Source organism: Mirounga angustirostris, unplaced genomic scaffold (assembly GCF_029215605.1).
Source record: "Mirounga angustirostris isolate CCGP_5_RB_7025 unplaced genomic scaffold, mMirAng1.0.hap1 SCAF_6, whole genome shotgun sequence".
NCBI lineage: Eukaryota > Metazoa > Chordata > Mammalia > Carnivora > Phocidae > Mirounga > Mirounga angustirostris.
Window position 1 is genome coordinate 108,175,413 of NW_026991714.1, and position 286,182 is coordinate 108,461,594.

Sequence of the window (286,182 nt, forward strand, 5' to 3'; positions counted from 1 at the left end):
ATATGATTTTGGTATGTGTATGTGTATGAGTGTGTGTGTGTGTGTGTGTGTGTGAGAGAGAGAGAGAGAGAGAGAGAGAGAGGTAGGAGAAAGATGAGGGGTTTGCAAAGATGTTATAAAAGGGATCGGGTTCTTTTACCTTATTCCAAAACTATTTTATAAGACTCAGAATCCACATAATTAAAAATAAAGCTTTTCTGTCTTGTAGTTATTTCTTCCTCCTCCCTAAGTAGTGCCCTTTTAGTATCCCAGTGAAGGGAAAAAGGAGGAAAAGACACGACTGGAGGTTGCCGGGCCCTAGCACCACCAGGGGGCAGTATCACAGGCTGGAGGAGCGGGACAGAGGGGCACGGGAGGGGCTCCAGGTTTAGGGAACTTTTCCAAGTCCTGCCTGCCCACGTTCCCCTCTAACGGTTTTGTTTTACATAACTGGCAGAACGAACTCCACAATCTTGCGGTATTGTATCCCAGGTTCCACTGTGCTTAGCATCTGACCTTTTCTTAAAACAAAGATAGGAACATTTCCTGAATAACTTCACAGAACAAAAGCAAAAACATATAAACATAGACTGACGATTTTAAGAGCGGATTACAAAAAGAGAACTTTGATTTGGTATTTAAAGTCTTGTGTATTTCAGATAGGTAGATAGAACAAGCAGCATTACTGGAATTCATCACAAAAACATTCCGGTATGATTATAATGCTGCCGTTAAATGCAATAATGTAGAGTGATATGTGAGGACATAGCAAATGTATTATCTCAGGACATATGTTAATGTATGTGTGCACGTGTCTGTGCACGGAGAACTATATAGAAAGACGCTCATTTGAGTGATAGGATCGCTGCTGAATTTTTATGTCGTTAATACTTTTCTGTATTACTTAAACTTCTTTATAATGATCATGAATGCTGTAAAATTAAAAAGAAGTAAAGCAATGTTTCCACTGGGGAAATAAAATTTATCCATATGAGTTGAAGCAGCTCAATTTCTTTACTTTAGGAATTCTGAAATATACATCTATAGCCTTAGCCTTCTCCGTTTTGACTGCAAGGTGGGTTGCTTCATTCCCCAGTCTTCCTGGTTCAACAGGATTCTTCCGCACCAGCCTCCAGAATGGGACAGCAATTCTTCTGACTACTTTCTCCACCAGTCCTTCCCCTGGGAGGAAAACTGACCTCTCTGGTGGCTGAGATTGTCATGTGCCTGCCCATCGTGGGGTCCTATTTCTCTGTTGGGCAGACTAAGTGCATTCAAGGTCACACTGTTTGGTCTCCTCCCCTATGGTCTCGGGAACCTGTCGGTCCTTGTCAGAGGCTCTGCCCGTCTTCTTCCTCTGGGTTTCGGCTTCTCTACCTGCAGTTTTTTGTGGGCAAGTCAGTCCCGTGGAAGGAGCTGGGAGACATGACCACCTTCTTCAGCTTAGCTGGTTACCTAACCTGAAATACACCATTACTCCACTGAAATAGGAGAAGGAGGACCCATTGAAACTGTTCTCTTGGCATAATGCTGCCCTTCAGATGAGAATTATTAGAACGGCCTTTGCAATGGCCATTATCCATCGCTCACAACCAGTATTACGGTCACTAATAGAACCACCATTCGCTAAAGCCTCTAACTCTCTCCGGCGGGGTGTAGTCCGTCTGGGGGCTCATCGTCTGGAAGTCAGCCTCTGGTTATTTAAATCGTGGTGTTGGTGGCTGTGGGTCCCCACCCTAGCCCTCCCCCACCCCGCTCCACGCTGACGAAAGCCCCGGGACTGTGTTTCCTCTCACAGCCATAGGGTGTCACCAGCACTTCACAGACTGTCCTCTGAGAAGGCCTTTCTGCGGGGAGTCTCCCCAGGCTCACGTGTCTGCTTATGCAAAGAACCAGGCACCGAGGGAGAGACCTTTGATGGGTGGCAGACAGGTTTCCTTTTTGTGTTTGCTTTCATAGAAGCTTACTTACCACTTAATTTTGTGTAAAATACCCCAGCTTCAGCCTCCGTATTTCTCATTCAGAAAATATACGTAGACGTGGTATAAGGGGCAACTTGCAAATAATAATGGCTGTTTGTTGAGCACCTCCCTGGTGCAGGCACTGTGCTAGGGGAGAAAGTTCCTGCCCTCCTGGAGTTTACAGAGTAAACTGAGGCCAACTGTGAAGATGAAGCTAGAGAAGGCACAGGAGCCCCTGTGCAGATCGTCTTGTTCAGTGTGGCAGCTTGAGAATGTGGCAGCCCCAGCCTGGGTCTGGAAAAACGGCAGCCCCCAAACAGGCAGCCCACGTCCCAGTGCTGGGCCACGTTGTCTGGGGGAAGCCAGCTGTCTTCAGGCTTGCGTAGCTGGTTTCAGGTGTGAGGTGGAAATTTTGCAAATGCAATGATGTGTCTGTATTTGTGTTTCACTTGGCCATCCATGCATCTATCCATCATGTGGAGATGAATTACAACCCCATCTTTACGTTTTCCTTGCACCACTATGACCTTAACCAAGTCATTGAAACTTTTTAATCCTCGTCTTAAAAAAAAAAAAGATTTTATTTATTTAAGAGAGAGCACAAGTAGGGGGAGTGGCAGAGGGAGAGGCAGACCCCCCGCTAAGCATGGAGCCCTTTACGGGGCTCAATCCCAGGACCCTGAGATCATGACCTGAACCAAAGGCAGACACTTAACCAACTGAGCCACCCAGGTGCCCCTAATATTTGTCTCTAAGAGAATAGTAATGCTTTCTTTACAGAACCGATGTGAGGATTCCTAAAGTCATGGATGTGAAACGCAAAACAGGGTCAGACAGGTCTTGAGTATATGGCAATTGGTAGCTATTGTTTTCACTGTGATAACAGTTAACACAAGACCATTAGGTACCAAGCATGAGCCGGTACCATGCTTGGCTCTGCACACATAGAGAAATTGGTCCAACATAATCCTTGCCCCCAAGGAGCTTCTAATCCGATCAAGGAGCAAATCACATGCCAAATAATAATTACTCAAAACTGGCTGGAATCATGTCCCAAGAGAGGAACCCCAAGTCCCAAGAGAATCCAAAGCAGGAGAAGTTGCTGTGAAGGTAGGAAAGGAAAATTAGCCTAGACCTTTGGATCTAAACACTGGTAGGGAATGGAGGGGCAGCCCCATGTACACAAGGTGGTGCAGAGGGAAGCCAACCCCACCACCCAGGGTTCCATTCGCTGAATAAATCAGAACAGAGCCTGCAGCCTGCTATAAGGTTCCACACAATATACTCAAGAAAGCCTCATTCTTCCCTAAGGCTTGGGGTAGCTGACAAACTGGGTCACAAAGGTGTCTCCCTGAGGTCTCACAGAATTCCTTTGAAGAGATTGAAGAGATTGGAATTTGCTCTGAGAACTTTCCAAAGTGCTGAGAGAAAGACTAAGCACTTATCTCAGGTACTGGAACTTCCTGCATTTAGCAAGACCCTGTCACACAGGGTGACACAGTTTCCTTACGGCTAATTATAGCTCAGAACCATACAAGTCAACCAGGAGTACAGATACTTTGCTCCTGGGAAGGTCAGTGAAGTCTTCAAGAAGGGGGTGGCATTCATCGGGGCCTTGGTGGGATTTGGGGTAGATGTTCTAGAAAGGATGAAGAGCAAATAAGACAGAGGCAGAGGTCGGAATTCACAGATCGTGTCTAGATCTGCTAAATGAGCCTAATCTGCTGGAGCAGAGGACGTCTGTGCCACTGACAAGAGCTCCAGTTCCAGGTTCTTCGAAGACTGCTTACGTTGTTAAGGGCTCTAGGCTCAGGTTTGGAATGCATTATCTCATCATACCTTCCGCACACTAGATACTATCATCTCTGTTCTTTAAGAGAGGTTTAGTGAGATAAGTGACTATGGTCTCAGAGAGAAAGACCGTTAATTCAACCCTGACCCCAATCTCTAGATAAAGTCATTATACAATGTCAGCTTCCAGTGAGATATGACTGGAAAAGTACATTAGGGTCAGGTCAGGGATGGCCTTGAATACCTAGCAGAGTGTCACATTCAGTGATGCTAAACCTCTGTAGTGAGAACATTTTGGAGGTCTGCAAGGATGCGGTGGAGTCTCCTTGAGCCTGAATAGAAAGGTGCCTGCAGACTCAAGCCAACAAACAACCCAATGTTTGAGATAGGATGGTGTCTGCTGGGAGTGTGGCTCCAGATCCAGAGCACAGGAAAAGGCTTCCCAGGTACTGGGGATGCTCACTCTGCCGTTCTTTGGCAACACTCTGGGCTTCTGTCATCTTCAGGACCCAGAGGGGCACGTGGCTTGTTTCCATAATTATCTATACTTGTACCCAGTAAAAATGAGCCACCCAGGAGGCTGATGGTGGTATAAGAAAAAACAGGGTGATCGCCATGAGAATTTAGTGCCTCGCAGGCCCTCTCCCCACTACCCTGGGAGCACCACAGGACCTTGGGTTCCTCCTTTCCCCAATGGAGGAGAAAGGAAACTCAACAGAGCTGCTGGAAAAACAGGCTACTGGAGCAGAACGAGTAGCCAGCTATGAGTCGGGTCACCTTGAATAAATGGATGAAGATCTTGAGCAGATCTCTGTGTCATCGGCAAAATAGTAGGACAGACCAGATGATCCTGAACGGCCTTCAGAGTTTATTTTGTTGTTGTTGTCATTCCATTTTTTATTGTGGTAAAAAAAAAATTGCAAAACACAAAATTTACCATCTTAACCATCTTTAAGCATACAGTTCAATATGCTAAGGATAGTCACATCATTCATTGCACAACCGATCTTCAGAACTTTTTCATCTTGTACAACTGAAACTCCATACCCATTAAACAACTCTCCACGTCCACCCCTCCCTTGCCCCCCGCTTTACTTTCTGTTTAGAAGTCTGACTGCTTTGCATACCTCATATAAGTGGAGTCATACGATATTTGTTTTTCCATGACTGGCTTATTTCACTTTGTACAATGTCCTCAAGTTTCATCCATGTTGTGGTATGCGACAGGATTTCCTCCCATTTTAAGACCGAAGAATATTCCGATGCATATATACACCACATTTTGTTTATCCAGTCACCCATAGGTGGACATTTGGGTTGCTTCCACATCTAGGCTATTGTGAATAATGCTGCTATAAATGTGGGTGTGCAAATATCTTTCTGAGATCCTGCTTGACTCCCAGGTTTAAGACGCAGTGAGTTTGTTTGCATGTTTTATTATTGTTTTATTTAAAACAAAAACCAAAAAACACGGAACCTCCTGAAGAGTGAACAAATTGAAATGAACGCTTCAGATGCTGCAGGGCACGTTTATTTTAGGAAATTTGGACACTCAAAACTCATATTCTGACATTCAACAAATTCCTAAAGCTGCACCACACGAAGGAGCGAGAACAGTTCTAGATCTGGGCCTTGAAGAGAGAGCCCTGGCATTCTGTAGCTTAATTATGAACTTCAGTCACATTTCCCAGAAACCCTTTCAGCAGATAATGGGTATCTATTAACATAAATCATTTGCTGGATGAGCCATGCATTGACTTGTTGGAAAATATGGAAGATTTTATGCCAGTTGTGCAGAAAAACATCCTTCAAATTCAGTCATGTATACTGTACCCCCAGGGAAAAACACTTCGAATCCATATATTTTCCTTTGAAAGAAAGGAAAAAAACTCTTCCAGGTAGCATGGTTGAAAGGTCTGGCCAAGGATCAGGCTTGCAGGAATGTTCCTAAGTATTGGAACCTGCCCCTCCAGCACAATGACTCAGTGGGATGGTGGAGGTTTGTTAGACGATTAATTCTTTAGCAAAAGTGTTCCTGCTGGTTGTAGTGGCGAAGTAACTTAAATCACTAATCACAGAGTTCTCTTTAGAGAAAACTGTCATGAACCCTGGCTGATCCATTGAACCTTTCCTGGCTGGGTTCATTTCCACAATCAGAATTCCTGTCTCGGGGTGGTATGGGGAAAGCCAAGCCATTCTTCTTCTTTTTTTTTATATATATATATTTTTTTTTATTCTTATGTTAATCCCCATACATTACATCATTAGTTTTAGATGAAGTGTTCCATGATTCATTGTTTGTGCACAACACCCAGTGCTCCATGCAGAACGTGCCCTCCTCAATACCCACCACCAGGCTAACCCATCCTCCCACCCCCCTCCCCTCTAGAACCCCGTTTGTTTTTCAGAGTCCACCGTCTCTCATGGTTCGTCTACCCCTCCGATTTCCCCCGCTTCACTCTTCCCCTCCCACTACCCTCTTCTTCTTCTTCTTCTTTTTTTTTTTTCTTAACATATATTGCATTATTTGCTTCAGAGGTACAGATCTGAGATTCAACAGTCTTGCACAATTCCCAGCGCTTACCAGAGCACATACCCTCCCCAGTGTCTGTCACCCAGTCACCCCATCCCTCTCACCCCACCCCCCACTCCAGCAACCCTCAGTTTGTTTCCTGCAATTAAGTTTGTTTCCTGCAATTCCTCATAATTCTTAATCGCAGGAATCAAACTGAGTGTTGTTGGAGTGGGGGGTGGGGTGGGAGGGATGGGGTGACTGGGTGACAGACACTGGGGAGGGTATGTGCTCTGGTAAGCGCTGGGAATTGTGCAAGACTGTTGAATCTCAGATCTGTACCTCTGAAGCAAATAATGCAATATATGTTAAGAAAAAAAAAAAGAAGAAGAAGAAGAAGAGGGTAGTGGGAGGGGAAGAGTGAAGCGGGGGAAATCGGAGGGGTAGACGAACCATGAGAGACGGTGGACTCTGAAAAACAAACGGGGTTCTAGAGGGGAGGGGGGTGGGAGGATGGGTTAGCCTGGTGGTGGGTATTGAGGAGGGCACGTTCTGCATGGAGCACTGGGTGTTGTGCACAAACAATGAATCATGGAACACTTCATCTAAAACTAATGATGTAATGTATGGGGATTAACATAAGAATAAAAAAAAAAAGAATTCCTCATATCAGTGAGGTCATATGATACATGTCTTTCTCTGTTTGACTTATTTCACTCAACATAATACCCTCCAGTTCCATCCACGTCGTTGCAAATGGCAAGATCTCATTCCTTTTGATGGCTGCGTAATGCCATTCTTCTTAATAACCGTCCCAAGCCCCAGTCTGGAAATGTGGATATGAAGAGCATATGCTAGTCCAGTGGGGGAGGCCAGAGAGAGGGAGGGGCTGCGGTAGCAGAAGAAGGAACTAACCGTGGGAGCTCAGAGGAGGGGAACTAACTCAGGCCGACTGTAAGAGCAGCATAACGCAGATGATACCTGCCCTGGGCATTGAAGGATGAAGAGGAGTATGATAGCAGAAAAGCTGTCAAGGTTGGAGACCCAGCATGTGTGCAAAGATCTCTTAATGTTCGGAAACATGTAGGAACAGCAGTATGGCTGAATAACAGATGGCACGTGAGGTAAAGACGTGTGAAGTCCTTTTCATGAAGTGTGGGCACTCCAGAACAGGGCCACGGGACCCGCAGGGACCTCCGCCAGGAGCCTGCTGTGGAGCCAGTCCAGTTCCAGGTCTCCCTGGGTGTCCACAGCATCTGACCAGAGAGAAGCCACAGCTGTCCCTGTGGGCCTGAGTGCCTAGGGCCAAGGATGGAGAATAGGTATTGCCTAACTGGTGGCCCAGGCACCACTCTGATGGCCACCTGGGGGGAGGAGACACTGAATTACTGAAGAGGAGACCTTGCCAGGCAAAAGCTTTAAGCTGATGTTTCTTCCGGTGAGGCTGAGGAAAGTGTGGAGAATACCCATCCCTTTGCTTTTTCAGGAAGTAGCCCTGGCCACCCCTGTCTCTGACCCGAAAGCTCACCAACATCCCTGGGATGCAGAAAGAGCTTCCAAACAGGTCCCTGGGCATCCCGACAGTGTGCCAACGAGGGGGTGCTCTTGATACCTTGAGAGATTGCCAAGAGTCCATGCGGCCAGGGGACTGGAGGCGGGGAGGAGACTTTCATCTCCTCTCAGAAGGACTGGCTGGTGGCAGTGTGTTATTGTCCAAAGCAGGGTATCTGTGGTTTGGGACACAATGCTTTTTTTTTTCCCCCCATCCCAAACACGGTTCTTCTGTCTGAGACACATGCTATACTGAAGGTGGCACTAGGAAAAGAGACACTGTGGACTGTGTTAGGCACAGCTAGACTCTCTCTGGGATGCTTTTCCCTCTAAGCATTTTTAGAACGAAACTGAGAGCGTCTTGGGAAGCCCACTAATGAATGGAGCCACCTGTCTCACTAGGCAGGTCTCTCTTTGTCTGGGAGCTCTGAGTACCTCCTCCTCTGCAGTGAAAATGGAGATGGTTTTTAAAATTATAACTAATAATTAGATGAGAGGTAGGCAGAGCTGGGAAGAACTACAGAGATCTCCTAGAACAGATGCGCCCAAGATGTGGAGTGTGAAGACACTTTTATTTCTTAACACTGTAGTTATTTTCTCTGTAATGACATTGCTTTAAGGTGCCAACACATTGTTGCCAACCACAAGTGTACACATTAAAAAAGTAAATCTCTCTCTCTCTCTCATGTTTTATCCTTTACCAAAATGTAACCATTATTACCAATTTGCAATATTTCCTTCTAGACCTGGTTCTGGGCACATACAATATCAGCAGGTGGATATAGACCTACATAGCCTGGTGTAGACACAGAGAGACAGAACCAGAACTGAGGCAGAGGTAGGGATAGAGACCCATCTGATGGCAGTGATTCCTTCCGGTTCACCCAGGACAGAGAATCTGAAGAGTAGGATCTTGGGAACAGAGAGAGAGGAGTAAGAGTTTTTGTTTCCAGCCAGCAGAGGGGAGGATACTCACCTCTTGGCGCATTCCCTCAGGAAGAAGAAAGAAGCCGGTATGTGGAGGGGAGGAAAGGCCGGAGAAGCCCGGTGCATGGGGATGTTGACATTTCTAATGGAAGAGATGGGATTAGAGACATCCAACATAATGGAGCGTCTGAGTCCTCTCAGTCTCTGGATTCCTGCAGGAGCTTCGTAGAGATTGGACCATATGCACTACAGCACAAAGAGCGGCATCAAGGTCTAATGGTAAGTGTGCTAGCAGTGGAGGAAATCACACTAGGCAACTGACAATACCAAATATTAATGACTATGTGGAGCATTGCAACTCTTATATGTTGCTGGTGGGAATGAAAATCATACAGACACTTTGGAGCGCAGTCTGAGTGTCTTATAAAGTTGAACATACACTTACCATATGACCACACTTGGATATTGATCCAAGAGAAATGACAGCATATGTCCAAACAAAGGTTGTATACAAATGTTCACAGGACCATTATTCACAACTGCCAAAAAACTAGAAACAACCCAAATATATCTATCAAGTGGTAAATAGATAGATAAATTTTGGCATATCTATACAATGGAATACTTGTCAGCAACTAACAAGAATGGCATACGGATGGATGCTGCAACATGGCTGAATCTCAAAATCATTATTGTAAGTGAAAGAAGCCAGAAGTAAAATACCATCTACTGCATGATTCCATTTATATGAGATTTTACAAAAAAGCAAAACTGTAGTAAAGCAGATCAGTGGTTTTCTGGGGCCAGGGGCCTGGGGAAAGGGATTGGCCACCAAGGGGTATGAGAGAACTAGAGTGGGAAATAGAAATATTCTATATGATGATTGTGGTGCTGCTGGTACATGACTATATACGTTTGTCACAACTCTTCAAATTGAACACTTAAAAGGGGTTTACCTCAACCATAGCTTAATAAAAATTTATATTTTACTAAAACTGAAGATAATTTTTTAATTCAAGAAAAAAAAAGTGACAAGGAAATTGAGAACTGGATTGAGAAATGGGATATAACTATATAAAGCAGAGCTTTCAGAAAATTATTAGGGAACAACTTTAAATAAATACATCTTAGGGACGCCTGGGTGGCTCAGTCAGTTAAGCAGCTGCCTTCAGCTCAGGTCACGTCCCAGGGTCCTGAGATCGAGTCCCCCATCGGGCTCCCTGCTCAGCCGGGCGTCTGCTTCTCCCTCTGCCTCTGCTTGCTGCTCCCTCTGTTTGTGCTCTCTGTCTCTGTCAAATAAATAAATAAAATATTTTAAAAATACATCTTAAAACTTAGTTGAAATGAGCATTGTTTCAGAAAAATAGAATTTAATAAGCTGAATCAAAAGAAAAGTTCTTAACTGGTTTCACCATGCTAGCATAACCCATATGCCCCCAAACTTCTCAAGGACAGTGAGTTTGAGGGAGCATGATACACAAACTACCCTGACTTCTGACACCAACTACAAGTTCAGAGACCCCGAGACCACACTTGTGGTTGGTAATTCACTCGAGGAACTCATAAACTCACGGAAGCTGTTATGTTCATGGTTATAGTTTTGTATAAGGAAAGGATACAGATCAAAATTAGCCTAAGAAAGAGATTCAAAGAGCAGAGTTTAAGAAAGTACCAAACTCAGAGCTTCCAGCTGTCTTCTGTGGAGTCATGAACAGTTACTTTTGCAGCAGTGATGTGTGACAAACACACACAGAACACTGGCAACTGGAGAAGCTCACCCAGGCCTTGGTGTCCACAGTTTTTGTTGAGACTCAATCATGTGAACCTGATTGACTGCTCATGTGACCAACCTCAGTCTCCTTACCATAAATCCCAGTGTTACTCTCTGGCTCTACCAATTTTTAAATTCAAGCCAAAAAAAAAGGGGGGGGGAGTAAATTCATACCATGATTGAGAAACTACAGCTAAAGCAGAGTTTTTAGACAATAGCCATATTCATTTGAATTACAATGACTTTATGGTATATTTTGATATTTGGTAAGGCAAATTTTGCCTCATTGTTCTTTCATGTATCTTTCAATTAGCAATAATCGCGCCTCAGATAAACCTCATTGGCTACGATACTGCCACTGTGCAAAGCTCTTTCATGTATCTTTCATAACTACTCTCAGCCATTTATGTTTCCTTATAAAATCTGAATTCTGTATTAGTTAAGTTGCATTCGGTTACAAATGCACATTGTTTATGCTCCATGAGTTAAGTTTAATTGCTGTATAAAAATCTTCCAAAAGATTACATTACGGTTTGGCACTCAAATGAAAAAGTTACTGTGAATGAAGAAATTCATATAGGCAGCAGTGGAACCTAAATTTAATATTAGTAAAGGAAATTTGTCATCAGAGAAATTACTTCATTTTTCTATTTTCTTGCAAAGCAACGATCAAGAGATTTAAAAACTAAGAAAGAAAGTTATACCCACCCCCACCCCAACCCCACATACAGATAAAATCTATTCTGTTTTGCTACTAAGATGCATGCAAAAGGATTGTAATGTAATGGAAAATTTGCCAAATCTCTTGACATAGATAAAATAAATTCCAAAGCAATGAGAGGTAGTGTCATCAATTCATGTGTTTTCAAAGACTATCATTAAGATGTCAAACATCTATTTATCAAAACTTCTTGCCAACTTTGAGCAGAAGACAATAGTGGAGCACTCTTTAAGAAATGTTCCATCACCAGTGTTCCTAACAGCCAAAGGATAATATTGAGTGACAAATGCAAACCTCAGTGACTCGGAGTCCAAAAATGATAGAAAAGAGTTAGACTTTGCCTGTGAGACTGCTTTGGAACACCTTAACACCTTTATTTCACTTCTACTTTCCCTTTTAAGTGTGCATGCAATGATGCACGAGATGGAAACTAACCCAGGTTAGACCAATCAGAGTACGGCAGTACCCGGCCACAGCGACTGGCCAATCAGAGTGAGGCTCTGGGCTTTGTTCATTCCTGGGTCAACTGCCCCTCCCCCTACTGGATCTTGAAAGCCATCCTATGACCACAAGAGGAACCAGCCCTAACATGAAACCAACACATGGATAACATAAAGCAGAGAAGCAGAAGAACCTGGATCATTGGTGACATTATGGATCACCTCAAGCCAGTTTGAGTTCGGTTTTCTGTTTCCTGCAAATCAAAGTTGCCTAGACGAATGAAGCCTCAGTAAATGTCAAAGGATAGAGCAAATGATGATGAGTGGGGACGCTTGAGGCAGCCTTAGTTCCCCAATCTGGGGACACAGTGATCCCACCATCCAGCCCCCAGTCAGTCATTGATTCACATGGTAAGCCATTGGTTATGTCTGTTGAGGACTCCCCATAGAAGACCCTAAAGGCTTGGCTGTGAGGCACACTGTGTAAGTAGGGCATCTTTATATTCTTTTTAAAAATCAGGAAGAGTGGGAATCAGGGATGTTGGCAAGTGAAAAGATATTTACAGCTGATATATGCACATTGTTGTGGTTCATACATTTCTAGACCTTGATTAGACTTTCATATATCCACAGAATGAGAATCTGGGCCTGATGAAGTCAATGAAGTCAAGCACCCATTTTTATTTTCACTTTAATGCCAGCTGCTTCATAAACTGTTCTCACTGAGCCCAGACATACTGCAGGACCAATCAGCTTAAAAAATTGTGTTATATTGCTGGCATGGATCGCTGCTGAGCGAGCAGATGAAGCTAGCTGAATCTAGAAGTAGCTGTGATGCTGTAAGAATCACAAGTCTTTATCCACATCTGCCTCCTGCTAGCAATGTTTTCTGCCTGTCCTGTGGGGTTTGTGAAGGACAAAACACTTTCCTAGCCCCTGTCAAAAGGATAACATACCAAAGTTATAGAAGTTGTCACAAAGCCAGTCAATCTTAATGTCTACTCCCTTAAATTCAAAATCTAGGTTATTTTACGGTCTTTACAAAGCTAGAATTACTTTTCTCTTTAAAACTTGGCAGATTGGTGTTTTTGTTTTTAATCCTTGAGCTTTGTAAGTTTTCTTTCCTGTGCCTACTTGCCCATAACTTATTCTTCTGCTCTGATGACTGCTTTTTAATGAGTTCAGCCTGTACCTTCTTGGACAAATCAGGAGTGTGAGGAGTGTGTTAATTAGCTATCAGATCTAGCCTGGCTTTTGAAGTTCAGAGCTTTGGAATGCTACAGAAGTGTAAATATAATCATGGCTTTTTGCATTTGGTAATTATATTTCAGCTGAAACCTCAGGGAGCTTCCCACCTTGGGATTCTGCTGTCACTGACTCCTGAATGGTTCTGTCATTAATGGCCAGTCTCTGGGGACCCAAACCCAAAGGAAATGTCTTCCTGTTTTGTTCTGAGTGGCCCTTCTTCCTTGCAACCTTCCTCACTGTTGACCAAACATCCTATTTCAGGATGGAGAAAATGAACCTTCTTCCCCTTCCCCTCATGGGGTGAGGAGGAATGAGGCAGGAGCGAGAAAGTTCATCTGGGGGTAAATTGCCTTCTTATGACTATACCCAACTTGTACCAAATTATACCAAATATTATGGGAATTCAAATCAAATATCTACCTACTCCTGCAAGAAGCCTGCACGCTCACCTAAACTGATCTTTCTCACCCTCAATCTAGAAACACCCTCTTTTTCATAACACTTCCCAAGTATGTCCTGGTGCTGGCCCTGGGCCAGACTCTGGGGTCCCATAGATGAACAAAAGAACTCACAGTCAAAGGGCGCCTGGGTGGCTCAGTCGTTAAGCGTCTGCCTTCGGCTCAGGTCATGATCCCAGGGTCCTGGGATCGAGCCCCACATAGGGCTCCCCACTCAGCGGAGAGCCTGCTTCTCCCTCTCCCACTCCCCCTGCTTGTGTTCCCTCTCTCGCTGTGTCTCTCTCTGTCAAATAAATAAATAAAACCTTTAAAAAAAAAAAAAAGAACTCAGTCTGGGTCAAGGAGAGACCTCTTGAATAGACCCTTTAGGTCCATAAGCTTACAAAGAAACTGGAGACCGATTGGGAAGTTAGGGAGGTAAATCAGGGAAGCCTTTGGACTTTGTACACCAGTAGGTGGTTCCCAGGTGAAGTGGGGGGAAGGCATTGCAGGCAGATGGTCACCCCTGACAGGTGGGCATGTCAGCCCTGCTTTGCTACAACATTCAACACTGTGACTGATCACCCCGTTGTCCTAATGATATTTTAAGTGTTGTATTGTGAGTTCTTCCTGTCTCAGAAAAGGTGTTCTTCCAACCGCCTACTTTCATAAAACAGTGTGGACACTTAACATATGAGGAGTAAAAGAATGAGTGAATGAATGGATGAGTAAGTGTAGGCCAAACTAGACCTTGTTACTCAGACTCCAAGAGGAGCCCGACAACATCCCAGGAGCCGGTGCTCCAGGCCACTAGGCACTATCCTCTGCCCAATGGCTAGGATTTGGGGGTGAAAGAGAATGTGAGATGGGGTCAGGGGCTATCAATTCTGAATTTGTCCCTAAAGCTTGAAGGACACTTATCGGAATGCGTCGGTCGTAAAGATTCCTCATCCCTATGCCAAAAAGAAAAAAAAAAAAGTCCATAAAAAAACTGCTCAAAAAATCGCTGAGCTGAAAGGTGTCTTCCGCCCACGCCTACGGGGCAGGTGCTTTCAGATCCAACTAAGGCAGTCCAGAGCCTCCTTTTGCTCCAGGCAGTGCCCCTAACGAATGAGTCAAGGGTCTAGGGTCACCACTCGCGAAAGACTGAGCTACGCTAGCGCTGTGAGAACGAGGGACCGCAGGACCGCAGGTGGACCTGCCCGAGAGTCGCACTGGGTCGAAGGCGAAGCTCGGCACCGGGCGCAGTGCCAAAGAAGCGGGACCGCTGCAGAGCCGGGGCTCCTCCCACAGGGGGCGGGGACCTGCCGGGAGGGGGGGTGGAGTCCGAGCTCCTACCAGAGGAGCGGGGCTGGTCACGTGGGAGAGGCACGGCGGCGCAGGCGCCAAGGAGCGCAGGCGCGGGGGCCGCCCCTCGGGCCCCTGGGGCGGGGTGGGTTTGGCCCACTAGCCTCCAGGCGCCGGGCCCCGGAGCAGGGGGGCGGGGGAAGGCGGGGCTAGCTGCACGCGCGCACATGACGTCCGCGGGGTGAGCGCAGCCGCGGCGCAGGTGAGCAAACCGAGGCAGGGCCGGGTGAGCGAGGCCCGGTCGGCGGTGCGCGGGTGACCCCTCGGGCGGCCCCAGAGCCGGCAGGAAGCTCCTTCCGAGCCGGCGGGGCGCGGCCGCACCTGCGGGGCCTCAGGCAGCCCCCACCACAGCCGCGGCGGACGGCGTCCCTCCCGCCGCGCCGCGGTGAGCGGGCGAACCCCGCGTTGGAAGTCCGAAGACCGGGGCCGGCGCCGATTTGACTGGCGGAGAACCACCCCCCTACCCCTTCCCCGTCCCCGGGCTTTGAGTGAGGCCCGTGACACTGACCTGCCTGAATTGTTGGGACAGAGAACTGAGAAAAGGACTCTGCCCTGGCGCGTCCTTTCCGCCGGGCCGAGCCTGAGGCGGGCCCGGGGGCTGCCTGGGGGTAGCGGGCGGAACAGCCGCAGGTGAACCGGCAGGAGTCGAGGGACCTGGCTCCCCGGCTCTGCGCTTGCGTAGGCTCTGGGCTTCCATAGGGGCTTGTGTTTTATGGGGCCACGGTTTTCTCGGAATCTCAGGCACCTGCTCCCTCCTTCCCCTAAAAGTTACACACGCCTGACAGAATTGGAAAGAGTCCAAGTGTGCATTTAAAATCCCGGTGCTGAAGTCTGGGAATGAAAAGACGGACAAGGCACCGATCCGACAGTCTCGAGGTTGTTGCGGGGGCAGGGAGGTGAAGGAGAGGGAGAAAAAAATGGTCAAGGCCCAGCCTGACAAGGGCTCTGGGGAGGGAGCACACCCAGGGAGTCCAGAAGCTGGCCTGGGGTTCAGACCAAGCTGACTCTGGGCCTTTTTTTCCTTCCAGACCATGCTGTTTCCGCAGCTCAATTACTTAGACTTCAATTTAGTGGTGGTGGTGTTTTTAATTTCAGTGTATTTTTCTTTGAACTTGGTAGATGATTAAAAAAAAAATCACTTAGGATTCATTTTAAAGTGCATTGTCCAGGAACCTGCTTGGATGCTCCAGCCCAGTTCTGGAGTCCAAGAATTGGGATTCAGAATGCAAACCCTGACTCCTTGGAACATAGCCAGTCATCAGAAACCCTCCATCTTGTGTACAAACTACATTTTAGGGGCAATCATTGACTAATCTAGAAATGAGTCAGCATTATACCTCATATTTATGTCACTCTGTAAGGTAGCTTACAAAGCACCATCTGTACATTTTTTAAAAAGATTTTTTTTTAGAAAGGGAGGGAGGGGCATAGGGAGAGGGAGAGAGAGTCCCAAGCAGGTTCGGCCAGGAGCCCCAGACAGGGGCTGAGCTGAAACCAAGGGTCGGTTGCTTAACTGTCTGCACCACCCATGTACCCTGCATTTAATCATTTGATTGTTACAACTCTATAGAAGGTAATTTGGGAATCATTCACATTTTACTGTTGGAAAAACCGTGCCTTGTCCAGGTTCTACAACCGGTAGGAGTTTGATGTAGATTTTAGTTATTCTTGGCGTGGCTCTTCCCATACACCCCCCTCCCCCCATAAGGGCATGCATGGCATTGAGATCTTATGCATTGTTCCCTAGGGGTACAGAAGACATTTCTGATGATTGCCTTATCGGCTTGTGTCACTTAATTGGTTCCCAAAATTTGATTAGGACTAGAATTCTGGGGCTTGAAACCCCAGGCTCTGTAAGTATCTCAGAAATAAGGCAGCTCTCCTGCCAGCCAAATTCTTGCCTCTGTGAAATGTTGAGCTGAGAGACTCCCAAGTCTCCCTCTCCTGAGGCTTGTGTGGCAACAACTGTCCAGAGGCTGGGGGCACCAGCCTCACCTCTGCGCTCAGTGGCCTTTGGCACAGGGAGGTTTCAACTGGGACAGTGCCCTTTGCCTTCCCTGGTGCTGTTAGTGCAGAAGGCATTGGTGACAGGCACCGCACGGAGGATGCATTGTAGAGTGGACAGCTAGGCCAGAGGGGCCTGAGACCAGCCAGGGTTCCCTCCAGACCCAGAGTTATGCCCAAGGAGGCAGGCCTGTAGTAACACAGCTGGGGTGGCACAGCTGGAGAAGTTCAGTGTTTTATGTTCTTCAGATGACCTGCCCTCAAAGAACAAGTGAATCTGAGTCCCGCGAAGAAGAGAAAGATCCTGCCTTAAATTCTGCAGCACTAAAAAATAAAAGTGTCCTGCAATATTTTATTGTGTTGTAGGTTGCTCTTGTATATTCTTCCCGACAACCCCTCAAAGTTCCCTTCTTTTTAGGAAGGAGATACTGAAGGACAAGGTGACCTCTCAAAGAGTAGAAACCCACGGTCTTTTGTGGTATTACCCTTGCCCTCCCACCCACACCCATATAACTTGACAGGGCTGGTGTTCTGAGCCCAGTCAGGAGGCCGTGCAAGTGAGGGGCAGAGTAGCCACATATGTTGGGGGGCTGTAGCTTCAATCCCCGAACAGAGGATTTGTCTTTGTCTCAAAGTTTCCCAGTAGCTAATTATGTCCTCTTGTTCTACTTTCAGCATCTGTTCAGAACTTCCTGACTCTGGCATCTGAGAAGACAGCTGGGCCAGAGCTGGGCAGACAGTTGCCCCAAGGAGCAGAACAGGAAGTTGGAGACTGAGGCAAGTCGGTAAGAGCTCACTGCAAGTGGCCAGGTCTGTAGTCCTTGATGACAAAGGTGGGTGGGAACGCATCCCCTACTGCTCGTGGGGCCCTGGGTGTGCATGTCACCAGGCTGCTAAACTGGCATTTTTAAGCCTGTCCTTGTATCATCCAGGATCGACAGGACCTTGTTACTGTGGGGAGGAGAGGTGCAGAATGGCCTCTCAGCTGAGAATGGGCAATGTGACCCTTACAAAAACATTTGGCTTTGCACTGCAAGCTGCTTGCAAAGCCCTGGGCCTGGGAAAGACTGGTGCTGTCTCTAGCCACAGATTTCCCAGTCCCTGTTCAGGAGCAATTTTGCTTTTAGCCTTCAGGCCAGCGAACGGACTTCAGGAACCACCCCCCCACCCCCGGTCTTCCTGAACCCTGATCCCCCACCCCTACCCCACACTGTTCCAGCTACTGCAGGAGTGCCCAGTGCAGGATAAATAACCATGGATTGGGGGTTGGGAGACCCAGACCTGAGTCCCAGCACAGCCACTGACCAGCCCTACCCCCATGTGACCTTGGACTAGATAGACCCTTCTCTGGGCCTTAGTTTCCTCATTTATCAGTGAAGGAGGGGCTGACCAGAGCTCTGAGGGAAGAATAGGGGACAGGAGAGCAAAGAAGGAAGATGAAACGTCCCTTCCAGCCTCGTTCACTGAGGACTGGAGGCAAGGAGGCCCATGTGCATTCTTAGTTTCCTTTGCCTTCCTTAGCACCCCTCTCTTCCTTTTGGTCTGTCTCAAGCCAGCTCATTCTGGCGAGGGAGGATTCCCTGGGTGGGGCTGGGCTGGGCAGACGTACCCTCTGTGTATAGACTACGATGCTGTCTCTACTTGTTTGAGACATGAATTATCCCACTCAGTGCTGATACTTTGTTTTACGAAGACTTATCAGTTCCTGCCCAGAGGCAGCTCCTTGAACAGGCAGGAATTAGGCCTAGGGAAGCAGGGAGTGAGCATGTGCACATCCCGCAGGACAGCGCTGGCCGCACGTGCTCAGATTGCCTTGCCATTGAGCAGTGGGGCTAGGACCCAACCCAAGATCACCTAAACCCCAGGCTTGAGTGTTTGATTCAAGGTCAAGCCAGCGCTGTCCAAAATTACTTTCTGGTACTGAGCTGAAGTTGGGTACCTCCAAATCAGTTCCAACATGGAGTTTAAAGAATAATATTCAGATAATTTCGTTGGACATTGATGGCCTACTGATGAGCAGGATTTGTGTTAAGTGCTGGGGGTAGCAGCCGCTGCCCTCAGATTGCTCCTCCATAGTGTGTACATAGACACGCCAGTAACTAAAGTACACTGAGTCTATTTGCTTGTGCGGTGTGCAAAGGTACATGTGCGTTTCCACACGCACGTGCTATATAATCAGAGGTGAGGGAACAGTTGATAGTGGGGCTCTCAGGAAGACACTTGGGAGACAAAGTGTTATTTGTGCTGGGCCTTCACATCGTTGGCATGCGGCAAGGGGCATCCTGGGCAAAGGAAACAGCACAGCAACGGTTCAGAGGCCTAACAAGACATGTTACGGTCCTTGTGCGTGGCGTGGTCAGAACGCTGTGATGGGCACCGTCGGCCGTGCCGAGGAGTTCAGAGAGCCCAGGACCAGGCAAGGATGCGGGCAGGTTGGGTTTCTACTGCCACTCTGGCTGCAGTGTGGAGAGAAAGCTGGAGAGGACCTGGCTCTGGCCAAGCCTGTTCTGTGCTTAGCAGAGTGGACCAGCACGGAGTAACAGGGGCCTCGGGGGGTGGGGGGCAAACATGTTTTGGAGGATGGATGGAACTTCCTGACTGATTAGAGGCGGGCAGCGAGGGAGAAGGAGCGGGCTGGGACTCTCAGCTTCTGGCTTGAGCAGTCGGCTGGGGAACTCCAGAAGAAACACTGACTCTAAGTGGAGGTCAGTGTTGGTCATGGTGCCACAGAGATGACCTCCAGAACCCCCAAGTGCAAACTCTGAGTCAGGAACAGCAATCGGAACCTGGAAGTCAATACCAAGGGGTGGGAGTAAAGTGCTGGAAGTAGGTGAGGTCACCCAGGAAGGGGTGGGGTGAGAGGAACCACTTAAGTGGAGGAACCAGAAGTCAAGGCAAAGGGGGGTAAAGAACAGATAGCAAGTACCCTTACTCTCAGTGGTGCCTGCTGACTTCTTGGGTGTGGGGTGATGGATGGGGCAAGGAGCGGGCCGTAGAAGGAGCCACGGAGAAAGGGACATCTCTCTTTGATCTCAGTTAGTATGACATGTGGACGGTGTTAAGGCCTTCACTTCATTCGTCTGCACCGGAAAGCAGGGAGGGTCTGTTGGCACTTGATAAATGTTACAATCTGCATGACTGCAAATGACTCAAACTTTGTTCAGCTATCTGAAGGGCTGGGGGCCTTGGCAGCTCTCCATTTTGACGTTCTGGAGATTGAGTATTAACCGCTGAAGGAGCCCCAGGGTTTCTGGGTAGCCTGGTCCTGCCCATTGTGTGAGAGAGTGAGCTTGGGGCCATAGGCGGGACTCCAGAGCCCCGCCTCCAGCCCTCCCCTGCAGCCTGACTCCCGCCTGCTCCTGCTGAGTCGGCCTCTTTGTTAGCAGGAGCGGAGTGTGGTCGCTGTGAATGGTGAGTGCCCTGCTCCCAGGTTTGAACTACGGAGGTTGGGGATCAGGGACTGGGGCGGGAAGTGGCTTGTGGCATTCTGGGCTGCAGGGAAGAAGCCCTCTGGAAACTGAACTGGAGCGGGGAGAGTTCTGATGGGGACCCAAGAATGTGCAGACTCCAAAGTGAGCTGGTTTTGATAGACCCCCATGATGGCACTGGGGTGCTTTAAGGAGCCTTCACATTCACCTAGTCCAGTCCCATCATTTTGGAGTAGAGGAAAATGAGGCTGGAAGAGGGGATGACCCCAGCTTCGCCTAGGGAGCCCAGTTGGGTCTTGTCCCCCTCACCAGCATGCTCTCCCCTCACCAGAGCTGCCACTCTGAGCGGCCACAGCTGTTGTTCGGCTGTGCTCTTAGCGTGCTTCACCTTCTTCTGTGGGAGAGGATGAGACCAGGTAAGTCCCACGGTGGGAAACGAGGGCTGTAGCCGCATCAGGTGGGGGCGGGCTTCTGTAAACGACCTTGCTGTTACCTCTCGGAGAAACTGACCTTTTCCTTAACAGATGAGGCAAGGAAGGGGAGGACAGAGAAGGGACATCTGTCATATGGTAAATTTCCTTTAATGGTTTGGCTGTATTTGGTGACCGAAAAAACAAGTCACTCTTCTATTTTTTTTTTTTTTTAAAGATTTTATTTATTTATTCATGAGAGACAGAGAGAGAGAGAGAGAGAGAGAGAGAGAGAGAAGCAGGCTCCCAAGGAGCAGGGAGCCCGATGCGGGACTCGATCCCAGGACGCTGGGATCATGACCTGAGCCGAAGGCAGACGCTTAACCATCTGAGCCACCCAGGCGCCCCAGTCTTCTATTTTTAATGCTCTTTAAGACAAAGGGGCATCATGCCCCGTGACCCGCAGAAACCCACAAATGAATGTGTGGGGAGGCAAGGTATGACAGTAGAAGACTGCAGCTTTAGAGTCCTAGTGACCTGGGTCCCTGTTACTGTACTGCTGCCTGTGGGCTCTGTGACCCTGGAGAAGTCCTGAACTTCTCCGAAGTCAGTGCTGTCCGCTGTAAAACGGTAATATCTGCATCAAGGACTGTTGGGTGAGTGAAACTAGGCCCTGAGCATCAAGTGACACTAAATAAATCCCTCTCTCTCCCAATAGCCTTAGAGGCCCCTGTGAAAATGCTTTGTTCTGTTGAGAGAGGAGGGTCTCCCTCCCCTCCCCACTTTTTGTCCTGGGAATAGCTGTGGTCCAGGAGCCTGAGTCAGTCTCACTCTGCAGCACGTTGCAGTGGTACATGCTCCAAGATGGGCCAGGATGGGAACTGCTTCGTAGCTCAAGGAGGCTTGGCTGAGGGGCTGGACCTGCACGTTCTCTAGGTGTTTCCAGGGGTGAATTTTCACCGCTAACCCCAGCAGAAGAGCCAGCTGCTAGAGGTCCCCTGGCGTATGTTCACGGAGAGCCCTGACTCACCCCTGGAACTAATACTGCTCTCACATCTTAGTGCTGCTGGGGCTGAGAGTGAGGTTCACGCTCCTCAAAGGGGTGATTCTTTGCTCACACTTCCTGGGTCACAGCTCGAGGTGGGAGTGGGGTGGTAAACAATACCCACATCTTGTATTCTGGCTCTTGAACATGAGGGAGAGGGGTTGGGGGCCTTTGGGACATAGAAGTTTGCATTCTCCAAGTGCCTTGAGCACTGATATCCACCCCCCCCACCCCCCCCAGCCAGCCTGGCCTTTCCCAGGCTTATTCAGCCCAGGCAGGGCCTAGCCCTTCCATTCTGCCCCCCTGAGTCCCATGCCAGCCCCAAAGCCACTTCCTTCTGGGTGTTTCTGTGGCTTCCCAGATCAGATGGAGCTGGCTCTCATCCCCATAGCTTCATGTCCATACCTGGCCCAAGCTGCCTCCCCTTTCCACTTGAATTTCTGTTATCTGTGTGCTAGGCCTGTGTGTCCTTGAGGATTGTGTTTCATTTAGTTGTCTGTCCTCCCAAATTGCCATTTATTGAACAGGCCAGTGCTGAATAAATGATTGGAAATAAATGTGGAGTCTAGTTGAGTCCTGTTCCCTTGCAGTCATGAGCAAATAGGCTAACTGGTTGTTGGTGGGAATATGGAGCCTGTTGGTCTCTAAAGCAGCAGTGCTGTGTTAGGAAAATGTGGAGCTGAGTGTAAGGCTCTCTAGGCTTCCCGCAATGCATTCAAGTGTTTTGGGAGTTGAAGCGAGTCCTTTTGTAGGGTAGACGTAAGCTGGTCTGTGTGTGCTGCCGCAGAAATGTTATCAGATCTGTGATCAGAGCCCACATCATCTGCTCCGGAATCATACACACATGTCAGAAATCCAGGGATGTTTGGGGCGTGTGTAGAGGTGCAGAAATTGTTCCAGGCTCGGGGGAATCTCCTGTTTATAGCACACAGGTGAGAGCTGTGGTTGTTCTGTGAATACCCCTAATTATTCTGTGAGTTATAATTGAGTAATGTGTAACTTTGCCTCGTAAAAGAACTGGAAGCCAGCCCGTGGGCTGGAAGGTTCTTTCCTGCTTGGCCCAAGAACTTGGGTTCTCCATGAGTCATCATCCTCATCGTTCAGTTCTATTGAATTCACTTGTGTGCGCAATTTTGGAGAGCTCACTGTGTACCAAGCAGGCACTGTGCTGGGCATGGCAGTTCAGAGACGAACTGAGGGACAGAGTCAAAGGTAGATACGTCCACATCTTGTGTGGACCACACAGGAAGTGTACTGGGTATGAGGTGTCTCTTGGGAGTGGTAGTGAGGGTAGGCAGAGCATCCAGGAAGCCTTCTTGATGAGCTGTCAGAGTCCTGAAGAACAGAACCGATGGGGTAGGACATCCCAGGAAGAAACATGGAGATGGGCTCACCAAGAGCCCCGCTGTCCCCCATAGTGAGCTGAGAAGGGAAGCGGGAGGGCGCAGCTCTCCCAGGCCAGCCTGCCCTCATCACTGGACCTTATTCTGCGGCTTATGGCTAACCAAGCGCAAAATCCTGGATTCTTTGCTCTGAGACAATGCTTCTCCAACTTCCTTGTGCAGGTGAACTGCCTGCCTGGTCTGATTAAAAAGCAGCTGATGATTCCTTAGTCCTGAGATAAGGCATGAGCTCTTCCCTTCAATGTGATGCCTGTGCTGCCAGGTCAGGAGGCCTCAGTGAGAAGTGCCGTTGTAAGAAACTCCTCTCTCTAGCTCCAGTCCCCTCCCTCAGAGGTGCCCTAGCCGCACTCCTCCCCCACCCCCCACCCCCACCTCCCCTTCCTTTTCCCCTTCCCTGGTATGCAGATGCCAAATTCCTCTTTCTGCAGTGTTCTTTTCATCTGGTCATTCCTCCTCCCCACTCCCCCTGCCTGGAAGACCCCTTTTATTTCTTAACTCAAATCCGAACTTTTCCTGCTGGCCTAACACAAGGTTGGCCTACCCTCTCTTCCCAAAGTCCTCACCACCAGATTACTCCCAACCCCACCTTATGGCAGTGGGTCCCTCGAAGCCCATCCTGTGGCAGTGGCATGTGGATTTCTGGGCCTTTGCTTAATCCTGTGGAGAAATCCTCTCCCCAGCCAAGTGCTGGAGGGGAGACAGAAGTCTTTGGTTGGGGACACACACATACACACTGGGTCTGTTCCCGGGGACCTCTACCCAGAGTCATGCTGGTACTTAGGGAGGAAGTCCCCAGTATAAGACCCTAGGATGGCTGGAGGGCCATGGCTGGAACGGAAGTATTTTAAGTAGTTGTCTGGAGCAGGCAGTCTGGATGGGGTACCTGCTGTGGTCCGAGGGACCCAACTAGAGGAAGCCTTAGGGAGGCCCTCAGGAGTGAGCTGGAACAAGGCTGGATTCTGCAGGACCTGCCCGGGACTCCACTGCAACTGCAGAGCCCGTTGGCCCATGCAGACGTCTTTCGCAGCCCCTCTGAGGCAGGCAGACACCCAGCACCGTGCTCTTTGTTTACATAATGCCTGCTCTCTGGGCCCACTCCCCTTCACTCGGCAGACGTCTTTGTAGTGCTAGGCACACGGGGCAGAATGTCAGATTAGACACAGGTGTTTACTGGTGGCCATCTCTGTTCAACTATGTCGTTCAATAGCTGCTAGATTTTCAGGGGATATTTACTTTTCTCATCGACTCTGGATTTATGTATTGCTGCTTTTTTTTTTTTTTTAAAGATTTTATTTATTTATTTGAGAGAGAGAGAATGAGAGAGAGAGAACACATGAGAGGGGATAGGGTCAGAGGACGAAGCAGACTCCCTGCCGAGCAGGGAGCCCGATGCGAGACTCGATCCAGGGACTCCAGGATCATGACCTGAGCCGAAGGCAGTCACTTAACCAACTGAGCCACCCAGGCGCCCCTGTATTGCTTCTTTTTTGATTTTTGTTTTATTTTCACTCTGAGCCTGTTTTATTTGTGTAATGAATGAAACATAGAGCTAGTCTCAGTTGAGAAAGGTACTGAGATTGCCTGCCTACCAGGAGTGAGGCCCCGCTGGGCACTGCCTGGGGACTGGATGAATGGTAGGGTCTCTGTTTCTGAGGGATTCACAAACTGAAGAGGAAGAAGGATAAGATAACAAAACAGTGTGATTGGTGTTCTGAGTATTTCTTGATCAAAGAAGAAAAGGCTGCCCCTCCCCCAGGGAGGTGATAGTGGAGACTCCCAGACTATGAAGGAAAAGCAGCCACTGAAAGGGAGGAGAAAGGAGAAGGAGGCTGCCTCCAGGGGGCCCAGCATGGACCCACCACAGAGCTGGGAGGCCACAGCCCAATGGGAGAAGAACGGCAAGAGAGGCATCTCAGAGCGCTGTCATTTCTCTGTTCTCAGCCTGACCCACGAGTGAGCTCCCTGGGGCAGGAACCTCCACATGTCTGTTATTTCCCCAAGCTCTTGTGGCAGCAGGTGCTCAGCGGCCCTCATCTGGTCCCGGTCCTGTCATCTGCTCCCGTCTCTGACGCCGCTGCTCCCTTCCCGTGCCTCTGGCCTCCTGGTTGGCTGCCCAGCCAGAGGCTTGCATGGAGACCAGATTCCAGCTCTCTCAAAGTGGGGGCAATAACATCTTCTTCCTTCCTCTCAATCTCCAGAAATGTCTTTCCTCCAGGATCTGAGTTTCTTCAGCATGGGGATGTGGTCCATTGGCGTGGGGGCCCTGGGGGCGGCTGCCTTGGCCCTGCTCCTGGCCAACACAGACGTGTTTCTGTCCAAGTCCCAGAAAGCGACGCTGGAATATCTGGAGGACATAGACCTGAAAACCCTGGAAAAGGGTAAGCAGTGACCCCACCGGCCTCAGTACTTTTCCAAGGTGCTGGGATGCACTTACTCATTTTTTTCCCTTATAAAAAGTCTCTCTCTCTCTTTTTTAATTGAAAAGGCACTATAACAACATTAGGAAAAATGTAATAACATTTTTTAAATTACTGATAAGCCCATTACCCTGACACAGCACTCATTTTTATTTTTGCACATTCCTTTCCATGTGTACATAGTATGCAGTTGGGATCTTACTGGATACCATGTTTTACATTTTAGCTCTTTCTTATCAAAAGCATTTTTCACTTTCTGCTGTTGTCCCCTGGATCTTCGCAAAAAAGGAGCTCCTGGGTCAAATGCATTTGAGAAACACTGTGTATCCAATTCCATGTTCCTGATGCACAGCACAGGCGCCTGCTTATTGAAATGCCGTGTCTGGACGGTTACTGGTGCAGCCATGGGCGGCCCTCACCTGTGGTGCCACACACACAGGGCGGGGGGTGGGGAGCACAAGGTTGCACTTGTAGAGTGGACCTACCTGTCTCCCTCTTGGGGAGCCCACCTGGAGTCCCTGCGGGACAGCTGAGAGCCACATATTTGCACGTGGTTCCTTGGCTGCCTCACTGTGTGCTCTTGGCATGGGCAGCTCAGTGATGCCAGTGGTGTGGCTGCAGTTGGCATGAGTTTGGTGAAACTTGGGGCTCACTGACCGGGTGGTCCCCAGGTTGGCCCCTCAAAGGGAGGCCATGATCACCTGTTCGGTAAGTGAGGAAGCTTGTCAAGGACAGGCAGGCACTGTGCAGACTTACGGCATAGGTCACCTTCATGGAGGACTAAGAAGTCCTGTGGAGAGACCCCTGTTTGGCTGTGTTCAACCCAAGGTTTTCCAATCTCATTCGATTACAGACCCCAGCCCGCTCCTTTTTTTCCACATAACATCCCACAGGGACATGGATTCCTCTGAGAAATGCTATGACAGTTAAGAGTTGCTACTTGCTGAGCCCTCACTAAGTCTGTGTTCGCAGATACTGCGGTGGGCATTTTTCTACCCATCTTTTGATGCCCCTGCGGCCGCAGTGGAGCTGCTGGATGAGCAAACGTGCTCTAGGCCACCTCACTGGATGCAGGCCCTGTCTGACCACGGCCTGGCTTGAACTGCAGAACCTCAGTGCCCTGAGGCATTTCCTTGCTGGGCATCTTCTACCCTATCTTGTAAATAATAGTGCAGTTGACATATTTAGGTTAAAACTTTTTTTCGTAAGGGGGCACCTAGGGTGGCTCAGTTCGGTTAAGCATTGGACTCTTGATCTCAGCTTAGGTCTTAATTTTAGGGTTGTGAGTTCAAGCCCTGTGTTGGGCTCCATGCTGGGCGTGGAGCCTACTTTAAAAAAAAAAAATCAGTTTGGGACACCTGGCTGGCTTAGTTGGTGGAGCATGTGACTCTTGATCTTGGGATTGTGAGTTCAAGCCCCATGCTGGGTGTAGAGATTACTTAAAATTAAAATCTTAAAAAAATTTTTTTTTGTAGAAATTTCTGTTGACCTATTCCCAATGAATACTTTTTTTTTTTAAATTAGGGTTTTTGTTTTTTTTTAAATCAAATTGCAAGATCTCTTTCAGGTTTTGGGCATGTATCTGCCCTAAAGGATCATTATAGTGTTCACTGGTACCAGCAAAGGAATTTGCCATTTTTCCAGAAATGTTCCAGTTTGGGATGTTCACGTTTGCCAATAGATTTTGATGGGGGAGGGCCCTTTCAGGTATACAGTGGGGTCCTTCCTCTGAACGGTGATTAGTTCCTGTCTGTGTTTCCTGTTTGCTGTTTCCAAGTCGTTTGCTAGGCTCGTGCCATTTATGAGCTCCCTCATGGTTGGGGCCAGGCTGGGCTGGGAGGAGAGAATACTGACTTGTCTTTTCTCCCCAGAACCAAGGACTTTCAAAGCAAAGGAGCTCTGGGAAAAGAATGGAGCTGTGATTATGGCTGTACGCAGGCCAGGCTGTTTCCTCTGCCGAGAGGTGAGTACGTCAAGGCTCTGTTCTGTGGTTACTGGTACAGCCATGGGCGGCCCTCACCTGTGGTGCCGCACACACAGGGCGGGGGGTGGGGAGCACAAGGTTGCACTTGTAGAGTGGACCTACCTGTCTCCCTCTTGGGGAGCCCACCTGGAGTCCCTGGGGGACAGCTGAGAGCCACAGATTTGCACGTGGTTCCTTGGCTGCCTCACTGTGTGCTCTTGGCACGGGCAGCTCAGTGATGCCAGTGGTGTGGCTGCGTTTGGTGAAACTTGGGGCTCACTGACCGGGTGGTCCCCAGATTGGCCCCTCAAAGGGAGGCCATGATCACCTGTTCAGTACGTGAGGAAGCTTGTTGAGGACAGGCAGGGTCCAGCCTTGTCACTTTACAGATAGGTGAAGGCCAGAGGGGTTTGGTGACCTGTCCTGGTCGCACAGTCAGTGGCAGAAGACCTAGATTCTGAGATCTGCCTTGCCTGAGGGAAAACTGGGAATGAGACAGCATTGCTTCTCACGTGGTGGCGTTGGCCCTGTCCACGTGGTCTTCCTCCTTCCTCTGGTTTTCCTCCCTCAGCCTGGGGCCTGCCTTTCAGCCTTGAGCTCTCTCTCCTGCTTGTGTGGCTGGGCTAACAGAGAATGTACTCACATTCAGAGCACGTCAGTGCCTGTTGTCTCCCCCATGTATCCCTGGAAAATACAGCTTGTTTTACGGAGAAAGAAGCGGAGGGACAGAGGTTGTGACAAAGCCACACTGCTGTGGGGAGGTGTGTTAATTTCCTGTTGCTGCTGTAACAAATTATCACAGACGTGGTGGCTTTAAACAACACAAATGTATTAGCTTACACTTCCAGAGGTGCGAATTCTGAAAGTGGTCTCATTGGGCTAAAATCAAGGTGTCAGCAGGGCTGCCTTCCTTCTGGAGGCTCCAGGAGGTAAGTGATTTCCTTTCCTCTTTGCTGCTAGTGGCCATCGCACTCCTTGGCTCATGGCCCCTTCCTCCATTTTTACAGCCAGTGATGGCTGGTCCACTCTTTATCCTATTGCATCACCATGTCGCTGGAAGGACCCCTGTGGTTAGAGCCACCCAGATAATACAGGATGGTCTCCTTTAAGATCAGCTGGTTAACAACCATCTACTGCCTTAGTTCCCCCTGGCCCTGTAACAAAACATATTCACAGCTTCTTGGATTAGAATGTGGATGATTATGCTACCTACCATGGTATTATTACTACCTACCATGGGTATTATTCTACCTACCATAGGAAAGTGAGGCCTTAAAACTCAGGGCTTTTGGTTCAAAGTCTGTGATGCCTTCAAATACCAACAAGGAGGCCTGTTGTGACTTGATTTCCCAAGGCCAGTTAAACCCACAGGATCCCAAGAGCAACTGCCCTCCCTAATTACAACCTGCTGGCCTGTGCCCACTCTCTGCCTGGCAGAGCATTTTGTGAAAAACCTGTTGGATGGCAGTCTGTATTATTTTAGTGACCCAGACCAGAGGTGTAGGACTGAGTTTCCACTTCATGGCTTTGTGCAGTGACACACCAGGGTACAGAGTCCAGGAAAAGGGAGTAAATCCTTTCATCTCACACATAGGTGGTCTTTGGCCACAGCAGACCTGTAGTCCTCTCTGCTGTAGGGCAAAGTTTGCCACTCACTGAAGCTCTTGATGAGTGCATCGTAAAGGACTCTGCTTCATTAGCTGTCCTTTTCATGTGTTCTAGAAAATAAACAAAAAATTAAATGTAGTTGCTACCATACAGCAACTTACTTGTATTAGAGTTAGGTGGGCTGCTATTTCTTTAATTCCGACACCAGTCGTGAAAAATTTGTTCTGAACAGTGAAGCTTTACCAAGACACATGTAGTTTCCTTTCTTCATCCAGCATGTAATTCATGAGAGTCAAGGATGTCTGTATTTATCAGTCCAGCCGCATTCTCCCTATTACCCATCTTCACCTTCAGATCTTTCCACATGGTATCTGGTACCTTCCGTGTATCCAGCCATGTGCTAGGCATGGAGGGATACAAGAAATGGAAGACACGGTGTCTAACTATAAGACACATTTGGGAACTTAAGTGACTGTGCTCAGCTTGGTGATCACACACAGACTCGGTTCCGAAAAAGTCTCCAAGCAGAAAGATTGGATATGCACAGAGAACTGGGGCTTTCCTCCAGGCTGGATGAACCAGGGAGAACTTTCAGAACAGGGACCCCTTTCTGGAAGGTGGGATTTGAGTGGGAGAAAAAGAAGGTTGTTGAGAGAAGGCGTGGGGGCAGCTATTCACACGGCCCAAATGGGGTTTGTCTCCTAGGCTTTGCTGGTTTGGTCAGATGCAGGGGAGGGGCATCGTGGCTACATGTTTGGGGCCGTGTTTGGGGGCAATCTCTCAGTTACTGGATACCCCCCAGGCCATGGTTAGGACACCCATAATAGGAGCCTTGCCTCCCCTTCCCACCCTGGAGAAAACAAGAAGCCTGGGCTGAGGAGGGGGCCTGACACCCTACAACTGTGGCCCTGGGCCCAGCTGGGCCAGGCTCTGCTGGGCTCCACAGGCCTTCATTGTTCCGGGCGTCTTGTTGCTTTTGTTCTGCATTCAGTGCCAGCCCCGCTCTGGGTCTGCAGGGGAGCGGGCTTTGGCCAGCTGCGGAACCACAGCAGTGTGAGCCCCTGATGTTCCCTGTCTTCTGCAGGAAGCTGCGGACCTGTCTTCCCTGAAGCCCAAGCTGGATGAGCTGGGAGTCCCCCTGTATGCAGTGGTGAAGGAACAAATCAGGACCGAAGTACAGGACTTCCAGCCTTATTTCAAAGGAGAAATCTTCCTGGATGAAAAGGTGCATCTCCTGTGAGCCTGTTGACACAGACTGGTGGGGACTGCTCAGGTGTGGAGAGCTCGTTGGCCAAGGGTATGTCTGGCCTGGAGCTGGAGGCTGGCCTCTCTTTTGGCTGCCCTGGACGTGGAGGAGCTTGTGCAGCCCTCTGGGCAGAGTGTGATGGGACACGTGACAGGTGTCCTCTCAGTTATTACTTGAGCCCTTCCTGAACTGTGACCTGGGCACGGGAGCCTGGGAAATTGCTGAAGCCCCGCTGGGTTCTTGCACCATGCAGGCGGGGACCAGCACAAGCCCCTGTCCCTTACTTCATTGCAGCCATATTCCTTTCCCCTCTGCTCTCACCTGTGCAGGATGTTGGGCTGTTAGCACCCTGTCGGGCACAAGAGCCCTGTGTGTGTCTAGCAGGGGGTTAGAGGCAGAGTGGAAAGCTGCATATCTGTTTCCCGAGCGTGGGCCTGTCCTGGGATCGGAAGTTGGCCTGGCAGGGTTCTCTCTGCCTGGGCAGTTGAGAGTGCTCTTGAATGGGAGCTGTGTGTGGGTTAGGTTGCGGGGAGGACATGAAGCAGCAGGTTTTGGGTCTTTGAGAATGAATGCCCTGTTGGGAACCTTTCCTCCTCGGGGAAGGCAGGCAAACAGGCTGCTCCAAGGGGCTCTGTCTTTCTTGCTCCTGCAGAAAAAGTTCTACGGTCCCCAAAGGCGGAAGATGATGTTTATGGGATTTGTCCGTCTGGGTGTCTGGTACAACTTCTTCCGAGCCCGGAACGGAGGCTTTTCTGGAAATCTGGAAGGCGAAGGCTTCATCCTTGGGGGAGTTTTTGTGGTGGGATCAGGAAAGCAGGTAAATTCCTCATGTTCACGTATGGATCTGTGGGTGTCTGTAGGCACAAGACCCCAATGTGGGGAGTGACCTTCCCTACTTGGAGTCTTGCAGCCTTCCTTCCAGAAAGCCAGGGAATGTGAGGAAGGAAAAGAGAGGGGAATTACCCTTTACCACACATCTGCTCATAGGCCACCTCACACTCGAATCTCCTCACTCATCACAGTAATGTCCTGAGATGGTCTGGGGGTTCTGCGGGCCAGTAACTGGGGACTGAGAGGTGTGGGTGAGCACACGCCTGCATCCGGGTTTCCTGATGTCAAGTTCTGTCTTCGGCGCTTGAACAAAAGCGTTTTTATTCTTTCAAGAACTTACTCCCCTGCAGTTTTCCCAGGTCATCAGGGATGGACAGTAGAGAAAAGGAAGAGGAGAGAAGGAAGAAAAACAACCCGAATTAGGGGGAGTAGCAAGGAGATGTGGGGGAAGACAGCACTTTCCCCTGTGGGGTGCCGCTCTGGAGAGGTAACAGACTTCTCCGCAGACAGGCTGCTCCAGGCCCTGGCTCTGAGGCTCCAGGGTCAGCACAGGGACCCTGTGGGCCCTGGAGGCAGGTGGGTGGCAGCTCCGTGTTGACTGTGGGCAGCCTTGAGCTGGGGGGGCTCCCCTGTGCTGGAAGGCAGTGCCTTCAGATGCCAGAGCAGGTGTGGGGTGAAGTAGATGCAGTTTCAAGGGCCCGACAGGAGGACCTCGAGACTGATGGCCTGACCTCTAGTCGTGTCTTTCCCAACTTTGGGCATCACATTAACACTAGGCCTCCTCTGTAAAAAGACGGTATTATTTACAATGGTGGATCTCACTGCTAACGTTAATAATTGCACACTTCTCTCAGTTTGGGAGGAGTAAAAGCTACTAGGAATAGAAATCTTTCAATTTTAAGTTCTTCTAATCTCTTCCTTTTAAACCTTGGTAGCTGCTGTTGCTTGTCTGTATTAGAATCTTACATGGATTGGTGTATGATATAATACAAACCTATTTGCTTCCTTTCTGGTAAATACACCAAAATGTCTTAGTGATCATGGCTGCCAGTGAATGCCTGCCTTGTTCTGAGCCCTCATGTATACCATCTCATACCTTCCTCACAACCAGTCTGGGATGTTAGGGATTTTTATTCCCATCTACGTGTAAGGAAATGAATTATGAATGATATGAAATAACTCCGCCAAGAGATACACAGCTGTATCTGTGGTAGTGGTACAGTGGAAATGGAACTCAGGAACTCAGACACGTCCTGCTCCAGAGATCCCCACCCTTCCCCTGCCCAAGGCCTCTCCTCAGCAGTGGTTCCCAAAGACCCCTTCCAGATGCCCTTGTGCTTGGGCAGGCCCCTTCCCGAGACGATCAGTCGCCCAGCCTCTTCTGGCCCTGGCGCACTGGGATCTGGAATTCCTCCGTCCTCCCTCACTCTTGCCTTCCCTCAGCCTCTGGGGCAGGGCAGAGCTCGCTGGCGGCCTTCTCTTGCCTGCCAGTGACTCATCTGGTGCTCACAGCCCCCCAGCCCGGCTGGCACATTCCTGGTGCTGCTAGCTGTGTTGTTGCACTTCGTTGGTGCTCCCTGGAGCGCAGCCTTCTTCCTTTCTGGTGGCAGGTGGAGTGGCCTGGCTGAGCGGCGGGACCTACCTCCAGGATCCTGGAAAGCAGAGTTTTCGCAGTCCCCCGAGTCAGCTGCCACTCAGTGGGGATTTCCTTTGTAATAGTAATCGTTAAAGCACGCTTACTTTAAAGAAGCAATGTGTTTTCAACATAGAAGATTTGAAAACGCAACAGTAGAAGGTGAGGAGAGCCGTTCTGTAAGCTCAACCACTGTGCACAACCCGCCAGAACAGAACTGAGAAGCCTCTTATTGTTTTTTTTTTTTTTTTAGAAAATCTCACTAGATACTCTTTTTTCATTTAACGGTGTATCATGAACATCTCCTATGTCATTATATATTCTTCCTTAGTATTTTTAATGTCCGCATACTGCTTTATTAGACATGTAAATATAGTTTCCTGATCTGCTTCCCTGTAGTCACCTCATTGTGGTGGGACTTTTTGGGTTTTTTAAAAAAGTCTTCATAAGTAATTGTGCAGCAAACGTATTTATGGATGTTTGTTTATTTATTTGTTTTGTTAAGATGAACTCCCTGATGTCCTGGGTTGAGGAAGTTTTTCACAAGTGTTCCTCAATACTGATCTCAAACACACTATTTTATGTTTTTTACCACTTTCGTGTACTTTGGTGTATCCTCTCTCTTAGAGCATTTTGCTTCACTGTATCAGGAGCGGCCTCTGCTTTCTTAGGAAAACTAAGTCAAGAGAGGGTGTGTCTCCCTTTTCAGATGGTCAAACTCTGACCTCTGAGCTCCACTTGCACACCTCGAGGCTTTTCTCTGGAAGCTCATCCTCTGTCAGCTCTCTCTCCGCCTGGCGTGGTCTTTTACTTCACCTCTACGTGTAGACACGTGGCTGCCTTCCATGCTGTATCATCTGTGAAGCCTTCCCTCATCACCCCATTATACTGCCCCACGTAGATGTCCCTCCTGACTTCCTGCTCCCACAGTGCTGCTGGTACAGCCCACCCATTGTGATGTGACCTTCCCTGGTCCCGTTTTGCCACCAGAACTGAACCCCTCGGGAGCACAGCCAGGCCTGACCCAGATCTCTGGCCCTGCTGCCCAAGCTGCCACTCAGTGTCTGTCCCATGAATGAGTGACTCAGAGTGAGGACTGATGTTCCTTCTTGTTTCCTTTTAGGGCATTCTTCTCGAGCATCGAGAAAAAGAATTTGGAGACAAAGTGAACCCAGTTTCAGTTCTGGAAGCTGCTAGGAAGATCCAGCCCCAGACTTTGGCTGCGGAGGCAAAGTGATCATGTGAAACTGCTCAGGGATAACTAGGGGCACTCACCTGTGTCCTGGGATGTGCTATATCTCCACTCATGTCCCCAGAGAGTTAGAAACCCACTCATGCCATATTGTCAGTAGAGATCATTAACGTATTTTAATACTGTGCTCTCTTTAGGCCCAATAAGGCAAAATAGCTCCCAGACAAGACTGATAAGAATCTAAGAAACCAGTGGAGGTAATTTCAGCTAAAACCTGGAAAATATGAGGCTTAGCCTTGACTGCTGCACCTCCTTAAAACGTACGTGGCGTGAGTGACGTCATCGGAAATGGCTTTTATTTTCATGTTTTCAAAAATCTAAGAAAAGTTGATGATTGACTTGAAGATTCAGGATATGAAGGCTTGGGGCTTGTGTGTTCTCTATTAACGACCTGTTATACAATGTTAAAGTAATACGCAAAGGAATTGGTGGGCACTGGATGGCTTACTAAAAGTAAATTATGAAGTGAAATCTATTTTTTCATCGTCTTCCATTCTAACCTCAGAGGTTTGTTTTTCTAGAAGAAGTGATCATGTCTGGCTCTAATAAAATTATGTATCAGAAATTGCCTGTAATACAAGTTTTTCTGATAAAACTAACAATAAAAATATTTACCAGAATCATGGCTGAATTTAAATCTTTGGTGCCAAAGACGTTGAGCGTGAAAAATCCGGGTTCTCCACGCGTATGAGGTAAGGGGTAGTGGTGGGGGAGCCCCTCTAGTTCTCATGCTCTAGGAGGTTTGCAAGTGACCAAAGAAATTCATCCTGTCGTTCGTGTTAGTGATTTTGTTGTCTTCCCTAGGGAAATGACGGGTTTTTAAAATTGGTAGCTGCTTTCCTACTGATAGTCTTTCAGCCTAATTTGAGGGGAATGAGAAGGGACAGAGAGGATGAAATATAATTTAATTCATTAATTTGTTATATTTGAATTTTTGTCATATGTGTAAGTATGAGATCAGCGAAAGCCCAGAGGTGGGGGGGCTCTGCCCTGGGAGTGGAAGGGTGGGGATGGGAGTCCAGTGAAGAAGGGACCAGGGAGCAGACCGGCCAGGAGGAGGGAGTCAGTGTTTAGCCAGGAAAGCAAGAATGGGGACAGTGGGAGCTGGAGCTAGAAGAGCATCAGCATTGAGCGCAGAGCGTAGGGGCAGCTCTGACGTCATGCGGAGCCAGCAGCGCCGCGTGCGCACAGGCCTGCAAAGGGCTAGGCTTCTGCGGGCCTTAGCAACCCTCTTCAGTCCTTGAGCAGGGTTGGTGTAGTGACTCATCCCCCAGTAGCCGTGCTCCCGGGGACTCCAGCCACAGGTAAGAGAACTCGGATCAGAATTCCCCGGTGCCTAGGCAATGCTTGTTTCCGAAACGGTTCTCTTGCAACTACAGAAGACTAGAACCTGCAAGGACATGGCGGCGAGGGTGCACGAAGGCAGGCCTTACTCCTTCCCCCACAGTGTCGCTGCTGGGCCCTCATGTGCAGTGTGCTCTTCTCTCCCATTAGCGCCACATCGTGACTGACCCATGAAGTGGGTTCCAGTTTCCGGTTTAACCGTGTGACTGAGCAGAGCTCCGACCTTCAGCTCCTTCACTCGTAAAATGGGCATCGTAATTCCTGTCTAGCATTCAGGGCTGTTTATTAGAAGTCATTGAGGGAGTGATGAATATAAAACAGTGCTTCTCAAAAATTAATGTACGTGCAGAGGCACCTAAGAATCTTTTTAAAATGGAGGCAGTTAAAGAAAAGCCAGATGCTCAGTAAAGGCAGGAAAGACATTGATTCGGTGACCACTGCAGTAGGGGAGAGGCCTCCATATGGGACTGAGCTCAAATGGGCTCTGTGCAGAGATAACTGGAATTTTAAAGGGTGATGAAGGAGGGGGCAGGAGACAAGCGATGCCTTGAGCAGAGTCAGAGAAGTGGAAAATTACTGAAAGTGGGTGGTGGGGATTGGTCAAGGTGATGAATCTGTGTCTGCTAACCAGCTAGCTTATTAAGTTAGGCTTCTGCCCTCCCACAGAGACTGGGAGATGGAGCCCTATCTGTTTTGAGGATTATGCTTCAAAGGGATGACTCTCAGGTCCTTGGGACAGACACTCCTGGGTTTCAGGAGATGCACAGATATCTCAAAGGGACAGAGAAAGGGTTTACAATTGTAATTTTTTTTTTAAGTAAATGCTCTAAGGAAAGGGAGGTCAGAGGGTTATGGTCAGGTGTTTGGCTGAAACAAATGGTAAATTCTTTTGGCAGCCTTGAGTTTTCCCAGGCAGGGTCTCAAGGGGTGCTGGGTTGTCCCAGGGAAACAGTCTTGAGCTGCTAGAAACTATACTAGTGTTTGTTCAAGTCTCCTAGTTGGGGGGAGGGGATAGACAAAATTGTTTGTGCTCAAAGTTTTACAGTTCTCAAGACTGGGCTGGGGTTGGAGTTTCTGCATTCTAACAAGCTCCTGATGGTCTTGGCGTTCTCTTGGTCCATGGCTCACACTCTGAGAAGCAAGAATCTAAAACACCCTACAAATCAAAGACATTAATATCTATGGGCTTTGGACATTGAAGCTTTAGCAGCCTTTGACAAGCATTAATTAGCAGGTTCCCTTTTCCTTATTTGAAAAGGAATTGACAATCCATAATAATGCAAACTATCAAGAGAATCCAAGAAAGAGTCCTTGCCGGAAAGCTGATGGTTCTCAGTTTGGATACACAGTAAGACCACCTGGGAAGGTTTAAAAAAAATTCTGATGCCTGTTCACACCCCCAGACCCATTAAATCCGAATCCTGAGCTAGGACACAGGCAACAACAGTTCTTAAAGCTACAGGATGATTCCAATATTCCAAGGTTGAGAACCATCCCCAAAGACCTCAGTGTCAAGTTTGGAAGACCGGTGCTCACACATTTAGGAGAACTTACCCAGAACCAGGGGGCCCCTGATAATCCCTGAGTCTTCAGGTGGCAAGGGTCAGGGATGGTTTAGACGTGGATGTGGGGGAAGTCAGGCTAAAACTGAATTTTCAAGGTGGAGATTTGGATAAAGACCTCATTTCAGGCAGAATCAAGTCCCTGAACCAAGATATAGCGAGAGAAAAGGTAAATAGTAGGTATTGGAGAACAGGGAGCAGTCTGATCTGTTTTGCTTACCCGATTCAATGTCCTCTTGCCCAATATACGGATTTCTCAAAAGGAGTGCCCTTTCCACATGGATGATTATTTTAAAATAAAACTATTTTACTGGGGGTGGGGGTGGGGCACGTGGAAAGCAGTGCCTGTTTTCCCAGAGCTAGGCATACTTGGGGTGATGGAGGGATGGGGGGCTGGTAGAGAAGGTGAGCTGTGGGGAAGAGGCGGTAGGCGGTTGTGTGTGTAGCGGGTAGATTGGATCAAAGGGTCCAGCTGAACACTACTCCTCAGCCCTGGCTCTGTTTCCTCTATTCTCAGTTGCTTATGTCCCATGGGGCAAGTAGGCAGGTATGTACTTGTGAGTTTATGTTTGGGAGGGATGGGGAAGGTTAAGTTATCTTGTTCTGGTTTGGTTCAAATCCTTTTCTAGGTTTAAAGGAGAAGGGTGTCTTTTAAGTTTAGTTTGTTTTTAAAGCAATTACCATAAAGGATGATTGTGGGAGGGATCCCTGGATTTGGGGGAGGGGGATCCATTCAAGGACATGCTCTTCCTGGGTATACCGGGTCACTCTTCTGTGTTACGTAATGATGGTCCAGGCCAACCCAACAAACTAGTTTAAAGTGGGAGTCAGTTCTTCCCATAATTTAGTAAGAGCACAGAGAGTGATGGGATGGATGTACTACTGGAGACAGTTGGCCAGAGGGGGCCTCTTTCATTAAATATTTGGGCAGACACCTAGGAGAAGTAAGAAGGCAGGTCTTGTTAACCTCAAAAATAAGTGTTTTTTAAACAGCAAAAACGGGTTTATTCAGGAGCAGCAGAGAACTGCAACTCATGACACACAAGCTGTGGCAAAACCCACAGGCAAGCCCAACAAAGAGGTGGAATGTTATTTTATGGAGAACAAGGAAGAAGCTGGAGGGGTTATTTTGAACCAAAGTCTATCAGAGAAAAGCAAGGTTTCAGGGCGACAATGTTTCTCATTGGCTGAGTTGCAAGGAGTTGTCAATTTCTTGTAGGAGATGCAATATACGTATTTTCCTGTTGGAGCCTGAAATTGATGATTCTTTGCTGTTGTGGATTTTGTTATTGACCATTTTTCCTGTAGTTGAGTGGTATGGCTCTCCCTTCTAGCTTGCCCAGTCTACTTAAATGAAGTTTCTTTTTATTAATTTTCACAGTCTTATGAATACTGGAGGAAGAACATTCCAGGCAGAGGAAGCAGCAACAACATACAAAGGCCCAGAGGTGGAGATGAGATTGTTATGTCCAAGGGACAATAAGAAAGCAAGAGCAACATGAGTGAAGAAGGAAAGGTAGGAGATGAGATCAGAAGGTGGGGAGATGGTAGAAATGCATGCCAGGTTGTTCTGGCAAGTCATGGTGAGAACTTCTGAATTTTACTAAAAGAGATGGGAATCCATTGGAGGGTTTTGAGAAGAGGAGTAAAATGATCTGATTTATATTATCCTGACTGCTTTGAGACAATGATTGTAGAGGATCAAAGTTCCACCAGGGAGACCACTTAGGATGCTGTTGCACAAATCCAGGCGAGATAATGGTGGAACCAGGTGGTACCAGTAGAGGGGTGAGAAACTGCCAGATGCCAGGTATGTTTGAAGGCAGAGCTAAGAGGATTTCATGAACAACTGGATGCGGGATGAAAGAGAAAGTCAAGGATGACTCCAAGATCTGGGGCCGAGCAACTAACTGCACATGAATTTTCAGTAGAGGGGACAGAAGATGATAAGCTGGAGGAAAGGCTTTCGTGTGCTACAACAGTTACAGTGAATGGACCAGAGATGTAAGTACCAACTTGGGATGCATCCAAACAGCGCTAGGGTGGAAAACAAGCTTCCAAATGGTACATTCAATAGGATGCAATTTTCATAAATTTTTAAGACACATACAACAGTATTGTTTAGAACTCCATATATACATAGTGAAGTGTAAAAACATGTATGGGATGATAAACGATGTGCAGCCAGGGTTGAGCACCATCTGGTTGCTTTACACTTTAAAAAATCCTATTGCTCAGGACAGATCCTAGAATGTCTGGGGATGGACCCAGGTGTCATTTTTTCTAAGCTCTCTGGGGATTCCACTATGGAGGCAAGGTGGAAAACCACTGCCTTAAATTGAGAAATGACTGTGAAATCTGAGAAGCACACGGAATTTTCCCTTTTTATGTCTAAGCCTTGGACAGATTATGTTTTATTTATTTTATTTTTTTTTTTGTTTTAAAGTTTGTTTATTTAAGTAATCTTTACACTCAACGTGGGGCTCAAATTCATGACCCTGAGATCAAGAGTCGCATGCTCCTCCAACTGAGCCAGCTAGGCGTCCCTGGGCAGAGTACCTGTTTTAGAGTTAGGCAAGAGACACCCATGTCCTGATTTCCATGTTGTTCAGCCGGGAAACATGAAGAAACTCTCCCACGAGGCAGCCAAACTCAGCCTGTGGTCTTCTGACATCCAGTGGACTCCCTGGAGAAATGGCTGATTGCAGGCTTGGGGCAGAAAGTGTACAAGAGAAGCCTAGACCATCTTGTACCAAATGTGAATCAAGCTCTCAAAGACCATCAAAGGCTTGTAAGAAAAGACTCAGGATCCACTGGAAGGAGGTTCTTTCTTGCTAAAGGTGGGGCAGTTTGAGTATCGTAATTATGATGGATTAAAACATGTCAGATATGTTTAAAACCATAAGTTCATAATGATCCTTAAAAAAAAATTTTTTTGGATGATGATAAGAAATCAGTTCATTTTATTATTTTTTATTTTTTTAAAGATTTTATTTACTTATTTGACAGAGAGACAAGAGAGAGAGCACAAGTAGGCAGAGCGGCAGGCAGAGAGAGAGGGAGAAGCAGGCTCTCCCCTGAGCAGGGAGCCGGACGTGGGGCTCGATCCCAGGATGCTGGGATCATGACCTGAGCCGAAGGCAGCAGCTTAACCGACTGAGCCACCCAGGCGCCCCGAAATCAGTTCATTTTAAAACCCAGGGGAAGGGCACCTGGGTGGCTCAGTCATTAAGCGTCTGCCTTCGGCTCAGGTCATGGTCCCAGGGTCCTAGGATCGAGCCCCGCGTCGGGCTCCCTGCTTGGCAGGAAGCCTGCTTCTCCCTCTCCCACTCCCCCTGCTTGTGTTCCCTCTCTCGCTGTCTCTCTCTCTCTCTCTGTCAAATAAATAAAATCTTAAAAAATAAAATAAATAAATAAAAATAAAACCCGGGGGAAAAAAAGAGGTAAGCATTTAACCTGCCCTTCTTGCTTCAAAGTAACCGAAGATTTGATGAGAAAAGTTTCTCCTTATAGAAGTACTCCCTCAGGGCTGGTCTGGCCATAATTAGAAATGGTGTGGGAGAGGCCAAACCCCTGGAAATGCCTCGCTGGCTCTGTCTATAGGGCAGCTGCCTGCAGAGCTTTCCCACCAGCAGATGAGGCCTCTACCAGCATTGTTCATCCAGCAAGACGTGCTGGTCTGCTTCCTACTCTAAATGTTCCCTAACACAGATCAAATCAGTTAAAATCTTGATCCTACCCCCTCACTTCATGGAAGGAAGTTCTGTGGAGTTCTGACCCAATGCTGGTCAGGAATAGCTTTTTGATAGAGAGAAAAGAGCTCTAATAACTAAGCTTCCAGAACTGGACCACCAATTTGCCATGAAACCTTGGGCTGGCCTCTTCCTTCTCTAGGCCCCTTTCTCCATCTGTACCATGTAGCCACAGGCCCTACAGGTTCATCAGGACCAAACCTACAGCCCAGATCTCTGTGTTGTTGTTCCGTCCTCCATTGGATCAATGGATTGGACATTCCAGGAAAGCAGGGAAATGTTCACTTTGGTTTCCCCAGCAGCCAGGACAGAGCCTGGCACTCAATAAATAATAGAGCTTGGATGGCATGACAACCATAAGCAAAGTCAACAGACCAACAAACTATTGGGAAAAAAACCATTTAACTGGAGCCTAACCTGATGCAGTTTTATCAGATCCTAACTGACCCAAGGAAAGAGAAATACATTAGTCCTCCTTATCTGTGGAGTTTCTGCAGTTTCAGTTACCCATGGAAACAGATGATCCTCTGGAAGCAGATGATCCTTCTTCCAACCTATCATCAGATAGTCAACAGTAACCCACTGCTACATCACATGCCTATGTCAGTGACTTTACTTCATCTATTGTATAGGCATTTTATCATCCCACATCATCACAAGAAGAAAGATGAGTACAGTGCAATAAGATATTTTGAAAGAAAGAGACCACATTTGGGGCACCTGGGTGGCTCAGATGGTTAAGCGTCTGCCTTTGGCTCAGGTCATGATCCCAGGGTCCTGGGATCGAGCCCCGCATCGGGCTCCCTGCTAGGAAGGGAGCCTGCTTCTCCTTCTGCCTCTGCCTCTCTCTCATGAATAAATAAATAAAACATTAAAAAAAAAAAAGACCACATTCATATAACTTATTAGAGTATGGTGTTATAATCATTCTATTTTATTATTAGTTATTATTAATCTCTTATTGTGCCTGATTTATAAATTGAACTTTATCATAAGTATGTATGTACAGGAAGAAACAGCATATATAGAGTTCAGTACTATCCATGGTTTCAGATATCCACTGGGGGTCTTGGAACATATTCCCTGCAAATAAGGAGGGAGTACCATATCTAACTCCAGCAGGCTTTCACTTTCCACGTAGGAGAAGGGAAACGCCTAACCACAACCCACTGTGGCCATCCTGTGCCATTTATGGGGGTTGGTGAGAGTTGGGGTGCACTAAGAAGCACATGTGAAGTTCTCAGTCCAGAGCCACAGGCTCAATAAGAGACTCACATTTCATCATGGGACTATAGAATATGGTCCCCTGCCAACACACACATATTACTAAATTTTGTCAGCATATTACTAAAGGATTGCTACAGCAATTCCTTCTACCCACTGCATCCTGTCCAGCTCTTTTACCAAGAAAAAAATTACAAGGTATACTAAATGGCCAAAGTCCAAGTTTGAAGAGATAAAATGAGCATCAGGATCAGACTTAGATATGGTAGGGATGTTAGAATTAGAAGATTGAGAATTTAAAACAATTACGATAAATATGCTAAGGGCTCCAATGGAGAAAGTAGACAACATGCAAGAACAGACAATGTAAGCCGAGAAATGGAAATTTATGAAAGTATAAAAAAGAAAAACTAGAGGTAAAAGACACTGTAATAGAAATGAAGAATGCCTCTGATAGCTTACTTGCAGACTGGACACAGCTGAGGAAAGAATCTCTGAGCTTGAGGATGTCTCAAGAGAAACTTTCCAAACTGAAAAGCAAAGAAAAGAGACTGAAAATAATGGAACAGAATATCCAAGAACTGTGGGACAACTAAAAATGAGGTATAACAATAGGCATAATGAGAAAGTATACAAGGAGGAGAAGAGAGACATAAGATAACTATTTGAAACTATAATGACTGCGAATTTCCCCCAAATTAATGTCAGATACCAAACCACAGAATCAAGAAACCCAAGGAACACCAAGCAGGAAGAATGGCAAATAAAAAACAAAAACAAAAAACACATAAACAATAACAACAAAAACCCTACACCTATGTACATCTTATTAAAATTGCAAAACATCAAAAGTAAAGGAAAAAAACTTGAAAAATCAGAGGAAAAATACCTTACCTATCAAAGAACAAAGGTAAGAATTACACCTGACTTCTCTTCAGAAACCTTGCAAGCAAGAAGAGAGTAGAGTGTAATTTTTCAAGTGTTGGGATGGAAAAATACCACCAACCTAAAATTCTGTATCCTGTGAAATTATCCTTTGAAAATGAAGGAGAAATAAAGACTTTCTAAGACAAACATAAATTGAGGGACTTTTTGCAAGTATATCCGCTTTAGAGAGAAGGAAAATGATATAGATCAGAAACTCAGATCTACATAAAGGAAAATAGAGCATCAGAGGAATGAGTGAAGGTAAAATAAAAATATTTTTCTTATTCTTAATTGATCTAACATAGGTTTGTTCAAAACAATAGTAACAGTACATTCAATTATATATGCTTATATCTATGCTTATGTGTAAGTAAAATGAATGACAGCAATGATGCAGTGGATGGGATGGAGGAATTGGGATTTTGTCATTATAAGGTACTCACAGTGCTCATGAAGTAGTGTAATTTGAAAGTGGACTTGTATTAGTTGCAAATGTATATTTCAAACTCTAGGGCAATCACTGAAAAAAGTAAAAAAGAAAGAATAACTGATACACTAGGAAAGAGAAAATGGAATCATAAAATGATCAGTTAAAACCACAAAAGACAAAACAAGTGGAAGACAAAAATAGAAACAATAACCAAAAAAGCAACAAATATGATCGATATTAATCCAACTATATCAATAACCACTTTATATTTTTAAGATTTTATTTATTTATTTATTTGAGAGAGAGAGTGCGCGTGTGCACACGAGCAGGGGGCAGAGCAGAGGGGGAGGAAGAGGGTGAGAATCTCAAGTGGACTCTGTGCTGAGTGTGGAGTTCAACGCAGGGCTCGATCCCACCACCCTGAGATCATGATCTGAGCCGAAACCAAGAGTTGGATGCCCAAATGACTGAGCCACCCAGCACCCCTATCAATAACCACTTTAAATGCAATGGTCAAAATACACCAAGAATAGGGACGCCTGGGTGGCTCAGTCGGTTAAGCGTCTGCCTTCGGCTCAGGTCATGATCCCAGGGTCCTGGGATCGAGTCCCACATCGGGCTCCCTGCTCTGTGGGGAGCCTGCTTCTCCCTCTGCCTCTGCCTCTCTATCTCTCATGAATAAATAAATAAAATCTTTAAAAAAAAAAATACACCAAGAATAGAGATTGTCACAGTGGATGAAAAGACAAGACCTGACCGTATGTTATCCATAAGAGACGCACTTGAAATATAAAGACACAGATACTTTAAAAGTAAATAGAGGGAGAAAGATATACCATGCTAACGTGAATCCAAAGAAAACAAAAGTAGCTGTATTAATTTCAGACAGAGCAGACTGCAGAGCAAGGAAAGTTACCGGGATAAAGACAGGTATTACATATGATACAGGCATTCTTCTCCAAGAAGAGAAAACAGTCCTAATGTGTATGTGTCTAAGAAGAGATCAAAATATATGAGGCAAACATTTATAAAACCACAGGAGGAACAGATGAATCCACTATTATAGTTGGAGACTTCAACACCTGTGTATGAGAAACAGAAGCGGCAGGCAGAAAATCAGTAAGGACATAATTGAACTCAACAATAATCATCAGTCAACTGGATATCATGAGCATCTATAGACTGCTTCATCAAAGAGCAGCAAATACACATTCTCCCCCAGCTCACATGGAGCATTCACCAAGATAGGTCACAGTCTGGGGCATAAAACACAACTTCATAAATCTGAAAGAACAGAAATTATACAATGTCTGCTCTCAGACCACAGTGGAATTAAACTAGAAATCAATAACAGAAATAGCTGGAAATCTCACAATACTTGGAGATTAAACAACACACTTCTAAATAACATATGGGCCAACGAAGAAACCTGAAGGGAAATATGAAAATATTTTTAGTTGAGTGAAAGTGAAAATGCAACTTATCAAAATTTGTGGGATGCAGTGAAGGCAGTGATTAGAGGAAATTTATAGCATTGACTGCATATATTAGAAAAGAAGAAAGATGTAAAATCAATTAATCTGAGCTTCCACCTTAGGAAACTAGGGGAAAAAAAGAGCAAATTAAACCCAAAGTAAGTGAGAAAAGAAATAAAAATTAGAGTAGAAATCAAGGAAATTGAAAACAAAATGAATAGAGAAAATTAACTAAACCAACAAGTTGATTCTTTGAAAAGATCACTAAAATTAGAAAAGAGAGAGGACACAAATTACTATCATCAGAAATGAAAGAATGGATATCAATATAGTCCCCTTGGACATTAAGAGGATAAAAAGGAATATTATGAGTATCTCTATACCCACAAATGTGATAACCTACATGAAATGAACAATTTCCACATAAGTTATAATCTGCCAACACTCATACAAGAAGAAATAGACAATTTGAATAGGCCTATATCTACTGCAGAAACTGAGTTGATAATAACAGAAAGGACAAATTTCAGATGGGTTCATTGGTGAATTTCTACCAAATATTTATAGAAGAAATTATATCAGTTCTCTACAATCTCTTTCAGTAGATAGAACTAGCGTGAATACTTCCTAACTCATTCTATGAGGCCAGAATTCTCCTAATACCAAAACCAGACAAATACATTACAAGAAAAGTAATGTCGAATATTTCTCATAAACATAAATGCAAAAATGCTAAAAAAATTAGCAAATTAAATACAACAGTGTATACCAAGAATTATACACCACAAACAAGTGGGATTTATCATGGGTGTATAAAGCGGTTCAACATTCAAAAATCAATTCTTGTAATCCATCATAATAGGCTAAAGGAAAAAAACATGATCATATCAATAGAGAAAAAGCATTTTACAAAATCTAAAACTCACTCATCATAGAAACCCTCAAAAAAAAAAAAAAGAAAAAGAAACCTTCAGTAAATAGGCATAAAGGGGAACTTTGATAAAAAAAATCTATTAAAAAAAACCCCACACAAACGATTATGTCATCTGCTCTCTATTCTGTTCCACTTGTCTATATGCCTGTTTTTTTATGCCAGTACTATCCTATTTTGGTTATTATAACTCTGTAATATAGCTTGAAATCAGGAAGTGTGATCCTCCAACTTTGTTCTTTTTCCTTAGGATTGCTTTGGCTATTTGGGGTGTTCCGTGGTTCCATACAAATTTTAGGATAGTTTTATCTATATCTATAAAAAATGCCATTAGAGTTTTGATAGGGATTGCAATGAACCTGTAGATTGTTTTGGGTAGCATGGACATTTTCACAATATTAATTCATGGGATATCTTTCCATTCATTTGTGTCTTCTTCAATCTGTCATCAGTGTCTTATAGTTTTCAGTGTACAGGCCTTTTGCCTCCTTGGTTAAATTTATTCCTAAATATTTTATTGTTTTTTGATGGTACTGTAAATGGTATTGTTTTCTTTTTTCTATTATCATCCTTTTATTTCTGAGAAGTTCATAATAATGGTCCTCTTATTCATGACTTTAATAATCTGAGCCTTTTTTTCCCTTTTCTGCATGATATTGTATCCTGTGACATTACTGAATTCATTTATTAGTTCCTAGTAGTTTTTAGTGGAGTCTTTCTGGGTTCTTATGTCATCTGCAGAGATAATTTTACTTCTTCCTTTCTGATCTGGATGCTTTTTATTCCTTTTTCTTGACTAATTGCTATGGCTAGGACTTCCAGGACTATGTTGAATAGAAATGGTGAGAGTGGGTGAGTCTTGTCTTGTTCCTGATCTTAGAGGAAAGGCCTTTAACTTTACACCACTGAGTATAATATTAGTGGCGAGCTTGTCATATATGGCCTTTATTATGTTGAGGAATGGTCCTTCTACACCTAATTTGTTGAGAGTTTTTATCATGAAAGGATGTTGAATTTTGACAAATGCTAAACATCCTTCTTTCCATTAATATATAACCTGGAAGGGAGCATCTAACTGGCTCAGTCAGAGGAGATGCAACTCTTGATCTTGGGGTCGTGAGTTCAAGCCCCATGTTGGGTACAGAGATTACTTAAATACATAAAACCTAAAAAAAAAAAAAAAAAAATCTAACCTGGAAGAGGTGCACATCACTTTTGCTTACATCCCATTAACCAGGCAGGACTCAGGGCTGCACTTAACTGCAAGGGTGACTGGGAAATGTAGTCTTTCTTAAGGATGGCTCTATATCTGTTAAACATTGGTGACTCTATCCCTAAAACAAAGAAAACGGAATGGATTTGAGGGTTCAACCAGCAGTGTCTGCCATAACATATTGATGGGAAAAGACTTGGAAATCGGGTAACAGCATTTGTCTCTACGAACAGGGTACTGGTGGCTGGGGATACAGATGGGGGGAAAATGTCCTTTTTAAACTCTAATTTGTTCCATGTGAATGCATTGACTAATTAAACATTTTTAACAAAGTACTGAAAAATTTTAACAAAGTACTGAAAGAGCACACACTACCTTATGGGCTTAGTAAATCTCAACAGCTGGTTCACTGACCAGAAGTTTCTGTGCCCTCGCCCTCACCCCCTCAAAGAGCGTTATAGATGTGGTGTGAAACTCAGGCCACAGCAAACTACAAAATTTATTTGGTTTGAGGAGCTGGGGAAGCCCCGTTGGCCTGCATGGGCAGAGGCCTGAAGAGAAATGCAAATTCAGACAAACATGTGGGAGAGCTGCTCTTGCGGAGCCAGTAGACCTAGTTGGCACCAAGTCTTCCTTGTACCCTTCCTGACTGTGCTAGGCTTGCTTGGGGGAGAGAAGGCCAATTCTGCTGCCAAGCCCTTCCTTAGCACTGCTCATGCACGGAGGGAGGAGGAGACCAGCACCCTTTGGGCTGGAGGGGTTGGGAAGCTGGGCCTGGAGACATGGCCAGCTCCTAGCGTAGGTGGTGCTGCTTGCCCTTTGAAGCAAGGAGTTTCTGAACCTTCTGCCAGGCAGAGGTCTCAGCTGCCTTTATCTGACTCTCATCTCCTCTTCAGGCTTCATGACTCAACCATGGAGCAGACTTCAGGCCTGCTGAAGTCTGAGGGCGGGGGCACCACCAGCAGTGAACCCCTCAACCTAGTGCACGGCCAAGCTCCTCCCACTGGTCCCAGCTGAGCCAGATGGCACAGCACAGGACAGACACCCTCCCATCCCCCAGTGCACAGACAGTACAGGTCCTGCTCCCTTGACTGGCTCCCAGCACCCCATGTGGCTCCCCACAGCCGTTCTTTAAAGCCCAAGGGGCTCTGTGCACAAAGAGAAACACATCTAGACCTTGTCTACACCTTGTCTAATGTGCAATGGAGGAAAATGGAAACAGTTAGCATTTCTTTACATATTTACATTTGGGCATACCTCAGAGATACTGCGGGTTTGGTTCCAGACTGCCGCAGTAAAGCGAGTATCACAATAAAGCAAGTCAAGTGAATTTTCTGGTTTCCTGGTGCATATAAAAGTTATGTTTACACTGTAGTCTATTACTTACGTCTATGAAGGGTGCTACAGCGTTATGTCTAAACAAACCAGTGTACAGACCTTAATCAAAAAATACTTTATTGCTAAAGAACACTAACCATCATCTGAGCTTTCAGTGAGTTGTAATCTTTTTGCTGGTGGAGGGTTGAGGGCTGAGACTGATCAGAGAGGGGCAGCTGTGGCAACTTCTTAAAATAAGACGACAATGAAGTTTGTTACATTGATTGACTCTTCCTTCCTTTCGCTCGAACACTTGGAGGCCATTGTAGGGTTATTAATTGGCCTAATTTCAAGACTGTTGTATCTCAGGGAGTAGGGAGACATGAGGAGAGGGAGAGAGATGGGGGGAATGGCCAGTGAGTGGAGCAGTTAGGACGCACCCAACATTTATCAGTTGAGGGCTCTGTCTTGTATGGGCATGTTTCATGGTGCCCAAAACAATGACAATAGTAGCACCAAAGATCACTGTTCACAGATCTGCATAACAAATACAATAATAATGAAAAACTGAAATATAATATGAGAATTACCCAATGTAACACAGAGACACAAGTGCACAAATACTGTTGGAAAAATGGCACCGACAGACTTGCTCAATGCAGGGTGGCCGCAAACCTACCATTTGTAAAAAAATGCAGTATCTGCAAAGCCTCACAAAGCAAAGCACAAGACGAAGTATGCCTGTATTATTTCTACAACTAATAAATTGAATTTTTATGATTTTAACAAAGTAGATTTCCCCGAACACTTAAACATTACATGTGATCAATTCCGCTCTTCCTAACTCTAATGATTCAGAGCCTCATAAATGTTTCAACCGCCTTTAAAAATCGACTAGTAAGAATACAGTCATCACAAAACCGGATCTGCATACTCAGACTGGTTACAAAATGCGAATGCCTGGATCTAAATTTGTTTATTATCTGTAGTCAGCAGCCCTAACAGCAGACAGGATAGACATGTGCCCATATGCCACGCATCACTGCCCTCTCCTGGGGATCTCAGAGAGCTGGCATGTTACACTTCCTGTGGGAGGCCCCTCACCAGATCCCTGTGTCACAAACCACCCGTCCTGGGCCCAGTGACCGGACCTGGGATGGGTCGTAGACTCTGAGTCAGGACCTCATGGGCTGGCTAGGCACCTACAAGACTGGCACAAAAGTTCTGCCCAAGAAAGGACATGGGTGGTGATAGCTGACCGAAGCAACCAGCAACTCACTTGGGGCACCTGAATGTGCCTCTCAGAGAAAAAAAGGGGGCGAAAGCCTAAGACTCACAGAGGCGGCAGTGGGCAGAAGCGAGGCAGGAGCCCTGGGGAAGGTGGGGACCAGCTTGGCCAGCAGCAGAAACAAAGCGAGACCCCAGTGTCAGAGTAGGAATGATGCTCTGGGAGTCGGTGACATGGATACACCTGTAGGCCTATTCTGAAGAGCCTGGCTAAGGGACTAACCTGAGGGGTTTTCTACTTCCCTGCATCTTCACACAGTCAAAGGGAATGGACGAAAGATGTTCTGAGCTGAGGTGATGGCATGTGTGGGAGGCCAGGCACATAGGAAACAGAAGTGGATCCAGCGACTCATGGCCAGGAAAGTGAGGGGAAGCAGGATGGGGTATGTGTGTGGGGGGGGTGGCGGGGGGGAGGACATGAACTGTGAGGTCATTCCAAGGGAAGCCTGAACTGACCCCCTGGGGAGGCAGGGGCTGGGCTCATTCATCAGTTGTCTGGAAATGAGGAAAGGGGGCTTTGGTGAGCATTGGGCGAGGCAGCTTCCTCCTGCCAGGGGCAGTTCCCTCCTGAGCGATCAAATTCCAACACCTGATCCCGAAGGGTGGTGTGTGCGGCCACCATCACGCTGGAGGTGGTGGCCGGGTCAATGAGTGTGAGGGCAGCCTGTGGTCAGAGATGTGGTCACAGTGACCAGACCCGGTCAGTCTCTGTAGAACATTCAGTGAAAAGAACTAATGGTTTAGGGGAGGGGGCTGACAGGATCAGATTTTCATTCTAGACTGGGGCGGCAGCTCAGGAGAGAGAGCAAGACTGGCAATAAACGTGAGGTGTGGGACACAGGCGTGGCAGAGCCTGTGGAGGTGAGGGGGGCAGGGGGAAAGGGCTCAGTGCAGAGTCTGGGAAGAGCAGCAACACTTAAGGGGGGGATCAGGAGACTCCAAGGAGTTGGGTGTGCAATACGTGGTCTTCCCTCCTGGGTAAATCGCAGAGCCAAGAGGACGAAAGCTCCAGGAAGGAAGGCAACACCCACAGTGTCAGACAAGGACTGAGAAGCCCTCCTCCCCTCCTCCAACACACCCCCCCAGCAGGGGCTGGATAAACTCCTTTCAGCCAACTGCCCCTAGATGGCAGTGTGCGCACGTGGCAGGAACTGCCCAGCAAAAGTCCCCAGGGACAGCAAGTCTCTCCCATGGGACCAGCAAAAAGCTGAGGGACCGGGAGGCACCCACGATGCCTGCAGCATCCACCTATGTGCTGCTCTGCTTCCGCGGTGTGTGGGGGTGCCTCTCTCTCTCCTTCCTGGGGTGGGGGGGAGCGGTCCTATCAGGATTCCTCCCGGCAGGGCCTGAGCAGAGGTCCCAGGGATGCAACATCCCCCCAAATCCCTGTGTTCATGACTTCCCAGGGGCACAGTCTTGGGTGGAGGAATGGACATAAAGCTGATGGTTCTGGTTCTACCACTTAGGAGCTGCGTGACTCCCTGAGACTACTCTCCACATTTGTTTTATAAATGCATAGCTTTGTGAAGGTCAGTTCACATGACATTATTCCAGAAGCAGCACTTTTTACGCTGCCAGGTGACTTTCACTTTCTGTGTATGTCCCTTATTTCCAAGCTTCCAGGGACAGAGCTGGGGGTTGAGTGCAGGCAGTCCCATGGGTCTGTGTCTTAACCTCTCTGATCTGTCCCCTCCCTCTCATGTCTCATCTGGCCACATCTGGGGGCTTCCTCTCAGCAAAAACCATCTTCTCTCATTTGAAGTGATTACGGAAGGGGTGACTCACAGACGGGCAGGGCTGGAAGGGCCCGGGGAGGTCACCTCGCGAACAAGCTTCCCATTCAGGTCCCAGGTCCACCCTGTAGTGGTCATACGAAGGCTGCTTCAGCCCTCCTTCCCACATGCATTCCAGACGGGCTGAAGCGCAAAAAGGACCGAGCGGCAGCACCTGTGTTAGGAAAGCGAAACTTTCCCAGAAATCCCCACAGACACCTGCTGGTGTCTCCTTGGCCAAGTCGGGTCACATGGCAAGGCTTAGCTCCAAGGGAGGCTGGGAAGTGTAATTTTAAAAAACTAGGTTCCCAGGCCTGTTTGAAAGAAAGGAGAGGACAATGGATATTGAGAAAGCAGCCCATGAATGGTAGTTAAAACCATAGGGGTAGAGGGAATTACCCTGGGACTGGGAGATGTGAAGGGAAAAAGACCAAGGCAGAATTCTGATGAACACAGACTTGGAGAAGATCAGGAAGAGAAAGAGGATGGGGACCAAGGAGACTGAAAGAGAAGCCACTGAGGTAGGAGGAGAGCCAGAAGCGTGGTGTGTGTACCAGTCAAGGGGGACGAACGTTTCAGGAAGGAAGGAGTGATCCCCAGCTTCCAGGACTGCATTGTGGAGCTCGGGCCGGCCTCGCCCTGCTTACCTTTAGACTTCTCCAATACCAAGTCCCACTTCTGCTCAAGTTCCTTCCTTCCCTCTGCCCGGCCCCTGGCCTGTCCACAGACAAGTGCTGCAGCATGGAGCCCAGGAAAAGCAAAGACAGCACTGGGACCAAAATCGGAACTCGACCAAGACAGAGGGGTAAGGAGGAAGTCAGAGGACCATTAAGACCAAGCTCTGCCATTTAACATTTTATTTACAGCCAACTACAGGTTCAGGAACAGGAGAGGAAACTCTCAGCTTCTTTCTCTTCCTTCCTGTACTGGTTTTTGTGCCCATAATCCATACCTCAGGCTTGTTGTAGTCTGCACTATATAATTCAGCTATATTCTCAGCAATTACAGTTCCAGGGGCTGGCCTGGAAACTAAGTCACTGGTTATAATACAGCCAGCCCTTTTAGGAATTGGCGCTGGCCGTCTCTTGATGTTTTTTATTTTTTTGAACCAGGAACATAAAATGGGCCTGCTCTGCTTTGAGTATCCCTGAGGCTCTGAAACCACACATATTGCTATAAAATGGGTCAGGTAAAGCTTAGTGGGTCTCCTATGGCAGCTGGGAATGGCATAAGTAACTGTCAAGGGAGGCTTGCTGGGGGGGGGTGGAGGCCATGGTGGCTCTGTGGGCATTTCCTTCACCCTCTTTTTTTTTTTTTTTTAAGATTTTTATGTGTTTATTACTAGAGAGAGCGTGTGCGCGCGAGAGAGCAAGCGAGAGTATAAGCAGGGGGAGCAGCAGGCAGAGAGAGAAGCAGACTCCCTGCTGAGTAAGAAGCCCGATGCAGGACTCGATCCCAGGATCCTGGGATCATGACCTGAGCCGAAGGCAGCCGCTTAACCCACTGAGCCACCCAGGCGCCCCTCCTTCATCCTCTGCATACCCTGCTGCAGTGTGGCCAACTAGTCCACAAGGGAATGGACTAGTCTCTCAGAGGCGCTTTGGCTGGCAGGACCTCTGCCATCTAGTCCATGGTGCTTAATGGTGGGTTAACCCTCTCCTTCCTCCTTGCTCTAAGCTCATGACCTCCTTCACATCCAGAATTCAGCAAATACCATCAAGTGTGAATGACTGCCTTTCCAAGGCCAACTTCACTGGAAACATCTTTGCCTCCATACTCCCCTCAATAATGGTGGAGGTGTCCCTCCATCAGAGGCGTCCTCTCCCTTAGGGCCCATGTCCCATCTCTCTTTCTTCAGAATCCTCACTCCTGCCTTCCATCCTGGATCATTCCTATCACTCCATAAACTTGCTCTAGTAACTTCCATATTTCAACAAACCCCTCTGTATTCTAACAAAAGTTAAAGGTAGAAATGGCTACCAGCATCAGAAAACAGAGGATTAAACAAGACAGAAATTTTCTTTCTTCCATAGACAAAGTCAAGAGGTATGTATTCCAGAGCAGGTATGGTGGCTCCCTAAACATTAGGAACCCAGATATATTCTAACTTGTGGCACTAACATTCTCAACACATGCATTCCACTTCAAAGTCTAATATGGTTCCTTGAGCTCAGGCTACACATTCACTCATTCCAGTGAGCAGAAAGAGCAACAACTGAGGAGAGAACACTGTGGCCCTTGAAAGCTGGTTCTCAGAAGTTGTACGCGGACGCCTCCCCTTGCTGCCGGTTGGCTGGAACTAAGTCATATGACCACACCTACCTGCAAGGGAGTCTGACAACTTGCTTTTATTCTGGGGAGCCACGTAGCCAGGGGGAGAATGGCTATTAGGGTCATCTAGCAATCTCTGCCAAAGTCTCCTCTGATTCCACATCCGTTTCGAGACCCCTCCCAGTTCTCATTCCATGTTAGACAAGCTGTCCAAACACGATAGCTCCACCATGGTCTGGCTCCCATCCCACTACTCCAGGAACACTGTCCTTATCACTGTCACCAATGTCTTTCATGTTGCCAGAGTCAGTGGATCCCTCCCTGTCTTCATCTTATCTGAGCTTTAAGTAGCATCTAACACAGCCGCCCACTCTGTTCTAGAAACTGTTTCCTTTCTCGGTCTCTGGAATATAGCAGTCTCCTGGTTCTCCTCTTGCCTCCTCAGCCTCTCTTGCTCAGTCTTTCCTGCTCTGGCTCCTTTGGCTCCTCTGGGTTCCTCTTGAACCCTCTCTTCTGCAACTACCGGCTCACCCTAGGTGACTTCCTCAGATACCACAGCCTTTACCATCTTTAAGATAATGCCTCCCAAAGCACCCGCCCCCCAGCCCAGGCCTCCCTTCTGAGCTCCTAGTCTTGACAGTTGAATTGGGTCTTTGATGGGCATTTCAAAGTCAACATGGCTAAAGCAGAATTCTTGATGCTTCTCCCTGAGCTATAGTCTCTTTCCTCTAGGCCACCTCATCCAATCAATGAGGCCCTGTCCACCAGCTTACTCCAGCCAGAAATTTGAAAGTTATCTTTGGTTTCTCCCTTTCCTGACATCCATCCTACCAATATGTCCTGCTGAGTTCATGTCCAAAATAGCTTCTCTCAACTACTCATCTTAGTGTGGCCACAGTTTGGTCCAAACCACCATTATCTTTGGCCTGGACTGCCCCAACAGTCTAACTGTCTTCTTGTTTTTATTTCTGCCTGCCACCCACCCACTGCATTCTTCACACAGCAGTAAATCATGAACATGTTAGTCTTCTGCATAAAATCCTTCACTGGCTTAATTAAAAAGCCTCCATCCCTAGACGGTCTCGCATGCCCTGGCCACCTCCCCATTTCATCTTGATCCTCCTTCACAGGCTTCTTATTCAGCCACACTCATTTCTTCCAGCTCCTTCACACGTCCAGAGCTTACCTTTTTCCAGGGCTTCGGCACATACTGCTCTCAACCTGGAAGGTGTCTGCCTGGCTTTTCCCCAGGCTGTCTCCTCATCCATTTGACTTCAACATCTCCTTCTCAAAGACACCCTCCCTGCCAGCTCCATCAAAAGTGGCTCCCATTCTCTATCCCAGCCTCTTGCTTTTGTTCCAGCATTTATCTCAACTTGTAATTGTCTTCCCCACTAAAAGTAAGCTTTATGGAGCAAGAGGCTTCAGCAGTCTTGTTTACTGTTGTATCCTCAGCATCAAAATAGAGCCTAGCAGATGAGGCACTCAACCAAGCACTCAGTATCTGCTTAAGGGGGACTGAATAGACAGGTTCCCCACGGACGTCCCTGAGCTGCCTGGGATGTCCCAAGCAGACTGCCTCCTCTTTAATAAAAGCAACTGGGAATGGACAGTCTGCATTGCAAGATCTCCTTACATAGGACTCAACCTGTTGGTTGCTCGTACTAGAACGTGGCCCAGTTTTGATAGATGCCACTTTCCTATTGCCCACCTAGCCCTCCTCCACTTGGATGAGTTTAAGAGTCAGAAGTGTGCCTGTGCCTCATTTCAGAGAGGCGGGAGGCGACCACTGAGGTTAGCCTTTCTAATACCAGTACCCGGCCAGCAGCGTGACCACCCCTCTGCAAGCTAGCTATACCTCGAGTCTCCCTCCTTCCTTCCCCGAGAGTGCTCTCAGCCATCTCTCCAGGGCAGATCTTAGGAACAAATTTCAGCAGGAGGTCCAAAGAAAGCTTGGTATTTTTAGCACCAAGACAAGGAGCAGGTCTTTGCTGCCCAGTGTGCAAAGAAATGCAAAATGTTAACTTACTACCTTTCTCTTGAAGCACCTCCCCACCCTCCCAGGCCAGGCAGGAGCGCCTATTTTCTCTCTCTTTTTTTAAAGTAAGCTCTATGCACAACGGGGGATTGGACTGAAGACCCCCAAGATCAAGAGTCGCTTGCTCTACCGGCTGAGCCAGTCAGGCGCCCCGCCTCCTATTTTCAATACGGCCATTTTTTTTAATCCTGCGCTCACCCCTACCAGTCACCCCCGTACCCCTTGAGATGTGGCCTCCCCTCGGCCCCCACAACTCGGATTTCTCGCAGGCTCGGGGGCCCGCCGAGTCCTCGTTAAGGCCGTCGGCGCCCGGGCGGCGTACTTCGTCGAGCGCTCGCAGCGGCCTCAAAGCGAGACAAAGAGGCCCCGCCGCCGCTGCGGCGGCAGCGCGGGCCGAAAGACCGGGGGGGCTGGGGGAGGGGCGAGCCGGGGGCGGGAGGGGCGTGCCCAGGGCGTGGCCTTCCGGGGGCGGGGCGGGTCCGGGGGCGGGCCCAAGGCGCGCGGGGCGGCACTGCACGGCGCGGAGAAGCGGCGCTTTTTTCTCGGCTGTCCCCGGCGCCGCGCCCCCGGTCCCGCCCCTCCGCGCCCCGCCCCCACCGCTCGGACGGCCCGAGTCGCGCCCTCCCACCCCGCGCCTCCGAACTTGCTCTAACTTCCTCGGCCGAGCCGGGCCGAGCCGCTGCCGCTGCCGCCGCCGCCGCCGCCGCCGTCTCTGCCGCCGTCTCTGCCGCGCCCGGGTGAGTGGAGCGCGGAGCCCCCGCTGGAACGTCGGGCCCTACCCCCCTCATTGTCTGAGGCCGACCCCCCCAGCACCCTCTGGGGACTAGGACTGCTCCCCAGGTTCGGGCTCGGCCCCTCCGGCTTCCTCGCCTTTGCCCCGGAGGCGGCCCCGCGGGCGGCGCTGGCTTTGTCTGTGTCCAGATCGCTCGCGAGGGGCTGGAGGCCTTGGCCCGGACCCCGCTGAGCCGAACTCTGGCGCCGGGCGGAGTGGGAGCCGCCGCGGGCGACCAGCCCGGCGCTGGGGGTTCTGTCGCCCTCGCCCTGCCCGCGTCCCCGGACGGGTGCGTGCCGGGTCCGCGCGGGGGTGGGAGAGCTCGGGGAGAGAGGGGCCGGACTGCCGCCGCCGCCGCCGCCTGTAGGGGCTCTGCCCCCTGCCCCCGACAGCGAACCCAGGGAGGGGCACTCTTTTCGGCTCGGCCAGGGGCCCTCGGCCCCCCAGAGCTCCGGCCAGAGGTAGAGGGTGGTGCAGACTTGGGAGGTCCGTCCCCTCCCCCGCCCCGGGGTGGGTGTGCACCGAGTGGCTCACCCTGGCGGTGCGCCCCACTCTGCCCTGCACGGATTTGGGGTGGCCCGAGTTTGAGTAGGTGGTGACCCAGCTTCTTCGTGCTGATCGTTTGAGGTTGTGCTTGGGAGCAAAGCCCGACTCCTGACCTAACTGGAGCTTCGGTGGAGTTGGGTCTGTGGTTACGGAGTTGGCTAGTCTCGCGCCGCTCCTCTTGCTGGGGAGGGGTGGTGGTGCGGGTGGGTAGGAAGTGTGTGTGCGTGGAGGGGTGGTGGTGCCACCGGGTGGGAAGTGTGTGTGTGTGTGTAAGGGTGATGATGCAGTGGGTAGGAAGTGTGTGTGTGTGTGTGTGTGTGTGTGTGTGTGTGTAGGGACTTCAGTCCTGGGACCTCCGAGACACGTGTGGAGTTGTTCTCTTGCTAGAAGCGGTCCTTGCTGTGGGGAGTCTGGGGAAAGGCGTGCGCCCTGGTACTGGCCTGGCCAATGGCTGCCCGCTGTGATGAGTGCCCTCAGTGGCTGTCCCGCGGTGCTGGTGACTGGGGGCATCAGGGCGTTTTGGGTCGTGAGTGCAGGGCGTTACACGGGAGCCTCTGCTGGTGTGCTCTCTCCAGTGGTCTGCTCTCTAGAGGTCTTCCTTCCGGGATGGGGGTTGCTTGGGCTGATAGGAGTGGGTGTAGCTGCCTGCCAAATCCTCAAAAGTAGCCTTCCTCCTACCCTTTGACCTTATGGGGGAAGTTAATGCCTGCTGAGTGCTTGGGCCACCCTTCCCTATTTGTGTCTAGGCTATCAGAGCACTCCCAGCACCGCTATATCCCTTCTACTTTCAACTAGCCCTGGGGTTGGCAGAGGCACCCTTCCTTCCAGGGATCCTCCTGGGCCCTGATGCATCCTCTTCAGTCTTGGCCCCATAGGCCCTTCTAACTCCTCTCTCAGCTGTCTCCAAACTTTGTCCCAGTCTGAGGATCCCTAGTGTCTGGGAGACAGGCCACCAGAGGGATTTTTCCCTCCCCCCTTCCTGCATCATCCTTTGTTGCATCCCACCTTCAGCTGGAGAATTTCTCCATCTCTCCATCTCTGCATTTTCAAACTGCACTGCTTGGAACATCAAATGTGACCTTCAAGTCATTTAACAAAGCATGATTGAGAGTCTGTGGGATACCAGAGGTGCCAGGTGCTGTTTGCAGGCACTGTTCTAGGCTCATGACTCCCTGACTGGCCCGTAGGCCCTGTGTGGTCTTAGAGCCCAGGCTGGACATAGGTAGTAGGTGCTCTCTGGTGTTTTATTGCTCTGCGCTTGATCTCAGCTTAAGCAGCATCATTCAGACAAGCAGGACTCCAAAGCGACTGGTGTTTCTGGAGGTGGCTGCCTTGAGGAAGAAAAGGCATGAAGGAGAAGGGCCTTCAGAGAGTTGGCTGCCCAGGAAAGTTTTCCTCCTTTACCAGCTGGGCAGCTGTGCTAATCTCTGAGGGCAGGTTGAGGGTGCCTCCCTTCCCGTGTTTGAGAATGGGAGGAAAATCTCATGCCCTGTGTAGGAGGGGAGGGGGCCCTGCCCTGTAGGTCATGGTGATAGTGGAGGCCAGGGAATTCTGGAAGCCCTGGGTTCTGGAGACATTTCCTGAGGCCTCCCTTGGGTCACTGTGCGCTCAGGGATTTGATGGGTTTTCAGTTTGGCTGAGCCTACAGAGTATCATTGTGCCAGTCCTGGGCAACCTGGCTGGAGTTAACACCTAGTGGAGGTTATGGACAAGTTTACAGCAGCTTTGTGGAAGGTTTAAGAGTGTTGTAACAGTTTATTGAGACGTACTCTTTATGGACGCATACATCAAGCGCCATCCTAGAAGCTTTACTCGCATTAACTCATTTAACCCTTGAACCGACATAGTATGATAGATAATGTATCCGTCCCGTATGACAGAGGAGGACACTATTCTAGAGAGGTCACAGAGTAACTTGGTCCAGGTGTCAATGTGAGCCGCTCTCGTCATTTCAAATTTAGACAGAGCCTTTGTATAAAAGGTGTTTAGGACACTGCACAAGGCTGGCCCACAGTGGAGCTGGTAGGTCCTTCAGTGCAGGATCCTTTGGATCCCCTGCTTCTGAGAGCATCTCATCTGTCTGGGCACGCAGCCGGCATCCCTGGCCCCCTGTTGAGGGACTGGTGATGAAGCTTGTTTCCCTTGGGCCAGGGACTGGGAAGCCCAGCACTTCCATGCAGAGAAGATTGGGGAGTGAGTCATGGCCTCTATCTGTCTAGATAGATCAGGGTTTGCTGTGGTAACAATCCCCAAATCTCAGAGGCTTAAAGCAGCAGAAGTTTGTTTATTGCTCATACCATATCCATTGCATATCTGCTTTCTGTTGTTCTCACTGCAAACCCATGCTGATTAATTGGAACATTCCCGGACACTTGGACAGAGGGACAGAGAGAGGGATCAGTCTCACCCTGGCTCTTAAGGCTCCCACCCAGAAGCGGCATTTCACTGGCCGAAGAGCCACGTGGCCCTCCTGACACCCTCCTGAGGAAGAGGATTGGGGACATTTGGTCAATAGCACTGAATGCCTCCCATCTGCCTGCCACTGTGTCCTGCCTGTGACTTCTTCCCAAGGCCTGGGTCTGAGTGTCACGTTTCTGTGTCACCAGAAACATGAATCATGAATTGAAGAAACACTGTTGAGGCTAAAGATGAATTGGGGTGCCACATTTGAAGGGCAGAGAGAGGGTGAACGAGACCGTGGGTTTGGGTGGTAGCAGGTAGTCTGCAGAGGCAGCCCGCTCTCTGACCCTGGGCAAGTTACTTGAGTTCCTCGGGTCTTCTTTTGCTCATTCATTCATTCATTCATTCATTCGTGGGCCCAAGGACTTGTGGTGAGTCCCAGGCTGTGGAGGCTTACTCAGCACATGTTCAGCTCCTGCCCCAGTGCTGAGGGCTGTGCACTGGGATTATGATCCCTGTTTCTGTTGCGGGGTCCTGGTGGCCTTTAAAGAGGGATGTTAATGCTGGTGGGGTGGGAAGTGGGCTCCTGCCCCCCATCACTGCCCTGGCACGTCAGCCCTGATGTTCTGGACTCCCCCTTGCTTTACCTGTATGTGGCTGGTAGGGGCAGCCACCTTTTCTAGAAGGGGGAGCAGGTAGAGGTACCCCTATAGGCCTTGCCCTTCCTCTTCCATTTTGGAGACTCTCGGGCTGAGCTTGTAGGCCTGTAGGAAAGGTAGCGAGGTCCTCAAAAGCTGGAGAACAAGCTTGATTGAGTGTGGGGCTGGGATGGTTGTCTGGCCTGTAGAAGGGGGGAGAACCCCTCTGTTAATTGCATTTTTCCACTTGAGCCCCCCCTTGTGGCATGTTAAAGAGCCAGCCATGCTATGGAACTTGGCTTTTGTGCTTTGTCACCTGCTTGGTCTCTGGTGACTTCCAGAAGGGCCAGGAAACACTACTGGAGGTGATGAGACTCCAGGTGCTTCTGTCCTGGTTTAACGTACTTCTTAGTCCTAATTCCTCCTTTTTCGGGGACTTTCTGCTTTCCCATCTGGAATAGAGGGAGAGATCGTGGGGGTTTACAGCAGTGGCCTCACTCTTGGCTGGTCATCAGAGTCCCTGGGGTACTGTGTAGACTAGTGCTTTGTGAATCTTTGGCCTAGATGGATGCCAGTGTTCCTGGTTTGTCTTACCTTCCGTTATAGCAGTGTCCTCTCCGAATCAGTGTGGAGTATTCATAATGTCCATGTCCATGTCCATTTTCTACCTAACAGCATATTTTTTGGTTCAGACAAGGGCAGGTACGTGTGTTGGAACAGCACAGACCCTGGCTGGGTGGTGGAAAGTGTTCAGTGCCTCTGTCAGGCATGAAGACAAATAACATTGTCCGGCTTGTAGGGTGGACAGTGGGGGAGGCCAGCTTTCAGGTTGTGTCTCCTTTCTAGCCTGAGTGACCTGGACAAGGCTTTGATTTTTTTTTTTTTCCCCCCTCCTGGACTTGATTTTCTCATCTGTAATAAGAGAAGAATCTGCCCTTCCTGTCTCTCATGGGGTCACTGTGAAACGCAGGTACACACTTCACGTCCGAGAAGCAGGAGCTGAGCCCTGGAGTTAGGCCTGACGCTCTGGTTTGGGACTGCTGCCTTCACATTGACAGTTCTCAGTGAAGTGTTCACCGGCAGCTGATTCTGGGAACCCCACTTTCTCCACTCCTGGGCTTGGTGGGGTGGGGTGGGGCTGGGCCAGGCTCTGCTGTGCGGCAGTTTTTCTCTTGGAGGCCTGGTCAGCTGAGCTTCAGTGGGCCTGGGCAGGGTGGGGTTAAACCCTTCACTTCTCAAGGTCTGTTCTGCCTCCCTTGCTGAGCAGCCAGGGAGAAGGCTTAGAGTCCTGGTGTCCATCAGCGGGATAACGGGAGGGACTGGCTCCTCTCTTGCTGGACTCTGCCAGCTGCACTGTGGGGCCCAGAGCCATGGCAGCTGGCTCTAAAGTGGCCTCTGGGATCCTGGGTAAGAGGTGAGCCCCTGGTGCTCCCTGAGACTGTGTGTTCCCTGGAATTTGGGAGAGCCGAGGCTGGGCTTTCCTGCACGGCTAAGGTTTAGGGAGAGGCAGGCCGGGACAAGGGGCTGGGCAGGGCTGGAGCCTGAGGAGCGGTTTGAGGACCTCTCTGGGTTTTCCCTGATGACTCGTACCAGCTGCTAGGACCTGTGCCGAGCTACTCTGCAGGGCCTGGAGAGCTTTTAAAAAAGAGGCTTTGAGGAGTTCCTAGTTCTGGCACCTAGGAGAGAGTTGCTCGCAGCTGCTGGAATTAAATGAGGGTCCCCTGAATCTCTTTCATCTACACCTGGAGGTCTGAGCCGTGAGCCCGGGAGGGCCGAGGGCCACAGCGTGTCGCAGGACGCGCCGCCCCAAGGCAGGGTCTTGGGCTCCCAGCCTTAGAGGCCCTTCGGGGTGCCTGAGGTGAGCCGGGCTTACCAGAAAATGGCATGAAGGAAAAGAGCCACCTCATGTTCAGATTTGGGCCTCCTGAGGAGGGGTGACTGGGCCCCACACACCCACTGCAGCGGTTCACGCCACCGTGTGACGTCCAGCAGCAGGAGTGTCGGGATCTCCCGTCTGTGGCGCCCTCACTGATGCTCAGGACTCTGCTCAGCCTGTGCCTCTGGCCACTGTCACCAGCCGCTCTAGGGAGAGGCTCTGGTTGCCTGCTGAGTGGCTGTTGTCGTGAAGAGACCTCCCTCGTGTCTGGCCAGCCTGCAGATTGGTTGTCTTAGTTCAGCCCTTTACCCTGGGGCCAGGCAGATGGCTCTGTCCCTGGACCTCGGTGGGGGAGGCCAGCCCCAGCCCCAGACCAAGTGGTTCCCACATTTTGGGTCCAGGAGGACTTGGAGCTCCGTGTTGTTAAAGAAATTATTATTCAGACACTTGTTAAAGCAGTAAAGCCGACATTCTGTAGGACTATTGCAATAGATAGAAGGACTTCTGCTCTGGGGTTTTGCAGTAGGGAAGAGAGGTTGGGCTCAACCTCAAATGCAGCCTGGAAAAGGGGAGATTAATAGCCAAGGAGCAGAATGGAGGGGGTTGGTGGATGGAAAATCTCTCAGAGGGTAGGGTAATCCTTCGCTGATAGACCTCAGGATTCTGTCGAAGGCAGGCCAGGGTGATCCGCTGTTACCCGAGGGTTGTTGGAAGATGAGCTGCTGGTCAGACCGGAGGATGAGGGATTCTGGCCAAACGGACTCAGCAGGATTCTTGCTGAAACTGGACTCTGCGAGGACGGAGATGGAAGCCCAAGGTCAGGCCTGGCTGAGCAGAGGGCTCCGAAGAGCCTGATTAAGTCTGGTCAAGGAGAGGTGGTCTGTCAGGGTTCTGAGGCTTACAGCAGCCTGCGTTCAGCCTTGCTCCTGGTTCTCGCACTGGCCTGAGCTCGTCACTGTTCACACTTGTTTCTCAGGAGTGGTGGCTCTCCCCTTTACCAGAAACCTGGGTCCTCGTCTTTTAGCATCTCCTGGCTTCTTATTCTCGGCCTGTTGGACTGCCCCTCAGCACCCAGGAAATAGTGTAGACCTGGGGCCTGGGTTCCCTGCAGCCCCCCACCCCTAGCCTCCTGTCGCCAGATCTGTTGGGTGCCAGACCACAGCCCCTTGACACTGGACGACCCTCCCTGTTTGACCCTTGTTCCTTGGCTTCTGTACCTTGTATTTCTTGTTCTCTCCATCCTGGGCAAACCAGTCCGACAACTTTGTGGATCACCCTCCTCCTAGGGACTGGACTGCCTCACTTGTCTGAGCCAAGCCCAGGGAGGTGCTGTGTGTGTGTGGGGGGGTCTCCTTCCCCTGCCTGGACTGTGTACTCCGGGGCCTTCTGGTGGGAGCCCCCTAGCCTCCTTCCCCTGTTGAAGGCCTTCCCATACCTGCATCCAGCGAACCACGTGTGATGCTCCTTGTTGGCGCTCTGCCCGTCCTCTCTACTTGGTCAGTCCCCACTGATGACCTTGTTTGGTGTGTCTTCTACTCCTGGGGCAGCTCCTGTCTCGACAGCCAACTTTTTGGGAAGGAGGCCACCTGCTGTTGTGAGAAGGAAGGATGTGTGAAGAGAATGTGTTGGCTGTGGCTTGGGGGCCTTCCTCACTCCTGAAGCCTCCAGGCCAGAAGCTGGCTCTGTGCCCTCATCCTGCCTGCGACAGTCACTGCCGCCTGTCTCCTAGGTACTTCCTGTGAAATACATGTAATGGTGTAAGCATAGACACATTTTGAAGGGGCATGTTGACAAGGGAGTGGGGTGGTGGTAGTGGCGGGGTTTTCATTGCCCAGGGAGCAAAGAGGGAGGGAGTGGCTTGTACCGGGTGCAAGGGTGGCTCGGGGCCCCTCTGGGTTCGGGGAGCCCTGAACTGCTCTCTTGTGGGAAGACAGATGAGGTTGAGGGGCAGGTGCCAGCCGAGGTGCCACAGGATTTGGTGTGTTGAGGATCAGTGCTTACGTGGGGGTGAAGGCCTTGCCCACTCATGCAGGAAGATAGCTGGAGAGGAGCCGGTCTTGGTCTGATGGAGGGTTCTAGGATTCTGGGCAAGAGCCACCGAGGGGTTGCACTGGGCCCACTGAGAGGGGCAGGGACTTGCTTCCCAGCAGCTGAGGTTTGAGGGCTCCAAGTGCCAGCCTGATTCTGCTTGTTGTGAAGTCTCATTTGTGCTCTTTAATTGGGGGGCTACGAGTTGAACATTGAGCAGTCCTCAGAGAGCATCTTATGGCCTAGGGGAGCCAAACATACACTCCCCCTCTTTCTAGCCTTCTTTCCCTGTGGCCTGGGCAATCTGTGAGCTTGAGGTCATTAGGAGATCTTCTCTGGGGTGGCCTGGGGGTGGTGGCAATAAGTGGGGGCCTATTTCTGCGAGGTAGGAAGAGCTCCATTCATGAACCACTCCCTGCTTTCCAAATGGTCTCACCCAAACTGTCTGGCCAGTCCTGGTTGTAATAGGCATTGTGTCATACCCTTCAGAAGCAGGAGAGACTGGGATGGTTATTATATTGCTCCTTAGGGGGAAAATCACTTGGAGGAAATACATCAGTGCTTCTGAGTGCAGAGCGTTTATTGACATGCAGTTAAGGGAGGCTTTTAAACAACATATGTGTATCCCTTTAGTAAGGAATAAATACACAGACCCATCACCCGTCTCACTGACTCCATTTTGCAGTTCCCATTTCCCAAAAGGTATATACATGGGGTTTAGTGGCTAAGGGATTGGGGTTTTTGAGCTGGGATTTTGGAGAAACTGTTTTTAGCCTATACTTGGAGTTGGGCCAGGCCCAGAAATCTGTTGAAATAGCTTTCTTTAGCTGCTAAAATTGGGATGGGTTCATACTACTAGGATCTTGAGCCTCACCAATGGCTGGGGAGGGCCCTGCGAAGGGTCCCTGCTGGAGGACTGGGCTGCCTGAGGCTCAGCCTCCCCCATGCCTGCGCACATTGCCTAAAGCTTGGGGTCTGCCAGTCTCACCACGGAGTAGACCTGCCCCCAGGGGGTCCTTCTTGTGGGATCACTTCAAGTTTCCTTTCTGCCTTTGGCAGAATCTGCTCTTGGTCTTCCTGGGAAAACTTCTATTTTGGGACCTGGGGAGGAGCTGTGAGCAGGGAGCTCTCTGAGTTGGTACTCTTTCTTGGTGACAGAAGCTGGCAACCCCCCCCCCCCGCCCATTTCATCCCTGCCCCCTGTTCTAGGGAGATACCAGAAGCTGCATGTGGAGAGTTACAGGTGCGATATTTTTGTATGTGCCTGCAGTCACAAACTTGAGGGATTTTATTTTATTTTATTTGTTTATTTTTAAACTTGAGGGATTTTAAATGTCAATTTAGGTTTAACTTTTTAATTAAAAAATGTATACACGATTAAAAAAACACATAAAGATACACAGTGAAAATTAGCATTTCCATGCCTGACCCCTTCAGTTCTGCTCCCCTGAGGCCTCCACCACCAGATGCTGGGTGCCTAGTCAAGCATCTCCTTTCTGTACTCCTCTTGTGTCCCCTGCTAGTATACTAATTACTCTGTTCTGTACTTAGTGATTTTTACTCTAAAGCTTATTTTGGGATTGTTCCATTTCAGCTCACAGTTCAGTCCATTCTTTTTAACAGCAGCACGTTCTTCCGCTGTGTGGTACGTCGTGATTCACTTTGTCAGCCTCCTACTGCTGGACATTGAGGTTGCTTTCAGGACCAATTTTGTTTCTAGAAGCCAAGCTGCAGGAATGCCTTGCACATGCTCGCAGGTCTATGATAGATGGCTGGGAGAGGGGTGCAGGCATTGAGTGCTTAACGAGAAAGGAAGCACGTTGTTTTGATTCCAAGGGGGAGAAGGAAAGTTTCCAAGCTTTTTTTTCGGAGGGATCTTGTATTTATTTCTGCAGGCAGAGCCCAGAGCTGGAGGGAACACACCGTGGGTGTGCTGGTGTCCTGGTTCCTACCGCAAGTCTTGTTTTGGTTCAGCTCAGGTTAGCCTGTCTCCGCAGAGCACCTGTTGTTTGCAGCCCTTGGCTGTGCCCTGTGCATACCCAAAAGTGTGATATAAGAGGAGCCGGCCCGAGTCAGATGAGGTCCTGGGAGGGAGGAGAGGCTTCGCGGATGGGGGTTTGAGCAGGCCCAGGAGTGTGCAGGACTTGGGTAGGGTGTGACTCCGGAGTCTTGGCTGAGAACCCAGCAGGGACTGGGCATCCACTTTCTCCCTCAGTTTCAGGGGTTGGTGTAGGGTTAGGCCTCCTATCGTGGCCTCGCTGGGCCTTTTGTTGCTCTAGGATCCCCCCCACCCCCCACCCCTGATCTCCTGCCTGCTCTGCAGCCCCAGCTGCTTTAGGCCACTTAGGGTCTGACTGCCACCCTGTGATTTTAAAAAGCCTGGGTGGAAGGCACCTGGTGTAAATAATAGATGGGTTTTCTCAGGCGGCTTCCTTTCCTAGCAGAAGCTGGGGGGTGGGGAGGTGAGGGCAGCTGAGTTTTTCCTCCTGGGTTGGGCTGGGGGGGAGGGAGGGAGGAATGCGAGAGAGGGTGCATGTGGGAGCCTTGGCCTGGCATCCTCCTGGGAGTTCTGGGAGCCCTCTGTTTCCCCATCCCCGTGGCCACTGTGTGCCTCTCAAGTGACCACGGTCTTGCCCCCTGTGGCTCTGGCCGCCTGGGCAGGGCTGGAAGCAGGGAGATTTTAGGGCTGGCTGGCAGATGAAAGGGGGCTGACACGCCCCTGAACTGGTGGGTTTGAGGCCTGTGCCCCTACCCTGTGTCTCCCAGCACTGCCATCATTTGCTGCCCCTGTGAGAAGTCCAGAACTTCCCATGCCCACAGCTCGGTTGTATGGGGCTTGGGGCCTGGGCAGCACAGAGGTTTCTATTGTGGCCGGGTGGCAGCTAGGGGTGACTTGTAGGGCTGAGGAGGTGGGGCCTGGGGACTGACAGTGGAGCTATTCACAGGCTCTGCCCTGGTTTCCTGCTGCCTCCCATTGTGGATTTTTTGATGGGGGGGAGGGGAGGAGGAGGAGGGTGGCCAGTGGTGCTATTGTTGTTGGCAGCAGGAGCCCTTTATGCTCCTAGAAGTCTTTTGGTAGACCGGTCTTAGCCACTGTGGGACCCTTCTTGTGTTTTGTGATGCTGGGTGAGCTGCCCAGCCCGGACTCTGCCCTCTCCCAGTGCCCCCCGTCCCTGGAGGTCTAGGTGGGCCCTGCTTTTTGTGGTTACCTCCATCAGGATCTCCCTTCCCCCGTCAAGTCTCCATGCCGTGCTTGGAACTGCCCCCCCCCCCCCGCCCCGCCCAAGAGTTCAGAGCAGCTGGGCAAGGAGTGGGAGTGCCTGTCCTGTCAGCCACCTGCCTGCCACCTCTGGGACTGCGTTCAGCCTGAGCTCTCCTGGGCCAGCTGTGGCCTTGGGTGGTGTCTGGGTTGCGTCCAGGTGCTTGCCTGGGATGCTGTCAGTCTCGCAGGCTCCACTTTGCTTTGCACCTCGGTGCTCAGCCCAGTGTCCCCCGTTCCTGCCTGGCGCGCTCACTGCAGAACAGCCTGCTTGCTGGCGGGTTGGCCCGTAGCCTCCACGCTGCCTGAGCCCCGGCCATTTTCCTTTGTTCTGCCGTGTCCGCACTCTTGAATCGCAGGCGGGCGGCAGGCTGGGCAGGCAGCGGGCGGCGACTGTACAGCACCAGCGGAAGCCCTTAGGACATGAATCTTCCCACTGAGCCAGAGGCAGGCAGTCCCCGGGCTGCACTCCGTTCTCCCAGCTGTCCCCCCATCTCCCCAGGGGTGCCGAGATCTCTCTTTGATTAGAGGCGGTCACCCCCTCTTACTGGATCAGAATCGTGGCGACTTGTACAGTGGGGACCTGAAGAGGTCCCGCCTGTTTGTGGCCACTGAGGGGGTGAGAGAGAGAACACACAGCCCCTTGGGAGCGCTAGCCTCCTGGTCTTTGACAGAAAAAGCTACTCCCAGGCACCCACTGTGGTCTTCCTTTACCTCCCGGCCCTCCTGCATGAAGTCGGTGATGAAGTCCGTGGAGGATCTCTTGGCATTTAGTGGCAGGGGTGGTTGAGAAAGTTTCTTTTTATTTTGGTCTATGGTTGTGGGAATTTTTCTCCCAACTGAGGGGACCCATCCCCTGCCCCTGTGTCTCACCTCCCCCAGTCTTTGGTGGGCATAATGAGCTTCCTCCTGGGGGGGTCCGATTTTACCCACAGGTGGGATTGCAGGCAGAGCTGAGGGCTGCTCCCGGGTACCTTTTTCTGGAGTTGAGCCCGCCCCAAACCAGAAAAGTCTCTTGCTTTGCTTTCTAAACGCAGCCAGAATCTGTAATAGTCACCTGCCTTTGAAGTAGAGTTGTTTTGCATGAGGACTAGTAACTCACTATTTTTACCGTGTTTCCATTTTATGTTATCCTTCCAAAATCCATCCATTTTTGAGATCAGCCTGCCTCACTGAGGGGAGGAAAAATAATTTTCCCTCTGCCCTTCTGGGTTCTTGGCTGAGAGCTCCTGTAGTAAAAGACAGATGAACAGGAGAAAAACAGAAGTTTAGTAATAGGTACACCTCCTGCATCCATGAGCGAGATCCAGGAGAACTTGAGGAACTCCCTGAAGTGGCCCAAGCCATCACCTTAAATATGTTCTTCAGCTAAAGACACAAGAAAGATGACTGGGGCTGGGAGGGAAGACCAGGAGGCGGGGTTAGGTTGTTATGCAGATTTAAGTTGGGCTCTGTCTCCATTGATAAGAGTTTATGATTTAGTGTCACCCTAGTCTTCCTGGTACTGAGAGGAGACACCCTTACAAGTGGAGACTTCCCTTGTCAGTGTAAATTTCCCTTCAGTAACTTCTCCTTGGTTTTCAGAGCTTCTCCCCTGCCTGCTGTTTTTAAAAAAATAACCAGGTCAAGATAATCCTTATGCCAGAGAGGCAGATTTTGGGGTGGCAGATTCCGCTCCCCTCCTCATTAGCCAGGTCTCACAAATTAGGAAATGAGTTCCAGCCCTGGATGGGGTTGTACTTTGGAGTGGCATCATTTCAGCAAATGTCCAAGACGCGGCAAAAAGAGCTAAGTTTACTTTCAAGTGCACTGAAACACAGGTGGTGCTTTTACGGTAGTTGGACCCAGACAGGGTCGGGCAAGGTCATGATTGTGGCAGCACGGTGCTCTGGAGAAAGCAGACAGAGGTAGAAGGCTCGGGTTGAGTCCCAGCTCTGCCACTGGCTCTTTCCAGGTGACCGTGGCAATTCATTTCCATGGGCGCTGGTCTCTGGAAAATGGCAGCGTTGCAGAGATGAACTTCAGAAACATTTTAGCTGTGACTCTGAGTTCTTTGACTCCAACTCAAAAACAGTTGGTCACTACCTTGAAAGCCCTCTTGCTAACTCAGGATTTTGGGGGAAGAAATGTTATCAGATGGGATTAGCAGAAGGTATCTCTTCCTTAGGTTCCTGAGAGGTGGTGGTGAGGGTCACCTCCACAGATGTTTTTCACATGGAAACTCACCCACCCCCGAGGCCTAACACCTATACTGTCAGTTCTCGGGGGCTGGGTGTGGTGCGAGTGAGTAACTCTTCTCTTCGAAAGGCAGCATTCCCTCTTTGAATCATGGGGTCAGGGGAGGAAAGTAAAGCTCTGCATTTTACCTTCCCTTAAAGTGAGGCCCGGCTGTTAAAAGTAAAGACAAAACATGGACATAGAGACACCCTCTGTACCTAAATATCCCCTCTCCTGTTCCTGCAGGGGGAGGGGGCTAGGTTTAAATTTTGTCTCCATGTTGGGTTGTAGATTCCAGAAGGCAAAACCATCCTTTTGCTGGTGCCCGTTTAGGGTTGGTTTCTGGCCCTTTATCTGCCTTTCCCCACCCAGCCGCCATCCCCTGGGCCTCCTGAGCCTGCTGGCCCAGTGGCTTTCCTCCCATTGTCTGCCTCACGGGGTTGGCCTCTGTGTCACTGCTCTGGGCTGTGTGTTTCTGCCAGACCTCACAGCAGGCCTTCTTGGAAGAGGCCCAAGAGGCAGGGAGTCCCACTTCTCCAGTCACTGGGTTAGAGAAGCTTCCACAGCTGTGAAATGGGAATAAAAATAACCTGTAAGAGGGCGCCTGGGTGGCTCAGTTGGTTAAGCGACTGCCTTCGGCTCAGGTCATGATCCTGGAGTCCCTGGATCGAGTCCCGCATCGGGCTCCCTGCTCAGCGGGGAGTCTGCTTCTCCCTCTGACCCTCCCCCCTCTCATGCTCTCTCTCATTCTCTCTCTCTCAAATAAATAAATAAAATCTTAAAAAAAAAAAACAAAAACCTGTAAGGATCCAGTGGGATGCACTGAAATACCGAACGAAGTCCAAAACTACAGCACAGCTCCCGGAAAGCGGATTACATCCTGGGTCAGTCTGGTCACAGTCAAGGGGTGGTGGCCTTTCCTCCCAGGACTTGCCCTAATGGTGGTGGCTTTTCTGTTAGGCATCTCAGGTCTGCTCCGCTCTCAGGCCTGTCTCAGGGCAGCATTGGCAACACCGGGCAGAGCTTGTTGAGCTGCAGCGTTGACATTTTCACAAAATTCCCAGGTGATTTGCATACACTTTCAAGTTTGAGAAGCCCTGGCTCCGACACCTTTGTTCCGCCCACCTGTTGCTCTAGCACCTTCCTTAGTCTGTTTTGTGGTTTTGCAGACCTCGCCCTCTTGCCCTCCTGAAAGTTGTCGACTTCCAACAGGTCTGGAGCTCTGGCAGCCCCTGTCCCCTCGGGTGTGCAGTTCCCAACAGCTCTCCCTGGGTGCTGGGGGCGTCTGGGAGGTGGGGCTGGGAACCAGAAAGCCCCCTCGGCCGGCAGCCGCGGGCACCTCCCCCAAGCCTGCTGGCGAGGTCATCTCTGGGGCGCAATGGGAGCCCTCCTTTGTGAAGGGGCGGCAGGCAGCCTCCCTCAGCCATCTGGTACCACTCGCCCCGCCCCATCTGTCCCAGCTGGACGACAGGATCAGAATCAGGTTGTAAATGTTTTCTCGTAGAAACACAAACCATTCTATAGAAAGATGTTATGGTGTATGGTATGTTGAAGTTCAAATAAATCGTTCAGAGAGGGGACTATACATTTATTTTTGGAGCAGAAAAAAGTTTGATACGGCTCCCCTGATATCAGTAGGATCGCCTGCCCACCTCCTGCGTTCTGATGGGGGTTCGTGGGCCTGAGTCTGCCAGGCTGGAGGAGACCTGGCTCCCTGCACAGCTGCAGAGAGGGGGGGCTGGCCTGCTGGGATTCTGTTTTAGGGGCTGAGCTGCTAATCCCCTGACAGACCCCTCTCAGCCTTTTTTAGCAGTGTCCCACCATTGATTTGCATTTTTTAAAGAAAATCTACTCTCCCCCCATTCCTTTTCTCTTTATGTTTTCAGTGCACAAAGTTCTATTTATTTTTTTCCAGCAGGCTTCATTTTTCTTAGCTTGTTTAGTAAGTTTGTTTTGTTTTCTTTGCTCTGTGACCTCCCCGCCCCGCCCCGCACCGGGCTGTTTGCATTGCTGGGAAGAGGCCAGAAGCCAGGTTCTGCCCTGGCCTTGGAGAGCTCCCGCCCCGGAGCAGGATTCCGGGGTGCTCCCAGTGCTGTTCTTGGAGTGAAGTGGGTTGGTTGTCTTAAAACACAGGATATTGTAGCAGACCGTGCAGTGTTGGGTACAGGGATTTTTAACATTTTACAACTATAATCTTTATGCATTTCAGGCATGGAAAATTGGAGGAAAAGGAGTCAATGTATGTAATTGTCAGTTCTCTTACGTAGTTTGTGTGTGTGTGTGTGTGTGTGTGTTGGGGGCGAGCAGGTGGGGGCGGGGCAAACTGCAAAGAGAACATTTCAGGTCCACACGAGACATGCAGGTCAAATCCTTGCACTTACTGGAGCGGCGCCCCCCAACGGCGGCAAAGACTCAGTCATTGGAGCAGAGTTGATACCTCCCCACGAGTGGGCCCACTCATTATCTGGAAAATCCGTGGTGGGTGGGGCCCCAGCTGTGTCAGCTCTGCGGGGCAGCCACGCGGGCGTGTCGTGATACTGTTGGCAGGGCCCGGCCGGAGCGGGGCACACACCGGGGACTGTGCTGCTAATGGCCTTGGAGAGTCTTGGGGGTGAGATGGTTGGTCCGTGTTATGCTGCAGTGTGGTGTCCCCATCTCAGGGCAAGTTGGTGACTGTCTTCGATGTGGAGCACTTATCTCGTTCGCATTTAAAGCATCATCTCTGTAGAGCCATTTCCTGACCGGCTTCCCGCCTCCTCCTTCCTTCCTGTGCAGGATCCTGCCCTTCAGCACCTTCCTGACGCCGGATTTCGTAGAAGGAAGTGTGTCCCAAGCCCCCTGAGTCAGGCACCGGTCTCGCTGTGAGTGCTTGGCCTCCACAGCCTCTTTCTGGGCGCCTTGCATGCAGCAGGGATCCGGACATGCAGAAGCAAGTTGGAGGTGTTTGTCTTCCACAACAAAAGCCTTTGCACGGGGAGGGACTGGCCTAGCGAGTTTGCGCACTGATGGATTGCTCCGCACATCATCTTCACTCGAGGGAGCCCGGGCCCCAGGCCCTTAGTTGAGAATTTCAGAATGGACAGAGGGCCCAGTTAGATCCTCCTGAGGTCTAGACTCGGCAGCGTGCTGGCCTCCTGGGGTCTTGTCCCCATTGAAGATGTCACTGTGAACTGGGCCCAGATTCTCTACATCTTGTGTACAACCGGCTTCGGAGTGTAGACATTTCATGTGCACTTAGGGTTTCAGAGACCGGCCTGCGGTGATGATCGGGCACCATGCACCGTGGCAGCAGGGGCTCCCCATCCTGCAAACCGCCGGCTTCACCTTCCACGACGGAGGGGATAACAGCTGGGAAGACAGGAAGGTGCCAGGCCTCCTTTCACCCAGCTTTCTGAAAAGTTGGGGGGCAGCAGCTGTGGGTGACTAAGCCCTGCCTCACCTGGGTGGGCCTGCACCGTCTCGGTGCTGCTGGTGCCGATGGATGAGCTGCCTGATGAATCATCCTCAAGGTCTCTCTCTGGGCCCCTGGCTTGCTTTTTGTCCTAAGGTTGTATTTCCGTTTGTTGTTGTTGTTTGTTTGTTTGTTTAAGGAAAATGGCCACAAGCTCTACCTTTTGACCTGAGGCCAGTTATTTTGTAGAATCTCCCTTAATTTGAATTTCTTGGATTTTTCCTTACAATTAGATTCATGTTCTGCGTCTTCATCAGGAATACCACAGAAATGAGGTGTCTTCTCAGGAGGGACCCGTGTTAGTTTGACTCATTACCGATGATGGAAACAGCAATGACTTAGTTAATAAGGTGGTATCTGCTGGGTTTCTCCACTGCTGAGTTACTATTATGTTCTCTGTAATTAATAAGTGTCCTACTGGGAGATACTTTGAGACGATGCAAACGTGCTGTTTCTCATCAAACTTTCATCAACTAATTTTAGAGCCCGCTACTGTCTGAACGTTTGTGTCCCCCAGATTCACATATTGAAATCAGTGCCCGATTTGACTGGCCTTTGGAAGGTACTTAGGTCTGGAGGGTGGAGCCCTCATGAATAGGATTAGCACCCTTAAAAAAGACACCACAGAGCTCCTTGCTCCTTCCACCACGTGGGGACACAGCAGAAGGTACCAGCTTTGAACCAGGAAGAGGGCCCTGACTCGGCCATGCTGGTGCCTTGATCTTGGACCTCCCGAACTGTGAGAAATAAATTTCCGTTCTTTGTAAGCTACCCGGTCTGTGCTACTTTTTGTAGCAGTTGTAACGGACCAAAACAGAACCCTCTGATGACTCTTGACAGAAGGTTCTTTTTTTTTTTTTTTTTTTTTAAAGATTTTATTTATTTATTTGAGAGAGAGAGAGAATGAGAGAGAGCACATGAGAGGGGGGAGGGTCAGAGGGAGAAGCAGACTCCCTGCCAAGCAGGGAGCCCGATGTGGGACTCGATCCAGGGACTCCAGGATCATGACCTGAGCTGAAGGCAGTCGCTTAACCAACTGAGCCACCCAGGCGCCCCTTGACAGAAGGTTCTTGACCGGTCTTTTTGTCATGGTTGCTGAACAGTGATATTTTAATTCCATTAATTCCTTCTACATTTATCATTTGGCATTCTGCTGTAAAGAAGAGCTTTCTCTTCTCCATTTGTTTATTTATCCATGTATTTGTGTATATCTGAGTGGACTCGCGGATTCTTATTTTATTCAGTGAGTTAAAATCCATTACTATAATTGTTTAGTCTGATGCTCAGATTTCTTCCAGATTTGGCCAGCAAGGGTCCCTTCAAATTGCTGTGAAGGACAGCTTTTAAAAATGTGAATTTCCAGGTCTGTCACAGTCCTATTGAACTAGTCTCCATGTGCAGTTTGGAGAAAGCTCCTTGAGTGATTCTCATGTTCTTTGGAATTTGGGATCCTCTGGACCAGGCCCATTATTTTCAGGTATGCACCTCACGGAGCCTCCCCTTTCCTCCCAGACACCTGAGATGAGTGACCTGCTCTGCCTGCCTTCATGCTGGGTTTCTGGGTCAGAGTTCCTTTGAACAAAACCTCCTGTAGCTTACAAAGTAATAAAAATAGTAAGTTTGAAAATCACTGGATTAGGTGACCTCTATTCCAGGCCCAGCATTGCTCCCGCTGAGCCCTTGCCTCTCCGCTTCCCTCCTCTGACCCACTTCTGTCCCTCCCTCTGCTTCTTTCCCGGTGACTGCACTGAGGTAGACAAAGGTCTCTCTCACCAGATCAACAAGGAGGCCTCCCGGTACGCCTTAGACTCAGCAGGTTTTGGGTTGTGGGTTTTGGTGGTGGAAACTCCTAATGCTGTGTTTGCTAAGTTCAGGGTTTCATACAGGAAACCAAGCACTTCGAACCCCAGGCCCATTGGGGTTGGGGCTGGGGCTCAGAGCTGGTAGCCTAGGCTCTCCTGGACCTCCACATGGGCCTCCAGTCTCTGAACACTGGGAACCTCCCTTTCCCCACACCTGTGTGCCAGGGGCACGGTGACCCCATGATAAGGGAGGGTGGCCCAGCCTCACCCCTTGTGGCTTTATAGTGTCTTCCCCTGAGGAAGAGTCAAACTTCTGGATACCTCTGAGTGGCTGCTACCACCATGTCCAGTTCACACTGTTTCTGGCAGACCCTGGCTGTGAGGGGAATGGGCTAGAGTGGGACATAGAGACTTCTGACTCTGAGTGTGACTCAGAGAGCAGTTGAGAGCCTGTGGATCTGAGCCCTTCCCCTCTCAGTGGGTGACTGTGCCTTGGGGCTGAGGCCACATCATTCCTGTGGGCAGTGAGGCAGCCTACTCTGGCCTGCCTTTGTGAACACCCCCCCGCCCTGAAACCTCTTCCCCTTCGTATTCACCTATGTCTTCCTAAACCCGTCACCTTAGGCCTGCCTGTTTCTTTGGCCTGAGAATGTTCCCCAGCCCCCAGTGGGCTCTGAGGACTCCCTTCTTGGGTGGTAGGGATGTCCAGGGTATGCTACCTGGAGTATGCTACCTGGTACTTTGGTAGCAGGGTATGCTACCAAAGGTATGCTACCTGGAGGTGCAACAGGGCCCCCAGCTCCCTGGGGAGTATGGCTGCCCTTCCCTGGGATGGGCCTATGACTGGGCCAGGTCCAGTGCTGGGAGCCTTGAAGGCCACGTGGAAAGGTTGAATCTTGGTGAATGGTCGACTGGAGAGTGAGTGGGAGAGGAGACCGCAAGGGTAACTTGGGGGGTGGGGGTTCTAGGTTATGAGTGGATGGTGCTGTCCAGGTACAGCATAGTTCAGCTGGGATCTCTGCCTAGGGTTTCACGTGGTCCACATCTAGGTGTTGGCAGGGTTGCATTCCTTTCTGGATGCTCTGGGGAATAATCTACTTTCAAGCTCATGCCGGTTGTTGGCAGAATTCAGTTCCTGACTGTTGTAGGACTGAGGCCCTGCTTCCTTGCTGACTGTCGGCCAGGGCCACCCTTAACTCCTGCTCCGTGCACGTGGCTCCCGTACCTCAGATCCAGCAGTAATGCACTGTGTCCTTCTCAGGCGTGGAACCTGACTACCTCTGCCCTCAGCTGGTAGAAAGCTCTGCTTTTCAGGGCTCACATAATTCCCTTGGACCCACTCTGGTAATTTCACTATTTTGAGGTCAATTGATCAGTCATTTTAATTACATCTGCAAGGTTTCTTTTACCCTTTCTTTTATATGGTGATAAATTACACTTTCTGGTTTTTCACTTTGTTCTGTAAAAAGATGGCAACTAAAAATATTTTGAAGTCTTCCTAGAGATCTGGGTAAGTTGGTGGATTGAGTGGACACACCTAATTTTACTTTATTATGGAACCCCACAGAAGTTAAGATAGAAGGAATTTGTATTTTTATTTGTTTTTTTAAGATTTATTTACTTGAGAGAGGGAGAGAGCAAGTGCAAGTGCGTGGGGTCAGGAGCAGAGGGAGAGAGAGAATCCTCCAGCAGACTCCCCGCTGAGTGCAGAGCCCGACACGGGGCCCAGTCCCAGGACCCTGAGATCATGACCTGAGCCGAAACCAAGAGTCGGCCGCTTAACCAACTGAGCCACCTGGGTGCCCCAAGATAAAGGGAATTTTTAAAAAGGAATCAGTCTCTGAGGACAGGGAGAATGGGAGAAGAAACAACAAGAAAAAATTTGCCAGCCGGGAAGAGATACACAAGTGACCCGGTTTAAAATAGAGAACTTGGTGTCACTACATTGTTATTTTGGGGTTGGGGGGGCAGAGGGGCATACAAGGTGGCTAAATGTAAGGATTATTGGAGAGTAGCTGATGTGGTTAGATACATAGATTCCTTTCTCCATGATGCTGGTGACACCCTCTCCCCTTTAGCTGGATGTTGGAGATTTATTCTGCTGAAGGAAAAACCTTCTCCAGAAGGTGAGATTCCAGGTATTCCTGGAGGTAAAAACGGAGAGCTCATTCACTTTCCAGCCTTCTACTTCCATTTGGCTTCTACAGTACTAACAGCCAGCCCCGTCCCTTCCAGGGAGGAGATTAAAAGAGACCTCACTGGGAAAACCTGACTGGCCTAAGAGGAAAGAGTTAATGATGCCAACAACTAGGATTTCCCAGCAAATGGCAGCCGGATCAGCCTACATAGAAATACATCAAACACACAGATCAGGAATCTGAGTGGTTTCACGGCTTCTCAGTATGCTGGAAAATAGAAGATGGTAGAGTGGCACCTTTGTCATTCTTTTGTGACATTGATTCCAATTGTATACACAAACTTTTGTTCAAGAATGAGGGTAGTATAAAGGTGTTTTCAGGCATACAGGGTCCAAAAACCTTGCCTTTTGCACAGAAGGGTTTCTCCATCAGGGAGAGCAAAGACTGGATCTCTCATGGGCTGTATCCCAAATTGAGGTAAAGGGAATTCTGCACACCAGTCCAGATCGAACTCAGTAAGCTCCAGGAGAGTTTTCTTCTGAAGAAGAAATGGAAATAGAACATCTGGTGTGAATGAACGTACTGAGAGGAGACTTGGACAACTGGCATTGAATTTGGGGTTGAATGTTGATAAATTTGCAGGAAATTAAATAGGAAAATAAGGGAATTATTAATTCCAGAGGACAAAAAGTAAGAACAGTAATGATGGTTTATATGGCTCACTCTGGTGGCTGAAGTGGCCATAATAATGTAAACTCTGAAAATCACTCCAGCCTTTGCTGGAGTTTGACTACAGTTGGGGTGGAGATACAGGAAAGGAGAAGAGTAAGGGATTTCAGCAGACAAGTGGTTTCTATGGGAGTAAAGAGAGGTACATCCTTGCCTTCCAGGGTAGGAAGTGGGTAGGTAATACCTAGAACTGAAAAGCCAGGGAATAGTAACACAAGCATATTATATACAGAAATTTCTAAGAGCTATTGTATGGGGTATAAATATCAAGATCAGCCAGAAGTTGAAAGGGTCCCTTGGAGAGGGGGAGCCCTGGCCCAGGATCTGCTCTTTTTCTCAACACAACTTTTACAGCAGTTGCTTCTTAGATAATGTGTAGGCGTGATCTTGAAAAAAAAAAAAAAAGACGGAAACAGCAAATCTAGAACGCACAGCATGCAGTGAGGGGAGGGATTGTTTCATGAGCTCAGCTGCGCATGCGAGTATGTGGGCGCTGGCTTGATTTTGTTAGTGTGTTTCTTACTGTGGGTCATGGTGAAAATGTGAAAACCAGTACTTAGTGGTTTCTCATTGCCAGTTCACTTCTCATACTTCTGAATTGTTCAAATATTTTACAGTGGAGCATGAGCTGCTTTTTTTTTTTTTAATTAAAAATAAATGGGGAGCTGGGGTGTCTGGGTGGCTCAGTTGGTTAAGTGTCCAACTCCTGGTTTCGGCTCAGGTCATGATCTCAGGGTTGTGGGATCGAGCCCCATGTCACGCTCCGTGCTCAGTGGGGAGTCTGCTTGAGGATTCTCTCCCTCTGCCCCCACCCCCATGCACTCTTTCTCTCTCTCTCTCTCAAATAAATAAAATCTTAAAAAAATAATAAACAGGGAGAGGGACTTCTTACAGGTTGAAATAATCCCAAAGTAGACAAACCCTGTCTACAGTGCTGGTAGAGGTCATCACGTTGAGGGGGCAATAACCTCTGAGGTGGGCACACCCTTCTCCCCAGCAATGGCCAGTTTGCATTTATAATGCAGCAGTGGTAATGGTGAGCACAGCAGTGGAAATGTTTTTACAGAATCACTTAGAAGTCCACCGCCCCATGCAACCATTTCCATACTTTTATATTCCGTTTTGGCCTTCAACCACATGCTTACAAATTGTTCCGTAATTGCAAACCATGATATTCAGATTTCATACTTAATGCATATTCCTTTTCCTCTGTTGATTTATTTTCTGGAGGCAAGTTCTTAGTCATGACTTTATTGGATTAAAGGTATGACATTTTTGTTTTTGTTTGTTTTGAATATCTGTAACCATATTGCTTACCCAAGGGTAGTCACAGTTGACTCTCCTTCCAGCAAGGTATGAACTTGCCACCCTCACCATGGGCTTGCGGGCAGTAGTGCGGGTGATTTCGTTAAACAGTGTAACATGAGGGGCGCCTGGGTGGCTCAGATGGTTAAGTGACTGCCTTCGGCTCAGGTCATGATCCCAGGGTCCTGGGATCGAGCCCCACATCGGGCTTCTGGCTCAGCGGGGAGTCTCCTTCTCCCTCTCCCTCTGCTTCTCCCACTGCTCATGCTCTCTCTCTCTATAGATCTGTGTGTCTCAAATGAATAAATAAAATTTAAAAACAAAACAAAACAGAACAAAACACAAAAACAGTGTAACATGAAATAGTATCTCTGGATTGTCTTTAGATTTCCCGTCCAGTGATGTTGGACGTTTTGTCATCTGTTAGTTATATTGTCCTTCCATTTCATGTAGTATCCATATCCTTTGTCCTTGCAACACTGGAGTCTTTTAAGCATGGATTTTTATGTATTGTAGATTTTTACCCTTTGTCATAACTGCTGCAGCTGCTGAAAACATCATTTGTATTTCTTTTTATGTTAATGTTACTTTTAATTATATGGGAATTTGAAAACTCTTTATCTGTTTCACATTGATATTTTTATACTTTGTATTTTTTCCTGTTGGGTCAAAGAAAGGGACGTCCTGAAATGCTCTGTTGTGTTGTGTGTGTGTGCTTGCAACCTTAAATATTTAGATTTATTTTGGCTTATTAGTTAGCTCTCAGACTGCTAGCCAGCTCTCTCAACACTATGACATGATTCTAACCTTCCCCCTTGTTTTGAGAAGTTGATGTTTTGACAAACAACATGTCTATTTGCCCTGTAAATGCTTTCTTCTGTTTTAATAAGTTCTGGAACTGAGACAGTTTCAGGACTTAGAATTAAATTTTTCTGATGATTGTTTTCTATGTATTTCCAGAGAATACGAAAGCTACAGAACAGCTTTTGGAGATCCTTCTGTGTTGCAATGTTAATTAGTACTTGTGAAAAGTTTAGCCATCTTTTAGGATATTTTGTTATTTTGTTAAAATAAGATTCTTTGTGTATATTTTAAGGTAGATGGTCTTGATGGGGGTTTTTTTGTTTGCTTTTTTAAAGATTTTATTTTTAAGTAATTTCTACACCCAACATGGGGCTCAAACCTACAGCCCTGAGACCAAAAGTTGCCTGCTCTACCTACTGAGCCAGCAGGTGCCCCTAAATGGCCTTGGTTTTCGTTGAATTCCTTAGTTGGTGGAGAGCTAAGTTCTGCCTTCCTCTGATGTGACTGGGTTGAGCAAGTAAGGTGAGCTCTCAGGGAGCACAGTCACTTTGGAGTTGTTTCGGCTGAATGTTGAGTCAGATCTGGGTTCTAGTGAGCACGGTGCGTTTGTCCACTTCTTGGGGTTCTTTGTTGGTTGGAGGCTCAGGTGTACCCATCAGTCCTTTTTCCTTCACTGAGTCAGTGAGGCCACTGAGCCAGACCTTGGGAGCTCAGTGCTGGCTTTGTTCTCCTCCAAATGGGGTCCCGAGGACCTTGTGTTAGAGGGTGTGGCTTAGGCTGGGGTCCAAACAAACCTTCCCATTACCTCATTACCTGCTCTAGTTTATACCCTGGGATGCGCCCCTGTGGAGACCGGCTCTTTCGGTGACATTGAAGTTCAGGATCTGCTTCTCCACCCTCTGGCCAGCAGGATAGAGACCCGTGCAAGGGTGAGAGGCAGCTTTTCCTCCCTGCTCCTCAGGTCCACGGGAAGGGGCGGGCGGGGAAGGGGGCTGGCTCTCCCCACCCCATGGTTAGTTGAGTGCCTTATCATCCCATGGGGAGGAATAAACAAGTGGGTGAAGAAAGACTGAACTGTTTCCCCTCAACAGTTTCCTCATGTGGGATGGGGAAATGGTGTCATTGGGACATTGCCACCCCTAGGCCGCAGAGGGTTATCTTGGTTCAACAGAAATGGTGTGATGCCCCGTGTGAATGCTCTGGGCTGTGCATGGCAGGTGTACAGGGGACACGTCTGAGTGTGGTACACTGTGCTGTGGATGCTTAGGGTGTTTCTGGTCCTTCCCCGGTGTGGACCTGGCTAGTGTAGTTCCAAATGTCTGAGTTACCAGGAAGTAAGGGCTGGGAGTGTATGTCTTGGTTGTTGCGATTCTCTGGGTCTGGGTTTGGACCCTGACGTCTGTGAAAGCAGTTTTACCTGGGTGGTTGTGTGTCTTTGTGGGGCGAGGTCTTCGGGGCCACGTGAAAGAGGGTGAAACCTAAGGTGAGGGAGGCCAGGTGCCCTGTGGAGAATTCCCCCCTCCAGAGCCTGCGTGCCCATGGAGTTCCTGTGGCCTTTCTGTGTTCTCCACGGTTTACTGGTCAGAACTGAAGAACAGGGATCTCCAGGTCGAGAGTCTCCACATCACCTCAGGGTAATCATTTCCCAAAGGCCCCAAGCAGGGGGCAGGGATGAGGTTGCCAGTACTCTGGAAAACAGACAGACGTGCTAATTAGCTGGTTTCTCTGTGGAGGAAGAAGGGAGTCTGGCTTTGTTTACTGCTTCAAAGCTTTTGAGAGAGAGCTTTACCATGGTTAGGTTAAGTGACGCCCAAGGAGTACTCTCTAGGACTCCTAAACTTTGGGGTACTGTGCCTGAGCAGCCTTCCCCAGTCTCTGGGGTCCAGTTCCACGGAGGGTACGGCCATCCACCTGCCAGGCTTCTCCAGGAACCACGAAGAAGAGGAGGCTGTGTTTGACAATTCTAAGAAGCAGGATTGTCTCGTCCATAAAAAGGAACAGGGTTTCTACTATTTAGAACATTTTTCCGCCTTCTAGGGCATTTCTGGCCAAGTTGACTGTTTTCTGTGATAAACTTGCCTGAGCTTTAGGTTAAAAAAAGTTTATTTTTCTATATGCATGAAGCTAGTCATCTGTAGTTGGAGAAAACCCCAGAGCTTTGGGGGTTTTGTCATGTCTGCAACACGAATGGGTGAAGGTTGGTTCCCTTTAGTTAGTTGCCTGCCACGAGCCATCCCGACCCTAGCCCTGGTCTGCGTGCTGGGCTGCAGCCAGCAGGGTCCTTCTGCCTTTGCAGGAACCCTAGAGGGACCGCAGCCCTTGGTGCCCAGGCTGATACCGGGTACGTTGGGCATGTCAGAATCACCGGGGAGTTTGTAAAAAATGCAGATTCTGGGCCCCACCCCACACCTACTTCTCAGAACCTGCAGAGGGGAGAGGCCCGAGATCTGTATTTGGAATGAGTCGTTCGATGCTGCCAGCTGGGTCCCTCAGCTCCAGGGACGCTAAGGATCAGTTTTAGTTGAGGATGCGGAGGCCTGAAGGAAGGAGCCCGGCTCCCTGCAGCCAGCGGCGTGGCCCAGGCTGTGTTCAGGCCTCCTGTGTGCCCTGTGCCCGGGGGTGTCCCTGGTACCCGGGATTGCATTCATACTCCCTCCTTGGAGGGGACTTCTGTGGAAGTGCTGTGCTGAGGGTGGGGCCGGGAGCTGCTGGGTCGCGGTCCCCTACCTGGCTGGTTTCTGAGGCCAGACGGGCCCGGGCCAGACTCTCGCATCCCTGTCGGAGGGAGGGAAGAGGTGAGCAAATGGAGGCATCCAGACTACTATGCTGGTTGGTGCTGCCCCGTGACCAGGAGGTCGAGTGGGCACGGCACCCATTTCCAGAGGGGTGTGGTTTGCATGTCCCTGCTTGGCGTCCCTTTCTCAGAACATCACGAGCCCGTGGCCAGGCCCCTGAGGCGGCTCCCAGGAAGGGATTTTGCAGTAGCCACTCCTTGCGGCAGCAGCTGGTTTCTTCCTGGCAGGTGTGGGCCAGTTGTCTCCTCACTGCCCGACTGGCCTTGTCTGTTTTGCCTCGGGCCCTGTTACGATTTGCCCTTCTCCTCGGCCCCAGGAGGTGGGAGGGGAGCAGGGGGCTGAGGGCGAGCATTCCCCTGTGAGCCCTAGGTCCTGCCGCCCCCCCAGGGGTCAGCTTAAGGCCCCCACCTCCTTCCCCACCACTGAGCCACGGCTTTGGCAGCAAGGGGTGGTGGAGGAGTTAAGGACCCACCTGGATTGCTGTCGGGTTCCAAAAGGAAAGTAATGGGAGCACCTGGTGGCTCGGTCGGTTAAGCATCTGCCTTCGGCTCAGGTCACGATCCTGGGGTCCTGGGATCGAGCCCCGCGTCGGGCTCTCTGCTCCGCGAGGAGTCTGCTTCTCCCTCTCCCTCTGCCCCTCCCCCTGCTCATTCTCTCTCTCTCACAAGTAAATAAAGAAAATGTTTAAAAAAATAAATAAAAATTGGCATCCTCCACTCTTTCAGAAATTCTCTTCTTTTTTTGGCTCTTTTTGGAGGGTTGACTTGACATGATTTTTGCCCAGTCTGTAGCTGGCACTGATGGTAAAGCAGTATCTGGACTCGTGCAGGAACACGGAAACGATTTGGAGTGCCTCCTCGAGTCTGTGTGTGAACCTCGCCTTTGCTCTTTCTGGGGGGGCAGGTTTGGGGGCGCTGTTCTGCAGCTGAACCTGTCATCTCACCACTCCCATGTCTGTCCACAGATCCCGCTTCTCAGAAGATGCACTATTATAGATACTCTAACGCCGAGGTCAGCTGCTGGTACAAGTACCTCCTTTTCAGCTACAACATTGTCTTCTGGGTGAGTCACCGAGAGCGGCCTCGGGTCCCTCGCGTCGTCCTTTATTCAGTAGATATGATTGTTCACGTACTGCTGATTGGCCAGGGCCCCTGCGAGGCTTGGAGGAGAAGGTGGGTGGGGCTGAGAGCCCAGCTCAGGCAGAACCAGCGACAAGTTAATTATAAAACCGGCTGTGAACAGTACTGTGACAGGGATGGCCAGGGTGATGGAAAACCAGGTTAATGGGCCCCTAGCCCAGCCTTGGAGGTTCAGGAACGCTCGGAGCTCTGGCCCACATGCAGGTCTGTTTTCCCTTCCCTGCCCTGGGGATGCTCCCAACGACACATGGGCAGCAGGGTGCTTCGTGCCCTCCTGACTGTGGGCCGGGCCCTGTTCTGCGCTCTGGGAGCGAGGAGTGGACCTATTCCGTATGGTGCTTGTGTTTAACCAGTAATGGTATTAGCCTCCTGAGCAGCGGAGCAGGGAGGGGAAGCTCCTTGGCTAGGGAGGTGGGGGAAAGGCATTCCAAGGAGGCGACTTAAGGGCTGAGACCAGAGTACCTGTGAAGAAGCAGCCAGTGGGGGTCTGGGAAGAAAGCTGCAGGCTGGAAGAGCAGCATTTGCAAAGGCCCTGAGGCAGGAATGCATGTGCGAGGGACAATGAGAAGGCCCTGTGGCTGGAGCTCAGTGAGTACAGGGGGAGGGTACACAAGTGAGGACAGAGAAATGAAGGAGCCAGGTCATGTAGGACCTTACAGTGCTCAGTAAGTAGGTGGAATTATTCTCTGCCTCTTTTAGTGACTGTTGGTAGGTTATAAGTTGGATCTGATTTTGGAATGATTCTGCCGAGTGAAGGGATGGGTGGTGGTACCATGTTCTGAGAGAGAATTTTGGAACAGACGTGTTCAGATGGTCTCTTGGTCGCATGGAGGTGTCCGTTTCCTATGTCTGTGACCATCTTGGAGATGAAAGTCTGAGTCGCATCAGGGGAAGGGGGGGAGGCTCGATGAGATCATGGAGGGAGAGTGTGTTGACTGAGAAGAGGAGAGGTGTGACCATGGAGTCTTGGGATGCTAGAGATGACCTTGCAGAGGAAAGTCCATTCCAGAGTTGGCTGTGAGTGGGTGGGCTGAGGGGAGGCTAGGAGACTCTGAGGCCTTCCGTGTAGAGAGGACAGTCAGCTGTGCCACAGGGGGGTGACGTAGGATGAGGACAGAAAACTGGCATTGGCTTTGATGAGGTGGAGGTTGTTGGTGACCCTGACCAGAGCTGCTGCGTGCTCTGGGGGTGGATGGAAACCCACCTGGGGCTGGCTGAGGAGCCAATGGGATGTGAGACAGTGGAGACCGTGACTCAGCGCGGTTCTTTCAAGGACTCTCGCCTTGAAGAAGACCAGGAAACTCAGGCACTGGCTGGAGACGGTCAGGGCGTCAGGGGAGGTAACATAGCATGAACCAGTGGGCTGGTTCCGGGGAGAAGCAGACATGGTGTCCGTGCAGGTGGCTGAGGGGACGCGGTCGTGCACCTTCAGCAAGTGTTGCTTGTCAGCTTCTGTGTGGGGGACACTTGGAGAAGAAGGGACAGAATGATCGGCCGTCATGCCACATTTCGCTTCAACTGTGGGTGTCGGCATGCCCTGTTTGGGCCTTGTTTGCCTTGCAAACAAGGCAGATTTACTAAGACTTCTCAGCTTTTTACCCTTGATTTTATAGCATCATCTCGCAATGATGTATCTCAAAGTTTTGGGGGGGTTTCTGTCCTGGAGAAACAGGGTGGGATTCAGTGGGTTGGTCATTCACCCCACGTCTTTTTTCTGTGCCCGGACAACCTGTCCCCAGCAACTTCATCATTTCCCTTGAAATAAGGCAACGCAGGACATCGTTCCTGTGGGCTTCTCCTAACGGGAGGTGTGTGTGGCTGCCTCATCCCCGCAGCGGATGGCTTCCCAGACCGGCCCTGCCCTCTCCCTGGCCCCACCAGGAGGCCCTGCCCACCGGCCAGATGTCTGGTGGAGGGCCCCTTGGCCTAGGCAGGCAGTCTGACACTTGGGACACTCGGGACACCTAGCTGACGTGTTGTTCTCTCCCACCCCCAGGCTGTGCTTGCTTGGTCTTGTGCCCTGCCCTCTGAAGGTCATCCTGAATTTTGCAGCAAGAGCAAAACTTCCTGCTGCTGTGGCTGAGGGCCCGCTAATCTCCATTTCTTCACATTCTCTTCAGAACAGATTCTTTGCTCTTGGGAAGCTTTTTCCCAACTTTCCCAGTAATAACAGCTCGGCCGCCCCAGATTCGAATAGCGGAGCTCCTGATTCCAGAATTGTAGCAAGTCTGCTTGATTGAAGGGTCCTGCCGTGTCATCGGCCTTCTGCAGGATTGACAAGTCTGTGTGGTCGAGAGTCTGTTTCTCAGTTGGTGTGCGCTGGGGCCCAACAGGAAGGGACAAAAGCAGTCAGGAAACCGAGGCACAAGAGAGCTTGGTTGGGGAAATGACCCAGGCGCCTCCCTGCCGGGTCTCTAGCAGTGATTGCTCTCTTCATCTGCCCAGGAGCTCAGGGGTGGGGTGAGGCCTGAGAAGCGGGGGGTAACCACCCGGGTGCCAGGCTGGACTCGTACCCACACTGAGTGATCCCGAGGAGTCTTCGTGTTTTCATTGTGAAATGTTGATGTCACAGGCCTGCCGCCTGCCTCCCAGGGTCGCTGGAAACAGATACAGTCGTATGCCAAGCCTTACCTCGTCAGAGAAGTTTTCTCTTTGAAATGGAAGAAATAACCAAAATCAGACGATCTAACAACCCCCCATGTTCCCATCACCTCTCTTCAACATTTATCAACTCATAGCCGATTCTAATTTATATCCCCCCCACACCCCCCTCCGCCCGTTGTTTTGAAGCAAAGCATAGATAATTGTTTTGCACAGAAGAGTTTTTGTATTTGTTTTGTTTTGGCGAATGAACAGAGGGACAGGATTGCAGCTTTGCTGGCAGACCTGGGCTTAGCAAGCAGGTTCAGATACACAGAAGGCAAGCTGTGGTTGCTTTGACCAGTACTAAGAGCTAGAACAAACAAGGTTTTATTGAGCACTTTGCCCCATTCAGAATCATTTGCACACTGACATACTTCACAGCCAACACCTGTACACTCTTAACAGGGATTTTAAAGCTCTCTCCCTCCAGTTCGGGGCTCAGATTTTCCCAAGGGACTGTTAGTACTTGCTTAGGGGTGACAAACGGGGATGCAGTTGATGTCTGTATACAGAGTGAGCGGGGAGCAGGGCTTCATGCAGTTCTCACGGGGTTGTCAGGTAAACATGCTTCTAGATGACAGCATTGTGAGGGCACTAGCACTTTCTACCTTTTTTAAAAAGATTTATTTATTTATTTGACAGTGAGAGAGGGAACACAAGCAGGGGGAGTGGGAGAGGGAGAAGCAGGCTTCCCACTGAGCAGGGAGCCCGATGCAGGGCTCGATCCCAGGACCCTGGGACCATGACCTGAGCCGAAGGCAGACACTTAATGACTGAGCCACCCAGGTGCCCCACTTTCTACTTTTTAAAAAAATGTATTTTATCTATGTATGTATGTAGGCTCTATGCCCAATGTGGGGCTCGAACTCACAACCCCCAAATCAGGAGTTGTATGCTCCACCAACTGAGCCAGCCAGGTGCCCCTCTACCTTTTTTTTTTTTTTTTTTTAATCATAGCCATTCTTTGGTTGTATTAATGAGACCTGTTTCAAGTGCAGAATGTCACTTTGACTTAAGAAAATGCAAATCAAGGAGTGCCTGGGTGGCTCAGTCTGTTAAGCGTCTGCCTTCGGCTCAGGTCATGATCCCGGGGTCCTGGGATCAAGTCCCGCATCGGGCTCCCTGCTCAGCGCGGGCGGCGGGGGAGGGGGCGTCTGCTTCTCCTTCTCCCACTCCCTCTGCCCCTCCTCCCTGCTTGTGCTCTCTTTCTCCCTCTGTCTCTCAAATAAATAAATAAATAAATCTTTAAAAAAAGAAAATGCAAATCAAACGGCAAGAAGATACCATTTTGCACCCATTAGGATGGCTATTATTAAAACATACAAGCACACACATCCCCCCACCAAAATAACAGATGTTGACGAGGATGTGGAGAAATCGGAACCCCTGTGCACTGTTGGTGAGAATGTAAAATGGTGCAGCCACTCTGGAAAACAGTATGGAGGTTCCTCAAAATGTCAAAAAATAGAATTACCATATGATCCAGCAATTCCAGTCTGGGCATAGACCCAAAATAATGAAAGAGCAAGATGTCTGCACACCTATGTTCACAGCAGCTCTATTCACAGAGGCCCAAAGATAGAAGCGGCCCAAGTGTCTACCGACAGATGAATAGATAAGCAAAATGTGCTCTGTACATGCAGTGGGACCTTTTTCAGCCTTAAAAAAGGAAGGAAATTGTGACATGTGCTACAACATGGGTAAGCTTTGAGGCCATCATGCCAGTGGAAGAAGCCCGTCCCAGAAGGACAAATCCTGTGTGGTCCCACTTTGGGGCAGTACCCAGAGTAGTCGGATTCACAGAGACAGACAGGACAAGGGGGGTTGCCAGGGGTGGGGGGAGGGACAAGGGGAAGTCAGTGTTGAGTGGGGACAGAGTGCCCGTTTTGGTGGCGGTGTTGCTCAACAGTGGCTGCCCTGAGTGCCACTGAGCTGGCCTCGCACACATGGTTCAGATGGCTAAATTCTGTATTGTGGCTACTTTCCCACAGTTCCAATTATAAAGCAATCTCTCTTGCGGAGGAGGGGCAGCTGGGAGAGGTAAACCCTGGAGGAAGGGCTGTGGAGGGCCCTGTTCTTTGTTCTCACCCCACCTGGTTCCACAAAGAATTTGAGCCCTCGCGGTCTGGCCGAGTGACTCCTCTGGAGGGGATGATTCAGATGATGTCTGCAACTGCAGGATCGCTTCCCACCGGCATTGAGTTTAATCGGCGAAGATTCAGATAAAGCCCTTGCCTGGATCTGTTTCACAGTTGGATTGAAAGTGAAGAACTGAGGCCCCTTGTGGCACAGACAATGAGCCCATGTTCCGAGGATAGGAGAGCCCCCTGCCACTGGCCTTTTCGGAGACACGGGCAGCTTCCCTGTGCAGGGAGTGCGGGCGTTAGCTTCGGAGCCCAATGGGCAGCCTGTTTGTAGGTGAGCAGAGAGCCACAGGCCTCTGGACTCTTGACCAGAGTCGCTTCAGGTCCCTTCCTTCAAAGCCACAAAGGCCTCCCATGAGTAGGGTGACAAGTCGGGAAACTTTTAAGAGTGAAAGAGAGGTTATTAAGAATTCGGCCAGAACAACAGGTGTATCCCAGGGCTGTCCCAGGCACACCAGGACATGTGGTCACCCTACCCAGGAGAGGCAGAGCAAGTCTGACATGGAAGGAGTGAAAGGTCAGTCCCCTCCCCCTGCCCCCAGCACCTTTGTGGGTAGAGGGTCTAATTCTCTTTGACCTTATGGTGTGCCTCCTTTGATAGGGGACTCCCCACATCCTGCGGTGAGCTCGTGTCTCTGGATCACTCTGACTGATCTAGAAATGCCCTTATTTGAGCTGAACTCTGTGCATGTAACACCACATCCCAAGGCCTGACACCCCCCCGACCCCCGCCTCAGATCTCAAATGCAATTTCTCTGCTTCTGTCTCTGCGTAATTAGTGTAATCAAAAAGGAAAGTCTAGGGCTTTAATCATGAATGCAGAGTATTTTCACTTTCATTGCTGAGAAATGGTACCTTTTTCTCTTCAAGTTTTATTTAACATACTTTTGTAATTGCATGGAAATTCTCGAAGACTACACAAGGCACCCCAGCTTTGCCCCGATCCCTCCCCATGCTCCCATCCTGTCTTCAGTCGCACACGCTTTCCCATCTCTGTGAGAGCATCCTTGCAGTCATGAGGTCTGCGTTCTCATGTCAGCATCCCCTAGCATAGAACATTCTAGGTTGCCACATAGTTTTCCTGATTGTATTTTTGGAAATTCCCGTATTGGAGATTTCGGTTGTTTCCAATTTTTTTACTATCCTAGATAAGGATGCAGTGATTAGTTTGGTGTAGTACAGATTTCTCCCTTTGGTCAAGGGAGGGAAATTATTTGCTGGGATAGAGTCCCAGGAGTGAGACTAAATGGGTCAGAGAGTGTGTATGTTGTTTTGACCTGGCTGACATATTTATACAGTCAAAATTACTTCTCTAGAAGGGCTGCCCCAATTCATAGGAAATAGACCGCCTTATCTCCTAGGGTGTGTGTGTGTATTTTTCCACATTTGCACTTGCCAAGGCCGAGGGCAGGGATTGCTTAATCAGGGATTCCACTAGAGCGCCCTGATGCTACTCCCTGTAGGCTTCAGCTCCTGATCTCACTTGGGCACGTGGGAGGCCGGGATCATCAGCAGGGATTTCTGACGAAGGGCTGTTCACAGCGCACTGTGATCATTGCCCGGTGCATGTGACTATTATATGCTCCCGGGGTGGTGTCAAGTCTGGGTACCTGGTGATGTGTATAACTCTGCATCCTTCCCTAGTAGATAGCTGGCAAGGCCCAGTCTACTGATTGGTCTCGTGGGCACGAGTGCCCTGTTCCCATCTTGGTTCCCATCTTCCCACCTTCTTCTCCTCTCTCTCGCTCTCTTTTTTTTTTTTTTTTTTGCTCTAGGGAGGTGTAAATATCACCTCTATGGAGGTGTAAATTTGATAGAATAATACCCACTTCCAGTGTATAGTTCGATGAGCTGACAGCTGTATACTCCCATGTAATCACCGTCACCCCAGTGAAGACGTAAAACCTTTCTGTCCCTCCAGAAACTGTCCTGTACCCCTCTGCAGTACTTCCCTCCCACCCTGTCCTCAGGCAAACCGTCCATCTGCCTCCTGTCACTCTGGTTAGGATAGACTCTTGGATCTGACTTCGTTTAGTGTAGGTGGTGTTTTCTCTGTTGTTCTGTTCTGAATTCCACTGATACCTTTAAAGACTTTAAAAAGTATTTTTAAATTTTATTTTTGAAAATTGTAGTAAAGGGCGCCTGGGTGGCTCAGTCGTTAAGCGTCTGCCTTCAGCTCGGGTCATGACCCCAGGGTCCTGGGATCGAGTCCCGCATCAGGCTCCCTGCTCAGCGGGAAGCCTGCTTCTCCCTCTCCCACTCCCCCTGCTTGTGTTCCTGCTCTCACTGTCTCTCTCTCTGTCAAATAAATAAATAAAATCTTTAAAAAAAAAAAAAAAAAAAAAAAAGAAAATTGTAGTAAAGCATACAGAATGATTTAGAATTGTCGTCATTTTTCGATGCACAGTTCAGGGGTATTAGGTCCGTTCACATTGCTCTGCGGCTGTCACCACCATCCATCTTCAGTCTGTTTCATTGATTCCTGCTCCTATTTTTTAATTATCGTTTTTAATTTTTTTTTTTTTAGCAAGAGAGAGAGAGAGAGAGCATGTGTGAGCATGTGGGAGGGGCAGAGGGAGAGAGAATCTCAAGCAGATTCCCCGCTGAGTGTGGAGCCTGACACGGGGCTCGATCTCACGACCCTGAGATCATGACCCGAGCCGCAATCAAGAGTCGGAGGGTTAACCGACTGAGCCACCCAGGCGCCCCTACGCCTATTTTTATTTCCTTGATTCTACTTTGGGATTACTTTGCTTTTTTTCTAGCTGGGTAAAATAGATTAGATCATTGATTTTAGATCTTCTTTCCTAGTATAGGTATTTGATACTCTGTGTTTTTTGCATCCCACACATTTGATACATTTTCATTTCATTTGGTGAAAATATCTTGTGTATGTGTACTCTGTATGTAATGTGTCCTTTCTTCTCCCTTCTGGCTCACTTCAACAGTTTCTCTTTATGACTGGATTTCAGCAGTTTTATTATAATATGGGCTGGTGTGGTTTTCTTTATTCTGTTTGGGGTTCATTGGGCTTTTGGGATTTGGGGGTTTATAGTTTTCATCAGATTTAGGACCACTTTGACCATTATTTCTTCAAATACACACCTCCCCTCCCTTTTTCTTCTCTGACTCCTTGTTGTCTCGTGGGTCACTGAGGCTCTGTTCAATCCCCCACCCCTACCCTTTAGTTCAAATAGTTTCTATTGCTTTGTCTTCAAGTTGACTCATCTTTTCTTCTATAGTTAGTGTCTAATTGCTGTTAAACCCATCTAGTGAATTCTTCATTTCCAGTGTTGTATTTTCTATTTCTAATAGTTCAATTTGGACCTTCTGTTTTCTATTTCTTTCCTCATTATGTTTATATTTCCTTTTAAATCCCCAAGGCTGTGTACAATATCTGTTTTCATGTCTTAGCTAATTCTACCTTCTTTGTCATGTTTGTGTCTTTTTCTGGTTACTGAATATTTATCCTTGTTATAGATCACAAGGAAAAGTAGATTTATTTCCCTTCTTGCCTATCTAGTAAATTTTTGTATTTTTGTAATTTTTTTATTTTAAGGAGGCTCCATGCCCAACTGGGGCTTGAACTCACAGCCCTGACATCAAGAGTCCCACACTCTACCTACCGAGCCAGCCAGGCGCCCCTGTCTAGTAACTTTTGGTTAGATGCTAGATATAGTTTTCCCACTTAAGCATTCCTCCTGTTTTGGTCAGCTCAGGCTGCCATAACAAAATACCACTGACTTGTTGACTTCAATGACAGAAATTTAATGTCTCACATTCTGGAGGCTGAAAGTCAGGGATTGGGGTGCCGGCACGGTTGGGTTCCGCTGAGGCTCTCTCCTTGGCTTGCAGATGGCTGCCTTCTTGCCGTGTCCTACATGGCAGAGAGAGCTCTGGTCTCTTTTTCTTAATAAGGCTACTAATCATGGAGGCCTCACTCATGACCTCATCTAACCCTATTTACCTCCCAAAGGCCCATCTCCAAACACCATCACATTGAAAGTTAGGACATCAACATACAGATTTTGGGGGACCCAACATCCAGTCCATAACACCTCCTTAACAGTATGATGTCTTCTGAATCTGGCATTTTTTGCTAACTATTGTGTGTGAGATTCATTCATGCTGTCGTATGTAGTTGTGGATCATTGGTTCTCACTGTTGTATAATAGTCCATTGTGGGGATGGATCATTTGAGATTTTTTACAGTTTTAGGCTATTTTTTATGACCTGTTCAGGTACTTTAAAGACAAGACCAGGTTGGAGACCTGAATTATAGGGATGCTGGGGGGTTCGTGTGGCCAAGCTGAAGGAAATCCTGTCTTTGGTCTCTAGGTCCAGATGGTTTCAATGTGAAAGTTCAGCGCAGGACTAGGCCGACTGCGGCTCACAGGCCTGGCTCTCGGCCGGGTTTTGCACATACAAGTTTATTGGAACACAGCCCTGCCCATTCGTTTACGTATTATCTCTGGCTGCTTTCCTGCTATAAAAGCAGAGTTGAGTGCTTGGAGCAGAGATCATCAAGCACAAAGCTGAAAATGTTTACTATATGGCCCTCTACAGAACTGTCAACTGCTGGCTTAGTATTTTGGTTTTCTCCCCACTGTTCCTCACTGAACTGTGCCGGCAATGGTAGAGGCTGGGGTGAAGGTGGGGCTGAGGCTGGGTTGGGGTTCCTTCTCTCTGTGCCTGGGGAGCTGCCTCTAACCTCCCTTGGATGACTCTGCCCTTCCTCCTTCCTGTCAAAGGCCTTGACACAGTAATTCCTGGGCGGGGCTTGGTGGGGGTGGGCTCTCTGTTATCTGGAAACTCAGAGACATCTGTGGAAACTGCCCCGAGTCCTCTGGGTAGTCCTTCCCCCTCCTCACTGGGGCCCCGACGCCGTGTTTGCTGGCTGTGCTGGAAAGGGCACACATGCTTCTTATTTTCAGAACCACCCTTCCGGCAGGAGGAAAAGCTGGTGTGTGATAGATAGCTGTGTGACCCTGCGCAAGGCACCATCCTGCCCTGCACTTCGCTTCCCTCTGTAAAGAGGAAGCCGGGCTCCAGTGTCCCTTCCGTCTCCCAGACCTTGCAAACTCCCACTGAGAAGTGGCTTAGTTTGGACTCTTTGAACGTGGGACTATTTGAAAGTGGCATTCCCTGTACTCTGTAGGGTTCAGAGTGGCTACAGTCTTGAAGGGCGAGGCTTCCTAACCCCGACAGATATCTTGAGACTCACTCTCAGCCCCCCGGGCTCTCAGGGTCAGGTTGGGTCTAGAGTCTCTGCCCTCTGGAGTCCTTTCTGGCCAGTAGTTTGAGTTGTTGGCATTTCAAGTGGCCACAAGCTCTCTGGTGTTTTCTGAACTCACCAGGTCTAGAGTTAGGGTTTCCTATCCTGGAAAGTGCCTGGACCATGGGGTTGCCACCCTGGCATGATTTATGAAGGCAGAGCTTAAGCCGTGGGAGGTGTATAGGCCTTTGCAGATTACCGGCCTCCAGCTGCTCAGTTTTGCAGATTGGCAGACTGAGGTCCAAGAGAGGGATGGTTTGCTCAAAGCCACAGGGTGAATTAGAAACAGAGCTGAGGTTCTGTTCTAGCTTCTTCCAGTCTGTCCTGTTTTCTTTCCATCATTCTTTCTTACCTTACTTAAAAAGCCTTCAGAGGCCCTGTTTCCCTAAACTCTACTTCACTGTTGTCCCTGAGACCCAATAAAACAGATGCCTCTGGGAAAGAAGAACTTTCTCTTAGGACAAAGGCTGGAGCTGGAAGTTATTGGGGGGGTGGGGCACAGAGAGTCTAAAGGCCAGCAGATGCTGGTGGCATCTGGACGGCCCCTCAATGCCTCTGCTCCCCTCCCTTGCAGGAGGACAGGGCTCCCTTGGGCCGGCTCCATGCCCTGGGGTAAGCATGTCACTTGTGATATACTTCCTTCAATCCCTGCAACCCTCCTATGACCCAGGAAAGGTCATTCCCATTGTGCAGAGGAAATCATAGGCACAGAGGAGTTCCTGGACTTGGCACGAAGTCCTGTCACCAGACAGTTGCAGAGTGGAGACTGGAGCCAGGACCAGCTGACTTGTGCTGAGTGTTCAGCACTACTCAGGCCTTGAGTTTGGCTTTCTCTTGGGTTTCCTTCTGGTTTTCATTCTGAGACTCCCATAGGCAGCCCTGTGAACGTCAACCTCTGACAACCAGGGGATTTGCAAGAACCAGAGGCCAGTGGGCGCAGAGCCTGAGAGCGTTGCATTGCTGCTGCTGGTTTGCCTTGAGCTCCCTGCAGGAAGGCCTCTGAGGCCTGTAAGAATTGCCCAAGTCCTTTTTTACACACCCCGAAACGAAATCTTGCAGGGGGCCAAGGCCACTGAAGTATGGGTGATGATGGGCTGCTTCTGAGCTGCTTGGTTTTGGAACCCTGCTCCTGTCCAGCCTGGCCGGTATCCTGGCCAGGTGTCTACACTTCCGTTGTCACTTGAACCTGCTTGGGTGAAGTGCCCCAGGCTTGCTCTCGTGGGGAGTGGATTCTGTGTAGCTTCCAGCCCAGAGTGTCCAGAGAGGACCCCTCACCTTCCACAGGGGGCCTTTGCCTCGGGGGGAGGGGTCAGTAATCTTTACAGTGACGCCCTGCTTCCTGGCCACAGAGTGGGCCACAGAGTGACCCTTGCCACCTGAGGACATGGGTCGTGGGCTTCAGAGTTGCACAGCCCGAAAGCCCCTTCTGCAAACTCCCGTGCCGTGGGGCCCCGTGCCTGCCCCTTGCGGTGGGGGGCTCAGGCAGCCGCTCGTCTTCCTGGCCCGCGTGGCTGCCCTGTGGGGGGTGGGATAATGTGCTGTCAGGAGGGTCAGAGACACCCGGTTTGGTTTGAACTCTGCCACTGGCTAGTTGTGTGCCTTTGGGCAAATAACCAAGTCATTCTACATCCGAGCTTTCCTGTTAGAAAAAGGGGGTAATAGTACCACACACCCGTGATGGGGTGTGAAGGGGCCCTTTAAGCGTAGGAGGTGTTGAATGCCGGCCTTGGCACCCAGGAAAGAGCGGTACCACTTGCCATGGTGACCACAGTGGTGTACATACCTGATGGTCCAAGGCCGGCCTCCCTTTGGGCTTAGTGGGAGTCTGGCCCCATCCTTTGGGGAGGGGATTTAATCAGGTCATAAAAGACAGACAAAGGAGGTTACTCTGAGGCTGGAAAGCACCCAGCTGAACTGTTGCTCCCAGATGGTTGGCCGCCAGGGACAACAGCCCAGCCCCACGGACCATCTGCCCCAGAGAGATCCAGGGGAGGGGGCCCCACTGGAAGCTGGGTGAAGCTGGCGAGTGTCCCGGCCTGGCTCATTCACGTGGCTGTTGGGGGAGCTCCCAGACAGCCCACTTCCCCTGTCTGGTCCTCCCTCAGTCTTCTCTTCTCTAGAATTGGTCCCCAAAGTTCCTGCCTTGGGCCAGTGTTCACTGAACCCATGATCGGACATGTAATCCCCCCCACCCTGCTGGTTCCTGTCTTTCTGGTGCAAGTTCACTTTAGTTCTTTCTTTAAAACCAAATGGAGGGCGCCTGGGTGGCTCAGTTGGTTAAGCGACTGCCTTCGGCTCAGGTCATGATCCTGGAGTCCTGGGATCGAATCCCACATCGGGCTCCCTGCTCAGCGGGGAGTCTGCTTCTCCCTCTGACCCTCCCCACTCTCATGCTCTATCTCATTCTCTCTTTCAAAAAAATAAAAATCTTTAAAAAAAAAAAAAAAAAAACGAATGGAAAAACCCATGAGCCCTTTTCTTAGTGCCCAGTTGTTGTAAGAGAAGGAAATCTGGGCTGCAGTGGGAGGGAGCTGGCCCTGACTCAGCCAGGGGTCTCAGAGGGGCAGGATTCTCTCACCATCCACCGTGGTGCCAGATGGGAGGTGGCTGTCATCGAAATCGGTTAGGAGGGGCTGCAGTGTTGTTGGGGACACTGGATGAGGCATAGGGAGGGACAACTTCCAGGACAACCTCCTGTCCTGATCCTGATGCCTCTTTGTAGGGCGTGACCATGGACCTGGCCCAGGCTGGGCTTTTGCTTGGCCCCCATTTGCTCTGAATGTATTTGGAGGGCATGAGGTGTAGGTTTTCTCATCCAAACAACCCAGTGAGGTGGCCGTGGTGCCATTTAATGAGAAGGGCAAGAGTTGGCAGGGGCTGGTTGGGGCTGGGAGAGCAAGGCTCCATTTGGGGCCATGTGAAGACTGAAATGTTGTCAGCTATCTTCCGTGCACAAGTCAACGTGGACATTAGGTATGGAGGTTTGGATTTGTGGGTCAGCTGTGTAGAGATGGTGTTTCAAGCCATGTGAATTATAGCCTCATCTAGAGAACCTGGGGGAGGCGGGGGAGGGGTCCTGGACAGAGCAGTGAGGCTCACCAGCATATAGAGGTGCCTGGGGGAGGATGAGCCAGCAGGAGAGGCTGAAGAGTGACCAGTGCTTTGTGTCGCCAAAGCTGAGCGCCTCAGCGCAGGAGAGAATGACTAGCTGTGTCTGGTCAGATCAAATAAACAGAAAAAAGACTTGATCTCTAGCTCTGGCAAGAGGCTAAGTCGTTGGGGACCTTGAGGAATGACGGGGAGGGAAGTCTACCGGATTCAGTGGGCAGTGATTGGTCACCTTCAGGCTTGCCTGCCCTGCAGTGTAAGACGCTTGGGGAAGGAGAGGAAGTGCTCATGCACCCCATCAAGAAAAACCAAGGCCTTTAGCCACTAATTAAATCAGCAGAGGACCACAGAGTTGTAAAACCAGGGTGGCATCGCCAGACCGCGTGTTGTTCCCTGGAGTGGAAGCTGCAGCAGCGTCGGGGCTTTGCCTGCGTCCTCAGTGCTGGCCGCGGAGCCTGGCACTTAGGAGGGCCTCGGGCAGTATCTGTTGAATGACTTGGATTCTAGGCCCTTCTCCTCCACTGCTGGGTGTTTTCATCTTGGCCCTCTTGGGCCCATGTTCTGCTTTGTAAAGTGGACGGATCAGGTGCAGGCAGGGCTTCTGTGGGAACCAGCGGTCAGGGGTCTGTGAACCCTCTGCAATCCCATCCCAAGTATTGGGCACGGAAGCATTCTGTGAAGGTGGTTTGTGATTCCAAAGAGGTTGTGATCTCCTGGGGGCTTTCTTTGAAGGGCCTCCCCTTCCCACTCCAGCCCCCCCAGGGCCAGTAGTGAAGTGAGAATATGCCTTGGAGAGGTGAGTCCTAGACAGACCTGTCCCCATTATTTACCGGGAGGTACTGATGAATGGCAGGCAAATGCTAGCGTGGTATAAAGAACTTAAACGCAGAAAAACAGGCAGCTTAATTTTCAGAGACCAGGTGTTTTGTTTTATATGGAAAAAATCTCTGGTTTAGAAACCTGTGTGGTGTTTGGGGGGCGCTTTCGGTTGTGGTACAGTGAGGCAGCCTGGTTCCAGTGGGGTGGAGGGGTGCACCTTTTCTGGGGTGAATGCGTTGTTTAGCACAGGCCTATTTTAATTCAGTCACAAATAACCCAGTAACCAATAACGCCAGAGCACACATGGGCCCCATGTGGAGCGGAGGTGCCCAGGGCCCTGGAGAGAGGCTCTCCAGCATGGGGAGCCTGTGAATGCACCTGGGGGGCTGCCACAGAGGGTCATGTCTTCTTTATACCAGATCCTGCACTGAAGTGAGTTCAGGGGCTTTGGGAATGTGGAGGAAACAGGGCAGGGCAGGAAACAGACACATCACGATGTGTCTCTGACTCCATAGTGTCGAGGGCAGCCTCTGCTCTGAGATCTTCCTTTCTGCTCTCTGGAGCGTGGGGGCCATTGAGTTTGTCCAGATGTTCAGGGAAGGTAGGTGTAAGTTACGCCAAACGCCTGGCCATTCCTTCGCTCTGGGGTAGAGTTCGCGTCATCTGCAGGGACCGAGGGCTTGCCTTGCCGCTGGCCCGCCTGCACGGACATGAGCCAGGAGCGTCCCTTGACTAGCAGTGTGGACGTTCCTCCAAGAAGCATGTTCATGGTGCTGGTTTCAGACTTAACTAATTCTCTCCCTCTCTCCCTCTCTCCCTCCTTCCCCACTTCTCCCCTTCCCTCCCCCCTCCCCTGCTTAGTTGGCTGGAGTTGTCTTCCTTGGAGTCGGACTGTGGGCATGGAGCGAAAAGGTAGGTGTCACTGTTAACCAGCACTGGGGAAGCATCAGGTCTCCGGGAGCAGGTGTGTTCAGCTTTAATTGCTCCTTCCAGACTCCTCCCTGACAAGCATTCTTGCATGGGGTAATGGTTTGTAGCCATTGGTCGTCACAGAGCCAGCTCTGGGAAATAGTTACTGAGCTTGTCGTGAGACTTCCTGGGCCCCTGGGACTGGCTCTGCTTCCCTGTGGTGGGGTCACGGCTGGGCTGGGCTGGTTGGATTTTTGAGCTCCGGGGAGTGTGGAGAGCCCTCTCTGCTGTTCCCAAAAGCCTCAGACGGCCTGAGGGCTTGTCTGCCCTTGTGTCCGGGGTGGGCCTGGGGCCGCCTTCTGCTCCTGTCGGTGCCTCTGGGAGCGAGCACCTCCCTGCTGAAGTTCTTGTCCTTCTGAGGTCGGGGGCAGGGCTGTGTGACACGCCCCCTGGGCGCCCTTCCTTACTCCCCTGTGAACCCCCTTGCCCAGCCTGTGCAGGAGAGGGGAGGTGGGGAGACCGGGCTCTTCCTGCCCAGAAGGACAAGGGGCAGTGGACGCTCTGAGGAGGGGACCGGACTCGCGAGCTGTTGAGCCAACATCTGCTCCGTTGGTGGGTGCATGCTGGGGACGCAGAGCTGAAGAGGACCCTCGCTACAGGGCGGGCGGAAGAGGGGACAGAGAAGAAACAAGGCAGAACAAGGTGCCCTGGGCCAGGCAGGAAACTGGGAACTAAAGCATCGTGGAGCCTCAGGCCCCGGGACCCTCTCTTACCTTCAGTGGAAGCTCCCTCTGGTTCCAGGAGAAGGAGGCGGGAGCGCTTAGACCTGTGGGCTTTCTTGCCATGGCCTTAGGAGCTGAATAAGGCCCGCCTTGGGGTTTAGGCATCTTCAAGGTAGCCTGTGAATCCCTAAAGGGCAGGAGCTGAAGTGCAATGTCGCTTTGTCCTGCGGACAAACCCTGCAAGCCCCTGCAAACCGTGACTCATATCGCCACCGTGTGGCCATCTCTTGAACGGCAGCAGCTCCTGCTGAGCCCTGAGCGGAGGCCTGGCTACCTGGGAGCCTGGGAGCCGTTGGGTGCTGGGCCGGTGGCTCCTTTCTCCTTCCTCCTTTGAATCCTGTAGAACTCCTCAGTCGGTTTTGGTTCTCCCTAGCCACATGTGACTGTATGTATTTAAATTAGTTAAAATGAAACATGAGTTAAAATTCAGGTTTTCAGTTGCCCTCAGGTGCGCAATAGTAATGGGGCCAGTGGGTACCATTTGGGACAGTGCAGATATAGAACACCTCCCATCATCACAGAAGCTTTTATGGACAGTGCTGCCTTCATCTGCATGGCTGTTTTCCACCAGGGTGTGCAAAGTGAAGCTGTTTTCAGCTCAGGATAGTGGGCTTCTCCACAAACTGAGTGCACAGTAAGCTGCCACATGGCCAGAGGTCAGGGTGAGGCTCTGGCCCTAAGGTGCCCTCCACTCCAGGCCTGGCATAGGGATCCTGCAGTCTCCAAAAAAAGTATGGGTTCTGCCTGGGAGGGACTCACAGCCAAGGTGCAGCCCAGGATTGCTGCATGCGAGGGCCCTGGGAGCTGAGGCGGGCAAGGATCTGTGGGCAGAGAGGCCCCTAAGAGGGCAAGTGGGCAGGGGCCATGCTCTGTGTTCTGGCCTGGCTGTTAATGAGAGGGCTGAGCCTCAGAAGACAGGTCCCTGTCCTTATTTTAGCTCTGGACACAACCTAGCGCCCCGCGTCCCCCCCACCCCCCAGGCACCCTTGACTCCATGAGGCTGATGCTTTCTCTTGCCTCTTTCAGGGGGTGCTGTCTGACCTCACCAAAGTGACCCGGCTGCATGGAATCGACCCTGTGGTGCTGGTCCTGATGGTGGGCGTGGTGATGTTCACGCTGGGGTTCGCTGGCTGCGTGGGGGCCCTGCGGGAGAACATCTGCCTGCTCAAGTTTGTGAGTAGCCACAGATACAGGGGCGGGAGGGCTGTGGGCTCTGCGGGGCGGGCTTAGCCCTTATCTGGCCGGAGAGGGTCGCAGCTCTTACAGCCCCCCCCACCCCTGGGCCCCAGCAGTGCGGGGAGGAGGCTGCCCACCAAACGGTAAGGTTTCAGGAAACAATTAGCTGAACCAGCTCTTCATCCCTGGAAAAGCTGGGCCCCTCTGGTTTTCAGCTCCTGGAGGGAAGCAGCCAGCTCCTCTCCCCCTCCCTTGCCTCTTATTTCCCTTAGAAGTTCTAAAGGAATTGTTTGTTTGCTACTCACCTTTGCCCTTCTTTTTTTTTTTTTTTAATTTTTTTTAAAATTTTTTTTTTTTAAAGATTTTATTTATTTATTTGACCAAGAGAGAGAGATAGCGAGAGCAGGAACACAAGCAGGGGGAGTGGGAGTGGGAGAGGGAGAAGCAGGCTTCCTGCCGAGCGGGGAGCCCGATGTGGGACTCGATCCCAGGACCCTGGGATCATGACCTGAGCCAAAGGCAGACGCTTAACAACTGAGCCACCCAGGCGCCCTCACCTTTGCCCTTCTTAGCTAAGATCAAAAGACATTGCCAGTAAAGTTAGGAAACCATTTCCCTCCTCCAGGGTGTGTGAATGTACTGGGATGTGCAATGCAGAATGCTTAATTTCCTGGCAGAACTGCCAGTTACGAAGAGTTTGGTTTTATATTTAGATACAAATTCACGTTGAAGTGCATTCAGTTAAAATTAAATAGCACCTGGGGGGGAAAACACATAATCATGTTTTGCAATATATTATTTGTTGAATTTATTAGATCAAGCCTTCTCTTCCCCGGGCTTAATTTAAAAAGCAAAACATGTGGTGTTGTTCTTTTTTTTTTCTCATTTTTTTTTTCCTCTTCAAAATATATGTAGTATCTTCCTTCTGTGTGAATGGAGGTTGCGTTTTGGAGGGCCCTGTGCGTATGTATGTTTGTGTGTGTATGTGGGTGTTTCCCCTTGTCTTATTCGGAGACCTTTGCCTGCCGTGGCCTCGCTGCTTAGAGCACAGGGTGACCAGTGGTGGTAATGGCCAGGAGAACTCACTCACTGCTGGCCGGACGTCTGCCGGATGGGAGGGGTGCGGCTGCGGGGGGCCCTTGCAGAAGGCCACCACTGTGGTGGCCAGGGGCGCTGTGCTTCTACAGAGGTCTTGACACGTACACAAGGACTCAGATGTCCTGCATGAGCTGCGTGACCTCAAGCAAGTGACATGCCTGAGTGGTTTCCTTGTCCCTAAAGTGTGGGTGACAGTAGATTTCTAGCAACTTGGCTGGTTGTGTGTGTGAGGAGAGTGGTCAGATACTGTGTCTGGGCCCCAGGCTCTGCCCTAAAGGAGCTGATGGCCTGGTGGGGTAGGTTAGCCGTTCATTCCCGGAATGGGGCTTGTTGGGGAGGGAGGCTACCTCACAGGAAATGGGTGACACAGTGGCTTGGAGCTTTCTCGTCCTTTCACTCATCTCTTACCAATGATGCTGTGATGTGGATGGGGGTACACATCTGCATTTACAGATGGGGCGGGGCTGCCAGCCAGTAACATGGGGTCCCCGGGGGCTCTGGCACTGGTCTCTCAGGTGTGGAGCCCACCCTATGTGGCAGGCACCGATCCCGGGTCAGATGAGGTTTGGCCCCGCCGGAGGCCGGAGGTCTGATGACTCTCAATCCCATGCTTGCCACATGCAGTTCTGCGGTACCATCGTGCTCATCTTCTTCCTGGAGCTGGCCGTGGCCGTGCTGGCCTTCCTCTTCCAGGACTGGGTGAGGGACCGGTTCCGGGAGTTCTTCGAGAGCAACATCAGATCCTACCGGGACGACATTGACCTACAGAACCTCATTGACTCCCTTCAGAAAGCCGTAAGCACCGCCGGCGCTGGCCTCCCGGGTAGAGCGTGGGCTTCCCTGGCCGGGGACGCTGCTCCAGCCTCAGCTAGCGGGGAACCCGGGGCGTCCCTCCTCAGCACAGCAGGTAGCGGGGAGGCCGTGGGAGGTGCCGCTCCCGCCTCTGGTCAATTTAGCTTTGCCCGCTCGTGGTTGCCTGGCTGTGTGGGCGTGTTCACAGTGTGTCCTCCCCCACTTGCATGGGGCAGGCGGTCTAGCTGCCCCCGCGGCCACCCTCCCCCTGGGCCCAGATCTCTCCGGTCCCAGCCATGCAGGTGGCCGCAGGTCCCCAGGCACTGTGGGTACCCAGGGGCGGAGCGTCTCCTCCCCCCAGCGTGTGACTCACTGTCTGAAGCTATTCCTGTCCCCTTCCTCCCTGGGACCTTTTCCCCTTCCTGTTCGAGAGGGCAGAGCTGCCTGGAGGAAGCTTCCCCAGATGGGGAGGAATGTGACCTCCCTGGAATATGTCCCCAGGGGGCTGTCTAAGCCATCCCAGGCCTTGGCTTTGACTCCATCTGGCCCCCATCTCCCCTGTGTGCGTCTGCACCTGGAGGCTTGGACCACAGCCGTCCCCGCCCTGGGGGGGCCCACTCCCCGCCACCGGCTGGGGCAAGGCCGTCGTGTGATCCGTCTGTGCATTGCCAGAAAACCTCGCTTCCTCAGGGACTGCATGTGGAACTCTTGGGTTCTGAGAAGAAAATAAGCAAGCAAGCATTAAAAATAACTCTGGTCCGCTCTCATGTTCACGAAAACTTGTTTACCCTTCTGTCGGGGATCCGGCCAAACCCACTTATGTGACCAGAGACGCTGTGTCGTAATAGTGACCGGCCCTCGTCTGCGACAGCCCCATTGCTGCCACTTCCTCCGCCCCTCACTGAGCCTGCCGGCGGTTCCCGTTGTCCCAGCGCCCGCTGCGCCCGGGTGCTCCTGCCCACACCTGCCTTGAAGCCAGGGCGCTCTCCTTCAGTGCCACCTTTCCCCTTGAAAATACGTTCTCCAGAGGCACTTGGTAAATTGTGGAGATTCCTCACGCCGAAATACTCGGGAATCACGAAAGCAGCTGGAACAGGGCAGGGTAAAGGAGGGGCATGGGATTTTATCTTAGAAGTGAAAGAAGACAACCAGGAATCCTGGTCATGTGTTTATTGTGATCACGGCCACAGCCACGTTAGTAGTCAGGACAAGGGTGAAAACGGAGTCTGCTCCTGCTCTGGGGTGCCCTTGACATCACTGTGTTGTTGTCAGTGTTTGGCTGTTTTACAAGTTTTAGATGAATGGTGATTCTCTTTGCAGCTACACCAGATAATGGGGGGTGCAGAGACCCCAGGTTATGGGGGGCAGAGCTATGATTGTGTTACTGCCCACCCCGCTCACAATTCTGGCCTTGGGAGTTAGACGTCCAGCAGCTGTGTTTTGTAAGGAGGCACCTAAGGGAAGTAAGGCCAGCTTGGAAATTTCTCTGAGAGGGAGCCGTGCTCACAGCCCACAAGGCGGGGTTCTCGGGGGCACCAGAGAACTGTATCAGAGGTACTGAGTGGCCTCCGAGGAGGGTGAGGAATCTGCTCTGGGCTGAGGGGAGGGGAGGAAGGGGAAGCTCCAGGGGGAGGAGGGTCTGGACCAGAGTGCCGAGCCCCAGCGGAGGCCAGGGGGCACTGCGGAGCCAGTCCTGCCTGCTGGACCCGGCGGGGGTGGGGGTGGGGGTCATGGCCGAGTTTCCTGGTTTCCTTCTTAAAAGGCTACCCAGGTCACCATGCTCAGCATCTCTGTGCATGCAGGAGGTCGGTGGGGGGCCTTGATTTCTCTGTGTGTACGTGAGCAGCACTTCCTCTCGTGTCCCCGCTCCCCTGTGGGTGGTCAGAGCCCTGGCTCAGAGCCGGAGCCCCTGACAGCTCTGGGCTTTCATGATCCCAGAACCAGTGCTGCGGGGCATATGGGCCTGAAGACTGGGACCTCAACGTCTACTTCAACTGCAGCGGTGCCAGCTACAGCCGCGAGAAGTGTGGGGTGCCCTTCTCCTGCTGCGTGCCGGACCCCGCGGTGAGTCGGCCTGCCCCGGGGCTCATGGAGCAGTTCCGGACTCTGGAGGTGCCGGGCTGCTTCTCTTCGGGCCACCCTGTGCTCCCTCCGCACACCACCGCCCGGTTCCTGCAGTGCCGAAACCCTCTGTGTGTAAATCCCAGGAACGGTTTTGCATGATCTGGCCTTGCTCTAGTGTTCTGGGTGAAGCAGGAGAAAACCAGTCGTGTCCCTCCCTTGAGGGGCTCTCACGCAGGGTGCCTGGACGAAATGCTAGAAACGTGGTGAGCCCTGGGCCGCCCTCTTCACTGTCCTCTGGAGAGAATGCCTAGGCGGTGGGGGTACTCACCGTCTGGGGTGGTGGAGGATTCTCGCCTTTCTTCTTCACCTGTTCTCATTCCCAGCCCATGGCTCAGGTCCCTGGGTTCCAGAAACGGGGCTCTTGGGGTGACCTGCGAAGGGGCACTGAATGTTTGCTAGAACTGTGAGCCCTTTACAGCTGCGGTACTGGGCCCCGGGGCTCCGAGCAGGCCCGCTCCCCAGCCCAGGAGAGGCTCGGGTTTGCTGCGACCGCACAGCTAGGGCCTGAGATCCCCACTGTGACCGTGAAATACTGAGCGAGCGGAACTTGCATCTCCCAGCGCAGACACTAGCGAACTATGACCCGTGGACCAGATCCAGCCTCCTCTGTGTAGGATCTTTGAGCCGAGAACAGTTTCACCCATTTTTAAATGGTTGACAATAAATGAAAGGAAGGATAATATTTTGTGATAGGTGAAAATTATATGAAATTTAAATTTCAGTGTCCATAAGTGAAGTTTTGCTGAAATATGGCCATGTGCATTTGTTTATGCATCATCCATGTCTTCCTTCATGCTCCAAGAGCAGAGTTGAATAGTTGCTATGTAGACAGGTCTCCCTCACACACACAGCTGGCCAACCTTTGTCCTAGTATGAAAGGTTAGTTGGCATCGGGATTAAAGGATGTGAGCTATAATGGAATTTGTACAGGTGTTTGCTGATGTTTGGTTGGGACTTTTCTAGAGCCTTCCACCATTGGCTTCCCAAGAGATCAAAAATGACCAATTTTTTCCTGCTTTTCTTACAGCAAAAAGTTGTGAACACACAGTGTGGATATGATGTCAGGACCCAGGTGAGCACCCGATGCATGCAACTTTGAGTTCATCAGGTTTATTCCCTGTGGTCCAGCATCCTGATTTAGCACAAGTGCAAATTGGAGTGGGTAAGACTTGAGTCTGCCATCTAAGCTGGGAGCGAGCTGGGTAGGAGCCGCTGGTGGCAAGACTCCCGGGAACAGTGAGGGGGGTGATTCCCAGCTCTGTGAACTGCAGTCACAAAATCTAGCAGTTACTGCATTAGTGGAAAGAGGTCAGATGAAAGTTTCGGGAACAAAGGCTGTATTTTTAATGGCTCCTTGGAGTCCCAGGAGGTGTCTGTTCTCTAGGAGTTCAGGATGAAGCTGTAGGAGCGTGTGGCTTGGTTTAGCTGCCATATGGAGGCGGGGGTGACAATGAGCAGGGAGACAGGTCTTGGGGCGGGAGAAAGGCTCAGTCCTCCAGGGCTTTCTTCAGGCCACAGGGGGTGTGGGAGTGAAGAGAAGTGAGTGTCCCCCTCCCCGCCAGCACTGCTCGGTGGCCTTTGGTGGTATGAGTGACTGATGTTCTGAAGGAGGGAACTTGGGGAATCCACGAGTACCCCTCCTGTTGACCACAGACATCAGGGATGTGTGCCTCCGGTTTGGGAGGCCCAAAGCCCTTCTGCAGGGACCTCCGTCAGTTGCATGGGACGGGCTTCCACCAGCATTGTCCTCTCATTGCCACTTGCGTTAGATTCTAGGGCTGTCATAACCAAGTAGCACAGACTGTGGCTGAAACAATGGAAACGTCTCTCCTCAGAACTCTGGTCAGAAGTCCGACATTAGGGTGTTGGCAGGGTTGGTCTGAAGCCTCTCTCCTGGGCTTGTAGGTGGCTGCCTTTTTCTGTGTGTGTGCCCACCTCGTCCTCCCTCTGTGTCTTTTGGTGTCCTGATCACTTTTTTTTTTTTTAAGATTTTATTTATTTATTTGATAGAGAATGAGAGAGAGAGACCATGAGAGGAGGGAGGGTCAGAGAGAGAAGCAGAGCCCGATACGGGACTCGATCCCAGGACTCCAGGATGACCTGAGCCAAAGGCAGTCACTTAACTGACTGAGCCACCCAGGCGCCCCTGATCACTTTTTATAAGGACACCAGTCATATTGGATTACAGCCTACCCTGATAACCTCATTTTAATTTATTTACCTTTTTTTTTTCATATGGTATTTCTCTTTCTCTGACTGACTTATTTCGCTTAGCATAATACTCTCTGGCTGCATCGACGTTGGTGCAAATGGCAAGATTTTATTCTTTTTTTATGGCTGAGTAATAATCCGTTGTATATATGTAACACATCTTTTTTTCCCTCAGATCTAGAGTTTGGGTTCGGTTTAGGGCCAGCATAATGGTTAGGGTTAGGGTTGGGGACAGTGTGAAGGTATGTGCCTATTATCCTGCAGTTCAGAGACCTCTGTGGAGGGATAACTTTAGAGTTAGGGTTATTGTTAGGGTTAGGGGTTAGGGGCTAGGGTGAGGGTATGGGTATGTGCCTGGTATCCTGCTGTTCAGAGATCTCTCCAGAGCATTGAGTTTAGCGTTAGGGTTAGGGTTATGGGTTATATTACCTCTTTAAACACCCTGTCTCCAAATGCAGTCACATTCTGAGGAATTGGGGTTAGGACTTCAACGTCTGAATTTTAGGGGGACACAGTTCAGCCCCTCACCCCACTAAAATGGATTACTAATCCATCAGTGTTGCCATGGGCGAGGCTGTGTGTGGGTGAAGGTGGGCTGTGTGTGCTGAGGGCACCTCCTGTGTGCCTACTGAGTCTCCGCTAAGGGTCAGGATTGGAAGGAGCCCGTGGGCTTACGACCGTTCCTGTGACCCTGGCTGCTGGAGCCAAGCTTAACTGGGTGGGGGACACAGTCTGGGAAACCACTGTCCTCTCCTTCCCCAGCCAACTTCTCTGACTTAGAAGATGCTGAAGGCCCTTCTAGTTTCTCTCTTTAAAGGCACATCTTCCTTCTTGAGCCCTGAGGCCCCTCCCTCCCTTCCTTCAGATGTGGGCTCTGGGGGTGTGTCCCTCTTTCAGTCTGGGGAGGCCCAGTGGGAGTGGGTAAAGACCACCACCAGGGAGCCTTTGTTGGGGCAGAGTAGAAGATGCAGACTGCCCGGGGAGAGGGGAGAGGGCGGAGACCAAGGCAGGTGGATGCAGTTCTCCTGGAGAGTTCTGTCCGTCCTTGGCACCTACCTTCCAGCACCCTGGCTCCCACCGAGCCTCACCCTGCCCACTGCGGGAACCCTCTGGGGAGCCGGGGTGGGGAGGCCCCGCATGCCTTGGGCTCAGGTCGCTGTGGTGTTTCCCTGCAGCTGAAGAGCAAGTGGGACGAGTCCATCTTCACAAAAGGCTGCATCCAGGCGCTGGAGGGCTGGCTTCCGCGCAATATTTACATCGTGGCCGGCGTCTTCATCGCCATCTCCCTGCTACAGGTTCGTTCCCCCTGCCCTTTGTGGCTTCCTCTGTCCTTGTGGGTCGGTCGCACCTGTTCATTTGAACCAGATGGCACGTGGGAAGACTGGTGGCCGAGAGAATGGGGAGGAGGAGGGGAGGCAAGAACTCTGCGAATCCGAGAAACCAGGAGTTCTCCGGGGTGCGCAGGGCTTGGGAGGAGAAGCCGGCAGCCCCCAAGCAGCCTCTGGGACGGCAGCCGCCGCCATGCAGAAAGCACATCGTTCACCTCCCACACGGTGTTGTGAAGAGGGTTCCTGACCGCGGCCCAGGGTCTGCTCACCATCCACACACCCCTTCCTCCTTCACCCCGCGAATGTGTGTTGAGTGATCTCCGAGGGAAGCTTAGACACAGAAGCACCTAGAAAAGGAAAGAACAAATTTACTTGCCAAACGGGCAGAGCAGTCAGACTTCAGAAGGACTGGCTCATCAAATACAAACCACAACAAGAATTTAAAGGGGAAATAAAATTCCAAGATTTCCACGGCCCCCTCGCCTGCCTTCCTTCCCTTCCCGGGGAGGCTCCTTGTCTGGGTCTCTGTTCCCAGCCCTGCCACAGCCCACGAGTTCACGTTGGTCTGTTTCTGGTAGAAAAACTGTCTTCCCCCATGACGATGCTGGTCACCAAGGTCAGACGGCAGCACAGCTAAAATCAGGGAGAACCTTGTTTTTATTGTGGAATCCAGGTTTACAGGAAACATCGAGATTTATTATTTTGCGTCGAAACCAGTCAGGTGACTGTTATTTTTGGTTTAACTTCAGGTGCAAAGTGTGCCCCAGCTCATGGTATGTGACGTGCATGGCCCTGTCGGAGGCAGGCCTTCTGTGCTGTCTGCTGTGTGCCCCAAACTTCTAGGCCCCAGGGATCTAGCAAAACAGACCCCGGGACTCACTTTTTCCTGGTGGGTGGGTCTTGTTTTGCCACAGGCCCAGTTGTTCTGTGTGCTGCGTCCTCAGTGTGCAGAGCGGGCCCGGGGCTGGTGTGCAGTGCAGGCTTCCCCGTGCACCTCGCCGTCGGGCCCCAGCGCTGACAGCCTGTCCTGGCTTTGGTTTCAGATTTTTGGCATCTTCCTGGCGAAGACCTTGATCTCGGACATTGAGGCGGTGAAGGCAGGCCATCACTTCTGAGGAACAGAGGTGAGCAAGCAGAGCTGAGCCACGCCATGGAGGCCAGAGCCCTTCACTCCTGTCAAGTCGACATCCAGAGGGAGAGAAGTGGATGCACCCAGCCAGAGCCAGCACCCTGTCTTCGGCCTCAGCGTGCCGCGACCTCCCTGTTTCTGTTTGCTGGTGCTGAAGACCGAGGGGCCCCTCTGACCTGCACGGACTTGGGACGGAGACCCCCCCCCCCCGGGGTCTACCCAGAGACAGAGAACATGTCTTTAAGCGGGGGTGGTGACTCTGAGGGACAGAAGGCTCCCGTGGCTGTGAAAAGGGCTTGACTTGGTTCTCCTGGAGACTAAGCGTGTCTGCAGGGCACCCTGGCCTCCCCACTCGTGTCACTGGTGCTGGCCCGGAGGGCAGCCTCGTCTGCTGCGGGTGGGACATGGGGGCGGGCGGGCCCAGCAGACGGGGACGAGGCTTCTCCCAGCAGCAGAAGGACCTGGGGAGGGGAAGGGGCACAGGTGGACCATGCCAGCAGAGCCTGTGGTGTCTGCACAAGTCGGGGGATGTTTGCAGGATCCTCAGCCATGTCCAAGTAAGCCTGAGCCATGTGTGGACGGTGCCCCGGAGCGCCCCGTCCGCTGCCCCTGCCAGGGCGAGACCCGCCTCCAGCTTCGACAGCGGTGTGCCCGATGGCACGGGGGGAGGGGGGCGTGGGCAGGGTTCTCCTGAGTCGGTGCTCCCTCTCTGAAAGTGTGTAAATAGTTTATTTATAGGGATAAGAATGTTCTCACACCGTTTCTTCATTTCCTCTGGCATTCCCTCCAAGCAGCCTTACACGGTGTCTGGGACTGAAGCCATCCCTCTCAGTTCCCTTGAGTGTCTCAAGAACCAACCCCATCACTTCCCCTTTTCATGCCTCACAGCCCAGGTGCACACGTGCGCTCCCCCTTCCTCTGTGCACCCCCAGCTCACATGCACCCACTCCCCTCCCCAGCTTGGCCTCGCCGGCTTCTGGTCTTGGTGCTACTGAAACCGCCACCCGGAACTTGAATCCTGACCCCCCCCCCCCCCCCCCCCCCCCCCGCCCAAGGCAAGGGCCAGAGACGGCCAGCCTGGAACCTGTGACCAGGGCTCCTGTCGAGGCCACATGCTAAGGGCCGCTGGTCGGCCTGGCATTTGCCTCTCCCTGGAGAGCGGACCTGCGGCTGGGCCCCTGTGTGGAGCCGGAGACCCCAGCCTGCAGCTGTGTAGAAGCTCGGGATGGTTCTTTTTTTTTGGCTAACCTTTGTGATGACCCCCCTCCGCTGTCCCCAATCAGGATGTCTGTGGTGATCATGTCCACCCTCCCTGGCAGGGCTGTCCTGGGGCTTGCTCTTGGAAATGAAGTCTGTCTTATGTACCGAATGGTTTGTGCGTCTTTGGCTGGGCTCCTCCCTTAACGCTTCTCTGGATCTTGTACCAGTTCTGTCCTCATCATTCAGGGATTGAATGCTACCTTCACTGACTTGCCGAAGTATACATGCTAGTGTGGTGTAAACTGGTGGGTGTTTGTTGATGATGTTATGATTTTTGTTTTTGTTCTTGTTTTTTTTTTTTCTTTACAATTTTCTCTGTAGACTAGAGGAAGAAGAATGCTTGTGTTTTCAGGAAGTATGATGCTTTTCTTTGACTGCCAAACTCTTTTATGGAATATATCTTTATATTAATGCTGTTGTCCTGGTGGTTTTTATTTTGAGTGACATCAAGATGGCATTAAGCGTTGCAGGGGTAAACTCAGCTGCCAAGGGAACCAGGGGGACTGTGTGTGACTCGACACAACAGGACAGTGGAGGGTAACGGCAATCATGGTCGGCATAATCCGGAGTAACTTTCATCAAGTGATTTGTTTTAGATTCTGCACGCCACTTCCAGTTATCCTTTGTGTGGAGGTTACAGCTGGACCAAGCGGGCTTGCGGCTTGGTCAAGCTCAGCCAGAAGCACGAGGCAGAGCTTTGACTCTGCAGGCCGGGAGGAAGTGCATTAGGCTACCTCTGTCCAGCCCCGGGCGGTATGATCCAGGCAAGAGAGCTTGGGGACACTGGGTCGGGATCTGGGCACTGCTGCTACACGGGTGTGTCTGGACCTGCTGGCCCATCTGTGAAGGGTTAGTGTGCCTCTGACCCATCCTGCCCTGGGGGAGATGGTGGCTCCAGACCCAGCGCTGCTGGTGCGTGGACCCCCAACAGCTTAGCTTCCTGCACCGCTCCTGCTGGCCCATCTCTCGAGCTCGACTGGGTGGCCGGACCCCTTGCAAGACTCTTGACAGCTCACAGCCCAGCTCCGGGTGAAGACTAGCTATGACTTTCTCGAAGTTGAGTTTGTTTTTCAATTAGTTTCCCAAACTCTGGCCATTGGAACCATCCCCTCTGACTCTCAGTGGTTGGAGAATAGAGAGGAGGCCCAGCGGAAGTGGTGCACGTGTGGCCGTCTCCAGTGAACCCGCCTCGAGCCACAGTGCAGCCGTCCCGGCCCTTCCCTGCGCAGCCCCCGTACTCCCTGCCCTCCCAGACCGGGTGGAGGCCAGTGTGACCTGTGCACGTCTCCCCTTTGCCCCCACATACGCTCACTGTAACGTGTCTGGCTCTCCCCTTATCCTGCCCGCGCCCCTCCTGCCCCCTCCTCGAAGGACTCGGCTGCATCATTGTTCTCCCATGTCCTCTCCCACTCACACCGTTACATCTTTCCCCATCTCCGAAAGCTTGCTTCGGCCCCCTCGCCTGCCTTCCTTCCCTTCCCTTCCCGGGGAGGCTCCTTGTCTGGGTCTCTGTTCCCAGCCCTGCCACAGCCCACCCCTCTCCTCCCTGCCTGAAAGCTGCTCACCCCCTCACCAAGCCCTGTTGGCCTCTGCAGCTCCCAACACTCTGAACTATCTTCTGCCTCAGTGGCCCAGGCTCGCCAGGTCTCGGGCGCTCGCCCGCCCGTCCTTGTCACGCCTCCAGCTACGCCTGCCACTGCCCAGCTCACCCGTCTCCGGGGTGCCCCCTGCCTGAAGGGCAAGGCTGTGAGCTGGGCACACAGGTTGTGAGGTGGGCACACAGGTTATTCATGGGAGGTTTCCCCACATGAATAACAATAAAAATGAATTGGTTACGGAACCTCCTGGAACATAGGAAGTGCTCTGGGTCCTTAACAGTTAAGTTCAGTCACCAGAACAGCTCAGAGGAAGCCATTTTCATGCCCAAATGTGAGACTCCGAGAAAGGGGAGCTCCTGTTGAGGATTAGGAAGATCTAGATTCAAACTCTGGGAGCCAATCCCAGAACCTGTACCTATTAAAGTAGGCCTGGCTCCTGCTGAGCAAAACCACATCAAGGGCAAGCCTGGGGAGAAGCAGTTTTCTGAAGATTGTCCAGCTAACGAGCTCTGTGGCAGATCAGCAGGCATTTGGAAAAGGCAGGGGAGTGCTCACTCCTGCCTCTGGGCCTGGATTTGGGAGAATATGGTTCTCAGCCTTACTCAAGGCGCTCAGATCATCACGGTGCTCAGCCTTGCCCGTGAGGCCCTGGCTTTGGGCAGCAGGCTCACCTCCCTGCAAGGCCAGAGCTGCCCTCCACCCAGCAAGCCCACAGAGGTCTTTCTGCACTGGGTGGTGAGGAATCGGACATGGCCTTCTCTCCAGGGGATACTATGTAGGGGACTGCCACCAGGGTGGTAATGGGCACTCATCTGAGTGTGGGCCTCTGCAATCTTAGGGACCCTGAGCAGAGAGCTCCCCAGAAGAGGAGTCCAGCAGTGAAGGAAAAGCCTCAGTCTCGGTAGCAGGGGCCACCTGACCGCTCTTGGTCAGCAGCCTCAGAGCACGGACTGCAGAGGCACAGAGAAAGGCGAGGGGCTACTGCAGTGGTCCCAGCACCCAAGGAAGGACCCAGCATCCTCGGAAGTCCTGCCCAGGCGGCAAGTGCTCAGGCCTGCCACCCAGAGGCGCAGTGCCTTTAGCAGTACCAGATGAGTAGAATGACTGTATGACCTTCACAGATGGGCATTTCCAGCTCTAGGGTCATGTATGGTGTCTGTCCATGGGCCACAGGGTTTTTTGGTTGTGTGCCCCTAAACTGTGGTAACTTGTCCCAAGTGATGGATCTTGGTAAAGATGCATCCACAAGCTTGTGTTTGTTACTCAAGAGGTTGCTGCCTGGCCTGCCAGGGCCGACAGGACACTCCGAAAATCCAGAGAACCGTATACCTTTAGTGCTGTTTTAGCTCTCTGCCGACCCAGCAAGACCTGGCTTTGCCTCCTCTAGACGGCAGTAAAAAGGTACGTTCGTTCTCAGAATGCTGTTGGGGTCTCCAGATGCTTCCAGAAAACCTGCCGTGGGCGCTGTGGAATAAGGACTGGGGAGTGACTTTGACAGGAAGGAAAAGCCAAGCCTACATTCAAGTGGATGCTGTTCTGGTGAAGTGACCGATTACAGAGAGCCCAGCTTTGGAGGAGGAGGAAATGAAGTATTCCTCAGGAAGGTCAGAGACCATTCTTTCTTCCGCCTTCTTCCCATGCCCCGCATCTCATATTTCAGTGGGCGCTTCAGAGGCATGGTTTAATAACTACCAAAGTAAATTATCACCTCGGACTATAATTTTATCACCTCAAACAACTTTAAGACTAGTCATTTTATACGTATAAGCAATCTAAACGTGCGCTAGTATAATGTGAAAAAGTACGTTTCCCGTGTTTCCCGTTCCCCAGAGGCAACCGCTACTAAGTATCCTTCCAGAAAACGTGGATGCGTATTCAAATATCTTTTTCACACAAATGAGGGTCATGTTTTACATAGTAGTCAACAATTAACTTTACTTAGTATATCTCAGAGATCTTTCTCCATGAGTGCCTACCCATCCACGGTGCATTTTCAGTCACACTGCCCACAGCAGGACCGGCCAGCCAGTGAATGAACCTTGCTCTATTCAGGGGAGTATGTTTACAGTTGCAGGTAACAGAAAACCCAGTTCAAACTGGTTTATACAATGAGGGGAGGTTTTTGGCTCCTGAAACTGGAAAGTCCGGAGGTGGGGTGAGCTTCGGGGTTGGTTTGATCCAAGTGGCTCAGCGACGCCAACAGGATCTGGTTTCTTTTATTCTCTCTGCTCTGCCTTCCATAGTGTCCCCATGGGCCAAGGCAGAGGGAAGGCAGAGCCGTCACGGACTAGCTGGGGCCTTACTGTGATGGGAATGGCATCGTAGCGAAGCCATTGAGGGAAGCTACCCCCCACCCCCGCCCCAGAACCCCCTGTGCTCATCCTTCCTACTCAGACCACGTGTCAGGGCGACAGACCCCTGTGGAAGGGGGTGAACATTGAGGAGGCTGCCAACAACCCTCATGATGCTTTTAGTAGATGTTTTAGTTGGTGTGGTGTTTTGTTGTTACAAGGGCTTATAAAAACTTCATGGTATTTTGTTGTCAGAATGACTTCCTAGAAGGGTTTGCAAGAAAAACATGTTTTTAAAGGAGTTCTCCAAGGCGGTGGACTGACACTGTAATGATCGGGTACTTGGGGCTGGGGCATGCTGTGAGCATGAGCATCTGTGATGGAAGTGTGGGCTGGTTCTGGGCCAAGGGAGTAGATGGGTGGGGGGCGATGTCTCTCCAAGGACCCCTCCCACTAGCCTGTGGCTCTCTAACAGCACAGCTTCCACAGAGGGGCTGAGCAAGATGGGCAGGGGAGCCCTAGCCCGTGGGAACAGTGTTGGGTGGCATCCTTGTTTATCAGTGAGGACAAGCACTCAAGACCCAGTGCTGCCCCTGAGGTTGCATAGGGAGGGAGCTGCAGAGTCTGGGCAGGCACAAGCCTGGCCCCTGCCAGCCTGGCTGAAGCTCTAGGATGCGACACTTGTGAAGTCAAGGAGCCGCCCCAATCGGAGGGGTAGACGAACCATGAGAGACGATGGACTCTGAAAAACAAACTGAGGGTTCTAGAGGGGAGGGGGGTGGGAGGATGGGTTAGCCTGGTGGTGGGTATTGAGGAGGGCACGTTCTGCATGGAGCACTGGGTGTTATGCACAAACAATGAATCATGGAACACTACATCTAAAACTAATGATGTAATGTATGGGGATTAGCATAACAATAAAAAAATAAAAAAAAAAAGGAGCCGCCCCATCTCCCCGCAGGCCCTGGTTCCTTGCTATGCGGCTCTGGGGTGCAGACAAGCTCACACGGCCTGATTGCACCCCCTGGCGGCTGGGCGCTCCTGGAGAAGGGAGGCGCCCGCGCTGGGCTCCGCCTGCCGGCAGGGCCACTTCCCCAAAGAGGCAGGTACCTGTGGGAGGAGAAGCTGGGAAGGGAGAGGAGGAGGTCTTGGCTCCGTGGGGGTGCAGCCCCAGTGGAGACGGGGATGGGCTGTGGCGGCCTCTTCCACTCCCCTGCAGCACCAGGCTGCGGAAACCAGAGTCATTATGTGAGAGGAGAGGGAGTCTAGACCCAGATTCGATTGGGTTAGGACCTGTGCTGTGGTGGGAAGAAGCCTGAGCCTGAGCTGGAGTTTGGGCTAAAAAAAAAAAATTTTTTTTTAGTACCTCAGTTTCTTCATTTTAATTATCTTTCTTTCACAAGGTGCCCAGTAATATTCCATTCATTAGTAGAGATGAAAGAACGCGGGGAGCCATGACTCCCCAGCCACCTACTCCTCACTAACCGTGTGGCTTTTGGCAAGTTACTTGACCTCCTTGAGCCCTCTTTGTAAAATGGGGACAATAATGGCCCCCCATGGGGTTGTCTTGAGGATTACATGAGCTGAGGTGGTTTACCCATCACTTAGTCTGTGCCTCCCAAGTTACTGCCGATAAGATTAGGGAAGAGCAGCTCGTGGTGGCGGCCAGACTGGGTTCCAAGTCACAGCTTGGGAGCCCAGCCAAACGCCCCACTTCTCTGTCCGTTCAGGAACAAGGCTTGGAGGTCTGTAGGGAGACTCAGCAGGCATTTGGAGTTCAAGGTCTGTTTGCTTTCTGTGTCATAGAGGTGGGGAGGCAGGAGAGGGTGTGGCTTCTCGCCTGGAGTTTGGGTCCTGTCGGAAACCAGCACAACCCCAGAAGTCTCTGGAGCCCCTGGAGGAAGCAGAGTGGCTCTCGCCCTCCTAGGGGACGAGGGCTGTCCGCAGAGGCCAGCCCATGGGAACCAGCGTAGCGGCACAGCCTGCCTTCAAGGGGCTCAGGAGGGATGAGGTGGGGAGAAAGGGGTTCAAGGAGCTTGGGATGGGAACCAGGTGCTGCAGGAGACAAAGCCCCAGACGTGGCAGGACATCACGTTTGGACAAGGTGGACCCCATCTGGTGCCACTCTGGTCAGAGCACAGATGCGCAGGGAAGTGCCGGGACCCGCCGAGGCCTGAGTGCGGGGCCCAGGCCCGGAGGCCTTCTGTGTTCTTTCCACCGCTGACAGGTGAGGGTGTCCTTCCAGGTGGTGGGGCAGCCTCAGCAGGACAGAAGCCAGGAGCCAGGGGGACGAGTGTGTGTGTGTGTGTGTGTGTGTGTGTGTAAGACAGGTGCCTGGGCCCTCACTGTGCTTGCTCCCAGGAGAAAATCTTTGTGTCTAAAAACCTGTGGGAGCCCCCAGGGTCAGGAAGGTTGCCGGGTCGAGGTTCTAAGACACTATGAATCCAGTGGTCTCATCTGTGTACTCACTGCTTCCATCTTGCTGGTGGTTCTCCCTCTCGCCCTCCCTGCCCAGCCCATTCAGCCTAGCTGTGCCTTTGCAAAGAGCCCAGGGTTGCGGGCCCTGTTTGTAGGTGATTGTTTGGATGCAGTCATTCATCTATCTGCAGGAACTGGGCCCAGGCCTGGTGTTTTCTTTTAGTTTTAGACCTATTTTTCTTTTTCCTGTTTTTTAAAATGAGCACAACTGTGGGCCTATCTGGACAGAGTTGGAGTAGCCTCTGGGAGGGACTGAGCACCCCGTCTCTGGAGGTATGCAAGCCCAGGCTTGCCATCTCCTGGTGGGGGTGATACAGGTGAGGCTGGGAGCCGGTTTTGCGCTGTGTGGACCACGGACAGTCTTCCTTCCCATCTCTGACAGGCAGTGGTCTTTGGTGTGCCTTTTGTTAGAGATTATGTCCCTCCCAAAAAAGCATTACTTATGTAATATTACATATGCATGTGTCAAAAATTTTATTTAACTCATTAATTAAGTGAGGGAGCTGGTAAGATTAACAGTTCGAAGGAGAAATCACATAAATCTATATGGAGTAAGGGAATGTGAAGACTGGCTTTTTCTTCAGGGGGAGAGGGGGTAGTTGGGCTTCATTCAGATATGTACAGTTAGGCAGGTCCATAGACAAGAAGTATTTGGCATTAAGTCTACAACTTAGTTGTAAAGCCGCTCAAAGGTAACGAAAGCCTAGAATCAGATCATTGGAAGAGCGTGCTCTAAACAATGCATTGTTATTCCAAAAAAGATTTCCTTCCACCTTTCATCTTTCTGGCCACAGCTCACTTTATTTTTTTATTTTAAAGGTTTTATTTATTTATTTGACAAAGAGACACAGTGAGAGAGGGAACATAAGCAGGGGGAGTGGGAGAGGGAGAAGCAGGCTTCCCGCAGAGCAAGGAGCCCGATGCGGGGCTCCATCCCAGGACCCTGGGATCATGACCTGAGCTGAAGGCGGACGTTTAACAACTGAGCCACCCAGGTGTCCCACAGCTTAATTTTAATAAATAGGACCCAGGCAGGGAATCCAAAGGAGCCAATCTCTTACTGTGAAAAATGGAGTCTGGGGGTTAGCGTATCTCCCAGGTGCCCTAAGTAAAGGTCAGCCCCTGTTGGAGGCGTCCTGGGGGCACTGGCTGCCCCCTTAGCAATGGATGGATGCCTTAGGTCCTCAGGCTGTGTCTGCTGCGTCGAGAGCCTGGGTGTCAGCCAAGCTGCTTTAGCCCCATGGCCACCCCTGCAGACCCATCAGGAGCTACATTCAAAACCGAATTTGTCTTCTCTTCCCCCGGTACCAAATCCCGCCCACACCCCAAACTTTTCCTCTCCATTTTGTCCCATCTCAGCTGAGGGCCCTGCCATCCACCCAGCAGCCAAATCCAGGAGGGTGGGCATCATCTGGGTTCCAAGCATGCCGTCAGCTCCTCCGTGGTCAACAGAATGCCAGGCCGTCCGTTCTCAAAGAAACGTCTCGTCTGATTGGGAGATTGGGAGATCGTTAACGCTTCACTCCCTGGGACAACCAACGTGACAGATTTCGGTGTCCTCCCTTTCGTCCTGCTGCACGATTCCTGGGACTCCCCTGGTTTGTAACGTGTGCATTCGAGTCTCTTCAAGCATAATTGCATTTTGAAGTGAGTTTACCTCCCCATCCTGTGGATCGCCAAGTGACTCCTGGAAGCTGCGGCGGGGGGGACGGTTTTCAGTGGTTTTCTCCCATATGAAAGAGACTCTGTGATGGGCGCTCTGTGGTGGAGCCGCGCTGGCAACACAGCACTCAAGAAAGAGCCAGGAACCTGGTGCCGTTTCCTCAGTAAAATGGGGATAGTTCTTCCAACCCACAGCTTAGGGGTAGCGCTGAGGTTCTCAAGCTGTGGTCCCTAGACCAGCCGCTGCAGCATCACCTGGGAACTTGTCAAAAGTGCAAATTCTGTGGGCGCCTGAGTGGCTCAGTTGGTTAAGCGACTGCCTTCGGCTCAGGTCATGATCCTGGAGTCCCGGGATCGAGTCCCGCGTCGGGCTCCCTGCTCGGCAGGGAGTCTGCTTCTCCCTCTGACCCTCCCCCTTCCCATGTGCTCTCTCTCTCTCATTCTCTCTCAAATAAATAAATAAAAATCTTAAAAAAAAAAAAAAAAAAGAAGAAGTGCAAATTCTGTGGTCCCCCCTCCAGACCTCTGGAGTCAGAAACTCTGGCATGGAGCGCAGTCATCTCTTTAACCAGTCCTTAGATTCTAAGGCATGCTCGTGTGAGGACCACTGCATGAGGGTACAGTCAGAATAGACTAGCTGCTACAGCAAGCATCCCCTAAACTTGAGTGGCTTTGAAAAATAACTATAGGTCTTTGGAGTTCTTTCTAGTCTGCTGGTGGTTGGGGAAGAAGGGGGAGGAGGGCAAGTCTTAGGAACGAAGCCTGGGCGGCGGGCACACCACTCGTGCTCCCATTCCATTGGCCGGAACACAGATGCTACACTGAATCACAAGGGGCTGGCAAAGGTCTAGCCGCATGCCCAGGAAGAAGAGGAGAGGTCTGATCTTGGAGGACACCAGTGGTCTGTGCCCCAAGTCCCACAGTTTAGGGAAATGAAGACTGGAACTGGATTTACTGTCTTCCAGAATCTCCCTCTGCAAGGAACCAAGGGCACCGTCTGTGCGGCGCTGGCTTGCCTAGCTTACGGTCTCTGCTCAGCCACGCCATGGCTCCACAGAGTGGCTGGAGGCGCTGGGCACCTCACCGTGCTGGGCAGGACTGTGGACTCCACAGGGCCAGGGATGTGGTCTGCGAGCAGATCAGGGGGCACGTGGCACACGGAACTCCTCTCAGGGCCCTTCAGGTTGGCCACTGGGGAGGTGTGGGCATGGCTGCATGGCCCTGGAAGGACTGTCCAACTCAGAACACGAGTAGGGGTGGGGGGAGTGGGCTGGAGGTTAGGCTGGGGTGGGGTGGGAGGGAGGGACCTGTTCTAGCTCAGCATGATGGGTTTAAGTGCTGGATCCATTAGCAGCTGTTTGGCCTTGACAATAAAGCTGACCTTGGGATAATAGAATCTCTTGCTTCATAATCTTGTTCTGAGAATTAAATGAGATAGAGGAAGAACGCCCTTGGCACAGTGCCCACTGCCACACGGTGGGTGTGTTAAGAGATAATAGCAGCTCTTCCCTGCTTGCTCGGAGGAGGAGGACAGGGGGATGGGGGCTCAGGGTTCCCCTGGTGCCTGAGAACCTGGCCTGGGGGGTCTGAGCTGCTTGCAAGGCGAAGGCACTGCTTCTCTCCAGGGGTCAGGACGGCCTCGGGGCCTGGCAGGGCTGGGCCTACGGTTTGGATGTGACCGTGTCTGCAGCTGCGAGGTGCCACAGGCTGGGCTCACAGGCTGTGTGGCCCTCAGCAGGTACCAGGGGACCTGGGGGGGGCACTTTGTGGGCAGTTGCCTGTGGTGTAAGCCTGTTTGCCATCTGGGGCTCCAGAGCTGCCTCCTGCCCTCTGAGTTAGTAAGAGTCAGTCCTGGGCTGAGACTTAGCCAATCTGTTCTATTTGTGCTGAGTGGCCTTGTTCCAGGGGAATTTGGACGGAGCAGTATGTTTCCTAACTAGCAGGACTAGGGCTCTAGGAGAGATTTGGGGGGCAGGAGCGCAGGCAAGTGTTGGTCGTCTGTCTGTGTCAGATGGTGGGTGGGGAGGTGGCAACTGGCTCAAAACTTCCTCCACCCCGAGGACCCAGAGCTTCCTCGTCCACTAGCTATGTACAGGCACGAAGGGCTCACCTCCTCTAGGAACTGCTCTTCCTTTGCTGTGGTCCTGGCTTCCTGGAGGGAGACACAGGGAGTGGGACTGGGGCAGCAAAGAGGTGGGACGGCTGTGTTCAGAGAGAGACCTGGGGTCTGGGAGGACTTCCCGTGAGAAATGGACCCTCAGGAAGAGCCCTTCGAGAGGCCCTGCCCCGGGTGCCTTGCCTTCCTGGTGTCCTGTCCACCTCTGAAGCATCCGTGGCAAGACAAATGGAGAGAGAGCCAAGCCACTGGGGTGGTCAGGATGCATGGTTGGCGGTGACCTTAGCTCAAGCAAGGTTATCAGTTCCTAGGGCAGGGAGGGACAGCGGGACATTCCTAGACAGAGAGGGAGCGGGGCTTTGGGAGGGGACCTCACACTACTGGGGTGTTCCCTCCATCAGTGTCTGCTTCTCTCTGCATGTCGGCCCTGTTCTCCCCTGCTGCACACCAGAGACCTTCTCCCCTGTGGGGAAACAGGAGGGTCAGCAGCAGTTAGAACTGTAGTAGAACATCTGCCGATTTCTCCCAGTGAGGGCATGTCCATCTCAGGCCTGCGTCCCACGTGTGTCTGGGGAAGCTCTCTGGGCAGACAGAATTAGCTGCCACAGCTCACCACCCCCACCTCATATTTTGATTCACCAAGTTAGTGAGGAACCAGGTCCCAGACTGAGGAGTGGGGAGACAGCTCACATTGGCACCTACTATGTGCCTGGCCGACTCTGACATGACTTACCTTACCTGTTTAATGCTGACAGAAGCCCCGTGTGTGCCACGATTTCTTCTGCATGTACAGAAGAGGAAGATGAGTCCTGGAAACGTCAGGGCCGGTGGGCTGCAGGCCTGGGCTCTGCTGCTGTTATCACGAATGCGCAGTGTGTGCGTGCCGTTATCTTTTTGTTTGCACATGTCAGCGTGGGTGTCCTGCCCTTCAGGGGTCCTTGGAGACCACCAATTCCATGGTGGGGAGAGCCCCAAGCCCTTCCCACGATTTCCGCTCATTCCAGGGACCCACGCTCCCACGGGCCTCCAACTCCTGTGCCCCTTAGTGGTCTCTGTTTTGTCCCTCCTCTGTCCTGGCAGAATTGGATAAAGGTTAAGGATGGTTTTTTGTTTGTTTCGGTTTTGGTTTGTTCTTTGTTTTTCCCGTAAATAAGAAATCTCCTCATAGCAAACCTTTTGAGAATTAAATCATTTTGATGAAGATTTGGAACAGCCTTGGGTTGTGCGGTCATCTGTCATTTCCCTCTCTCCTTCCCCTGCTATCTCTGCCACTCTGGAACCTGATGTCCAGCCTGGGTTACATGGAGCTGCTCAGTTCACCCCAGCGCGGCCTCCCAAAGGGGCACATCCAGACCTAGCAAGGTTTCCAGATCACAGGCTTTTCTTGTTATTTATTTATTTTAAAAAAGACTTTATTTATTTATTTGAGAGAGAGTAGGAACAGGGAGGAGAGGGAGAAGCAGGCTCCCCCCGCGGAGCAGGGAGCCCGACGCAGGGCTCGATCCCAGGACCCTGGGATCATGACCTGAGCCAAAGGCAGGTGCTTAACCAACTGAGCCACGCAGGCCCCCCTAGGCTTGTCCTTTTAATTGGACCTGTTTAGTCTCCTTCAAAGGCAGTAGGGGTTGAAATATTCTTTTCCTCGGGCGCCTGGGTGGCTCAGTTGGTTAAGCAACTGCCTTCGGCTCAGGTCATGATCCTGGAGTCCCGGGATCGAGTCCCGCATCGGGCTCCCTGCTCGGCGGGGAGTCTGCTTCTCCCTCTGACCCTCCCCCCTCTCATGTGCTCTCTGTCTCTCTCATTCTCTCTGTCTCAAATAAATAAATAAAATCTTTAAAAATATATATATTCTTTTCCTCATTCATAGAGCTGAGACCTTACTACACATACTATTTTACAACCCGCTTTCTGTCTTAGCAATACATAATGAGCACCCTGTTATGTCAACAAATATTCTTCTCAACAGCAATCCTAATGGCTGTAGAGCATTTTATCCTATAAACCTGCCATGATTCACTAATCCATACCTCATATATTGAACACATCAGTTACTTTGAAATGTTCGCTCTCATGACTAATACTGCACAGACTCCAGAGTTCATGGCCACTGGTAAGGATGTCCTGGTAGGATCACAGGTGACAGACAAGGATCTAGCTAACTATTTCTGGTCTGTTTATTGAATGAATATTCATCCTTCCCCCCTATTATTAACTGCCATTTTGACCATGTACTAAATAATTATGTATATGTCTGGGGATCTGCGTCTGGGCTTTCTCACTTCAGTCTGCTTGTTCTTGTGTCAGGACTGAAATGTTTGCTTTATAAGTTTGAATTGGGCAGTACAGAGTTTCTGTCCTTTTTCTGTACTTCTGTACGTTTTCTAGGCTGTTCTCATCTATTCATTTTTTTTTTTGTCGAACTTGGCAATCATTTTATCAAGCTTCTCTCCCACTTCCCAATTAATTTCCAGGTTTGGCCTGAAATTGCACTAAATGGATACATTAATTTGATATTGTATTGCTGCATAACAAATTACCCTGAAGTCTGACAGCTTAAAACAACACATATATATCTCATACCCTCTCTGAGGGTCAGGAATCTAGGAATGACTTAGCTGGATGATTCTGGGGAGGTTACAGTGAAACCGCCGGCCCAGGGCTGCAGCCTCACCTGACCAGATCTCTGCCCACCTCACTCACGTGACTGTTGGCAGGAGACGTCAGATCCTTACCACGTGGGGCTCACATGGCTTCCCCAAAGTGATGAGAGAAAGAGAACCCAAAGGAGAAGCAGAATGCCTTTTATGCACTAACCTCAAAAGTGACAGATCACCATTCTAGCATTTTCTATTGATGGCACAGAAAAACCCTGACACACGGGGGGTCACAAATACCAGGAATCACAGGGGGCCACGTTGGTTGCCCACGAACACAGATGGATTACACATTTTCTGGCATTAGATCTTTCTGATTGTGAATGTGTTTTGTTCCTATGCCACCTGAAATCCTAGGCAGGCTCTCAGTGTGGAGTTTTACTTTTCTTTACACAGGTCCCCACATTGCCAAATGTATTCCCAGTATTTCATATCTGGTTCTTACTGTGAGTGGGACCTTTTTCACGTTGTATTTTCTACATAGTTGTTGTACTCATCAGGGACACTATTGATTTTCACGGCCACGATTTTTCAGAGCAGCTTAACTGGTGACAAGGCAGAAATTACTCCAGACTTTCACTGAGCCCCGGATTGCAAAACTGAGACCAGGTGAGATCCCAAGTGTGCTCTTGGAAGCAGCTTCCCCCAGTGACTCGCCAAGGGAGGTGAATGGAATCTCAGGAGAGCCTTCCTGTAGCCGATCCTTACATGGTGGCTGCACCCAGGCTTTCCCGAGGCCAAGATGATGTGGTTCTCTGGTCGTCACTTGATTCAGCCTTCAAGGGACCATGTGGTGAGGGCATGGGCGGGGCAGGGGGGGGCCATCAGTCTACCTAATGCCCCAGAGATAATAGCTTATCTCCTCATGACTCCTATGTCCAAGTCTCCAGCAACCTCACTTCAGAGTCCTGTTCTGGATGCCTCCCCAGCATTTGCACAGGCTCCAATCAATTCCCCCTTGCAAGTTCCTTCATTTATTCTCTTTCAATAGATATTTATCTAATAGCACCTGCTACAGCCTAAGCAGTGTGGCAGGCACAGAGAACATCAGTGAAGCACTGCTTGCTATCTAATAGGGAGAGAGACAGAAAAACACAAAATAAGTAAAATGGTGTTTTACAAAGCAAGTAATAAGGAAAAAAAGTCGAGCAGAGTAAGAGAGGATCAGGAGTACAGAGGAGTTAAAAGTTAGAGCAAAGACTTGAAGGAGGTGAGGTTCCAGACGGAGGGAAGAGCCCAGGGGCGGCCCTGAGGAGGGAGCATGCCTGGTGTGTTTGTGGAAAGCCAAGGAGGCCAGCAGGCTGGGGCACAGGTGGAGGGAGAGGGCTGGGAGGGCTTATCTGAGGGGGTGAGGGTGGAGAGAGGCAGATCCTGGAGGGCCTTGTGGGCCCCTATGAGGACTTGGGCTTTGAGTAAAATGGGAGCCATGGCAAAGTTTTGAGCAGAGAATGCCATGATCTAAGTTTTAAAAGGATTTTAAACAGATGCAGAGAGAACCTGATAGGAGGCTCTGGCATAAGAAATGTCTCCCAAGTCTCCCCTCCTTGGTCCCCACTGGCAGCTCCCATACAGTCCTTATCACCTCTCTCCTAGCCTTTGGTCAAAGTCGGCCGGCTTTGCCTGCCTCCTGCTCTTCCAGCCTCCTCTTGGCACCAGCACCAGAGCTAAGGAATGCCTCCAAGCCCTTCTCTGGTTTAGGAACCTCTGATGACATGAACAGTTCATCTATCTCAACACTCTAGCCTTCCTGGCCAGGGAGCTCTGGCTTTGCCTGCATCTCCCTCCCTCCCTGGGGGTGGGTGCTGGTGTGGAGGCCAATTATTTGGAATCACATTTTAGGACTTTCGAAAGACATTTTGCTTCAGTCGTATGTATTCTGTATCTTACTGTATAAAACAATGCAGAATTGCCTATAGTGGTCTCCCTTCCCCTTCCAAGAAGAAAGCAAGAAGCCATGTGTGGGGGTGCCTGGGTGGCTCAAGTCATGATCCCAGGGTCCTGGGATGGAGCCCCGAGTCGTGCTCCCTGCTCAGCAGGGAGTCTGCTTCTTCCTCTCCCTCGCTTACCTCTCTGCCTACTTTGTGCTCTCTCTATCTCTCTGTCAAATAAATAAATCAAATCTAAAAAAAAAAAAAGCCACGTGTGCTCCATATTTGTCCTTTGTCTACATAAAAGTAATCGGATACAAATTCAAATAATGAATTACACTGCACACAGTATTCTGTGGGTCACCTTTTCCTTTTATCTGCCATGGATATCTTCCCTTGCCAAAGCAGACAGTTCCACCCATCCTTTGTGACCGGTGTAGTGTTCGGTACTGAGCAGCCCCCCAGCCCACAGGGGGCCATTCAGGTGGTCTCCAGTCCCTTGGCGTGTACTCCCGCCCCAGAAGCAATTGCGTTAGCGTGCAGAATTAAACCAATCACGCGCCCAATGAAAAATGAAAACAAAACAAGGGCAGCTGAAAAGCGGCAGACAACCATCTGCAGACCCAGGGGCCCCCTCGCCTCGTTTTTACTCGCCAGCACTCCTGTCGTCTGCGCGGCCCCTGCCGCTGGGGTCGCGGCCGCTGACGGCCACCGTGTCCCCGCCGCACTGTTTGGTGGTGTCCTCCCCGCCCGGATCCACCTCTCAGCGCCTGGTGCCCCGGGGCTCCCGGCAGGCGGGCTCCCGGCCTCCTCGAGGCGCCCACACCGGCCGCCAGGGGGCGCCCCAGGCTGGGCCGAGCGGCCTCCCCCGCAGGGCAGGGTGGGCGGGAGGGGGCGCCGAGCGGGCAGAGCGGCTCCCACCCCTGCCCGGCGAGCGCGTCTTTCCGGAAAGCGGACCCGGTGGCGTCCCGCCGCGTTCGGCTGAAGGCTCGGCCTCCCGCCCCACCGACCTGGGATTGCCCACCCACCCTGTCCCGGCAGAGGGGCCACCGCATGGGTGCCATCGGCATCACCCCGCCCGAGGCGCGCGTGCAGCCTGCCCGTTCCTGCTCTCAGTACCCTCCGGCCTTTCTCCCTGCAGGCGTCTCTCCCCGCCCGCCCCTTCCCCGCCCAAAGAGAAGGAGGAGGCTGCCAGCAGGAGGCCGGACTCCCCTCGTGCCCCTGTTGCCTCTGCTCTGGACGCCCTTCTCCCACCCAGCCCCAGGGAGGGCGCGGAGAGCTGTGCCCGAGGCAAGGGAAATCCTCGCTGTAAGAAACAGGGAACCCGCACACAAGTAGGGGAGTCACTGGAACGTCTGAGCTGGGAGGACAGAGAAGAGGACGGCGTGGCGAGTCCAGGGCCACGGCTCTGGGTGGTCGAGCCTCAGTGTGGAGGCTGCAAGGTCTCGGGAGCAAGCCAGCTAGGCCGAGGGGAGGGGCAGCCTGGCCCTCCACACTTGTTTTTGACCCTGTGGCTTGACACTCATCCCAACAGCTTCATTATTCTCCCGTTGGTGCTAACCCAGCAGCGGGAGAAGAGAACCCAATCACACCTGCCGTCCATCACCCTCGGGTGTCTGATCCACCTTTGGCCCTCGTGGGGAGAGAAGGGGACATGAAGATCACCAATCCTACCACATCACAGTGCCAGACCCACACCGGTTGTTGTTTTCCTCCTGGTCGGGTTACACTTTTAAACCATCACAAGATTCACAGTTGCCAGTGGATGTCCGATTTGAAAGTAGAGTCCCAAGGTGGCAACTTAGGGCTTGGGTAGCAATAGGCAGGTTACTTACCTTCTGGAGCCCAGTTGCCTTGTCGGAATACAGGGGCAGCTGTGAGTAGCTGTGAGCACCTCTTAGACCCGGTCCTATCCACCTGAAAGCAGCATCCCACTCCGTCCCAGGTGCTTCTGATTCAGGGCACAGGGAAACCGTATCATTCTGTTTGGTGATCTCCAGACACCTGCAACCAACAAAAAGAGATCAACTGCAACAACCAAAACTGAGCCCTGGAGGGTTAATCTGTCAGGACATGCTTGGCTTTCGGAGCTCAGGATAGGGAAAGGAGAGAGGAAGTCGGCCACCTGTGTGTCCTCGAATTCCATCCACGGTAATGCCCCTTCCTGGTCCCTATTGATTCTATCGTGTTTCCTTTCTGGGCACTAACACGGTGAGAGGCAGAGTTTTAAAAGCATTACCTCAGGATGCCAAATGTCCTGGAATAGAAGAAGGCTGGCAAGATGGGAGCAGGTAGAGGGAGAGGCTGAGGAGCCTAGAAACTGCTGGCTGGCTCCTCTGGCCGGTTTGAAGTTGGCTCAGAAGTCATGGAATGCGTAGGCAGACCTGCCGTTTCCTCCTCTTACCTGCAGAGGAGAGATCAGTTCCTGGCTGGCCCGGGCAGTGTCATCGATACGGCTGGTGTCATCGTTACCTTCCACTAACAGATCATTCGACACCTGCTGGTCCAGGCAGGGCCGGGTCCGCACATTGCCCTGCAGAGCTGGAGGCTTTGATCCTCCCCATTGTCCTTGAACCCCAGGGGAGGCCAAGACACAGGCGCTGCTGGGATGTGGCAGTTGGTGACCCAACAGAAGGGCTAGATTGCTCCTGATGCCTGCCCCCCGCCCCTTGCCGGGGCCCAGGTGCCTCTTCGCTTCTTGCTGCCTGGTCCCTGTTGCCGTCCCGGGCAGAGGAGATGCGTTTGTCCCTGGCTGGGCGCTGAGGCAGCGTGACGATGCTACACAAAGGGACACCCCAAGTGACCCTGCAGTGAGGAGCCGGGGGTGAGGAGTAGCCCGGGGTGTCCCACCTGGCAGGGCTTCTTGGCTGGCTGCCCTTCTGGTGGGTGCACCCCGGCTGACATCATGCTGCAGCAGATCCTGCACGACATGTACATCGACCCCGAACTCCTCGCCGAGCTCAGTGATGTGCAGAAGCACATTCTCTTCTACAAAATGCGAGAGGAGCAGCTGAGGCGCTGGAGGGAGCGCGAGGCTTTGGAGGTCGTGGCCCAGGCGGAGGGCCTCAGGCCCCCGAAAGTCAAGCGAGGTATGTGGCTGGGAGTCAACAAGGGGTCAGTCCCTGGCCTCCCAGGAGGTGGAAAAGTTATTGATGCCAGGCTGTCTTCTTTTTAAAAAAAATTTTTTTAAATTTTATTTATTTACTTGACAGAGACACAGCGAGAGAGGGAACACAAGCAGGGGGAGTGGGAGAGGGAGAAGCAGACTTCCCGCTGAGCAGGGAGCCTGATGCGGGGCTCCATCCCAGGACCCTGGGATCATGACCTGAGCTGAAGGCAGATGCTTAACGACTGAGCCACCCAGGCATCCCCAGGCTGTCTTCTTTAAAAGGAGCCCCAGTGTGATGAGGGCTGGGGACTCGAAACCCTTGTTCCGGGAGGGTCTGGCCCCACTGGCCCGGCCTCTATGTTTTGTTCAGGTCTGTGAGGTTCCAAGGCTGCAGAGGGGGCTCCTGATGGGGTGAGGGAATGGGGACTTGCTTGGCCTTGTGGGAGACCCAAGCTCTGGGAAGACTCCGTTGGCATCTCCGATCGGGCTCCGACACAGGTGATGATCCCTTGGTGAGGGAGAGGGTGTATTCTTGACCTTCGCCAGTGGTTCTCGGCTAGGGCCAGCACAGAGCACCCGGCCGCCGCTCTCAATCTGTGTGTGAGAGGAAGCCTGGGGCTGTGGCTGGAGCCTCGCCAGGCATCTGGAGAGAGGGTGTCAGGGAAGGTCCTGCACAGAGAATGACCAGCCCCGAATGGCAGTAGCAGGTGCAAAGAAGAAGCAGGGGCCCGGCCTGCGTTTCGCGTTTCAGGTGGTGTATATGCAATCCTATGCCCGTGGGCTGGTGCGCCCGGGATGAAGATACACTGAAGTAGTCAGGACCTGGTGGAGGACTCTGGGTCCTGCGAGGGATGGTACTTTCTGTGGCTCCTGCACTTGACAGCATGCAGAGCCCATTCATCTTCTCTCTCATTCACTCCCCCCAACAACCCTCCTCTTGGCCTCCATACAGTTCAGCAGAGTGAAGTATAGACTTGATCTGTTTAAAGTTTCAATCCAGGACAAAGTCCTATGTCTGGACTGGGCGCGCAGGCCCCCTGGTGACCTAGCTCCTTTCCCCCTCCAGGCTCCCCGCTGGGCCGTCCTGGCCACACTCACACCCATCTGGACATGCTTGTTGTACCTAGCCTCTGTCTTAGCACGAGTGGTTCTTCCTATGGGGAATGTCCCCTTGCCTGCTCCCCCTGACAAACTCCCCCAGGACTAGTCCCTGCCCCCTGGAGTCTTCGGCGGGTGCTCCTGGTGCAGAAGCACCCCCCCCCCACCCCCACACTGTCTGTCATTTATCATCGGCTTGCCTGGCTCTCCCAGGGGTCTCAAAGCCACTGGAGCATGAGACCATACTCCATCCTGTCTTCCATCCTTTGGTCTAGCACAGAGCTGGCACAAGGTTAAATTTGTGTTTTGAACGAGACCCACAACAGGACCCCATGGGGGAGAGCTCCGACTTGGCTGGGCATGGCTGGTGTCCAGGCTGGGGCCTCCCTAGTCGGTGAAAATGACAGGCAGCCTTTCCAGCCCCGCCCGGCCTCAGCCCTGGGGCCTCACACCGTCTGTATGGTGGCTCTTCTGGGAGGAAGACAGATGCCCCAAATTTTAATGCCAAAAACATTTTTATGGCAATTTGTCACACACCAACGTCTATATTTTCATGTGTAAATTATACATTAAACTCATTTGGGTTTCTGGTGCAGGAGACTCTTTTCCGGGTAATTAGTTTTCTGATTTATAAAGAATGGAAAAGAGGAAACACACTGAGGAATGTGTGCATTTCAGGTCAGGATCTCCTTCAAATCTCAGCTCTTGGCTTCAGCCCCGCCTGTGGAAGCATCTGGGTGGACCATGGGGAAGCCTTGGCGGGGGGTGGGGGTGGGGGAGTGTCTGGCTTAGCAGAGCTTTTGCTGCAGGGTCTGGGATGCACCGTGTGCTGAGACCCTGTTTCAGACGAGAAGCCGTGGGCCACGAAGTGACTCAATCCACCTAAAGTCACCTAAATGCTAAGAAGTGGAGTCGGGAAGCACAGCTCGTGACTTTGACCTTAGATCTGGTGACTGATGTTTTTCTATTCATTAGCTTCTGAACTCAGACTTGAATTCCACAAATGATCTGTGCGTGCATTCGCTTGTTCATTTCTTCACTTATTCCTTCCCATGCGCAACATTGCTAAGTGCAGACTTTGGTGAACTGGACAGAGCTTTGGCCCTTGAGACTGTGGGTAGACAGATCACAGGGGCCACAGCCAGCTGGAGTGCCAGCAGCAGCTGCATGGTGGCTCAGGGCAGGAGTAAGTGGGGACATGCTCTACTGGCTGGATCCTCTCTCTTCCTTGCCTTCGCCACCCCCATCCCATTCCCAGTATGTCCGGAAGGAAGCATCTGCTATGCTTTGCTGAGGTGTGTGCCAGCCCCTTGGGGTCCCCGAGCACAACTTACTCAGTCCTGGTGAGCCTGGAATCATGCTTTGCCTCCTCCTGCCCATTCCCCCAGTCCTGTCCTGTCCCCTAAGGCTTCTCTCCCACTGTCTCTTTTCTGGGGACATTTCCCAGCTCCTAGCAGATCTGACCTTGCTGTCCCGAGGGCCCCTGTAGGACGGGGCAGGGCAAGGTGTGCCTTGTCCGTGAGAACTTTCCTGCTATCCAGTCGTTCCTGGAGAGGGTAGTAGTGAACACTGGTGATACGGATCATTCTAGTTTACAGCAACTTGGGGGCTTTATGGGTCCTTGAACACACCTTTGCGGTCCATGCAGAAATGAGCTGGGGTAAAGATGATGGTCATGGCTGGGCACGCATCACTCCCCTGACCACGCGGGCATGTCTTTTGTTTTCACCTCATACTTTGGTGAGCACCTTCTGCTGTTCTACCCTGCTGTGGAAGATACAGACCCTCAGCTGTGTTTTCCCATCTACCATCATGCTTGCTGTTTCATCACATTTCTAAGATTCAATGTCTGACAGGAATTGGTGCTGTTATGTTGAGGCTCTAGGACTCCAGCTCGCACTCCCTCGAATCTGCTTGAGGTTTTCTGTCTCCCTCTGCCCCTCCCCCAGCTCGCGTGCTCTCTCTCTTTAAAAAAAAAAAAAGTGTTGTGCAACCACCACCACCATCTAGTTCCAGAACATTTTCAGCCCAGAAAGGAAACTCATTTTACCCATTAAGCACTCACTCCCCATCCCTCCCCCCAACCCCGCCCGCCTGCCCCCTCAGCCCTTGGCAACCGGGCGGGCGGGTCTGTGTTCTCTATGGATTTGCTGCCTTTTTTTTTTTTTTTTTAAATGTAACTGTTTGCTTGTTTGTTGTCTGTCTCCTCCATTAGCCTGAAAGTGCTGCGAGGCCTGGAGCAGGGAGCATCGCTGGCTTCTGTGCCAGCATCTGGATGTCTGGATGCGGGGTGGGGGTGGGGGCGTGGGCGCGCAGCTTGCACACACGTGCTGTGTCACAGGAGCTGGACCGAAGGGGAAGGGACGAGTAGTAAAGAAACTTTGTAACATGCTGATTAGCTCCTTCATCTCCCTGCCTCAGTGGCTTCCATTGTATTCAGAGAAAATAGGATGCTATTGAGTGAATGGTTGTGCGCTCTGCAGCGTGACCCCTCCTCTAGACCTTGAAAATCTGCATCGAAAGTGTCGAAGTCCCAATATAGTTGTGTTGGGGGATGGGTTATAGAAGCTGAACTACAATGTATAACAACATGTAAGTCACAGCGATTCTGTCACCTTTTCACTCAGGCTTATACTCATTTCAGCTTCCTTCCTCATTTTCGGATTTTTGACTTGGATGGGAGTTTGACCAATATAACATTTTTCCCCTTGCGTCTTTTTTTTTTTTTTAATATTTTATTTATTTATTTGAAAGAGGGAGAGAGAGCATGAGCAGGGAGAGGGGAAAAAGGAGAGGGAGAAACAAGACTCCACGCTGAACGCAGAGCCTGATGCAGGCTCCACGCAGGGCTTGATCCCAGGACCCCGAGACCATGAGCCCCACCGAAGGCAGATGTTTAACCCACTGAGCCACCAGGCGTCTCTCCTTTACATCTTCTTAGTATGTGTATATATACATATATATACACACACATATATGTGTGTGTATATATATATATATTTAAAGATTTTATTTATTTATTTGAGAGAGAGAGCACGAGCAGGGAGGGGAGGGAGAAGCAGACTCCTCTCTGAGCAGGGACCCCCGACCCGGGGCTCGATCCCAGGACCCCGGGATCATGACCTGAGCCGAAGGCAGACGCTTAACGACTGAGCCACCCAGGTGCCACTTCTTAATGTATATTTGCCTCTACCTTTTTTTTTCTTCCATCTTTTTGGTGCCATATTAAAGAGCATATGCTGTTTTAAAACTTATTGTAGGGGGTGCCTGGCTGGTAAACTGGGGCTGAGTGTGGGTCTGAGGGGTCAGTTAGGGTAGCAGATGAGCAGTGGGGGAGCAACCGGCTTCCTACTGGGAACCCGGAAGTCAGGCAAGAAGAACATCATGAGAAGTGTATCTGTGGTGACACAGGGCTGTCTACCTGAGCCCAGAGAGGTGTCCTAGGACCCATGACTTGGAGATAGGCACCTGCAGCTCTTGGGGTATATTTGGGGACAGGCAGACCATGTTCATTCTTCTAGATTCTCACACCGGAAGGGATACTCTATTAGCTCATTTTCTGAGGTGCTCACGGTGGGAAATAATAGTCACCGATCAATTCTTCACCCTTTGGTTGGGTCGATGCTATTTTCAGAATGCCTCTAGCATGGTGGAATGGAACCAGGTCTCCTGATTTTCACCTTGGTTCCGTTTTGACCTTTGAAAGTCACCTGTGCGATGGGAATAATCACCCTTTCTCAACAGTCGTTGGGAGGATTCATAAAGCTTCTTCAGCAAGTGGGAAAATCTCCTGCTGCGTGAGGGGCATTGAAGAGCCAAGTCCTATTCCTCTCCTTCCTCTCCTCCCTCTTCCCCCCGACTCTGGGGTCAGATCGTCTGGGGCCTGGCTCAGCCTCTTCCTGAGAGCTCCACCACTAGACCTGGGGTGGCTGGGGGGCCAGCTGCCTCCTGGCCTGCCCAGCCTCTCTTTTTCTGGAGCCTCAGCCATAAGGGGGTGGAGTCTTGCCTGTGTCTGTCAAATCACTCCTTGTGTGGCTTATTTTTTAGGATAAATTGGGAGGACATTCAGTTATTTCACTAAAAGGCTATCCTGATAAACACCTTTCCTATGGATTGGGCAAAGGTGTGATACAGGGAGTGCAGGACTAGTTGATGGGGAATTGCTGTGATCTGCTGACTGTTGGAGGCACGGCACTGTGTGGCCTGAGACCACCCTGTTTGTGACTGTGTGGCTGGGCGTGGGGCCTAGTCCCGGGCAAGACAGTGGAATAAAGGTGAGGGGTCTCTGAGAGCCATGTGTGCGTGTACGTGTGTGTGGTATGCATTTTGCTGGTACTTTGGGGCATAGAGATGGGGGCTGGGGCCAGACCCCCCGTTCCACCCGCCTGGACTGTGAGACCCAACGTGGGCCTTCCACCAGTAGGTGCTCTACCCAGCTTTGCGGACTTGACTTTGGGGCCCTACTTTCTGGTTTGCTAGCGTCATGTTCTGCCCCCATGGGGCAGACAGCAGGGTGGGCCGGCTGCGCTGGCCAGGGAGCTCCTGGGGTGATGTCACTCTGCTTCCTCGCAGCTCCCTTCCTTCATCGGCAATGGGGGCAGGATTTTGGAGTGGTTGTGAGGATGTAGGGGCCACTGTGTCAAGTTCCGAACCAATGCTGCATGCATGGCCCTGGCTGTGGGGGCCTCTGGTTCCTTTGCAGCCCGCCACCTTGGCCCCTTTTCCTTCCTGCCTTCCCCAAGCCCAGTGCTACGGTGCCTCAGTCATGAGGCAGCCCCGCCTGGCCAAGGGCGCCGGGGTCCTTGGCTCCCCATGTCCGGTGCCAGCACTTTTGAAAGTGAAAAGCCCAACATCACTAGTAAAGCACAACAGGGCAAATTATAACAGGAAGATAGGCAAATGTCAAAGACGTTTGAGAGTAGTCATGTTGATGATGATCCAGGGAAAGAGATACTCTCTCCTACAAAGCTGACGGGGACATCGCAAGAGGGGCAGAGTGCTTGTCTTTTTCCAGTATTCCTGCAGCTTCCCGAAGAGCCTGGGCCCACTGGGATTGGGCAGGTAGCAGAGGCCGGTGCCTGGAGGCACACAAGCCGGCCAGGGGTCGGTGGCCCAGCCGAGAACTTGACTTTCCGGGTAGTACCCTGTCCTCTCCTCACCGCTGCCAAAGCTCAAGGACTTTGGGCTGATGAGTTTTGCTCAGCTCTGGATGGAGGGAAGCCCTCCTCATCGCTGTTGCAAAGGGGATGCCTGGTGAGCTGTGCTCAGGTTTAATTTCTGCCCCCTTGCCACAGGGGTGACCATGCCTGCCACTCCCTGCTTCTCCCCTCTCCACCTCCCTGCTTGCCATTCCAGGTTGCAGGTCAGCAGGGGGCAGTTTCTGAGAAAGGCCACCCGCTGGTTATCTCCTGACTCCCTGTAACCCCATCCCAGGTCTCAGCTCCAGCTCAGGGTGTGTTGAAGTAACAGGTTGCAGACGGCTGCCTGTCCCTCAGCTCATCTCTCCGAGAGGCTGGCATTACTGCTTTCCAGGGTTTTCTCACGTAAAAATTAGCAACGCTTCTTAGGGTTTTCCCATTTGGAACAAGATTTTGCATTTGACTTCCGGGTCTAAATTCTTTGGGGGGGAGCATTTTCGCACCGATTTCTCCCATGTTCTTGCAAAATTACATATTTTAGACTTCAGGGGCATTTATTTTATTTTATTTATGTTTAAAGATTTATTTATTTTAGGGGGGGAGGGGCAGAGGGAGAGGGAGAGAGAATCTCAAGCAGACTCCCTGCTGAGTCCGGAGCCCTCTGTGGGGCTCGACCTCACAACCCTGAGATCACGACCTGCGCCGAAACCAAGAGTCAGATGCTTAACCCACTGAGCCACCCAGGCGCCCCTGGGGTCATTTTTTTTTATCCTGTCATTTCACTGATTTGTTCATTTTCTGGCTACCACAGTTGGGTTCTCACAGTCAGACTCTGTGAGATGCTAAAGATTTAGGAAGTCTGTCCGTGTCCTGGTACATGTGTACCCCTTCATTTTACAGATTAAGTTATTTTGTGCCTCAGGTGTTCCAGATAAACATACTGGGCTAACACCAGTGACACTGGGGTCCAGAGATCTCACTGGCACATTGATTGGGCTGTGCCTGAACTGAGGGGAGGTGAGGTCAAAGGTGAGGTATTGCAGATTTCCCAGTGATAATGACATCCAAGTCCCAACACACATGGGGCATTATAGTCTTGGTGGCAGATTTCAGATTTGTCCCTTATTTTCCCAGAAGAGGGCAAGCCTCCTGAGAAGATGTGGTATAGAGCTTGGGGAGCCAGGTGAGGAGCCATTTTACATTCACAAGGTTAAAATGAGTGTTGGGGGAGTGTGGTTTAGTGTGAGCTAACCCCAAGTCTGTCGCTGACCCACAGCAAGGACAGTTCTGAATACAGCATAAAACAGCCTGGCCTGATTGACCGTGTACCTTACGGCCACACCGTGCCAAGCTTCACATTGTTTGCCCCAGTGGTGGCTTATGCAGTGAGTAGTCAGAGGGCCTGGGTTCAAGTTTTGGCTCTGACCACTCCCTAGCTGTAGGTGTCTTCCACATGTTAATTTGACCTTAGCAAATTGCTCAAGCCTTCCTGAGCCTCAGTTTCTTTTTACGTACATTGGGGATGATGGCAATAGGACCTATATCCCAGATCTGTGGGCAAGATTGAACGAGATGCTCCCAGTCGAGCCTGTATGTTTAAGTATCTGATAAACCTGAGCAAGAGCATATTTCTCACCTAGAGGAGTTCTTTTCTGTTTGTTTTTCCCAGAAGATTAAAGTGCACAACTTAGAACAAAAAGCACTTACATTAAGAGAACACACCAGCCGTTGGGGCAGCCACTTCCCTGCAGAATATTGTTGAGGCACCATTTCATCAGAAGTGGCCCTCCCCTTGGGAGACAGCTATCTGTCTGTCTGTCTGTCTATATTTTAAGGAATTGGCTCACATGATCATGGGGGCTGGCAAGTCTGTAATCTGTAGGGCACAACCGCAGACTGGAAACTCAGGCAGGATTTCTGTTCCAGTCTTGAGGCAGAATTCCTTCTTCTTGGGGAGACTCTTAAGTCTTTTAACTGATTGGGTGAGGCCCACCCACATTATGGAGAGTAATGTGCTTTACTGAAGTCTACCAACTGTAAGTGATAATCGCATCTACAAAACATCTTCACAGCAACATCTAGACTAGTATTTGACCAAATAATTGGGCACATGGCCTAGTCATGTTGACATATAAAATTGACCATCACAGTTCATAACTGATCCTACTCACAGGTACTAAGCACCTACTGTGTGCATCTACTGGGAGAGATGCTAGAAGTCCTCTATCTGGCTGGGGTGGCCAGACACTTTGGTAAGGACGTGTGGGGTAAAGGAGGATTCTTCCAAGCTACCTCCCAGAATCCAAGAACGGCAAGTATAATCTGGAATCAGAGAGTTGCAGCCAGAGATGTTTTTCTCCTGGTTTTCTGTTGGTGTTTCTCTCGGCACACTTGCTCCTTCAGGCCAGCTCCCAGTGCTATTCATCTGCAGACACAGCCCTTCTAATACTGCCTAGTAAGGGTCTAGATTCTATTGCTGGAGAAAAAAATCCTTTCTCCATTGAATTACTGTGGCACTCGTGTTGAAAAGCATTTAACCATATATGTGTGGGTCTATTTCTGGACTCTGTTCTATTTCACTGAATGCATATACCTACCCTTACACAAATACCACACTGCCTGTAGCTTCATAGTAAATCTTAAAACTATTGCTTTGTAGTAAATCTTGAAACTGACTTGTCTGAGTCACACTTTGTTCTTTTTCAACATTGTTTTGGGTAATCTAGGACTTCTGCTTCTCCACATAGAATCAGCTTGTCAATTTCTATAAAAAGCTTGCTAGGAATTTGAGATTGCATTGAACCTGTAGACCAATTTGGGGTGTTGACATATTGATACAGTTGAGTTTTCCAATCCATGAAAAAGGTATGATGTTCCATATATTTAGGTCTTCTATTTATCTCAGCAATGTTTTATGGATTAGAGAACACCTTTTCTTAAATTTATCTCTATTTCATGTTTTTTGATGCTATTGTAAATGGTTTTTTAAATTTTAATTTTTACCTGTTTGCTGATAAAATATAGAAATATAATTTATTTTTGTGTTTTGATTACCTTGTTTTCTGTGACTTTGCTAAAATCACCTATGAGTTCAAATAGTCTTTTTTGTAGATTCTTTAAGATTTTATACATGGTGATCATACAATATGCAAACAGAGACCATTTTGTTTCTTCCTTTCCAATACGTGTACATTGTAAATTTCTTTTTCTTGCCTATTGCACTGGTTAGGATCTTCAGTACAATGTTGAATAAATGTGGTGAGAGCAGACAACCTTGTCTTGTTCCCAATTTTAGGGGTGAAATCTCAATCTTTGGTCATTAACCATAATGCTAACTAAAGATTTTTCCTAGATGTATTTTATCAGGGTGAGGAACTTCTCCATTATTACTGTTTTGCTGAGAATTTTTATTAGGAATGGACATTGGATATTTCAAAAGATTTTTTTGCATCTGTTGAGTTGATTATAGTTGTTTCTTTTTTAGTCTGATCATATGACAAATTACTTTGATTGATTTTTGAATGTTGAATCAACCTTGAATTCCTGGGATAAACCCTGTATGGTAATGATACATTATCCTTTTTATATATTTCTGAATTCAGTTTGCTAATACTTTATTAAAAGTTTTTAAAATCTGTGTTTGTGAGGGATATTGGTCTATAGTTTTCTTGAAATGTCTTTAGTTTAATATTAAGATAATATTGACCTCATAAAAATGAGTTGGAAAATACTCTCTTCTCTTCATTTTCTGGAACAGTTTGTGTAGAATTGGTTTTATTTCTTCCTTAAATATCTGGTAGAATTCACCAGTAATGTCTCCTGGGCCCACGCTTTTGTTGTGGGCAGATTTTAAAGTACGAATTCAAATTCTTTAATGGACACAAAGCTATGCAGGTTGTGTATTTCTTCTTGAGTGAACTTTGGTATGTCTTTCAAAGAATTTGTTTATTTAATCTAAATTACCAGATTATTGGCATTAAGTTCTTTGTAAATTCCTGTGTCTGTGGGATCTGCAGCGATGGCCCCTCTTTCTGCCTGATATTGGTAAGTTGTGTCTTTTCTTGCTATTTTGATCAGTCAGTCTGGTGAAAAAATTTATTAATTTTACTAGTGGTTTCAAAGAACCAATTTTTATTTCACTGATTTTTTTCTGTTTTCTGTTTTCTTGACTTCTATAATCTCTACTATTTCTTTTTTTATTTTTGGATTTAATTTGTTCTTTATTTTCTAGTTTCGTAATGTGGAAGCTTAGACCACTGATTTGAGATGCTTCTCTTTTAAAAAAATATAAGCGTTCTACATTTCTCTTCTAGCCCACTGCTTTAGTAACATCCCATGGGTTTTACATGTTGTATTTTCATCTTTCTTCAATTAAAAAAATTTCTAATTCACCTTGTGATTTCTTCTTTTATCCATGAGTTGTTTAGAATTGTATTGTTTTATTTCTGAATACCTGAGAGATTTTTTTTCCAGACATCTTTCTGTCATTGATTTCTAGATTGATTCCACTGTGGTCAGTGTTATACCATAGATGATTTCAAACATTTTAAATTTGTTTTTTTTTTTAATGGCTGAGAATATGATTTATCTTTGGTGAACGTTCTGTGTGCACTTGAAAAAGAAAGGGTTCTGTTGCAGTGTGAAGTGTTCTATAAATGTCAATTAGGTTAAGTTGGTTGACAGTGTTGTTTAACGACCTCTTATACCCTAACTGATTTTTTCCTCTACTTATAAATTACCAGGAACGATTTTTTCTTAAAAAATTTTATTGAGATAGAATTCATCCCCCATGTAAGTCACTTATATAAAGTGTACAGTTAAATAATTTTTAGTAAATTCACCAAAATGTGCAACCATCACCACAGTCAATTTTAGAATATTTTCATCACCTCAAGAAAAGCCCATACACTTTAACTGTCACTCCTCTAGATCCCCTTTTCCCTTCCTCAGTCCTTAGCAACCACTAGTCTACTTTATGTCTCTATAATTTCTCTATTCTGGACTTTGATATGGAAGGAATCTTGTAAATATGTGGACTTCTGTGACTGGCTTCTTGCACTTAGCATAATGTTTTCAAGGTCCATCCATACTGTTGCGTTCCTTTTTATGGCTAAATGATATTCCATGTACAGATGTACATTTTTTTATCTGTTCATCTCATAATGAACATTAGGGTTGTTTTCACCTTTTTGCTCTTATGAATAATGCTTTTATAAACCTTGAATGTACACGTTTTCGTGTGCACATATGTCTTCATTTCTCCTGGGTGTGTACCTAGGAGTGGAATTGCTGGCTCATTTGGTAACCTTATGTGTAAACACTTGAGGAACTACCAGACTGTTTTCCAAAATAGTTGCACCATTTTACCTTCTCACCAGCAGTATGAGAATTCCAGTTTCTTCACATCCTCCCCAACCTTTGCTATTATCTATGGTTTTGATTAAAACCATCCTGGTGGGTGCAAAGTGTTAGATCATTGTGATTTTGATTTTCATTTCTTTGATGAGTAATGATGTTGAGCATTTTTTCTTGTGCTTATTGACCATGTGTATATCTTCTTTGGAGAAACATCTATTTAGATCCTTTGCCCATTTTTTGACTGGGTTGTCTTTTACTATTGAGTTGTAAGGGTTTTTATATACTCTAGGTACATGTACCTTATCAGATGTATGATTTGCAAATATTTTCTCCCAGTCTTTGGGTTGCCTTTCTTCCTTCCTTCCTTCCTTCCTTCCTTCCTTTCTTTCTTTCTTTCTTTCTTTCTTTCTTTCTTTCTTTCTTTCTTTCTTTCTCTCTCTCTCTCTCTCTTTCTTTTCTTTCTTTCTTTCGAGAGAGCGCTTGCGCGTGTGTGTGCAAGCGTGGGTTGGGGGGGCAGAGGAGCAAAGGGGGAGGGAGGGGGAGGGGGAAAGAATCTCCAGCAGATTCCACAGAGCCCAACTCGGGGCACGATTTCACAACCCTGAGATCATGGCCTGAGCCAAAACCAAGAGCCAGACGCTTAACTGACTGAGTCACCCAGGTGCTCTGCCTTTTTACCTTCTTGATGGTGTCCTTTGAAATACAAATGTCTTAAATTTCAGCAAAGTCTGCGTATATATATGTATATTTGTTGTTTGTGCTTTTGGTGTCATGGCTAAGAAATCATTGTCTAACTTAAGGTGATGAAGATTTGTGCCTATATCTGTATCTCTTTTCAAATTTATTGACACAGAATAGCACATGATATTCTCTTGTAATCACTCCTTGTTTTATGTTATCTTTATAATTCCTAATGCTATTTTTTGTCTTATTTCTTTTTTATTTAATTAGGCATGCTAGGTGATTTCTCATTTTATTACATTTTTCAAATAACAAATGTTTGGACTTATATTTCACTAATATTAGCTTTTTTCTTTCATTTCACTAATATTAGCTTTTTTCTTCATTAATTCTTTTCCCTTACTTTCTTTTATCTTATTTTATTTAAAAAATGTTTTAGGTTGAAAACTTACTTTATTCGTGTTACATCTCTTTTTTTTTAAGATTTATTTATTTATTTTAGAGGGAGAGAGAGAGCATGTGCACACAAGTGCAGCGGGGAGGGGCAGAAGGAGAGGGAAAGAGAGTCCCAGGTACATTCTGAGCTAAGCCTGGAGCCTGATGCGGGGCTAGATCTCATGAACCTGAGATCATGACCTGAGCCGGAACCAAGAGTTGGCCGCTTAACTGACTGAGCCATCCAGACGCCCCTCATTTTACATCTTTAAAAAATAAAGCTTTAAAAATTTCTTATTAAAAAATATTTGAACATATAGGCAAAATAGAAAATAATATAATAAATACTCATAGACCCATTAATATCTTTTTTTTTAAGTTCCAGTATAGTTAACATACAGGGTTATATTAGTTTCAGATGTACAATATAGTGATTCAACACTTCCATACAATACCCTGTGCTCATCGGGAGAAGGGCACTCCTTAATCCCCATCACCTATATCACCCATCCCCCCGCCCACCTCCCTTCTGGTAACCATCAGTTTGTTCTGTATAGTTAAAAGTCTGTTTCTTGGTTTGTCTCTCTTTCCTTTTTTTTCTTCCTTTGCTCATTTTTTTTATTTCTTAAATTCCACATATGAGTGAAATAATACAGTATTTGTCTTTCTGTGACTGACTTATTTTGCTTAGCATTATATTGTCTAGCTCTGTCTATGCTGTTGCAAATGGCAAGATTTTGTTCTTTTGTTTAATGGTTAAATAACGGGGCGCCTGGGTGGCTCCGATGGTTAAGCATCTGCTTTTGGCTCAGGTCATGATCTGGTCCTGGGACTGAGCTCCATGTCGGTCTCCCAGCTCAGTGGGGACTCTGCTTCTCCCTCTCCCTCTGCCTCTCCCCTCTGCTCCTGCTCTCTCTTTCTCTCTCAAATGAATAAATACAATCTTTAAAAAAAATTAAAAAGAGTAATGGTTGAATAACCTTCCTCCTCCCCACCTCTCTTTTTCATCCATTCATCTATTGATGGGCACATGGCTGTTTCCGTAATTTGGCTATTATAAATAATGCTGCTATAAACATAGGGATGCATGTATCCCTTTGAATTAGTGTTCTTGTTTTCTTTGGGTAAATACCCAGGAGTGCGATTAGTGGATCATAGGGTAGTTATATTTTTAACTTTTTGAGGATTCTCCATATAGTTTTGCACAGTGGCTGCACCAGTTTGCATTCCCACCAAAAAGGCATTGAGGGCTCCTATTTCTCCACATCCTCTGCAACACTTGTTGGTTCTTGTGTTTGGACCCATAATGTCTTTATTAAATGTTGACATTAGTGCCGTCTTGGTTTTTATTTAAATACTTCATATAGAGACCTACATTAATGCCTTCCTAAAATTTTACTCCCCATCTCTCTGCCAATATGCAACCCTTATTAAATTCAATGCATATCATACTTATATCCTTGCCATACTGTGATATATATTTTGTAGGCACTATGTTACTTAATCATTATATGAATGACATTATACTATATGCAACCTGAATTTAATTTTGTGGTTCTGCATTTTTAAAAGGCATATATTTATATTGTTCAAATATATTTATTTTTCTTGCTATAGAGTATTACATTATAAAAACATATCATGATTTATTTGTCTGTTTTTCTTTATTGGGTATTTATGTTGTTTCTAATTTTTCAAATTTTGAACAGTGTTAAATTTGAATAATATTTTCTTGTTCAGTTTTCTCCAAGCACATGTGAAAGAGATTCTGTAAGTTATGTACCTAAAGTGTCATTCCTTAGTAATGATGTATAGCATTTTCAACGTAACTGAATATTACCAAAGATCTTCAAAGTGGTTGTATCAGCACCTTGTACCATCAGCAATTTTTGTAACAACTATTGTTGCTCCATATCCTTTCCAACACTTGTCTCATCAGACTTTTTACAAGATTCTTTCCAATCTTGTAGGAGTGAAATAACTGTTCGTTCTTGTTTTTATATGCTTGTGTTTAATTAGTGATAAAGTTAAGTCTCTTTAATATGTTAGTTTACTGTTTATGTTTCCTCTCTCGTGAAATGTTTGTTCATATCAATAACATGACAGCAATGTGTTAAGCTGGAAGCAACGGAAAATCCAATCACCAGGGACTTTCCTAGGTAGGGTTTGTTTTCCACCCAAGGAAAAAAAATCTAGAAATAGGCAGACTTGACCTGGGTTATTGGTCCTGTGATGTCATTAATGTTGCTGGTTCTTCTTTCATGACCTTAGATGGTGGCTTAGTATTTTGGATCTTCAGGTGGCTCTTGTGCTTTTTAGCATCACGTGAAGAATAGGGGAAGAAAGACTGGGTGTTATTTGTGTCAGGACAGCAAACGTTTCTCACAGCACTCTCACTACCTTCTACTTATAATAATTGGCCAGAACTTTGTCACATGGCCGCCCTTCCCTGGAAGGGAGACAGAAAATGAGAATTTTAATCAAACCTATTGCTGTTTTGATTAAACTCTGCATACTAAAAGCAAGGAAGCAATGGAAGGAGGGTTGAGGGGTAACTGGTAGGTAACTGAAGGCATTTGGGACAATATCTGTTGCCCTTTCTTCTGTGGGGTTGTTTATCGTTTTCTTATTAGTTTATAAGTATTCTTTGTATATTCCAGATAAATATTATTATTTTTAAGATTTTATTTATTTATTTATTTGAGAGAGTGAGAGCATGAGGGAGCACCGGTAGGGGGAGGGGCAGAGGGTGAGAAAGAATCTCAAGCAGACTCACCACTGAGCCCAGAGCTGAAACTAAGAGTCAGACACTTAACTGAACCACCCAGGTGCCCCTATTCCAGATAGTTTTTTTTTTTCCCAGTCAAGATTCTGTGAAAAAAATTAAGCCTCTATATTTTAGCAGTGATTCTTGAAGTGTGGTCCCTGGATTCCTGGAGGTGTGAGACTCTCCACGTCAACAAGGTTAAAACTGTTCTCACAATAATACTGAGGTGTTCTCTGACCTACTCACCATGTTTACACTTGTACTAATGATGCAAAACCAAGAGTGGGTAAATGTGCTGGTATCTTAGGAGCAATAGTCATTGTATTTTTTCACCATCACTCTTACAGTAAAGTTAATAATGGTTTCACTCCTTGATGAAACAGTAAACCTTATTCATTTTATCATGTGACAAAATGGGAAGTATGCATAAAACATTTCCATTGCATATTCGAGTATGATGAGTGTCTTCAGGAAAAGCACTGTGGGATTTCTTAAGTCATGTGCTACACTAGCCTCTTTATTCCTAGAATGCCATTTTTACTTGAAGGAAGACTGACAGACAAGCTACATCTTTTGTAAGACTTGGGTATTTGAAAATGAATAAAGTGAATCTGTCACTTCAAGAAAAACAACTGATAGAATTTATGCCAATGATAAAATCCCAGCTTTCAAGAAAAAAATAGAATTTTGGGAAAACTTCTGTCACCAACAATTTATTAAATTCCCAATACATAAAAGCTTTTCTCATGAGATTCATAGTGATATTAACAAACATGATTTTCTGATATTATAAAATAAAATGCATCCACATTTGGAATATCTCCTTGACTCAGTGAGCCAATATTTTCCAAAGGACCAATGGATAACTTTGGAAGATCATGCATTAGTGCATGATTCATTCGAAGCACAAAATAAACCAACGGATTTTTATTTTATTTTGCTTTTTAAAATTTTAAACTTTTTATTTTGAAACAACTTTAGACTTAGGGAAGAGTTGCAAAGTGGTTCAGAGAATTCCCATGTAGCCTTCATCCAGCTTCCCCGAATGGTAACATCTTATGTTACCTTGGTCCATTGATCAAAACTAAGAAAATAACATGACCAATGAGTCCTAAGATAACAAAGTGCAGTAAATTCATCGACATTTTTTCAGGTTCCACATTACAACTAACTTTTAAGAACTACCATTTGAGTTTCACTGTAGTATCAAAGATTATCAAAAACTCTCTGAAAAACTATCAATTTTTCTCCTTTCTTCTCTTTTCTATGTATCTGTGTGAAGTAAAAATTTTTTATATATTTCAACTAAAATTACATATTGCAACAGAGTGAATGTAGAAGCAGATATGAGAATCCAGCTGCTTTCTATTAAGCTGGACATCAAATAGATTTGCAAAAATGTAGAACAAGGCCACTCTTCCTATTAAATATCTTTGTGCTAGAATATATAGCCATTTTTCATAAAAATGCCATGTATGTTAGTATGTAATGGATTTGCCATTATTTTTAATAAGCCTTCAATTTTTTCTGGTTTTAGTTTTGAATATGGTAAATATTGGTAGATATGACTCAAATAAATAAAAGCATTTGAGATACTTAATATTTTTAAAGAATGTAAAGGGGTCCTGAGAGCAAATTATTTGAGAACAGCTTCCTTAAAGGACCCATTGTATGTAATGGGTTAACTTTTCTACAATGCATCGAGGCTAGCACTATCTATGCACCATCTTTAAAAATCATCATTCAAATTATGTTTTATAGGGCTTATTTTTCTCACAGGACCCCAGGAGGGTAAGCTTGTTCTAGACATTAATAAGTTAACAGATGTAAAATATGTTGAACCGTGATTAGCAGATAAGCCCTCTGTAGATGTGAGCAGTTATTATTGCTTTAATTAATTGTTGCAATCATTTGACAGTTATGTGTATTCAAATATCTTCTCTCTGCTGGTGGCCTGATTTTTAATTGTCTTTATGGTGTGCCTTTTTGTGTAGAAATTTTAAGCCTTAGTCTGCATTCAAATTTATCAACATTGTCTCTCATATTTTATTCTTTTTATGTCTTGTAGAAGAAATTCTTCCCTTCCCCAAAGTTATAATGATGTGCTTTTATATTTCCCTCTAAAAATTTCCGAGTTTCCTGGTATTCCTTTTCACCAGTTCATGAAACCACTCTTGTCAAGATAACCATGACCTCCATGGTGCCAAATGCTGTGGTCGGTCCTCTGTCTTCATCCTGTTGTCTCATGGGCATCTTTCGACGCAATCGGTGCTTCCTTAGTTCCTGAAATTCTTTCTCTCCTTGGCTTCTGGGATATCACTCTTTTAGGGTTATTCTCCTGCTCATAGGCTTCTTTGTCCTTACCTCCTTTGGGGGTCCTCCTCCTCAGTGTTGAAGTGTCCTGGACCTCCAACTTTCGACCTCTTCTCTTTTCTATCTATCTTCATGCTCTCTTTGTTCTCATCCAGTTTTGTGGCTTAAATATCTATACACTGATGACTCCAAAAATGTAGATCTTAATTCTAGCCTCTCCTCTCAACTCTGTTTTATTCAACTGACTCTTGGATGTCTAATAAGCATCTCAAACTTAATTTGGCCCAAACAGAATCATCTATTTATTTATTTTTTTTAAATATTTTATTTATTTATTCATGAGAGACAGAGAGAGAGAGAGAGGCAGAGGGAGAAGCAGGCTCCCAAGGAGCAAGGAGCCCGATGTGGGACTTGATCCCAGGACCTTGGGATCATGACCTGAGCTGAAGGCAGACGCTTAACCATCTGAGCCACCCAGGCGCCCCCAGAATCATCTATTTCTGCAAGTTGTTTCTTCCATGGTGCCAGCCCATTCATTCTGTTGTTTAAGCTTGGAACGTTGGACTTTTCTCGTTCTCTTTTTTTCACAATTCATATCCAGAATTTAGGCAAATTTTGCTTTTTCCTTCAGAATATGTCCTAAATCTTAACCGCTTTGTGCCTCCTCCACCATGATTGGGGCTGCTGCCCCTTCTCCACCTTCCTTCCCATTCTCCTTCTTGCCCCCATTGACTGCAGCCACGGTGGCCTCCGTGCTGTTCCTTGAACTCACCAAGCACATCACCAGCACCTGGCTTCAGTAACGAGCCTATTCAGACCCCTGAGTTGCCCAGAGAACCTTTGTTCCCCTTCACCAGCAAGAGTCACATTCCTGGTGACCGCTGATGCTTCAGGAACAAGTGGAGTCTAAGGCTTCAGCCCTGCTCTCTGCTTCACATTCCTGTTCGGTATAGATTCCTTGGAGGTGTTTCTTGTATTCCTATGCATTTTGTCTTGCTATTTTGTATCTATTATTGTTGTGTGTTTGGAGAAGAGATGTACATCTTCACCAGGACATCCAAAAGAAAAGCGTTTATGCCTATACTTTTGAGCTCACTGTTACGTGTACCTGTATTTTTTGGCTACATTTTCCCCTTACATAAAATGTAATTGCAATTTTGATTTTTTCTAAGATTCTTAGGTTACCTAGGAGATATTTTCTTTTCTTTTCTTCCCTTTTTTTTTTTTTTTTGAGAGAGAGAGTGAGAGAGCACGAGCGGGGTGGGGAAGGGACTTAGGGGAGAGGGAGGAGAGAGAGAATCTTAAGAGAATCTTAAGCAGGCTCCATGCTCAGCATGGAGCCTGATGCGGGGCTTGATCCCACCACCCTGAGATCATGACCTGAGCTGAAACCAAGAGTTGGACCCTTAACCCACTGAGTCACCCAGGTGCCCACTAGGAGATATTTTCTTAATTATTAATTTATTAATGGCTTTTAAAAGTGGCTATTTTCCCCATCAATTTCTAATTTTTATATTATTATTAGAGATTATGGCCTATACATTTTTTCTCATGATCGTAAGCTCAAAAGGAAAAAAAGTATAATCTCAAAGCTTACGGAATAAAGTTCTGTAATTGTTAAATAAAATTTTTTTGACCATATTATTCAAATCTTCTGTATTGTTAATTTTTTAAATCTACGTGATCCACCAACTTCTGAAATAAATATGGTAAAACTCCCCACCATAGATACACTTTCAAATTCTCCTTGCGTTGTTAGGAGTTTTTGTTTGATGCAGTTGTCTGCTACGTTGTATGTGGTGTTAAGTTTTATGACTTTTATATTTTCTTTGCGGGGTGCATCTTTTATTATCACACAATATTCGTCTTTGTCTTTTTTTTAAAGATTTTATTTATTTGACAGAGAGACAATGAGATTTATTTATTCATTTCAAATTAATATTATCATATTTCATTTGCTGATGATACCACTGTATTCTTCGAAGGTTGTTATTTGTCTCAAACGGCGAGGCCTCTGGAGGTTACCGCTTGGGTAACGTCAGTATGGCTGCCCAGCAAGATCAGCAGGGCCCCACCTCCTTCTCTCTTTCTGCTTACTCGCCCTTAGCTGCGGCTTTCTTTTTCAGGGTGGCAAAAGTCTTCCAGCAATTCCAGGCTTCACGTCTTCATTTCAGGGAGTTCGAGGAAGGAGGGAATAAAAGAGGAAGGGTGCAGGGGTTTTTCCTAAGGAGTCTTCCCCTTCGGTTCAGAGCGGAAAGCCCTTTATTTGGACTGCTGCTTACATCTACTTTGCCAGAAATGGGGACTTTTGGTCTCTCCTAGATTGATCCCTCACTAATTCTTCTTGTCCTTTGAGTCTGGCATAGAAACTTGCCTTTCCTGATGCTGCAAGATCTCTATACGCCCTGGGCAGATTGGGGTTATCCCATAAGGGAGGAAGGTGGGGTGGAGGGGCGGCGGCTGGGCACCGACATTGTCTGCTCTAACAGCTGCATCGTGTTTGTTTTCTCTTGCCCTTTACAGATTTTTGCAAGATTGGTAAGCCTCTTATCATTTATTTCCCCCCACTATTACTCTGGAAGTTTTATAATCTTAATAGTGTTTTACCAGTCATAACTAAGCCTGTGTTTCTCTATGACAATGTTGCTTTTACCAGGCAAAAAAGTAACAGTATCTTCCTATATTAATCAGGGAATTAATGCTGCCTTGGGCAATGGATAAGCCCTGAAATTTCAGTGGATTAATATAAAGAAGGTTTATTTCTTGATGTGGATTGGGTAGCTCTTCTGTGTCACTGGCTTTCAAACAGTGACTCATGGATCAGGCTGCTTTTTCCTTGCAGTGCCGCCATCTTGGATGAGATGGGTGGGTGAGGGACAGGATATGGAAAAGTCACACCAACCGCAACAGTCACAGCCTGAAAAGGTACAAGTCACCTCCTCTGACATCATCCATAGTCTAGAATTCATTCACATGGCCACATGGACTGAGGAAAGGATGCCAGACAGCATGGTGGCGGTCACAGATGGTCATTCTGGTCCCGCCCACATTGTGTTCTCCTCTTCCATATAAATACACTCACCACCTCCTTAAGGGGGATACCCTCAAGTCCCATGCAGTCACTGCCTCCAGCCCAAACTCCACAGTCTGCATGGGTTCTGCATTGATCTCTCTAATGTCTGGATGTGGCTTGAAAAGGCATGTCTTCTAAACACCCCCCACCTTTACGACATACTACACAGTGGTAGAGTGGGGGTTGAGAATGTCCACTATGGAGGAGGAGAGAGGGTGAGCCCCACTCAGTCGCTAGCTGATAGCATTCCTGCAGTCCCACACGTCAGGCTCTGCAGTTCTCCTGCCCTGGCAGTGAAGGGACAGCCTTCGATAAGTGTAGGACTGTGCCCTTGAGGAGCCTCCTCTTTGTTCACTGTTCCCCTTAGCCTTCTCTGAAGTGAGCGTTGAGGACCACGCCCTCCTGACCAGTACAGCCTTTGAAACCTGCCTCCTGTTCCTTCATCGAGGTTAGGTATCCAAGGGTGGCTGACATCTTGAACAATCAAAGGCTTTTTTTAGTCCAGACTCAAAAACTTAGGAGGCTTCTGATCTGTTTGCTTCCATGTCCCTGTAACCACATCTACAATTTCTTTTCTAGACATATTTTGCGAGTTGACTGTACTTCTCTGCCTCTATTTCCCTATATCTCTCCTTTCAACCGACGGGCATCTATCTATCTCAGGCTCTTTGAAAAATAACACAAGAGATTGCAGTCTTAATGCACTTGTGTTAGCCTGACTCCTCTGAGGAGTGGAGACAGGGATGGGGTTACACAAACAAGGGCTTTATTCAGGAAATAAAATTTTCCTCATGGGAGAAAAGGGGCAGAGCCCTGGAGGAGTGTGGGAGAGCCGTTGTGTTGCAACACAAGTCTGACCTTGAGCGAAGGAGGCGTGGGAGGTGGAGGTGTTCTGGGCAGGGGGGAGGGAAGTGGGAGAGGAGGTATTCTAGGCAGGGGGGAGGTTGGTAGGGGGCGGAGGTGTTCTAGGTAGCCAGGCAGCCCAAGCTGTGCAGTCAAGAAGTCATTGACGTTGCCCATCCGAAGAGTTTGCTGTCCCCCAGGAGTGGGCCCACCATGGTCAGTCAAAGGCCGGGAGCCACCTCTGGGAAGCATGGCGGCAGGCAAACACAGGAGCGCAGGAACTGAAGGGCTTGCTAGGTTCTGCCCCCTGCAGCTGGATGTCGGTGGAGCACATTCTCATGGCAGCCACGGTGTTCTGTGCCTTAGGTCACTTCTTCACCTTAGAAGTCCTATTGGGCTCTATCATGCAAACTTAAAAAAAAAAATCCCCTCTCCTGTAATTTGGGCCCTAGAAGGAGGTGGTTTTTTCCAGTCCTACAAAGTCCCAGATTTCTGTGTTCTCTCTATTCCCTTTTATTTTTACTTGCAAAGCACTCAATTCTTCCTGGAGCTCATTTCTTTTCTCTTAACACCTTGCTGAACACAACAGGCACTAGGAATGTTCTGTTTTCCAGTCTCTTGCCTTAGAGTGGCAGAGTGGCAGGTCTGGAAGGCGTGAGGGTCTGCCTTTCCAGTTACAGCATCTGACAGTTTTCTCAGATGTTTTGCTCTTGTATTAACATGGATCCGTAGCCGTTCATGCAGCCTGCAGCTGACTGCCACCTGGCTAAGGCAGCGACACACAGCTGCTATTTCTGTCCTGGCCCTACCCTGCTTTGGGAGTAGATTTCCATTTTATTTTATATTTATTTATTTATTTTTAAAGATTTTACTTATTTATTTGACAGAGAGAGACACGGTGAGAGAGGGAACGCAAGCAGGGGGAGTGGGAGAAGGAGAAGCAGGCTTCCTGCCGAGCAGGGAGCCCGATGTGGGGCTCGATCCCAGGACCCTGGGATCATGACCTGAGCCGAAGGCAGATGCTTAACGACTGAGCCACTCAGGTGCCCCACAGATTTCCATTTTCGTCCTGGTAATCAATGGAATCTGTTGCAACAGGCAAACTGAGCAATCTCAGTGGATTAATACGGCACAGGTTTATTTCTTGCTCATGTTACAGGCAGATGCGGGTCAGGGGCCTAGGCTCTGTATCTTGGAACACTATCTCCAATTCCTTGTTTGCAGCCAGTGGACAGGAGAGAGGGAGAGAAGGCCGGATGCACTGTCTCCTGCTGTCCTGTCTGCTGACGGTCCATCTCCGTAGCGCTCGGCCGCCGACACCAATTCCAGCCTTGGGCACCTGCTTCAACGGGCTGACTTGGCAGCTGCGTTGCTCCCTGGAGGGAGTGGGAGGAGAGGTGGAGGTGGACCTGCACTCAGGCTGATATCTCTCTGGAATGCTTTCTGTAGATGACAATGTTCTGTAGAGACAACGTGATGCACCATTGGCCAACCTAGCCCGTCCTGGACTAATTAGAACTCAGACGTGTTTCTTCTTCCTTCCTGTTCCTCCTTCTGCTGTGAGGCAGCAAGCGACAAGCACATCCGGTGGCTCCTGGGGGCAGATGGTGAAGTCTGGGTCTGGATCATGGGAGAAGGTCCTGGTGACAAACCCTACGAAGAGATCTCTGAGGAGCTGATTGCAGAGAGGGCGAGGCTGCAGGCACAGAGGGAGGCCGAGGAGCTCTGGTGAGAGGTGCAGATGGGTCTTGGGTGGGGTCTGAACACAGAGCCTAGGCTGGGTCCAAGCTGAAGGACGACAGGTGGTGGGTGGGAGGGAGGAGGTGCCAGGCAGCTGGCGGACCCTGCTGAGCTCAGCTAAGATTAGGTGACCAAAGCATCAGAGTCTTCTTCATCAGGTAGATCTTGCGGGTTCAAATCCTGGCTTCACCAGTGAGTAGTGAGCTGATCTGGGGTCTCAGTTTTTGCATCTGTGGTGTGGGCATAATGCCCTTTCCATCTGGACATAGTTTGGATTCACTGAGATAATACAGATGACGTGCATTTCCTTTATTCCTCACTGAGTTGTCCCTGCGACAATAAAGGAATTTGGATTCACTATTGTCTGCTCATTTCTCTTCCTTTTAGCTGCATTTCACACACAATGTGGATAGTTGAGCCCCCGGTAAGATTTGGAGTCAGCCTTCTTTCATAAACAACTTTTAACCTTTTTTTTTTTTTGCCCAACTTGGAAATCCATATAAGTTGACTCCAACATTCCCTCCCACCCAGCTTTTAATGACAGTATTTTAATTGTAAAATTATAACAACTCAACACCCACCACCTAAGATAATCACGGTGAGCATTTGGCAACACCTTCTTTTCATTTATATGTATTTTCTGAGTTTTCTCAGACAAACTGATTAATATAGATTGACAATGTTATTTAAGATTACTATATGGTATCCTATTACATGAGAAACCCAACTTATTGGTCCTGTTAATGGACATTTAGGTTGTTTGCCAATTGTTACATGATAAAAATCCTCTGATGAACATCTTCTACCTACACTTTTGTGATCTTAAGCGAGAAAAAGGATTTCTGAGTCTATTTTTTTTCCTGGCTTCCTGAAAAATTCGGTTGATTTACATTACCCTACAGAACAGTGACTATTTCCCCCCCACCTTTGCCAGCATTGAGTTTTGAGGCTCTTAGATGTTTTCCATTCTGATAGACCAAGAAATATTGCTCCTGGTATTTATTTGAAGTCCTGTTGTTATGTGCCTACATGAGCTCATACCTGCTGGCGTTCTCTTTCAAGGAGACAGAAGGAGGCAGAAATCACCAAGAAGTTCCGGGATGCTCTGGCCAATGAGAAAGCCCGGATCCTGGCGGAGAAGTGGAAAGTGGAGATGGAGGACCGGAAGGCTGCCAAGGTCCTGGAGGAACGCATCCGTGAGGAGTTCAAGGTAAGCCAGTGCATGGGGCATCCGTGTGCGGCCCCCAATGCTAGCTCCCAGGCTACTGGCTTCCATCTCTGGTTTGGCCATTGGTTGGTACTGAGTGCTTTATGAGAATAGAAATCTTGAATGTCTGAGCAGGGAGGAATGTGACACCCCATTTGAGCCGATCCACTTCTCATTGGACAGATGAAGAAACTAAGTGTTAGACAGAGGGAGAGACTTGCCAAGGACATCGTGCAGGAGGGGACAGAGGCAGGATCAGAACTCAGACCTTCTGCCTCCCAACCCGAGGGGCTTGAAAAGGGGCCCAGAAAGTGCTGAGTTTGTGGTCAGACCAGCCTGGGATCCAGTTCCAATTCTACTGCTTGGTCCTGTGTGAACTTGGGAAGCTTGCTGAACTTCTCTGAGCCTTCACTTTCTTGTTTATAATATTAGGGTAATAACAACACCCAACTTGAGATTTTTGGAAGATTCAAGGAGATGAAAAATGCACATTTTCTGGCCCTGGAAAGGGAGTTGTTGGGAACCTTGCATACCTACTCATTCTGGGAAAGTTCAGAACTGGTAAAGGAGTTTTTTATTGCTCTCTGGTAAGAAGCTTAGACTGCCTGAAGAAAAATTTTTTTCTGGTCCCTATTTTTGAATTTATTTTTTTCTATAGGAATAATACATTTTTTTGGGGGGGGTGTAGAAAACTCAGAAAATACATATAAATGAAAAGAAGAAAATAATAACCATGCTGAATCCCAACAATTATATTATTTTATGAATTGTATATTCACGGCATTTGCACATTTAAACGTTTTAATAATATTTTTTCCTATAATGATTAGACAATGAGGATAGTGGCCCCTTACGATCATTTATGTTGCAAATATTTATCTCAGAGGATTTTTTTTTTTTTGAGAGAGAGAAAGAGCAGGGGGAGGGGCAGAGAGAAGGAGAGAGAGAATCTTAAGCAGGCTCCACACCCAGCGCAGAGCCCATTGCAGGGCTCCATCTCAGGACCCTGAGATCATGACCTGAGCCAAAATCAAGAGTCAGACACTCAACTGTCTGAGCCACCCAGGTGCCCCGCAGTTTGTTTTTTTTCTTAATTTTGGTTATAGTGCTTTCAGGTGTATAGAAGATTAAAATTTTTATTAGCCAACTATATCAAGCTTTAAAAAAATGATTTATCTCATGCTAAGAAAGATCTGTGCCGCCACAAGCTTGTACTAATATTAATCTACATTGTTTTCTGTATCGTTCATGATTTTATTTCTTTGTACTTAATTTTCCTGCACTTTGGAGTGTGGTATGATACAGGGCTATAACTTTTTTTCCTTCCACATGGTGGGCACATCGTTCCATCATTGTTTATTATATAATCTGTCCTCTCCCCTCTCATTGTACCTGCTGTCCCAATTCTTCTTACAGACTTTTGGACCTCTTCATGGGTTTTTTCTTCTTTGGTTATTCCTGAGCCAGATTTGCTCATTTAATGACCGTAGCTTTTAAAATGAGTTTTAACATCTGCTAAGGTATGAACCTATCATTGCTCTTCATTTTCAAAATGCCCTTGGCTGATTTTACCCATTTTTTTTTTTCTACTTGAGATACATTTGAATCTTTATGTCACTATCCTCCCCCAAACAACAACAACAAAAAAACCACACAGTGATTTTAATTGGAATTACATCAATGTTACAGATGTATTTGTGGAGGATAGACATTTTTTTCCAATACTAAATCATTCAGTCTTCCTGCTCAGGATATGGTATATTCTCCTGGTTACTCAAAGCTTCTTTTGTCTTTAGTGAAGTGATTTGTTGTTGATGTTGTTGTTATTTTTTGTTTTTTTGTTTTTTGTTTTTAAACACCTGTAAATGCACTGGCCACCCAATCCCAAACATTCACAATAACTTGTACATAATGTTGTGCTTCCATCTTTTGGACTTTGATGAAATTTATTATTTTACTTAAATGCTCCACATCTCTTCTCTTGTTAAACCATAGGTTTAATATTTTTTGTTGTGATTGTGAATAAGATTGTTCTTGTTACTTTAAAACCTAATGCAATTGCTGGTTACATATTTATATTGTTATTGATCTTATTTAATTTTCCCTTGAGCTATATATATATTTAGGAGATTCTCTTGAGTTTTTAAGGGAAGCAATATTTACTCTCCAAACATTTTTTTTAAAGTAATTTCAAACTTACAGCAAAATTGAAAGAAAAAAGGACTCGTAGAATCTCCCCTGAAATTCACCAATTATTAATGTCTTGTCACATTTGCATTGTCTCTTTTCTCCTCTCCTCTATATCTGTATCTATCTGTACACACATGGATACATACACACACATATATACATATGTATATTTCTGTTGCTACTGCGAAATTGTTTTGCGAAGCAATTTGAAAGGAAGCTGTAGATATCATATACTCTAGCCCAGGGCTTACCAAACTCTTTTCTGTAAAGGTCCAGATAGTTAATATTTTAGGTTTTGTCGGCCACACCCTCTCTGTCACAACTACTCACCAGGCCATTGCAACACAAAAGCAGCTGCGGATAGTATGTAAGCAAATGGGTGTGGCTGTCTTTTAATAAGACTTTATTTTATTTTTTAAAGATTTTTAAAATTTATTTGACAGAGAGAAAGAGAGAGTGCACAAGCTCTTCTATATTATATAATAATATTATTATATAATAATATATTTATTATATAATAAACAATGATGGCAAGAGCGGGAAGGGCAGAGGGAGAGGGAGAAGCAGGGGATGGATCCCAGGACCCTGGGATCATGACCTAAGCCAAAGGCAGATTCTTAACTGAGCCACCCGCGTGCCCCCGTAGGACTTTATTTTAAACAATAGAGGGCAGATCTGGCCTGGGAGCCTAAGTTTGCCGACTCCTGATCAAACCCTACGTACTTCAGTGTGCATCTCCCATGACTGAGGACCATTCGCTCTGGAGCCACAACAATCATTATCATACCTGTTGAAATGAACAATAATTCCATAACAGTATAAAAATCCAATCAATCCATAGTGGAGAGATGTTTGGTTTATATCGTTGGATTTTGCATACAATTATTTAAGTCTGCTAGAGAAGACAAGCAATACTTTCTCTTTTTTTTAAATTAACATATAATGTATTATTTGTTTCAGGGGTACAGGTCTGTGATTCATCAGTCTTGCACAATTCACAGCACTCACCATAGCACATACCCTCCCCAGTGTCCATCACCCAGCCACCCCATCCCTGCCACCCCCCTCCCCTCCAGCAACCCTCAGTTTGTTTCCTGAGATTAAGAGTCTCTTATGGTTTGTCTCCCTCTCTGGTTTTGTCTTGTTTCATTTTTCCCTTCCTTCCCCTTTGATCCTCTGTCTTGTTTCTCAAATTTCCTCATATCAGTGAGATCGTATGATACTTGTGTTTCTCTGATTGACTTATTTCGCTTAGCGTAATACCCTCTAGTTCCATCCACGTCGTTGCAAATGGCAAGATTTCATTTTTTGATGGCTGCATAATATTTCACTGTGTATATATATATATATATATATATATATATATATACACCACATCTTTATCCATTCATCTGTTTATGGACATCTAGGCTCTTTCCACAGTTTGGCTATTGTGGACATTGCTGCTGTAAACATTGGGGTGCACGTGCCCCTTCGGATCCCTACTTTTGTATCTTTGGGGTAAATACCCAGTAGTCAAGCAATACTTCCTATGTATCTCTAATAGCAAGAATCCCCTGTTCTAATCTCTGGCCTCCCTCCTCCCCGGAGGTGAGCTGAGCCCCAGATGCTGGGAAGGTGGCTCCATGGAGCTGGTGTCCTGGGGCTCAGTTCACAAGGAGATTACAGAGGGGTTGAGTTCCCAGAGATTTTCTGGTTGATGATCTCCTTGAGAACCTCAGTGAGACAGAGATGATAAATTGTGGGGTGCTCCGTATTGGGGCTCATGGGGGGCTCAATAAAGCCATGAGTTTCACCAAGGGACCCACATGCAGGCTTTGGGTGTTATTTACAAGGAAGGCTATGGTAATGCTATGTTTGTTTTTGCTTTCAAAATTAATTTGCTGCATGTGAACATTTAAACTTTAATACTCACAGTAATCCTGATTTGGTATGTCTGCATTTTGAGGAGCCTCAGACATGCAAGCAACTCCTGTGAGGCCCGGGTGGGCCTCATCAGGGCAGTGTCTGCCAGGAATGTCAGCTCATGGACTTGGGAGTAGGAAGGTCCAGGCTTACGAGCTGGGGTGTTTTCTGTAAATGGGCTGCCCTTGTATTGTGATGAACTCTTCATCCCAGGAACTGTCTTAGCATGGGCTGAAACAAGATCTGAGAAGTTGCTGTGGTGGATTAAATATGGCTGACGGCAAATTCTTTGTCACATCTCTCTTTGAGAGGTAGGTTGACTTCCCTTCCCTTGAGTTGGCTCTGGCCTTGTGCCTAGCCTTCATCTTTGGAAGGCAACAGAAATGATTGTGTAACTTTTGAGGACAGGCTAAAGGAGATTTGCAGCTTCTGCCCCTTTTGCAATGCTCCCTTTTGGAAGCTTCCCTGTGAGAAGCTCTACAGCCTTGGACTACCAGTCTGTAAGGAAAGCCGGGCAAGCCAGGCAGAGGGAAAGGGGCTGTGTGGAGGACAGCAAGGCACCAGACACGTGAGTGAAGCCTGGATTCTTCCTGTGGAATGACCCCAGTGAAGTGATTGACCTCAGATGTAACCATGTTGAGCAGAAGGGCCACCCACCAAGCCCTGCCCAAATTATTAACCTACAGAACCACAAGCAAATAAAATGGTTGCTGTTTTAAGCCACTATGTGTTCCGGGAGTTTGTTACTTGGTAATAGATAACGGGAACAGCTTCATCAAAGGGATTTATGCATTGGATTAGAGATTGGCTTAGATCATTTTCATTGTGTCTTTCAACATCAAGATTCTAACCTGATGTGAGTCTTGCATGCGGGAAGGCACCAACAGAATTCATTTAATTTCATACATTTTTTCCTCCTTTCCCTGAGAACCTAAGTGCAGGTTGTTTAGGGGGAGGGTGGTGGTAATAGTAATAAACTCCCTACTCTCTACAAGCTTACAGGGTGCCAGGAGAGAGAGAGAGACAGCTCTGTGAGCACCCCTCAGCCCCCACCACGCCTGGGGGACTACATGGAGCGCAAAGGAGCACCTGCAGGAGGCTGGGCATGACCAGAGCAGGAAATGGACAGGGGATATGTGGAATGGTGACTGTGGTCTGCTAGGGGGAGAGAGAAAAGCATGTGATGGGGGAAGCCAGACAGGAACCTGGCAAGGTAGGCTGTGGGGTCCTTTGATGCTACAATAAAGAGGCAGACCGTTGTCTGTGGGCAGAGCAGTGCTGTGAGGATCTCGATACAGAGGGACATGGTTAGATCAACCTCTATGAGAATGACTGGTGGCCATGGTGTGATGCAGGTGATGAAGGCGTCGGGGGAGGAAGAGGCCAATGAGGAGATTTTTGCGGTCCTCGAAGTGGTCACTGATGAGTCTGAGGATGGCTAGATTCAGGGGGATGGACACAGAGAAACAGGGGAGGCGAAATCAGCAAGGTTTGGCGTCAATTAGATGCTGGGATGAGGGGATGCACCCGAACCCAGGCTGAGGAGTAGGGAGAGGGAGCCACCCTGCTGCAGAGGCAAGCTGGGAAGGGGGCGGGTAGGCTTGGGGGGCAGGGAATGTGCTAGCTGGGCCCAGGGGGTTTGTGTTTTGTGCCACCAGAAGCGGACTTTGGGGTGGGGGCTGGAGGAGGGTGGGAAGCTGGATGGGAAGCCGGCTGGTGGAGGGGGGACGGGTTGCCTGTGTCCAGAATGCAGGTGGGTTCTGTGAATTCTCTTGGTCATAGGAAAGATAAGAGTGAAAATTCCTTTGAGGAAATGGGGGGAAATCCAAGAATCTTGTGTAAGGTTAAAGAGGGAACTTCAAAATAGAAGGTGCAGACAGTTGGAGACCTGTTTTTTAAAATCCCGTTCTGTTGTGTCTGGCGCCGTTTGGATGCAATTTACATGCATATGAAAGTGTTCCTTTAGAAGGAAGGGATCATGAGGCTGGACAGAATTTGCATATTTTCTCTGCTTTCTTAACTCATAAGACTGCTTTTGGCTGCTTCTGCCTCTGCTTAAGACCACAGAACACTGTCATAAGGATCCCGCTCTCTCCCTCTGCCTTAGTCTCCCTCCCTTCCCAGTGCTCCTGATAAGGAACATGCACAGTTGATAGTTACATTGTCCTCTGGTTTTGCACCATTTCCAATTCAAGGCCACTCATTCTCTTTTTGTTTTTTCCTCCATTAAGGCTGGAATTCATCTTGGCCCTTCATGCCATTTTGTACCACTATAGAAACAATCCCCACCTTGTTTCCAATAGGATTATCAGTCATGGGGACACTTTCCACTTTTCTCTCGAAAATGGGAGGCTTGCTCCCAGTTTCTCTTGGATGAGGCTGGCCTCAACAAGACAACACGATGTGGCTTACCCTTCCCCTCTCAACGATCATCACAAACCCTGTGTTACCTTCTTGTTGTTCGTTAGTTCATTCACTCATCGGTCCGCATTTATGGAGAACCTGCTCTCTGCTAGGCCCCGTGCTGGGGGCTGTCGATGGGAGAAGGACGGACACAGGCATGGCCCTGCCCTTTTGGAGTACATCATCTCAAAAAGCATGATGGTATTATTCGGGCCCGATGAACAACTAACTGAAGGGGCTCGGGACAGCCCTCTTGCCTCCAGAATGTGCCACTTTGGCCAGCAGACTCTTTTGAGCTGAAGGCAATTGAGACCCCGAGGGTTCAAGAGAAACTATTGCCCCACCCTTAACTACATAGAAGAATCTAAATGGACGGATCTTTTCAAGAATGGGGGTTTATTAGCAGAGATATATTTGATCTGAGTGACCCAGCTGTATGGCAGGGCCAACATCGAATTACCAAACACCTGCTCTTCTCTTTATTGCCCTGTGAATTGCGTTCCTCTCTTTTGAAATCCCAGACCCCTACTCCCCTTCTCCTAAGTTCAGGATGACACATATCCCTCATTTTGCCTGACAGTCTTCCACATCTGCGTGCTTTCCCCATATGTACGCTATGACCTCTGATGTTCTACTGTTAATCTGTCTCATGTCAATTTGGATTCTTAGTCCAGCTAGAAGGACCCTTGAAGGGGACAGGAATTCTTGCTCCCCAGCACAACAAAGACGACTCTTTTGCTTCCAGAAAAGCATCTGTCTTGGTGACAGTTTCCATGGGGGTGTGGCGTGACTGAGGGGTTATCAGGAGAAGGGGGATTGAATAAGGCGGGCGGCTCCGAGGGCTTTGGGCCCACCAGAAAGAGGCATCGATTCCTAAGGTAGAAGGGAGTGCCCATCTGCCTTTTGGCCGTGCTGGCCTTTGCCCATCTGCCTTTGGCCACCTTATCTTTGGAAAAGATAGACATTTCCTCAGGGCTCGCAGGGGAGCCGAAGGATTGCGAGAGCGGCTGCAACAGGGGACGTTTCCAGGCAATTTCAGCGGTGAGGGGTGAGGCATTTCAGCAAGACCGCGGAGGGAAAGATGCAATGCTCTTTATCTACGGCTGCAAAGTGTTTTCTTTTGTTGTCCCCAGCCCTGTGAGAAGCTTGTCTTTGTCACAGTAAGTGGCTGGTTATTTTCCTCAGGGATGGAGGAGGCGGCGGGTTCCCGGCTCCCAGCGTGCTGTTCACTCGGGCAAAGAGGATTGACTGATTTATTTATTTGTGGGTAGTTCCCCCCACCCCACTTTACTGAGCTACAATTTCCAAACAAAAATTGTATATATTGAAGATGTACAATGTTCTAATAGAGGTATACATTGCGAAATGGTGACCATAGTCAAGATAATGAACACATCTGTCACCTTACCTGGTGACCTTTTTTGTGTGCGGTAAGAACACTTAAGATCTGCTCTCTTAGCAAATTGCAAGTAGACAGTATGGTATTAACTATAGGCACCATGCAGCAAGTCCGGAATGTATTCATCCTGTATGACTGAAACTTTGTGCTCGTTTGCCAAACAAAACCTTAGTGTCTGCTGACCAATGAACGGATAAATAAAATGTGGTATGTATATATTATGTGTGTATATATATAGAATGTATACATAATGTAATGTATATATTATAATGTATGTATATATAATGTATATGTATCTATAATGTTTATATATGTATTATGTGTATATATATATAATGGAATGTTATTCAGTCTTTTTTTATTTTATTTTTTTTATTTTCTGACAGAGAGAGACACAGTGAGAGAGGGAACACAAGCAGGGGGAGTGGGAGAGGGAGAAGCAGGCTTCCCGCGGAGCAGGGAGCCCGATGTGGGCCTCGATCCCAGGACCATGGGATCGTGACCTGAGCCAAAGGCAGACACTTAACGACTGAGTCACCCAGGTGCCCCTTATTCAGTCTTAATAGAGAAGGAAACCCTGCCATTTCTGACAACATGGATGAACTTGGAGAGCATTATGCTAAGTGTCAGTCATGACCCTTCCCTGGGGTGCTGTCTCCTTGCGATGGGCTCAACTGTGTCACCCTAAAATTCTTATGTTGAAGACCTAATCGGCACTATCTCAGAATGTAAGTGTATGTGGAGGTAAGGTCTTTAGAAAGGTCATAAGTTAAGAAGAGGTCTTCAGGGTGGGCCCTGATTCAGCATGACTGGTGTCCTTAGAAGAAGAGGGAATTTGGACACAGACATGTGTACACACAGAGGACAGAATGTGTGAGACACAGAGAGAAGATGATCCCTCTACCAAGCAAGGAGAGAAGCCTCAGAAAAGAGCCACCCTGCCTCTAGAGTTATGGCCTCGATAGCTCATAAACGTCTGTGGCTTCAGCCTCCTGGTCTGTGGTACTTTGTTATGGCAGCCTGAACAAGCCAGTGCCCTCCTCCTCTGTACCAGAAAGTAGGACCAGGGAGGTTGAAGACCCTCTGCTCGGACAGGCCTTGGCTGCCTGTATTTTCCCTGAGACCTGTTCCTGCCTGGAAGACCCGCCCTGGGCAGGTGCCAGATCTGAAGAGCTGGGGTGGACGCTGTCTTTGTGGGTGCCCCGTGTATTGGGTGCTGTGACAACCTGGGTCAGAGATGAGCTGAGGTGAAGGCGGCGGGCATGGGAAACCGGCTGCATACACTGCAGTGCTGTGCTGGGGTGGGGTGGATTTTTGCTCTGTTGAGATGCCGGTGATTGCCGAAGGTGAGGTTTTCTTCATGGCTTTGAGCTAAAACTTCTGCTTTGGGGTCAGACAGACTTTGGTTCCAATTTTGCATCCTTCATCAACTCTCAGCTCTAGCATTTCCCATCCGAGCCCATGTCCCTCCTGACCCCACGTTCCCCTCCACCTGCGGCTCCCTATCTCTGCTCATGTCCGCAGAAGATGTCCCCAGAGGGCTGTCTGTGGTCATTTCCACTCCCTCCCCCATGTCGCCTGGACAGCTGCCCCTCCACCCCACCGGGCAGCTCTCCCATCATGTCCTGAGGCCACGACCTGCCTGCCGTCCCTTGTCACTTCTCTGTCCTTATCTTCTGTGATGTCTCAGGGCCTGTAGCTCAGTTTACCACTCCCTTTTACTTGAAACGTTCTTTCTTGGCTTTCCCAACAGACATCACCTCTTCTGGGTTTTTAGCTTATCTGTTGGATTTCCTTCTCAGCCTCCTTTCCTGGTTCCTGCTCTTTCTCTCAACTTTTAAATAGTGGAGTGGCTCAAGACACTCTGGTTGTCTCTCTCTCTCTCTTTTATTGTTATTGTTGAAGCATAATTGACATACGGCGTTATATGAGTTTCAGGTGTGCAACATAGTGATTCGACAGTTGTCTGATTACGCAATGCTCACCACGGTAAGTGGAGTCACCCATCATCTGTCACCCTACAAGGTTATTATGGTTTTATTGTCTGTATTCCCTATGCTGTACTTTCATCTCCATACCTTATTTCTGGTTGTTTCCTCTGGATCTGCTTTCTTTCTCTCAGTGATAGCATTAGGTCCTGTGGCTGAGAAACATCATCCCTATGCAGATGACTTCTGAACCAATACCTTCAGCTGAACTTGCCCTTCAGCCTCAGGCTCCCGCATCCCACTACTAATGGCAGGCCTCTGGGATGTCAGATGGCATCTCGAACTCATCAAATATAGAATTTTGACTTTTCTTCTTCCGACCACAGTGGATGATTCTATACTCAAACATGCCAAGCCCATTTGCAATGCTGGGTCCATTGTGCTCGTGGTTTTCTCTGCCTGGAAATTTCTTCTCCCCGAAACTTACTTATTGGTGTTCTTCCTTACTGTTCAGTTGTCAGATTCTGCTTAATTGGTCTCCAAAAGGAATGGTACCTATCCAGACCAGACCCTTCTGAGAGGACTTCTCGTCACCCAGCCTAAAGTAGCCTCCTAAATTCTCTGTCCTTTCTCCTGTTTTAATTCTCTGCACACTGGTTATTATCTTCTGATATTTCCTGATTTTGTCTGGTGTGTTTCGCCCCCTGGAAAGGCAAGCGCAGAGGTGGGGCCTGCATGTGTCTTGGCCACAGCTGTGTCCCCAGAGCCCGATGGAGGCCTGAGCCTCTGGGTGCTCTATAAGTATTTGGTGAGTGACCGCGTGAAGCCACTCAGCTTCTTTTGTCCTCATGCCCAACTCTTGAGAGTGACTCCTTAGGAAGTGGGAATTTTGCCTATTTTTTCCGGCTAAAATATTGATTTTTGAATTAGTAAAAAATCCTTAATCTTACACTGTTTCAGAAGAAACAAAAAACTTTGTCTTTTTTTATTAAATGAGAGGTAGAGGGATACACACACACACGCACACACACACACACAGCTTTTTGGAGCTTCAAAGTGTGACAATTGGAGATGTGGGTCCCCCGAAACCTGCTTGTCTTGGAAATATCTTATCCAGACAGAAGGTTAAGACATGATCATATCCTGCTTAATTGGCCTCCAGAAGGAATGGTACCTATCCTCCGTCTCCCCCAGAATGCAGGTATGGCCCAGGATGGCCCAGGCTCCTCTTACCTTTGCAGAAAGCTTTGGGGTCTACACATTATTCCACACATATTTTTTTAAAGATTTATTTATTTATTTTAGGGAGGGAGGGGCAGAGGGAGAGGGTGAGGGAGAGAATCTCAAGCAGACTCCGCGCTCAGTGAGGAGCCCAACACAGGGCTCGTTCTCAGGACCCTGAGATCACCACCCGAGCTGAAACCAAGAGCCGGTAGCTTAACCGACTGAGCCACACAGGCGCCCCTGTTCCCCGGATTTTAACCCGTTGCATCTCTCCCCGCAGCTGTGATCAGGCCTGCCAATGGCCATTTCCTGTGTCAGAGAATGCACCTGAGCCGCCAGCCCTGGCCCACCCCACCCCGCCACAGCCCTGCCCTGCCCCAGAGTCACAGGGGCACTTCTCTCTCGTGACCTAACGTCCTTCTGTCCCCATGATATTTTAGAGGAAAGAGGAAGAGGAGAGGAAGCGAGGAGAGGAGCAGATTCGCCTCCGGGAAGAGCAGAGGGCCAAGGAACTCTACTGGACCCTGAAGCAGGCCCAGCTGCAGAGCCCCGCCCGCGAGAACGAGGAGCGCGAGTGGGAGGAACAGCGTGAGTAGACCAGCCTGCGGCCCCACCGCTCTCCTCCCGCTTGTCTGCTCCGTCATCCTTCCGTTCACGCTTTCGGCCCCAGGCCTTACCCAGGACCCACCCTGCACGCGGCCCTGCTAAGGACCCAGAGGGTGAGGGCTCCGCCCGCCGAGAGCTTATTTATACGCCTATGGAGGAGATTTCTTACACTAAAAAGTACTGATTGCGTTACCAGTACTTTACTGGCTCTGCGCTAAGCTCTGGGCACCCAGAATTGAGGGATCACCGTGCTTATCTTGGAGGAACTCCCGGGCCGGGCGGCAGACAGACACGCAGGCTCCCGGCTCAGAGGGAGAGAGTACCACTCCTGTTGGAGTACAGAGTGGCTATCCCGGTGGGCTTCCGGAGGCAGCATGACGAAGCGAAGCTTGATGCGCGCACAGGAACAACGGAGGCGAAGAGGCGGGTGAGGGAGAGGGTGCCCAAGACGGAGGCCCCAGCATACGTAAGGGCATGGTGATGGGAATGGGATGTGCGCAGGAAGGTGGAGATGTATGGGGCGGGCTACAGAGGCTACAAAGCTTGGAGAGTGTGGGGTGGAGAAAAGTTTTGGGGTGGGGAGAGGGGAGGCGGAAGCAGATTTGAAGGGTGGTGTTTCAGTATGTGCTCGGCCTTCGTTTGAATCAGGTGCGGTAACACCTGGATCATATGGATAATGTGGAAATGACGTTGCCCCAAGAAGTTTTTACTCACAGGGAGCAGGACACGCCAGGTGGGGCTACAGGAGCACCAGGGCCCGTCAGGGGGCGGAGGGAGCCAGGGCACAGTGCGGGCATTGTGGTTTCCCCGGGGCAGGTAAGGCCAGACAGGGAGCGCAGGGGTAGGATCGGCTGGTTTGAATAAAGTCTGCAGGCTCTGGGGCACAGGGGCTCTCTAGTTGTCTGACGCCTGGCCCTGGGGTGAGGAGGGCAGGTGGACAGTCAGAACTAGATAGAGGAAGTGATCGGAGTATTTTGGATTGGCTGGTTTGCAAATGAAAGGCACACTTGCGGGTGAGTCCTTTAGTATCTTTAAGAATTGGCCATCCCTGGGAGGGCTGGTCTCTCTCGGCTCAGCAAGGTCCCAGAAGTCAAAACATGGAGAAAATAAAAAGGCGTGGTTCCTGCAGGTGGGCAGTGCGACACTTGTAAATGTGGGTTTGGGGGTGAGAGAGAGGAGGAGGCTGTTGCAGTGGTACCCCCGAGAGATGACTGGGGCCAGGGCCACGACAGGGGGAGCACAGATGCCGCATGACTGCTACTCGCCAGCCCTCTGGTCCGCAGCCTTTTCAACCACATGCCAGATTCATTCAATAGATTAGAAAAAAAGAATTGAAATACAATTCACATAACATAAAATTCATCCTTTTAAAGAGTACAGTTGAGTGGCTTTTAGGATACTCACCGCCTTGTGCAAACCACCACCGCTATTACTTCCAGAGATCTCCATACCACGAAGAGAAACTCTGTCCCCATTGGTTTTTCCTTCTCCTGCCACACCTCTGGAAACCACTAATCTAATTTCTGTCCCTATGAATTTGCCCATTATGGATATTTCTTATAAATAGAATTATACATGATGTTTACCCATTCATTAGTTGATGGACCTTTGGGTTGTTTCTACTTTTGGGCTATTATGAATAATGTTGCTGTGAACATACGGGGGTTTTTTTGGTGGTTCTTGAGTATGTGTGTTTTTACTGAAAAAAATCATTCATAAATTAGCAGAAATGTACAAACACATGAGTAAATAATGCAGTGACAAAGACTATTTTTGTGAAGTGTTTTCTTAAGTGAAGATTTAAGTGAAATCTTTAGATTTCAGTGCAAAATGTACCCCTGGCACCTCTTAAAACATTAATGCAAGCTCAAAAAAACGTAGTAGTGACCGGATATTTACTCCGAAGATACAAATGTAGTGATCCGAAGGGGCACGTGCACCCCAATGTTTATAGCAGCAATGTCCACAATAGCCAAAGTGTAGAAAGAGCCAAGATGTCCATCAACAGATGAATGGATAAAGAAGATGTGGTATATATATATATGTATATATATGTATACACACACAATGGAATATTATGCAGCCATCAAAAAACCCCCAAAATCTTGCCATTTGCTATGACGTGGATGGAACTAGAGAGTATGATGCTAAGCGAAAAAAGTCAATCAGAGAAAGACAAGTACCATATGATCTCAGTGGTATGAGGAATGTGAGAAACAAGATAGAGGATCACAGGGGAAGGGAGGAAAAAATAAAACAAGATGAAACCAGAGAGGGAGACAAGCCATAAGAGACTCTTAATCTCAGGAAACAAACTGAGGGTTGCTGGAGGGGAGGGGGTGGGAGGGACGGGGTGGCTGGGTGATGGACACTGGGGAGGGTATGTGCTATGGTGAGTGCTGTGAATTGTGCAAGACTGATGAATCACAGACCTGTACCCCTGAAACAAATAATACATTATATGTTAATTTAAAAAAACAAACAAAAAACCCCCACAAAACAAAGCCAAAACAAACAAACAAACAAATCCGTAGTGGCTGAAGGAAGCTAGCTACGTTCCATGCCATCGTCCGGTTTCTTCCCATCCTTGCTAATGCTTGGTATCTTTTGTCTTTTTGATAATAGACGTCCTAACAGGTGTGAAGTGATGTCTCTTTGTGGTTTTGATTTGCATTTCCCTAATAATTAATGATGGTGAGCACTTTTTCATGTACCTATTGACCATCTGTATATCCTTTTGAAAAAATATCTATTTGGGTCCTTTGCCCATTTTTTAAAATTGGGTTATTTCTTTTTGGCTATTGAGTTGTATGGATTCCTATATATTTTGGACATTAACCCCTTATTAGATATGTGGTTTACAAATATTTTTTCCTATTCCGCAGGTTGCCTTTTCGTTTTGTTGATGTTTCCTTTACTGTGCGGAAGGTTTTTAATTTGACATAACCCCACCTGTTTATTTTTGTTTTTGGTGTCATATCCAAAAAAACATCACCAAGACCAATGTCAGGGAGCTTTTTTCTTATGTTTTCTTCCAGGTGTTTTACAGTTTCAGGTCTTACAGTTAAATCTTTAATCCCTTTTGAGTTGATTTTTGTGTTTGCTAGGAGATAAGTGTACAATTTCATTCTTTTGTCTGTGAATATCCAGTTTTCCCAGCACCATTTCTTTGAAAAGACTCTCTTTCCCCATTGTGTATTCTTGGCGCCTCTGTTGAAAATTATTTGACTGTATATGCATAAGTTTATTTCTGAGCCCTATATTCTTTTCCATTGGTCTATGTGTCTGTTTTTATGCAAGCACCATACTGTTTTGGTTACTACAGCTTTGTAATATAATTTGAAGTCAGGAAGTTAGATGCTACTAGCTTTGTTCTCCTTGCTCAAGATTGCTTTAGCTATTCAGAATCTTTTGTGGTTCCATACAAATTTTAGGATTATTATTTTTTCTATTATCTGTGAAAAATGCCATTGGAAATTTATTTATTTATTTTATTTTATTTATTTATTTTTTATATAATGCCATTGGAAATTTAATAGGGATTGCATTGAATCTGTACATTGCTTTGAGTAGTATGTATATTTTAACAATATTAATTCTTCCTATCTATGAACACAGGATATCTTTCTGTTTATTTGTGTCTTCTTTAATTTCTTTCATCAATGTCTTATAGTTTTAGTGTCCCAGTCTTTCATCTCCTTGGTTAAATTTATTTGTCAGTATTTTATTAAATTTTTTTTCCTTTCCAAGTTTTTATTTAAATTCCGGTTAGTGGGGTGCCTGGGTGGTACAGTTGGTTAAGTGTCCAACTCTTGGTTTTAGCTCAGGTCATGATCTCATGGTCCTGGGCTTGAGCCCCGCGTTTGTGTCCATGCTCAGCATGGAGTCTCTTGAGATTCTCTCTCTCCTCTCTCTGTCCCTCCCATTCATGCTCTCGTTCTCTCAAATAAACAAATAAAATCTTGAAAAAAATAAATTCCAGTTAGTTAACATACAGTGTAATATTAGTTTCAGTTGTAGAATTTAGTGATTCATCTCTTGCATATAACACCCAATGCTCATCACAAGTGCCCTCCTTAATACCCATTGCCTATTTCACCCATTCTGATGCTATTGTGAGTGGGATTGTCTTACTAATTTCTTTTTTGTATATATATTGTTACTGCATAGAAACAGAACTGATGTTTGTATGTTGATTTTGTATCCTGCAACTTTACCAAATTTATTGGTTCTAACAATTTTTGGGTGAAATATTTAGGGTTTTCTATTTGCAAGGTCATGCCACCTGTAAACAGAGACAATTTTACTTCTTCCTTTCTGATTTGGATGCCTTTTACTATTTTTTTTTAAAGATTTTATTTTTATTTATTTGACAGAGAGAGAGACAGCGAGAGAGGGAACACAAGCAGTGGGGAGTGGGAGAGGGAGAAGCAGACCTCCCGCGGAGCAGGGAGCCCGATGCGGGGCTCGATCCCAGGACACTGGGATCATGACCTGAGACGAAGGCAGACGCTTAATGACTGAGCCACCCAGGCGCCCTGCCTTTTACTATTTTTTTTTTCTTGCCTAATTATTCTGGCTAAGACTTCCAGTATCATGGTGGAAGAAATGGTGACGGTGGGCATTCCTGTCTTGCTCCTGATCTTAGAGCTAAAGCTTTCAGCCTTATGCTGTGGTGTGTGATGTTAGCTATGCCCTTGTCATATACAGCTTTTATTATGAGGTACATTCTTTCTATACCCGATTTGTTGAGAGCGTTTATCATGAAAAGATGCTGAATTTTGTCAAATGCTTCTTCTGCGTCTGTTGAGATGATCATACGATTTTTACTCTTTTTGTTAATGTGGCATGTCATAGCTACTGATTTGTGGGTGCTGAGCTAGCCTGGCATCCCAGGAATCAATCACACGTGATCATGGTGTATAGAGCATTTGGAAAGGCCCCATGGAGGAAATGGCATTTGGTTTGGGAAAAGTGGGGAAGTAAAGAAGCAAGGAAGGGCATCACAGCCAAGGGAGCAGCAATGAGCAAAAGCAAGGTCATCGCGTGCCTAGGATGTGTTTCCCCGTGGCTGCAGCCTGAGGTTCATAGTGAACAATGGTGAAAGTGGGAAAGGCAAGATGGATAAGAGCTAAAGAAGAATCATTCATTTAAATTCAGAATGGAAGAGATAGGGGAAAAAAAAGGCGGGACAAAGCTTTATACTGAAAAAATAGTGAACAATTACGAAATGAGGTCACATGAAGCCACTCTAGTGTGGGAGAAGGAGCACTGGACTGGGAGTCCTGCCCTAGTTCTGCCACGGACTCGTGTGACCAAGAGCAAGTTCTTGCTCAGCTGCTAGGTTTCTTCCTGTGGAAAATGGGGGTAATCGTGTTGAGTTGAGGCTTGTTGGGAGGGTATAGTAGGAGGAAGGAAGCGCCACCCAAGAGTGTTCCTCTTTTTGTAGCGACACGATGAGGCGGACCGTTAGGGGCCAGGCAGGTGTTTTGTTAGGGATGCAGCCTGGAGATCATCTGGCCCAAGTGCTGCCTGACTGCTAATTAATGCGCCGTGTGGCAACGGAAAGTGGAAAAACCTCCAAAAGACAGTGAGAAGGTGATAATGCCAGCCTCACGATTTTGGTTCCTTATTTTATGCTTTCTTAAAGAATGATGTAGCTAAACTCTGGAGGCTGTCATTCAAAACCAACAAAGCCATTCTGCCCTCAATTAATTTAATATGAAAGATTATAGTGGGCCATTAATCTACGGGGAGCAGCCGTTTTTGATAAAACACCTAAATTAAATTCTCTGAGTTAGGAAAAAAAAGGGCATTGTTTCCTTTAGTATCACTTGAATACATAATTCGTTATTCAGTTCAAATAGTAGAACAGGCTCTGGCCTCTCAGAAGCTCTGAAAATCCAGGCAGAAATTCATTTAATTAATTCTCAGCTGCAAACATGTAGGAGTGTGGAGTTAGGTGCTGTCTAGTTGCCCAGAGAGTTGGAGAAGAGCCTGCATGACTTGGTCAATGATACTATTTCCGAATACTGGAACTGTGTTCTCATGAACCCCTCCCCTCTTCCCTTGAACCATGTCATTCTGGGGTGGCACCTTCCCCACAATTTATACTCTGCTTGTCTCACCCTTTGCTGTGTGCTCAGAGCCATGGGAGAAAAATGTGTGCTCAGGCTCAGGACGGAGTCCAGCTATGTTGGTTCTGTTCTCTTTGTTCATAGAAAAGAGAGTGCTCTGGAGTCTGGGTTTAACATGGGTGATTCTACAATGCCGTGTGCTGGAGACAGGCAGACCCCGCAGGGGAGGTGCCGGGTGGTCGGGAGATGGGGTGGGGCAGAGCTGGATGTGGGGCTGGAGGGAAAGCTGACACAAAGCAGGGCCTGTTCTATGTACTGATGGCCTGGGAAATGGTGCAGTGTCTCTTTGGACAGAACCAGCACTGGCCGTTCCTCCAGCTCCGAGGGCCACGTAGGTTTGGTTTTACTACTCAGAATGCCCGCTGGAGTCCCCATGTGCTCGATTCATATCCTGCGTGGGCTTCTCTCTCCTCTTGAATTGCTCAAGAATCTCTGGAGGCTTTCTGTTGTCCCAGGAGTCCTTCCCGGGTTCACCCTGGTGCGGGGAGCACTCTGGTCTTAAGGAACCTCTCCCCTGGGTGCACCCGGTGGCCACAGGGGGGGTCACTGTTGGCAGCCATCAGGAATTGCTAGCGGGACTCGGTTCACGGTGATCTCAGAGGCATTGGAGTCAGGGAGAAGAGAGCCCTCCTTCCCTTGGGCTACATTTAGCTGTGGGGGAGCCTCACTTTCTTTCCCTGAGGCTCATCTCTCAGGGTCCATCCTCTTGGTGCCAAACCCACCCGTTCCCCAGGTGATGGCTGCTTCAGTAGGTTGAGTCCTCAGGGGCCTGTGTGCATAGCCTTCAATATCTGGAATGCCTGTTGTCCTCCCCCCAGGGCCAGGAAGACTCCCCGTTTCACAAAATTTTCATTTTCCCCCTTTGCCCAACCAGAGCTCCAGACACTACTCAGCCCTACCCCTACACCAGTTCCCTGCCTCCACCCCTTTCTGCCTTAAGTGGGGTGGGCCCTTTCTAGAGGGGCGTTCCAGTCCCCTTACCTCACAGTGAAGACAGAGGTAACAACAATATATGATATTTAATGAACTTCTGCTCTGTGCCAGAGCTGTCCAGGACCCTTCTGTGTAATATCTCATTACCTCATTTACAGAGCAGCCCTCTGAAGTCAGATGATTTATCCCCTCATTTTACAGATGAGGGGATAAAGTGTAGATATGGTAACTCGAGTTGTCCAATGTCACATGGAGCAGAAAATGGAGCAGAAGTTAAACACAACTGCCCACATAAACAATTTAAATCTTTATGGCTGCTTTTTCATTATATATATACATATATATATATATATATACACATATACATATATATATAATGTATGTATACATATATGTATATATGATTCAATTTTCAGACACATTATATATTATTCATCCAAGGCGTTACTACAAATTGGTATTGCTTTGAAGCATTGGGTTTCTCTGTGGATGTAACTAGATCATCTGAATTCTATAAAGTACTCTTTTCTAGCTGGGCAGAGGTAGAAAGCGCCCAAGGAACCATGGGCAGGTTCTCTAGAGAGGGGTCTCATGACGAGCAGCAGCTAATGATCTTCCAGAACCTCATGTCCTCCTGGGATCCCATAGACACCTCCACTTCAACACGTCCAAAACAAGCCCCCACTTCCCCCCAACCGGCTTTATCAGCTGGCTGTCAAAGGCAGAAGCTTGGCTGTCATTCTGGTCTCTCCTTTTGGCTCACTATCAATCCCCAAACTTACCAAGTGGTAAGGATTCTACTTCCTTACTATTCTTTGAATTTACACCCTCCCACCCTATTGTCCTGGTACCATCTGAACTTTGACCCCATGGCTCTACCTATATTTCTGTTTTCCAAGCCTTCGTTCTTGTTCCTGTCAGATTCATTCCCAACGCTGCAGCCAAACCAATCTTCGAGAGGTGGAAACAGCATTCTGCTCTCCTGCTAAAAACATGGCAGTGACTTCCAGTCACCCTTTGGTAAAGCATTAAAATTAATTAGCCAGTATTTATTGGTCTCCTAAATGGCCTTTTCTGTTTCTGCATCCTCACCTTTTGCCTGGTCTGTAAGAGAGCTGCCCTCCAGCCATGCTGACCCATTCCAGGAGGGAGGCCTGAGCTCCTTCTTGCCCCTCGGCCTCTGCCCCTGAGCCTGCTCTGCCCAGAAGACCCTCTCCTTGGCCTCCATTGGTTGACTCCCACGTGTCTACCAGGCATCAGTTTAGATGTCCTTCTCCAACTCAGCTCCGCGGTTTGCTGGCGTGGTCCCCCTGCTAGATGGTGAGCTCTCTGAGAGCAAGGCCAATGTCTTGCTCATTGCTGTACCCATGTCTCCTAGTACCAGCTTGGCAGCCAGCTGTTATGCTGACCTTGTGAAAATTAGAAAAAGACACTGCACTACCATCTGCCAGAAAATTGTTACATGTGTCCAAATCTATGATGATCATGCAGGGACTGTGCTCTCTGGAGGTGTGCAATGTGCAGCTTTAGTCTTGTGCAGCTCAGAGTGGGCACAGAGCGGGTACTAAGTGCGCATGTGCTGAATAAATGCGCACACCCTGCCCGACTGTGTTAGAGTGTTAAGAACTCTGCCTCTTGCATGAAGTGACTAGTCTGGCTCGACGTCTGGAGCTATGTAACTGCTTGCAGATTCTGCCAGGGGGGAAACCAACTTCTGTTGTTTCTCTTCGGTGTTGGAGAACTGAGTAGTGTTATCTTGAGCACAGGTAAGGACATGATTCCAGACCAGTCTGGCAGTTTGGTAGCCCTTAGATAAAGGATGGTACTGTCTCCAGGGAGGGAAAACTAAGACCCAGAGAGATGAAAACTTGTCCCTGTCTAGACAGACAGGAGTAAAGCCAAGCAAATGCCCAGCTCTCTCCACACCCCTGAGCCTGAGGCAGCTGAAGTTTCCCGGTCTGATATGGGAGAGGTTGGACTCCAAAACCTGTGGGACTCCTGGTTTCTTCTTGAGCAGGAGGGTTCCAGCCTGGGCAGTCCTGGAGAGTGGTGTCTCAGTTCTGGGGAGGTGGCCCCAGGCCAGTCAGGTGTGGGTCCATCCCTGAGATAGGGGGTCAGAGCTGGAAGGGACCTACTCCCTTATCTGCATGGGAGAGAATTGAGGGCTGAGGTGAGGACACAGTTGGGTACACATCTAGCTGATGATGACACTTAGCTATGCTCTGGCAGCTTCTTCTTCTTCTTCTTTTCAAGATTTATTTACTTATTTGAGAGAGAGAGTGAGCATGAGCAGGGGAAGGGGCAGAGGGAAAGAATCTCAAGCAGACTCCCTGCCAAGTACAGAACTCCACATGGGACTTAACATGGGGCTTGACCCAGGGCTCAATGCCACGACCCTGAGATCATGACCTGAGCTGAAATCAAGAGTCGGACGCCTAACTGACTGGGCCACCCAGGCGCCTCTATGCTCTGGCTTCTTCATTCTCAGCCCAGTGTTCACCAACCAGAATGTTACAGAATGTCCATTTAAAAAAATTGTGGTAAGATGCACAACTTAAAATTTACCACTTTACCCACTTTTAAGTGTACGGCTCATTGCATCGAGTACGTTCCAGAACTTTCTCATCTTTCCAAACTGAAACTCTGCCTCCATTGAACAGTAAGTCCCTGATCCACCCTGTCCCCAGCTACTTGGAACCACCATTCTACTTTTCGCTGTGCAATTAACTATTGTAAGTACAGTACGTGGAGTATCAGTGGAATCATACGATGTCCTTTGTGTCTGGCTTATTCACTTAGCAAACTGTCTTAAAGATTCATCCGTGTTGTAGCAGGGATCAGAATCCCCTTCCTTTTTTTTTTTTTTTTAAATATTTTATTTATTTGATAGAAAGCGTGAGCAAGAGCACAAGCAGGGGGAGCAGCAGAGGGAGAGGAAGAAGCAGGCTCCCCACTGAGCAGGGAGCCCGATGTGGGACTTGATTCCAGGACCCTGAGATCATGACCTGAACTGAAGGCAGATGCTTAACCAACTGAGCCACCCAGGTGCCCCAGAATCCCCTTCTTTTAGGGCTGGATAATATTCTGCTGTGTGTATATACCCTACTGCGTTTACCTGTTTGTCCTTTGATGGACATTTGAGTTGTTTCCACCTTTTCGCTATTGTGAATCACACTTCTGTGAATATCGCTGTACAAAAATGTGTCCGAAGCCCTTCTTTTGGTTCTTTTGGATATATCTCCAGGAGAGGAGTTGCTGGCCCACATGGTAATTGTATGTTTAATTTTTCTGGAACTGCTATCCCATTTTCCACAGCAGCTGCACCATGCTCCATGCCCACCAACAATGCACAAGGGTTCCACTTTCTCCGTACCTTTGCCGACACTTGTTTTCTATTTTTTCTAATTAAACAAGTTAAAAAAAATAGCTACCCTCATGAGTGTGAAGTGGTGTCTTATTGTGCTTGGTCCACTGTTGGATCTCTCAAGTCAGCCTTGCTTCTGAAGTCTTCGGTGTGTTCCTGCGGTCCCAGTTGTCTTTATGGTGTTACTGGGAGATGAGCCTCAATCTCCCACAAGCAGGAGAGAGGAGACTCTGGATCCTGCCTCAGAAGTGGGGGTGGCCGTGCTCACCCTTTGTCCTGTGCACAGTGCAGGCCCTCTCAGTGTCTGCTGGACAGGCCCGCGGGGCATCATCTCGGGCTAGAGCGTGGTGGGGGGAGGGAGCAGGTGACTCGGTGTGGGTCCTCACCTCCTCCGCCAGGGGGTCTGCTGGGCCACGCGGAGAGTCTGACCCTTACTGGCTCAGGGCAAAAGATGTTTGTGGCCGCTCCTAATGTGGCTCCTCCTCTGAGTTTTGGTTATTTTCACTGGGTGAGAAGGAAGAAACCCCATGAGTTTTGGCTGAGGGTTTTCGCGGCAGATTCACGGGATACAGTCTGAATCCATTCCTGATTCTGAGAAGGAACTAAAGCAACCTTTTTAAGATTTCAACTTGCAATTTAGGGTAAGCTGCTTGACCCAGAGCAGATTCCCTGTGATCGACCAGCAAGGGTGTCTCTTCCTGGACCGGCCATGAATTCTGGTTTGGATTTGGCAATACCAGGGCTAATGGAAAGGAAAATTTTAGGGGCACCTGGGTGGCTTAGATGGTTAAGTGTCTGCCTTCTTTTCAGGTTATGATCCCAGCATCCTGGGATCGAGCCCCACATCAGGCTCCTGGCTCAGTGGGGAGTCTGCTTCTCCCTCTGCCTCTGTCTCTCCCCCTGCTCATGCTCTCTCTCTCTGTAGCTCTCTCTCTCTCTCTGTATCTTTCTGTCTCAAATAAATAAATAAAATCCTAAAAAAAATTGTTAAAAAAAAAGGAAAAATTTTAACACTTAACCATGGTGCTTAATATGTCCCTGACATGGTTTTAAGTGGACATTATTAGCTCCCTCAAGCCTCATGACCGCTTTATGAGGTAGGGACTATGGTTGTGTCCATTTTACGTAGGAGGAAACGCAGGCCCAGCGTAATGAAGCAGCTTGTCCAGTGTCACACAGCTGGAACGTGGAGCTGGGATCTGAATCTAGGCAGCCTGGCTCCAGACCCAGGCTATGGGGCATTTGAAGAAAGGATCAACGTCAGGGGCCTGATCGAATAAGACACTGCCTTTCCAGAATACTTCATATGTTTTTATGTTCCATTTAGCCTCCATGACCACTCTGTGAGGCAGACATTTGTGTCATTCTCATTTTGCCAGAGGGGGAAACTGAGGCCTAGAGGCTGAACGTTCAAGGACTTTCCTAGGGAAGCCGGATGGCGTGTGGCAGGCACGTGCAGGAAAGGGACCCGGTGTGCGCTGTTGGTGGGAATGTAAGTTGGTGCAGCCACTGTGGAAAACAGTATGAAGCTTCCTCAAAAAATTAAAAATAGAACTACCCTATGATCCAGCAGCCCCACTTCTGAGTATCTAGCCGGAGGAAATGAAAGCAGTCTCCTGGGGAGATAACCTGCACCCCCACGGGCATTGCGGCATCATTCCCAGCCGCGGAGATATGGAAACCACCTCAGGGTCTGCATGGGATAAGTGGATAAGGAGCATGCGCGTGTGTGGCTGGGCAGCAGGTAGGCTTGGCCAAGGCCACGGCAGAGCCCCCGCTTGCTTCCCGCTCTCAGCCTCGGCCGCTCGCTCACCCCCGGGAGCCGTCGGCGCTTGGCCCTTCTGGCTGCCCTGGCTGCCCGCTCGTCACAGCGGGTCTGGGTGGCTGAGCACAGCCACACAGGGGAGAGTCCGCCGAGCGTGGGGAGCACGGCGGAGCCAGACCGCAGAGTGGGGAGGAGCTCAGAAGGCATTGGACTGGGGGAAAAAGTGGGGCAGGCAGGACGCTTCTTAAGGGCTGGGAGAGAGGGGGGCTGTCCTTTATCCTGTGTGCATTGGGAACCCCTGAAGGCGTTTGAGGAAGAGAATGGCCGGGTTAGAGCTGGCCTTTAGGAGGCTGGGTTTGGTCTCTGTGTGTCCGATGGCTCAGGGCCTCCCTCACCTGGCTGAGTTCCAACAGCCTGTCTTCCTAGTTTGCCTATGACTTCCTTCTGCTACCTGTCATTGAGTGTCACTGTCTCTCAGGGGCTGTAAGCTCTCAAAGGTCGCTGGCTTTTGTAGGTCACCAGCTTGCATGTTTAGTTTGCTGGTAGTGGCTGCAGAGCTCATGCCCGGGCATCCTGGCCTTATCTTTGACCGTCCCATGGCAATGCGGGGCAGGCATTATGGTCTTCTTAGTGTCTGGAATGTACAGATGAACCAGCTGGGCACCAAACCTAGATTTCTCCCTGGGATGGCTTCTTCTCTCTGGAAAACTCCTACTGACCTTTCCAGATGCTTCCTCTCCTGGGATCGCTGTTGGCTCCCTCACAGAATATGAGAGCTGCTGCCCCTAAACCCTGACAGTACTTTATCTCTCCCAGATTTCATTGTTTTTTGTTAGAGATATTTGTCTTATTTTCCCAGGTAGGCTCTGAGTGCCTCGAGGGAAGGGTCTGGTCTTTGTTATGTCTGCACCCAGCTCGGGGTTAAATACTTGATTGGGCACAGTCATCCAAGAATAGGCATTGTCTATTCACTGACACCTGTGTATGTAGGCACTGGGATATGGCCGTGAACAAAGCAGAGCAAGTCCCCCACCTGCCCTTGGGGGGCTCAGCCTACTGGATCCTCTGCATGTGACCTCCACTTCTATAAATCTTTCTGAGGGACAGACTTTATGTTGCCTTCCTCAGATCTGGGGAAATGTTCTGTTATAAGAAAAGGTCTTTGTTAACTTGAGAGGTAGAAGTGCTCTCTTTCAGGACAAGGGCTATTTACCTTGTATCCTCCTAAACACTGACAGAACACAGTTCTCTGATGTTGGTCGGTTGTAGGTGTTTGCGACACATGTGTGGAATGGAGCTGGAGCAGGAACAGACTCTGGATAAGAGTTGACTCGGTGGGGGGGGAGGGGGGGGACAGGGGACCTGCCCGGGCCCACGCAGTCACCAGTCACGCACAGTGAGAACATGTCCAGCTCCAAGAGTTCTCTACAAAAAGAATTAGATTTTAGAGGCAGGTAGGAGCCTGACGAGATGCAATCAGACTGCAAAAGAATTGGTTTTACTTCGAGACCTTGCCTCCAACAGGTTGTGTTCCCTCTCTTGGCATTTCCCCAGTTCCAGGACTCCCTTTTGGGTTTTAGAAGCAGCAACACGCAGATGTCTTTCCGAGGCCACTTGGCCGAGACCAGGCCCTGCCTTGGGAAACACAGAAAGCTGGAAGGCTGGAGAGACGGGCATCTGGAGTTTGTGGTCTGTGAGTGACAGAGCTCCCAGAGGATCCTCTCTCTCCAACACACTCACCCAGCGTCAAGGCCACCGCAAACCAGAGAAAGGGCACCAGAACCAGGACACCTGGGTTTCCAACAACTCAGCCTGTGGTAGCCGGAAGGATGGCTCCAGGCTTGGCTTGGCCATTGCTCTAGCTGGTCAAGTTACTGTCCTTCTTCGGGCCTCAGATTCCACATGAGCAGCATGAGGAGGTTGGATGGGGGGGTCTTAAGTGCTCTTTTGGCTTTTTGTAGGAAGGAGCAGGGGCTCTGGTGTCAGGCACACCTGGTTTTCAAAGGAAGGGAGCTTGAGAGGTAGGGTGCAGGTAGTAGGAATGGCTGCATGGGTTTTAGAGCCAGCCACGCTCGGGTTCCCACGCTGGCTCTGCCCCTTGTTAGCTCTTTATTTGGGGACAAGTTATGTAACCTTCTGGAGGCTGAGTTTCTGATGTAGAAAGAGTGATGGGCCCTCCACCCTGGGTGGTTGGGGGAATCATCTGTAACGAGATATTGTAGGGAAAGCATGGAACAAGGGCGTGGCACAGAGAAAGCCTACAGTCACTGTTGGGGATGGCAGTGGTATTTGGAGATGCTGACCACCTGGACAGGTGCCCTTGAGGCTGGCCGGTGGGCACATGGTTTGAGAAGCTGCTCTAAGCAGGGTACTCCCAGAAAGAAATACATATAGAGATGTATGTTTCCATCCAAAGGTTGCTTGCGCGTTCTGGACCAAGGCTGCAGGAACAGGCAGATGACCCTCAGCTGTCATGAGTGTCTCTACCTCCACGGTGACAGGCAAGCCCAGAGCTGCTGGCCGGAGCTGGGCTGGCCCTGCCATTCCTGGGCTCTGAACCTCCATGTAGCCCATGTAGGTGAATCCAGGTGAATCATGAGACTCTGGGTGAGTCCCGGGTCTCCGGGCCCAGTCCTGGCTTGCTGGGTGTATGGCCTGGGCTGTGGGTCTGGGTGAACACGCTCTCCACCCCTTTCCAGTGCGCAGGTCCAAGGCCGCAGACGAGGAGAGGAGCTGCCGAGCTCAGCGCGCCAGGGACGAGTACCGGCGCCACTCCCTCCGCGCCATCCAGAAGGGCACGGTCGCCGGCCTCAGCTCCATGTTCCGAGAGCTTGGCCAGAGCCACGAGCAGGAGGCCAGACTCTACCACCACCTCCCAGGCCCCGGGCCTCCGCCATGCCTTGCCATACCTGTCAGGTGGGTCTGGGGGACTCTGCAAATGCAGCGTGGCTGGGGGATCCAGTCCCTGCTCTGCTCCAACAGCTATGAAATTTGGAGCTAGTCATTTCCCCGCTGTGGGCCTCAGTGTTCAAGTCTGTGTAATGGGGCCAGAGCAGGGCAGTGAGGAGTCTGGTTGGAGATTTCTAATAGCCCCAGAGTTCTGGGAGTCTTAACATTTTGGGGTCTAGGATTCTTTTGAGAATCTAAAGAAAGCTGTATACCCTCTTCCCTCCAAGATGTGCATATGAAAATACCCAAAAATGTTTGCATATAATTTCAAGCTCTTAAACGTCCACAGACCCCAAGAACTTGTAATATAAGACCTCAGGTGGGTTAAATATGGCCCAGCTGCTTGGAAACCAGGGCTGGCTGCTTTTTCTAACCATAGGTAGTGCTGGTGCATCCCTGGTTCTGCTAACAGGTTTGCAGATGAACGTGGTTGAGTCCTGAGGGTCCTCACACACAATGGTGTCTCTGGAGTGGCTTGGCAAGGGCACTTAGGTGACTGCCCATCATTGCCAGAACCCAAGGTCAAGAGGCTGCCTGGAGCCTCTCCGCTTTCTGCCTGTGCCCACCTTAGCCAGCCCCGAGGTTGGTGCCCCACACCTCCATCTCTGCTGAGCAACTACTGCCCCATGAGGGTGCGTGGTGAGTGCCTGCTGGGTCCCCGAACCCTGGTTAATCTGCAGAAGAGTCCATTCTGAGTTTTACTTTAATTGGGATTTAGGATTATTCATAACTCCCTTCTCCCTCTCCCTGTGGGCTAGAGAGGGCTGACCATACCTGCATTTCTTCCTTCCTTTCTTCTCCTCCTCCCCCCTCCCTCCTTCCCTCCCTCCCTCCCTTCCTTGTCATTTATATGATTCACAAACCACGAAGTTTAAAAAAAAATATGGAAAATGGTTGCCTTCCATTCTTACCTCCACCTACTTGGTTCTCCCTGACCCTGCAGGGGAGCACTGTCCTCAGTGTTTTTATGCACCACCCCCCTAGTCCCTTTGTGTAGTTGATGACATGAAAAGTCGTAGCCCTGTCTTGTGTTTTTGTTTTTGTTTTTTTTTTTCAGAAAAGGTTGCATATTACACACATGGCTCTGCATCTTGACTTTTATTTCCATTTAACTGTATTTTGGAGGTCTTTTCATGTCAATTCTTAGCTAGTCATTTATTTTTATTTAGTTGTGTTTTTTTTTTTTTTTTTTTGACAGAGAGAGACACAGTGAGAGAGGGAACACAAGCAGGGGGAGTGGGAGAGGGAGAAGCAGGCTCTCCGCTGAGCAGGGAGCCCGATGCGGGGTTCGATCCCAGGACCCTGAGATCATGACCTGAGCCGAAGGCAGACTCTTAACGACTGAGTCACCCAGGCACCCTATTTAGTTTTTTTTTTTTTTTTTAAGATTTTCTTTTTAAGTAATCTCTACACCCGATGTGGGACTCGAACTCACTACCCCGAGATCAAGCATCCCATGCTCCACTGAATGAGCCAGCCAGGCACCCTGGTTTGGTTTCCTTTTTTTATAACTGCATCGTGTTCATTCCGCAGATGTGCTAGAAATTATTTATCAAAAACTCTGTTAATGGACACTGGAGTTGTTTGAAATCCTTGGTTATGACCAACAGTGCCCTTAATGAATAACGCTGTAGACGTTCATTTTATACACGGTCCGCCCCAGGAGGGAGGCTGATGGCTGGCCTCTCCGGGTGCGTGGGTCTGCTGCTCCTGGTACATGAGGGTCTTCCTTCATGGATGCTGTTGTTTGTGCTCTGCAATTCTAGAGGGGAAAAAAATGCCTTTTCTCTCCCTCAAACATCCCCTCCTGTCCTCTTTTCCATTCCCACCTGTGTGGCTTTTTTGGAAGCAAGGGATAACAGTGCTCTTTTGTGAAAAATAATACTAGTTGGTGCATTATTATCTGCAAAGTGCCTTCATGCACCTGGACTCATTTAATTCTCTCCACAGGCATGAGCGTGGGCACCATGCTGATTCATTCTCACAGAGGCCTTCTCTCCCCTCCCCTCCCCTCTCCCCTCCCCCTCCCCTCCTCCCCCTCCCCTCCCTCCCGGACTCTCCACACTTCATCTCTCTTCTCAGCAGGACCTGGGAGCGCCCACTGAGACCTGTCTCCAGAGAAGTCATAGTCCGCTGGTTTAAGGAGGAGCAGCTGCCTCGCAGAGCTGGCTTTGAGAGGAACACTGAGTCCATCGCCCCCTGGTTCCATGGTAGGATGGCTTTCCCGGCCCCTGGGGCAGACAGTTTCCACCTGTCTGCCTCTCTCCGGGGTTGGGAGGAGGTCCTGAGGGACTGCTGTCATCAGGGGCAGTGGAGGACTTTGGACTTGGCTACTTTTGCACCGCCCCCACAGAGACTGGCCAGTCTCCCAGGGTCAAGGATCGGCTCTCCTGGGTCACCTGGGCGACAGTGGCGTGGAGACAGGTCCCATGGCTGCCCTCTGTTTGCTCATTGAATGTGCTGAGCTCAAGGCAGAGTTTGATTTCCCCAGGGCATGAGCTGAAATGCTGAGTGGCGTTCATCAAGGCTTTAGGGACCAAGGCAAACATCTCCGAGCAGGAGTTCAGGAGACTGGAGGCGCCAAGGATTCTGCATGTGCATTCGTTCCCCTCTGTCTGCTGGGGAAGGATGACCACGATCTTGCCCACTGCCCCCACTCACAGCCTCCTTGGCCATCCAGAGGCGTCTTCTCTATACTCACAAGACAGGGAGCTCTCCTTGCACTTGGTGGACAGGGCCTGCATCTTGTGGTCTGAGCCTGCATCCCAGGTCCTGGCCTTAGACTGGCACACAGCAGGTTCTGAACAAATACCTGTTGATTAGATGACAGAATGGCTGAATGAAGAGGTCAGAGTCACCCAAGCAGAAGGCTCCCTGGAAGTGTCTAACTCCTCATTTTTCAGATAAGGAAACAGGTCCAGAGTGGGGAGAAAGTTTTCATCATATCACCGATAGCCTTGTAAAGTCAAGTTCAAGAATATATCTCAAGCTCATGATCCCAGTCCAGTGATCTGAACCTGGAGAGGCCTCAAACTGGGAAACCGGATTGTAATTTCAGCAGAGACTTGCTACAGTGAGCTAGGAGTTGTTACTGGCCATCAACCTCTTCTGTATCAGTTAGCTATTGTGACATAACAAATCACCCCAAAACTCAGGAGCTGAAAACAAATAAGCATTTATTGTTTATTTGTAAATTTCCGAATCGACTAGGCAGTTCTTCTGGGATGGGCCAGGCTCAGATGATCTGAGCTGAGCTTGCTCATGTGTCCCCAGATAGCGGGCTGGTCTGCTGGGTGCTGACTTATCCAGGACAGACTTGCCCGAGACATCTCTTCTCTGCTCCGTATGGTTTCTTATTCTCCAGCAGCCTGGCCAGACTGCCAGGTTTCTCTGGATAAGTTGCATTCTGGCCTTGCTCCCAGAGTCTTCCCTCCCTTATCAGCACTGAGCCCAGGTTTGTCTGAGGACTCCCCTGGTCAGAATGGGTCTCTTCGGCTGCAGTTAGCATCCATCAGACCCTGACCTGCCTTTGCTTCACTTCTGCCTGCCTCCGGGGAGCTTGGCCAGCCTCCACCTTGGCCTGTGTCTCCCCTTGCAATGCAAACTACACACCTGCTTCCTGAGCAGCCTCCACGTGTTCTCAGTTCCATCCGGATGGAGAGCATGACCCTCAGTGCCATGATGGGCACGAGAGACCGTGTGTTCTTAAGGGCTAATGGGGAGGCCCTCACAGGCAAGCTGTGGACGTGGCTCCAGCTCTAGGAAAGGCAGCTGGAGTGAAATCATGCAGGGGCGAGCAAGGCCATGTGCACCTTCATCCCATCTTCAGGAGCCCAAAGAGTTTATGAACTATTGAGTGTAGGTGGTAGCCATACTACAGGTGGGATGGCTGAAATGTAGCATTTTTCAGGGACTGTCCAAGGTCATAAAGGGCACAGAGGCACCACCCAGTTCATGCAGGAATGTCTTCACTGGTCTGCCTGTTTCACTCTGGCCCCTCTACAATTAACCCTTCACGCAGCATCCTGCGAATATTTTAAATATAAATCAGATCCTGTCACTCCCTTGCTTAATACCTTTATATTTGCAATGAATTTCAAACGCCATGCTGGGGCCTACAGGGCCCCCAATGATGGGTCCTGCTTCCTGCTCCAGCCTCATACCACAATTCTCCCTTTGTCCACCTTGCTTCCACAACTCTGGCTTTTTCCCTCCTCCTCAAACAAGCCATTTTCTTTTCTGCCCCAGGCCCTTTGCACTTGCTTTTAATCTGGTTGGTATTGCTCTTTTCCTAGCTTTTTGCATGGATGATGCATTCTTTTTTTTTTTTTTAAGATTTTATTTATTTATTTGAGAGAGAATGAGAGAGAGTACATGAGAGAGGGCAGGGTTAGAGGGAGAAGCAGGCTCCTCGCTGAGCAGGGAGCCGGATGCGGGACTCCAGGACCATGACCTGAGCCAAAGGCAGTCGCTTAACCAACTGAGCCACCCAGGCGCCCGGACGATGCATTCTTATTTCTCATCTCAAATACCCCTTCTCAGAGAGGCCTTTCCTGAATCCTTACCTAAAGAAGCCTTTGCCAGTTTCTCTCAACTCACTATGCTCATCTTTTTAAGAGTGCTCACCCAATTGATATTTATCTTGTTATTTGCTTTTGTCTGTTCTCCTACCTGAACGTAAGCCTGTGAAACTAAGGTCCTTGTTCATTTTCTCTGAATGCCTAAAGAATGGGTGAAGGTGGGAATCAAGTGCCAGATCAGATCCAGTCTTCCCAGTCCCAGAGAATAGCCATTGCTTCTCCACACTGGGCCCTAGTAGGTCTGGTAGGTGTGTGGGTCTCCTGAGGGCCTGATGAGTGAAGTTAAGCGGGAGCCGTCCACTTGTAGCCTGCCCCCTTCACCAGGTATCTGTATCTGTAGGATATGTAGGATGGAGAGGCTCCTTATGGCCCAGAAAGAAAAAAGTCAACATTCACGGGTGACTGAGACACACATCCCCTAAGCTGGTCCCAGGGGATTCCCTGCTTCTCACTTCGGTCCCAGTTATGTAGCCCTGAGAATTGCTGCTTTCCTTTTCATTCATCCATTAGAAGCACAGAAGGACATCAGGAGCATCTTAGGCGCCTGCGTAGTGCAGCTCTGAAGTTCTGTGGAGGAGGGGGTGGGGCGGGGGCCCCGGGGGAGCTGCAGTGCTTGCCGCAGCCGGTGGAGAAGGCACCACAGAGGTGCTCCAATTCATCTCTAGCTTTATTTTCTACCCTGATGAAAAAAATGTAATTTTTATATTGTCACAGAACAAACAGAACCATGATTTAAGTCTCGTAATTTATGTAACTGATTTCATGTTCTCTTGACAGTTCTATCATAAAGCATGCGGGAAAGTTGCTAATACACAGACTGGAGCTATTTAGTGACAAAGTTTTTATTGATCTGTGACAGAATGAAAAGAAAAAGGCTCATGGATGGAGGGTGGCCCACCGTCTTTGCTTGGAAAGGACTGTGTCGTATTCTAAGATGATCTCCTTTCCTCTATTGTAGTGTGAAAATGTTCTATCTTTTATGAATGGGTGGTGATAGTAAGTGGTAGTTATTTTTATATATTACCTTTGCTCAGAAAAGCAAAAAGCTAGCAGCCCCATGTTGGTTTCTAAACCCTTGAGAATAACTTTGCTTCATACCTAAAATCCCAAAGTCTGGAACTATTGGTATGGTCCAACCTCTTCCCCAGTGGAGGCATTCCCTGACAGCATCCCTGAGTGCACACCGCCCCCCATGTCCTTCCAGAGAGTGAGCTACTGTCCATACTGCCCACAGGCAGCCTGCACCCATTTAACTGTGAGGGAGTCTTTGCCAAGGTTGGCTGGGGGCTCTGCTCTCAACTGCTCTTGGTTGGACATCTCAGCGGGGGTGGCTCTGCTCCCCGAATCTCCCACGCTGCCCCCGGGACCAGCAGGCTAGCCCAGGCATGCTCTTCCCAGCGACCAGAGAGCAAGTGGCATTCTAGGCTTGTGAATCTAGTCTTTGAAGCAGGACTGTCAACTTTCACCTCATAACATTGGCCGCAGTATGTCAGAGAGTTCAGGGTGGGAAAGTATATCCTGCTCCTTTCCTGTGAGGAACTGCGAAGCTGTGTGTCGAAGGGTGTGAAGACAGGGAAGGAGAGAGAATTTGAGCCAATAATGTCAACTATTACAACCCCCAAATAAATCTTTTCTTTCCTGGGTAAAACATTCCTTATTATTTTAGCTGGATTTTAAATATTTTTTTAAGAAAATATTCTATTTATTTATTTTAGAGAGAGAGCGAGCGCACAAGAGAGGGGAGGGGCAGAGGGAGAGGGAGAGAATCTCAAGCAGACTCCACATGGAGAATGGAGCCCGATGTGGGGCTTGATCTCATGACCCTGAGATCATGACCTGAGCTGACATCAAGAGTTGGCTGTTTAACTGACTGAGCCACCCAGGCGCCCCAGTTTAGCTGGGTTTTAGATGGAGATTAAAAATGACCACTGTGACTCCTGGTTCCTTCTCTACCCTCAAACACGTTTGGATGCATTGTATGCTCCAAAGAGTAATGTGGACGAGGAGTCTGAAGGTTTGGGGCCCACTCTAGAACCTAGCAGCTCTGTGACATTGGGCGTGTCCTTTAAATCCCCATCTATGAAATTGAGATTTTAACATGGGTTTCACAGGACTTATGAAGATCAAGCCAACAAATGTGCTTTGTCCACCATAATGAGCCATGTTGGTGTGAGTGCTGATGTCTCTTGGAGTCTGAGGTGGGCCACGTTGGTGTGAGTGCTGATGTCTCTTGGAGTCTGAGGTGGGCCACGTTGGTGTGAGTGCTGATGTCTCTTGGAGTCTGAGGTGGGCCACGTTGGTGTGAGTGCTGATGTCTCTTGGACTCTGAGGTGGGCCACAAGAGAAGCCACCCACTCTGGGAAACAGAGTTCAGAGGTGGGGCGGGGAGGGGAAGGAGAACTGGCTTCCTGCTGGGACCAAGGAGTTCTCAGTAGTCTCCTCTGTTAAAAAGAAAGTGGTCAAGTTATTCCTCCTTTCTCCTTTGTTCATTGTCGTGTTCCGGGGGTTATAAGAGAGACTTCTAGTTCTACAAAAATACTCCCAAGAAAAGCTCGTGCATATGAGCTTGGCTTTGGGGGAAAAATCTATTTTTGGACTTCAACATGTATCTAAAATTATTAGGAACATCCTCTGTCTGAACATTGGCTCAGTTGGACCCCATTTCTCTTTCTGTGCTTAACTTGTAGAAAAACAGTCACAGTGTGATCCATGGTTTATTGTCTTGGCAGCAACCCACTGGCTGTCTTGCCACTTACCCTTAGGGCTTGGTGGGGGTGCTAGGCAGTGGCTGATGTAGTTGGTATTGGTAAACTATTCCCACAGGACCCTGCTCAGGTCCTGGGAGTGGATCTTGAGCACGGCCTCACCTGCATTCAGGTGGGGTGTTATTGTCCTGCCTTTTCAGACAAGCACAAAGTGGGGGCTTCCCCAGGGAGGAGGTACTCCCTCCCCCATGTAGACAGTGCAGTCTGCAGGGAGCCCAGCAGTGGGGGGTGGCTTTCCATGCAAAGCTTGAGCTCCCAAGTGGAATGGGCACTGCTTCCTACCTTTCCACACTGTGACTTCAGAGCATAGTTAGAGGACAGGAATGTTGAAGGTCCTAGAGCTGTGAGGTCCTAGAATGGGCCCAAACCTTCAGACTCCTTGTTCATCTTGCCCTTGATCACAACGCATCTCAATGTGTTTGAGGGAAGGGAAGGAAATAGAGGTCATCGTGGTCATTTTCAGTGACTACCCAGGGGGATATTTGTTTTGGAAAAGCCTTGGTGTGGGATGGATGGGAGAATAGAGCCACCATTTCTCAATCTCTGGAGTTCTGTCTTGAGAAAAGATTATTCTAAGAGGATAGGACCAGAGCTGGGGGCTAGGACTTATGAAGAGAGTCCTAGCATTGGGATTTGAGTTGGATCCCAAGAGAGAGTCAAGCTCCTCTCTTGAAGAAAGAGCTTTCTGGTGGTTACAGCTTACTATTGGGCAGTCTGGATGGCTGGTGGACTCATCGGATGGGGAGTTGGGGGCCTTTAAGCATTCTGTCCTTAGTGCCCAGGGTGCAGTGTGATTCTGAGTGCATGTTCTGCTGGCATCACTCCAGGACCAGGGGCTCTGCTCCTGCTGAGCCTCTAGAGTTTTCTCTGGTGCACAGGTGCATTGGAAACTATGGCCAGGGCACGGGGCCACTAGGGGGCGCCTGGGAGTCTGCGGGCTAAGAATGAAAGGTGACTGTTGGTTTCTTCACCTTGCTCATTTCTCTATTGCTGGTGGTGTTTCTGGCGTAGGAGCTGAGGTACAGGCAGTGGGGACCTCCTCTGGATGGCTCTTCTGGGAGTCCTGTAGGCGAAAGACAGACTCACCAGGCTGTCCTGTCCGGAGGCAGCTCCTTGTGAAGTGGGAAAGATTGTGCTTTGAAGGCAGAGGCTGAGTGGGAATGGAGTCTAGACTCAGCTCCTCCAACTGCATGCACTGGGAGGTCTCCTCTTCTCTGAGCTGCACAGAGCAGGGAGGACTTAAATGGGCCGACCGTAGGTGACCCTCCTAGCATGATGTGGCTGTGCAGTCTTGCGTGTTTGCATGGTGGTGTAGATGTACAGGGTGGCTTGATGGGTATCATCTCACGGGAACTCTCAACTGCTCTTGACCCAGTCATGGTTCGCTCTTTACTGGTGACCATACTGAGGGCCAGAGAGCTTGAGAAATCAACCCCTGTTGGCTTCTGGATCCTGGTCTTTCCTACTCCATTTTGGAGGTTCCTTGAATATACTGCTACCAAGGGAGAGAGATTGGGGCCCAAAAGTCTTCCCTCTGGATTCACTGTCCCTTACTGTATATTCATTTGAAGCTCTTTTTTTTTTTTTTAAGATTTTATTTATTTATTTGAGAGAGAGAGAGTTAATGAGAGGGAGAGGGAGAGAGAATCTGAAGCAGACTCCGCACTGAGCACAGTCTGACGTGGGTCTCAATCCCACAACCATGAGATCATGACCTGAGTTGAAACCAGAAGTTGGATGCTAACCGACTGAGCCACCCAGGCGCCCTTCATCTGAACCTCTTTTAGATGCAGCCTGAGCTCTTTATTTTAAATCTTACCCCTGCTCATTCTGTGACCTTGTGGAGTGGAGCTGCCACTGGTCTCCTGGCCCAGCTAGAGGGAAAATCTGGGGATGCTCTGTTTGGCCTCTGACATTATTCTCAGAAGCTAGCATTTCTGGGGCTGAGATGGAAAGAACGAGCCAGCTCGGGCCCTGTCCTTGGTGTCCAAGATCAGTGGGAGGACAGGGAACCATGGTGAGGCTTTGGAAGCTGTCGAGAAGTGGCAGCCAGTACGGGGGGCCCCGGGCAACTATGACCCATGGACTAAGTCTATGTTAAGCAAGGACTGACTGCAGAGAAAGTAGTCATACCCACTTTGTAGTGGTGTTATGAGGATTAAGTGTATGATATTTATAAAGTGTTTAGAACATTCCTGACATAAAATAAATGCTTCCATTTATTATATGGAATAAATAAACATGGTAGCCTTTGGAGATGCATATGAGGATTTGAATATGTAAATGGTGGCCTCTGACCCTGAGGCCAGGTCACTGCTGTCACTTGGAAGTAAAGAAAAAGATGACATCAAATGATTGCATAAAAGAAAGATGATACTTATTTAGCCTCCACCCTCCCCCAAAAAAACACAAGTCTGAATTTTCTTACATCATGACTCTGATCCCCATCTTGAAATGTGTTTTGAAAGCTGTGAGGGTAACACACGGGTCATTTGGAAGGATAGTTGGCATGTGGCAGATCCATCATGTCAAGTCAGATTGCTAAGTTTCCTGAGCAGAGCATGGAGTGGAAATTTTCCACCAACTCGGATCCCAAATGCAAAAATTTCTAAAGAGGGAAAAAGTAGGCTAGTTGACCTACTTTCCTCTTAAGTTCTTGCTTAAGCTGTTCCAACTAAGAAATAAAGGAATCTTTTTCCTTCTTTTAAAAAAAATTGTGCACTGGCTGTAAAGTCCCAAAAAAGGATTACAGAGAACAGCAACATTATTTTCTGCTTTAGGAAAGCATAGATTGTAATGGTGTTTTCAAGATCTGAACTCTTTTCTTTTGGCTCTCTGTAGCTCTGTGCTTTTGATTTCAGCCTTTTGTGTCTTGTCCACCTAACACTTTTATTTGGGTTGTTTTGCTGAGATATTTGTCTCAGGTGAGGGTAACTAAAATGTGTGGGAAGGGACAGGGCTTGGACTTCTAGTTGGATTTGAGAGAACTGAATTTTTTCTTTTTTCTATTTGGATTTAAAAAAGCAGAGTGCCACAAACCATGATGTCTGTTGATGTAATTGATTTGATATTCTTCTGACAGTCCCATCATATTTCTGGTGGTGACAAAAGATGCTTCCTATCTTCCTAACTCTGGGAGGTTCCTATCATAGGTTAGACCCTTCTTCAACTCCAGCAAACTATTTTGGGGTTTTCTTTGCTCCAGGCTCTGTAGTCTAGTTTCCCACCTGTTTCCAGCCCTGGTATCCAGCGCCCCAGCTCATGCCAGAGCCATTGGCCTCCCGTTTTCCTGAGGGCAGGCACGGGGTTGAACAGAAAGATGTGGTGGGGGGTGGGGCACAGCTGCTGTCTTCAAACCACTAATGTCCCCCAACCACTAATGTCCCCCAACCTGTGAGAGACCGCAAGGTCAGGACATGGAGCACGAGGTGAAAATCACAAGGGCTGACTTTGGCACAGTCTGATGTCCTGAGATGGAATAAGCTACCTCCAGGAGTCCTGAGCACCCACTGCTGGGGTGTGTAAACAGAAGCCAGATAGCCCTTCAGTCAAAACAGTGAGAGCACGGATGGTCCCGTCTGATGGCGGTTAGGTCAGATCGCGTGACTCTTCTCCCCTCACCTTCCCACCAGGAGCTGTTCTCTCTCTGCTTATCTGAGAGACCAATATGGTGGCTTTGACATTTGCTAGAGAATAAAGTCTAGTCACTATAGTAGTTGAGAAGCCTTTCTGGAAATGAAGACTCATTAATATTTATGCATAATTATTAACAGTTTATCAGACTGAAATTACCTTCTGCTCCGTAATTAAGTTCTTTATAGATTTACATGCCAGAGCATTTGCTTACAGGTTTCATTTCAAACAATGATGCTGCTTTTGGGTGCTGTGATTCACACTGCCTCTCACCAGGGTGCGTGGGGCAGGAGGGTGTCCTCTACCCATGGGACAATCTAGCAATGATTCCCGGAGGGGAACAATATGGCTTGCATATGCAATCAATGTTACGGCTCCTCAGGTAATGGGGACAATATACCGCCCCCTGCAGGTAGTGGGGTGTTACCAACATTGGCGCAGTCAAGTTGCAAGCTTCAGCGTACAAAGAAAGTGGAAGTCCTTTATTTTTCTACATTTCTCCCATGTCGTGAAGTTATCACTGCCCCCCCCTTCTTCCTTTCTGGGTAGTAGGGGAAAAAATAAACTCTAGTCCATTTTGTTTAACTTCGTCCTATTCAGTGGAGTCATCTTCTTCGGGAGGCTAGGTCTTTAGGATTTTCTCCCCTGTCTGCTTCTCTCCAAGAAGGCATCGGAGTATTTGGGGCCTCTCTCCAGGGTGAGAAGGTTGTTGGGAGCAGGGTTACCATGCAGATGTTCGGCCTTTGTCTTGCATCAGGGTAGGGGGCTGAGGGAGAAGAGAGGCTGACCCCTGGGTCTCTGCGGCCAAGCCCTGTACGGTGTATGGAGTTGTGTCCATCTGGAGACACACAGAAGCACTGCTTGGATCGCGGGCGTCCCTGGAAAGGGGGCACTTAACCTTGTACTGGTTCTCAGGGGTGCAGCTTGCTCTCCAGGGGGTGTGGCTGGTTGGCCTCCCCTATGGGGTCATGCTGGCTTTTATGTTTTAACAGATAATTTATGAAATTTTTACTTTGTGCTGGCTATGCCAAGGAAACATTTCCTTGACTCCTCACACTACTCTCTGGAAGAGGTAGGAATACAGGCAGTTAGGTAGGAACACGGTGTTTATAATAGGCCAGACGCTGGCTCACATTCATGGACTTATTTAATCCTTGTATCATCTCTGTGTGCTTCCTGCTAGCATTAGCCCCATTTCACAGATGAGAAAGCTGAGGTACAGAGAATTGAGGCCACTTGCCTGAGGCTCACTCATGGTAAGTGGGGGCCATGGGGCTCAAACCCTGGAGATCCCGCTCTAGAGTCCATGCCCCTGTGATACAAAGCAGCCTTGTCACCATCTCACAGGTGAGGGACTATGTTATGTGACTTCCCTGGGGGCAGGCAGGACTCAGGGGAGCCAGTTCCTTCTCAGTCCAGAACAGCTCCTCGAGGAGGAGGAGATGGCTATTTCCTTAGGAGACACGCAGGTCGTGGGGTCAGCTGTTTCAGCTGTCATGCCTTATTCTTGGCTGAGGCAAGTGTCTGCTCCTTCCTAGGCCGGCACACCCCCCCACAGAAAGCCTGAAGGGTGACCTCCAAGTCTCGTACAGTATTCAAAGTCCTCATGCAATAAATGGGAGTAAAACAGGGAATTGTCAGTGTTGGGAATTGTCGAATTACCTGGGCAGGGGCATGAGGAAGCAGGCTCCCTGTATAAGGCATTTTTGTAATTAATTTATTGTAATTTTGTAATTAATATTAAGCTTCGGTTGTATTAGACACTGTGCTAAGTACCGGGCATTTGGTGGTGACCTCAACTGACAGCTTCCCTGCCCTCATGGAACTTATATTCATTTGCAAGTAACAGAAAAAAAAAAACCTGATATAATAAAAAAGAACTTATTTGTTCATGTGACTGAAAAATCCAAAGGTAGCCTGGCTTCAGGCTTTGCTTGATCCAGGGAACTTAAGGTTTCAGCATCTGGCCTTTCTCCATCTCTCAGCTCTGTTGCTCTACACCATGATTTCTTGCCTAAGCAATGAACCAGCTTGTGGTTGCCACGTCCCCTTTTGCTTAGGTTGAAGTCCAGCAGACAGACGACATGCTTTTTTCTCAATATTCCGGATACTACTAGTCCCCACATCCTGCTGTGCTGGGTCTGGTTTGGTCACGTGCTCCCTCCTGAACCAGTCACTATGGCCAGAGGCACGAGACCTCTCTGATTGGCCAGGCCTGAGTTACATGACCATCCCGGGTGGGGCATAGAATCCATCCCATTGCAAGGGCATAGACGTGAGTGGAGACGTGAGTGAGAGGCGTGGCTTCCCAAAAGGAGGTCAGCATTCCCTTGCCAGAAGATGGGCAGCTGGTCCTGAGTGGGCAAGACCGAACGATGTCTGGCATAGAGAGGAGAAAGCCCGTTCTTTGTCCTCGTGAAACTGTCAGTCCACTCAGCAAGACTGACCCGAAGCAAATAGTCGTTTTATACTTTCAGCTGAAGTTAGTGCTACACAGGATCCTTGGGTAGCCAGTTTCAGAAGTCATTCTACTGCGTGGTTGCCATCCTCTGTCCCAACAGAGGCGTTAGCGACTTGAACCTGGCGTGTCAACTTGGAGCAGGCGGTCGTGGGCAGGGGATATTGCCTCTTGTGCATGGCGATATCTGGAACCAAGAAGCTCTTCCCGTGACACCCTTGTCTCAGCAGTTAGCCGCGGTTAAATTTCATTTGGAGTTATAAAAAAAATGAAGGCAGGTGAACTCATTCATCACAATCTCTGTGGCTTTAGGATGCTTTAAGAAACTGTTGAGAATGAAGAGCTTAATAATTCCAGCCTCTTTAATGATATCGTCTGGAGAGTATGGCAATAAGAAAGGAAAGTCACAAAAATGAATGAGAAGTAGCTAACCGGTTGATGGAGGAGTTGCCGGCCGGTGAGGCGTAGCTACAGTGAAAGCTCTAAGAAATATGCCCATCAGATAAATTGAGACCCATAAAAAGTAAAACGTGTCTGGCCTGCCTGCATTTCGTTCTTTTCAGAGAGAAACCCTAACAGAGAAATAAAAGGAACCCATTTGGTTACCCAGGTTAAATTCGGAGCCAGTGATTTCAGGGACCGGGATGGAGGTGGAGGAGGGGCTGGGAACTGAATCCAGGATTTGCTAACATATGGATTTATGGGTCCCTTAGAGCCCAGCGTCTTTTGGAGGTGTGTTTAAAGTGCCTTTCCTTTCCTGGGGCTGCCGCCAGTTGGCACCGATGGAATCAATATTTTGATAGCAACTTGAAGTTGTTGTTGGTGGTGTTTGAGAGCATCATCTTCATGGGATGCAGGGAGATGATTAGGTGAGGCTTAGCGAAGATGGCACGGGGATTTGTGCTCCGTACAGTAAGAAGGGAGTCAGGAGCTGCTGGCCACACCTCGCGGGGCTGCCGGCTGCAAATGCGATATAAATGTGCGGGAATTGGAGCAGGGAGAGCAAGCCTGGACTTCTTGGCTACGCTGGCCATCTCTGCTTCTGCATTCCCTGCTTCTTACCCTCCTGCTGTGCAATCGCGGATGGGGTGGGGGGAAGGGGGCGCTGGGAGGCTTCTGCCCCTGACCTTGGCCATGGTTTTTACTGCAGAGGCCCAGAGGGCGCTGTAGTTAGTTGGCTTGCCTCTGATGTTCAGCACCCAGAGGAGCCGTGGACGATTTTGTTAAGACTTTTGTTGTTGTTGTTATCAGTTAGAGATCTTTCGGGTCTATCTGTATGTCAGCGGTTCTTGCCAGGGATGATTGTGCCCCACGGGGCAGCTGACAGTGTCTGGAGACATATTTGGCTGTCTCTACATTTCCATCAAACTTTTGAATTGTTGCTAGAAAGATAGATATAAAAGTGTAATTTCTTGTTTATTTGTTTTTATAAGTGATCTTACCTTGTCAGGACCTCTGTTTCCTGCTAATGCCTAAAAAATCACCCTCAACATTTCCAGTTCCTTTGGTTTTAAGAGTCTCTTTCAGTTTAACTCAGTTACTTTCTAACAAATATTCAATCTTTCCAACATCACTCCTTTTCCCCAGGTGGTGTCTGAGTGTAGGGGGAGCTTGGGAGGGAGTCAAAGAAAGGCCCTGGTTGGCCCCTCATCTCTGGACCTTGTTCTCTACTTTTACGAATCCGATGGTCCACCGCTGCTGGAAGCATCTATGAGTGTTGGATACTGAGCATAGCTGGGGTCTGGGGGTCCCCTTTTTCACACTGATTATCCCCCACACTTGACTTGGCCCTACCTTGGCTCTTGCTGGGCCTTCTGAGTTTCAACAACTGCCATCAGTTAACTGTTAGAGAAGACCATCTACCCCAAAGCCTAGGTTCTGGGGTGACCTTGCCTCTCTTCTGGGCTATGCTCTTAATGATGTTTATTTTCCAAAAAACCCTCAGTCCTAAAGATTCAGTTCACTGGCCACCTCTTCCACCCCTGTCCTCATACTTTATTATCATTATGGAAAGAAACAAGGCTGTCCCTTATTTGTTTATTTTCTTACTCTCCTTTATGCTCCACCCACATTCCCCTTCCTCCTCAATAAGGAGCCTTCCTGATAATAATGAGTATCTGTTCAAAGGGTTCTTGTATATATATTATGTATATATCACCCAAGGGAAGTTATTCTGCTCATTTTCTTTTTTTCTCAGCTAACGTTACATATGATTTGACCTTGATGCTTTTCTGTGGCTAATTTTTTAAAAGATTTTATTTATTTGAGAGAGAGAGAGAGAATGAGTGGGGAGGGGAAGAGGGAGAGGGAGAAGCAGGCTCCCCGTTGAGCAAGGAGCCCGACGCAGGGCTCGATCCCAGGACCCTGAGATCATGACCTGACCCGAAGGCAGATGCTTATCTGACTGAGCCACCCAAGCGCCCCACTTCTGCTGTTTTTGTGATGTGTCCACAAAAAGCGCAGCTTGCTTCCTGGGTTATCTACGCTCTGTTCCCCTCCCCCACGTGGGTCTGGACCTTCTCCTTCATCCCTTTCTTTTCTCCTACCTTGCTCAGTTTTGATTCCACTCCCAGTGATCAGAGGTGGCCCCAGAGGGTGTCACCATGGGCCTCTTGCCCTTCCCCAGGATTGGGGAAGGCAGATCCTCCCCAGGTTTCAGCTGCTATTCTTAAGTTGGCCTCCTGCTTTCCAGTGAATTCCTGTCGACTGCTCTCGGGTCCATTGGTCACCCTTGTTTCTTTCTTCTTCTTCCTGTGGAAACGCTTGGTATCACGAAAGTCTTGTGTTGATTGATTGTTCTACCTCCATTTGTATCTGGGGTTCACAGGGCTACCTTGCCACCTAGTTTTGTTGGAAACTTAGTCCATGGACTTTGTTATGAGAGCCACGCTGTTTCTACCTCTGGCCTATTATTTCTAATTGCTTCACAGAATTCCACAGGCTGCATCTACCTAATTTTGCTTACCCTCTCCTCGAGTCCTGGACACCCACATTGCCCTCAACTTATCACCACCACAGATTAATCTAAGAGTCAATTACTTTTCTTGCCCTGGACCCTTATGGACTTGTGTGAGGATTTCTTTATAATATATCCCAGGAAATGTAATTGTTGGAAAGGGTAAATGTGCAGTTAATCTGGTTAGGGGTGTCCGGAAGGCTGACCCAATCCCGATTCCCAGCAGCCACACATGATGGTTTCTCTCCCTCCATCTTCCAAATCCCACACCAGAAGGTGTTGGAAGTCCTGGCTCCCCTCCAGGACACACAGAAATTCGGGGAGTCTGGCAGCCATCATCTTCAGGCTGTTCTGTCTCCAAATCCGTCGTTCTGCCTAATTGTGGCTACATTATGCTGGCGCACGGCTCCTGCTAGATTCTCCACAAAATTGGGATATGGGACTCTTCTAGTTTCTCTGTGGGATGCAGGAACATGAGTGGGGGCCCTCCCTTTAGTCCTTCTTCCCCTCAGTGGAGGGGATAGAGGTGGGATACCACCCAGCCCAGGAAAAGCTCTTTTCCGTCTGTAGGGTCTTCTCACAGGCCCTACCTCTGTCCCCTCTAGAGTAGGTCTATAAAACTGTGTTCAGATCTCCAAGTACTACTAGAAATATAGAGGGAGTTTGTAGAATGTAAAAATCCACTTTTTACATCTTTGCCAGCCCTGGTTTGCAAGACCATTTACACTCTAGCTCAGTCAGTCTCAAACCTGGCTGCATATTGGAATTACCTGGGAAGATTGTAAATGTTACTCATGTCTGTTGTACCCAAAATGAATTAAGTAAGACTCTATCAGAGTGGGCCAGGGCAGAGAACCGTGCTCTAGGGACCCAAGACAGCCAACACTGACATTTAAAGCTCATTAGTGATCCTTTTTTTTTTCTGGGTGATAACCTCCCCATCCCTCAAAGGACATTGACCAACTTTGAATGAATGTCATAGCATGATGTGTGGGGAGGTGCAGAGCCATGATATTTAAATCCTTAAAATATTAAACATCGAATATATACAGTGTGCGCACATACAGATGTGAAGGGCATGAAGAGAGCTTCAGAAGCAGAAACACGAGCCATCCTGGAAGCACCTGTGTGCCCCTGACCTTGGTTGCCCTGGTCCTTCCATCAGATGCCATCTCTCTCCCGAATATCTGCTCTATCAGATCTTTGCTTCATTTATTGTTTGTATATTAATCTCCAAGCACTGTAGCCTTTAGCTTTGTGAGCTTTTCACTTTAGTACCAATGGAACTATAGTGTAGTTATTTTTTAGTTATTAGCTTGTTTCACGCTTCATTGAAAAAAAAACTTCTCCTTGTTGCATTTGTCCACCTCTGCTCTTCGGAGGCTACACCGCTCTCAATGCCTATCTTTCAGTGGTTAATTGAGAGGGCGTAACATGCATATTTCACATATACTCGAGTTGCTATATATCTTTACCTTCTTTCTAGACACACAGAATTTTTTAAATTATTTTTTTAAAGTTTTATGTATTTAAGTAATCTCTACACCCAACGTAGGGCTCCAGCTCACAACCCTGAGATCAAGAGGCTAATGCTCTTCTGCTGGAGCCAGCCGGGCTCCCCCTCAAGACACAGGCTCCCCCTCAAGACACATAACAGTGATTCTACTCTCAACTGATCAGATGTTGTCAGTATGACAGTTCTTTCTTTAAATCTTCAAATTATCCATTACTAGTATTGTTTTGTAAGTCAATATATCTTTTTAAATTCACCTGCAGGATCTATGCTTATCATTCCTTCTAGCCCCTCAGATTCTCTGTTCAGGATCAAATTTCTTCCACCTGAAGTATGTCCTTTAGATTGTCTTTGATAATCGATTTTCTCAATTTTTTTTTCTGAAGATGTCTTTATTTTGTCCTTTTCCTTGAAAGATAGTTTCATTAAACACTGTTATATTTTTTTTTCTCAGCACACTGAAAATATTATCCCATTGTCCTCTGGCTTCTACTGTTGTAACTGAGAAGTTAACCATCAGTCTAATGGTTCATTCTTTGAAGATAATCTGCCTTCTCTCTCTGGCTGACAGAATGAGACACTAAGTCGCTTTGGGCAGGTTCACTGCAACGTGTCTTTGATGAATCCCCAATCCTTCAATATTTAAATATGGCCTCCTCTCCCTCTCGCCTGAATTCTCTGGGATCCGGATCGCACATGTGCTAGACCTCTCAGCCCATCCTCTGCGTCTCCTTCCTGTCCTGAGACTTAGATTAAGCTTCTCTAATGTTCCATTTATATAAATATGCCATGGAGGTGTCCTTCTTAGTCTTGGCTGTGACTCTGCACTCATTGCATCCCTCCTTCTCCCCTCCCACGTCATCAGCTCTGCTTACGGCTTGTACCCACAATCTACCCAGCCCCAGAGGCCTGCTTCACATCTCCCTTTGTTGCTGCTCTCAGGTCTGTCCTGACTTCTCCAGGTCACATTAATCTCCTCCTTCTGTGTCTTTCACAGCAGCTCTTACTGTCCTGTGCACGTGAAAACATGGTGTAGAGCAAAGAGCACTGGACTTGGAGTCCGAGGACCTGAGTTCAAAATCTGGCCCCACCACTTATTAGCTCTGTGACCTGGGATAGGTCACTTTTCTTGCTGACCCTCGGCGTCCTCAGTTATGAACTGATGATGATTGGGATGTTAGGAGGACCGAAGGGGATGAGGGCCACAGAGTCCCTGGATGGTGCCCAGGGCTGGCTGTGACAGGGGCCTTCTTAGGTAACCCCCGGTGTGTCCTTTTGCCCCCCCCCCGCCTCAACATAGAAGCCATCTCTGGCAGACACTCAGTCTGGGAGCTGGAGTCCAGCAGTACAACTGGGGAAATGTAGCTATGAAGCAATCCCTACATGATGAAGCCCTCACTGCATTGAGATCCCTGGCTTGTGTGCCTCTAGTTCATACCCCCTGGAGCCATCTTTTCATCCTTGAACATTCTCACATTCTTCTCTGTTTAGAGAGCATCAGTCATTTCTCATGGCCCTCGAAATTAAGTCCAGAATCCTTCTAATGGTATAGAGAGCTCTTGGGGGCTTGGCCCCTGCCGACCTCTTCGTATGTCACCATTGCTGTTGCCCGGCTCCTACTTTGGCTCTCCCTTGGGCCACGTGCTAATTAATCTCTTTTGCAAACAAGTTCTTGCCTCGTGCCTCTGTTTTCACCTTTCTGGTCTCAGTCTAGCTGTCGCTTCCACCCTTGGCTCCAGAGCTGCAGCATCTGGGGCCTTGATCACCACTGGTTACAGTGAGCCTTTTCTTAAAAAAAAAAATCCTGTCGATCTTTATTTCTGTCCAGAGTCAAAGCTTCTGGAAGGCAGGAACTGTTTTTCATTCAGTGCTGATCCCCAGGTGCCTAGCATGGGGCCTGGCTCCTAGAGAGTGCTTAATACATAGTTGTTGAAGGGAGGAAGGAGAGAAATTGCAGGAAAAGCTACATTTCCCAATGTTGGCAGGTGAGAATTAGCTCAAAAGGGATCTACAGTTGCATTCTGCAGTCATCATTCCAGAACAGCTACCCTGGAGCACTGTGTGGTAAGGCCGCATCCCTCGGCCAGCCCTGGTCATTGGCAGACACACAAAGTTTCCATGATCCCTGGGGAGCAGTGTGCTTGCTCCACAGTCAGAAGGGGTGAGGTGAGGCCCTCCCTTCTTTCCTTAGCCAAGAGGTCATAGAGTGTTTAGAAGGGGCAGAGGTGGGATGGGATGGGGTATGATTAGTGCTTAGTTCCCAGTACACTTGGCTTAGAGGTGATCCATGGAGAGAGAGAGGGAGTCGAGGGGTGCAGAGTATGAGTGGGCAGAGAAGTGTAACAGCTTCTCCTTGTAAATGTCCTACAGGCCTCCCAGCCACCAACTAATTCTCCTGGGGGTCAGGTTTTCTATGGAATGGTCTATGCCATCCTGAACTATGAGGCTGCATTACTTTTGGTCTTGGGCCAAATTATACTGTTGATTTCTAGGTAAGTTTCAAAGAGTGGGGTCAGAGTTCGCAGATGTTTATTATCCCAGACACCTGGAGAGTCTGCCAGGGATGGTGCAGGTTGGGGCCCAGGGACCCAAGCAGTCCCCATCAGAGGTCACCCGCCACAGCCTCTGTCTGGAGGGATTGGGTGCGTGGGTGTGGGCAGCATAGCCTGGCAGTGCTATGACCATTGCTGTTCCCAGGACGAAGTGACATCCAACCCTGGCACATGAGTGATACGCTTGGTGTAGCCAAGACAAACTAGTTATGTGTATTAGCTAGGCGTTGTGTTCTCAGGCACTGTGGCAAGCATGCTCACACATTAATTTAACATAGGCTCAAACAACCTTATGACGAAGGTAAGAGTAATGGTACCACTTAATAGATGAGGACACTGCCCTGGGTTTCAGAGAGGCTTGAGTAACCTGCCCAAGGTCACCCATTGAACAAATCCCTGAGCTGTGATTTTATTTTTATTTTTTAGAAGATTTTATTTATTTGAGAGAGAGAGAAAGCAAGAGAGAGCATGAACGGGGGAGCGGCAGAGGTAGAGGGAGAAGCAGAGTCCCCATTGAGCAAGGAGCCCGATGCGAGGCTCGATCCCAGGACCCTGAGATCATGGCCTGAGCCGAAGGCAGATGCTTAACCGACTGAGCCACCCAGATGTCCACCTGAGCTGTGATTTTAGTCTCTGCTCTTGATTACTGCTCCAAACAAGCCCCCCAACATTCCAGATGCTTGGGGCACAAAGGCCAGCATTCAGTGTCAGTTTGGGTCTTCCAGGAAGCAGAAGTACAAGCGATTTCCTGGAAGAAATGCCCATGAAGGATAAAGGGGAGAAGGAGCAGGAGAAGGTGGGGAGAGTCTTCAGATGAGGTGCAGGCCTGACACCCATGAAGGGAGGGTGGGAAGGAAGGGTCATTGGGAGGAAGAGCCTGCTACTGGAGCACAGCCCAGGGAGAGTCTTGCTCCGGCTGATGGGAAGCCCTGAGCAGTGACTGCTCACTAGAGGAGTCCCACACTGGGTGGAATGGCAGCTTCCATAGCCTCGTGCTCATAGAACCTTCTGTGCTCTGAGTCAGGGGCACTGGGTCCTGTACCCTCTGTGCCTGAAGCAGCTGGGGCAGAACACGCTTCAGCGGTGGATCCTGAGCAGCAGCTGGGGGCTGTCAGCTCTGGACACTGTTCCTTGCAGCAGAGTCTCTCTTGAGGGAGGCTCGAGCAGCGCGCTCCCACGGTTGCCACAAGCTTTACCCTCGAGCCCTTCACAGCCTGTTTACTAATACACTGTAGCATCTGGGCAGGTGTTATGAAAGCTCAAAGGTGGATATCCCGTGCAGCCTCCTGGGATAGCGACGATTTCCTGACAGGATGGAGCAGGTTGCACACTGAATAAAGGGACCCTGCCACGGGGGCTGGTTGTGAGCAGGAGGGGTTGAAATGTGGAAATGTGAGCTTGGCCATTTTGGCCCAGAGAGGCACCCTTTTCAAAGTCCACCACTCAGAGGGACATCTGTTTCTCACTTGCACAAAGGTAGAGTGTAGGTGACCAGAGCATGGGCTTCCCAGGAGAGAAGAGGAGGATTCAGGGTTAGCTGGGACAAAGGGGGCCGGGGACGGGCATGAAACTTCTGCACAAGGGGGCTTGTGGGAAGGAGCAGCAATGGTGCACAAGGTGAGTGAGTGAATGAGCCTAGAGAGGTGGGTGGGTGGGGTCCCAGAGCCCTGTGTCTGTCATTCCCAAGCCTGGAGTCTGCCAGAGTCCAAGGAGGCTATTCAAAGGTTTTAGATGGCAGACACATGACATTGTCCTTTTGGTGTTATTGGTCGCTTTCAGATATTAAAAAGTTGAGTCCTATTCAAGTTTGACTGTTCAGGCTCCTGCCCAATGCAACAATTCTCTCCTCCCCAATTTCCAGTCTGGTCTGGGCTTTAGCTTGAGGTGGGCAGAGTGGAGATGGGGGTGACATTTTCTGGTCCTTTTTCCTCCCGGCCCTTGGCTCTACTCTGTCTCCTCTTACTTTTCTCCCTGCCCCAGCCACCTTTGGGGTCTAGGTCTTCTGGCACTGGGGCAGGGAGGTGGGTGAGAGACAGTGCTGAGTCTTCTGACAGATTCCAGGTGGCCATTTTGGTCCTCTTTTGGCTGTCACTGCTTCCCTGGCTGAAGGCACTAACATCCTCCCGCTGCTTCCTCCTGCCTACGTGGGAATTGTGCGCGATTCTTCAGGTGTTCTGTGGTAGAAGGGCTCCCCACTTCCTTCCCCCTCCCCTCTCCCTAGTTTCCTACTTACATAGCCTGGCTGGGGAGAGGGTGGCTCACTTGATTGCCTCTTGATAAGTCTGGGCAAGGAGGATGGAAGTGACCCCCAATTGTGTTGGCTGTCTTTAAAAGGGGGACATGTGACAGTGTGGTGGCCTCTATGTCCTCTGCTTTGGGCACAAGGAAAGTCCTGCCTTTGAAAGCCAAAGGTGGAACTCAGTGAGCCACAAGGGTGGGAGAGGGATTCCTGAGCTTTGCACTCACATCTCCCATAAATAGGAGAGCAATGGCAGGGGCTTGGGGGGGAGCAGGGAGTACATACAGGAAAGCTTGAGAAAGGCACCAGGGTGCAGCAGGGGAGAGGTCACAAGTGTGCAGTACCTCTCAGGGTCACAGGGACCATCAGCCTGGCTACCTTCTACCCCTTTGCTATGTGACTGTCAGTAAAGATCCCACGGAGTGTATGCACAGGGGAAGTGGGTGTGTGAAAAGGACCATGCGTTTCTCTTCTCTCCCCAAATACGATGATAACAGTAGCCAACATTTCCACAGTGTTACTGGTTTATGAAATGCTTTCAAATTCTTTAGCTGACTTGAAAGTCGTAATGTGCCCTTGATGTAGATGGATTAAGATGCTCACTTAAACGTCAGAGGACATTGGAGAAGTCGAGGAGTTGGCTGAGCATCACGGAGCCCAGACGAAGGCAGGTTGAGCAGGTCACCTAGGCCTTCTGGCTCCCACCCTCTTCCCGCTGCCCTGCCCTGCGAGACTGGTCCCCCCACACACGGCTTCCTATGCTCTATCCAGAGGACAGCAGCTCCCAAAAAGCCCTTCTGGGGATTGCCACTGACAAGTAATCAGTAACTTCAGGGCTGGACCCGACCTCCATACTGTGGTGAAACCACACCCTCGTGAAGGACCGCAGAACCTGAGAAAATTTTGTCCTTCGAGCTGGTTTCCCAATGCCCACAGGTGGGCTTCTTAAGAGGACCTACTGTTTTCAGGTGCTCATTCAGGGGTACCAGCAAGATAACTGGGGTAGTAATCTTGAGTCACTCTGCTGTTGTCATTAAAGCAGGACTCTTAAGGCTCTCCACGGGGCAGTGCTTGCTGACTTGTATTTGTAATCGATAGATGCTCTAATTCTGGCTCATTGCTAATTCTTTGCTTACCCAATTAATCCAAATTAGTGTGGCTTAATTTGGAGGAAAGCGTGCTAAACTCAGGTGCTAGTAGAAGCTCTGCCCCCAGGCTCACAGCTGGTTGCTCTGGGTGGAATGAGGTAAGTAAGTGCTGGACAGCTCCTGAGGCCGCCTCTTTCCTGACACCATGGAAGGAGGATGAGGGGCAGGGGTGAGTCAGGGAGAGTGGCAGGGGAAAGGTTTGCTGAACCTACGGACTTATTTTTTTTCTTTTTTAAACCAGGAATTATTAGCCGAGAAGATGCAGAAGATCTCCTCGAGAACATGACGGAGGGAGCATTTTTGGTCCGGGTCAGTGAGAAAATCTGGGGCTACACCCTCTCCTATCGCCTGCAGAAAGGGTTCAAGCACTTTCTTGTGGACGCCTCTGGGGATTTTTACAGCTTCCTGGGAGTGGACCCCAATCGCCACGCAACGCTCACCGATCTCATTGATTTCCACAAGGTATCCTTCACAGAGCTGCTGGTCAGGAGATAGGACTGGGAGAAACTTGAGGTGAAGGAGCGCCAGGCTGCAGGTATTCTAAGAGATGGGGTGGAGAGAGAGCAGGCAGCCCCAGAAGGTCTGCAGGATCACAGGGATATGGGACATCGGGGTGGGAGAGAGCAGAGATGGTCTAGACAGGCTCTAGGGCCTGCTGTTCTTCTCTCTGGCTTACCCTCTGACTAATGCAGGCCCCTCCAGCCCTGGTCCCTAAGCCTCTTCTCACCTCAAGTATCCGAGTTCTCCCTATGGTCAACACTTAGGGACTAGTTGATGCACCTTCCGTCCAAGCCCGCAGCTTACCTGCGACACATCCCCAGGATGTCCTGCTTGAGGACATTCTAGCCGGGCCTCTGGCAGCTTTGTAGAGTTAGCTGAAGCCTAGCTGTCAACCCTGTGGCTTGAGAAGCTTTTCTAGTAGAGTTACCATGCCTCTTGTTCCAACTACAAGGATACATACGTGTGTGGTACGTGTGTGACTTTGGGCAGGTTCCTTAGTCTCACTGAACTTTACCATCCTAACCAGGCAAATGGATGTAAATAATAGTTCAAATCCCATGACTGTTAAATGAGGAAATGTCCATAACAGCACTCTGTAACTGTGAAGTGGTGTGGAAGTTCTTGTTTTCCAGAACTCTCTTTGTTATTTGTCCCCCTACTGTAGACCTCTCATGAGGAAAGATGTTGCCTTCCAAACGATATATGTAGAAAGAAGCAACTTCTGTGTTAATGTGACTGTCAGCACAGTAGTAACTGGGAGAAAGCCAAAGGTGGAACTCGGTGAGCCACAAGGGTGGGAGAGGGATTTCGAGAGACAGAGTCGTGGTCGCTCCCCATCTACCTGAGCTTTGCAGCTGTAGCAAGGTTCACAGACTCACATCTCACTGGGTTTTTGCTGTAATAGGAACTCTTGGATTGGTTTTGTTTTTTCTTCATGGATGTCCCCAGGGCTCTAGGGACAGCTCTTGACTTGACCTTCTAAGTAAAGCACATAGAAAATTACCTATTTACAAATACCTAGACGCTGGGTGGACAGGACTCCTGGAAAACTGGACTAACCAGGTTCAGGGCAGTTTTATACCTGTGTTGGGAAGAGCTTTCTAACAACTCTAGGAAAGAGAAAGGGAGGGCATGTATGGATATTGGCACCTTCTCTGTGTCAGGCATGATGCCTAGTGCTGTCCATCCATGTTCTTGCTTCCTTGTCATGATAGCTCCGTGAGGGAGGTAGACTAGTCCCATTTCACAGATCAGGAGACCAAAGCCAGGGAGCTTGAATAGCTTCCCTAAGTTTTCATGGCTGGCACCACGAGGTCTGAGAGTTAATCCTCAGGCCGTCTGCCTCTAAAGATTGGGCTTTTTCCTCTCTACCATGATATTTGGTTTCCCTGCCCACTATAAGCTGCTTTGAGCAGTGATGAGCTGCTTGTCCCAGGAAGTGTTCAAACACAGGAAAAAAGTCCATCTCTCAGAGAAGCTATGCTATTGTTTTTGCATTGGAAGGTTAGAACAGATGTCTTTGAAGGTCTTTATTCTCTTCCAGATCTAGGGTTGGAGACTTCCAATGTAGTTTCTTACACTGAAGAGGGGGTTCATCTATGCCCATGTGGAGATCTGGTGGTCAGTGTATAGAAATTAAAGTTTTAATTACACAATTAATTTATGATTATGTTCTAAGAATAATGAAGTACAATACAAGGTGAATGCCTTGTCCATTTCAAATCTCCATTTCCATCCTCCACCTTAAAGTATTCGTTTGCCATGTACCTATCCAAATATTTCCTGGGCATTAACACAGAAATTTATGTACATAAGGAAGTACATAGTTTTGTTATTTTCTCCACAAACCAGACAATGCTTTTTTTTTTCCTAATTATAAATTTAATGCAGGGGTGCCTGGGTGGCTCAGTCGTTAAGCGTCTGCCTTCAGCTCAGGTCATGATCCCAGGGTCCTGGGATTGAGCCCCCGCATCGGGCTCCCTGCTCGGCGGGAAGCCTGCTTCTCCCTCTCCCACTCCCCCTGCTTGTGTTCTCTCTTGCTGTCTCTCTCTCTCTGTCAAATAAATAAATAAAATCTTTAAAAAAAATTTAATGTAATTCTCTACCCAACAAATATACCAATAGGATAGAGATTTAAAAAAAAAAAAAAAGATAGGATTTTCCAGAAAAAACTGAAATGTACCAGTTTATCCAGGGAAATTCTAAAAAATAAGGATAGTGGGGTGAGATTAAACCGGACAATTCTGTACCAATAGCTCAGCAATTTGATTTTTTAGCAGGATCAAGATAGCATATGGTGTTTTTTTTTCAAAGCATGGTCGCTGGAAGTGGGCTGCTGAATTTTAAATCCCAACTTCATTACTGTGAGTGACTTTGGGCAAACTACTGAAATTTTTGTGCTTTGGTTTTCTCATCAGTAAGATGGGTTTCAAAATAGCACTCCCCTCCTTAGGGTCCCTGGGAGGTTTCATTGAGATATCACCGTGTAAAGTCCTGAAACAGTACAGCTAACATTTGTAAGTTATCAGGACGTTGGCTGTTACCGAAATGCTTGCATTGAGTACATGTACCAACCACATCCGTACGCGTGCCCCGTGGTTTTTCTTTCTTTTTTTTTTTTAAAGATTTTATTTATTTATTTGACAGAGACAGAGACAGCGAGAGCAGGAACACAAGCAGGGGGAGTGGGAGAGGGAGAAGCAGGCTCCCCGCAGAGCAGGGTGCCCGATGCGGGACTCGATCCCAGGACCCTGGGATCATGACCTGAGCCGAAGGCAGTCGCTTAACCACTGAGCCACCCAGGCGCCCCAGCCCCGTGGTTTTTCTTGATGGCCACTTACATGGCTTCCAGGTTTCCATGATCACAAACGGGGCCCCAGAGCTTTGCTTGTCTAGGTCCCTTTGGGCACAGTATTTCTCTAGGATGGATCCGTCGTACTGGAATTGCTGGATAGAAGATGATGCACATTTTAATTTGAAAAGATCTGCCAGATTGCCCTCCAAAAACATAGCGCCAGTTTGTGCTTCTGCCAAAACTGATGAGGCTTTTTCCCCACACTGTTGCCAACACTGGGGATTATCAGTCATTTTAATTTTTTCCCATCAGACGGGCAGATGCTCTATCTCACTGTTGTTTAGCTTGCATTTCTCCAATTACTACTGACACAGAGGATCTTTTTATATGTTTAATGGCCACTTGGATTTCCTCTGTGGATTGTTCGTTCCTGTCCTTTGTCCATTTTCTACTTAGATGTCTCCTTTCTTACTGACTTGTCAGTTCTTCCAGCAATTAAATTGAGCTTTAGTTATGTCTATCCTGCTTCTCAGGTCTTCTTTTGAAATTTTTATTTTTATTTAATGGGCACTCTTTTCATTTGCAGCTTCTTTAATTAAAAAAAATAATAGCCCATTATTTTTTTTTTTAAGATTTATTTATTTTGAGGGAGGGAGAGAGAGAGAGAGTGAGCATGAGTGGAGGGGTGCAGAGGGAGAGGGAGAGAGAATCCCAAGCAGAGTCCGCACTGAGTGTGGAGCCTGACACGGGGCTCGATCTCATGACCCTGAGATCATGACCCGAGCCGAAACCAAGAGTCCGATGCTTAATGGGCTGCACCACCCAGTTGCCCCATAAATAATAGCCCATTCTTATTTCATGAATGATTTATCTTCTTATTCCATTGAGGAGATGCATACCCATCCCTGAAAAGCTCTTTCAGTTTGTTTTATAAACTTGATATTTTCTTGGGGGTCAGTTCTATTGTTGAGTTGGCATCTTTCTTTTATGGGTATGATTTTCCTTAAGTATGTATACATTTTGAGTTATGAGGTGGTGTCTGAACTTTGAATTTCCTATTTATCCATCAATGGATACAGTCCCTGTTTCCCGAATCCATTTTCTCCATGCTGTAAAGGTTGGAGTTGACAGCCCTAAAGACAGCTCATCTTTTGGGCATGGGAATGTCTGAGCTTTTGTGGACTCTTTGGCCTCCCAACGAAGGGCAGTGCCTCTCCTCACTTCCCATCTGCCCGAGGCAAAGACCTCTACTGTCTAGGGCTCCCCAGCCTGTCCCTCCGATACTTGCTCCAGCCCCTGCCTCACCTTCACTCCTCTGACCATCTCATCCTGTAGGTCTTTTGGTTTTCAAGTATTCTTTAACATTTGGCTTTGTTGATGGCCTTCCTTCTTATTTTCCCATATTGGATTTATTTCCATTTTCCCAATATGGCTCTATTTCTTTTTTAAACGCAGATTTTTTTTCTGTCATTTCTATAAATTTGAGTGAGGAGGAGGCAGATACATATTCATAGACTTTCTATCTTGAACTGGCCTCTCTCTGGTGGATGTTTATTTCCCTTGCTTGGTTATAAGTAATTCTTCCTTTTTGTTTTTCCTTTTAGGAGGAAATTATCACTGTTTCAGGGGGAGAGCTGCTGCAGGAACCCTGTGGACAGAGGGACAGCCCACCAGACTACCATCTGTTGTTTGAATGATTCCTTCCCCTCTCTCCCTTATCAATTGGACTTCTTTGGGCATCCAGTTTTTGAACTCAACATAAGAACTTCCCAGCTCAAATCCTTATGGCCTTCTGGAAGATCTACCACCATCCAGAGGATTAAGTAGATTAGTATGTCTCAAGGGATATGAAATATATGTGCTATTGGTCCCCGTCCCAATGCCCAGGACAGAAATTGCTAATAGCTGATGCAACTCTTTCATGAAGAGTTTAGTTATGACTTCATGAAGCCTATTTGCCATGGCTACCCTAAGCTGAGCCCCTAGAGCACATGGGTCATGTTTTAATAATCCAAAATAATTCCAGTGCCGAACTCTGAATTTAACCTATGGTAGACATTTAATAAATGTTTGTTGAATGAATGCAATTCTTCTGAAAGTCTTCCAACACTAATCAGCAATGTTTTCTAGTAAGTTATTTCCTACCTGTTCTGTCTATAAAGTCATGGAAAGTATAGAAGAAATATTACAAAGGATTTATATGGAAAATATAGATGCTACATCTTTAATGATGTACATTATTGCCCTCATTGATTTTATCATTGGAATAATTACCTAAGGCTTCTGAGACCCAGCTTCCAGAATAGGCGGCTGATACTGCTCTGCCTTCTATATTTGCCCCTTCTTCTGCCACCCATCCTTGGTCTTGGAAGCATATCTTGACCCTGATTTTGCAATACTGAGTCAGTGGTTTCATTTATTCGCATAGATGTGCCCAAAACCTGGGATGAATTATAAATTCAAGAAAGCCTTTGCTCTCTAGGAGTTTACCCTCTTGATGTAGGTTACCCAAATGAATACTTCTGCCTTCCTGGTCATTTTGAGTCTGATCCTTGTGTTCACTTAATCTGAGTATGGTTTTCATATCAATGAGATTGTTCCAGTGACTCGTCAGTAACTCTCAGGGATAGTGTCTTCGTGCATACTCAGGTTCTCACGTTTATGGACAATCAGAGACAGCGTGTTATGGTGGGAATATTTTAGTGGAATCAAGCAGACTTGTGTTCAACTCCCTACCCTGGACTTACTAGTATTTTAATGTTGGCAGCATCATATTGGTGGGAGTGAAAGGATGGATGGGCTCTGATCCTTGTCAGTGGACAGCCATACCTTACTTGACAGTCATGTCCCACACCACTTACGCTCTCCTTCACCTCCTGCTTCCCCTACTCTTCACATTCTTGGCCACTTGCTTCACCCTGGTCACTACCACTGCAAAGTGTTCTGCCTGGACTCTGTTCTTCCTTACGGGGTCCATCAGCTTCATGTGAGACGAGCCAATGCCACCTTGCCCCATGTGGTGCTTTGGGCCCCTCATCTCCTATTGCTGCAGTTGCTGAAGACACCGTGCACCCATCAAGAGCAGGGCAGTTAACTCTGCATGTGCAGCGAACCTTGGATCAATGGGAGACAGCAGCTGGTAGATTACTTCTTCCCCCTTCCTCCTGCTGGGGGGCTGTTCGGACAGGCAGTTCTTCTGACGACCTCTGAGAAGACAGTCCTGCAAGATGGAGCAACTCGTCAGGATGAAACCAAGGAGTGGCCAGATGAGGTCCGCCCCCTCCTGTCTGTCCCTCCTCCTCCTCTGCCTCCTTCTCCAGCTCCTCTGGGCTGGCCACCCCTGAATTAAGTGGCAGCATATAGGCATTTGCTACAGGCTCTGCCTTTGAGGGAAGCCAGGGTAAGGACCCATCATATAAATGTGTTCGATAATGTCAGCCTCGCAACCTGGCTTCTGTCTTGCTCTCTCCCAGGGCCCCCGAATTAATAAAAGAGAAGGCGGAAACTTGCTTCTTGAATGCTAAGATGCTTTAAAACCTTCACCGATTATGGTTAGATTTTCTTGTAATAGTCTTCCATTCTAGGAGCCTCAGAGGAACCGAATTTTGGTTTTGGCCATGCTACTTACAAACTATGTGACTTTGTTCAAGACGTTCAACCTTGTGAAGGCTCAGTCTACCCGAGAAGAGGAATTTCTGTGTGGCCGCCACTAGTTTTTTTTTTTTTTTTTGGTGGGTCACTTAAATGAGCAATATGAAAGCTCTGTCTAAATGAGAGGCATTGCTGGTAACAACCACAGAAACAGCGACAATTATTTTGGGATTAGCAGTGATGTGGCAGGGGAATATGGTGTGATGATTTTCAAGATGTTGGAAGAAACTTCCTATTCCAAGCACTAGCAGCAGCTCTGAGAGCCGAGCAGGCTGGGCTGAGAACCCGAACCCCTGAGCTGTTGTTCCTGTCACCCCTAATTAATATGTGAGAGACAACAGCTGAGGTTTCTATGCCTAACACATTTATTTCATTTTATTTGGGGCCTGCACTTTCTGCATGTCTCATATATTTTAGGTTTTACCTGGCCTTAAAATAAATTCCTTGTAAGTTGTCCTGCAAATGAAATTACTGTCTGGAAAACTGCAATTTCATCTTGAGAGTTTTATTATGCTAATAAATGTCAGGATTCTCAAATAAAGGGATTGCCTTTTTTTTTTTCCCTGAGCCCTACAAATACAATGAAAAATAGTCAGTCAGCTACAAGACTCAGCAAAGAGAAAATTTACAGTCTATAACTAGAAAGAGAAGTTGTGAAAAACACTATGCAAGTTAATGGAAGATAAATGTCACTGAACGGAAGGGTAACTTGGGGTCTTGATGAGGGAGGGCCCCAAGTGGCAGGGCCAGAGAGCTGGACACCTGGGGTGCCAGGGTCTAAGGGGCATAGGCTGCAAAGCGGCTTCTCGGGGTTAGAATGGAGCCCTGGACATGAAGATCTGGGCTCCTGGGGAGTGTGGCCCCCTTCTGTACCCTTGAACCCTTCATTAGCCTCAGGACTAAATTTAGAGCCAGAAGGACTTTTGTTCTGTGACCCTAGGCAAGTGTCTCCAATTCTCTGGGCCACAGTTTCTTCTATGAAATGGGGTAAAACCATGCCTGTCTCAGATGGTGTCTGGGAAATTGAACCATGTGGGGGTGCACTCGAAAATCCACATGTAACTTTGGACTCCCCTCAAAACTTAACTACTAATGGCCTACTGTTGACAGAAGCCTTATGGATAACATGAACAGTCAATTAACACCTACTTTGTATGTTTTATGTACTACATACTGTATTCTTACAATAAGGTAAGTTAAAGAAAAGAAAATGTTATTAAGAAAATCATACTGAAGAGAAAATACATCTACAGTACTGTACCGTATTTATTGGAAAAAATCCATGCCTAAGTGGACCCGCGCAGTTCAAACCCAAATGTTGTTCAAGGGTCAACTGTCACATAATGTGAGATTTTGTAATCGTAGTGACAAATACTGTTTAAGCTGTGTGTATGTGGGTGTGTGTGTATGTCTAATTCTCGCAATCATGCCGAGGGAGACAAGACTATCCTCTCCACCTTGTGCATGGGGAAACTGAGGCACAGGGAAGTTTAGAACTTCCCCAGCGTCAGCTCTCGGGGAAGTTGTATGATAGAACTGGGATTCGCCAGTTTGGCTTTGGAGTCTGTGTAGACCTTGAACCAATGCTTCTCAAACAGGGCTGCGCACATTAGACACAGAGGGGGTGTTCTTAAATTGCAGATTCTCCTTTAGTGGATCTGGGGTGGGGCTGGAGGTTCTGTATTTCTTTTCTTTTCTTTTCTTTTTTAAAGACTTTATTTATTTATTTGACAGAGTGAGAGAGCACAAACAGGGGGAGCAGCAGAGGGAGAGGGAGAAGCAGACTCCCTTTTGAGCAGGGAGCCTGATGTGGGGCTTGATCCCAGGACCCTGAGATCATGACCTGAACTGAAGGCAGACGTTTAACCATCTGAGCCACCCAGGCGCCCCAGAGGTCCTATATTTCTAACAAGCTCCCGGGTGCTGTCTCTGCTGCCTGCCTGTCTGCCACGCTTTGAGAAGCAAGCTTTGAAAGCAGGGTGAGGCAAACTACCTGCCGGCCAAATTTGGTCTGCTGCCCTGTGTTTCCACAGCCCGAGAGCCAAGAGTGGTTTTTCCATTTTCAACTGGTTGAAAAAAATTAAAAAGAAGAATAATATTTTATGACCTGTGAAAATTATATTTCATTCAAATTTCAGCACTCATAAAGAAAGTTTTATTGGAATATAGCCACACTCATTTGTTGACACCGAGTCGTTGGCTGTGTAGGGCCTGCAAGAGCCTAAACTGTTTACTATCTGGCCCTTTACAGAAGAAGCTTGCTGACCCTGGTTTTAAATTACGTGCGTATGTTAGGAATTATTTTGCTGTCTTGCTCTGCTTGATCTAAATCTACTTAGGAGAGATTCTAACATCATATTTATACTTCAGAGAAGCCGAAGTGAATGTGTTACATTTCCGGTAGAATTCCCTTTTTAAATATGATACATCTCACCCCTTCTCAAGTAACCACAAAGGAGGCTTTTTTTTTTCTTTGGTCAGAGGATTTTAACCAAATGTAAGCTGGTTCTATCACAGTTATATAGATACTTTATATGGGCACAGAGTCATTTGCTTTCTAGAATTTATCATGCTTCCTACACTTAACTGTGTATTTATCCGTTTTGCTCTTCAATCCATGCGGTCCTGGAGGTCCGACGATGCCGTATTTACTGGTGTGTTTTATCACGCGTGGAGCAGTGGATGTTGTTGAGTTGCATTTGTTACAGATTAGGGACAAATGGACTTTGCTGGTTTCAAAGATCTGCTCTACCCCTTACAGGAGCCCTGCAGCCGAAAAGCCCAGGCTGAGCATTAGGGCTGCTTTGGGTTGGAGTCTCGACTCCTCTACTTTCAGTCGTTAAGAGGAACAAGCAAACAAACAAGCCAATGAGACTGCAGACGTCAGAGGGAGCTCTGCTACCAGCTAACGTGAGATGTGTGAGCTGAGAATTGAAACAGAAATCACATCTTGGCAAAACTGTTCTATGACTCGCAAAACAGACACTGAACTAAGCCATAGCAGGCACAAGAAACTGAGCTCAAACGCTTCTTGCCGGTTTGTGCAGACCCGTGTGTTCTCAGAGGACATCAGATGAGCTGGTCTGGCAGTAACTCTGCAGGACTGGTTTCTACTGTGGTAAAATATATGTAATAGAAAATTGACCGTTTTAATGCAATTGTCACCATCTCCTGTTCACGGAACACTTCATCTTGCAAAACTAACACTCGGTACCCATTAAACAAGAACTCCCGGGCGCCAGGGTGGCTCAGTCGTTAAAGTGTCTGCCTTCGGCTCAGGTCATGATCCCAGGGTCCTGGGATCGAGCCCCACATCGGGCTCCCTGCTTGGCGGGAAGCCTGCTTCTCCCTCTCCCACTCCCCCTGCTTGTGTTCGCTCTCTTGCTGTGTCTCTCTGTCAAATAAATAAATAAAATCTTAAAAAAAAAAAAGAACTCCCCACTCTCCCCTCCCTCTGGCCCCTGGAAATCAGCATTCAGCTTTCTGTCTGTATTTATTTGATAACTCCTGGTAGCTTATTTAAGTGGAATCATTCCGTATTTGGCTTTTTGTCACTTTGCATGTTTTTTTAAGGTTCACCCAAGTGGTAGCATGTGTAAGAACGGTCTTTCTTTTTAAGGCTGAATAATATCCCCTTGTATGTGCACACCACATTTACTTTATCCATGCATCCATCAGTGGACATTGGGTCTGCTTCTGCCTTTTGGCTATTGCAAATAATCCCGCTATGAACATGGGTGTATGTCTGTATGATTTGTGTGCTCTGCAAGTCCCTAGTTTACAGATTCTGACCAATCCCTGCCCAAACCATTCCTGATCTCAATAAGTAATCTTGCTTAACTCCCACCTTATGAGATGTTCCACGATTCCTCTGGTATGTGCTCTCCCTCCTGCAACAAGCTAATAAACCTAACTTTGGTTACGTGTGTGTTCTGGGTGGCCTTTAGCAGGTGGGCTTTAGAAAGATGGTATCTGTAAAGCATGGGATCTATGATAAGCACTTAATAGAGCTGAATGTCTCCTCCCCCTTGACCACGCTGGGAGCGGCTGCGTTAAGGCCCTCTCATGAGTGGTATTATGTGCATTTACAGCCTCATCTCAGAGAATGAGCTCACGCCTGCCTGAGCTCTGAGGTCACCCCCTAGGAGACTGTGTAAAGCAGAGGATGGTGAGGTTGCAGGGCCAGAGGCAGACTCAGAAATGGTGCACCAGCTGCTCTTTTGAAGGGAAATTTCTTGCCCCAGGGGTACCCAATGTCAGAGGCCCAGCAAAGTGACTCCCTCGAGAGAAGCTGGAGGAGAGGAGGCTTCAGGAGCCACCATGCTCTGTAGAATGGGGAGGCCAGCGGAGCTCATCTCTGGTGAGCCATTAACCCATTTGCTAAGGGGCTTCTTCTCTCCCTGGACACCTCCCCTACTCTTCCCTCTCCTGCCCTGTGGGTAGGAGGAGATTGCAAAGTTTAGTGGGAAGAGTAATTCTTTGGTGTCATCAATGTAAATCTGAATTTAAATGGCAGAAGAAGAACAGAAGGGGCTGCCGCAAAGAGGAAACAAGGGGCATCAGCAAAGGTAGAGAGGCAGGAAGGTGCGTAAGTGTCTGCGCGTGTGTGTGTGAGGTTAAAGCCTTAAATATGATCCATAGAGGTCGTTCAGACCCAGACCTTGGCTGTGTGTGTTTGTGTGTGAATGAAGAAGTCCTGATAGGCGCTCTTCAGCATCCTATCCTCCACCCCTCCTTTATCATACAAACTAAACATTTGCACAACCAAGTTCCTTACAAGGGACACATTCTGCCCAGATTCTCAGCCACCAGCCAAGCGCCTTGGACACTTCTGCAAGCCTATGGGGCAACAGATGTTTGTACCTCTAACTTGGGTGTTGACCAAAAATTCAGCATAGACCTTCCTTAAATCTGTCTTCCTGAATCTGTTCATCAATATTGCATATTGTTGACTACCTTTCATGTCCCCTGCTAGCATGTCTCTGGGTAATTTCTCATTTATTCTCACGTCTTCATCGAGTTTTGGTGGGTTTTTCCATTGGGCTTCTTCTGATTGGCTGAGATGACTGACCTTCGTGAAGGTCCTTTTTTCCCCCGGGGCAGCTGCTGGGCAATTTGATGAGAGGAGGGACCCACCCCCTTATATGTGGCGTGGGTATTCTTTACAGTGTCATATTTCTACTGGTTGTCGGTTGTTGAACACAACTACAGAAAGTTCTTTGGGGTAATCAAGCCTCTCCCCTCATCTCCAGTTTCTATGGAGCCAAAATATTGCAACAAAGTACAAAAATTAAGATTCTAATAAATAACTAAATCCAAAAAAACATCTGTGAGCTAGTAGTCCAGAGTCTGACTCTAGCATACTGTTTTAGGAATAAATCTGACACCTCCCCAAGTCTGCCTAACAAAATATCGTTTTCCATTAACAGCATAGCAATTTGTTCAAGAGGCATGGAATCCCTGAACAAATGGGCCGTCGGGAAACTAATTAATGACACTCTGCTTTAGACACATTCTTAACCTTAAAAAGCAGATGCTAACTCATAGCTGAAACAGAAACGCAAGATCATTTTAGGAATGACTTAACTTTTATTACTTAGTGCATACCAGGGGAGGAATACTTTGCGTTAAAGCACTTACCTGACACGTCTATAAAACAATGGAGCCCAAGCTGGACGATGTAGCACACAGAGCCTTTAAAGAGAAACTGTCAGTAAACACAATAGAGATTTATGTTCTCAATTAAGCAATTCAGTTGTTGGTCTAAGGGAGGGACCATTTCTCCCAGCAATTTAAAAAGCCCTGAACACTAATTTTTTAGCCAATTGTACTCAAAAGTACGATGGTGGCTCAAAAGGGAGGAAAAGTTAGAAACACATTTCATGGGCTTTTTCTCTTGTCTCTGTTTGTTACTTCTTCAGATGGAATCATTTTTCGATGCCAGTGAGTATGTCATCTGTCTCTGTCCAGAGACCCTGAGAGTGGCCAGGAAAAGATCTAGGGGCTGTTGGTGTCTATATTAGTCAGAGCCCTAATAGGGAAGAGGATGAGGTTCTTTGGTGTTATCATTTGATGAGGTTCATTCGCAAAGGTGGGGGTGCAGGGTCATTTGATGAGGTTCACTCGCAAAGGTGGGGGTGCAGAGGAGCTGTACTGGAAAGTGCAGTGACCTGTGGCTTAGTAGCTTCCTAGCTGCCCCCACTCCTCCCGCTCCAGTGACAGGGGAGGAAGCAGTTGCACTATGAGGAGGGAGATACACATGCAGTTGGCCATTTTGAGAGAGTCAGGACTGTGTCCAGGGACAGAGCCGGGTAGGCCACCATAAATAAATACCCTGCCCTCACCCTACTTCCTCCTTCTACTCTTTGTAGCGTGCCCAGTGGCTGAACTGGCCTAAAGCCAAGCCAGAGGGTCTGAAATTCTTGGTGAAATCTACCCAGGTAGGTCTCCCAAGGTAGAGGGGGCCATAGGTGCACCAGGGGGGCAACGTTACTCCAACATTGTCCCAGCTTTCCTTGCCAACCTTGAGTCCTCTCACATACTCAGAGATCATATCTCTGCCTGCTCTCTTGTTCCATCCGCCTCTGTCACCTTTGCAGTTCCTCTTGCAGAGTCTGTTAATGGGCCTCTTCATCTTGAAGGCTGACGCCATTATCTCATTACTTAACTTCCGGCTTTTAAACTTGGCTGTCGTGTTTCGGGTGCAAGTGACCCTTACTTTGCCCTCCGTACCTGAGGAGACAGGCAGTGTGGCAGGGGTTACTGGACCCTGGGATGGTGGGCTGCTTCATCCTCCATACTCTGACCTGCCCATTTTGATGGATTTTCCAGTGAATTTTGTGTTTAGTAATGAACCCATTCTTGGTACATTTCTGTCTTGGCTGTGGCCATTTGACCACCTTAGGGGTCTACAAAGACAGATTAACAACGGGGGATTTGTGAGGATCATCAGAAGTACACACCGGAAGCCAGTACCCTCTGAGCATCTCTAGAGGTTCTTCAGCTGAGCCTGCGGCTGAGGGTTCCCACGCAGGTCCCTCAAGACCCTGCTGCTGGGGAAGCATGAAGACGGGCCCACCCACCGGGCAGCTCTGTCCACCTTCTCCATGCAGTTGCTTTACAGTTTTGGCAGGACAAAGGGATGGCCATGCAAAATGGCAGTTGTCATTTCCTCACTGGTTCATCTGAGCATGGGATGAATCACTAGTGCGATTTCTGGAAAATTAGAAAGAAGTGAAATTTAACTATAGTTTGGACTTCTGGCTGAGCCTGATATGGCTGTGTGTGAAATTTGGGCCACAACAGAAGGACAGAAAACACACCAGCAAGGAGGAGAAAGAGCCTCAATTGTCTGCTTATGTCTGTCTATCCAGTGAGTGGTCTAATATGCAGGATTACATGCCAGGCATGAACGGGAAGGTCTAAGATAGTCTCCAGTGGTAATTGCATGACAGTATTCCAGGGATCTTAAAAACAAACAAACAAACAAACAAACAAACAAACAAGCAAGCAAGCAAGGAGACAAGCAATGTTCCTGCTCTGGAGATGCTGAGACTGTTGGTCTGGGCTGGGGTCTCTGTATCAGTGTATTTTAAGGAAACAGGGACTCTATGTGTCAGAGGTTAAGTGTCCCCTCTGTGGGGCACAGGATAGTGTGGACATGCTGTCTTGGTGGGGATGATGCCATTTACAGTCTTCATAACTTCAGGTAGCTGAGTAAACAATGAAACTTTAATTTTCTGTAATGAAAACTAGTTTGTCAAGTTCCCATTCTGCTGAGTTAAACTTGGTTATTTCAGGTTAAAATTAGTCAATTCACAATCCTGTCTTCTTCATTGGGTGGATTTACAGCATCAGGGGGTTGGTGACTACTCCTGGTGTGGGATGGGGCTGGTGGGAGATGTTCTTTCCCAGTCCACATCCACCAGATGTAGCCCCATCTGATGTTGGGATCTCTCCTGCTTCCCTGCTGGACCCTGGTGGAAGTTCCCATCTTGTTCCCAGCCGTGAGATTCACACTGCCCCTACTGATAGTCTTGTTCTGGCTTCAAAGCCCCAGCAGGTCCACCTTCTCTCAAAGACCCAAGAAAAAATTTGTCTGCTTTCTGAGTTCTCTATATCCAGATGCGTGGAGACTCTGTGCAACCTCCTGGGTCCATCCTTCTAAGTACATTCATGTAGCCTCTCTCTATATAAATCTGCAGGGTTTGCCATTAGGCTGGGGGACCTGGAAGGAACCTGAAGTTGCAGTTCAGTCCAAAGACTGTCTGCTGCAGAATTCCCTCTTGCTCAAGCGAAGTCAGTATTTTGTTCTATCCAGGCCTTCAACTGATTGGACGAGGCCCACCCTCATTATGAAAAGCAATCTGCTTTATTCAAAGTCCACTGCTGTAAATGTTAATCTCATCAAAAACACCCTCACAGAAAGATCCAGAATAATGTTTGACCACATATCTGGCACTGTTATATGTTACCATCAGTTAACATATAAAAATAACCATCACAGTGGCCCTGAACTCCAGAAGCCAACGGCAGTGTTAAAAGCATTGACTTGCTGATGACATGACTTGGGCCATGGTGACCCTAAGGAGGGCCTACTTTGTGGTTCCCTCTCTTGGTGGTCTGCCACATCTATGCCTCAGACTGGAAGGACCCAGATCTCTCTAGCATCCTGAATCGTGCCTTTGTTAGATCACCCCACTCTGCTTCTTCATCCTAAAATGGGAGAGTGAGATTGCCCTGGGGCTCTGCTCTTTCTCTGAGGTTGCCAATTCAAAGGCATAGGATTAAAAACAGCCCTCTTTCCAGAGTCAGTCTGGATGAATTCTTCTGGGGGCTCTTCCGTGAAAGCACATCTGTCAGGGGCTTATGAGCCTGTCCAGTCCTGCCTTCCACTCACTAGTAGGTAAAGAGAAGTGAGCTGCTGTAGCAAATCGCCCGTGTCCTTTGGGTATTTTATGTGACTTCTGGAAGCCATCTGCATTAGCTCCAGCTTCTATCCTCCTTCTAAGAGGATGGGTCGTTGTAGGCTAGCTGTGTCTGAGAACTCCATATGCTTGTTCACCTTCTAGAGACAAATGTTCACTCCACACTGGATCCTTTCTAATGACAGGGGTCCTTTGACCTTGGAAACTTCCCTTGGACAGAGACAGTGTGGCCAGGACTTGCAAGATAATAAAGGGAATGTAAATTCAGATTGGAATCCCTGACCTGTGCTCGCTTGCCCCCTGTCTGGGTCTGTGCTCATCCCTGTTGCTTCCCTGGGCATGGAGTGTGGGACCCCAGCCCTTTGTCTTGGGTTGGGACAATTCTGAGGTGTAGATTACCCTCCTGAGTTCCCCTGAGGGGTCAGCCTGAAACCCCCCTCTGCTTCACCTTTGCCTGCGATCTCCTCCCTGCTCAGCATCCTCCTCTTCCTGTTCTGCTCCTCCCTTCTCCCCACGCTGATCTTCCCAGGAGAACTGCCTTCATAAAACACCGGTACCTGATTCCTCTTCCTCAGGTCTACTTCTGGGGAGTTCGTCCTAAGGCAGTCACTGAAAACTAGTCAGAAAAAGACAAAACCAAATGATTAAGTTTAAGGGGTGCTGGGAGCACAGATCAGGGACTGCGTGTGTGACACACATGGGGAGAAAAGCACGTCAGGGAAGCTTTGGTGCCGCCATGATGTTCAGGAAGAGTTACTGTGTCTCTTGTCTTCTGGCTGCCCGGCGTCTGAGCCCTTTACCTGAGTGGGTCTGGCTAGAATTCAGGCTGCAGGTCTCACTGGGGAAATTGAAAAGCTCAGTTTAAGTCCCCCAGACTTGCCCAGCTGGACAGATCTGTCTGAAACTTGGCACTGTGGCTGATGAGTCACATTTCTTGGATTGGTGATGGTGACAGTGAGGGGGCACAGTCAGCCTGCGGGGGGTGGAGGGTGCTGGTGGTGGTATTGACAGCGCATACCGCGGTAGCTTCTGGTGCCTGGTGTTGGCAGCAGAGGGGTCACCCTGGCACTGTTTTGCACTGCAATCTTGGCCATGGTTCTGACTGTGCTTTCCTTCATTCCCAATCACCTGCTCATGTTTCTCAGTGATGCTGGGAGTTCCCTGACACCCTCTGATAGGCTGTTATACTGCTTAAGTCACCTGGAGGCAGATTCTGTTGCAGCCAAGAGCCCTGACTGGTCTTTGGGTCAAAAGTTTGGGGAGGATGGAGGGAAAGGATGGGGGCCACATGTGAAGAGCCACGGAGGTAGAAAGGGTACCAGGAGCTACAAAGTTTGATGTTTATTGGGGATGGAGTCAGGGATGAGCTGCAGAGGTCAGTGCAGAAGGATCTCATGGGCTCTGCCATGGAGATCGGCCTTATGTTTCTGTTGCTTTTTCTTCCAAATGTAACCCAGATGGGGAGATAGGCCTTCAACACTCAGTGACCTAAACTCTTTAGCCATAAAATAAATTGTAATATATTTAATTTTCAAAAGAACATTCTGTCACATCTACTGCCTCTAACTTCCTGGATCCTTGGTTCCAGAACTACCTGTGGAGAAAAGGCCCTGATTTATCTTGAATTCCAATCCCTCTGACATAAGAGGAGCCAAGGTAATGGAACGGGGTTCATCTTTTCTTTTCTTTTCTTTCCTTTCTTCTTTTCTTTTCCCTTCTCTTTTCTTTTTCTTTTTCTTCTTCTTTCTTTTAAAAAATTTATTTGGGGATGATCATTTTCAAGCAGTCCACATTTTATGTCTAATGTAGACACATTATGTTCATCATCTAATTTTACAGATGAGGAAATGGGGCTCAGATGACTTAAAGGTTTTCTTGAGGTGGCCCAATGACAGAACACGAATGCTGCTATGTGAACCCAGACCTTCTAGCTCCACAGCATTGAGACTTTCCCCACGGGCTCACTGAAGATTTTATTTGCAGGTCACATTCCAGTGTCCAGTGTGAAATATGGCTCACCTGCAGTGTGGTGATGAGGCATCAATCTTATTTCTTCTGTGTCTTTCCAGTTTGGATGTGAGAGAAGGCATAGATTCATCAGGGACACCTGAGACCACTGTTAAGGATCCAGCTCTAACTGACCCAAAGCCTCAGGGCTCGTGGTTACAGGTGGATCTAACCTTGGCAGCGAGGGGGCTGATAAATGACAATGACATCACCCATAAGAGTGAGATGTTATGATTTCCATGTTCGCGTAAATCAAAGCCTTTTACTAGTATCCCTGAGCAGTGAGCTGCTGAGGACATGAAACTGTTGGGAGAAAATTCACATACTAGTACTGATAATAGTCACCATTTACTGAACGCCTGACCATTCTGTGCCAGATACCATCCTAGGTACTTATATATATGGTATCCATATAATCCACGCAAAGTGCAACGAGGTAGGTGTGGACATGCCCATTTTACAAATATGGAATTCAAGGTTCAAGATGGTTAAGTCCTTTGTCTGAGGCCATGCAACTGGGAAGTGGGAAAATTGGGGCTCAGACCATTCCTTCTGACTCCAAAGTTCATGCACCTTCATCCACAATCTTGCTACTTAAAGTGAGGTCCTTGAGCCACCAACAGTATCACCTGGGAACTTGTTAGTAATGCAGGGTCCCAGGCTTCACCCTAGACCCAGCTAATCAGAATTTGCATTTCAACAAGACCCCCAGGTGAACATGTCTGTTCACATTAAATTTTAAGGCACTGCTCTGGGCTACGCTACCTGGGCGTCGTCCTTTCAGGGTCTTGTGGATGTAATTCTGATTGCCATTGTTTCAACTGAACATGAACAGAACGGAGTCTCATGGAACTTTTCCTTCCCCCTCATGTGGAGAATTGTTCCACATTAGCCCCATAGCTTGTATAGGGTTTTTTGTTTGTTTGTTTGTTTGTTTGTTTTTGTCAGAGAGAGAGAGAGAGAGAGCACAAGCAGGGGGAGTGGCAGGTATAGGGAGAAGCAAGCTCCCCGCTGAGCAGGGAGCCCGATGCAGTACTCCATCCCAGGACCCTGGGATCATGACCCCAGCCGAAGGCAGGCACCTAACTGAGCCACCCAGGCGTCCCTTATGTATAGTTTTTTTTTTTTTTTAAGATTTTATTTATTTATTTATTTTGACAGAGAGAGAGACAGCAAGAGAGGGAACACAAGCAGGAGTGGGAGAGGGAGAAGCAGGTTTCCCCTGAGCAGGGAAGCCCGATGAAGGGGGCTTCATCCCAGGACCCTGGGATCATGACCTGAGGCAAAGGCAGACACTTAACGACTGAGCCACCCAGGCGCCCCCCTTATGTATAGGTTTTAAACCAAGGAGGATGGGGGCCAAATCAGCAATGGGGACGGCAGCCAGGCCTGTTTTATTCGTCTCCGCCAGCAGGGGGCGCCTGCCGCATCTGCCAGCTTCCCTAGCTGCAGGGAAGACAGACCGGAGGCTCAGACCCTGGTAACATGGAGCGCCATGTGTGGAGTAGATCAGGCCGAGGTGGAAAATCTTTGCTCTCCGCTTTCTCGGGATCTGGCTCTGTGGCGCAGAGGTGTTGGGGGACTTTTGTCACTATGTGTGTTCCCGAGTAAACAATGGGATTAACCCCCGGAGGAGCCCAGGCGCTCCTGGAAAGGCTGTAAATCCGCGCGCACCCGGAGGCAGCAGCTTGTGGTCGCGGGCAAGGGGCCTGGGTTCTGACTCTACCTCTGCCACAGACTCACGGTGTGATTTTCGCTCCTGGTTCCTTTCTCCACCTCAGTTCCCCCAGCTCTCTGAGGACTCACCTCGAAGGTCTTTCCAAGCTGTAACATTCTATGAAGCCATAATCAAAAAGCCCCGGGAGAACACACTATTTAAAGGAATTTTTTTGTTAAATGAAACTGTGCGAAGCTAATTATCACTCCTTAATTCATCTATTTTTATAGCTTTCCCTTTTTTTTTTTTTTGCCTTTTTTCCAGGTACAAAAGTGAGTATTTAAAATATGAAAAAAAGATCACAACAAAACACAAATTTGAGTAAGTGGCCAAATACCACAAACATGGTATTCTGTGCCAGATACCAGATAATGTTTACTAAATAATTGCCTAACACACCTTTATAGTACTTAACATCTTCCTACTTTTTTTTGGCTTCGTATTCTTTGATCATCTCTCCGTAGAATTGTCATTTCTCATACAAAGAATTAAAAGGATAATCTATTGTTTCTGCTAACAGAGTTGATCAAAATTTAAGGCGTATTCTTGAGATGTGTTTTGTATCAACCACGTGACTTCAGATGTTCACATACTCATTGTTCGTAGTATTGCTACAGGATTGCGCTTTTCAAACAGGAAATCCAAAAATGTTATTTCACCCAATTCCCATCAACACAGAGAAAATGTATGGTGCATTTATAACGCCATACGCTACACTCTTGAGTATATTTTTGAAAGGAGAGAACTTCCATTCTGAGGAAATGTCAGTGAGCATTCTGGCTTCTTCCAGCATCACTTGTATACATGTGATGGCTCGAGAACTTTCTCACAGGTTGACTTCTGGCTCAGCACCTTCAGACCCGTTTCTCCTCCATTCTCCATTGATGTCTGCTGCCAGGTGCAGTAGGACATGTTCACAGGGTGATGGAACGGGTGGTCCTCCACCTTCATGAGAGGATGTCACCTGAGTCAGCATGTAGACTATTCTGGAAGCCGTTCTTGCACTCTTGCTTTCTCCAAGGCTCTGGATGAAATCCGGGCTGAGATTCCATCATCACTGCTGAAGAAAGTCCGCTGAGGGAACAGGGCAGGCCACTGGCTATGGCTGAGCAAGGCTTTGATCTTCCCCAGGGAAGGTTCCAGTGGAGGATGGGGCCATTTTTGCAGCTTTCATTGTTCACCTCCTTTGAGTGGGTTCAAACCTCAGTGTCATTCCCCTTCTATCAGATGTGTCCTTTCTTCCCACTAACTCTTTTTCTTACCACATGCCCAAAGTCTGGAACTGTGGGTGGGCTTGGGATAGAAATAGTTGCATCCCACTTTCCCTCTCTCTTCAAACCATAACTTGAAGGATTAGTATAAAAGGAAGCCAATGTTTTTGGTTATTCCGTTCCTCTCAAGAGTATTTCCCAGGTAGGTCTTCCTGCTTCTCACCTGTGCTGGTGATTCTTTGCCTATTTATTTATTCTCTTTAATTAAGCCTTCCATAACGACGTAGTAAGCTGAATTCAGAATGAGGGTAATTCTATAGGACAAATGATGGGACTTCTTCAAAAAAGAAATGGCGTAAAAAATTGGGGTGGGGAAGTAAGTTTTAGAGGAGAAGAAATTTAAGAGACAGATCAGCCGGATGCCATGTGTGGACACTGTTTGGATCTTGAGCTGAACAAATCACCTATGAAAAGGGTATTTGTGAAACACGCGGAGGGGACATTTGGATGTAGTCAGGAGATCAGCTGATGCCAAGGAAGTTTTGTTAATCAGGCTAGATGTGCTGATAGTGTAAATGATGGGTCAGCAAATGGTCACCTCCTACTACCCCCTATCACCCCAACAGTAGGGGATCTACAGGGAGGGCGGAGGCAGATGCACAGATCCAGAGAGGAGAGCATGATGGTCCCAGCAAGGGGGTGGCCACAGGGTTAGTGGGAAGGGATGACCCGTAGGACCACTTTCTCTTTCCTTTTCACCCATCGTCTCCTCCCCTTAAGGTTATACTGTTTCTTGCCCTCAGCCTTTGCTTACTGTGTTGCTTCTTCCTAGAAGCCTTTTCTTTGGCTTTACCCTTCTCTGCATTCCATCCCATCCCACCTTTGGCCTGCCTCCTCCAGGGAGCTTCCTCCACCGTCGGCCCCTTCTCTGAAAGCCCGTTGTATTCCCACTGAGTTCACGGGCATGGACATACAGGCCAGCCCTTGGTCACCTGCTCTTCTCCAACTGGGGGCAGGGTCTGATGCATCCCTCCTAGTGTGCATGTTCAGAAAAGTTTTGCTGACTGAGAAACACACCAGGCAAAGACAATTTATCCTGGAAAATGCATGTGCAGAGATAGGGGTGGCCCCAGCAGTGCCTGTAACCAGCAGAAGGGGGGTGTGGTGGCAATGAAAACACCAGGTGGGGACCTGCAGATACCCTGGAGGATAATGAGTAACATGGCTTTTATCATGTCTCCCCCCGACACTGGCACTTCCGAGATGCACTCCTCAGTGAAGAGGCAAGACTCCTGGCAGAGAAGACGTTGATCTGCTCTACTGCAGTGCTTTGCACCCCTGGTTACGTGTCAGGATCCCATGGAGGGGGTCTTCAAAGGCAATTCTCATGCATGGCGTGCCTTACCTCTTGCAGACTAATTAAAACAAAATCTCTGGGGGGTGGGGACCCAGCCTTCTTATTTTTTTTTTTTTAAGATTTTATTTATTTATTTGACAGAGAGAGAGACAGCGAGAGAGGGAACACAAGTAGGGGGAGGGGGAGAGGGAGAAGCAGGCTTCTGGCGGAGCAGGGAGCCCGATATGGGGCTCGATCCCAGGACCCTGGGATCATGACCTGAGCCGAAGGCAGACGCTTAACAATTGAGCCACCCAGGCACCCCAGGCTTCTTATTTATAAAAACCCACGCAGGTGATTCCATTTGCAGCTGAGGCTAAGAAGCCCTGGGCTGTGGGACTCTTTGCCCCACGAGAGAGCTGGGATTTAATGGAGTCATTTACAAAGCTGCCAGATGATCCTTGTTGGCTGTGCCAATAGAGAGAACAAGCTTCGAGTTTTTTATTTCTCCAAAATACAGTCAGTAGTCCCAACGGTAAATAAGGGAAGGTTCTTAAAGCCATATGCTTCAGGAGAAAATTGGGGTCTGGGCTTAGCTGCCAAGTGGAGAAATTCAGAGAATGGGATGGAAGTCTCTTTGCAGAAGGAAAAGGGGCTGAGCCATCATTACCAATGTTTTAAAGTTCCTTGTTCTGGGAGGGAGGCTGGAGCAGGGGGTGGGAAGGACAGTGGGCGAGAGGGCAGGAGGCAGGGGAGCTGAGCGAATGCATCTACCCTGGGATCTGTAGTCACGGGAAGAACTCTGGTCATCTGAGGGGGACTCGGCTGCCTGGAGCCCAAGGTTCTTACCTTCCACTCCCCTCTACCTCGAGGTAAAGTCTCCCTCTCCCTGGGGGTCCTGATGCCCCTCTGTACCACTGCCAGTCCTTGCCACACGGATATGACCTGGTGGGGATGGCTGGCAGCTGGGCAAGGCACCTGTGGAGGACTGAAGGGTGCCAGAAAAACCAACCCCCCCCGAAAGATTTTATTTGAGAGAGAGAGAGAGAGATAGTGACAGAGAGCACAAGCAGGGAGGAGAGGGAGAAGCAGGATTCTCACTGAGCAAGGAGCCTGACTTGGGGCTTGATCCCAGGACCGTGGGACCATGACCCGAGCCAAAGGTAGACGCTTAACCGACTGAGCCACCCAGGCATCCCTGCTTCTTTGCTTCATCTGCTAATGATGTTGCTGCTTCCCTGGGAAGTCTGCTCTGATGATGTTCTAGTTCCCAGCAGAAGGAGAAACCCAAACCCTTCCCCTTAATGCAGCCGATCTCGAATCCCTAATGTTCAATGGGGCCAACACTTCACCTTAGACTAGCTGTTCTCACCTGGACTCACCTGGGGAACTTGAAACACGACTGGTGACTGACTCTTACCTCCAGATTTCCTGACTTAATAGGCTTAGATGTAGTGTGGGCATAGTGACTTAAGAGTTCCAGGTGCTTCTAACCTGTGGTCAAGATTGAGAGTGGCTGCCAGCCCAATTCCTCTTCGCTGAGCATGGAGAAGGTTCACAAACCTGGCGGCAGAGAGGGAGTGGTTACCGTCAACACAGGACGCCAAGGCTCCCACCTGCCCGGATCCGGTGTCTTTTAAAGCTTTGTGCAGGCTTGTGACAGCAGGTGCAGGCTGGCCCGCAGGGATCAGAGTTAGATCACTTGCCCAGATTTTTGGACACAAAAGCTTACTCATACACTCATCTGGTGGGTAAAGGAAGCCCGAGGCTTCAGACGGAAAGCCCTGGCTGTCTCTTTGGGGGAATAAGACACAGTTATTTCTAAACCAGGTTATAGTATATTTCTGACAAAGCATGCTGCTATGTCAGTTTACTTGTCTGTTTGCGCCTTGAGCGGCACTCCCCTGAGACTGGTGATCAGGTCTGGGAATTTGCTGCTATGTCCCTCCTTTATAGGGCAGAACCTGGTGCTCAGCCGGTTGTTGCAAGAAGAGATGAATGCCTTAATGGATGGACGGATGAGTGGGTGGGGACATGATGAGTATATGGCTGGAAGAACCAGAATCACTGCTTCCTGAGAGGCTCCGGAGACCCAGCCCCGCACTCAGGGTTTATGGTTCTTTTCAAAAGCCAGAATGGGAGGGAGGTCTGAAAGCAGAGCATCCCATAAATTCAAATCTTAAAAAGGCCAGAATCTCAGAGTCCTGGAAAGTTTTATTTTAGCTATTTATGTCATTGAAGTCTAAGTTTTTTTAAGAGGACCCACTGCCTGTCAGCCTCTCTGTCTTGTGATATGCAGACCCCACGACTGAGGAGGGGAGAAAAAGCACATTCCTAAGAAAGCCATCAATCTCAAAGAGTGACCTTTCAGATATGATTTATCAGAGAAGGAAAAAAATGCTACAATGAAAGGACTAAGATTTCTCTCTTTCATTTTTATCCAGCTACCTTTATTCCTGGAGGAAAGATCTTTGAGCTGCCTTTTATTCAATCATTGTGAAGGCCTTCTCTCTTTAACCTGTGCAGAGGGGATCCCCCAGGTGAGAGAGATGGGAAGGTGTGAGGTGGCTCTTGTCAACTCCCGTGCTCACCTGGCTTCATTCCAGCCACCTAAGCAGCGTGCAGCCCTGCAGCCTGCTCACCCTGTGGCACAGTCTGCCTTCTGCTAGGGACCCAGGCCTGTTTGGAGGACCACGTCTTGGGTGGCTGGCAGGCTCTCTTGCTTGCCCTATGGAAGCTTCCAGAACCTGATGTCGTTCAGGTCTATGGACAGAGGGGTGAACTATTCAGTAAGAACCCCTGGGTCAGCAGGTGTATTCTACATTCTGATCAGCTCTCATCTCTGAACCCTGACCCTTGCCTCGGCAGGGACTGAGCCCACCAAACCCTGTTTTTAGGCGTTGCCATGAACCAGAAGCCCGTCCCTGGAGAGGAGTCAGTGCTCTGCCCCTGTTCGAGGTAGTGAGTGCATGAGATGATGGTGAGGTCTGGCAACACTGAACTTTTCTATGGAGGGACAGTTAGCTGTCCTCCCTCAACCCAGACAGTGCTGGATGCTGGCACCGTAAAGGACTTGGTGAACCCATGAAGCATGTATTATTTCGAGGACATGAACTTGCTTGTTGGGGTCCTGCTCTGTGCCAGGCTCTGTGCTTTACACATTTTGTCTTCTTTAATCTTACAGAAGAGGACACAGAGTCCCAGGGTCATATAACTAGTAGGTGAAGGAGCCATGTTTAAAAACTTGGTCTGTGATGCCAAGCCCAGTGATGGACATCAGAAGCCCCTGCAGAAATTCCTGAGGCTCCATAGGGCACGTGTAGGAAGGGTGGGGGGAGCCTGGTCTTGCAAGGCAGTGTCAGGGTGAACAGAGCCCTGAGAATCTGAGACTCACAGTGAATGCCAAGAGCAGGTGGGCTCAAGGGCCTATTTAATTTTGTCTGGAATTAATTGAACAAGGACATGGTTTGCCTGCTGTTTGGAGCAAGGTTGATAGATGGACTGAAGGAGCCCTAGTTTGCTTTCTCTCTCTGTGGGGAGCATCAGTTCATGTACTGACCCAGTTTGGATGGGAGAACCAATACAACGGATCATTGAACAGACCCTCAGAGACAAACTGTATCATTTAGATAAAATAAAATGAGTTTTAGCATGAATAACTCCCAAGTTCACTATTCGGTCCTTAACATCAACTAGACAGGTACAAGTCAGTCAGAAAAGGCAGAGTTTAGGCTCTACCCAAAAAAGGCTGAAAGGTTTTAATCTCCGTGCTCATCAGATCATGGGCTCTGCTAGGAGAAATATAGCAGAACCAGAAAAAAGATAGGTGTTTTTGCTCTATGGAGATCTCATCCTGTGGGATGCACTGTACTGTTCAGATGGTGTTTGGTCAATCAAAACATTCATTCAGATTCTGGTCCAAGATGGCGATATAGGAAGACCTTGAACTCACCTCCTCTATGGTCACACCAAATCTATAACTCTTTCTAAAGTGATTCTTAGGGGCGCCTGGGTGGCTCAGTCAGTTAAGCATCTGCCTTTGGCTCAGGTCATGATTCTGGGGTCCTAGGATCGAGCCCCATGTCAGGCTCCCTGCTCAGCGGGAAGTCTGCTTCTTCCTCTCCCTCTGCCCCTCTGCTCGTTCTCTCCTTCTCAAATAAATAAATAAATAAATAAAATCTTAAAAAAATAAAATAAAGAGATTCTTCCTGAAGAGGATCTGAGGGCTGACTGAACAGCTTCTGTACAACAAAAAATAGAATGGTAAGAGAGAAGTGACCCCCCTCCTCTGACACTGGGAACTGCAGTGGGGAGGGATAGCACTGAGGGAAGGAGAACATTTGTCTGCTCTGAGGCACAGGAAAAAAGCTATGGTTTACAAGAGCAACTAGCATATTAAAGATCCAGCTCCAGAACTCTGCCAGGTGATGGAGGAACTGCTGGAACTCTCTCTGGGGTGGAGGGACTAACAAGCGCCATGGTTCACATTCTCCCTTGGCCTCGATAGAGCAGACAGGAGCAAGTTCTGGGCACCATAGCCTGAGGGCCACCTCAGTGAGCTCCAGGCCCCTAGGCCCACCAGCCCAGCCATCCCACCAAAGGGACCCCAGTCCAGTGTACAGTGGGACATATCTCTGGTCAGCACTCATTACAGCTCAGGCCATTGTGCTAAGGTGACACAGGGGCAAAGCACTCCAGAATACTTCAGGCCCATGCCACTTCAGCTCTAGGTGGCTTGCCAGGGCACCCCTGGCACAGAGTACTCTGGGACTTCCTGGCTCACACCGGCTTAGGTTCCAGCCACTTGGCCAGGGTGTCCCTTGCATAGAGCATCCTGGGACAGCTTGATTTACACCCACTTTAGCTATAGCTGTCCTGCCAGGGTGCTCCCTGCACAGATAATTTTTGGGGCCCCCAGCCCATGACGCATCTGGGATCCAGCTACCTGGCAGGGTGCCCTCTATGCAGAGAGCCCTGGGACACCCCGGCCCACTCCCACTTCACCCCCATGCCATCCCGCCTGGACAACCCCAGCATAAAGTGCATGGGACCCCCAGCTCATGCCAACCACAGCTTCAGCCAGCCAGCCAAAGTCACCAGGCGCCTATCGTCTACACAAGGGATGACCATACACAAGACCATTCTTTCAAGTCCAGGAGAAGTTGCTGTTCTGCCTAATTCATATAAACAAATACAGAAAGTCAAGCAAAATGAAGAGACAGAGGAATATGCTCCAAATAAAGAACAAATTAAAACCCTCAGAAAAAGAAGCAGATGAAACAGAGATAAGCAATATGCCTGATAAAGAGTTCAAAGTAATGATCATAACGATATTCACTGGAGAGAAAAGTGGAAGAAAAGCATTCATTCATTCACTTATTCAGAAATATTCATGAGCATCTGCCAGTGCCAGGCACTCATGGATTTCTTAATCTAATGTAGAGACTGGTAATAAACAGATGCAAAAATTGGATTGGTGGATTCAGATACCAATATAAGTGCATGACAAAACTGAAACAGTGGGGTATGTCAGAAAGCAGCTGGTGAGTGGAGACCCCTTTAGACTGAGTGGCCCGAAAAGCCCTCTTTGAGGAGGTGATGTCTGAGCTGAGGTCTGGATGACGAGAAGGAGCCAGCCATGCAGAGAGCCAGGCAAAGAGAATAGCAGTGGGCAGCCTAAGGCAGGAATAAACCTAGTGTGTTTGAAGAACAGAAATAAGGAATTGAGTGCTAGTCCTAAATCCATGGGAACCATGGCAGGGATGGCTAACTGAGCTCTTTCTTCTTCTGGGCACCCAAGTCTTCTATATTCCCTAGCCACCCTTGTTGCTGGGTGTGACCATCTGATTAAGTTTCAGCTCATGGCATGTGAGTGTAGGTGATAGATGCCACTTCCAGTCCTAGCCTGTAAAAAAACCCCATGCCTATTTTCACGTCCCGTTTCCTTCTGCTGGTTTGATGGAGATGAGCAAAGTATTAGGTGCCATGTTTTAGAGACTTAAAAAAATACATTGTTGTTTATTTTTTGGAAAGATAGGTCATGATTCCTATTTTGGATACACTAGGTTAGAGATGCTATTTAGAAGCCACAAGAGTTTGCCCGCTGTGAAGTTAGAAAGTGCACAGTGACACCACCTGCAAGTTTGGAGACTTTTAAAACCACCTTCATATTTGGTAATTTGTTAGGTGGACTCTTAGAGTTCCCTGAAAGTTGTTATCCTCATGTTTATGGTTTATTACAAAGAAAGAATGCAGATTAAAGTCAGCCAACAGAAGAAGCTCATAGCAGAGTCCAGAGGTGCCAAACATGGAGTTTCCATTCTCCTTTCCCTGTGAAGTCAGGACAGCATGTCTCTCCCAGTATCAATTGTGTGACCGTATGTGTGGAGTATTGTCAACCAGGGAGCTCAGCTGGGCCTTGGCGTTCAGAGCTCCATCACATAGGCGTGGATGACTACTCCTGTGGCCGATCTTAATTTCCAGTCTCTCTGGTTGTGCTGATACCCTGTAATCTAAATCACATTGGTGGATGAGTTGGTGTGATCCAAGGCTCTCGGGCAAATACAGACACTCCTATCAGTCAGGACATTCCAAGTGCTTACAGATAAGCTCCCAGGAGTGAAGAGCAAAGACTAGACCTTTTCTGGGGCAAGGTTAACTTTTTTACTACACAATATCCAAATGGAAATGTCTAGTAAATAGTTCGATATATGAGTATGGAGCTCAATGGAAATATCTGAGCTAGAGTTAACATGATTGGGGGCAGTCTTAGACATAAGGATGTTATTAAATGCCAGGGGTAGATAGAGGAGGTTTGAGGGCCTAGGACAAAGTCCAGGCACCCACCACTTGGAGACGTCCAAACTGCCTGAATTAACAAAGGGCACTGAGTGGTATCAGCCAGTGAGGTAGGAGGAAACTAGACACTTACAGGGAGCCATATATTTTATATACATATTTTATTATATATATATAAAAGGTGTCAGAATCATAAATACAAAAGAGTTTGAAGGAAGAATAATTACTAGTATTTAATGGAATGCTTAATATACATTAAGACTCATGTTTGCATTGGGTATAAAACTCTATGAGCTTTCTTCTCCTGTAAATGCTCCATTTTATAAAAATTACTAACATTTAGTAAGTGCTTAATATGAGTTAAGACCAGTGTTCACATTATGCACCAGACTCTGTGAGGTGTCTTCTCTATTAAATTCTCCATATTACAGTAGAGGCATTATGTCTTAGGAAGGTAAACTAGCTGGACCAGGGCCAAACTGGATTCACTCCACACCCATCTGACTTCAGAGCTTGTGCAATTGAGTCCTGGGCCCCACAGTTTCTGTCTGGTCACTGGGGACTGAGGAAGGAATGGGGCGTCCTTAGTGGGGACGAGAGGTGCTTTCTCTAGAGCCACCATTTGGAAGCAGATGTAGAAGTGCTCTGTGTAGCAGCAGAGGGCAGACCCAGAGCCTACACTGGTCTACCAGGAAGATTCCCTTTGACACAGGGGAGACTTCCCAGCAGCTAGTGTTCTCTGAGTTAGCCACCTGTTCAGGCTAATGAGCCACAGTCACGGTGGACGGGTGTCCTCCTTCCAGTTCATTTTGCTTCTTCTCAGATGCGCGAGGCTACTCCTGAGGCCCAAGCTTTAGTTCCCTCTATGCTTTCTGGGCCATTAAGTGTAGTCCAAATACTACATGCCCCCAATCCCCTTGAGTTTTTCTTCCTGTATCTTCAGTTTTCTTAAATGGAAATCAGCCCATCAATAAGCTGCAGCCGGGTGGATGCCACATGGTTGTTGCTGCGTAAGGCTACACGGAACACTAACTCCATGCCAGGTGCTGTGTTCGGTGCATCTCAATAATTCAGTAATGTGGGTATTATCATTCCCATATAAAGGTGAGGAGACCGCAGAAAGATGAGGTTGCAGAGACTGGATTCAAACTCCAGCTGGCCTGGCCCCAAAGCTTATCCATGTAACTGTATATAACTGCCCGGATGCCAGGGTTACATTCCTTGTGGTTGTCCAGACTCCCGTGCAACCTGTCTTGTCAACCTCATTGGTTAATTATGGGATTGCCGTTTTTCTTCCCTTAAGCCATTAGAGAAAAACAACTAGCTATCGATGTTTTGGTGAAGGTCCAACAGCAGATCCATCAGCTCTTTCTGAAGAACAATAGCTAAGGAATATTAGCTGAGGACAAACGTGGATTTTCCTTGAACATCAGCTCTGGGCCATGGGGGATAGACACCCCGCCCACGTCTGCAGCCCCCAGTATTCCTGCTGACCTTGACACTCAGCCAGATATCAGGCTGGCAGGTGGATGTGCAGGGTGGGTGTGTGAGCGCTCATGTATAAATAACCGAGTCTTCCCACTCATGCTGTTTTTTTGCTACGATGCTTTGTGACTGGAGCGCTGTTGAGTTAGCAAAGTGTAAACAATATTCCATAATCCCAAGTGATTCTCCTATCAAGCCTGGAGGCACACAAGACTGCTATTGTTCCCATTTTACAGGTGAGAAAAATAAGACCCGGAGAGTCGGAGCGAAATGCCCCAAGTTACATAGTGGGTTCATGGCCAACTCCCACCCGCTTTCTGCTCTAGCACGCTGCCAGCCAGCCTTGCCCACAGGCCCAGAGATGGGAGTCCAACCTCCTTCCAGAGTGGGGAGGTGAGTGGGGAGGAGGAAAAGTGGAGATAGCAGCTATTGTGTTTCTTTCCGAGAATCATTCTACAAAATTTGATTCTTCCCAGATCCAAACCAAGCATGGCAGCTGGGTTAGTACCTAATTCTTAGGCTTGATCATGGATGGAGGGAAATGGGATATTGAATGCTTATAAGGTGTTATTGCCATGTTAATGTGGCAGCTTGGAGTGATAACACTGTGAAATTTACCTGGCAGCTCAGCAGTGAAATTGCAGCTAATTAATTTTGCCTGACTTGATGGAATCCTCCTCATTCTTAATCCTCTCTCTGCTCTTTGCCAAAAGATGAATGAGGGGGATGTAGATGAAATGTAACTTGCAAAGTAGCTTCTATGTGTGGCCGCCTGGCATTTCTCCTGTAGCCCACACTGGGTTTTCAAGCATAGAATTCTCTTTTCGTGGGGTCTGGATAGAAAGAAACCTGGAGGCTCTTAGGGGGTTTCATTCATTTCCAACAGAACTGCAGAGGAATTGAAAATGAGGAGTCTGAAACAGGAAGGAGAAGGAGATTTGAGTCCATCTTTGTAGAGTTGATGGAGAAATTTCGAGAATTTTTTTTTTAAAAAGATCTTATTTATGTATTTGACAAAGAGAGTGAGAGCACAAATAGGCAGAGCAGCAGGCAGAGGGAGAGGGAGAAGCGGCTCCCCACTGAGCAGAGAGCCCGATGTGGGGCTCTATCCCAGGACCCCGGGATCATGACCCGAGCCGACATCAAGAGTTGGACGCTTAACCAACTGAGCCACCCAGGTGCCCCAAAGTTCAGAGAATTTTTTTTAGAGCTGGAAGTGTTTGTAGAAGTCATCTATTCTGTTCCAGCACTCTCTTATAAAACTGTGGCAATCTTTGAGTTCGTTTGGACCAAGCCCTGGGAACTTGACCTGAAATGGGCAAGCTTGGACGAAGACCCATGGCTATTGTCTATGTTTGGGATGGCCAGCCCAAGGGTAGAGGGTGATCTGAAAATGATCTGGGGCTGCAGCCATGGGGAGCAGCATCTGATCCAGGCAGGTTCTTTAAAGATGACTAAACCATGATTGACCGTATCTCGATGCTTTGGATGGTGGAGGGACCCCCTGTTGGGCCAATGTTGGGGTTCCAACCTGGGCTGCTACAACACTGTAGGTCTCAAACTGGGGGTGTAGGGCAGCAGATGTCCCAACAGCTGGGACAATATGTTCCCAAGGCATGCCAAGGCTCCTTTTGGGGAATGTTTTGCTGATCAAAATGAGGGCCCTTCCCAAGCCAAAGCCATTTCTTTTTTCTTTCTTTCCTGAGCCCTGTCTTAAAGTGTTCCCACCCACATTCTGTTCTGTAGCCTGGGTAAATGATGAGAAGCAGGCTTCCCATCTCTCTCTATTCTTGGTGCCCTGGCCACTGGTCTCTACCCTGTAGGAATGCCAGTGCACAAAGAAGGGTAGCATTTCCCAAGATAAGGGACTTGAATTTAGAAGTGTTGGGGAATCACTGAAGGGTTCCCCCCCCACTAGATTCTTTTTAATTTAACAACTTTTTGTTTTACAGTAGTTTTTAGATTTACAGAAAAATTGCCAAGATAGAACAGAGTATTCCCATGGACCCCATACTCAGTTTCCCCTATCATTAACATCTTATATTAATATGGTATATTGATCACAATGAGTGAACCAATATTGATATATTATTAGAAACTAAAGCCCACACTTTATTCAGACTTCCTGAGTTTTTACCTAAGGTCCCTTTTCTGTGTCAGGATTTATTTCATCAGAGATATCATGTTACATTTAGTTGTCATGTCTCCTTAGGCTCCCCCTGGCTGTGAGTTTCTCAGAGCCACCAAAGGGTTTTAAACAAGGGTGCTATCTGGTCAGATTTGAGCTTTGGAAAATTCTGGGACTAGAGTGATGGAAGGTAGGTGTCCTCTCAGAGATGGGCCTCAGGGTATAAAGGATGACAGGTGGACTTCTGGCATCTGGGCTCAGATCCTTAGTCTGTGGGGCAGGGATCTGGGGAGGTGGGCTATGCTGCTCACTGGGTCAGACCCACGTTCTGCTCCTGCCAGAAGCATGTTAAGAAATCTATTCCTTTTATCTCAGTTTTTGAGATTTATTATTGTGTAGTTGTGTTTCCTATTTCATTCTGTCTTTGGTTTATTTTAATTTTTCTCCTTTTGTCCCGAGCAGTGTTGCCGAAGTTCTGTGTTGTCAATTTCTTTAAAGAACTACCTTTTAGGGCGCCTGGGTGGCTCAGTTGGTTAAGCGACTGCCTTCAGCTCAGGTCATGATCCTGGAGTCCTGTGATCGAGTCCCACGTCGGGCTCCCTGTTCAGCAGGGAGTCTGCTTCTCCCTCTGACCCTCCTCCCTCTCATGCTCTCTGTCTCTCATTCTCTCTCTCGCAAATAAATAAAATCTTAAAAAAAAAAAAAGAAAAAAAAAGAACTACCTTTTGTCAACAGATGAATGGATAAAGGAAGATGTGGTCCATATATACAATGGAATATTATTCAGCCATCAGAAAGGATGAATACCCAACTTTTACATCAACATGGATGGGACTGGAGGAGATTATGCTAAGTGAAATAAGTCAAGCAGAGAAAGTCAATTATCATATGGTTTCACTTATTTGTGGAACATAAGGAATAGCATGGAGGATATTAGGAGAAGGAAAGGAAACATGAAGAGGAGGAAATGGGAGGGAGAGATGAACCATGAGAAATGATGGACTCTGAGAAACAAACTGAGGGTTTTAGAGGGGAAGGGGGTGGGGGGATGGGTTAGCCCGGTGATGGGTATTAAGGAGGGCACATATTGCATGGAGCACTGGGTGTTATATGAAAACAATGAATCGTGGAACACTACATCAAAAACTAATGATGTATGGTGACTAACATAACATAATAAAATAAAATTAAAAAATAATTCCTAATCTAATAAAAAAAAGAACTACCTTTTGGTTTTGTAAATGTTTATTTTTAATTATCAATTTCACTTATTTTTGCCTTTATGGGTTTTTTTTTTGCTTTTTATTTATCTTAGTTGCTCTATTTTTTGCAATTTCTTGAATTGAATGTTTTCAATTTCTGTTTTTATTTTTTTGATGAATTTATGAGTATCCAAAAAGTTCTGCTTCAGCTATTCCCACAAATTTTGAAGTGGAGTGTCTTAAATGTTACTGAGTCTTAGAGAATTTATTAATTTAAGTTATCATTTGTTAGCTCTAAAGTTATTAGTAGTAGGGGGTGCCTGGGTGGCTCAGTCTTTAAGCATCTGCCTTCAGCTCAGGTCATGATCCCAGGGTCCTGGGATCGAGCCCCGCAATGGGCTCCCTGCTCAGCGGGAAGCCTGCTTCTCCCTCTCCCACTCCCCCTGCTTGTGTTCCCTCTCTTGCTATGTCTCTGTCAAATAAATAAATAAATACAATCTTAAAAAAAGTTATTAGTGTGTAATCCTATTTCTTGGTACATAGAATTTTGAATTTAATTTTTTATTGGTAATTTCTAATGTTATTGGAGTATCAGTAGAGAACATACATACTTCTGTGATAGTAGAACATACCTCTTAGAATTTATTGACACTTCCATGGTCTTATAGATGGTCATTTCTTGGTGTAGGTTAAATATGTAATTAGAAAGAATGCATACTCAGTATTTATCTGGTGTGAAGTCCTCTGTCTTCAATAATTGCATTATTCAGATAGTCTCTATTTTTGCTCAATTTTTATGGCTTTATTTATCACTGTCTGAGAAGGGGATATTAAATTCTCAACTATAGTTATTGATTTGTATATTTCTTCCCACAGTCCTGTCAGTTATTGCTTTATATATTTTGAATTATTATTACAATTATATCATAAGGTACATAAATATTCATAATTATATGTACTTTTTACTATTTCTTTTGATCAATAGGTAACATTATTCTATGGGTTTTGGATTCCATTTTGTCAGGTATTGGGACTACTCTCCCAGCTTTCTTTGGCTTCATATTTGCCTGGTGTATCTCTCCCCTCTCACAATTTTTTTTAGCTTTTCTCTATTTCTTTGCTTGAAATGTGTCTAAGATAATGTGTTGGTGGATACTGTTTTCTTTAATCCAATGTGGGAGTCTCATTTTAAATTGGTAAGTTTAACCCATTTGGGTTTTTTGTTATTATTTGATTAGAACTTATCTCTGCCATCTGATGTCCTATTTTCCATTTGTTTTGTGTGTTTTTCTTCTCTTCTGTTGTTCATTGGGTAGGTTGAGTTTTTCTCTGTTGTAAAAACCACACATCCTATTTTGCTCTTATTGCGGTTTCCTCCTCCTGTCTTATCGATTGGCTATCATCTCTCATAATGTTAAGTAAGAGTCGTAAAAATGGGCGTCCTTGCCTTGTAACCAACACCTTCAGCAATTCTGCATTAAATGTGATGTGTGCTCTGAATAACCACATTTTTTCTGTTATCATAATTAATGGTAAAACTCACTTCCCGCCTCCTGACTTGCCCCCAAGGCATGAGGAGTTTAACCCTCATTCGCTTTCATACTTTCTTCCTTGCCAGGCTTCTTAATAAAGGCTGGGGTCCTTCCAAATGAGCACACATTAATATATAAATGTACACATTTTCTTTTGCAGGAACAGTGGTGCATTCATACAATAGCAGTATTTCTAATACATTTAATATTAAGTACTTGTGGCAGGGGAAGTATGTGTTTAACCTAATGTCCATTTTCTGTTTCATAGAACCTTTGATTTTTACCAGGGCTCATGGCTGCATTGAATGAAGACTCCATTTCCTGTCTTCCTTTGCGGTTAAGTGAGGTCATGTAATTAGGCTCCAGGCAATAGGGTTAAATGGCATTGTTTTATAGTAGCTTTTGGAGTACTTTGCCTCTTCTCCCTCGCCTTCCTTCCTTGCTTCTTGGAATATGGATGGGATGGCTGGAGCTTCATGATGGGACTTGAGCAGGAGGGCTGTCCCCTAAGAATGGGAGTGACCAACGATTCTGCAGATACTAAGCCAGCCCTGGCCTGCCTATCTTCAGACTTGGAAATAAGACAAACATAAACACCTACCTGCTTTAAGTCCCTGTCGCTTTGTGTCACTATTAACTGAAGCTGAACTTAATCCTAACCGCTATAGTTAGGATTTGGGGTCTTCATTTTTTATTGCCCATCATTTCGTATCATGACTTTTATGTTCCTTATTTTGATTTGACATTTGGTCTGGGAAGCTGGTCTTCGAACTAATCAGATTTGAATTTAAATTCTTGTTTTGTCATTTGTTAGCCAAAAACTAGGACTTTTTTCTGTATTTGACCTCATTTCTTTATTTGCAAATAGTTAATAGCATGCATCTTGCATGACTGTGGAGGGAGTCAATGTTTATAAAATGTTTCACAAAATGCTTGTCCTATAATAGCCACCTGATGCAGTCTTTTTGGTCATTGTCCTCTTTACTCCCCATGTTGGGGAGTCATATCCTGCTCCACAGAATAATATTCCAAAATAATTCCCATAAAAATTGTTATATTTTGGCACCGGGTGACTTGTTTCCCTGACAGATGATCCACTCAATAGCTTTCCCCTGTTTGTCTCAGGGTACCTTGTGCCATTTGCCAGTGCCTAGGATGGGAGTTTTCTACATGGCCTTAACTTAAAAATATGTCACCATCTATTACCTTTAAATATCATTTTCAGGGATGATAGAGAGGTACATACTTAGACCCTTTACACAAAGTGATGAACTTCAAGTTTTCTGCAGTGAGTTGGTGGGTTGAATTGAGTTCTGGTCGTTCAGTGGGACAGGCCCTCCGGATGTGTGACAAAGAAAGCAAGCCCTCTGCTCTCAAGTGTTCCAGGGAGACAGACAGGAGGTAAGCACATTTGCTTAAGGATATGAACCACACAGAGGAAGGACTAATTAATGCTAAGGGGAGATTGGAGGTGGCAGGTAAGTGTTCATACATCAGACTGTACCTGAAGTGGACTTTGAAGAGAAGTAGGGATTTCCCTGGAGGTGATTGGCAATGTTTTAGGGAGATCTGGACAGGGGGATTTAGATGAAGAGAACAGACCCCGCTGAGGAATATGGGTGCGAACTAGGACGGCCGCCTGCGTGCCTGGGAGTGGCTCTATGTTGTCGAGTATGGGCGGCAAAATGCTTAGAGTCTGTGCCACTCTGGGGTTGGATAGACAGAAAGCTACCGAGGTTAGAGTCTGCATTTCCCAGAGACCCCTGAGGCAGCAGAGTTGGAGAAGGATTGGCTTATTCAGGGGGCAGCCCAGAGAAGAAGCCAATGTCATCATCCACACGGGGAGTGAGAAGGGCTAAAGTCAGGTAATATCAGCTAGGATAGAGAGAAGGGGGCAAGTTTGAGGTGTATCAAGGGGATAAAATTGACAGCACTTGGCTGCCGATTGGATGTAGGAGTTCAAGGCTGTCTGTCCTTCCTGCCCCCCTGCCCTAGCTTTCTGGACTGAGTGACTGACTGATTGATGAGTCCATTAACCAGGACAGAGCACCTGTGAGGAGAAGGCAGCAGAGGAAGACAATAAGCTCAGTTTGGGGCATGATAAGATGGTGCTGCCTTTTCAGAAACCTTTGTCTGGCCACTCAAGTCCTGTCCTGATTTTTCTAGGGTGCTTCTGGAAGCTGGCTCTCATTTACCCGCCTCTGTTGTTGGCATGTAACGGCAGCCTGGTTTCAGGCGTGTGGTGTTTGAGGGAGAATACTTGGCACCCCCAGGAGAAAGCTGGAGAAATGACGTAGGAGTTTGAGAAGGCAGACTCAGTGCGCTGTGAGTCTGTGCTCAAATCCTCAGGGAGTTTCCTTATAGGGAAAGGAAGTGAACCGGCAGGAGACACGTCCGAAGAGATGAGGGAGGAAGCGTGGACAAGCCCAAGCATGAGGGCACTGGGAAATGGTGGGGGTACTCTGGCCTCTGTTCATGCCTGGAGGAGGCCGGCCCGGGGGGTAGAGGACTCATTTCTCCTTCCAGCACCCGGGTGGGCTGGTGTCCTCAATGTCCTCTCACTACCCCGCTTGGCCCAGAGGACAAGGGCAGGGGTGGGAAGAGTGAGAGGTGGAAACATGAGGAGAAGAGCAAGGCTGTGTCTGCTGGGAACCACCCCAGATGAGGTCCTGGCGCATTCTGCCCCGTGACCCAGACACTTTGTGCCCACCCCGATCTCAAGTCTGCCTCACCTGCCACTTCCCTTCCCCTGTTTCTCTTCCCAGTGGGACTGTGGGAGGGAAGATCTAAGAAAGTCTGTGCTACTGCCCATCTGGAAAATGAGCTAAAAAATCCGAGTTTGTAGCAGGCATAATTTGTGTCTTAATAAAGTTTTTCCAAATACGATTTCACAATGACCTTTTCAATTTCCAGTCAAACCCCTACAAGTTTGGTGATTTCAGGTACTTCTGTGATGTGGAAGGGCATTCAGTCCTGTCTCAAGATGTCTCTGGGCTAATGCACTTGTTAACTTTTGAAATTTTGTGGTGATTCAGCTGGGAATTTGTGCGACATTACACAGGGACAGCACCTATCAGCTACGCTGAGGGCTCTACTTGGCTGGCTGGAAGTCTGAGAGTTAAAGCACCCTTTGCTGCTCGTTATTTCATTGATTGGGGAGGTAATTTATTTATGAGAATTGCAGTAGCGTGAGGGCTGTTTTTCAAATGAGGCAGTCCTAAGACATCGAGTTTTCTACATGGCAGGGCAACGTGGTGAAGGGCAAAGTCATGAGGTTCAGATCCTGGTGACCTAAACTGGAATACTGCTCTCATCACCTATTTGTAGGGTGATCTTGGCAAGTGACTTGACCTCCCTGTACCTCAGTCACCTCGTTTACAAATTGGGGGTGATGACTTCTGCTTCCTGGGGCCACTGCAAGGATTAGATGAGATGAAGCATGTAAGACAGCTGGAAGAGAGCGCGTGCTTGATCAGGCGCCGTTCCCTCCCTCCGAGAGAAGCTGGATTGGAAAAGTGCAGCAACTAGGAGCAAAGAACCTGGACTCACATACCACCTCTGATCCGCCCAGCTCTGAGAAGCTCTTAACCTCTCTGGGCCTCACTTGCCTCATCTGTAAAAGAGGATTCATATGATTATGCTCTCTAATTACTTCTCCCTGAGGCTATGAGGCCCTCGACTGTATTGTTCAAAGTCCTTTAAGAGCCAGGAAGCCTTCTTAGTTGTGCTTTAGGAGGATGTGTATGAAGGGTCAAGAAGGAGACTGGAGGGAATGTCTTGGTCTGTACAGGATTTGTGTGGGGAAGACATTCATTCAATATTCAAGAGATATTTGTTAGTGTGGGCTTAAGCTATGTCTACCCTAGGAGTTAGCCTGGTCTGGAGGACTGAGTGGAGGTGAGATTTGACCCTAGCATTGATTCAGAGGAAGGCACTGGGTTGGGGAAGACAGCATCATGGTGCATATGCATGGCTTCAGGCCAAGGGGGTCCTTTTGGGGGGGGTGAGGGGGGATTCCAAGGAATACAGTCCTTCACTCCAGATACTTTCCACAGATGTCTGAGCCTTAAAGGAAGTGAGTGTGAATGGGTTGTATCTTAATGGCCCTGGTACTAAGCAGACCCATAGTAATCTATATTGAATGAATAACTGTGTTGACTGTGTCTCTGTAGGACATAGAAAAGATAAGGCATAGATAGATTTGGAATTGAGGATGGCAGCAACATTGACTTCCCGTGTACTTGGCATTGAGCTTCAGTGCCTAATAAGCAGCAACTCGGCCATGGCCCCACTCTTTGAGTAGGTAAAGAGATACTGTAACAGCTCTCAGAGGACAAGAGGTAAATTGCATATGTCTCATGGTAGCTAAGAGGTCTCATTCGCAAAGCTCCTATAGGAAACCTCTTGGTCACTTAGAGAACTGGCTGGAAGGAAGTTTAGAGGATTCAGGGTTTCCATGGAACAAGTGGAGCTGTAGTCAGAGAAATACTTTTGGAAGCCCAGGCCGGTGTGTTGTAATCTATGTCTAAGGAATCTTGGATAGAAACATGAATGAGTTGGAGTCTCAATTCCTAATAGACTGTCTAGTCTAATGATGAAGTACCTCCCTGATTTAGGATGCAAGGAGGTAACTAGGGTTGGAAGAGAGGCCAAGGACAGGTGACATAAGTACTCGAAGGAAGATGAGATGCTATCTGGCTCAGGACAGCAATGGAGGGGTGGGCTTTGATCTGGGCAGGATTAGACCAGGGAGATGAGGCAGAGAGTCATCCTGACACCAGTTCTGAAGCCCTGTGAGGGACAACCCAACTGTCCCCACTTGTGTCACATGTGCATGCTGTCCTTCTCCACTTGGGCTGGGAAGGTGACATCATGAGAGGAAGACATGGTTTCAGAGCCTGCACTTCTCCTGTCTCCACTCAGATCTTGGAGATACCTTTCCAGGTACCCCTTATCAGAGCTCTTTATAGCTCAATGCTGACAGTCTGGCTTCCACAGGGCCACTTATTTAATCTTTCAGAAGCATGACTATTTATGTTATGACCCTGCTCTAAAGCCTTCGATGACTCCCAATTACCTCTACAAAGTTTTTTTTTTTAACTTTCTTGATGAAAAGAGTTACTGGTCTATCAGAACTTTCCCCCAGAAATTCTAAACCAGTATGTCTAGGTTAGGCTCCAGCAATCCATTTCTTTGATAAGCACTTTGATAAGCACCAGATAATTCTTAAGCTCAAGAAAACTTGTGAAAATTGCAGAGTAAATTCTAAACTCATGAGCCTGACTCTAGAGAATGCAATAACCCAGTCCTCAGAAAGAGAGAACAGACGGATGTTCTGGGAAAGGTGGAGAGAAGTCAAGTCTGGAATTAGCATAGTACCAGGTTAGAGGTCTGGCTCCTGGTCTGGTTCCAGCTCGGCCACTGACTCACACGGTAGCCTTGGACTCTACTTTCCTCTCATTGGGCCTCAGTATTTTCTCTTCTATAGTACAGGAGGTCAGGATCATAATATTGGCTCCCAATCAACCTCTGGTTTTGGCAAGGTTCTCCGGAAAAGGCAGAAGTGTGCTCAGAAAAACATACCCCTTTGAAGTTCTAATGTTGCCAAGCACTATTGGGGTTTGCTTTCCTATCCTGGGACCTGGGTAAAGCTGGAAGACAAGCCCATGGTCAGAGCCAGACAAGGTTGGCCTGGGGCACCAGCATGTACACCATGCCCTATGTGAGGCTAGAAGAACAATCAGTCCTGTGATTCAAGGTGAGCTCATGGAACCAGAGGTGAGGTCAAACCACAGATCAGAAATGTAGGATGCTGGGAAGGGTCCACACATCCACTAGCATCAGGTGGGGCTCTCATCTGGGCTGGGTGCCTGTGGAGTACAGTACTATGGCGTGCATGAGGCCAGTTGGTTTCTGGTAGTTTCTGGTTGGAGGCTCCTAGGAGCTTTAAAAATCCTTTGTCAATTCATGGCATAGATAACTAAGACCTGCCAAAGATGTCGGGAGATCCACTAGATAATGTCAGCCGGGGTGCTGGGGAGGGAGCTTTCTTGGCAGGCCACTGTCCCCCGCCCCCCTCCTTCCCGGCTCCTGCCCCCCACCTCCTGCCCAGGACCAGTGATTTGTGGAGTCTGTGCTGTGCACTGTCATCCTGGTGGAGGTGCAGATGGAGGGGTAGTGAAGCAACACCGTTTGTTTTTGGGAAGCAACAAAACTGAAAACCTTGTGTCATTTTAACAAAGAAGAAATGAAACTGCAGGCAATTAGGCAGGAGTGTATCAGTTAGTGAGCCAAAAAAGTGCTTTACAATATTTTGTTGATTCAACGCTGTCAAACAAAAACAAAATTAAGAAGGAAAAAGAAAAACCCTCAAAACAAATACCAGAAAATCTGCAGAAATTGTTAAATAATCCTTTCATTTAAGTGCACTTAAAATATTTGGAAACAGGAAAAAAACAGACCCATTCGTAAGGGTACAGAGTTAACGCAGGGTGATCAAGTTCCCCGTCTGGAAGGAATACAGCTGTGCTGAACCCCCTCTCAGCCTTCCCTCTCAGCAAGGTCCCCTTCTGACCAACAAACTACTGTGGTCTTCCATCCACTCCCCAGCCTGGGAAATGGAGGGGGGAGCAGACCAGGCACTGAACACATTCCCTCCTGGGGTCTGACCCTCGTGTCCCTCCTCAGCCAGGCCAAGAACTGTGTGAAGCAAGTCTTGTGCAAGTCGGTAGATGAGGAAGAATGCATTTCGCTATGACTTTTGGGTTGACTGCAGCTCTGATGCTCACTGGCTACGGGAGCTGAGGGAAGACAGATCAGCTTTGAGAGTTTCTAGTGTCCCCATTTGCAAGTTAGGGTAATGATCCCTATGTCACAAGGTTATTCTCAGGATTAAAGGAGAAACTATATAAAAAGTTGGTGACGTATACTAGCAGCTAAACACAGGCTTCTTTCCTGTCCTCAGATCTTCAGGGTCAAAGATAACCAGTATCTCTGGGGGTGCCGACACACGCAAGCATTTCCTGTCCCAACCGGCTTTGTGAGTGAAAGAAAGGGCCCTTTGGCCACATGGCTACGTGCGACCATGCTGGGTGCCAGGCTTGGAAGATTCCCTGGAATGTTTGTAGAAAGTTACCTTTCTATAGGGACGACTTCCCTCATTTCCCCACAAATGTTTAGTCTCCAGAGGAAGCCCATACAAAGAAGTCTGTGTTTTCTCAGGGTTACTTCTTTGTTCTTTCTGAGTTGAGTGTGCATGTCGTTTTCCACCTGCTTTGTATCTCTTCATTGCCTTAATTCCTTCAACTCTGGAGCCCAGGAAAGACATCACTGCCTAGAGAACAAATTGGTATATGATTTCATTCATTCATTCATTCATTCATTCATTCATTCTCTCACGTGTTCATTCATTCAACATAGAAACGCATGTTCCGTTCACATAGAAGCTGCTAATATGGTCTGCTAATAGGGGGTGGGATGTGGGATGCAGGATGGAGGGGGTCGAAGAGGGAGCTCAGAATGCAGGGAGGAGGTTGCAGACATAAAGATGCCTCCTACGGGGTGATGACTAGCATCTACAATAAATGGCCACCATTGCAGTGTGGTAGAGCACCTCCAATAATATCCATGATGCCTGTTCAGAGGTGCCTTCTTGTGTCCGGGCCCTCAGCCTGGGAGCAGCTGGGCAGGGCTTCTTTTGGCTGAGTTAGGGAAAGGCCGAGACTGCCCTGGGTAGACCACGTGCCTGTTGGAGTTTGAGCACCATTCTGAGATGTGTGTGGGGGCAGGTGTGGCCCGGTTGTGTGTGACACTCAGGTTACCATGATCATACCCAGTATGATCCATCCACAGAAACCCACAAGCCCAGAACTCCACCCCAGAGAACCGGACAGCCACTAAAGATAACTTAGATGGCACTATCATGGTGCAAACAGGGAAACTGAGAGCTAGAGTGGGCAGTTCACGGGTCTCAGAATCACGCAGAGAAGAACGTAGGACCCGGCAGGCCCCCACCTCCCCCTTCCCCTGCCCGCCCAATGCCACTCCCTAGACACAACCTTTCTCAATTCTTTATTTGTTCTTTCTAGTGTTAGCTTTATTTTCTTGAATTACAAGGTTAATCTATTGTTTCTCGATTTCTTAGTTTTAGGCAATTCTCTACAGACTGGAGTCAGCTCTTGTGTTGCCTGTCTGCACCCTCTTTTTCATTTCCTCAGCCACCCAGATCCTCCGAATTTAATGAAAAATATTGTTCACTGCAGGTCAAGTTGGTCCTATGATTCTAATTTCTTCCTTGTACAACTTCTCATTCTCCTAGAATTGAAAACCACATGGTACTGTCTCATCTGCCTGGCTTGGGATGTGCCTGTCATTACTTTTACTCCCATCAGGTAGCCTGTAACCGTAACACATGGCTTTTCCCAAACGGGCAGGTGCATTTTCAACCATGGCTTGGATCAGCCCAGTTCCTGGGGGGCCTGGTTCCTCCCCGGTGTGGTTGGAGGCACACATAGGGTTATACTAACAGGAACCCTCTGCATTTTGGGGTCCCTGACATACCTGCTCACCCGGGGCCCGGGCCTTCCCTCCTTTATCCAGACCCTCCTGGAGCTCCCGAGTGCTCACCAATGGCTCTGTTCCTGGCCATTTTCTGCTGTGTGGCTGCTTTGCCAGGACTTCCTGCTTCCCTGCTCCCTCCAGGCCTCCCCATGAAGCAGCATCTCCTCCTGGGAGCTGTAGCCTTCTGCCAGATACCATGCTTAGTGTTCTGAAGGCCTCTTCGTGCGGGCCAGCACTGCAATACTTGTGGCAAGATGGGATGGATGTCTTCTCCTTCTCCTTTTGGCTGCCAGGTGCTACACAATATCATAACACTGGTACCCGACCGCCAGGGCCCTGGACCGTAGGGCCGTTCCGTGGCGGTCAGGGACAGGGTTCTGTCTTTTTACTCCCATCCTCACCAACAGTGGCCAAGTGCCCTGCCTTCAGTTCACAGGCATTTGCGCAGGTCCGGGGCTGCTGTCTGCGGGACGGGTGGGTGAGGGGGTTCCTTAGAGGACTGCTTGAGCCTGGGGCCTTTCAATCCGCTCCTGATTCTCTGACTTGCTGGGTCTTCTCTTTCCCTCTGCAAGGACTTTGCTTCCCCCTTCTGTTTCTTCACTGTCCCTGCCCTCCACTCTCTTCCTTCCCTCCAGCTTCGGTCTCAAATACATTCATAGAGCAAAATAAAATCTCCCGCTTTGATGAAAGCTGGGTGGCGAGTTGCTCTCTTTCCCCAAGATCACCTCCTGCCTGTCTCCCGGAGTCTTTGTTTCAGCTGGGGTGCCCCCAGGGTAACCAGGGGAAGGGCAGGAAGTACACAGAAAAATCCAATCATGCTTTGGTCTAACCTGCCTCAGGACCCAAGTAGGTGCTGCCCACGCCTGGGTCTTCAGCGTCAGTGTTTTAAGGGAAAGGCTGTTACCCAATTTGATTTTTGTTCTCCTTAGGAACCGGTGGGTTTCTGGGACTGGCCTGAGGGCATATTCTGCAACGTGTGTGTGTGTGTGTGTGTGTGTGTGTGTGTGTGTGATCATTGCTCCCAGGTCCCTGGATGACTACCACTGTCCCTAGATCAAGCCCGCCCTGCCCAAGTCCCTCCCCTGCTCACCAGTTTCTGGAGCAGATCTGGATCCAGCTTAGGCTCCAGCTACGACCTGGCACTCTTGATTTCAATGCTATAAATTTTGGAATGATTTTGGTATGTTTTAATGAAATTTTACTATTTTTAATATCAAATGTTTGGAATGTGTAAGAAACTATGATTGATTTTGCAAATCTTGGTAAAACTTTTTGCATAAACTCACAAATCAGAGTCTATTATTATTATTATCATTATTTTACTATCTTTGGTTCAAAAATATAGCCCCTTTGCCTATACAGGGCCATTCACAGCACCCAGCCCAGCTGCGGCTTGATTTGTCACCTCCTTCCCAGCCTGGTCTCCAGTCAGCTTGCCCAGACTCTGCCCTCTGTGCTTCTGGGGAAGGTACCATCAAACAGACGGATGGGCACTTTTCAGCTTTAGAGGAAATTCACTTTAGCAACCCAAGAGCAGTTTGAGAAACAAATGTTTCTGTGGTAAACATCTCACACAGCCATAAACTTCAGCCTCTCTTTCGAGCCCTGTGGAGGGTGACCCTGCCCTTCCGTAACCCCTGCATCTGGGCCCTGTGGTTTATGGGAGGCGTCTCCTCTGCAGGGGGACCTGGTGACTCTCTAGTGGGGATGCAGAGAAGCAGAAATTCAGGCAGCCATCCACCAGGGCCTCAGGCAGGTCCTGCGGGACGGCTCAGTGGGCCCGCTCAGTGCAGCGCCCCAAGCTGGGCCTGGAACCAAGGCAGGAAGGCAGATGCGTGGGCCCCTGCAGGGCCCTGGCCTGCTGTCAGTGTGGGGCCATGCCTGGGGCGAGTCATGCTTCTTGTCTGACCATCATGTGGACAGAAGTCCTGTCTCATTAAGCAGCAGTTGTCATTGTACTAAGATGATATATTAGTCCCCAGCGCTGCCATAACAAAATAGCCCAGCCTGGGGGGCTTTGTCAACGGAAATTGATTTTCTCACTGAGGCTTTAGTTCAAGATCAAGGTGTCGACAGGTCTGGTTTCTCCTGAGGCCTCTGTCCTGGGCTGGCAGGTGGCTGTCTTCTTGCTGTCATGGTCTTTCCTTTCCATGCAGCCCTGCTGTCTCTTTCTGCGGCCAGATTTCCTCTTTTTTTGGGGGGGGGGGTCTTCTTTTTATTTATTATGGCATTAATTATATATATAATAATATTCACCCATTTTCAAAGCACACTTTCCTGAATTTGCTACATATATGCAATCATGTCACCACCATCCCACCCGATATTGCGAGCAGCCCCTTTACCATAACAAGATTCCTTGTGCCTCTTCGCTCCCATGGATCCCACGCCTCTGCCCTCAGTCCCAGGCAGACACTGCTCTGCTTTCTGTCACCATACTGTTGCCTTTTCTAGAATTTCATGTAAATAGAATCATTCTGTATATAGTCTTTTCTGTCTGACTTCTTCGATTTATTGTAATGTTTCTGAGATTCATTCATATGTTGTATGTATTAATATTTTGTTCCTTTTTATCAGTCCATAGTATTCCATGGTATTATGGTATATTATCTGTTTCCAGTTTTTGTCCCTTATGAATTATGCTATTATAAATATTTGCATCCGGGGCTCCTGGGTGGTTGTCGGTTGAGCATCTGCCTTGGGCTCAGGTCATGATCCTGGGGTCCTGGGACCGAACACCACATTGGGCTCCCTGCTCAGCTCCCCCTCCCAGGGCCCTTCCCCCCCAACTCACACTCTCTCTCACTCTCTTTGAGAGAGAGCTCAAATAAAATAAATAAAATCTTTAAAAAAAATAAAGTTACTTTAAAAAAAATAAATAAATATTTGCATCCATGTTTCATGGGAACATACACTTGTATTTCTCTAGGGTAAATACCTAGGAGTGGAATTGCTTGAGGTATGGTAAATGAATGTTTAATATCACAAGGTAATATCATATTGTTTTGCAAAATGGCTGTACATATGGCAGCATGTAGGAAAGAGTTCCAGGGGCACCGCATCCTCACCAGCCTCACCAACACTTGGTATTGACAATCTTTTTAACGTTAGTTATTCTAATGTAGGCGTAGTAGTTACCTCATTGTGGTTTTTTAAATTTTTTATTTATTTTTATTCTTATGTTAATCCCCATACATTACATCATTAGTTTTAGATGTAGTGTTCCATGATTCATTGTTTGTGCATAACACCCAGTGCTCCATGCAGAATGTGCCCTCTTCAGTACCCATCACCAGGCTAACCCATCCCCCCACCCCCCGCCCCTCTAGAACCCTCAGTTTGTTTTTCAGAGTCCATCGTCTCTCATGGTTCGTCTACCCCTCTGATTTCCCCCGCTTCATTCTTCCCCTCCTGCTACCTTCTTCTTCTTCTTCTTCTTTTTTTTTTCTTAACATATATTGCATTATTTGTTTCAGAGGTACAGACCTCATTGTGGTTTTAATAGCATTTCTCCGAGGTCTAGCGATGTTGAACATGTGCTTATTAGCCATTTGTATATCTTCTTTTGGGGAATGTCTATTCTCATCTTTCATCCATTTTTTATTAGATTTTTTGGGGGGGTCTTTTTTTATTGAGTTGTAGGAGTTCTTTATATATTCTGAATGCAAACTCTTTGTTTTGAAAAATTTTGTTTTCAGCCTGTGGCTTACCATTGCGTTTTAAAATTTTCCCAGAGGACAGAAGTCAAGTTGGTTTAAGTCCCATATTAATGGCCTCATTTTAACTTAATGACCTCTATAAAGGCCTTCTCTCCAGATACAGTCATCTTCTGAGATACTGGGAGTTAGGGCTTCGACGTGTGAATTTTGGGAGGGGAGACACAATTCAGCCCATAATAGATGGGAAAGAATGGGCTCATTAGGGAGCACAGAGCAAAAGAGAAAAGGAAGAAAAATAATGTTTATTTTTATATATTTTTTAAGATTTTATTTATTTATTTGAGAGAGAGAGAATGAGAGACAGAGAGCATGAAAGGGAGGAGGGTCAGAGGGATAAGCAGACTCCCTGCCGAGCAGGGAGCCTGATGCGGGACTTGATCCCGGGACTCCAGGATCATGACCTGAGCCGAAGGCAGTCGCCTAACCAACTGAGCCACCCAGGCGCCCGAAAAATAATGTTTATTAAGTGAAAGAGAGCAGAGCTTCGCATCTCAGGTATAACCTCATGGTTCCAATAAAACTCTGAGAGTCAATGTTATGTAGTAATTTATTGTCTTACTAGGGCTTTGCTTTGAGTCTTGGGCCCTCCAAGTCCCATATGTGATTAGGTTAATGAACCCTTATCTCAAAAGGGTTTTGTTCTTCTACACACATTTTACCGAGGAAACGGTATCTTCCAGTAATATTTGAGAACCTACAGACATACGTTTCCCACTTGTCAAGGGTCAGCCATGACACGTCCAGCAAGCACATGGCTTCACTGGGGTGGGTATGCAATGATCACCAGTCTTTCCCACCTCGCTAAGTTCCTGAAACAGGTGCATTATATTGTTCACAACAGCCCTGCATTTTAATAGATGGGGAAACTGAGGTTCAAAGAGTTTAAGGATTTAGCGTCCCTAACCAAGGGGTGATGATGATGGTCTTAGAGCCCTGAGAAGCAGAAACAAGAGAAGCAGTGCAGATAAATAAATGAACAATCCTGCTGATTGAACCCGCGGAAGACCCAGATGCCCACTGCACAAGCTTTCTGTTGAAGGTTTCTCTCCGGCCAGGGTCAGGGTCAGGGTGGAGGAGATAGGGGGCACCTGGGGGAGGTGGCCACAAGATGCAGCGTTCTCTGGTGCTGCGGCTAGAGAGAAGGCTTTCCATTTCTCCAGCAGGTGGCACCATCCAGCCGATTATCTGAGCAGCGCCGGCTCTGGCTGGGAAAATGTCTGCCCAGGTCTTCCCAAACAGGTCCGCGGGAGTTGCCGCTGCATTGTGAAGGTGAGACCTGGAACCTTCTCTCCTGGGGAGTGAGAAAGAGGCTATTTGTCCTCACCTGAAAATCAGACCTCTACACGTGGGTTCATTGGAGAGAGGGAAAACTTCTGTGTGGTGTCTGGGCTTGCTGGCTGGGGTGGCCAGGCTCCAGGGCCAACAAGAATGCTCTGCTTTCTCCCCACCCTGAGCCTGGAGCTGTCTCTGGAACAGAGTGTAAGACTCCCCAGTAACCAATAAAGGAAGATTCTCCCTGAAAACCTTGGCCCCTCTCCCAGCAGTTGGCCAATTCCATTTTCTCTGAAGCTGTCCTTGAGATGTGGGAAGTCTTGGGCTAAACCAAGCAGTTATAAGCATTTTCCTCAATATGCCCGTCTGGACTGAATTCATATGTCTAAAATCTGGGGAGAACTTAGGGCTCTCCCAGGGTAGCACTCCTCCCTTTGTGCTACAGAGCTTCGGCCACAGCAGGGCGCTTGCAGGTACAGATGCTGGATGGGATCCAGACTTCCAAAGCTTCCAAAACTTGCTGTGTGACCTGGGCACATTTCTTAACCTCTCTGTGCCTCAGAGTCCTCTTCTATAAAAATGGAGGTGGTAGCAATTCATATTTCATGAGTTTACTCTGAGGATTAATAAATGTAAAGCCCTTAGGGACAGGGTCTGATGTGGCATATCTACCATCAGCGTGCGCAGGACGATTTCTCAACTAGGTCATGTAGCGCTAACTCTTGGCATGTGGTAGATTCCCAATAATGCACAATTGGATTTAAATGGGGGAAAAAGAGCTCCTGGCAGGGAGTGGGGAGCGGGACAGCCCATACTGGCGGCTGATGGGCCACAGGGGTGCCCACCCCCCTTTTAAGAGGGACCTGCTATTCAGACCACCAAAACTTGAGATTCGGTAACTCTGAAGAGCTGATGGGAGGGGGGTGGGGGGAGGGCTGAATGCAGCAGCCTATAGCTGGGGTGATGGTGGCAGCCTGGGGCACTCTTCTGGGTCCATGCCAGGAATAGTGACCCGCTCCAGGAGGCATGTCACCCAGGAGCATTGTCAATCAGCCTGGACTGGGAAACCAGGAACCAAAGACCAAAGCTGGCCGGGAGTCAGGCCACACGTAGCTGGGACAGGGAAAGAGGTTCAAAGCTGTTCTCTCTGGAGGCCACTGAGGCCTCTAGCCTCCTTTGTCACTCCTGACACCTGACTTGGGAAGAGCAGCAGGCCAATGTAGGGCTGGTAGAATAAACTGCAGCACCCCACCTGGGCCCAACCAGCCAGATCAGTAGGCACCTTCTGGAGACCCCACACTGGGCCAGGGGTTACCCCTTAATTGCAGGATCCTGGGTGGGGGTGGGAGAAACACTTCTCAGGGAGCTTACAGGTAGCTTACAAATGTTCCAAATATTTAACAAACCAGCCGGTCTGTGCTTAGGTGACCTGGCTGGACCCCAGCCCTAGCCCTCCTATTCTCTAACCCTGTAGCTCTCTGAATCTCATCGTCCCACCGAGGGTGCTGAGGAAACGGCAGGTAGCTGGGTGAGTCTGGGGAGGCAGGCACTGCCGGACCTCTGCATTATTATCTTATTCCCATGGTATCTGGAGTGTATCTTGGAGAGCATAGCAGCCTGGAGGTGAAACCCAGTGGTGAAGAGCCAGGGATCCTGCTCTCTGTCTGAGTGCGTGATGATTCCACCAATTGCAAGCTGTATGCCTTTGGGCAAGTTACTTGCCTTCTCTGTGTCTTCCTTCTTTCTAAAATGAGAACAGTAATAGTGCCTCCCTCATGAGATGCTGTGAGGATTGACCGAGTAATGCATACAGTGCATTATGGAGCACTTGTAATTATTTATAATACTTAGATCCTAAACTCCACAGTTTGCATCATATCCCAAACTCCATAGTTTCTGGCCTTAAGGACACATACAGATTTGGGAAGGATCCGTGAACTCTGTGTCAGTCCTCTGCCCCTGGGTATGAGCTGGTGAAGCTGGGACCAGAGAGGGAGGGGGTTGACCCAGGCCACGAGAATGAGTGGCTAACATGGGGGAGGATCCAGCCCTCCGGACTCGTGCAAGTCTTCTAAGGGTATAAATCTTTGATATGGTAATCCAGTTTTTTCCTCCCCGTCTTCCATCCAAGCTGATGCTTGGGCTCTCATCCTTAAGGGTGAGAGAGGACTGAAAGCCGAAATAGGAGTCTTCATGGTTTCAGTTCCCAAGGTCTTAGCCTCTAAGGGGAGGGGAGACTGGAAGCAGAGCGGGAGAACGTCTTGGACAGAACATTCAGGGAGAAGCATTTACCCTGAGACGAGAGGGATCTGAGGAGGGAAGCAGAAGGGCTGGTTAGAGCTTGGTTGTGGGCCAGTACCAGGCTGCCACTGGGACCCCACTGCTGTGCTTTCCCACGAATCATGTTTCTGCAGGCACAGCTACTTCTGTGGCTACTTTGTGAGGCCGAGACCCAGGCCGCTGCACGGGCCTTTCCATCAGAAGGTTCTCAGCAATGAACGGCCCCAGCAGCCCCCTGTAACAAACAGAGCCTCTTCCCTGCACTGCTGGCCTGTGAAGGGTTTTATAGATTGCCCTGCTCCAGGTGGAAATAGAACAGCCTTGAACTTCCTACCTATTGCCTGGAAGTCATTTCCCATATAGTTATGCCCTTTGTTCCACCATCAACCATGTACTCCAGCCGCAGCGGGGGGTTTGCTCTTTAACCACCTCATGCTCACACGCCAGTGGGTTTTGACTGTGAGCTCCCGGGCTTGTACCTGGGTGTGCTGGAGTCTGCGTGCACTGTTCTCATTCCTGCAGGTTGCGTGAGGCGCTGGGGTCCCTGCAGTTCCCAGAGCTGACCTGAACCAAGCTTAAGGCTCTCCTCCCCCCAGCCCATATGTTACTATTTGTGCCCCATAACTCAGCATGCATATTTTGACCTGACTTTCTGGAATCCTTAACAGTGAAGGAAAAAAGGATAGCACCGGGATGAGCAGGAAGCCAGGTCCCTGGGGGGGATGGAGTGGGGGTGGGGGCCCACCCTGTCCCTGGGGAGCTTGAGCCGGGAAAAGGCAGGACCACCCAACTCAAAGCTCTCTGACTTCTCTGTGAGGGCTGCCGAGGGCTCTCCCAGCACCCAAGAAGGATGCCGGTAAAGTCCAGGCTGGAAAACTTTCTTCTAGAAAATGTCCTGGGTCACTTTCTTTTTTTCTCCCTGTGTTTTCAAGAGGGTATAATAGCAATCGGGTGCTCAGCCTCCCTTTTCGTGGCATCTTGGGGCCAACCCGAGCTGGGGGGCTGGTCTTTTGGCTAAGGGGCCACACAGGCAGTGCCCATTGCCTGGCTCTGGCCCCTGGGTAGTTTCTGACTGTCCACTTGGAGTCCCTTTTGAAAGGTTATGGTGCTGACCCCAGGGACAGGCGTCTCCTCATCTGGCTTCCAAAGGCCCTTTGCTTGGAGTGTGCCCTTCATAAATGTGGGTGAGCTACATATGGGGTGTGCAGCCGGTGCAGCCCCTCGTCCTCGGGGGCTCCTGACCACCAGGCAGCAGCTACAGTGCAGGCTCCTTGGCATGCTTCTCTCCAGAAGCTGCAGCTCGCCTGGAAGGATCTTCCCATTGGGGAGCTCTTGGGCTGTGGAGGTGAGTTTTGGCCTGTGCCTCCCTGGGAAACTGAGAGCTTACGTCAGACCTTTGCCTCCGAGTGATCCCCCTAAAGATCGAGGGAGATAGAGTGTTTATATATGAACTCCTCAGTCATTTGTGGATGGGGTTGGAAAGACAAAGTAGATGCTGGTGTGGTGAGAGCAAGCCCACAGATGAGGACATGCAGCCCCGAGGCTGGACACCAGGCCTGCTTGCTCTGACGTGGGAAGAACCAGGGGGCGTGGATGTGAAGCTACATCATCTGGGTCAATGGTAAAATGGAAGGAGAGGCCTTACAGGATTTGCAAATGACCATCTCAGAGGAACAGGATCTCACGACCGGGGAACATGTCTCTTGAAACTTTCTAGAACCTGGATCTTTGTAATTTCTCTCTGTCGGTCCAAGTAGGTCCTTAATCTTTTCTTACGTACCTCAGTGTGCTATAGGTTTCTTTCCATCTCAGTTTTGGTTGAGGAGCCACATTTTGGCAGACACAACAGATGCTGTATTTCAGTGTTTCCACCAGAGATAAATTCCAAAGTAAATGGTCAAGAATGGTTTAAGCTGGTCTATAAGCTGTATGTTCCTAGTCTACAATGACGTAAGGAACTTGGACCCGGAAGTAAATCAACTATAGCCCTTAGCACGTGGTTAGTTCAGCTGACTTGTTAAACTTATTATTACTAATAGCAAGTCTCTCCTGATGAAGGAAGCAGAGCAATGACTTACTGTCCGGAATAAGCTCCTTCTCCAGATTTCCAGGACCACACTGTAAGTAGTGCTGATTTAGGGCACTTAAACTTTTCTTCACACTGAGGATATAAAAGGGTTGGAAAGGAGAAATAATTTTTTGGAAAGGTGTTAGGACGCCTGTCCCTCACTTTAAACATAGTTAAACGTGCTCCTATAGGACTACTGTGCAAGCTTACTGAGGCACCTGCTGAGAAATCTAAGGGGTGTGAGGTAGGCTTGCTGCAGATGGGCCAGCTGAAGGAGGTCCAGAGGTGACTAACACTGATCTGCATTTCCAGAATTTATTAGGGCAGGGCTGAGCATTTTCCATGGAGCAGTGAAGGTTCTGCAAGTGAGAGAGCTGGTCTGGGTCATCTTCATTCCTGTGCCACAGGGCTGCCTCCAAGGCTGATGTGACCTCAGCAGGAAAAACCTTGGAGATGGACCACCACATTCCTGAGGCGCTGCAGGAAGATTCAGCCGCCCACCAAAACAGAGATGTGTCTGATCACATCGAGGGAGCCGCAGAGGAGAGATGCTTCCAGAAGGATTCTCCAGAGAGCCCACCAAAACTCCCCATCTGAGAAAAGGTCTGCTGTAAACACTGGCCAGGCCAGAGTAGGAAAGAGCTTGCAACACTGTTATTCGGGTAAGATTTCCTGTTCCCTTCCCTTCTCCTTGAGCCAATGTTGGAGGAGTCAGACATGCAGCCAGGGGCTGCTGGTGGTGGTGGGGTGGGGGATAGTTGGAACAAAATTTGCCCTTAGCTGGTGAGGCGATAATTGTTGAAGGAGAGTAATGGATTTATTATATTCTTCTTCTTCATTTGTGTATGCTTGGAAGTTTCCATATACAAAATACTAAGAAGTGAAAAGAAACAGCAGGTAGCAAGTGGGAAAAGAGGTGAGCGAAAAGAGAGAAGCTTTGTAACTGCAGGAAACTAGCAGAGGAGGAGGATTAAGTGTTATTTTCAAATTAAGATCGAAGTGTTAATTATTATATGGAGCCAGACCTTCTAATTTTCATAATCAGGACTGAGCTTTGCGACTTCAAATGGCTCCAGGACTTTATAATAACCAGAAATGACCAGGAAAGTCCTGGGATTTAATCCTGGGGGCAGATGAAAAAACTAATCTCACCGAGCAAATTTGAAGGGCATTAGACAATTTTAGCTAAGGGAGAGCAATCGCCGTTTTATGTAGGTTTTGATCTGGATTCAGACAAGAGTGTGGATTCAAAACTCCGGGAACTGTGCAACCTTGGGTCTGGGTTTTGTCATCTGCACAATGTCTGCAATAGTGTCTGTAGAAGGTCATTGTGCCATGTGTGGTCTGTGTAACAAATTGTAGATACTATTGTTCATCGAATCCTGGTATCATGTTAATGTAATGATGACATAGGGATGGAATCAGCTGTCAACAAATATTGATTGAGAACATGCTACATGTCAAGTCCTAGATGGGTTCCGAGGACATGGAGCATGGTCTACAGGATCCAGAGGGAGAAGGAGGGGGAGAGGAGGAGATTGAATGTTTGTGATTGTACCTTGTGAGTTGTGCCTATTCAACAAGCAGGTCACTCGCAGGGGACCAGCGGTGAAGCTTGAACATATTCGGAGCCTGGGGGCATGTCTTTGGAGTGGTATCCCACGCAGCAGCACCAGCTATATGTGTGTGTGTGGGGCAGGTGTCCTCAGCTCCCAGGAGGGTGAGGATGGCTGAGTCCCCAGGGCTGTGAGGAGGAACATCCCCTCTGGACCTAAGCAGAGAAGACTCTGCATTTACCAGCCCCACTGGGTGGCCACAGCCCCACTGTCCAGAACGTGTGGGCCCCGGGACTTATTTCTATTCTCAATTCCATCTGTAAAGTGGGGGAAGGAGAAGGGAGGAAAGCAGAGGGATCTCAGAGGTGATCTTCCAGCCCATCATAGAGCAACAAAATTGAACTTAACCCTCTGAGGTCTATCTCCTGGAAGGGTCTGCAGACCCTGTCCAGCCATGATCACTGTTAAGAAATGCTGATTATGGAGTCCAAGTCCAAGTCCACATCAGGGCTAGGCAGTCCACGGTGTGGCAAAGGGTTTGCCTTGAGGGAGTAGAGGGGTCCTGTGGTAGGTAAGTCTCGGTCTCACTCTGCGAACTCAGGTGTGCAAAGAAGTATGACTTAATTTTCTAAAAGAAGTTTCATTTAGAGCCTTTGCCCTGTTGGGCAACTGGGAACCTTGATATCACTCTTTCCTGGGGTTTCCTGACATGCAAAACTGTGTCAAAATCCCAGGGCTTCCATAGGACCAATGTGTGGGAGTGGGTGCTCACCTGGTCCTTGCATGATTTGGCCTTAGAGGTCAGGTACTCTTGGTCACTGACCTTTTCGCTGGGTATGGCCTTCTGGGTCCTGCACTCTGCTGTGCACCTATGTGCCCCTTGCTGCATGGGGTCCTCTCGGGGGCTGCGCACTTTGGCCCATAGTCAGTTCTTTCTGGGGTCTTTCCAGGTGCTCTCTGTGCTTCCTGCCTCGGGACCCACAGATCACGCACGTTTTCTCATTGTTCATCCTCTGCAGATTCGATTTTCAGTCTGGATGGGGTCTCAAGAGGTTTGGGAAAGCCCTGCATTAATATCTTCTCTTCCTGCTTTAGAAATTGAGCTTTTGGAAATAAACTCCTGGAAGGCTCACAGGCTAGTTTTATTCTTAATCCTGTTATAAAGAAGACTAGCTCTCCTAATAGAAATTATGGTAAGTCCTGGTAGGCAGCCTTCTCAGAAGCAAGGATCCTTTCTCCCATTTGGAAAGGCCACAAATTAGGCCATTCTAGGCTGATTTGCAGCCTCTCCCCATCCTGACACACTTCTGCCAGCAGAAGGGAGGATGACTCTCAGATTGCGGTGACCTAAGGAATATGTCTGATTCAGCTGAAGTCTTTTTCCTTTGAATTTCATTAATAGTGTAATTAGCAATGAAATAGTTCCATTAGACATTTTTATGTAATTCTTTTCAATTACAAAAGTAATAGAAACACATTGTAGAGAATTTAAAAAGTGGGAAGGGAGAGGGATGAGGAAAGAAGGTAGGTAGAGGCAGCAATGAAGACAGCTAGATACAAATCACTCAAGAACACTTCTTGTGGGCTGGACTTCTGGGTGTTTCATGTGCCTCCATATTTAATCCTCACCACATCTCTCCGGGGAGGACTGTTACCAGCATTTTGCCATGGTGAGAACACTGGAGCACAGAGAGGTTAAGTAACTTTTTCAGGATCACACAGCTCCAGGCCGTCTGACTCACCATCAAGCAATACGGATTTCCAGATGTTGTATTCCCACATCAGTTGGATTTAATTCTATTCTCTGCATCTATTTTAAAAATAATTTGCAGTTTTGGTTTTGATTCCCTTTTTAATCTAGCCCAAGAGATTTTCATAACTTTCAAGAACTCTATTTTTTATGATGATATTTGAATTGTTGTTTTGAGTCATGGTCAGACTATAGTTTGTAGATTTTTAAATTTCACCAAGCTTTACTTTTGACTAAAGATGGAATCCGTATTTTAAAAGTTTCCTTAGATATAAGACAGGAGTCAACCAACCAATCAATCAATGCAGATATCCTTAACCAAATCTTCATCCGTTGTCATATTTTGCCAACTTAATCTGTAACATTTTAAAGGCATATTTACATTTTAAATTCAAATTGTATTGGACTCAAGGTGTAGCATATTTATAGGAGATTTTGATTCAGATGTTATGTTATTTGCTATAAGGTTATATGACTATTATAATTTCATCGTGGATTACATCTTTTACCCTCATATCATCTGCCCTGTGGGATGCTTTTGACTTGAAATTGAGGTTTGCTTGACACTGAGATTATTGCTATTGCTTTTTGTTTGCTTGCATGTTTTCATTCGTCAGTGTTCTTTCTGTCTCCCTCATGTTCAACATTTGCTGCTCTCCTCTAGGGGTTTCTCGTGAATAACACAGGATATGGTGTTGTTTTTAACACAACCTAATCATCCGTGTATCGATCTGAAAATTCCAGATGATAGGTGGGTGATAACTTTGATTTTATTCCTGTCATTTTTTTAAAAAAGATTTTATTTATTTATTTATTTGAGAGCGAGAGCAAGCACACATGAGGGAGGGGGGAGGAGCAAGGGGGAGGGAGAGGCAGGGGGGAGGAGCAAGGGGGGAGGGAGAGGGAGGGGGAAAGAATCTCAAGCAGACTCTGAGCTGACCCCAGAGGCCAGGGGGTGGGGTGGCACAGGGTGGAGGGTCCATCTCATGACCCAAGATCATGACCTGAGCTGAAACCAAGAGCTGGGTGCTCAACCGACTGAGCCACCCAGATATTCCCTTGTCTTTTTATTTAAAGCTTACAATTTATTTTACTCTTTCCTTTTTCTCTCAGTCTTCATTTCTGCTTACTCAACAGAATATATTTCTGTCCCTCGTTTTAATTGAGAAGGTCTGATAGTCCCATATATTCTCTACTGTTTTCTCTCTCTATTCTAAAGGAGATAGTAACCCTCCCTTCCCTCAGATGCTCTAGCTTGCTACTCCTCTCCTTCACCTCCTACTGTTTTCCTCTAACAACCAGGGTGATTTTAGCCACTTCAATAACTTAAAATTTTAGTTTGATATAAAATTTCCCCCAAACTGCATGTCTGCTTGTTTCAAGACCCCTCTTGGGAATGGGGCTGCCCTGTGAGAGGGCCCCATCCTGCCTGGCTGTCCCGTGACTCTGAGGAGTAGGGAGAAACAGGGGCCAGTTCTTAAACTGCCATCTTTATTTATTTTTTTAAGGTTTTTAAAAAATTTTTTATTATTATGTTAATCACCATACATTACATCATTAGTTTTTGATGTATTGTTCCATGATTCATTGTTTGTGTATAACACCCAGTGCTCCATGCAGAACATGCCCTCTTTAATACCCATCACCAGGCTAACCCATCCTCCCACCCCCCTCCCCTTTAGAACCCTCAGTTTGTTTTTCAGAGTCCATCGTCTCTCATGGTTCGTCTTCCCATCCGATTTCCCCCCCCTTCGTTCTTCCCCTCCTGCTATCTTCTTCTTCTTCTTTTTTTTTTTAACATATATTGTGTAATTTAAACTGCCATCTTTAAATTAAAGGTATTAAAATTAATTTTCCTTGAATATGACAGCAGAAGGAAACTGAAGGAAGAACTGAATTTCAGATGAATGTTTCTTTATTATATGCTATTGCTCCCTTCCCAAAAGATCCTTCCGGAGTTAAGAAACAGCTTATAAAATACTAACAGGTGGGAGTTAGCTTTTAAAATTACATCTTTTAAATCGTAGACACTTCATCCTTGCTATAAGGCATAGAAAAAAATGAGCACTTTTTTCTGTCTCCATTTCCTTCATGTCTCAACTTTTGTTTCTTATAGTATTACTTTTCCTTGGTTTATGACCTTTGCATTCTGGTCTTTAAATTGTATAATAATTGAGTTTTAGTTCTATATTTAAATAGATTCCATAATTACCACTCATCTCTTAGCATAGCTTTTCACATCTGATTTTTGAAAAAATTTTTCACTTTTTTTTTTAGAGATAGACAGAGACAGAGTGCAAGCAAGCACACGAGTGGAGGGGAGGGACAGATGAAGGAGAGAATCTCAAGTAGATGCCCTACTGAGCATGCAGCCTGACACCGGGCTCGATCCTATGACCCTGAGATCATGACCTGAGCCGAAATCAAGAGTTGGATGCTTAACTGACTGAGCCACCCAGGTGCCCTTTCATATCTGATTTTTAATTTTGATCATTGATCATCTGATCAATGGAGTCAAATCCATTAGCAAGTAGTTTTTACCAAAAGGGCTCAGAGTCATATATATTCAACACTACCATAATTCAAGGCAGTGATCATTGTTAAATACTATTTAATAATCATAAATAGAATAATAGAATAATGATAATAATACCTTTTATTCTATTGAGAATATTTTACTTATTCATCTACTATTTAATTGTTTTCTTTTTAAGATTGATGTTTCTTTGTTCCTCACAGAATAAAATTATTATCTCTTTGTTTTTTTCTAAAGATATATTTACAGAAGCATTTTTTTTCTCATCTGCCTTTTTATTTTGGTTTCTTTCACTATGCAGAAATTTTAATTGTATGCAATTAAATCTGATGATCTATTCTTTGTGATTTCTTCTATTACTTCTAAATTTACATACTTGTTACTCAAGTTTATAGTCTATTTCTTTGAAAATTGGAATTTAATATCTTAACAGGTAGCTCTGTAATTCATTTAAAAGTTCACCTAGTATATGGTTTAAGGAGAAACTCAAAGTTAATTTTTTTCCAAATTAATAACTAACACTAATTTTGGCAAGTTCTTCCCTTCCTATATTTGTTGAATATTAAATTCTAATAACCACCACCCCACATTTTTTCTCTCCTGACTTCTTTTGTCTTCTTTTCAGATGCCTATTTTCCTATTTCCATCTCTTACTTTTGTGATAGAGGACTTATCCCCTGCTCTGCCATTCGCATTGGTTGTCTCATTGAGATAATTCTCTCGATCAGCTTTTTCCAAATTGTGTTTCCTGTGTTTCAATGAAGTCTCTGACACACAGTGCAAAAATACGGCCACATCACTTATTTCTCCAACTTAAATTTAATAGCAGATCAAAGGCTGCTTTCCATATTTAACCAAGAACACTAGAAGTAGTTCTGGCTAAAAGGTCTCTGTGTGGGGCACCCAATCTTATCTTCACAGCAAGGATGGGAGACCAAGTAACTGCTCAATTATGCAAACTGATTTGCTCCCCTCCTCTCTGAACAAACTTCTTATCCCAGAGAGCTTAAGCATATGCAGGAAAGGGTCACAAAAAGGTTTCTTACACCACTACCCTGGGACACTGAGTGTAAATTCTCCACACATGTGTTACACCAAGAGAGCCAGTCTAGACAGTATCTGTAGGACAAACACACTGTTCTTACCTCTATTATGGTGTCTAATCATTTGTTCTGTTAATTTATCTTTTTATAAGTGTGAGTCTATCTTCCCCAACATAATGAGTTGCTGGAGGGCAGGAAATATATACCTTTAATTCTGCATCTCTAGTGCAGAGCACAGAAGCTGCCTTGTGGTTGAGGCTTAATTGCTATTCATCAGTGAGTGATCAGCTTTCCTAAGCCCTACCTTCTCCCCCAAACCCCCAAACCAATCTAGACCAACCAGCCGACTGACCGAGCATCATGCAATCAAATAGAAACAGTGACACAATTGTCAAAGGCAGTTCCCCCAGTTTACTTAAATCATTTGTGTTTGTATGCAGTCAGGCTGTCTGAGTTATTGGATCCATATTCTGTGACAAATCCAGAGATGAATCAGACACGATTCCCTTCCTCAAGGAACTTGGAATTTCTGGGGATAAATTAGATAGACACATTAGCTTAAATGTCATTCAGAGGGAAACTGATTGGTGCCCCACAAGCTGTGTATCAGGAGAGAGAAGAAGGGGAGCGAGAAAACAATTTTTTTTTCCCCATTAGCCTTTGGGGATAAGAAACACCATAATTTTGGTCTTATTAAAGGCTGCCCCATGATTAATATTTCCATCTAAGAAGCAATTAAGGAATTATTATCCAGGGAGATTGTGACAAAGGAATTAAGCCACATCAGCTTGGCTCAGGCTTGGCTTTGAGTATTGAAAATTAAGTCTGTTTAGAGTAAAGGCTTACATTTTGTCCTCAGCTTTTGCTCAGGTGGTGCATAAGAACCACTGAGTGGATAAGTAATAAATTATCCAGAACTACCTAGCAAATACAATCCACAGTGCTAAATGGAACACATTATAATCATGGTGTGAAAATCAAAATAATAATAATAATTTAACATGTGGACTCTGAGGGGCAAAAATCTGTTTTAGTCTGTGAAAGTACATGCATTTTGAGATATAAAACTATACTTTTCAGTGTTATAGGGAGTGCTTAATTATTTCCAACTATTATTGAAATAGTGGAGAAATCATCTTGCCTCAGTGCTGGAATCATACTTGCTCACAAGTGCATCTAATTATAAACATTTTATTAGGGGAGGAGGAGCAAGATGGCGGAGGAGTAGGAGACCTAAATTCCGTCTGGTCCCAGGAATTCAGCTAGATAGCTATCAAATCATTCTGAACACCTGCAAACTTAACAGGAGATCGAAGAAAAGAAGAGCAACAACTCTCTCATCAGAAAAGCGACCACTTTCTGGAAGGTAGGACGTGCGGAGAAGTGAATCCGAGGCGATATTCGGGAGGATAGACGGCGGGGGAGGGGCCTCCGTCGGCCGCTTCTGGCAAGTGATAGAACCACGGAGCACAAAATCGGAACTTTTAAAAGTCTGCTCCGCCGAGGGACGTCACTCTGGTGGCTAAGCGGGGGGTGGAACCCTCCGGGACAGTGTGGTCTCAGGACCCTCGGGGTCACAGAAAGACCGGGGGTGCCTGAGGGCGGCAGAGCTCCCAGGTAACGGAGCAGGGAAGCCGGCTGCAGAGGCGGAGCCCAGGCGCGGGCTCTCAGCTCGGGGTGGCCATAAACCGGGATCCGCGGCCCAGTTGGGCCCCTGCTCCTCCAGCAGGGACCCAACAAGTGGCAGATCCGGGGAGACTCACCTTCCTCCCCCGGGAGGAGCTGCACAGGAGCACACCGCAGGGATCTGCTGGGTTTGGAGACTCCACCCAGGGTTGGGTGCCAGAGATAGAAACATGCGGTCACAGGCCAGGTGAGCACGGAGTGCGACCAGAGACCGGGGAGATGGGAGTGACTGACGGCTTTTCTCTGGGGGCTCACTGAGAAGCGGGGCCCCGAGTTCTCGGCTCCTCCGGGGCGGAGATTGGGAGGCCGCCATTTTCACGCTCCGCCTCCAAAGCTGTACGGGAAGCTCGCAGGGAACAAAAGCCCCGGAGAGCAAACCCGAGCAGATTACTTAGCCCGGACCCAGCAAGGGCGGGGCAATTCCGCCTCCGGCAGAGACATTTGGGAACCACGGCAACAGGCACGTCCCCCAGAAGATCAGCGAGAAAAGCCAGCCAAGACCAAGTTTACCGATCAATGAGAACGGCAGAACTCCAGAGCTAGCGGAATACTGCACATAGAATCCATGGCTTTTTCCCCATGATTCTTTAGTCTTTCAAAGTTAATTTTTTTTATTTTCTTTTTTTTTATAGTTTTTTTGAATTTTCTTCTTTCCTTTTTAAACCAACATTTATTCTTACCAATTCCTTTTTTAAAATTATTTTTAATTTTCATTTTTATAGTCATATTCTATCCCTTCATTGTATTTAACCTTATTTTTGGTATATATATAAGTTTTTCTTCCTTTAAAATTTTGGGATACAGTTTCTTCTAACAGACCAAAATATACCCTAAATCTAGGGTATGGCTTTGTTCTAGTCTCCCAACTGATCACATTCTCTCCTTTTTTAAAAAAAATTTTTTTTCTTTCTTTTTTCAACCAATTTCTTTCTTTAAAATTTTGGGAGGCAGTTACTACTAACAGACCAAAATACACCCAATATCTAGTGTGTGGCTCTATTCTACTCACCAGCCTGATCATGTTCTTCCCCCCCCCCTTTATTTTCTCCCTGGTTTGGGGTCTCTTCTGATTTGTTTAGTGAATATATTTCTGGGGTAGTTTTTACACTTTTAGCATTTTGTTCTCTCATTTGTCTGTTCTTTTCTGGACAAAATGACAAGACGGAAAAACTCACCTCAAAAAAAAGAACAAGAGGCAGTTCCGACTACCAGAGACCTAATCAATATGGACATTAGTAAGCTGTTGGAACTAGAGTGCAGAATGATGATTATAAAGATACTAGCTGGGCTTGAAAAAAGCACAGAAGATACTAGAGAATCCCTTTCTGGAGAAATAAAAGAACTAAAATCTAACCAAGTTGAAATAAAAAAGGCTATTAATGAGGTGCAATAAAAAATGGAGGCTCTAACTGCTAGGATAAATGAGGCAGAAGAGAGAATCAGTAATATAGAAGACCAAATGATGGAGAATAAAGAAGCTGAGAAAAAGAGAGATAAACAACTACTGGATCACAGGGGAGAATTCGAAAGATAAGTGATACCATAAGACGAAACAATATTAGAGTAACTGGGATCCCAGAAGAAGAAGAAAGAGAGAGGGGCAGAAGGTATATTAGAGCAAATTATAGTGGAGAACTTCCCTAATTTGGGGAAGGAAACAGTCATCAAAATCCAGGAGGCACAGAGAACCCCCCTCAAAATAAAAAATGGGTCAATACCCTGACATTTAATAGTAAAACTCACAAGTCTCAGAGACAAAGAGAAAATCCTGAAAGCAGCTTGGGACAAGAAGTCTGTAACCTACAATGGTAGAAACATTAGATTGGCAGCAGACCTATCCACAGAGACCTGGCAGGCCAGAAAGGACTGGCAGGATATATTCAGAGCACTAAATGAGAAAAATATGCAGCCAAGAATACTATATCCAGCTAGGCTGTCATTGAAAATAGAGAGATAAAAAGCTTCAAGGACAAACAAAAACTAAGGGAATTTGCGAATACCAAACAGCCCTACAAGAAGTATTGAAAGGGATCCTCTAAGCAAAGAAAGAGCCTAAAAGTAACATAGACCAGAAATGAACAGAAATAATATACCATAACAGTCACCTTACAGGCAATACAATGGCATTAAATTAATATCTTTCAGTAGTTAGCCTGAATGTAAATGGGATAAATGCCCCAATCAAAAGACACAGGGTCTCAGATTGGTTAAAAAAACAAGACCCATTGATATGCTGCCAGCAAGAGACTCATTTCAGACCAAAAGACACCTCCAGATCAAAAGTGAGGGGGTGGAAAACCATTTACCATGCTAATGGACATCAAAGAAAGCTGGGGTGGCAATCCTGATATCAGACAAACTAGACTAAACCAAGACTATAATAAGAGATAAAAGGACCCTATATCATACTTAAAGGGTCTATCCAACAAGAAGATCTAACGATTGTAAATATCTATGCTCCTAACATGGGAGCAGCCAATTATATAAGCCAGTTAATAACAAAATCAAAGAAACACATTGACAATAATACAATAATAGTAGGGGACTTTAACACCCCCCTCACTGAAATGGACAGATCATCTAAGCAAAAGATCAACAAGGAAATAAAGGCTTTAAATGACACATTGGACCATATGAACTTCACAGATATATTCAGAACATTCCATCCCAAAGTAACAGAATACACATTTTTCTCTAGTGCACATAGAACATTCTCCAGAATAGATCATATCCTGGGTCACAAATCAGGTCTCAACCAGTACCAAAAGATTGGGATCATTCCTGCATAATTTTGAAGCTAGCAATGCTTTGAAACTAGAACTCAGTCAAAGAGGAAAGTTGGGAAGAACTCAAATACATGGAGGCTAAAGAGCATCCTACTAAAGAATGAATGGGTCAACCAGGAAATTAAAGAAGAATTTAAAAAATTAATGGAAACAAATGAAAATGAAAACACAACTGTTCAAAATCTTTGGGATGCAGTAAAGGTGGTCCTAAGAGGAAAGTATATAGCAATACAAGCCTTTCTCAAGAAACAAGAAAGGTCTCAAATACACAACTTAACCCTACACCTAAAGGAGCTAGAGAAAAAACAGCAAATAAAGCCTAAACCCAGCAGAAGAGAAATAATAAAGATCAGAGCAGAAATCAATGAAATAGAAACCAAAAGAACAGTAGAACAGATCAACAAAACTAGGAGCTAGTTCTTTGAAAGAATTAACAAGATTGATAAACCTCTGGCCAGACTTATCAAAAAGAAAAGAGAAATGACCCAAATAAATAAAATCATGAATGAAAGAGGAGAGATCACAACCAACACCAAAGAAATACAAACAATTATAAGAACATATTATGAGCTACTATAAGCCAGCAAATTAGACAATCTGGAAGAAATGGATGCTTTCTTAGAGACATATAAACTACCAAAACTGAACCAGGAAGAAATAGAAAACCTGAACAGATCCATAACCAGTAAGGAAATTGATGCAGTCATCAAAAATCTCCCAACAATGAAGAGCCCAGGGCCAGATGGCTTCCCAGGGGAATTCTACCAAACATTTAAAATAGAATTAATACCTATTCTTCTGAAACTGTTCCAAAAAATAGAAATGGAAGGAAAATTTCCAAACTCATTTTATGAGGCCAGCATTACCTTAAACCCAAAACCAGACAAAGGCCCCATCAAAAAGGAGAACTACAGACCAATATCCCTGATGAACATGGATGCAAAAATTCTCACCAAAATACTAGCCAATGGGATCCAACAGTACATTAAAAGGATTATCACCACAACCAAGTGGGATTTATTCCTGGGCTGCAAGTTTGATTCAACATCTGCAAATCAATCAATGTGATACAATACATTAATAAAAGAAATAATAAGAACCAAATGATCCTCTCAGTAGATGCAGAAAATGCATTTGACAAAATATAGCGTCCTTTCTTGATTAAAGCTCTTCACAGTGTAGGGATAGAGGGTATATACCTCAATGTCATAAGAGCCATCTATGAAAAACCCACAGCGAATATCATTCTCAATGGGGAAAAACTGAGAGCTTTTCCCCTAAGGTCAGGAACATGGCAGGGATGTCCACTATCACCACTGCTATTCAACATAGTACTAGAAGTCTTTGCTTCAGCAGACAATAAAAAGAAATAAAAGGCATCCCAATCGGCAAAGAAGAAGTCAAACTCTCACTCTTTGCAGAAGATATGATACTTTATGTGGAAAACCCAAAAGACACCACCCCAAAACTGCTAGAACTCATACAGGAATTCAGCAAAGTGGCAGGATATAAAATCAATGCACAGAAATCAGTTGCATTTCTATATACCAACAGCAAGACAGAAGAAAGAGAAATTAAGGAGTTGATCCCATTTACAATTGCACCCAAAACCATAAGATACCTAGGAATAAATCTAACCAAAGAGGCAAAGAATCTGTACTCAGAAAACTATAGAATACTCATGAAAGAAATTGAGGAAGACACAAAGAAATGGAAAAATGTTCCATGTTCATGGATTGGAAGAACAAATATTGTGAAAATGTCTATGCTACCTAGAGCAATCTACACATTTAATGCAATCCCTATTAAAATATCCACTTTTTTCAAAGAAATGGAACAAATAATCCTAAAATTTGTATGGATCCAGAAAAGACCCCGCATAGCCAGAGGAATGTTGAAAAAGAAAAGCAAAGCCGATGGCATCACAATTCTGGACTTTAAGCTCTATTACAAAGCTGTAATTATCAAAACAATATGGTACTGGCAAAAAAAACAAACAAACAGACACTTAGATAAATGGAACAGAATAGAGAGCTCAGAAATGGACCCTCAACTCTATGGTCAACTAATCTTCAACAATGCAGGAAAGAATGTCCAATGGAAAAAGACAGTCTATTCAACAAATGGTGTTGGGAAAATTCGACAGGCATATGCAGAAGAATGAAACTGGACCATTTCCTTACACCACACACAAAAATAGACTCAAAATGGTTGAAAGACCTAAATGTGAGACAGGAGTCCATCAAAATCCTTGAGGAGAACACAGCCAGCAACCTCTTTGACCTCAGCCACAGCAACTTCTTCCTACAAACATCGCCGAAGGCAAGGGAAGCAAGGGCAAAAATGAACTATTGGGACTTCATCAAGATAAAATCTTTTGCACAGCAAAAGAAACAGTCAACAATACCAAAAGACAACTGACAGAATGGGAGAAGATATTTGCAAATGTCTTATCAGATAAAGGACTAGTATCCAAAATCAGTAAAGAACTTATCAAACTCAACACCCAAAGAACAAAGAATCCAATCAAGAAATGGGCAGAAGACATGAACAGACATTTTTCCAAAGAAGACATCCAAATGGACACATGAAAAAGTGCTCAACATCACTCAGCATCAGAGAAATCCAAATCAAAACTTCAATGAGATACCACCTCACACCAGTCAGAATGGCTAAAATTAACAAGTCAGGAAACAACAGATGTTGGCGAGGATGCAGAGAAAGGGGAACCCTCTTACACTGTTGGTGGGAATGCAAGCTGGTGCAGCCACTCTGGAATACAGTATGGAGGTTCCTCAAAAAGTTGAAAATAGAGGTACCCTATGACCCAGCAATTGCACTGGGTATTTACCCCAAAGATAGAAATGTAGTGATCCAAAGGGGCATGTGCACCCTGATATTTATAGCAGCAATGTCCACAATAGCCAAACTATGGAAAGAGCCTAGATGTCCATCGACAGATGAATGGATAAGGAAGATCTGGTATATATATATATATACACACAATGGCATATTATGCAGCCATCAAAAAAAAAATGAAATCTTGCCATTTGCACTGATGTGGATGGAGCTAGAGGGTATTATGCTAAGTGATATACATCAATCAGAGAAAGACAATTATCATATGATCTCACTGATATGAGGAATTTGAGAAACAAGACAGAGGATTATAGGGGAAGGAAGGGAAAAATGAAACAAGACAAAACCGGCGGGGGAGACAAACCATCAGACACTCTTAATCTCAGGAAACAAACTGAGGGTTGCTGGAGTGGTGGGGGGGTGGGAGGGATGGGGCAGCTGGGTGATAGCCATTGGGGAGGGTATGGGCTATGTTGAACACTGTGAATTGTGTAAAACTAATGAATCACAGACCTATACCCCTGAAACAAATAATACATTATGTTAAGAAAAAAAAGATAAACATTTTATTAGCATTTTTTGCAAATCTGTTTTTTTTTCCTTTGAGGTGTTAAATGGAAAGGCATACTACAATGCCTATAAAACAACTTTAAAAAATATATACAAGACATCACCTCTAAACTTGGTACTTCCATGTCTATAATTCATGGAACAGTAGAGAAGTAAGGGACCCTCTTTTTACTTAGGAGAGATCAGTAGCTCAGAGAGGCCGATTTTCTTGCCAAGTAGGAATAGGGCCAGGAGCAAAACCTATGTTTCTTACCTTCTGCCCAGGGCTTGTCTTTGGAAGATCTTTTTTTTTTTTTTTTTAATGGAAGGAGTGGGATTTCTTTTTTTCTTTTTTCCTTTTTTTAAAAAGATTTTATTTATTTATTTGACAGAGAGAGACACAGTGAGAGAGAGAACACAAGCAGGGGGAGTGGGAGAGGGAGAAGCAGGCTCCTGGCTGAGCAGGGAGCCCAACGTGGGGCTCTATCCCAGGACGCTGGGATCATGACCTGAGCTGAAGGCAGACGTTCAATGACTGAGTCACCCAGGCGTCCCAGAAGGAGTGGGATTTTTATGTCCTCGTTTGAGAGGTGGAGACACTGAGGTTTCATGTCATGACACTATCTAGCTGAGCCAAGTAGGCAGCAAGTGGTAGGGCTCTGATAAGAATCAGAGTCCACTTGCTCCTGCTCCCTCTGGGGTGCCTCGCACAAAGCTGGGCTCCTCTCATGAGGCTGTCCTCTGCTGTAGGAGCAGAATGTCTGCACACCTTCGGAGAGGTTGTCTCTCCTCTTGGAACCACGGAGGGCTATCAGGAAGAGGCCTGGATGTTTCTGGGGATCTAGTTAGGGCAGAACTTTCTCTCAAAGAGCTTAAGTCTAGAATAGTTAGGCCAGAAGGAGTAAAGAGGACAAGGTGATGGCAAATCCCTGGTTTGGGGAGGTGTCCTCAGGAATGATAGTCTTGTTCCACATTTTAGATGGAAAGTTTCTTTGTTCTGCATTTCTGAATTTCCCCAGATCTCAGTGTAGTGACATTCTGCTTATTCCTTTAGTCCACCGGCTTCGAAATACTTGTCTACACTAGCCACTTCTTACAGCCCTTTCCAGAAATTTTCCGCATGATTAATGGTACATTTAAACACCTCCACTTTGGATAGGCTTGCAGTAGAAGCCACACAGCTGTAGCTGTCAACGGGTCATGCTGCATGATAAATTAGCCAAACGGAGCTCTGGAAATGCTGTCACTTTCCTCCATTAATGCAGGAGCTGTGGATGAGTCCCTGCATTATCACGCTCCAAATTACACCCGGGATCAACAACAGAGCTCCGTGTGCTGAGGATTCTCCTGATGTGAGTCCCAGACACTTGAGGGATGGCAGGTACCAGTGGAGCTCCTCATAGAAGACTGATTCTCCTCCACAGGTGTCAGCCGACAGTGGGACCCTACCTCACTTCTCGGTTTCCAGCTCCTTTTCCCCTTCTGCCACTGTTCACGCCACATGTTTCCAATTTTCTAGGTGGTGCATTTGAATATGGTGTTGGAAGACCGCCTTCATCTTTTTGAGCGGAAGTCTGGAATCATCCCAAGGTGAGACATGGTGTTTGGAGGTCATCTAGAGGTTGCCATCTCTGTGTTGACAGGGATATGACCCATCCTGAGGCGGTTGTGGTTGTGGGTCAGGACAGCCTCTTCCTGGGGCTTGCCTGGGTACTCTCTCTTTCTGCCTTTTTAACATAAATGTTCTGGGCTTTTATCCCGTGCTGCTCATAGCCCTTTTCCAAATGGGGGACAAAGCAATCTGCTTACTAAACTATAATCACAGCCGCTTTTCCTTGAGGGGGCGCCCGGAACACCTCGGGCAGAGTCTGGTGGTTCATGTATTCTTTGGTCAAAATCTCTTGGTTTGGTCCTGTGGATGGCCTATCATAGTGTTTGTGATGGTTTCATCTTTGGACGGCCATCTTATTCTTGTATCTCCTGGTTCCAGGGCTTTTCCTACCCTGAGACAAAAAGCAGATTCCATTTTCTTTTCATTTGTGTGTGCAATTGATAAGGAGGTCCATGGAGGGCATCCAAAGCCGGCCTTCAATTCCTGCTCACTCAGGCAGGGAGGAAACCATCACACAGATGTGGCCCACCGAGCAGTGTCTCTTCAGGTCCAGTGGGACTTCATTTAAATCAGGCCCTTCCTATTTACACCTTTGGGAGACCTCAGAACGGCTACTTCTCCCCTTGGCCTGGCCCTGAATGCATGCTCTCTCTGTCCACCAACTCATTCTGGCCACTGCTCCCTAGATTCTGGGGGTGCTCCCTTCTCTGTCTCATAGGGTGAAGGGGAGATTCTCTCTGCCCCTCGTGGACAGGACGACCAGTTGCCTGATTGACACAGAGCTGAAAGCAGAACTTTTCGGAGCAGAAACCAGGCTGTCATGACCGTCCCATCACTGGTACTCTATGAAATAGCAAAGAACTATCACATCTGCCCCCGGGCTGAAGCAGTCTGGGTTATATTGGTTATTATTCCTTGGCCACCCTTGAGTGGGTTGCACATAAATGAGGTAGATGTTTAAAATGTAAAGAATTGCTGGTGTTTGGATGTGGCTGAATGGAAAGACCAATGGTTGTCACTAGAGGGACAGCCTCAGTGGGAATAGGCCTCCTTCATGCGGGTCTGATGGCTCCATCGGAGACACTGGAAGCAGAGCTCTTGCTTCCTTTCCACTGGGGGCTGGGTAGACAGGTTTAGACATCCCTCAGGGGAATGGTGCTGGTGGGCACTTTCTAGGAGAACACATTTGCCTCTCCATTGCCATGGCTACAAATCTGGTCCAAGCCACCTCTGTTTCTAGGACTACTGCATGGTCTCCCAAATGGATTTCTCTGCAGCTATGGGCTTTGCTCCTCCCCTCCCCCAATTTTCTATGGTGTAGCAGGCCTTCTGTCAATGAGACATGCCACTTCGAATCCTCCAGCTGCATCCTAGCTTCATATGACCCTCCACTAGTTCCTGAGTTCTTCCCTGCCTCAGGCCCTTGGTACTTGCAGTTCCCTCTGGCTGGAGAGTTTGTCACATATTTGGATCTGTTTCATTCTTCAGATTCACTTCAGTGTCCTCTCTTCAGATAAACCTTGCTTGACCCCTATCTGTAGCATCCCTTACCCTACCCTGCCCTAGGTGTTCTCTACAACATCAGCTTCCCTATGGTCATTAGAGAATTGATTATCTGACAGTATCTTTGCTGTAATTGTGACTGTTGTTCTTTAGGAGACCATCGTATCCACAAAAGAAGGATCTCATCTGCTTGGGTGAGGACTGTTCCTCATAACTGTTCCTGCTTGTAACCCAACAGCCCCTCAAAATACACTGTGGAATGAATCTCTCTACAAAGCTATAGGTTTGTGGCTATTTAGGTGCAGCTTCTAGAATCATTCCAAAGCCCCACATGGTCAGGAGTTTGACAATGGAAAGAGGCTCCTCAAAAACCTTATCTCTGTATGGGGCGTCTGACTCTTGTTTTCAGCTAGGGTCATGATCTTAGGGTCTGGGATCGAGTCCCGGGTCAGGCTCTGCACTCAGTGGGGAGTCTGCTTGAGATTTTTCTCTCTCCCTCTCCCTTTGCCCCTCCCCATGCCATGCCTGGGTGCTCTCTCTCTAAAATAAAAATAAATAAATATTAAAAAATTTCTCTCTGTATACTTGGGGGTTTGGTTATCTCTTGCAGGCCAGGGTCTGTTTTCCCATCTTTAATAATAACAGTTTGAAATGGACTGGGCAACCTCTTATGATCTTTCCTGCTTTGAATTTTGATGTTTTCAGTGTATGATTCTCTGTCTCTCAGAGATCTCATCTTCTCAGCTTCTAGAATGAGAATAATTGCACACAGATATTTATGGCATTCCTGTAGATGATGTGTATTTATGAGACGGCTGTATTGACTAATCTTGCTTTTTTTTTTGGTCTTGGAGGAAAAGTTTCTCTGATTTAGTTATGTCTGATTTAGAGAAGTTTAAATTTTTTTTGAAGAGTAAGGGACTTGTGCGTGGAGTGTGTCAGTGCTGCGTTAAAGAATTGTGAGCTGTTTTCTCTTAGAATGTGTGGCAGGTTCCATCTGGTTACATAGGGAGTGGGAGCAGCCCTTCCCCTCCTCTGCTCTCGCAGGCCCGAACCTGTGGGGGCAGGAAGCTAATTATCACCTCCTAGGATGCTTGGAACCTTGTCTCAGTCTTGAAAGAACTGTCCTCATGCTTGTCCTCAGAAGGGAAGAGACCCACACAGACAATTATTTTCTTAGCTCCATGCCACTCTGTGAGCATATGTGCCAGACATACTTGAACTTTGATCATGAGACTCATGCAGAATTCAATGTAAAGAGAAGTATTGGCTGAGGAGGCCCCAGAGCCCCACTGCTTGGTGATTATAATGAATGTGGGTGTCCACCCTGTGCTGAGTCACCGTGGGAGACAGATGGGCTTTGGCAAAGGCCACCACATGGAGCCCTGTCCCTACTATTGTTAAGATCAGACTCTCCAGAGAGAAGGGGGTGTCATGCATGAAAACCCCCCACTCTGCTATGGCTCCTCTCATCCCACCAGGCAATCAGCTGCAGCAAGGCTGAGAGGAGGTGGTTTGAAAAGTCTAACCTGTGTAGTCTAAGTCCTGGGAGGATGTGAGGGGGGATATCTGACAAGATGGAAGACGCGGAGCACTTGTTGGGACAACCAAAGTCCCTTTCTCACCTCACATGGAAACTTACACCCATACTGTGCTCCGTGCCAAGTGGTCCACATTCTCTGTCTCATTTTGTCCTGACAACATCATGTGAAGCAGGATTTTATTTTTAAATAACTATTTTGTGGAAAGGGCTCTTTGAAAAGGATAACTGTTTTGCCCAAAGTCACACAATCAGTCCCTAGAGTGAGATGTTCTGGTTTCTTTTTGCTGTGTAACAAGCCATCTCCAAATTTAGGGGTATAAAATGGCCACCATTTATTACACCCACAGATTCTGTGGGTCAGGACTTCGGGAAGGGCACCATGAGATGTCTTTGCTCCACCAAGGACTCCAGCAACCGTAGGTACTCCTGGTTGCAGAGGTGGGGGCTATGTGGAAGGCTGGGTTCTGCTGGAACTGTTGCCAAGAGCATCTACATGTAGTTTGGGCTTATCCAACATGGTACCTGGCTTTTGGAAGAAGAGTCCCAAGAAGATCATCAGGGACCAAGCATTCCTAAAGATCAAAGCAGGAGCTCTAAAACTTCTCCTGACTTAGCAAATCACCCAGCTACCTCCTCCCCACTCTATACACTGAAGAAGTCACAAGTCAGTCCCATTTTACATGGACTCCCCCCCCCCCCCCGCCATGGAATGTGTGTCAGAGAATTTATGGCTATATTTTAAGGTGGCCACACAGGATTTGAACCCTGGCTCCACAACCATTGCCCTTATTAGACATGTTGCCTGGGTATAAGAGGCAGGGGGAAGCTTCAGTAGGGACATGGTAGATAGATCTTTAACATAGCTGCATCACTACAGCCCTTGGAAAGAAAATGCAACAAGTAACAGCATGGCTTGGGAGGCAGCAGTCCAGAGAAGGGGCCAGGAGCCCCACCTGTGCAACTGTGGATGACCTGCTCCAATTCTCCCGCCTCAGGCCTTCCTCTGTGAGAAGGGGGTAATCACAGCCTCTCCTGGCCCATCTGTAAGGTGCAGTGCCCAGGAGATGTGCAAACCTCATGGATTTTCCAACCTGCTCTTTGGACAGGAGGAAGTGTTTCTGGGTCCACAGGGAGGCCCTGCTACTCAGTCCTTCAACCCACTGCTCTCAGACACACTCAGGGGACATGCCAGCCTTCTATACCCACCCCGAATCCCAGAAGCCTAACCAGACCCACTCAGACTACATGGTCTTTTCCTTCCCTGACCATCTACATATATTGATTCTGTTATACTTTGTTCATTTGCCAATTCCTTACACCCTGGAAAGGATAATAAATGGGGAATCACAATTTCCTTTTGAAGTCTTGGCTCCACTGTGTCCTAGGTGGGTAAGCCATGGGCGTGTCATGTAGCCTCTTATGACCTCAGTTTTCTGCAAATCAGTGATCAGTCTACCTGTTCAAGGAACGTTATGGGGATTCAATGGACTGACATGAGAAAGTGTTTTCTGATCTGATAAGCATAATACATGCTTGGTGTTTTTAATATGATCATTTCCTCTAGCACTTAGCAAGCTGGGTGCTTCGCCCACAGCAGGTGCTTAATAGATATGTGTACTTTAGTCTTGATTTACACCAGACCCCAAATGAAGTTTGTGTCAGAAAGAGATTGGAACTTTCATCTGTCCTGCTCAGAGACGTATGTCACAGAAGCCCTTCCGAGTGAATTGGCCACACTGTACTTTTTCTTTCCCTGACAGGCTTGAAGGAGGATCACAGGCTTTTGTAACTGACATAATCACAGCATTGATTAAGGAGAAATAACTGACTCCATCATTTAAAGAGCTAAAGATATGCACCCCATTCTCAGGCTCTCTGCGTCAGGGCAAAGTCAGCGTGGGAAGGATCCAGGCACTCCTCTTACAGGAGATTCTGGAAGCTGAATAACTTTTTGCAGCAACTCACTTCATCCATCAGAGATTCGATTACATTAGTCTAGGAAATGCATGGAAACAGTTCTCCCCATGTCAGGCTTCTGCAAAAAGAGTGACCAAAACAAACTCACAAGAGACAAATGTTGGTGCATGGCATATTTCTTGTAATTTTTAGTCTGCTCTATTTTTATTGTGATAAATGGATCTGTGTTTTAAACATCAGGCATTTATTAGGTTCCCACTGTGTGCTCTGTGCTATTTTAGAAGCTATGGGGACTATAGATCAGAAGAAGCTGTCCCCGCATTTATGATAGTTTTTTGGTGTGTGTTCTGAGAAAAGTGTTGAGAGCACAACTCTGAGTATATGTGAAGACCAGACAGTGAGGCTGGAGGGCCTGGGCTGGGCTGGGCTGGGCTGGGCTCTGGAAGGGCAAACAGTATAAGCAGTCAGCATGTGAGTTGTATTTAATTCCACTTTTTTCTAACTAGCTATGCAACATCGGGCACGTTGCTTAACCAATTTGACGCTCGGGTTCCTACCTGTTAAATAGGTCTCACAGAGAGGGAGAGAAGCCATCCATACAGTAAAGCTTTGAACTCACTCAATCCAGGAAACAGTGACTAGGCTCATTGGAAAAGGAGGTCAAGGGGAACTGCCTTGGAAGGTTTACTGATGAGCTATTTCTGTCTAAAAACTACCCCCAAACTTAGTGGCTTAAACAACAACCATTTAATGATAGCTCACAATTCCATGGGTTAACTGGGGCTCAGCTGGCTGATCCCTCTACTGTCTCTTTTGAGATTTCTGAAGCAATTGCAGTCAGATGGGGCTGGACCATCAGTGTTACTCCATGCCTCCTCTATCTCTATGTGACATCTTGTCCTCTGGGGCCTTTCCATAGGGCCATTCTCTCTATTCTGGACTTTCCCCATGGTCAGCTTTGGGGATCCTAGTGGAGGAGTTGGAAGTGGTCAGGCTTTCTCAATGCTTGGGCTTACAAGTCTCAGGATATGGTTTCCTCCACAGTCCGGTGGTCAAAGCAGCCATAGGCCCACCCCAGACTCCAGTACCATTGATAAAGAAGATCACTCATCTACTCTGTCCATTGTCAGCTTCATTAGAGTAACTCATTGCCAAGTGCCCGGAGTGAGTGTGAATCAGGAGGGCTTCTTATACATTGACCTTGAAGGAGACAGCAATGCCAACAAAATGCCATGGCGGAGGGTGAATGTGACAAGTGCTGCCCCTTGACAAATCCACTGCCAGCATAGCACGTGAGAAGGACACATTCATTTCAAGTGGTCAGACCTGGGACAACTTTGGTGAGGACCCTTACAGAAGAGATCGCTGGACAAAATAAAGAAGACTGGCTTTTTGAGGGTTATGGAAAAGTGCAAAGAAAGCAGGAAGTAAAATGATACATGGCATTTAGGGAATACGGAAGATTGGTATGAACCAATAAAGGACCACATGCATGGTCCTTTAAGGGCCACACATATGCAGCTTGTGATGATTGGTGTGATTATTGATTATGTTTTGAATTTCCCAACTAAGGTAGATGTTCTTTGAAGGTCAGGACCATTTCTTATGCTAAAGGCTTTTGGCACTGAGTTATGAGATTAGATAGTAAGGTGATGGACACTCAAGGGGAGAAAGATGGTGTAGTAGGCAGACTCATGACCCCTAGAGGATTCCACCTGATTCCTGGGACTGCAAATGTGATGGGATAGCATGCCTACAAATATGTTACCTTACAAGAAAAAGGAAACATTGCCAATAGAATTAAGGTTACTAATTAGAGACTTTAAGATAGGAAGATTATTCTGGATCGTCTGGGTGGACTAAGCAGAGGATGGAGAGGAAGTCAGAGATGTAAAGCACAAGAAGTCATGTTGGCCTCCCATATCAAGGAAACAGGAACCTCAATTCTACAACCACAAGGAACTGCCAATAACCTGAATGAGCCTGAAAGTGGACTCTCCCTCAGAGCCTCCAGATAAGAGCCCGGGTCGGCTGACTGACTCCTTGACTTTGGTTGTATGAGACCCTAAGCAGAGAACTCAGTCATACGGCACTGGATGGATGTCTGACTGGCAGAAACCATGAGTTAATAACTCGTATTGTTTTAGCCACTTAGTTAGTTGTAAATTGTTCTCTGCAGCCTTCGGGGAGAGGCAGATACCAGAGAGGGGTCACTGTCCTGATCTAGGAGGCAGTGGAGGCCAGATCATTTGAGGAGCTGGGCTAAATGCTGAGTTCCAGGATGCTAAGCTAGCTGGTCAAAGATCATCAGAGAATGGCTTCTGCAGGAAGACTCCTGAGCTATTTTCATTGTGCCCATACCACCTTGGGGTGTCTGAGCAGGAATCAGCACTCTGCAAGCTCATCCTGGGTTCCTTTGTCATCCTTCCTCCTAGCCTCTACCTCTTGGTCACTCTGCCAGCCTTCCTTCCCATGAAGTGCCTTGAGGATGAAGTGGGATTTGCCACTCACACCTCCTTCAAAACTTTCCCTGGAGACTGTCTTAATACGGTTCTGGTCAGATTTTGGGAATTAACACTAACATCTGAATGGAGTTTATTCAGTTCCGATAGGGAGGATTTGCAGACCCTAAGAGAAAGTTTGTTAACTCCACATTTTTCGTTTCTTATACACGTATAGGATGTTTCTTATTCTTTCTTCCTTTTGTTAATGGGGAGTTTGCCTTTTACAAAATAATCACTCCTTCATGTTGTCATTGCGTTCTTTACGGCATGGAGCCAGCTCCTCTGGCAAATCTTTCTTGATTCCCTGCACTTTGCTTCTCATTTTCTCCTATTTTTGCATGTCCCACATGGATAATCTTCATCAGGCTCTATGGAGTTCTCTGCTGCTATGTCCCCTTCTTGACTGTAACTCTTCACGTGTCTGTCTCCCCCGCACCCGGGATAATGTTGTGGGTGCCCAGGGGTTGCTCAGTAAGAGGTTGGGAAAGGAGCAGTTAATGCAGAAGCAGTCTGCTGAATCACAGAGAGATGGGACCTACCAGATTGCAAAAAGCAGCTGGGTGTGAGGCATAAACACCAAGGCAATTAATTAAAAACATTTTTATTTGTCCTGATTAAAAAGAAGTTGAAGCTGTGAGAAGTTTCTGCTGAGGAATTAAGGAGGGAGAGGAGTCTGGTGGAGAGGTCATATGTGCTCAGGAAGGAGGAAAGCCCAAGGGAGCTGGGAGTTCTTGGCTAGTCTTAGAATGGCTACTAACTCATAGTGACCTTGGACTTTGGGCTTTCCACCCAAGGCAATGAGGATTTACATTCCTTGAGTCATTAGAGCGCTTCCAAATGCGCTGGCTGAGCAGGTCTTGACAGCGGGCACAGTTAGTCTTTGCATCTATGCTGGATGGAGTCTCATCCAGGATCAGAGGTAGGGGGGAGATGGGAATTGAAGGCCCTACTAATATTTTCAAGTCACATGGTGAGTCACTATTTACTTAAAAGCATGCCCATTATGGGCTCCAAGTTTCTGTATGGAGAACAAATGCACCTTTCAACAGTTATCTCCTCTCCCTGAAATCCTTGTTGCTGCATTTGTTGACATGCCCAGCACCTTTAGGGAGAGAACAGGCCATCTAACTTGGTTTTGCTGTAGTCCCTAATGATGAGAAAACCAGCTGGGTTGGAGCCAAGCAGAGCTCGCTTTTCAGAGAGCTGACAGGGAAGAAGCCCACACTTATTTGTGCCTTCATCCTGAAATTGCCCCCTTCCATTTCTCCAGGCATAGAATTCACTCATGGGAGGGACTTCACCTGCCAGAGAACAAGTAGGATGTGTCCTTCATTTTTCAGGTGGGGGAAAACTGAGGTCCTATGAGGGAAACTAAGCAGCCTGAGTCCAGAACAGACAAGGTTTTATTACATGTGTCTTTCTGTATCAAAAGGGGATGATTTCTCATAGTGACACCTCACCGGGCAAAGAAGAAGCTGAGGTTTCTGGACCCTGCCTGGTGTGGTGGGTCTTAGACTGATGAAGGATATGGGAAGGTTTTTGCTTTGATATTGGGAAGAGAAACAGTGAGACAAGAGGTACATAGTACCTGGTGCTGAAGGGCCCAAGCAGGTGGAGAAATATAGGAGACATTAAGGACATCACCCCAACCGGAGCTAGGAGGTCTTTATGAGTTGAAGTGCTTTGTTTCAGAGCAGGCTGCAGATTAAGTAGATAACTAACAGCATGTAAGGCCTTGTACCTGGGAGCTCAGAACTCCTTCTCTCCTGGATATCAGGACTCCAAATTCCTTGGAGAGCTTTCCTCTAAGGCACAGGGATGCTTCTTGTTAGGGTTGAGTAGTGGCAAGCTTTTAGGAATTCAGCCTCTGCCACTTAATAGCTATGTGGCCTTGGTCAACTTTTCTCTAAGTCAAAGTTCCTTACTAGACAACTTGGAAAAATTAACCTTTGCCTAATTGGTTTGTCATGAAGATTAAATTATTTAACATTAGAGGACTTCTACTTTATTTAAAAAAATTAATTATTTAAGATTATTTATTTATTCATTTATTTGAGAGAGAGAGAGAGAGAGAAAGTGGGGGTGGGGAGGAGCGAAGGGGAGGGAGAGGGGGATGGAAAAAGAGGGGGAAAGAATTTTAGGCAGACTCTGCATTGAGCTTGGAGCCTAAAATGGGGCTTAATCTCATGACCCTGAGATCATGACCTGAGCTGAAACCAAGAGTCAGACCCTCAACTGACTGAGTCACCCAGGTGCCCAGAGGACTTCTACTTTAAATGGCCAAAAGTAATCATCTCCCAGCTGCCATAAGAATGTTAATGGAATTATAGAAAAACAGTTCTGAAAATAGAAAGAGTCAGTCATCACAACAATTTGGCGGAAATTTCCCTAACTACAATTCTGATGAAAGATTGACCAGGTACCTATTGCCTCATGGCCTCAATGCAAGTGACTTATAACACTGTTTGATAATTTAATATCTGTTGGGCACTCCAAAATAGCCCCACAATTCTCAGCTACTTTGGTGGCACAGGTTCTGCCCACTGTCCTCTCTGAAAGGGATGGTGCCAATTGCTGGGGAATAAGCAGGAAGAACTGTGAATCTATAATTTTCATATACAACCTAAGGAAGGACTGGCATTGTGCATTGAATCCTGGAGGCTGTTGTGGAAAAACATGGACAAAAGGTGAGCTCTGGGAACAGGGAATGCTGGAAGTGGGTAGCAGTTTACAGATTTTTATGAACTGCATTTGGTCAAAAAAGAATCCCCAACTTACTCTTACCTTTACTAGGAATTACATTCTTTGCCGTAAGTCATACCTAAAATCAGAGCAGTAGGAAATACATTAGATGCTAGAATTTGAAGCCAGGGAGGTGAACATCAGTCTTTCCTATAGCTTTAACTCAGAGAAGGAATTTTGCTTGGCTCTGGCTGTCTGTGTTATTTTGGGTAAAATATTCCATATCTTGGATTTCTCACTTCTAAAATAGAGATTGGAATATCTATGCCATAGGGCTTAAGGGAGATTAAGTTAGTTTTCAGCATTTGGTTCGTAGTTCATACTTCTTAGTGCACACTAAGGCCTCATTAAATATATTACTATCAATTATTATGCCTAATCCAGTAACTGCATTGGAGAAGAGGCAGACAACACAAGCCATCCATTTTATTAACAAATTCTAGTCCTATACATCAAAATAAAAAGCTTCTGCACCACAAAGGAAACAATCAACAAAAATAAAAGGCAGCCTACTGAATGGAAGAAGATATTTGCAAATGACATATCCAAAAAAGGGTTAGTATTCAAAATATATAAAGAAATTATACAAATCAATACCCAAAAAACAAATAATTCAATTAAAAAATGGGCAGGAGACATGAACAGACATTTCTCCAAACAAGACATCGAAATGGCCAACAGACACATGAAAAGATGCTCAATATCACTCATCATCAGGGAAATGCAAACAAAACTACAGTGAGATATCACCTCACACCTGCCAGATGGCTAAAATCAAAAATACAAGAAACAACAGGTGTTGGCGAGGTTGTGGAAAAAAAGGAACCCTCTTGCACTGTTGGTGGGGATGCAAACTGGGTGGAACCACTCTGGAAAACAGTCTGGAGGTTCCTCAAAAAGTTAAAAATAGAATTATTCTAGGATACAGTAATTCCACTACTGGGTATTTACCAAGAGAATACAAAAACATTAGTTCAAAGGGATACATGCACCCATCCCTATGTTTATAGCAGCATTATTTACAATAGCTAAGATAAGGAAGCTGCCCAAAGGCCTATCGATAGATGAATGGATAAAGAAGATGTGATGTATATATACAACGGGATATTATTCAGCTATAAAAAAGAATGAAATCTTGTCACTTGCAATGACAAGGAAGGAGCTAGAGAGTGTAATGCTAAGTGAAATAAATCAGTCAGAGAGGGACAAATGCCATATGATTTCACTCATATGTGGAATTTAGGAAACAAAGGAAAGAGAGAGAGAAGGGGAGAGAGAAAGAGAGAGAGAGAGAGGCCAAGAAACAGACTCTTAACTATAGTGAACAAACGGATGGTTACCAGAAGGGAGGTGAGTGGGCTGATGGGTATAATAGGTGATGGGGATTAAGAAGTGCACTTCTCATGATGAGCACTGGGTGATGTGTGGAATTGTTGAATCACTATATTGTACACACCTGAAATTAATATAACACTGTATGTTCACTATACTTGAATTAAAATTAAAAAAAGACACAAATACTAGGTTCTAGATGGAAAGAACCATGTATAAAGATGAAATAGCAGAAAAACAAAACAAACAATAAACAGAACGAAGCCTTTCAAATATTCCTGAAGCAAAAATTATTTATAACTAAGATTAGAAGAACATCTACCTAACATCTGAATTTTAGAAAGTATAGCCTTCATGGTATAAGAATAGGCAGAGAATAAGAGATGAGAGAATGAGATACAAAGTTAGCAGATGAAATGGTAAGAAAGCTAATTGAACTTGAAAAAGATTCTCAGAAAAATGAAACAAATTAATGTGTGAATTCAATTGTTGGTATAATCACACAGAGAGGAACTACTCCAAGTGACACTAAAACACAGTACTTTTACATCTCTAGAGGAATATTTTCTAAGGATGAAAAGAATTGCAAAATATCTTAAATTGTATTCAGTATCATATTGGTGGTGGTAGTGTTGATATAATTATTCTGGGACTAGGTGTGTATCATGGAACAAATCAAATGAGTGATTATGTTGCTGACATTGAAAGCTGAGATTTTTGGCATGGTTGAAAAGAAAGAAGGGTGTAAGATGGATGAGATTAAGCAAAAACTCTGTAACTCTGAATTTGAATCATCAACGTGAACTGTATTTTACCTTAAACCATTTTCCTATCTGTTGACTGAAAGGGCTGGGAAGTGATGACTAACCCAGTAAACAGTGAGCATCTTTGGTGTTTAGCTTATAATCTCTAATACCATTTATACAGAGAGGAACCAGAGCTTTTTGGAGAACTGGCTGATTCCAGCTCTGGGGAAGAAAAGGTTCAAGATAAGCCTAAAATAACTTGTTACACTAGATAGCAAAGAAGCTACTAAATACTACTAGAGATGTGTCAAAGGGCTTAGGAGACCACCTGAATAAGTTCCTGCTGCCTAAAGATGGGACAAATTGGTCATCCATAAGGATAACAATGGTGACAGACTAAAACACATCAAATAGGTTTCAGTGCATATGTTCATAATGATAATAAGAAAATAAAACTTATCAATAACTTTTGGAGGATGCTCTGGAATCATCTTATTGTTTTAAAATATAGAAAATAAAGGGAAAATGTCAAACATTTATCCTGCCTTTATTTTCAGATTTCTCCTTCTGGATAATGAGTTGAGGAGGAGTAGCTTCTCTGTATAGGAGAATTTCAACTGATATGCAAAGAATGATAGAGTTAGATCATTTTGCAGTGTTTAAAGCATTAATGAATCCAGGCACTGGAGACAGATAATGCATATAAATGGTTGATAACATCACAACAAGAGAGACTATCAGACATTTATGTATGTCCTGATGGAAATAAACACCACCACTTTTGAGATAGTCTTGCTTGTGTGTGTATGTGTGTGTATACACAAAGGAGAAATGTGGAAAATAAATATAGACTTCATGTTGTTCCTGATGTCACAGTCTTCTAGTACAAGCGTTCATTTTGCTTGTAGGCCCACTGGAAACCAACCTATTTTCCTAGAATTTCATTCTAACTCTGATTCTGATGAAGTTTCTAGATCTAAATATCATTTTCAGGAAGCACAGAGACCAAAGGAACATGTTAATGATACCACAGGAATGCAATCCACAAAGTCCAAAGTTGTAGGACCCTCTACAGGACAAATCCTGGTTT

The 286,182-nt window shown here is 47.9% G+C and overlaps 3 protein-coding genes and 1 pseudogene across 16 annotated transcripts; 3 read left to right on the forward strand and 1 right to left on the reverse strand.

The window, feature by feature from the left end:
- Nucleotides 1-10,743: 10,743 nt before the first annotated feature.
- LOC123847150 (U4 spliceosomal RNA) lies at nt 10,744-10,862 on the reverse strand (annotated as a pseudogene).
- Nucleotides 10,863-14,755: 3,893 nt separating this feature from the next.
- On the forward strand, nt 14,756-34,226 carry PRXL2A (peroxiredoxin like 2A). 10 transcript variants are annotated; one of them, XM_045878220.3, is made up of 7 exons: nt 14,756-14,887; nt 17,365-17,499; nt 25,191-25,353; nt 27,264-27,355; nt 30,048-30,188; nt 30,862-31,026; nt 33,797-34,226. In XM_045878220.3, the coding sequence occupies exons 3-7, from the start codon at nt 25,209-25,211 to the stop codon at nt 33,908-33,910; spliced, it is 657 nt and encodes a 218-aa protein (XP_045734176.1). In that variant the 5' UTR covers nt 14,756-14,887; nt 17,365-17,499; nt 25,191-25,208; the 3' UTR covers nt 33,911-34,226. The 10 variants fall into 10 exon arrangements, with proteins under 10 accessions (XP_045734176.1, XP_045734173.1, XP_045734175.1 ...); XM_045878217.3 differs by having other exon boundaries at nt 17,365-17,474; nt 25,174-25,353; XM_045878219.3 differs by having other exon boundaries at nt 17,365-17,474.
- A 21,819-nt stretch (nt 34,227-56,045) lies between these two features.
- TSPAN14 (tetraspanin 14) lies at nt 56,046-110,576 on the forward strand. 5 transcript variants are annotated; one of them, XM_045878212.3, is made up of 9 exons: nt 56,046-56,205; nt 83,193-83,290; nt 98,218-98,268; nt 100,074-100,220; nt 101,946-102,116; nt 104,052-104,177; nt 105,265-105,309; nt 107,624-107,743; nt 108,820-110,576. In XM_045878212.3, the coding sequence occupies exons 2-9, from the start codon at nt 83,210-83,212 to the stop codon at nt 108,889-108,891; spliced, it is 813 nt and encodes a 270-aa protein (XP_045734168.1). In that variant the 5' UTR covers nt 56,046-56,205; nt 83,193-83,209; the 3' UTR covers nt 108,892-110,576. The 5 variants fall into 5 exon arrangements, with proteins under 5 accessions (XP_045734168.1, XP_045734169.1, XP_064450972.1 ...); XM_045878213.3 differs by lacking the exon at nt 56,046-56,205 and adding an exon at nt 62,774-63,429; XM_045878210.3 differs by lacking the exon at nt 56,046-56,205 and adding an exon at nt 72,130-72,713.
- A 17,161-nt stretch (nt 110,577-127,737) lies between these two features.
- Nucleotides 127,738-210,646, forward strand: SH2D4B (SH2 domain containing 4B). The gene is made up of 10 exons (XM_064595536.1): nt 127,738-127,921; nt 135,312-135,339; nt 135,454-135,562; nt 151,164-151,375; nt 152,450-152,597; nt 164,084-164,231; nt 179,148-179,364; nt 181,480-181,607; nt 203,483-203,703; nt 208,141-210,646. Exons 1-10 carry the CDS (start codon nt 127,738-127,740, stop codon nt 208,231-208,233), a joined length of 1,488 nt encoding a protein of 495 aa, XP_064451606.1. The 3' UTR covers nt 208,234-210,646.
- Nucleotides 210,647-286,182: the final 75,536 nt, after the last annotated feature.

Bases quoted from the DNA above. Each gene is read 5' to 3' on its own strand.
- SH2D4B (XM_064595536.1), top strand. From the start codon at position 127,738: ATGCTGCAGCAGATCCTGCACGACATGTACATCGACCCCGAACTCCTC. The intron at 152,598-164,083 runs GTAAGCCAGTGC...ATGATATTTTAG, and splicing joins GCATCCGTGAGGAGTTCAAG to AGGAAAGAGGAAGAGGAGAG. The intron at 179,365-181,479 runs GTGGGTCTGGGG...CTCTCTTCTCAG, and splicing joins TGCCTTGCCATACCTGTCAG to CAGGACCTGGGAGCGCCCAC.
- PRXL2A (XM_045878215.3), top strand. The intron at 30,189-30,861 runs GTGCATCTCCTG...TTGCTCCTGCAG, and splicing joins AAATCTTCCTGGATGAAAAG to AAAAAGTTCTACGGTCCCCA. The intron at 31,027-33,796 runs GTAAATTCCTCA...GTTTCCTTTTAG, and splicing joins TGGTGGGATCAGGAAAGCAG to GGCATTCTTCTCGAGCATCG.
- TSPAN14 (XM_045878210.3), top strand. From the start codon at position 72,686: ATGAGCTGCCTGATGAATCATCCTCAAG. The intron at 98,269-100,073 runs GTAGGTGTCACT...TGCCTCTTTCAG, and splicing joins TGTGGGCATGGAGCGAAAAG to GGGGTGCTGTCTGACCTCAC. The intron at 105,310-107,623 runs GTGAGCACCCGA...GTTTCCCTGCAG, and splicing joins GATATGATGTCAGGACCCAG to CTGAAGAGCAAGTGGGACGA.